This window comes from Canis lupus, chromosome 29, assembly GCF_048164855.1.
Source record: "Canis lupus baileyi chromosome 29, mCanLup2.hap1, whole genome shotgun sequence".
Lineage (NCBI taxonomy): Eukaryota > Metazoa > Chordata > Mammalia > Carnivora > Canidae > Canis > Canis lupus.
In genome coordinates, this window is record NC_132866.1 from 19,106,515 (window position 1) to 19,394,872 (window position 288,358).

A 288,358-nucleotide genomic window follows, 5' to 3' on the forward strand; every position below is an offset into this window, starting at 1 on the left:
ATTTGCCATGGCCATGAGGGTCCTCCGACCAGTCTCTTTCATGCTAGAGCCTCTTCTGCCTTGAATGGTCTCCATTCACATCTGGCCCGCCCTTCCCCCAGCAAAATAAACGCCCCTTCTATTCCAGGAGCTGCTGGGGAAGTCCCTGGTTGACTTCGAGGGAAGTGTTTTTCACAGCGTGAGCAGAGGATTTCACCGCACTGAATCACCCACAGGCTTGCTAAAATGCAAGTGTCTGCGTGCTCCCAAGAGCCGGCGAGAGAATCTCCACGGAGAGGCCAGGAATCTGTGTTTCTAACAAGTTCCCTCAGATGATTTGGATACACACAAAACGTTGGAGAGAGAGAGAGAGAAAGAAGAGGAAGAAAGACCAAGTGATCTGTCTTGAGTCTTCACTGAAAGTCAAATCCAAATAGGTTTAGGCCTAGAAAATTCATGAAGTAATCTAACTGAAAACAACCTATATCCCTGGGTGTCCCCAGCAGAACCACTCAGATCTGGATTCTAGACTAGATCTTATACTAATAAGCTGTGTTGCCTTGGACAAGTCACTTCTCCTCTCTGGGCCTTTGTTTTCTCACCTGCAAAAGGAAGGTCCAGGACCAAGGGGTCTCTGGGTCCATCCTGTTCAGACATGCTTAGAAATCAGGTTGGGACAGGCTGCTTTGTAGAATGTTGGGGGCAAGGCCAGAGGTCCCCTCACTGCCTTGGTGGAAGATAGACAGTTGCTATTGAGGTTGCCAGGGGGGCCAAGGTCAGTATCCAAGTGGTCTGGCCTAGCCAGGGACTATGGGAAGCAATATCAATGTCTATGCCATGGCAGAGCTGAACCAGGGGAGTCTGACATTCATCCTTGGGAAGAGGACTGAGCACAGGGACTGAATGTCAGGGCTCCAGCTTGGGACACTGGCTCAGAACCAGGTTCTAGGGTCTTTAAGAATATCAGAGAGAGGGATCCCTGGGTGGCGCAGCGGTTTAGCGCCTGCCTTTGGCCCGGGGCGTGATCCTGGAGACCCAGGATCGAATCCCACGTCGGGCTCCCGGTGCATGGAGCCTGCTTCTCCCTCTGCCTGTCTCTGCTTCTCTCTCTCTCTGTGTGACTATAATAAATAAATAAAAATTAAAAAAAAAAAAAAGAATATCAGAGAGAAAATGGGAGTGCCCAGGCAAGGGCAGGTGGGAGGACTGCAATTCAGGGGGTTCCCTGGCAGGACACCCCTGCCGCACAGCTCCAGGGAGTGCCATCTTACAGAATGCAAAGTGCACGATGGTCCCCCAGAGCTATGCCACGTGGCCTAACCTGAACTTGGCACAGAGGACCAGCTCTGGTCCATTCACTACTTTGGCCAGCTGGGGCACAGCCAGCAGCTGCAGGGAAGGATGCTTCTCCACCCCTCCTGGTGGGAACTGGAGGCCTGAGCACACCTCCGGGATGGCCACAATAGGATGAGGGTGGGGCGGGGAAGCAGCAACAGGCTCGACAGGAACTTTCCTCAGATCTACAATCTGCTGCTACTAATTACAGGCGGCCCCACTCACTTTGCCCTCTGGGGCCAGACTGCCCAGCCCCTCCCCGTTTACTCAGGACCACTGCCAACAGGAGGGAAGGGCTCACAGAAGATTCCAGGCCGTTCAAAGGACTGGCCAACTGGGCCCCGGAGACTGGCCTTGTTTTGCTAGAAGAAATGGTTGAGAAAGAGCTTAGGATCCTGAAAGCAAACAAGGTTCAGTGGTGGGCAGCACACCAAGTGTTTTCATTAGCAATCACCTGAAATCTGAAATAACCCAGAGGGGATGCACACCATGAACCCCCTGGACGCCCAAGGACTCAAGTGCTGGGCCCAGCATCAACCAGCTCACAGCGGATGGTAGGGCCAGAAACGACCCACCCTGACCTGGTGCGGGACAATGGGGTCAGCCCAGTAGAAGACGACTTGGGATGCTGGGCAGCAAAACAAGGGGTTAAGAGGCCAAGGGACTTTTCTATCTGATCCTTCAAATGGGACGGCAGTTCTGTACTTTCCCTGACTCGTCCTTCTGGAGGTTTACCCCTGAGAATCTCTGATTCCCCAGAGCTCCAGATGGAAGCTGTTGTGTCTTCTCTGTTCAACTCTTTAGAGACATTCTAGACTGCGAGAGGAGCCAGATCCCAAGCTCTGTGCTCAGCGAGCTTCCCCCAGCCAAATGTTGAGGGCTCCTTGCATGACAGCGACTCACAAGCTTTCAAATTCTCTTTATTAAAAATCTTTTTTTTTCTTCCTTTTGTAAAAACAAACACTTGCGGTCAGTTATACAGATCAGGAAAAGTGATGACGATTTATACGACACTCAACAAATTCCAATACTTTACAAGTTCAAACTTAAATTACCTAGTGTTTTTCTTCTTCTCATAAGCTCAAAAAGCAAACTCTGGTCCAGTTTGGGTACAATCTAACACACCACAGTCTCAGACTGTCCAAGAAAGGGCAGTAAAGGCTGTGTTCACACCAACATCAAATCTACCAAATTCTTTGGGAACACTGCCTGGATATACTTTATTTCAGGTGTCTTATGATGAAAAGAGAATTACCTAGGTCTTCTGTTACCTTAACCCAGGATACAAATGAATCTGTTGTTCAAGGTAGCAGATGCTCTTGAACAAGCTTTTTGGGGAGACACTTTGAAATGGTTGACAAACACTGAAGAAAAGCTTTAAAAATAAATCAGTATTTTCCTGGTTGCCTGTAATCTTGAATTGTGTATGACACATGTAGGAATAAAAAGTGCAAATTATAGAGTGGGTGAAGGACCATGCCAATGGAATTGTATAAAAATAAATAGAAATAAATACATATATATACACAGATACAGAATCTCAGATGATTTTTAAAGTGAAGGTTCTGATTGAATGCAGCCTTTCCTCAATCCCTCCCAGGGGTTCTCGCCAGCTTTCCATTATGGAGAAGGTCAGTCTATCAGCAAGGGAGCCATTGCGTTACTTGGGAATGAGGCTGTTTGAACAGCCCATCCTGATTTCCATGGAAACAGTGCTTGGGGGTGGGGGGCTGAGCTGGTGGGGTTGTCTTTTACTTTGCTGGGAAAAAAGACTGCCAGCCTCTCTGAAAATGCTCAGTTCCAGCCTGTGATGGAGGTGGTAGGTTCTTCCCAGCAAGGTTCCCAGGGAACTGGCCCTGGACATTCCCTGAGTGGGAAGAAAGACAAATAGGGCCAGAGGTTTTCCCAGAAATGGAGGAGGCCGGTCTCCAGAACACCAGGGAAGAACTGGTGGAGGCAGCTTGAGTTGAGCCACCATCTTCAGAGCCTATTCTCTTTGAGACACCAACCTTCCCGAGGCCCCCAGATGACCTCATGCCCTGGTCAGGCTTCCCACTTCCTCCAGCCTCTGATGGCGCCCAGGCTGGTCGGTCAGTCTCTGGGGTTTGCCTTGGCTGTTCTCTTTCACAGGTTCCCTGTAATTCCCTCTGCACCAGGGACCATGTGCCTCGAGGTTTACACAGGATCATTTTATGTTCTATACTTCCTTCTTCTCTGCACCTCAGATGCACTGATAAAATGTCAGTGTCGAACTCAATAATTTCTCTATTCTTTGGCCATTAGTGCAGAGGACAGAGTGTGCCGTATACACATCTAACCATTAAAAAATCTTATCTACTATAAAAAATGCAAAAACTAATATAAAACAAACAATCCCTTCCCAGTCTATCTGCGGTCAGGTACAGAAACACAGGAACAGCCTTCCAAGGGCTGGGCCAGGGAGGTAGCTGGGCTTGAGGAAGCAGCACAAGCTCCCCTCTGATCTTGTTGAGGTCTTCTCCGGGCTGTGACCCAGCCTCATGCCTCATCTCCCCCAGAACCTCTGCCCCACATGCTCCCAAAGGAACATCAGACTCCCTAGTCTGGGGCCTGAAGGCACTGACCTCCAGTATCAGAAAACCCTAGAGGAAAAAGAGTTCGGTTCCTCATGATATTGAACATCAAAGTCTGCACATGGGGCGCTCTGAAATGCCCTTGACGTCCTGCCCACCTACAACCTGGCAAGCCTCGGATGCTGCTCTTCACTCCTGCAGCCTTGCTCTTTCCTTAGCTTCTTCCCCCGCTGAGAGATAGTTTTAAAAACCATCCCACTGAGAGGCTGCTGGGAGCCCAAGCCCAGGTACCAAGAGTGAGTCCAGGATATTCCATTTCCCTGATCTGGTGTCTCTTGAGCCAACGCCACACGGGGCTGGGAGGCCAACATTCGACCCAAGCCCGTACCAACTACTGTTTTGGGTGAAGGGAGAAGATGCTACTGTTTTCATTTTTAATTGAAGTGAATCTATATCAAATTCATTGTCCAGAACAGAACAAACCATGGCACCTCCTGAAATCCTGAGGATGGAAATAAGTTTGGAGGGTGGAAATAAACTTTGGTAACAGAGCTTCCAAAATGAAAACTCTTTTCCTCCTCTGTGAAATTCATTACTTTTAAGGCATGAATCTGGTGAACTTCTAGAATAACTGAGAGGATGAAAGAGTTATTAAAAATGGGGGCTTTTCAAAAAGATGGTCCCGATGAAGGAACCCCCAGCCTCTGCCAGCTGGTGGTCCCGGGTGCCCCCTCTCCAGGCCTGCAGGACCCGATCAGCTCTCCACACTCGGGATGCCAGGCCCCCGAAGTGGTGCCTGACCCAGGAGCCTCCGTGAGATCTCCTCCTTGGTCGATCAGGCTGGCCTGACCTGTCCTATCCCGTCAAGAATTTGAACACTGAAAATCCCTGAGAAGTTGGATTTTATGAAAAATAAATGACCCTTGGCACAGAAGGTGGGAGAGAGGGAGGGAGGAGAAAGAAGACAGAAGTAGATTGAAGGAAACGAGAATCAATGGGGAGAGAGAGGGTGACCCTCAGCTGCTGGACACATCTGGTGACAGCTTCACGGGGGAGACGCTTCAAGGGTGTTTTCTTGAGTCTCCGAGAACAAGCCAGGGCGACACGGGCAGCCGGGTTTTCCTTCCTCTCTGGCGTTAGTTCCCGTCCCGGAGGTCAGGAAGGCCCCACCTCGAAGGCCCTCCTCTCCCGGCTTCCAGCAGCCACAGGGACATCAGGGCTTCTTCCTCTCAAAGTGTGGCACGATTCCGCCCTCCTCGGGCCTGGGGCTGCCAGGCCCCTCGGTCTCCCTCAGGCCCTCCTCGGCCAGCTGGGACAAGTACTTCTGTGGGGCGGAGACAGGGACAAAGGGAAGGCAGAGGGTCAGTAGGGCCCTGGCCAGAGAGGGGAGGGAAGAGGAGGGGCAAGGAGGAGGAGAGGATGGGAGGGGAGGAGAGGGGAGGGGACTGGGGAGAGGAGAGGAGAGGAAGGCATGTACCTGGGCCCCTTCTATCACGGCTCCCCATGAGTGGGACCCCCCCTTCCTCCCCGCCCCACAATCCTTCTGGGGCTTCAGGACCCATACTAAGCTCTGTCCTCTCTTCATGTTAGTTTACAAGTAACGCAGGGCTCTTGTAGAAAGCACGGATCCTAACAGCAGCGAACGCTTCCCAAGCCCTTATCCTGTGCAAGTGCTGTTCTGCTTTTCTTATAGGAACTAACTGAATTCTCACAACAACTCCACTTGTTTTCCAGAAGAGCCTCAGCACCCAGGGGCACACTGGAAGGCAAAGGGAGAAGAGGCCAGCTGGACCAACAGGGAGCAGAGAAGCGCTGTCCTCCGAGGATTGTGCAAGTCCGGCTGCAGCCTCTCGTGACACCCTGCTTCCTGAGTGCCCCGGAGGCCCATGGCTGGATTCCTGTTCTGTAGTTGGAGGCTGCTCCCCCCCGCCGCCCCCCACTCCCCCCAAACACTAGCTGCTATCACCGGCCCCTGGCCTCATGGCAGGCCACTCCTGGGATTCTAGATTCTGGGCAGTGAGACAGAACTAGGAAAGGCCTGGGGCCCCAGCAGGGTCCCCTGGTTCCCCAAGCAGCAGGGGGCAGTGCAAAGATCATTAGGTTAGGAGTCAGCAGGGTTGGGTCCCATGCCGTGGTCAAGGGTGTGGGCTCTGATGCCAGATGACCCGGGTTCAAATTCGAGCTCTCAGCAGACATGTCACCCAGACACTGTGACATCTGTGGAGTGTGGATAATAACAGAACTCCCATCATCAGGTGGCTGTGAAGTCGGCGGGAGCTACCATAAAGCACTTAGCACAGTGCCAGGCACAGAATAAGCACTCCGTAATGTTGCCCTTTGTCGTGAGTGGCATCAGCCATCTGACGCTGGGAAAGTCACTCATCTTGTCTCAGCCTCTGACTCCTAATCTGGTAAACAAGAGAAATGGTGCCTTCCTCCTTCAAGGGTGATGCTGAGGGTCAGACACGGTGATGCTTGCAAGATAACCTGCTCTCTCTAGACAAAGCTGGTTGGCTTGGCGAGGTGGGTGAGCCTGATGGGGAGAGCAGCAGACCAACGGTAGGTCCCTGTAGGCCGGGCTGCTGCTGGAGGGCCTGGTTTGTCCTCTACCTTATCCCAGGAAGGGAAGTGTGGGCTCACTCCTCTCTGGACCCGGAGCCAGGGAGGCATCCAGTTTTCCTATCAGGCACTGACTCCCAATGTTGCTTCAGGTCACTCTAGATGGGTTCTTGTAGGGCTATGAGCAGCAGTGGGGGCAGCAGAGGATGCACAGAGAGAAAGAGGGCTCCTTCCACCTGCTCCCCACCTCAAAGAGCAACCCCCCACCCTCACTTCAAGGCCTCCTGCTGGTGCTAAGTTTACAAGTTGCCTGACTTAGGTGTGAGTCAGCACCTGCTGCTCTGGTCTGAATTCTTCCTTTTTCACACATGTAACTTGGGGTAGTATGCGGTGGGCAAGGCTGTACTGACAAGAGACATGCTGTCCAAGCCACTGACAGAAACCTTATCTGGGAAGCCCATGGTGGAGGCTCTCAGCTCCCCAACAGGTGTGCTAGAGAAACCTGAACTGCACTTGGCAGGCCTAAATGGCTTAGCCCATGTCTGGCCCTGACGTGCCTGGGGACTGCAGGAATGGCTCTGGCCTGCTATGGGGAGGTGAGTCCGCCTGGGGCTTTCGCCCATAGGCCCAGAACACAGTGTAGTCCACTGCCCTGGAAAAAAAATACAGGATTTAGAATTAGAGGCCCTGGCAAGTCTGTACTCATCCTAACTTCTTGAGTGACCTTGAGCTGTGTGGTCTCCTTGAGAGCTACATGACCCAGGCTGAAAATGCCACATGAGATCAAAAGCTCTCACGCTGAGGTATCAGAACCTGTTAGAAAAAAATTTTTAAATGAGGATTTTCAGGCCTCGCCCTAGAGAGAATGAGTAAGCAGATGTAAGGTGGGTCCAGGAAGCTCCATTTTTAAAAGATGCCAGCTGCTATGAGGACCACAGTTTGGGTAAATCAGGAATAGATCATCTCCAAGACTCCATCCAGCCCTGCCATTCTATAGGTTTTATATTGTTGGGGTGGGGGATGATGATGCCTTCAGGGACGATGGCCGCACTCCGCTGGCTCTGCGAAGCCCAGTCTGAATCCTTGGTCTGGCCATGTTGGGCCTTCACTGTGCTCCTTTAGGAGAGGCCAGGACTTGGACCTGGGGCCCCATAGCTTCCTTGGTCACAGAGCAGCTGCTCCCCAGAGGGAAATCAAGAGGCTTAAATGACATGAGTCCACACATAGCCAATGACAATCCTGCAGATGGTGACACAGGCCATGCCATTATGGGTGTTGGTTTGCAAGATCAGTAAAAAAAAAAAGAAAAAAAAAAAAAAAAAAGTAAAGTGATAAAGAATTAGGCAATCTGTTCCCAGGCCTGGTAATTCACCATCTGCATGGCCTTGGACAAATCACATAGCTTCAGTTTCCTTAAGTATAAAACTAGACTTGGCCTATATCTGAGTTTCTTAACTAGGGATGCACATTCGAATCACATGGAGAACTTTCTCAAATCATGTATTCCTGGACCAGCACCCCCCATCCTAACTGAATAGCATATATATATATATATACATATATACTTTCAAAACACTGTCCAAGTGATCTATTTCACATCTCTGGTTGAGAAACTCTCAATCAGCCACTCTAACAACTTAACTGAGACAACGATGCCTGCTCTGGAATTAGGGCATGCTGCTACCACAAGGGTCTGCCGCAGGGGAGGCCTTAAGTGTCTAAAAACTAGTCTGACTCCTTGTACTAAAAACAGAAAGTGCCTTGGAATACTTATCCCTGGGCATCTGATACACCATGCTTTTCATTAAGTTACTACACCCCAGAAGTTCCAACACGCTACATGTTAGCTAGGTATATATCATAGAGCTTATTACCTACTATCTGTCATCGATTCTAAGACAAGGCTTTTTTCCCCACACACATTAACATCTCTGAAATTGAGATGCATTTTACAATTGATGGAGTCTCAAGGTTTACTTTGCAATATTTTTTTTTCTGTTGGTATAAAAAAAATGGTAGTGTGTCTTACAACTGCTGGCACCTTAGGTCGGATGAAACACAGTATAGAAAGTATTTTTTATATGTCATGTTACTATACCATAAAACATACTTATTTTATTTATTGCCTATATACTATACTATACTATTGCCTATACTAGACTAGAAGCTTCAAGAGGGCAGGGATTTTTATCTTTGTGTGTGTGTGTGTGTGTGTGTGTGTCTTGTTGTTGTTGTTTTATCTCTAGGGCATAGAACAGTGTCTACTACCCAGTATGCCTCTGATAAATAGTTGCAGTATGGATGAACATTTAAATAGAATATAATGGTGATTTTTATTCCAGCAAACAGGGATACTGCACGGGGGAATGGAAACAAAGGGAAATGTCTGCATCTGGAACATCCGGGTTTTGTGAAAAGGGGTCAACGTCAAACACGGGCCAGGTGATCACTAACTTGAGTTAGGTCAGAGGGAGAGGCAGATACCCCCAAACCTGATCCAAACAGAATGTTGTAAGTACTCCAGTGGAGACAGATGCTGTGAGAACAGAGGGAAGGCAGCCACCACGTGGAGCAGCCTGGTGGAGCTGGGCCTGGGGAAAGAGCCGTTCTCCACGTGGTGGAAGGAAATAGATAACTCCCAGACACACAGACCGGGGAGCCCCGGGGCCAGGGCAGGGAAGGCTCTGGTTACCTGTAAGTTCCTATAGTGGACGGCACTGCGACAGTGGTTTATCTTCGCCATCTCCTCGCTCGTGTAGAACAGCCCACAGAGCTTGCAGTAAAACCCAGTCCTGGGCACCACGAACTCCACCCCTGCAGAAGGATGGGGGATGGACAGGCAGGACTTAGGAAGGCCACGTGAGACCCCTGTGGTCCTGCCAGCCGACAGGTGGAAATGAGAGCAAAGAGCTCCATCCCTCGCTTGCTGTTGACTTTGGCTGGTTATGGAGCTTCTGCAAGCCTAGTTTCCTCATCTGCAAAACAAGCCTGAGAATAGCGTAGACTGCATTCACAGGTCATTGCGAAGAAAGGGACGCACTCCCTCAGGGGTGATGGGGTGCTTCACAATTCTCAACTCTGCAGCTGCTCCTGGGAACTAGGCCCAGACTCTCCTGTTATCAGCCTGCTTCCAGGGAAAGCAGGAGGAAGGAGGCTTCTTACATTTCACTGGTTGGTTTTCGTTTCTGCATGTCGTACCCCTCTCTGTAGCTGTTACGGCCAGGACTCTGGAAAGATGCTCTCATTTTAGTTTGTTTTAGAATTCTACTCATTCAAGTCATTAGAATCATCCTAATGACTTTACTAATGACATCTAATATTCATCAGAGTCATTCCAATCAAAATATTTTCTTCCATACTACCCTATATGCAGAGTGGCCTTTGGCGGGGGGCAGTTTTCATCATACCCCAAGTACAGTTGTCTCCTCCCTTTTTCATGCAATCATGCATCATAAACATTTTCCATCCTCCAGACTTTACATCTGAAGCACCCATCAGTAGCATTTTATTTATGATTCGCTAAATAGAAGTCACAGGATTCTGGGAGGCCTTTTAATTTTGAGGAAAGGAAATAGTGCCCTGAGGACCAAAGAAGTGACAGTGACACAGACCAGAGGATTCACCTTCGAAGGGATGATGGCTACTCCTGCTTTTGCCCAGGTGTTCTGAGGGTCACCCTTCTCTTCTCGAGGCCATGGTCACCAGAGTGGAGAGGGCACAGACCAGACTCTAGGCACCTGAGGAGGCTGGGGAGTCAGCTGAAGGCCCCTGTTTCAGGGGGCGGGGGGGTTGCTGCTTGGTTCCAACCCATTTTGGAACTACAGGATCAGGGCTGGCGGCTCAGAACATGCATCCTTCTTGCAAACTGGGGTGCCTTGAGGGTCCTCACATGGACACTTAAGCCAGGCCTCGCTGCTGCCCTGTTGGCGGGCTGGGGTTATGGGAGAACCGCAGTGGGGGGGTGGGAGGGACCCGCTGCTGCTGGCAGAGAGGGAGAGAGGCCAGGTCTCCATCAAGGCGCTGCGTGTGACCACAAGTCTGGGCTTCCTTCACTTGCATCCCCCCCACCTCCTAGGAGACTGAGCTAAGTGCACCGGAGACCCTGTCATAGAACGGCAGCTTAGACTTGTAATTACGGGTGTTTTTTCTTTTATTTATTTCAAAAGAGCCACTTATCGGTATGCAGTGGCAGGCCTGAAAGGAGGGGGAGCCCGGGAGGCCAGCCCAAGGCCTGCCTTGACTGATTGCTCCTCTGTGGTTTGGGGCCTGGTTTTGGCAGCCTCCTCAGCCAGTTTTAACTGCCACGTAGCTCTAGCTCCTCTAGCTCGCTGCCCTGCCTACAGCAGTCCCCAGAAGGGAGGGGGCCTCTCTTGGGCCAGCTGCCCAGAAAGAGGCTGTGTCCCTCCCCCTCATCCCCCTCATCCCACCCCCACTGCAAAAGACAGAAAAGCTCCCTCCCCCACCCACCGCCTGTGGGTGGCCAACTCGCCCCTCCACCTCACACACAGGCTGGTGGCAAGGGAGCATGAAGCAATGCCTTTGTCCTCTGTTCCCACAGGCTAGTTTCCTCCTGCTGTGCTCTATAGGGAGCAGATGCCCACAAGAGACAAGATAAAGGCAACTGGAAAAGGAGAAGCACCCTCCAGAGGCCACAGGGAGCAGAGAGAAGCCCATGAGCAGAGCCGCTCCCTCTAGCTTACCCCAGACCCCGCAGGAGGGGCCAGTTGGGTGGTTTCACTGCAGAACCCCAGTTAAGGCCTCCAGCATCCTCTAAGTTTTCCAAGAGGCCTTCCAGCCCCTGTCCTGGGTCCCCAATAAGGGATGCCACTGCCTCAGAAGCCGCCACGGGGTGTAAAGCAGGGCCCAAGCTGGCAGCTGTGGGACTCTGGGTGAGATTTCACTAGAACAAAGGTTTCTACTGCCAAAAAAAAAAAAAAAAAGTTTGGAAGCCACAGTACAGTGGAGAGAAAATGGAATTTAGAGTCTGAAAGATCTAGCTCTTTTACTTGCACTGTGTGACCTTGGGTATATAATTTAAACTCTGAGATTAGTCTCCTCATCTGTAAAATAGAAATAATACTACCACAAAGGGTGTTATGGGAGGCATCTATCATTTGCCTGGTGCTCAAAAAATATTAGTTTCCTGACGAGTGTCAGACATTTCTCCACAGAGGCCTTCTTGCCCTCTAACCAGGGCGGCCTGGAGAACTCAGGCTCCGAAAGTTGGCAGCTACTGTTCCCCGCCCCTGCCCGGCACCCAGTGGCTGGTCAGGCAGTACTTGGCGGTTAAAAACACTGAGGAAGGAGAAGCCTGAGGAGGATCCCTGAGTAACTGGGTGTTGCCATGGGCACTACCCGCCAACACCACCTCAGGACACCTCTGGAAAGTGAGGGCCATGAGTGAAGCTATAGTGTCAAGAAAATGGTCACTGCCCCAACCCGTGCAGAGCCACTCTGTCCTCCCATTTTTCAGCCTCTATTAAGCATGACAATTAAAGCTGTAGTTGCTTTCTAATAATAGCTCCTGGCCTGGGTAATTATAACTCCATCATCCTAGCAAAGACTGCAATGGGTAGAGGGGGAGTTTGCGTGTTGCAGGCAATGGCCTTTGGTTCTGGAAATGCGGGCCTCGGCAGACTCGGGCTGGCTGGGGTCACCCAGAGCTGGTCTGAAATCCATGGCAGTGCCCTCTCTCCATGCCACTCCCCCCATGTCCACCCCAGTCCCCGAGCAATGGGCCTTCATCCCCCTTCACTCCGGATCCTTGGCACTCCCCCCATTCGTCTCCCTGCTCTTCATAGGGACAAAGCCTGAAAGCTGTTCCCTACCTCCAGAGAAGTCTCTGTAGGAGTGATGGATTCTGGAGTATAAAGGTCCTGCAGCTCCAGTGAGAGGAAATGGCAGCACTCAATAACTACTTCATGAATGAGTAATAACAGTAGAGAACCCTCCTACTGGAAGATACTAAGACCCTACAAGTACTCACTCATTTCTTCCTCACACTAACTATACATGATAGGCTTCTATTATTACCCTTACTTATTGATGAAGAAAGTCAAGAAGTCAATGAGGAGCGGTGAAAGAGGTTGCTCTTTGATCCCCAGGCAGCTAAGATTTGAACCCGGGGAGTCAGATTCCACAGTCTGTGCTCTTAACCACTGCACAAAAATTGCCTTTCCTACATTGTGCTTCCTGAACCAGAGGAACAGGAGGGTGGAGTGTCTCAGATTAGAAACCCTGAGCTCTGACCTGAACATGCTGTGTGATCTTGGGTAAGTATCTGCCCTTGTTTCCTCTTCTGTCAAATGTGGTAAATGGTATCGTACCCCCACCCACTGAGATCGATAAGATACTGGGTCTTAAAGCTCACCCGAAGACTACCTGCAACACAAAAGTACAATCTGTTATAACCCCAAGCTGGAAACAACCCAAATGCCCATCGAGAGGTAAATGAATAAACAAAATGTGGTTTACCTGTATCCACAATGCAATACTCCTCAGCTGTATAACTCCTGATATACCCAACAATTATCAGTGAATCTCAAAATCACTATGTCGAGTGGATGAAATCAGGCAACACAGAATATTCTGTATGCTTCCCTTTGGATTCAAACTAATATTTAGTGACAGAAACACCCAGTGGTTCCCTGGGGGCTGAGGTATGGGAAGGGAGGGATTACAAAGGAGCTTCAGGGAACGTGAGAGGTGATGAATATGTTCACTGTGTTCCTGTGGTAATGGTCTCATCGGTGGACACATATATCAAAATTGATCAACCGTACACTTTAAACACGTGCACTTCATAACATCAATTATACTTCATTAGAGCTGTTTTTAAAAAGCAGAATGAGATCCCATTTTCCTAACAGGTTGGTAAAGATTTAAAACTGATAACGTCTGATACTGGTAAAGGAGAAGAGAATGAGAATTCTCGCTCTGGAAGTGAAAACTGGTATCATCTTTTTAGAGTGCAATTTAGCAGCAATTATGAAAATGTGAAATGCAAATATACACACCACCACAACCCCTACCTCCCCCATATCCCCCACCGTGGCCCCCCAATCTGGAATGCTGTTCTGCAGAAACCCTGGCACACATACAAAGGTGACAACATGTTTGGAAGGCAGCAGATCCTAGAGGTAGCATGGCCCTATGAGTCAAACTATTGGGATTTGAATCCTGACTCCAGTGTTTGCTAATCATCAGCTTTGTAATCCTGCATCTCAGATTTCTAAAATAAGGATAAAAATATTACCTACCTCATAGGTGTTTTGAGAGAGTTAAATAATGAAGTAATAAGCACTAGAAATGGTGCCTGCATGGTAAATGATAAAGATAAAAACTTAACTATTACAGTATTTTAACAATGGGGAAAAAATTGAAAACATCTTAAATGTTCACGGGTAGAGAAATGGATAAGTAACTTATGGTACATCTTCTTGAATGGATATTTGCAATGGTTAAAAAGAATGCATTGTCTGTGTAGTGATGTGAAGAGGTCTCTAAGTCCCCCTGTTAAGTTAGAAAAGCAAACTGTAGAATACTCTGCACGTGGTGTGACCTAGACTCTGTGAGTATGACCGTGACTACCTTTGGAGCAGGGGAGAAACTGGAGGGAAGAGATACAACATTTAACATTGACTTAACATGGCCCTTAATTTTTTTTTTTTTTTTACATTTGTCATAATAATCTTTCAAACTTTTTGGAATGAAAAACAGTTAAAAAAAAAAAGACATGAATTACAAGGTAGTAGAGCTTATTCTTAATTTTTCCCTGTGTATGTCATACAGATTCCAAGTTCTTGGATGCCAAGAGACTTGTGTTACATTTCTCAACTGCCCCAGAGTGTTTTGCATGGTGCCATGCTATCTAGAAAGTGCTGCTCAGTAAAAACGGGTAGTCTGTGACAATGAAACATGTGAAGGGCAGAAACAGTGAGAAAAGTTTAAAAGAAGATGAAAAGAAAAAGAGAAGCCCAGGACACCTGGGCGTTCAGTTGGTTGACTATCCGACTCTGTATTTCAGCTCAGGTCATGATCTCAGGATTGTGAGATCAAGCCCCTCATCAGGCTCCACACCCAGCATAGAGCCTGCTTAAGATTTTCTCTCTCTCTTTTTGCCCCTTCCCCCTCTAAAAAAAGAAAGAAAAAAGAAAAGAAAAGAAAGAAAAGAAAAGAAAAGGAAAAGAAAAGAAGAAAAGAAAAGAAAAGAAAAGAAAAGAAAAGAAAAGAAAAGAAAGAAGAGAAACCTGATGGAAAGGGTGAGTCTCCATACTGACCAGCCCCTCCCTGAGCGAGTAGACATGTGGTCACAGTTCCTCACATAACTAACCCACCTTTCTCTCATTTCCTTGCAACGCTTTCCCAAATGACACTTTCCCAAGCTGTCTCTCCAGTGGCTGCTACCACTCCTTTGTCTCATTGCTTTCCAACCTCTCACGGTCAATGGAAAGACTCATAGATGACTGGAGTGGTCATCGGGTCATCAGGTTAGCGGTGGTGTCAGAAGCTCCAGGGACACTTCACTCCCTACTCTGAGACTCTATTACCTCTCCCCTTTGAAAATGTGTCCGAGATAATCCTATCATTAATCTCCCTTCCCACTCATCCCCAACACTTCCACTACTGAAAGACCACTGACTCTGATTGTTTCCCACACTGCAGGTGAGTAAGTAAGGCTCAGGCACCCCCACCATCATTCCTTGGGAGGCCTCTGCATTTGCACAGTCCCTGCCCAAGGCCTGAGCCACCCCCTGCTAGGTTCCTCCCCTGCCCCTGCCAGCTGTACCCCTGGACCCTTCATCTGGAGATTCTTTATCTGGCTGGGCCACCTCCCTGGCCAGGTGGGTTCTGACAGCACCTTCCATTCCTGGGGCCTCTGAGAAAAGTATTTTTACATCTCTCTCTCTTTTATTGGCTTATTAATAAAGGACTTGTAGTGTCTAGAAAAAAAATATATTCCTGGTTATGACTCGTCTGAGGTCACGCAGTCATCCAATAATAAGTAGAACAGGAAGGAAAGGGGCCCAGGTCTCACTCTGTTCAGTGCTCCCTCTACCAAATATAGAGTGTCTGCCCCAAATGCAGTCTCTTCAGCATTGTTGCCCCAGAGAAGCTGGTCCCTCAAAAAGAAAAAGATGTAGCCTTGTCTTGGGAAGGGCTGGGGCAAGGAGAGCAGGGAAGCCAGTAGCAGAAGAAGTTCATTTCTGTTGACTTTGGACGGCCATTGGGCCTCCCATCTCTGCCTGACTAAAAGCTGTGTGGTCAGGAATAAAGCACCCCCAAACAGGGAAATCCAGTCTCTCTTTGCTCTGGCTCCTAGGGCAGTGCTGATCAGGGCCTGATGCCATGAGGTATGAGGTCTACTCTCTAAAGACTGAAATTGCAAGAAACTTAAAAGATACGTACCGTCCGTTTACTGGTTATTGAGCACAACAAGGAAATGACAAGAAGCCCTCTCGAGCTCTAAGACGTTACCATGGCACTATCATTTCCTGGAGCTGCATGCCCAGGAAACACTGGGTGCTTCACCTACCTAGAGGAATGCTAAGCTCACTGAACACATCCTCTGGTTCCCAGGAAGGCAAAGACAGGGGCTGTTTCAGCTCCACTTCCGTGTATTCTGGTGACCTCACATCCAGAGATTTCATTTCCACATACTTGGAGTTGTCTGCAAAACATGGGCCAAAACAGAGAAGTAAGGGAGCACGATGTACTTCAAAGATTCTCTGCAATCCTACACTGGCCCTGTGTGATCAGGAATGGGCCTCTGCACTGCTTAATGACATGAAGCTAGGGCGAGGACTGCTAATTAGAACCAAAATGCTGTAATTGAGAGTTTGCTCCACTGCCAAAAGAACGCCACACACACAAACCCTTGGCAACTCTTCCCCTTGGGTCCGTGGGGGATGGGCTGCTGGCTCCTTCAGTTGGGATGATCTGCACCTTGCCCTCCAACTCCGAAATCACTCCCTCTCTGCAGGCAGGAGGATCGCCGGAGGGCAAATATTGTGCTGACGCCTCTAGAAGCAGAGGCTGGCGCAGAAGGCAATGTCATCTTCACCTCAAGCTTGCTTAGCAGTGTTATTAAATATGAACTCCAAACACTGGGTGAGCTAATAAGCCATGAGCACCAGTGCGTGTTGAGACCTATATGGCAGAAAAAAGGGGTTCAATCAGGGCAAGGCGAACATTTCGCTCCTGCTTTATTCCTGCCTTGAGCAGACACAGCCCAGGCCTCAGTGTTTCTCTGGCAACAAGAAGGCAGTTCTCACGGCGGTTTCCATGGAGATTCGCAGGTGAAAAACAGTTCGGGTCAGCCTGCCGTGGAGGGGGGCCTGCGCCTCCAGCTCCCGGACCTGCTCGTGCCAGCCACAGGGCACTGGATGGAAACGTTTCTTTTCAAGCCTTTACTCAACGGTTTCTGCCCTCGACTCTCATACCCCTTCCTTCAGCCTTCAGAATGCTGCGGGCTTTCTGGGAAATGAAGCTCTAGTTATTTTCACTCAGAGCTACTCATCCCGAGCGCTACTCCTCTTCCCTCCTCCCTCCTCCCTCCTCCCCACTGTAGCCCTTGATGGATCTTTGTTTCCACTTGGCAGAGAAGATAGGGCTTAGCCTATTTTAAACTCTGTCTCTCATGATGTCATAGTGCCGGGCACAGACACAACATCACCTGCAGTGGAGTGGAGGCAGAGGACAGCCTGGGACGAGCCTTGTTTCACTGTCGGGCTGTGGAGAGCAGTGGGTCTGCGGCGGTAGCAGGGGCAGTGGGCTGTACCCGCCAGGAGCTCCTTATTCCTCCCTCTGCCCGCTGGGTGCTCCTTCCTTGCCTCGCACACTCCTGCCCCCTCACCTGGGCCTCACCGAAACAACAGCCTGAGTGGTCCACCCTTGTGCAGGCCTGAGAGGCTGCAAGGAACTGGAGCCCCTTGGCCTGCTAGCTCAAAACTTCTGCTGATTTTCGTTGTCAGAGTCCATCTGGGCTCCCGGAAATTCAGAAAAGTCTGTCCTATCTGAGTTTGCTTCTCAGAAAACATGTGGCCTCCTATCTGATTTCCTTTACACCATTTGCCCCAAAGCACTAACTGTTTAACCAGGCCTTCCAAAGCTGGCTTTCTGCACCAGCTTTAATGCTAGTTGAGATCTCACACATGTTGGTTCCAGCCTGCACATGCCCACACACCTCCCTAGGTGAGCAGTGGTCCCATCAACCCAACCGCACAGGAGAAAAGGGAGGTAGTTACCCTGGGTCGACACTCCTTGGCAAGCCTGGCTTTGGAGGTCGGTTTCCGGGCGAGGGCTGGCTTTCCCCTCCTGGGGGCTGCCTTCACAAGCCCCATCTTCGGGGGTCCCCCTGGCCTTGCAGTCATCGAGAGGTGGGCTAGGCTGCCGGGCCCCCTCCTCTGCTGGCTTGGGGGAAGACATTTGCTGGAGTGGAGGGGCCAGACGAACATCGGAGCTCTCCCCACCCTCTGCCTGCTTCTCGTAGCAATCTGAACCCTCCAGTGAGAGGCCTGTCTTCCGTTCAGCTGGCTTCCGCTCAGCGTCCAGATTTAGGCCAGGCATTTCCACGTCCATGTCACTGGGACAGCTCGTGGAAGCAGAAGGCAGGTCTTTGGGCGACTTGGGGTTGATTTCTGTAGCCCCATTCCCTACTGGCTTCACTCCCTCATTGGTGAAATCCTTGGCTACGTCCAGGTCCAAGGTGGTTGTCACACAGGGACATATTTCTGGGCAGATTTTGACCTTCTGATCAATGGGCACAATTTCTTCCAGTTCTGGGATGTCAGGTTCCATAATAAAATCTTCCTCCTCTCCAACCTCATCCACTGTAACCAGCTCCTCCATGTTGGTGGGATACCAGCTCTCTCCTTCTGCCTCACTTCCACTCTCCCACTCTTGCTCCTGAACCAAAATGCAGAAAAAAAGTCAGAGAGTGACTGAGGAGCAGGTCTTAGTATTCAAACCTGAGGGCCCCTCAAACCAGAAAGATCCTGAGCACCCTTACTTCTGCCTGGGGACATTTACTGGGTAATCAGGAGTTATAAACCCCTCAAGTCCCACATCTCTGATTCATCCCTAGAATGAGGCTCAAAACAGCATCGAGAGTAAGCCCTTAATGCTTAATCTACCATGTTTAAAATGGCACAAAGAATTTCAAACCCTGGTATAGAATAGGTGTTCCACAAACAGCTTCTGAATGAATGAATGAATGAATGAATAAAAAAAAGGTATAAACTCTAAATAAATCAGCTGGCTGGAGCTATTTCCTTGCATGAAGGCCATCACTAAATGTAACTGCAGCAAAATCACCCCCCCGCCCCGCCAGAATTCCCCCAAGCTCCCTTTCCCAGCAAGGGTGTAACTTTCACAGCCATGGCTCATACTTGGCCCCTCCTGAAATTTTCTCATGTCCCCAGCAGCCAGATTTCGCAGATCAGCTTCCCTGCCAGTGATACTCATCTCCCCACCTCTCCTGACCAGAAAGGCACAAAGCTGGCCGCGTTCCAAACACGTTTCATTTTGCTGAGGCAGCCACAGCACTATAACTGGATTTTTTACTTTAATTAAGTAAAATAATCTTTACAAGCACAGTAGATGTTTTGTTAATCCCAGGGTCTGGGCATGCTGAGGTCAGGGCCCCAGCTTGAGCATCCAAAGCTCCCCTCTTCCCCCAGCCCCTCCCAAGGGACCTATTTTGGGAGCCTGGCTCTGAAGCCTGAGTCTTTTTTTGGGCACATGTTTTCTCTTACGAGCACAGCCAAGTCGCTGGAGACTGAGGCAGAGCCCAGGCGTGTAGTAAAGATCTTCTTAATAAAGACTGTGGAGAGATCCCGGGCAAAACCATTCTTACAAGAAGTGCTGGCTTCATTCGTGGAATCATGGGTGGGGTCTTGGATACACACCATGCAGCAAGTGGGGCGTCACAGGGCAGGATGGGGACTCCTGACACATGCTGCCCACTGGCCTTCACGCAGATGCGACTGTCCTGCCAGCACCTGGGACAAACTTTACCTTCTTTGTCCTTGTGTCTTCTGCATCCGAGAACTCCGTTTCTTTCTCCTTCCTGCCTGGTGATGAGGTGCTTTCTTTCATGCCCTCTTGCTCCTCTTTTCCAGCCTGACCAAAGGAAGAATAGAACAAACCAAATCAATGGTGAGTGAGCAGTGACAGAAGAAAGAGGCCAAGAGAGAAAATGACACTGGGCTCAACTAACAGTCATCAGGTTGTCTCACAGACACCATTTCCTTTGTCCTCACTGAACCCCTCGGAGGCAGGTGCCTTTTCTTTCACAGATGAGGAAATTAAGGATCAGAGAGGTTAAGTAACTTGCTCAAGGTCACATAGACAAGTGGAGCCACAGAAATGTCTTAATGGTTGGACTGATGTCTTCAGTGGGGCAGAAATCTCTGGCAAACTGCATGTGTTTAACAGTTGTGAAACCTACAAGCAGTGAGGGTGAGTAAAGGGACCAAGGGTAAACTGGCCCTGGGGTTGACAATCATCATGGTGACATCTCCCCAAAAGTTCTGTTTTGGCCATAAAAATCACATCCAAGCCACTTATGGGTAGGAAGGGGCTTGTCAACAACCAATTCCTCCTCTCACCCCTTTTCTGTCCTCTCTTTGCCCTGGAGCTATAGCCCAAATTAGTAATCCCCTCCCTCCTGCCTCTATTCCCTCCCTCAAATTCACTCCCTCATGATAGCTAGTGCTCATGTCTGAGAAATCAAATAACTGAAAGCAGGTGTTTGGTTGAGAATGAGAGTCTCTGATCAGCCTTGAAAACCAGGGTCAGCAAACTATCATCCTCAAGGCACTGAACCAGTGTCTCTTTTTATGTAATCTGTGAATTAACCAGACCGTTCCGATTTTAAATAGTTGCATTTTTAAATGATCACATAAATACCTACATAGTATCTTCACTTTGGCTTCTTGGCCCACATAGCCTAAAACATTTACTGTCCTCTGCTTTGTAAAATAAGTTTGCCAACCCTCATTTTAGAAGTTTTTGGAGGATATTCTCCAATGACCTCAACTTTGGCCACCAAATCAATGACTCTTCCTGGACTTTCTCAAGGGCACGTTGCATTTTCTTGACAATTTTGGCTGAGGTTGGCTCTAAGTCAATGATTCTAGTTCTGATTTCTAATGACCAGACACACCTCTCTTGAGTTGACAGGGAGCCAGCTGGGGCAAGAGCTCAGGGCTGACTGGTTTAACCAGTTATTACCAGACAGGGGAAGAGAGCTGAAATCCTTATGTCCTTGCTCTTTCTGGTATTTAGAGCAGAAGATCCTTCTGCAAGTTCTGCTCTAGTCTTCCAAGCTATCCTAAATGCAAAGCAGCTCCAAATGCCTTTTTAGCCTTTAGAATCCATAGCTTCTACCAACAGGAGACCTGTTTCTTTATTTTATCTCCCTGAATAAACTACCTATGGCCCTCCCTTGTCCAAGTAAGTAACCCTTACCCCCCCCAAGCAATTCCTACAGCCACACTCCTAGGTCAACACAGTAGAGACCCCCCCACCCCCCAGTTCAAGCGGGGAGAGGCAGGGACAGCCTGGCTGGCTGGAAGTCCCTCGCCAGTTGGATCCTGGCGCTTCCTCCCTGCAGACAAAGGAAATGGAGCAGTGACTTCAGTGTACCCCATGTTCTGGGATCACTTCATGTGAGAGTAGCAGCTTAAGGAAAACCAACAAATGCAACCAATGTACCCACTGCCCACACCAGCTCACAGATTAAGATATTAAGTCCCAACTGTTGTGAGCAAGGCCTGCCTCCGTAGGGCTAGGTCTACTGATAAACCACCTCCTAACTTTTCTCCCCATTCTGCTCCGTAGTCTCCTAAGTCTATTCTCCCCAAGGCAATCAAGAATGATCACTTCAAAATTCAAAAACTACCATAATCTCACTGTATATTCTTGCTCAAATATTTCATTTGCTTCCCTTGCACTTGGGATGAAGACAAAAATCCACAACCTGCCCACAAGGCCTTGTGTGATATGACCCCTTGACAGATCAGACATACCTCCCACCATTCCAACCCGGCTCTCTGTTCCTGTAACACCGGCCTCCAGCCACAGGGCCTTTGCACGTGATGTTCTGTCTGCTTTCCTTCCTTTTCACTCAGTGAAACCAAACCCATCATTCCCTCAAATCTCAACAGTCACATCCTAACACAGGGAAGTCTCTGATTCATCATAGGCATTAAGCAGTGCATACCTCCATTGCCTTCTTAGCACCCAACACTCATGCTCTTCCACTCATCTGAGGGATTGATCAATATACTTTTCGACTAGACCATGAGCTCCATGAGATCACAGGTCATTTCAGCTTTCACTCAGAACAGTAGCCCCAGTGCTAGGTGCTCTGTGGACATTAGTCAATAAAAGAACAGAGACTTGAAGGCTTGAAGGAGTGGCAGAGGCTGCCTCTGTCATGCTTGGGTCTCTATCTAGGCTCCAAATGAGCATGATTAGTTTTTCTATTTCTGCCTCCTATGGACTATTTATACTGGGGACTCCTGGACTCCATCTGGCCCACAGACATGTTTTGGCCTATACAGTTTCTAAGATGTGGGACATTTCCTAAGTATCTAGACTTTGGTGCTGCTTTTCAGAAAACTGAGGGATCTAAGAGCTCAGGCCATGCAGCCCTGAATGACAGCCATAAAATGGAGCTGAGCACAGTGGCTAACTGCCCCCAACAGACAAGTACCTCCTCCTCGGGTGGCCATGGTCCCTTCTCTCCACCTTGGCTCCACTCCTATTACCTGGTTTGTATCCCCTGCCTGGCTTCCCTGCTCCAGGCATCTGGGTCTGTACCTTGATCACACTTCTAGTAAGGTGAAGGGATGCTTTCTGTGTTCACTGTACTCAGTGACTTGATTTCTGGGGTCTTATGCTCAAGGTTGGGTCCTATGTGTGGATTTGGCCACCCACCAAACACTGAGCAGCACACACACTGGCCTCTCCCACATGGGCACTTTTCCAAAGATCTTAGAGGTTCCAAGCGAGCACAAGCTCATTAAAGTCCTACAAAAGCCTTGTGATCACCCTCATTTCACAAATGAGAAAATGGAGGCAGAGAAGAACAGGGTGTGACCTGGTTCTCAGGAGCCAGGCCTTTGTCTCCAGGGTCTGGGTTCAATCATTTCTTTCTTCCTTCAGCAAATACGTATTGATCACTGTGTTAGTCCCTGATCTAGGGACTGGGGACACAGCAGAGAACACTGCAGACAAAAATTCCTGCCCTTCTGGAGGTTACATCTGGTGGGGCGGTGGGGCGGAGGAAATAGATACTAAGTAAAATACAGACAGATATCAGGGGATAAGGTGGGCCTAGGAATGGTCATCAGAGAAGGAAGAGAAGCAGGTTGGAACATCGTGGTTTTACGTAGTGGTTTTTCTCTCTAGGAATAAACATGGGGAGAGCGTGACAACAAGTAAACACAAAGGAGAGGAGGGAGCCAAACTGACTTCAGCGGGGAGAGGTGCCTAAGCAGGGGAACGCATGTAAATGCCCTGTGGTGGGAGCTGCCCTGTATATTAGGAGAAAGGCAAGGACACCATACTCAGCCCTGCTGCTTCTATCTCTAAGTCCAACCACCGCCTGTTGCCTGACTCCTGGGGCAGCCCTGGTGGGTGGGGGTTGTGGTTGTCCTCAAGATTGTGATACACAGTTTAAGATCAGCAAAGAAGACTTGGTTCTGCTGATATTCCACCAAATGGTGTTTGGCTTCCTGGCTCCAAACCCACAGACACAATCTGTTGGGGACCCCAGCAAGTCCCTACTGACCCCGCTCTAGGGGTATTAGAGGCAGAATCAGCTAGAAAGACAGAATTTAGGGAAACCCATGGGACTTTCTGGGCATCTTTTTTTGCATCAGGGCTCTGGGGATGACCCACACAGTGTGTGTCACCTTAAATGGGCAAACCGATGACAGCAGGTGGGTAAAACAGTAGGAGCAATAAGGTTACTGAGGAAGAGCAGCAGAAATGTGGGTAGGATCGGGAAGGGGCAGCTCCACCCCTTTGCTGGTGGCCCATGTATGAGGTCTGGGCTTGAGCCCCTGCTCAAGGAGCTGTTGTTCTCTGTCCCACGGAACCTCTTATTGAGGCACTGACCCATCACTAGCCCCTTAGATCCCTCCAAGCATGGACACACTTCTTAAAAACAACCTCTGGTTCACAGGTCCTCAGGATCCAATTCCAGTCCTCAGCCAGGCACTGGAAGGCCTTCATGGGTCCACTTTCCACCCTAGGTCCCTAATCTCATCTCCTGAGCTCCCCTCGATAGGCCAGTCAGGAGAAACTGTGGCAGACTCTGAGATGGGCAGACTACAGGGTGTTCTGTCCATGGAAGGCTGGACAGCAGTTTGTTGTCTAGCATGCCCCTCCAGGAGGTCTGATCCCACAGGAGTCTGCACATTTCTTTATCTTGAGCTGAGCGATTTTGCATCCCTGTAAACTGCAGGAGATGAAGAGTGCAGATGATTCTCAATCAGAGAGGCAAAGGAATTTTATATGGTGGAGATGCCACTGGCTTCCTATTCCCATGGAAGAGGCCAGTTTTCTATCTATTGAAATACATTTCTGCATTCCTGATTGCCTCTCCATGATGCCTGCTCTCTGGATTTTTTTTTTAAGATTTTTATTTATTTATTCATGAGACACATAGAGAGAGAGAGAGGCAGAGACATAGGCAGAGGAAGAAGCAGGCTCCATGCAGGGAGCCCGATGTGGGACTAGATCCCGGGACTCCAGGATCACGCCCTGGGCTGAAGGCGGCGCTAAACCACTGAGCCACCCAGGGATCCCTTGGATTCTCCTTTGAACCAGCCTTTACATTTTCTGGCTCTCTCGTTAATTAACGTGTTAAATAACATCTTTGACATGTATTCATTTTATATTTGCATAAGGGCCATGATTTTACCTTTCAAAAACATTATCCTTTAACATGCCCTAAAGAGGCAGCCACGCTATCTGCAGGTTCTTGAAACCAGTCTTCCTTTCTCACTTTTGCTCTCACTGCTTCCCAAATTGCTTTCCCTCCTCTTTCAATGCCCAGCTCAAGTGCCACCTCCTTTGTGCAGCTGTCCCCCTCTCCTTATGCAGAGGGAATGCCACAGGGCAGCTCGTCCACTACTCTCCTCCAGCTCGGGCCCCACTGAATGTAAATCATTTTTGCAGCTCTCCTTCCACCATTAGACCTTGGTCTCTGCCACAGCATGGACCACATCCTTCACCTTTGGGCCCCCCATATCTAGTACCGCTACCCACCAAAGCATGGAAGAGTGAATGCAGTAGTGGACAAAAGCGTGACTCTACAGTGTCCATAGAGTTGAGAATTGGCTCCTTATTTCAACTTAGTCCCTGTCACCACCTCCTGAGTCAGATACGCATGTAGGGTTTTTTTTAAATTGGGCTCTTTATGCAGATCTCCCCTCTCCAACATCCACTATCTGCTCCTACTTAAATGTAGGTGGTTTTAGCAAGAAGTGTAAGTCAAGTTAGAGTGTGAATTTTGTACCCAGAGTCCTCACGACCCACTGTGTGAACTGAAATCATGTAGTAGGTTATAAGCCCTTTCAGACGCTTGGATGAAAGGTGCCAGCCAATTGCCAAGCACTTTTATTACAGTGGAAGTAACGCATTGGACAGTGTCCAGAGGCAGCACACCAAGCCCTGGGCAGCCGGTGTAATTTAGTGGCTGGTGGCTGCTTCTCTTTACCCCCTCTTTCATACTGCAGGGTCGGCAGATGCTTTTGGCAGAAGAAAGGATGGAGCAGATCAAACCAAATCTCCCAGGGCTGAGTCTGTGGGTGCAAACACCGTGGTGCCCCTCCACCCCAGACACACACAGGGCCACAGAAGGCCTTTGCATCAGGTCGCTGCCTAACGTCTAGCACAGGCAGCAGCATGCCAAGGGATTCAGAGACCCACCACTCTGCTATCTCCTGACTGTGTGTCCTTGGGCAACTACCTTGGGCTCTCTGGGCCTGAGTTCCCTCATCTCTAGCCCTAATAGTATTACTACCAATATTCCTCACACAGTTGCTGTGAAGATTGAATACCTTGATTGAGATAAGGTGTTCAGTCCAGTGCCTGGCACAGAGTAAACCTTCAGTGTTTCATTCATTCGATAAAAGTGCATCACCATTATGTGAGTATTACTCTGCTCGGAAACCTGCCTCTCCTTACCTGGGGAAGAGATTGCATCATTACCTCATTCCCCGCCATCCTGCTTTCTTTTCTGTCATCAGCTCCTTCTTGGTCTCTATCAGGTCTCTTGGTTCTGTTTTTCTCATTTTGCTTAGACTTGGTGCTCTCAGGGGTGCTAGGGACCTTCGGCTCCAGCCCGTCTTCCTTGCCTGAGTCCTCGGGGTGGGGGTGTCTGCTTTCCCGCAGCCTGGCCTCTTCTTTCCTCCTGGACCTCCCAGGAGCATCCTGCTGTTGCTTTACATACTTGTCCGATTTGCCTTTGGGCTCCTTCCGGTAGTAGCCATCCTCTCGGCTCTTGTAGCCCGACGCAGAGTGGGGAGGACCGGGGGACCCGGGCCTCAGGTGCTTTTCTCGGTGGCCCCTCCCTCCTTCCAGCCGCTCATCTAGCTCGGCTTTGTCCAGTTGCCAGGGGTAGTGTTTGCGATCATGTGGCCACAGGTCTGCCCTGTCCCTCTTGTCCTCCCCGTTCTCCCTCCAGGGCCCCGGGTCTCGCTCCTCCTCCCTCCTGGCATAGGGCGAGTGCTCCCATGAGTCCCGGCTGTTGCCCCAGTCGGCCCGGGTGGGGCCCAGAGGGCTGTGGGAAGAGCTGCAGGAGGTGAAGCTCGGAGTGTGGGACCTCGGGGACAGTGACCGGCTCACTGGGCTGCGAGACCGTGGCCTTTCTGGGCCATACCTGTTAGAGAGCAAAAGAGTGGGTTTTAGAATCTGTGTGTCCCAAGCCCCATGTACCATGCACAGATACAACTAGCCCCTCGCACAGACACACCCACACAGAACCCCATGAAGCCACACGCTCTTCATTGCAACTATAGAGACAACACAGAGAGTGGTATAGGAGAGAGCTTTTCCTCCCTGGTGGCATCTAGGAGAAGGGATTTTTCCTAAGGACAGTCCTGGCCATCTGCGCCCCTATACTCATTCTGCTCCTGGGAACTGGGATAAATAAATGGATTGGTTTGGCTCCACTCCATCTTTCTTCCTCTTGGAAGGAAGCTAGGCTCAGGCAGCAGGCAACTCTCCCCCTGGAATGTGGGGAGGTTGTCCTGGTCCAGCCTGGTGGGCAAGGCTGCCTGACCCTGGGGTTCAATTACTCAGCCCCTTGGCTACAAAACCAAAGCCCCAACTTCACCTGACTTCTACCATAATAAAGGCAACCTCTTGGCCTCCATTCGTCTTGTTTTTCATCTCAGTTTGTTCAGATCCTGGGCATGGCAGGAGGCTGCTAGTTACTGGGAGGATGAGAGTGAGGAGGGCAGGCTCTGAGATTTCAAACCAAAGATGAAGGAAGGCCTTTTGGGGTTGGATTTTTGGAACCTTAGAGCTCCGACCAGTTCGTGTTTCAGATGAAGAGATTGAATCCCAGAAAAGGACCTCAATCTGTCTAGGATTTAGAGCAAGACCTCTTAGTTCCTCCTAATACTGCAGAAATGCAGGCAGTATGGTATGGCTTTATACATGTTTAAAAAACAAAACAAACAACCATTAAAAAAAAAAATCTCAAATGAATGGAAATTCCAAACTTAAGCAGCTACATACAAAGATACACACATACATAAACACTTTCTCTTTTTCTCTCTCTTTCTGAAGGTTGTTTGGGTATTAAGCAGACCTACTTAATCACATATATATATACCCATTATTATAAAAGAATAGGTGATTTTCATTTGGTTCCCAAATACAGGTAGCCCATGCAGCCCTCACTAACCAGGGGACACTCCGATGTGGATCACTAGCACCAGGGTGCCTTGACCATGGGTGGGGAAAGAGCCTGGATTCAGCCCTCTGCAGTGACGTGAGAGCGCCATCTGTGGCAGCCGTGGGTAAGAACCATAGATTGTGCAGGCCAGGGGCTCACCCCTTGGCTCTCCACAGGGGCTGTCCTTGTAGGGCAGCAACAGTGGGAAACTTGTAGCCCCAATTTGGCATGGTCACAATTCCAGTAGGAAGAAATGAGTTTGAAAACTGAATGCATTCCATGTTCAGAGTAGGTGACTGGGGAAGTCACTACTTTGGGCGGGGGGGGGGGGGGGGGGGGGGTTTACCTGCATCTACATTCAGCTCATGAAAAAAATCAACAGGTGGTTCTAAATAGACCACACACACACACACACACACACACACACAAACACACACACTTTCAGGTAGTTTTAGCAGAGTGTAGACTTGCCCCAAAGAGTCAAATACCACCAGAACCCTTCCTCTATATATTCCTTTCCAACAAAGGAGGAACAGATTAAGAAGGGGGCTTACCATCTTGCATTTTCCTGAGGCTTAACCTGAGCAGCACTTCTAGACTGGACTGATGACTTCCATCAGGCACATGGAAAAGTGGGGCCTAGATAAGCTGATGGACAGGGCAAGGGCAAGGGAAGGGCACGGTTGACTCAATACCCCAAAGAATGAGAGACAGGAGAGTGTCCCAACTACCCGAATCTGCCCTGATGCCCAGGGCTGGGGCCTCACCTGTCTGCTTCTCGGAACATGTCCCTCTCCCTCTGGGAATGCATGTCCTGGATGATGGCAGCCACAGTTTTTCCAGGTTTCTAGGCAAAGTCAGAGAGGTCATTATCAGATCAGAGATAGCCATGCAAACACAAAAGGGAGCAGTGAGGACTCAGATCCACGGCCCAGTCCACCCAAGAGGAAAAGTACCTTTTTAGAGGAAGAAAATGTTTAATCCAGAGCATGAGGAGTGTGAGCATAATGCTAAATGGAGTGACCCTGACCATTTGGGTACCTCTTTATTGTAGACCATTTCAAACATACACAAAAGCACAGAGAATGGTATACTGAACCCCCATGACTCCATTTCCATTGTCAACAATTCTGACCAATCTTGTTCATCTATACCCCCAACCTTTCCCCCACCCTACAGAATATTTTGAAGCAAGTCTCAGACATAGGGTCTTTTCATCCATTCTATGATGACACTGATGTTGCTCAATAACCCCACAGGGGACCATCCACGGTGCTCATGATCAACACATCTTGCTGCGTTTAAGGGTGAGAATCCAAGCCCCATGCTGTCCCAGGAAAACACTGGCATACTCAGAGGGATGCACTTTGGTCTGAGAATCTCAACTCAGGAAGAACAGCCCAGCTCTGCCCCCAGCTGACTGGGTGATCTAGGGTCAAGGCTTGTCTGTGGGAGACTCACTCTCTCCACCTATAAAAGTGAGATAATGAGGCCCATCTGGCATCCACCAACAGCCTTGGGGCATGGCGGGCTCCGCTGATAAAAGCCACAGGTTCTGGGCCTACATAAAAGGAGCTGCTGGAGAGTTTCCTCTGACCTCAAAAGTCCTGGGAAGATGCTGAAACCTTCCAGATGAGCCCTGAACTTGTCACAGCCCGGCCCTGTCAGAGCAGCTCTGATCCTTCTCGACATTGCTTTCCAGAGTCTCCATCCCTTCTCACCTGACTCCTTCCACCTGGACACCCTCTGTTTGGCCAATTCACTTCTGCCTTCAAGCACTACTCAGTAATCTTTCCCTTCTATACACAACCAAGTCACACTGCCAGGACTTCTCAAAGCTCCCGTACTTATGCAGTCATGTTGAAGTCTTGTATAATTTCCACAAAAATAGGCTGTCTCTTCAGTTACATAGCAAACTGTCCCCAAGTGAGGACCAAGCTCCTTGCACCACATCTTACGTGGAGAAGACCCTTTATCACCATTTGCTGAAAGAATCTTCCTAAGAGCACCGTGGAACATACTCAACACTGCTTCCCAGCGCCAGAGACCCTCTCTGTGGCTGGGAGGCTGGCCAGACCAATGGCTCTGAAACCAGGCCCTCTAGCCCCAAACCACCCGGGACCCCACTCCAAATCTACTGAAGGAAATCTCTGATCAGAAGAACCTGAAAACTCCCCTGATCATTCTCTGATGCAGTAACTGGGAGACACTGGTTTAAATTATTCCAAGTTCCCTTCTGCATAGAAGATGCTAATTCTGGAGAAGTCTTCTGTAGAACAACCCAGAAAATACTTCTTCCAAGGTCTGCAGGAAGAAAAAACTCACTATTTACTATTCCTTCAGATTCACTCTTTCCCATTCATTCCATGTATTTGTGGGGCACCTGTTATGTGAAAGGGCCCCGAGGATTAGAGACTCTGCCACAAGTGTATAGGGAGACATGATCGCCAGCATGAGGAAATATTCAGGAGAGGAGATGAGAAATAAATCTCCTCTTTGTCTCCCTTCACCCTCCACTTTGCCTGGTGGGCTAAAGGTAAAGGTCGAGAGAAAAGACCAATCAAACCCCACACACACAACACCCCGCTCTGCAAGCCCTGGTGGGAGCCCAAGTGGTGGCCCCTCTGACCCAGAGATGCATATGGATCTGGTGTTTTGCCGTCTACCTCCCTGGGAGGCACTTCCCCCTCCTCCACCCTTGCTCTGAGTGGACACAGGCCCGGCCTGTCACAGGCTGGCCTTCCCTGGCCACAGAGATTGGTTCAGGGAAGGACATGTGTCCCAAACTAGCCCAATAACAGGGCCTCTCAGGACTTCTGAGGAAGCTACTCTGGAAAAACTCTGGCTCTCTCCGGGAAAGAAACAGGAGGATGAGAAGCCAGAATTGGTGAAGTCAATGAAGCCATGACGCCACCTAGAGGATGGAATTGGGGCTGTCAGGGGCCGTCCCAAGGAGACCCCCCAAAATAAAGCAAAGCCAACAGAAGGTGAAGTGGAGAAGAGCCAAGTCCTAATGATATCACTTAGGCTCTGAGTCCAGCTGTACCCGCAGCCAGGGCTACTCCTGGACTTTTCGTTTACAGGAGCCAATAAATTCCTGGTTTTTATTTTAGTTGATAAGTTGAGACAATTTTCTGCCACTTGCTGGGAGAAAGTCCCAGCTGATTCATGTCAACATAGGGCCCATGTGCACGCATTACTATGTAATTGAAGTACTACATTTGGAGATGCTTTCACAGAGAGCCATTGTGACAGCTTGGGAGCAGAAAATCCTTTCTAAAAGGCAGAAAACGACGTGTTCTAGATCCCTGCTACTCAAGTGTGCTGTGAGAACTGGCAACACCTCCTGGGAGCTTGTTGGAAAGGCAGAAATACAGCCCTGCCCCAGGGAACCAGAAACTTTAACAGGACCTGCCAGGGATCTGTATGCACATTAAAGTCTGAGAAGTTCTGTTAGACTATTATCTGCTGCTTACCAGCTGGGTGACTAAATGCAAATTACCTGATTTCTCACGTGGACAATGGAGATCAGACTCATACAACATAGAGATGCAGACATACGCAAAACCAAAACAGGTCTAGGTTTTAATCATGGCTTTCCCAATACCTACAACCTTCTGCAAATCACTGAACTTCTATGAGCCTCCATTTCCTTATCTGTAAAACCAAGATCATGAACACCTGTCTGACAGTACTGATGTCAGGATTACAGTAGATAACGTATGGGAAGTGTCTGGTGCATGACTTGACCCAGAGCGCGAGGACTCAATTAAAGGTACCCATTCTTGGGCAGCCTGGGTGGCTCAGCGGTTTAGCGCCGCCTTCAGCCCAGGGTGTGATCCTGGAGTCCTGGGATCAAGTCCCATGTCAGGCTCCCTGCATGGAGCCTGCTTCTCCCTCTGCCTGTGTCTCTGTCCCTCTCTCTCTCTCATGAATAAATAAAAATCTTTTTTTTTAAAAGGTACCTATTCTTGTTATAATTGTTGTACTGTCATAATTACTGTTATTATCCACCCAGTACACCTCACAGGGGAAGGTGACTGCAAGACTCAAAGAGATAGTGCATGAAAAAAAGGAGTGATTAAAACCAAGGAACTCAAGGTAGAGTCCTTTACTGATCTGGTAAACTGAGGTTCACACAGTTGAAGCACCTTGTCGAAGCTCATCAGAGCAGGGAGAGGTAAAAGCTAGGTAGCACCAGTACCCTCCAATCCGGAACAGGTCACATGGTTGTCGATGGTTCTATTTTCCCATTCTTCCTCACACCAGACTGTGAGCTCCTCCACCAGCTTTCTAGGTCTCTAGCCATGGTGCCTAGCCCAGTTCCTGCCCACAGTGGGTGCTCAGTGAACACTTGCTGAATGCAGACCTTGACTACATGACCTCATTAGACCCTGGTGTTTGCACCACCCCAAACTATATCCCGCAGTAAGGTACTACAGGGCCTTAGTACCTTCATTTAAAAGCTGAGTACTGCTGCTAATCCTAATAAGAATCTTACAACATCTCATTTTGAGACCAGAGATCCACTGGGAATTTACTTATTTTTTTAAAAGATTTTATTTATTTATTCATGAGAGTCACACAGAGAGAGACAGAGACAGAGGCAGAGGGAGAAGCAGGCTCCATGCAGGGAGCCCAATGTGGGACTCGATCCTGGGACTGCGGGATCACGCCCTCAACCACTGAGCTGAAAGCAGATACTCAACCACTGAGCCCCCCCACGCGCCCCTCCACTGGGAATTTAAAGCAGAAATTCCATTGTAGCCTCCAGGGGGGAATCCAGGAGAATAGAAACTTTGTGTATGGGATGGGATCTTTCATTTGTCTGAGAAAAGCAACTTGCTTTCATTCCCCAGGGGGAAAAAATGCCAGGTTCTGCTAGAATTGTTGGCAAAGGAACTTCAGAAGCAATAATGCAAGCAAAACAGAATCAAGACTTTGGCAACCGGCAGCAGGTTGACACATTACACTCTATGTCTGTAGACTTGTCAGAATGCCGCTCCTAGCTAGCAACAACCACTGAGCCTGCCTTTGTCTTCTGCCTTCAACGTCGAAGGCAGATTAAAGGCTGTGGGTCATGAATAAAATGGATCTTAAATAAATGTGGAATAAGCTAAAGCAAACTGGAAGGTCGGCTATTAAAATGGGACAGTAGAAAGCACAAAATAAGACACAGATTTAAGTACAAATATAACAATTTAATTACAATATATCTAAATGAGGACACTTAGGTGGCTCAGCGGTTGAGCGTCTGCCTTTGGCTCAGGGATTGATCCTAGGGTCTGGGGATGGAGTCCTGCATCAGGCTCACTGCAGGGGCCCTGCCTCTCCCTCTGCCTATGTCTCTTCTCTTCTTTTATGAATAAATAAATAAAACCTTTTTAAAAAGCAATATACTTTTATTGGATTAAGTACTCCAGATAAGTGAACTCCTTGCAAACCATTAAGATGACACAATCTAAAGAAAAGCATGGACATTAAAAAGAAACTTTCCACCACAGAAGATCCAAATGGAATAGCCAATGAACATAGGACAAAGGGCTCAACCTCAATTAGTAATCAGGAAAATAAAAAATAAAACCATGATAAATCATGATACTATCCCAGGTAGGCAAAAATTAAAGAAAAAATGTTAGCAAGAATGCAGACCACTGAAAACTCTTACACTAGTAATAATGTAAATCTGGGACAGCTACCTTTGATAAGAACCTGCTACGATTATCAGTAAAGCATGCCTTGAGATCCAGTGATTTCACTCCTAGTTATGTATGTGCCCCAAGTTACACTCTCATGTACACATGTACCAAGATACCACATTCAGGAATGTTCACAGTAATTTGTTCCTAATACCCTAAAACTGGAAACAGCCTAAATGTCCATCAACAGTGGAACGTATAAATAAATTTTGGAAGCATACATACATAAATAAATTTATGTAACAGTGAAAATAGACAGACACACCCAGCATGGATGGCAGATGTTGAATGAAAGAACACAAAGAGTATAATTCCATTCATGTAAAATTCAAAAATAGGCAAAAATGATGATGTTAAGAGAGGCACAGCTGGGTTGTGGAACTATACAGAAAAGAAAAGAAGTGATCATCCTCAAAGTCAGGAGAGGGGAGAGGGAGGGACTCAGAGGAGCTTCTGGGTGTGGCTGATGTCCTAGTTCTTGACTTTGGGGGTGGTTTTATGGGATTTCAACCATTACTACTTTTAAAAAATTTTATTTTTTTGGAGATTTTATTTATTTATTTGAGAGAGATAAAGAGGAGGGAAGCAGAGGGTGAGGGACAAGCAGGCTCTATGCTGAGCACAGAAGCCCAATGAAGGGCTCAAGATCATGACCTGAGTCAAGGTCCAGAGTTAGAGGCCTAACCTACCTAGCCACCCAGGTGCTCCCATTACTTTTTTTTTTTATGATAGTTACACAGAGAAACAGAGAGAGAGGCAGAAACATAGGCAGAGGGAGAAGCAGGCTCCATGATTCGATCCCGGGTCTCCAGGATCACACCCTGGGCCAAAGGCAGGCGCTAAACCGCTGCGCCACCCAGGGATCCCGGTGCTCCCATTACTATGTTTCAAGTATACAATACAAGGCAGCCCCGGTGGCGCAGCGGTTTAGCGCCGCCTGCAGCCCAGGGTGTGATCCTGGAGACTCTGGATGGGGTCCCACGTCGGGCTCCCTGCATGGAGCCTGATTGTCCCTCTGCCTGTGTCTCCGCCTCTCTGTGTCTCTATGAATAAATAAATAAAAATATTTTTTAAAAAAGTATACAATACATAACTAGTCATCTTTCTGAATGTATGTTATATTTCACAATAAAAGAAGGGAGGAAAAGAAAGAAAAAATAAGAGAGAAATGTAGAACAAGCTAAAACAGAAACAAAAGCTGTTTGGAATGATCTGAATTCATCCCTGACAGTCATTCTGACAGTGGCCAATGCAGTCATGTGCTGTTTAGAAGGGGCTTCAGATGTGATTATAGAGGACAGAGGAGTGAATAAGAGACCAAGATGGGGTGGTAGTGAGAAAGGAAGAAAAAGTTACTGAAGATCTCTCTGGGTAGAGAAGGAGGTTATATTCAGGGGTTTATGCTTGGAGCTCCCACCTCTGAAATGCAACCTTATGTCCCTTCTTTCTTCATCTTTCAAAAGAGTTCCCTTGTAAAATCCTCCTTGGGTCCAGGGTAACTAGTTATCCTGTCTCCAGCATCCCTTTGCATTTTGCATTTTCCTCAATAAGCATTTTTCTTGATATGTTATAATGGTTGGCCTCCCCATGTGATATCGCCCAAGGCAGTGGGTAATTTTTATATTTTTTTCTGTCCTCGCCTTCCTGCCAGCACTTAGGTCAGTGCCCCACAAAGACACACTCAGCCGCTGCTTGTTGAATAACTGAACAATGAGAGAATGCTTTACCTTCAACTGTAATTCCTTGTATCTCTTGGACATCCGAATGAGCAACTTCTCACCATTGATCACAGCAGACTTTTCTTGGTAATACTGGACCATGGCCTGGGCAGCTTCTGTGTAAGCCATCTCTAAAAAGGCCTAGGGAAAAATGGAAGGATGGAAGCTGAAGTTGACTTGGTCTTTTTTTTTTTTTTTTTTTTTAGGTGGGGAGGGGCAGAGGAGTGGGATAGAGAGAATCCCGAGCAGGCTCCACGTGGGGCAGATCATGACCTGAGCTGAAATCAAGAGTCAGGTGCTTAATCAGTTGAGCCACCCAGGTACTCCTGACTTGAATAATCTTAAACAAAATTCAGCCATAGGGGGCACCTGCGTGGTTCTGTGGTTGAGGATCTGCCTTTGGCTCAGGTCATGATCCTGAGGTCCTGGGATTGAGTCCTGCATCGGGCTCCCCATAGGGAGCCTGCTTCTCCCTCTGCCTCTCTCTGTGTCTCTCAATAGATAAATAAAAATCTTAAAAAAAAAAATTCAGTACTAGGTATAATTCCATGTCTATGAAGTTCAAGAATAGACAAAATGAATCAATGCTGATAAAAATTAGAGCTGAGTTTCCCTTTGGGGTGGAGGTGGAATTCTGACTGGGAGAGACATGAGGAAATGTGTGAGGTTCTGGAAATGTTCTCTCTCCTGACCTTTTTGATAATTACATGGGTGTACACATGTAGAAAATTAATGGAGTTGTACACTTAAGACTAGTACACTTTGGAGTATTTTATACCTCAATAAAAAGAAAAAAGATCAGTACAAGAAGTTGTCTTTGATCCCATCTGTTCAAAGAGACCTATTTATTAATTTCACCCGAAGAGCTCATTATATAAGATGGTCCCTCTCCTGATTCCCCTGGGTACCAGTGATTCTTAAATTATGTATATCCAGCCTGGGCTACGTCATGCCACAGAAGCCCCCCTGGGATGGGAAGTTCCATTAACCCACAGGCCCTGAGGAGAGGTAGGGGAGAGAGTGAGTCTTCTCTACAAGTGACCTTGGCCTGATTCCTGCAAAATGTGCTATTTTGTCATGATGAGGGCAGGAGACAGAGACACAGCCAAGGGTATCTGAGCTCTCACTTTCTTTGCAAAGAAGGAAAAATACTAAAAACTCAGGGTCTGAAAGAAGGTCATAGCTTCTTGCTTTGACCTTAGCTTTTTGAGTTAGTGAGAGAAGAAAACCCTCAACTATAGCTCGATAGCATTTTTCCTCTTTAACTGTTCTAATGAAACAGAAAAAGAATGGGCTTTTGCATTCAGTCAGTTTCTTTCTTTCTTTTTTTTTTTTTATTCAGTCAGTTTCTAAATAGACTGTTTTGACTGACCTGCTAGTTTATCCCAATAGTGGCTTTGTTACCATTTCTTAGATTTGTTTGCTTTGCACAAGACAGCACACTGATCTGGTCCCTCAGTGTTGAAAAGGAAAGGTGATATGTGACAAAAGAGCCCTCACTGTGAGCCGCTACACTCCCAGTTTCTTGAACCAAGTCGGCTAACCAAGCTCATCCTCCCTCCTTCCCACACATCTGTTTCTGAATTTCAGAGATGTTTTTCCCTGCTGTCACCATCTATGGCAGATGTGTGGGAGATGAAGAAGTCAAGATTCTTTAGGGTTTTATTTCAGATCCTGCCACCCAGCTTTCTAAGTGCCTTTTTCTTGATGCAAACATTTTAGCACCTCCAGCTCTCAACTGTCAAATGGGAATAATACTAAATCAGTGAATCTCATTGCATTAATGTTGCAAGCTGAATCATGTGCATTTACCCAAAACAGAATTCTGAGCAGTTGGAACAAAGGGACTGAGTAGTCTAAGCCCAAGTGGATGGAGGAAGACTGCTGATCATCTGATGTGGCTCAGAGTCTCTAAAGTTCATATGTTAATTAAGAAAAGAACTTCCTGGGGCACCTAGGTGGCTTAGTCAGTTGAGTGCCCAACTCCTGATTTTGGTTTGGGTCATGATCTCGGAGTGATGGGATCAAGCCCCGCATCAGGCTGGGTAGAGTCTGTTTAAGATTCTCTCTCTCCCCCTCCCCTTCTCTTCTGCACCTCCCCCTGCTCGCTCACTAAATAAATAAATAAAACCTTTAAAAAGAAAAAAGAAAAGAACTTCTTCTATGTCTGCTCCTTTGGTCCATAAAGTAAATATATTTATTAACAATAAAACAAAATATTCTCATTCCCAGCCATTTTTCTTTTCTTTTCTTTTTTTTCTTTAACCCGGCCATTTTTCTAATATAAACTCCTCCTTTGACTTTAGAAGCGAAGACAGCCATATTAACCCGCAAGTTCTGACTTAACCCCCATGGGTTAAGGGTTCTTCGTCCTTTAGACTTACCAGGCACCCATCCATTCCCACCCACTCTTCTGCTACAAGACCCAAGGGCCTCAGATATTAACACCAAAGATCTGTGAAAACACCTGTTCACAGTCAGTTGCTGGCTCGCTCTAAATCCAGGCCCTCAGATTTGAACAAGCTTAGATGGTAAGACTGTAGCCTTAGCTCAGGGAGTTCATAACAGTGAAAAGACTCAAGCCCATGGATTTCTATTTTGGGGGCCAGTTAGCTTTTCTATGTTAATGAATACCTCATTCCAAAATATCTCTTTACTTCCAGGCAACTCACAAAAATCTGTACCCATCACAAGGAGGTTAAGGTGAGACAAGAGTAAACAAAACACCACCACCACCAAAAGCCTCTGTGCTGTTCCAACAAGAGGCCAGCTGTGCATTACTTCTTTAAGACCAGCTTCTTTAAAAAAAATATATATATATATAATTGCCCTCCACCAATGTGTGGTCTCTCTGGTGCCTACTGGTGTGAAAGTGCCCAGACCTACCTGATTAGTAGACTTCATGAGGATGTAATTAGTGACCTTTCCAAAGGGCAGCCCCAGGTTAATGACGTCATTCTCCGTGCAGCTTCCTTCGGGGAGGTTACAGATGTGTACCACTCGGCCAGCACCCGGTCTCCGCTGTGCAAACTAACGGGAACAAAGAGCAGGGGCTGGTCTTCAAAATACACATCCCTCTGGCCTTTGGTTCCAGATGTTCCTAGGGGCTACCTTCCCCCCATTAATGACTACAAAAGGATAACTTCTGAAATTAATGCTGAAAACAAATCCATTCATTCACAGATGCACATAAAATACCAATTTTATACCACCCTCTTCCAGCAAAGATTTGCAACATTTTAATGAGTAATCACATTATCCAGGACTGTCAGAATATGAACATGTGGGCTAATCCATGTGTCACTGGTGGGAGATTGTACAGTTACCATTTCTTGAGAATATACTTTAGCAGTATTTAATAAAACTTAAAGCACAGGGAGCCCAGATCTTGCGATCCCACTTTTGGAAATCTATCCCACAGAAATAAATGCACCAATATATCGACACTTATGTACAAGGACACTGCAGTTATTTATAAGGTGGCAAAAAATTCTGGGAACACCTTCGATGTCCAAGAACAGGGAAATGTTTGGGTAAACGATGGTTCAAGCATTCAGTGGGAGACTACAGAGCATTAAAAGGCAAAGGTAAATGAACTGATAAGGAATAATTTTGAAGATAGTTAAGTAATTAAGTAAAACAAAACAAAACAAAAACAAGCTGCCGGACAGTGCATGTAGTACAATGCCATTTTTGTAAGACAAAACAAAAAAAATCAAAATATATAAGAAAGAGATGAAGCAAGTGTTGTAAAGTCTTGATAATTGTTGGAATTGGGGGATGAATATACAAGGTTTAAATTATACTAGTCTGTACTGTTCTGTACTAGTTTGAAATGTTTCACAATGAAAAATGTTTCACAATGAAAAAAGCACAAGGAATTCATGCTGCACAGAGAAAGGCAGGCAGGGGAGGATACCTATCAACTTGTCAACATTAGTTATCTTCAAAGACCAGAACTGGAAGGGAATAAGGGGAAAGATGTTTTTAATGTGTGTTTTTTTGTTTTATAGACCTCCTATTGTTTGATTACAGAAGAAAGAGCATGGCAAGGATGTGTGGGAACCTTATATATAGACATACATGGAAACACCCTGTGGTTTAGGGCAGTGGCTTTCACAACTTTGTTAGCCTTTTATCAAACACAAGCTTGGTCACCAGCCCAATATATTCCACAAATAAGAGGAGCTGCTCTAGACAAACCCTGGGGTCTAGCTCCCTGTCGTCACCACTAGCCAGCAGTCCCAAAGGCCCTTAGAGGGCCTTTGGAATTTGGAAGCCAAGACCCAGGCCTAATCAAAGCTCCGGGAGGGAAGAAGTGCGTCTGTTTGGTCTGTGCAAACCTTAATCAGCCCAGAGTCTCTGGGAGGTTCAAGAATTAGTAACCAGAAGCCAATCCAGCGTGGAAGAGAAGGATGCAATTTTCCAAACCTGAAACACGTTCTAATAGCATAGTGTACATTTGCATAATCACCATGATTATGATAAAAGATAAAGTGAACTTCAACATCTAATTACATTTGATGTGGGTCACATCCCTAGCAAGGGCTAATACTTGGGTAATTCTATCACAAAAAGCCTTCATTTGTCTCATCTGGGCTGAGGACAATTAGAGTCAATGAGAATTTCCTTTTATGGCTCAGCCCTGAATTGGAGAAACCCCAGTATCCCTTGCAGACCTCCCCTTGGCCATGTCCAGAGGTCAAGTGTTTTTGCAGAAGGAACGGGATTTAGCATAAGGCCGAGGCAGCTCCCAGAGCATTTCCATGGAGACATGGAGTGCAACTGGAACTCTCCACAAGTTATGAGACTTTGAGTTTGCACCCGCCTCACAAGGAGTGAACCCTTCTCCAGGGATGACAGGAGGAGGACCAGTAAGATGCAGGATCTTTGCCTCTCATTAGAGTCCACACAAAGACCACAGACCCAGTTGAGCTCTGAGGCAGGTCAAAATGGCAGGTCCTCAGAGTTTATTATCAACAGGCAGGCTGAGCCGGGTGCTCTGCCCGGCTTCCTCCAAGCAAGCATGTTTCTGCATGTGACTTTCCTGTGGTTGGCCTGGGCTAACTCGTGCTTAGACGACAGGGCAGACACACAGAACCACAGGGCCATTCTGGGTTGCACCCTGCTCCTTGTCTGTCCAGTTGCCTAGTGAGCAGCATGAAGACCATCACCTCTGTCCCTGTCTCCTCCAGGCTGAAAGAGCCACTCAAGAGGCTGGTACCTGAGCTGCTGGGCAGTGGAACCTGGCACCCTCTCAGCTGCCAGTCCCCAAAGAGCAAGAGGAATTCATGCTGCAGACATTGTTAGGTCCTAAAAGGAATAGGTCTCAATTAAGGTTTACACTCAAATTTTAAAAATACATTTCATGAGCACTTTCTTCTCCTGGGATTTTTAATCAGAAATAAAAGTTGAGAGGGGGCGCCTGGGTGGCTCGGTCAGCTAAGCATCTGTCTTCGCTCAGGTCATGATCCTGGGGTCCTGAGATGGAGCCCCATATTGGGCTCCCTGTTCAGTGAGGAGCCTGCTTCTCCCTCTTACTCTGCCTGCCACGTGTTCTCTCTCTCTTTCTATCAAATCAGTCAATAAATAAAATCTTTTAAAAAAATAAATAAAAGTTGGATTATATTGATTCCCTTAATATCACAATCATGAGACGTTTCGTATCCTCCCAGTTAATTATACTAATTTGGAGCTTCTCCACTGGTGATGTGCACAAGGGTCTGGATTTACTGACTCAGGATGGAGGCCAAAGACCTCCAGTGACCACCAGCAGCTTCTTCATTTCAACCAGTTTACTTCCACTTATTTTATGAAGTGACCATGAAATAAAAATCTTGAGGATTAAAAATTCTTGAGCCATCTCTGTGTTAATGGTTTGTTTGCATAGTGTCTGGCTTCAGAGCAAGTGAGAAACCCTATCTGGTTAGAAAAAAACAACATTTTTTTATGTCTTATGTTCTTTTGCAACTATTTGATTTAGGATACTTTGGTCTATGTTCTTTCCTACCACTGATCTAAAAATATCTTTTTGTAAAAACTCAAGTTCAAAACCATATTTGATTCATAATAGGTGTCCAGTTATATGTGTATGTATTCTAATCTATTCTTGAGACTATTTACATAAATGTGGCTATTATTTGCCTTATGCCCTATGGCAGATCCGAACAATGAGGCAGAAAAGGAGGGAGGAAGGAAAGAGGAAAGGGGAGAGGAAGAGACAATGAGGTTTTCAGGTGGACAGGTGGAGTAAAATTTGTCCACTGGGGGCAGAGATGACTGGCGTGCCTTTGAGGGTTCAGCATGATGACTCCCAGCCTGGGTTCTCCAATACGTCCTTGAGGGCCTTTGAAGGTAATAATATTTGAAGGGAGGGTCATGATTTTTGATATTTAAAAAACCTAGGTTGAGTCTCTAGTCTATCGATATGGTAACCCTAGTTAGATTTTTAAGCTGATGAGAAAGTCTGATTGGTATGTCAACCAGTGTCTTTGATTAATGAAAATGAGTAACTACTTAATTACTCATTAATATAAGTACTTTCTTTGGCAGATACAGTACTTTTCCGAACATGGAATGCAGGGTAGTGGCTGCTTGAGGTACGTAGGAGTCAATGATGAAGAGGATGGGCTGTAAGAAGTGTGGGGCTTCCTGATGGACCAGAAGACAGAGGACCTGGATCCGAGTCCCAGCTTGGCCACTGGCTGGATGCATGACAGGGACAAACTAATTTTCCTCTCCAAGCCTCAGTTTCCAAATCTCTGGAACAAGGGAGATAGCCTATGCATCAAGAGTCCTTTCCAGATGTGACATATCTGTGCTTGTGTGGCTCTAAGTTCTACAATTCCACTCCTCCCAGAAGACTTGCCCAACTAAACCCTAGGATCTGGGCAATAACCTTCCCCACTCGTGTTGGCATAAACAGGAAGACAGGACACCTGTGTCTTTCCCAATACCCGTCCCCGTGAACGGCACGTTTTTGTCTTCCCTCTCTATGTGATCAGCTAGACACATGAACATGAAGCATGTGTGTGTTAGGGGTGGTCTCATCTTTCAGGGCTAAAGATAAGCTCCAAGCAGTGAGTACCTTGCTGAAAAGCCCTGCCACTCCCTGAATGATTCTGTTGCCTGCAGCGTCTAGAAGAGTTGAGATGATATACTGAGATGAACTAAAGATGTAGGCAGATCTCCAGGTACCAATGCCAGGGCAGTGAGAGCATCAGACAGACCTGGATCTGTGTCTACTCCCCAGTGACCAACCCTGGGGCAATTTCTGAATTTCTCCAAGCCTGAGTTTGCTTATCTATAAAACAGGGAAAATAAAAATTGATTCCATGGGACTCTTTAGAAGACAAAAATGCCACAAAGTACGTAAACTGCCTTGATGCAATCCCTGGCAACCAGCCGTCTCCTTAAAATATATGTCTCTTTCTTTCTCCCAACAGTTAAAGGATATGCTATGATGGTCCCAGACTGAGGGGAAAAAATGCAACTGTACGGTGATTATGTAAGAGAAAGTCTTGACATGAGAGACTCCTAACTCTGGGAAACAAACAAGGGGTAGTGGAAAGGGAGGTGGGCGGGGGGTTGGGGTGACTGGGTGATGGGCACTGAGAGGGGCACTTGGCGGGATGAGCACTGGGTGATATGCTATATGTTGGCAAATTGAACTCCAATAAAAAAAAATTTTTTTAAAAGAGAAAGTCTGTGTTCTTAAGAAATTCATACTGAGATGGTTAGGGGTGAAAAGGTACAATGTCTCCAGTGGTTCAGAAAAAAACATGCATAAATGGTTAGACGGATGGATAAAACAGATTAAGATGGATTAAACATAAGGACAATAAGAGAGAGAGAGAGACAGAGTGAATGACAAACAGGCCAAAATATTAAGAAGTAGTAAATCTGAGCAAAAGATATACCTCTAGAGCAACTCTTCTGTAAATCTGAACTATATTAAAAATAAAAGTTATAAAATATACACTATAAAAGATGTGTATTATATGTTTATGTGCTCTGGGGCAGAAGAGTAGATGAGTTTAGAGAGAATCATTGAAGACTTTGCCAACTTGGATTTTTGATGTGAAGTGTTAATGGACTCTGTTGACATCCCACCTGCTGCTCTGCCTGGAAGGCACACATGTGACAGGTGCATTTGAAACTTTCAGCCCAAAGTCAAATCTCCAAGAAAGCTAAGGTGTCAAGGGTTGTAACCAAAGTCCTAACTACTAACCTAAAGGGACAGTCATCCTTTCTCAGCCTGGGAGACACTTCAGTAGGCCTTCAGGCCAGTTCAGACCTGGAATGCCCCATGTGCAATCAGAGGTCTTGGCTGTACATTTTCACCTGCTGGATCAATTATTTAAAACCAGATTCTGAGCAGCCCCGGTGGCATAGCGGTTTGGCGCTGCCTGCAGCCCGGGGTGTGATCCTGGAGACTGGGATCAAGTCCCATTTCGGGCTCCCTGCATGGAGCCTGCTTCTCCCTCTGCCTGAGTCTCTGCCTCTCTCTCTCTCTCTCTCTCTCTGTCTCTCTCTCTGTCTCTATCTCTATGAATAAATAAATAAAATCTTAAAAAAAAAAAACAAAACAGATTCTGCCTCTATTGTTCATGTGGCTGGGTTCCAGACCTCTCAACTCACTCAATCTCTTATACATGGATGGAAATGTGAAAGCAGCAAACAGATTGTGTAGGAACATTCTGAGACCTTTTAGTGCCCTCTGATGCAGGTGGGAACAGGCTTCATAGAGGAGTTCAAAGAAGAGGCTCAGTTCAAATAACTCACAAAACTGCAATAAAAATGTGGCTTAGGGCATTGGGCCTGCTGAGTGAGAGCAGTCTCTCAAAGTCCTTCCTAGGGCGACAAAGTGTAGATTGGATCTTCAATAAACAATTTCTGTGTTCCAGCCTGATCTTCTCCAGGTGGACCTAATCTCGCCTGGCATAGTCTCTCGTTTTGTGCTAAACACACCTCAGGACACACACATGGCAGATATTTATTTCTCGTGGTGTGGATTTTGAACATATTATGCAGATAGCAAATGGGCATAAGTTGCATAGTTACGGATCTTAGCTTAACCTGGAGGGTAGACACAGATATCTTTATTGACACTTTCATGTATTTTATAAAGCATGCTAGCTTTGACCTAAAGTACATCTGCTTTTATTGGTGTCAGACTTGCCTACAGGTCTTGGGTGGTTCATCTGCCAAGTAACTTCAATATCCCTGTAAACTTTAGAGCTACAGAATACACTGTGACACCTAGGAGAAGCTAAGGGACTCGAACTGTGGGCAATAAACTGGTTGATTTGTGATTACAACCCTGATCTCACTGAAAAACTGATCAATTGCAGACTTGATAAATCAAGGTAGATGCATCCAACAGAGGGTTTTATAGCATAAAATAGGGTTTTATGTCTAGATATGGAAATATGTCTAGATACCAATGAAAAGATATTTTGGAAACTTAAATAAAAAGAACCAAGTGGCACAATATGACATGGCATTACCTGATTTTTGCAAAAATGTATACTTTTTCTAATTAAACATGCATACATAGACTAGCTAGAGATAAATAGTATAAGACATTTGCGGTCAGTTTTATCTGTAGAGCTGGATTTTCTATTTTTTATATTTCTGTTACTGTTTGGATTTTTTATACCATGTTTGTACTACTTTTGCAACAAGAAAAAATACTTAAGATTTGTAAACAGAAAAGAAAAAAAGCTCAGAAAACAAAAGCCACTCGGGTATCCTGTTTCCCCCTGGCTCTTTGCTCACTTTGAAAAGGCACAAGGTGACCCCCCCACCCAGGGTACAAGAGCAATGACAGAGCTGGAAGGGTGGGGGAGGGGTAGGCAGTAACCACATCAGTTACTGTTCTTCATGCTCTCTGGAAGTCCGGAGACCAGAGTGTTCTAAGCCATGGACCAGAGAGGCCACAGTGGACAGAGAGAAGTTCCAGAACTGCCAGCCATCTGAGGAACAACTTAAACCTCTGGCCTTCCACAAACATTTATGCTTCTCTGTGTCTCAGTTTCCTTATTTATACAAATTTTCTGGTGTGCAGGGTCCCAGTGAGAAAGAAATCATGAAAAAGATGTCTGTCTTCCCAGGCCAGAGCAGCCCATCTGCAGCATCAGCACTAAATAACTCTAAGGTGGCTGTGAAAATGGCAAAGCCATTTTATGGGGAGAGTCAGCAAGCAAAGTGCATCTTGGGCAAGCACAAGAAAACTATTTACAGCCTGAGAAGGCCCTAGTGGCCCCTTCCAGAAACCTGATTACTCTGTTTATGACAACTCAGGCAGCCAAGGATAAAGTGCCTCTGCTCTGTCAAATGGCAAAAGCTTAAGTGAAAGTGAACACCCCTCTCCTGGGACCCTGGGGTGGGAGGGTCAGGCACAAACCATCCTCACCACCCCCACCACCAGCGAACACAGCACAGAACTGTCAGTTCAGTGTCCCATCTCTGTCAACAATAAGCATGGAAATGAAAGGCTGGGTCGGGCTCCCACGAAGTAACAGAAGTATACATTCAGCCAAGCCTGGGCTTGGTGGAGGTGGTAGATGGGTTGCTCTATCCTTTAAGATTTTGTAGCAGTGCAGAGACCCTCTGAGAGTCCATTCCCAGAGCCGTGGGTCACTCTGTTTTCCTGCCTAAAAACAGGGAATGTTAGAGACAGCAATTGCTCTTTGCTCCACTAATAATAATGATATTATAATGGTGGAGTCCTGGCTGGTTCTGGTTTTACTCAACCAAATGTGTCTCTGAAAAGATGTATAAGTGGGATGGGCCTGAAAAAGCGCTGGCACAGGACCAGAAAACATTTCTGGAGGAAAAACGCATCAAAGCTTTTATGAGTTCTCTATGAGAACAGGGAGGGGGATAATGGATAAGTTTCCCTGTCTTCATGAAATATTTCTTTTCTGTTTGAATTTTCACAGAGAGCATCAATTATGTAAGCAGGAAAAACAACAGAAATGTATGTGCAAAAGGAGCCCACTGGACACTCCTCGAGCCTCACAAAGTGTCTTTTGGTAACAGAGTAATCACCCCTTGATAAAACTGCTTATCTTTGGAGGTGTTTGTAGGCAGAAAAGACAATTCATAATTTCTCTGAGGGACACACCCGCTACTTAAAGGAACCTTGCGAAGTATCCTTCTGTAGTAGATTAATCAGCTCTTCATTTTTCAGCTTCTCTTCAAATGTCAGTGTTTGCATATTTCCAGTTTTCCAAAAGACAGACACACTTGCATTCGATGGACCAGAATCTGGCAGAAGAATGTGACCATCCAGACACTGACGATACAGAGACTGGTTGGGGCAGGCTTTGTCCTTGCCTCCTAGACATCCTTGGGAAGATCCTTGAGACCAGTCCGGTGATGCCTCTCCCCATCCACTGGATCTGTAGGAAAATGCCTCCGAACATTTCAGCTTATCTTAGGGGACACTGTCACAGTGCCGAAGAATGCAGGTGCCAGGTCTCACTGGCCTCCTCACCTTGCTCCTCGGCTGATGGCTAGCTGAGGCCCAAGAAGTCCCCAAGGCAGCTTCAGATCCTGCTGAGCAGTGTGTGCCGTGGAAGTGCACGGGGGCGGGGAGGGGAAGGAGAGCAAGCAAGCAAGAGAAGGTAGAGACCTCAGAGCAGAGACCTCAGAGAGGGGCAGCAGGGCTCCTTTGTGGTTACAAGGGAGGATTCTAGAGCCTGGCCAAATCCCAACACTTCCACTTATCCGCTAGTGAGTTTCAGCAAAGCATTTAGTCTATGCCTCAGTTTCCTCACCTCAGAGGGTTGTATGGAGGATTAAATGAGATAATACATACGAAAATGCTATGAACGGGGAAGCCTGGGTGGTTCAGTGGTTGAGCATCTGCCTTTGGCTCCGGTGGTGACCCCGGGGTCCCAGGATCCAGTCCCACGTCGGGCTCCCTGCGTGGAGCCTGCTTCTCCCTCTGCCTGTGTCTCTGCCTCTCTCTCTCTCTCTCATTCTGTGTCTCTCATGAATAAATACCTAAAACCTTTTTTTAAAAGAAAAAGCTAGGAACCTATTAAGCACTATGGAAGTGTTGGCTGCGGTCAGCATCGTCAGCCTTGGACACGAATTATCGTGGATCGTTATCACCAAGGACCATCATCAACACGAGCCGTCGGATCGCCTGTGCCTACCGCAGGCCTCTAAGGGCGCAGACAAGGCCCCAAGAATTACCAGACAGATGTGTGCGAGACGGAGGGCGCCGCGGGGGAGACCTGCGGGGGAGACCTGCCGGGGGCTCGGCTTCCCCTCCCGCCGCGCATCCAGGGGCCTTGAGGCTCCGCCGCCTCGGAGCTTCCTGCGCGTGCGCAGTTGAGCACCAGGCCCGTGTCCTCGCTGCTCGCCTCGGGCTCGCTCCGCCGTCGGGCTCTGAGCTCCCGTCGGAGACTGCTCGAGGGCTGTGAATGCGCCAGGATTTGCGGCATCCTCGAAATTACAAGTCGGGTAAACACGCTGCTGTTTGCTTTACTTTCACAAGTCATTATTGGGGTGGTTGCCCGCATTTAGGAAAACGAAGCCTCCGAGCAATAAAGTGAGGCCATTTAGCTGGTGGGCCCCAGACTAGGGCTTGAACGTGGTCTCTTGGCTCCAAATCCACAGGAAGGGGCTTCTGGTTCACTGGTCGGCGCTGGAGGGGGAGGTCGAGGCACGGAACAGACGCAGTCTCCTGCTCTTGCTTCTCCTCCACCGCTCAGCCCCTTCCCCTTATAAAGGGGCTCAGTTAACACCCACCCTCTTTCCCTGCCCAGACCCCTGGCCCATCTGCCACCTAATCCAGCGCCCCCCGCCATCTGGTCACAGTCCCTTTTTCCTAGTGCTAAGATCTCAGAGCAGGATGGTGGGCACAGAGCTGCCTCCAGGATCCCCAGGGGGAAACAGGCCCTGAGGTTGAGCCTGTGCTGGAACTGCCCATCCCCCCATCCCCCCCAAGGTCAAAGACAAATGACAGACCTCACTGAACCCAGCCATTCTGCTCTCTTGGGACTGACCCAAAGCTGCACTGACCAAGCACGGTCCTCGGCATGGAGAGTGCAGAGAGGGAAACCACAAAATTCTCTTTCGCCAAACTGTGCGTGGGCTGTCGGCCCAGAGCTCTGTCTTAGAGTCCTTCTCCCATTAAACATCACACACAGAGAAACACAAACAAATAGAAATCTCCACCCAGGCAGGCCTCCCCACTCACTCATCCCCTAGGGCCTAACACCTACACTTCTCAGCTTGCCCTTCCAAAGCTTTGCATGAACACCCTGAAGCGCGCAGGGCACAGCACGCGGAGGTCTGCTCCCTGGAGCTTGTGTTCCCCGGTTGCACAAGAAGAGAGAACGAGGCTGCAGCTGCTCACACCACAAACTGCAAGAAATACAGGTACATAGCCACAAACACACAGACACGTGCCCTATCGCAGGGTCTGGCCAGACACATTTTGCACACAGTTAGTTCTGGTTCTGCATCTTCCACCTCCTTCCACTTGTTCTCAGAAGAGGAGATGCCGGAGGGCTTCAAGGGAAAGAGGCTACACAAGGTGGGCCAACAGCCAAACCAGGAGGGAAAGGAACTTGTCGCAATCGCAATCCGTGGGTAAACAAAGAATGAAGCTTTGGGGGACTGAAGAGCAGTTGTAGGGAGAGGGGAACAAAAACACAACCGAAACAAAGGATTTCACAGAAGTAACTATTTCCCCAACAGGCCAACAAATACCATGACTGCATGTCCTTATTTTCAACATACATTTTTTCTTTCTGGTTCAACTTTCAGGATTACCCACTCATAGGAAATAATCCACTTGAATAAAATATCAAAACGTCTTAAAAACACACATTGAAAAGCTCAAACCCTTTTTCCCCCCACTACATCAAGGCTCAGTGCTAGAGAGTCTATGTATGCTTTTGATTTTAATAATGTATGTCAGGTTTTTTTTTTAAATCTATGTGTTTCAATACTAGCTGAATTAAACAACTGTCGACCTCTGACCAAGGGACACATTTTCCTGCACTGCACAAAGTCACATTTGTGCCAGCTTCATCCCAGCCTCCTCTGAACTTCTATACCCAGGCGGAACTGGTGACACAAATGCTTTGATGATGACAACGACAATGGAGAAAATGCTTCTGTACTCACATTTGTCCCAGGGGAAGCCGAAGGAAATGCGGGATTTGACTGAGCAAATGACCTTGCTGGAATGGCCGCATATGATGATCCAAGATTTGAGGCATAATCTAAATGATAAATTACACCAACTGTATGAAATCCTAGTCATTTATTTTACCTTCAAAAGGCATTATTAGGACGTAAATTGGAAGAAAAAAATTAAAATTTCCTCTTAACATATTGAATAGTGATTGTTGTGATTTTTACCCTTGGGCAAGTTGGTAACCAACAAAGCCTTATGTCTGAAAGAGCCTAGACAATAGGTAGGCCAATATGCATTTTAGTGTCTTGGGATCTGTCTGCTTTATATTTATACATATATAGAGAGAGACAGAGTGAGAGAGAGAAAGAGAGAGGGGATAGGGACATCAGCAGGGAAGTTTGGTTATTAAAGACATGACATAGTAAGCCTTTGGGAAGCTGGTTTCTGCTTCAAGCTGCTGACCGGAAGGGCCTTACTTACCTTCAGAGTTCCCAGCAGGGTTATAAACAGCTGTGCTGTTGGGAGAGGCACACAGCGTTCCCTCTGCCGAACCGAGTATACACCGGATACCAGCGCTGGAGACGGGTGGAAAAGGGGAACCGGGAACCCAGTAAGTTAAATGAAGAATTATCATATGACCCAGAAATTCCACGCCTAGCCATAGGCCCCAAACAGTTGAAAAAGAGACGTTCAAACAAAAACTTGTACACGAAGATTCATAGTGGCACTATTCACAATAGTCAAAAGGTAAAAGCAACCCACATGTAGACCAAAAGATGAATAGATAAACAAAATGTGGTATATACATCCAATGGAATAGTATTCAGCCATAAAAAGGTTGTATATGCTACAACATGGATGAACCCTGAAAATATTCTGCTAAATAAAAAAAGTCAGTAATAAGAGGTAATAAAATGATTTCATGTCTATGAAATGTCCAAAAGGGGCAAATTCACAGAGATAGAAAGCAGATTAGTGGTTCCCATGGACTACAAGGGAGGGGAGAAGGAAATGACTACTTAATCAGTTTGGGGTTTGGAGTAATGAAAATGTTTGGGAACCACATAGTGATAATATTTGCACAACCTTGTGAATCTGCTAAATACCACTCGACTGTACACTTTAAAATGGCTTAAATGGAGGCACCCGCGTGGCTCAGTCAGTTAAGCATCTGACTCTTGATTTCAGCTTAGGTCTTGATCTCAGGGTCATTAGTTCAAGCCTCACACTGGGCTCCATGCTGAGCATGGAGCCTACTTAAAAAAATAAAAATTATGAAGTAAAATGGTGACTCTTCTGTGTCTCTGCCTCTCTCTTTCTCTCTCTCTCTGTGTCTATCATGAATAAATAAATAAAATCTTTAAAAAAAATAAAAATAAAATGGTGACTCTTAAGTGAATCTTACCACAATACAAAAAGAAGGAGCCAGAAAAGGAGACCCTTATAAAAATTTTTTAATTGTGATAAAATATACATAACATAAAATTTACCATCTTAACATTTCTAAGTGTCCAGTTCGGTGGCATTCAGCCCATTTACACTGTTGTGCAGCCATCACCACCAACCATCTCCAGAACTCTTCACCTTGCAAAACTGAAACCGCCCCCATGAAAAACTAACACCCTACTTCCCCTCCCTTGTGCCCCTGGCAGCCACGTTCTCCTTTCTGACTCTTCTAGCTGCCTCCTGTAAGTGGAGTCCCCCAGGATTTGTCTTTTTGTGACCGGTTTCTCTCACTGAGCACAATGCCCTCACACTCTGCCATGTTGTCACATAGGTCAGAAGTCCCTTTTCTAAAGCTAAATAATACTCCAGTGTCCAGATGTACACCATTTTCTTTATCTATTCATCTGTCAGTGGACATTTGCGTTGCTTCCACCCATTAGCTATTGTGAATAAGAAAGGGAAGCCTTTTGGGCACCTGGTGGCTCAGTGGTTGAGCGGCTGCCTTTGGCTCAGGGCATGATCTCAGGGTCCTGGGATCGAGTCCCACATCGGGCTCCCTGCAGGAAGCCTGCTTCTCCCTCTGCCTAATCTCTGCCTCTCTCTGTGTGTGTCTCTCATGAATAAATAAATAAAATCTTAAAAAAAAAAAAAAAAGGAAAGAAAAGAAAAAGAAAGGGAAGCCTTTTCAATGCACTCTTGTCAAAACACTTAACTCCAGTCTGCTGTTCACATCCTGGGCCACGTGCCCTCTTCTCTGTCTCCATGACCCCAGCTCGCTGCTTCCTGGTCTGCCCTCAGGCTGCCCCTGCCTATTCTTAGCCCAGCAGCAAGGGTCCCGGTTGGTGGAGCCGGAGTGCATCACTCCTTCGTTCCACCCTCTGATACTCCTCTGATACTCTCTCAAAGCAAAATGGAAGTCCTCACAAGAAGCCGAGGAGTTTAGGATCTGGGCCCGGGTGACTTCCCTGGCTCCTTACCCCAGGACTCCGCTCCAGTCACACTGATGTTGCCTGAGCGTCCCGGGGCCACACCAGGGCCTTCAAACTTGCTGTTCCCCTTACTGGGAGTACCTGTCCCCCAGACAGCCACAGCTCATCACACTCCCTCCTGAGAGGTCCTCAGGGAGGCCTTGCCCAGCCACCCTACTTAAAATGCAAGGACCAGGGGCCCCTGGGTGGCTCAACTGATTAAGCGTCTGACTTTAGATCACGTAATGATCCCGGAGTTCTGGGATCAAGCCTGCATCAGGCTCCCTACTTCTACCTGCTTCTCGCTTTCCCTCTGCCTGCCACTCTCCCTGTTTATGTGCTCTCTCTCTCTCAAGTAAGTAATAAAATATTTTTTTAAAAAAATAATAAAATAGGGAAATCCCTGGATGGCTCAGCAGTTTAACACCTGCTTTCGGTGCTGGGCATGATCCTGGAGTCCCGGGATCATGTCCCACATCAGGCTCCCTGCATGGAGCCTGTTTCTCCCTCCTCCTGTGTCTCTGCCTCTGTCTCTCTCTGTGTGTCTCTCATGAATAAATAAATAAAATCTTTAAATAATAATAATAATAAAATATTTTTTAGATATTTTAAAAGTAAATAAATAATAAATAAATAAAATGCTAGGACCAGTCCCTATGAGTGCACATGCATATGCACACAAGCTTCCTGCTCTTGCTCTGCCCTGTTTTTTGCTTAGCATTTACTACCAGGGATGTTATAGGATTCACTTGTTTATTTTATCATCTGTCCCCCCACCCACATTAAGTATAAGCTCCTTGAGGACAGGGACACTGCCTGTTTTGTTCTCTGCTGCTTCCCTAGCACCTAAAACAGAAGGTGATGCACAATAGGTGCTCAATGAAAGTTTGCTGAGCATCTGCATGCACCTGTTCTCCTGGCCAGCACTCACTTTTCAATTAGCAATAATCGCGCCTCGGATAAACCTCATTGGCTACGATACTGCCACTGCACAAAGCTCAGCACTCACTTTTCAGAGAAGACCAGGCATTTCTGAGCATGTAGTTTCCCTTTCACATGCAGCTCCCAGTCCTAGGCCAGAAGGAAAGGAAAAGTGACCAAAGTAGAAATGAATCCGTGAGAAGTAAAGGGATGAGAGCAGGCTTCCCCATCAGGCAGGGGGCTCAGAGCCCAGAGACTGCACCACCCTGCCAGCACATCTCCCTCCCCTCTTCCTCTCCCTCCCAGGCTCCTCCCCACATCTACTGTCAAATCCAGCCCCATTGCCATTGGCCAGACCCTCTAGGACAAGAACCCAGCATCCCAAGCCAGATTCCCTCCTCCCCTCTCAGTGGACCCCTGGTCCCATGGCACCTCCCAGCTTCTACTCCCTTCCCCTCCCCTAGAGGGACTGCATCCATGTCTATGACTGGTTGGGGAAATCTGGCAAGTGGACTCACAGTGAGCTGCAAAGCTTAAGAAAGGCTTATGAGAGACAAAATCTGCCATCGCCTCCCAGTGTCGGCCAGCCCCCTCCCTCTGCCGGGGGACTGGGATGAACTTGCACAGCGTGACCCAAACAGAGGTGAAGGACACTGTGGCGTGACTCCCGCTACACAGGAATCATTATGCTCTGCAGATGGGATGGGAGAAGAGAGGCGGCATGGCCCAGTGCTTAAGCGGCACAGGTTCTGGGAGCGTGAGACCCACGTTCCAATCTTCACTCTGCCACTCTCTAGCGATGGGGCCCTGGACAAGTCCTATCCTCTCTCTGGGCCTTGGTTTCCTCACCTGAGGAAAAATGATATTAGTAATCGTACCCACCTCACAGAGTTACTGCTGACATATGGAAATGATTTAATAGATGTTAGCTGTTTTAATTACTCTTGCCTTAGAATTTTTTTTTACTGTGTCACTAATACATTCTGGAGGGGGTGGGATTCATACTATAATAGACTTTTGCTAACAGGGGCCCAAAGCATTTTATGACCACATGGAAGGTGTGATGAGGCTCCATCTCGGTCTTCCAGATGGGAAACCGAGGCACTCTATAATGCTGTGTCTATGTCTCACCTGAGAAGTGCTCTCTTGCCCTCATCCCAAATTCTGCCAGCGTTTCCGTGCCTTGCATACTCAGTACAATGTACTCTGGGCACACCACAGAGGAAGAGCCTTCCTCAAGGAAGCAGGAGACAGTTCCTGAGTCCCTTCTCTGTCACGCGGGTGGGGTCCCTCGGCCCCCCACTCAGCCGCAGCTTTCTCATCGATAAACATGGATAAGAATCTCTTAGCTGCCTTAAAGCAAGGGAGCGGCCCTGATACATTTCTGAAATGAATTCTGGCTCTGATATCTATGATTTTAATCACGGGTACTGATGGCAAAATCCTGCCACTGAGTCCCCAAACGCGACCGCTCCTAGCTCTTGAGTAGCAGGCGGTGGGTTGTGGTGGCGAGCCTCCCAGGCTCCAGCTGTGGCTCCCAGGCTGCCTTGGAGGACTCACCTTCAAATCAAACACCTTCTTGTCGCAGATGCTACAGATGTGTGGCAGGTGAAGGGGGGCCACACCGTGAAAGTCATTCAGCTCGTGAGCCTGCAGGGGCCGCACAGACAGCACAGCCTGCTCCTCCTTGGCCCGCCGCCGGGCACTGCTGAAACCCTGTTTGCTGTTGTTTAGTCGACCCCCAAAGGAAGGAGGGGTCCTGTCTGGGGTGGGCTCCTCGGGGTCATACAGCTCATAGGGCTGGCCGGGGGGTGGAGGCCACAGGTTAGGGCCTGCTGTAAGGTCGGGCTTGCTCTGGCCAGAGAATCCGTGGGGGCTCTCCCATTGGCTGTTTGCACCTTGCAGCAGTGGACCTACCTCGCCTTTCATGCCCCCGGCCTGCTCAGCCGCAAATCCACCTGCCACATGCGACCCTTGGGAGTTGGGTCCGTAGAAGTCCTTGGGAAAGGCTGCTTGGCCATCCTGACCTGAGTGGCTATAGTGCCCTTCATAGGTCACACTGCCTGTGGTAGAGGCTGTGGCTGGCAGGAAGCTGGGCTGACTGTCTGTTTCAGAGCCATATGCCTGGCTGGAGTTGGCTTTGCCATACTCATAGAATCCTGCTGCAGCAGAAGCGGGCCCAGTCTTGCCAATGCCCAAGATGACTGCTGGCTGGGCAGGGGTCTGAGGCATGACCCCGCTGAAAGGATGCATCACCACAGCATTGGGGGTTTGGCTGGGAAGGCTCACAGAGGGTCCTGGGGCTCGTGTCTGGCCAGGGGGTGAGAAGCCAATTGCATTGGAGGGAAACTGGGCACTGGGCATGGTCACAGCATGTTGGGGCACCCCAGTATGGCTGTGGGGAGTGCCGATCACAGATGGATGCCTCAGCTGGTTGAAGAGAGGCTGGGACATGGCCACTTTGGAGAGGACTTGGTTCAGGACTGTGGCGGCTGCGGTGTTGTTGGTGACAGCTGTCTGTGCCAGCTTCAGCCGGTGGAGGGTGAGCTGGGCTTGCAGTTGAGCCAGTTGGAGACTGGCAGGCGAAGGAAGCAGAGGGTTCGGGTTACTGACGGAGAAGGGGTTCTTGTCCAGGAGCTTGGCGGCACTGCAGAAACACAAAAGTCTAGATGCACAGCTCGTTTTCACCCAGGGAGCAAGGGGCTCTTTCTTTGCTTATCCATGGTTCCCCATCTCATATAAAACCCACCCACACAGACCCCACATATAAGTGAGTCTGCAGAACACCTGTACTCACACATACTCTGATTTTTTAAAAACTAAGAAAAATTATGTTATGACAGAATGGTCAATCTCATTAAATCAGATACAAGCTAAAACCATTAGAAAAAAAATTCTGCCTATCAAAATAGCTAAAAAAAATTTTTAGTAACAGTATTCATTACTGGTAAAATAAAGTGGAGTGAACACAATGTTAATAATAGTCTGAACTCGTGCAACTTTGTTAAAAGATAGTCTGATAATAGGCACTCATTACAGCCACACTCTTTGACCTAATAATTCAATTCTGTCCTGAGAAAATGAGCTAAAATGTAGATAAAACTTGATGCCTAAAGATGTTTAATAATACTACATTTATTTAAGAGTCCAAAGCTGAAAATTACAAAAATCCGATAATGGGTTTGAGGGAAGGATTTAAACAAAGTAATTTATAATATATCTACATAATAAATGTCAAGGAATCATTTACTATTAATGTAAATTTCTACTTTATTATGTAATAATTAAGGCATTCAAAAAAGTAAACCCAACACCAAGGTTAAGACAGAAAACATTCCAACATTTTAAAATCCCCCTGGCATCTGCTCTCCCCATCCATGCCCCACCCCATCATTGCCAATAGTATATACTATATTAAATTTGGTAAGGTCATTGTTTACAACAACAGCAAATTAGTGACATGAGCAGATCCATATGCTCTATATGTTAAGTGAAAAAAAGCAAGCTTCAAATTTGCATCCAGAGTAAATCGTGTGTATATCTTCACCAAACATATTTTCATCCCGATCCTCATTTCGCATCCAAAAACAACAGGAATCAAGCTCCCTTCAATCCACTCTCAAACCCAACTAGCATAAGGAATAACCAAAAAAAGTCACAAGTGATGAAGACTGCATTTGAAGCCGTAGGCAGTGGTGGGCTCTTACAGAAGCCTATTGTGGGGGTGATCTGTCTGACATGTGCCTTTCTTGTGACTTCTGTTGGTTGGTTATGGTGTTTTCTTGACCGAACACCAGGATTCATGTTCTGAAAAGGGGACAGACTTCCCCAGAAATTCTTGAAGATGTGGTTAGTATTGTCAGGGCTCTTTTGTAAGACCATATTTTCTGGGTTTTCAACTGCCCTTCTGGGTAGTGGATGTAATCAGAGAAATCTGTTTGGGATATTGATGAACTGGAATTTCCAGGACATGTGAAGGTTCATGGGAAGAACAGAACTGTGCATTTGAAACTGGGATTATCATGAACAACCCAGGCTCTACATTCAGCATGCCTATGGGAGTGTGGGGGCAGAATTTGTAAGGCTGGGACACTTCAGACAAGGTTTCCACTGTCACAGGTTCTATACAGGATAAGTTTGATGACACAAAGGGAGAGAGGCTGGGGGTGAGGGCCCAGTGAGGAAAAAAGGGGAGACATGGAAAGTGGGTGGCATGTCACATCTCTCCCACTTCGAACATGCTTTGAGGGAAGAGAGCTTCTGCTTAGGCTGGCACTTTGCATTGGTCTGAGAGAACAGTGGGAGGCAGGGAGGAGGTGTGGAGGTGGTAGAGAGGAAGGTGAGTAGGAGAGAGCCAAATCTGCATGTGATGCTTCTGTGTGACCAGTCAGTGCTCAGCCTATATCATCCCATTTGATGTCTCCATCAATCTTTTTGGGTAGAAAATGTTCACCTCATTTTGCAAAGCAAGAATCTAAAGCACAAAGAGATTAGGTGAGCTTCTTAGGAATACTCACTCCTGGTGAATACAGGCATGGGATTCAAACCCCAGCCAGGTTTTGAAAAGAAAAGAAGGGGCACAGGCAGTTAGGTGTGTAGCTTCTCAGCCCTCCCTGAATACACCTTCTCTTCCTTGGCTGCTCCACTGTTTTGTTTGAAGTGAATTCTCAGAACATCATGCACACCAGCATTCAAACATAAGTGCAAAACACATTTCAGAGTCAGATAAAAATAATTTTGGATTGCTCTTTCCCAGTCTATGCGAAATCAAGAATTTTCCCTAAGTCATTAAAGACACATTACCTTCACACAGCCAGCAGCCTTGCTGGGCTCCCAGGATAGAATAGTTTGGCTGTATTTTAAGATATTGGGGGGCTGGGGGAGTCACGTTTAAAGGTGGTTACAGACATTTCCTCCTCTGTGTAGTGCTGGTTACAGCCAAGCCTTGGTACCCCAGTGTGGCCCAGGCACAAATCATGGCAGCAGCAGAGCTAGGAAGGCACTAATTGCCTACGTAGGCGAGAATATGAAGGGAAAGGAGGATGGTCAAGAGTCTGATGATAGATTTCTACTTGTGTAGTATTAAGTAGTTGAGCTTTAGAAGAGCAATTAAGCTTAACTCAAAACCCTGCCCACACACGGCCAACCCTTCCCACCAGGTTTGTCCATAACACAGCCTGTCCCCGCTAACAAGGCGATAATGAGGTGCCAACTTAGTTTCCATGACCAAGGTAACACAAGATTGGTTTTGTTTTCCCCAGAGAAGTCAGCTGTATTTTCTAAAACTGTGTTCTGGGCTGGAGTGAGCTCTTGCAGGAGATTTCCCTTCACTTCTGAAAGGACATGCGAGGAAGAGCTATCTTTCCAACTAAGAAAGCCAGCCTCACTGGGTATTTGTAGGTCAGCCACGAGAAACAAATGCTCTTCCAAGTGCGGCGCAGATTACAGAAGTTTACCCATTTCAACGCAGCATGAAATATAGACTCATTAGATTTTCTTCCCAATTTCTGTTTTGACTAGCATATTCATATTGTCCCCAACCTTAACCAACTTTGAAAGGAAGTTATTTCACATGAATCATGACAGTGAAATACCTCATTTGAACCAAAGATCCTTAAAAAGGAAGAGATACATCATCTTATCTACAAAAAAAAGAAAGAAAGAAAAAAGAAAGAAAGAGCCCTAAAATCCTTAGCCTACAAGAGTTAAGAACCTAAAATTCAGGTACAGATAGCAATCATCTTTCTAAGCCCCAAGCTGGGCTATCCCTAGGGACTAGAACTAACGTCGCCTTCTTGTATTCCTGCTACCTCCATTTGTCAGTTATATCACTTAGTATATCCTGCTTTGTGTTAAAAATAATTGCTATGTACCCTTCTCCCTCTACTCGACCAAAGCTCCACGAGAGAACAAGGCATTGCGTGGAGATTCTCACATTATCCTGGCATGCTGCCTTGAACCTGGTAGTCACTCAGTAACTTCGATGAATGGAGTGAAGAAAGAAGATAATAGATATGGCTCATCACAACCTGGTGGCTTTAAGATGTGGACACCTCATTTGAGAGTATACATCTCCGTGAATAAAAACCCTCAAACAATTTAAAAAGAAGAATCTAAATATACCCAGAAACCAAATGGATTTTGCTGCGGTATACAGCTTAAACCCCAATCAGGTACAGAGTCACCTGCCTAGAAGAGTGTCTACAATTCCCCATTCCAAAGCAGGAGTTCTAACACATCCTTCTCCCTGTCCAAATCTAGGTTTTGAAATTGAATAAATAATCCCTGTGGTAGGCTGAATAATGACCCATTCAAAGATAATCCAATCCTAATCCCCAGAACCTATAAATGTAACCTTACATGGTAAAGGGGACTTTGCAGATGTGATTAAGGATCATGAGATGGAGAGATTATCCTGAGTTATCTAGGCAGGCCCGATGTAATCACGAGAGTCCTTATAAAATGGAGGCAGGGGGATCAGAGTCAGAGAGAATAGATACAAAGACGGAAGCAGAGGAATGAAACGAAAGAATATGCAATACTGCTGGCTCTGAAGAAGGAAGGGGCCATGAGCCAAGGAAATCCAGGCACTTTCTAGACACTGGAAAAGGCAAGGAAATGAATTTCCCCTAAAGCCTCAAGAAGGAACCAGCCCTGCTGACACCTTGACTTTGGCTCAGTGAGACTGAGTTTGGATTTCTGACCTCCAGAAATGTAAAGTAAGAAAGTTGTATTGTTGTGAGCCACTAAATTTCTGGTAGTTACAGAAGCGATAGGAAACTAATATAATCCAGCAAGAAAATTAGATGTAAGAGAAGCTGCCCCTCAGAGAGGAGGTGGTGGGTGTGGGGTCACTGGCCAGATCTCGTTGGTATAAACTCATGCCCCCCTAGGGAACCTAGGAAGCACAGACCTTCAGACTGGGTGTCACAACATCCTCTGGAAACCTTACCAGAGGCCAGAAAAACCCAGACGTCTCTTCCCTTTCAAAGTCAGCATTGGCATCAGTGGCAACCTGGGAAAGCTTTGAATTGTAGGCCATGAGGGATCAAATCATCCTCTCACCCCCACAACAAGGAGAGAAAGTGACTTGTCCCGAGCCACATAGCTGCATAGCCCTAACACCTTAGTGAGAGCCCAGATCATCCAAACCAGCTTCTAGTGCCTGATAGAATTAGCCTTGCCTCCAAAAGCCCTAACTAAGCCCCAGAAGTATCTATTTCATCACCAAATTATCATCCCCACCCATTTTTATCTCTCCACTCAGTTTTGAGAAATACTGACAACCTTTGATATGCAAGGCACTCCCTGAGCACCAGGGAGATGCAAAGTACAGTCCCCTTCTGTAATCTCCACAACTCTGGAGGTGGTAGCAGGGATGCCCCCTTGTCTGGGGAAGGGGGGAGGGCGGGGGCAAAGTTCTCTGCACCTGCCACATTTCTTCTCCTAAAACTGTGCAGTGGCATGGTTTGCAGCCAAGTAGTCCAAGTGTGGACAGGGAAGGAGGGCGTGCCGCACAGGGAGTTCTGTAGCCTGGGCATCTGGCACAGAGCTGGGACAGCTTATCACTCAGCACAGCCACCGTGACTCACCCAGGCCTCTGCGAGGCTAACTGCCCCGGGGGCCGAGGCTGCCTTTCTGAACCATTAATTGTTACAAAGAATTCTCGGTGCATAATTACATTAAAAACTTTGGTTCCCTGCTCTCTGAGACAGCATTTTTTAATTAAAGCAGCATTTCTCTCAAGAGTTTTAAAAATAAAATATAACATAAAGAAGAGCTGGTTGCCTTTATAATGCCAGGATATTTAGGAGATTCAGATGAAAGCTGTTTCTAATGGTTTAATTCCATAGTGTTGAAAGGATGTGTAACATATTGTATTCACCAGGAGAACGAAACAGCTGTCTCGACTTGAAAATGCTCGTTATTTGTCCCAAAGCTCATTATTTGTCCCAAAGCTCTTTCATGTTTTATTCTGAGTCCCAAGCAGGATGCAAGGATGGATCAGTATCTGCACACAAGGAGTGAGTGAGGCACTGTCCTTCCTTGGTTCGAGTCAGGCATGATGCTGGAAATGCAGCAAGATTTCCGTGATGTGTAACCCATTCGGTTCTGCAAGGAAGGGAGAGCATCCAGGACACAGGCAGGCTCTGTGGGGCCTCTGCTCAGAAACAGACTCCATCAAATAGGCCAACGGGCATTCACCTGTTTACTTCGCCCATGTGAATTGAGCATCTATTATGTGCCAGGCAAAGTTCCGAGGTGATGGGAACACAGAGATGAGCAAGGAGAAATCTTCCTGAGATCCCAGGGAGCCAGATCAACCCAGAGTGTGAAGAGGATTCTGACACCAGTAAGCACAGAGATAGTACGGCACGGGGAAGGTGGTTCAAGCCTCAGATGTTTGATTGATTGATTGATTGATTGACTGCTTCAGATGTTTTAGAAAAATGTAATCAACGAAAGAAAAGGCCTTCTCGAGGGCTATCCCTGAACAAAGACAAATATTCTGAATTTATTAAGTCACCTACAGATGCAAAGATGTCTTCGCTGTTGGTGAAAAGCAGCTGTATGATGAACTGTGGTCAGAGACCCTGCCTCTTTCTGGTTGTATGATGGGGAAACGTCACTTAATTTTTCCGACACTCAAAATTTTCTCATCTATAAAATGGGATAGTAATCTCTATCCAATGTGACACAAAACTGGCCGATCAGAGCCCCCTGGCCACAGTGGTTGGCTCAGGGATGAGCATTTTGTTGGAGCTACTGGGAGAGAGACATTCTTTTGTCCTGCCATGCCTGGGTTGTTATACTGGCTGAATTTCGCCACCACTTAAGGAAAGCCTGCTTGAGGATAAAGCCAACCCAAAGGCACTGCCCAAAGACAGAGGCACTGGCAGTGTGACCTCCTAGGGGTGCCTCGAATCAGTTTCCCCTGCATCTGCTTGGACATTTCTGTACAGGAATCAATGCATTACCTTTATTGCTTCATAAAAATAAAAAATGTAATAAGAAAGCCAGCCTACCTGAATCATCTGCTTTTCATTCAGATGGTTCTCCTCCATGGCCCCATGTTGGCTCAAGAGCTCCCTGTTGCTCTCCAGGTTCCTCTACTGAGTGGACTGACCATAAGGCCCCAACAGCTGGAGCTACACGGTCACTGAAACTCAGGCACTTTGCTGTGACTATCTGCTGACCAGAGACACCTGCTTCTTGCAGGTCTGAGACACAGAAGGCTCCTCCGCCCTTGGTGGAGTCAGATCCCCCCAAATGCTGGTCACTAGGCCAGGGTGTGAATGGGGTGCAGGAGTAAAATCCCCCATGAGCCTATGGGCTACACGACAACCTCTTATAGGTACGGAGACCCACGGGTGCTCCTGTGAGCAGGGGATGTAATGCCTTGTGGCCCTCACCAGGGGACAATTTCTAACTAACACCAATCATTCTTAGCACTTAACAGGCCGGTTTTAATATACTAAGAACTGGCTTTATAAAAGGCATTAGCTATCTATCCTTCCCCCCAACAAAAGATCTTTATTCAAGATACAATGGTCTTCCCTCACTTGGAGGAAAGGAGAGTACATAGTGAGTAACAATATAGGCTGCCCTATACGAACCAGGGGTAGGAATCAGGCATTGTGGGCTCTAGAGCTAACTTGCGGCTTGTCAGCTGCGTTACAGTGGAAAACAGACTCCACCTCTCTGAGCCTCGGTATCCCCATCTATAAGAAGAGAAGTCACCATCTTTTCTTGTTTACATTATGAGGTTTGATGTGGGGTTAAGCAAAGAGTTGTCAGATCCCTCTGCAAACTGTTGCATCTGGTGCTGCACAGATGAAAACGTATGGCATGTCCGAAACATTACTGAGAAGAGAACATTTCCTGTGATCACAACGCACCTTTCTATTTCTGAAAACATTCCTCCACAATAGAAGTGATATTTGTTACTCAAGTCCTTGGAGGTAATCTCATTGCCCCTAGGATTCAGGGTAAGACAAGTTAAAATCAGTGTAGCCATATTTATGGAATACCAGCAATATCGATACGATTGTGCTCTGCACTCCAGATGGGGGCGGGGATGGGATCACTGCCCAGAGGCTAAGGGCCCAGGTTTCTGAGTTTGTATCAAAATAGGTGTGAATTCTAGTTTGCTATTTAAAAGCTGGGGATGATGGCAAATACTTACCCTTGCTAGCCTCAGGGTCCTCACCTCTAAAGCAAGGACAGTTACATCTAAGCTACAGACTTGTCCTGAGAGTGAAATGACAGGGTGTACATAAATTGTTCTGCATGGTTCCCAGCACACAGTAAGCATTCACTGAGCTATGAGTCTGACTACTATTAGTCTTTTCCATCATCATAACCACAACCGTCTCTATCCCCACTACCATCACCATCAGCAATACCATCACTATTACCATCACCATTATTATGCCACCACCATCACCCCATTATCGTCACTATTGTTATCATGATTACCATCACTATTACCATTATCGTCACCATCACTATCGCCATTACTATTACCATCACCATTATCATCACCATTGTTATCACAATTACCATCACTATCACCATCACCATTATCATCAATATTACTATCTCTAATACCATCACCCTCACCATCATCATCACTGTCGTCATTGTCATCATCAGTGCAGATGGCAGGTGAGCTCTGTGAGGTCAGAGAGACAGATCTTCCTTAGAGACAGATAGGAATGGAAGAGGGAAACACAGTCAAGTGTAAGGAAGTAAACATAAGGGTGGACACTTGCTGAGAGGAAGAAGCAGGAGTCTGGATTGGGACTTGAGGGGAACAGAATGTTTATAACAGCAGTTTGATGACCTGGGTGAGTCGTCAGCAGCTGACTTTAATGGCTGTGGGTTAACAACAAGGACGCAGCTGCAGTTCAGCAGTATAAATGTGTGTGGACTCACAGCAAGCTCTTCCCTGGTAACGCTCAGCCATCCGGAAGCGGAAGCCAAGAATCGCAGTCCAGACCACAGGGGTGCCGAAGCCAACCCGAATGGTGACATTCGCAGTTAAGCACAGTTATCTTTCAAGATAACCCATCAGGAATTTAAATTCACTTCCAGTTCAACTCACTTCCCTTTCCCGGCCAAGCAATGAATGTGTCATTTCTTCTTACGTGCTAAGATATAAAATATAATCCGGGCAGGAGAGCTTATGACCAGGGAAAGGAATGTTTTCCAGGTTTGGTCACACCTTCCCCGCGTGGTCAAATCAAATAAAGCACAATGCGTGGGGTCACGTCACTGCTGAGTCCTGCCTTTCCCTTGTCTCCTGGGAGCTGAACTTCAAATCATCTACTGGACTCTACCAGAATGCTCTTAGAAGCCAGGTCAGGATGTGAGGCACAGGGAACAATCCCCAAAGGCCAGGTTACTAAAGGCGAAAATGATGATACCACGGTAATATTGGGGCTAAGGTTCCAACTCTAATGATCATAGACGTTAAGAACAAAACGAGGACTTAGAGACCACTTAAGTTTAACCTACTCATTCTATAGAGGGGGGAAAAGTGAAACTGCATGAAGTTGGGGTAATATGTGAATCACCCCAAGTCTCACAGCTAGCTGGAGGAGAGCTGGGACGGGAACCCACATCCTCTCATTCCTCAGGGCTAATGTAGCTACCAGGGTGGGACACACCCTATTAACATTCCTAGCAAGGGGATCCCTGGGTGGCGCAGCGGTTTGGCGCCTGCCTTTGGCCCAGGGCGCGATCCTGGAGACCCGGGATCGAATCCCACGTCGGGCTCCCGGTGCATGGAGCCTGCTTCTCCCTCTGCCTGTGTCTCTGCGCCTCTCTCTCTCTCTCTGTGACTATCATAAATAAATAAAAATTAAAAAAAAAAAAAAAAAACATTCCTAGCAAGTCTCCTTTGTGAGGAGAGAGGGGATACTTTTTTCTCATGGTGCCCTCTGCTTGGTAACAACAAGGCTACTGGATTATCACTAGCAAGGCCTCTGTGAATAATTTCAAGATGACTGGGGCAATGCTGGCATTACCCCATGTGTGGGCTTTGGCCATGACGTACTTATCATAGGATGATTCATATCACCAAGACGCCTCTTGGAGGCATTCCTAACAGCAATGATGATCCTTCCATCTTTCTTCTGTTGCCTGTTTTGTAGTTGGAGTGTTAATCAGTGTTTTCACCTCATTATCTATCTGATTTCCAGGACAACCAAATGGGGAGGTAAGTCAGATATGCCCATTTCCAGTTCACTTAAAAAGAAAGTAAACCAAGAAGGGTCTAGTAAAACACATGAAGGCATCCAGCTAGTAAGAGACTTGAATGAGGGTCTTTTTACTGTAAGGCCAGGATTCTAACCTCTGCTTACACATTCATTAAAGGGAACTTCTAAAACCACATTTCTGGCTCTATTTCTCTGGATATGATTAGTTTTTCAGGGGTTTTGATTTGTTTCTTTAAAGATACTAAAATATAAGGCATTTTCCTTTATTCTGTGGTTTTCCCTCCCAATTTATCAAGTATTTTATTTTTTGCCAGCTCCATTGATATACTTTTTAAGTTTTTTATTTATTTAAGTAATCTCTGCATCCAGTGTGGGGCTTGAACTCACCACTCTGAGATCCAGAGTTTCATACTCTTCTAACTGAGCTAGCCACACACCCCACCATCTTTATTGGTATTAACATTGTATAAGTTTAAGATGTACAATATAGTGGTGTGATACATGCAGATATTATGAAATGACTGCCACAATAAGTTTGGTTAACAATCTAAGATGTGATTTTATTTTTTAATTAATTAATTATTATTTTTTAAAGATTTTATTTATCTACTCATGAGAGACACACAGGGAGGGAGAGAGGCAGAGACACAGGCAGAGGGAGAAGCAGGCTCCATGCAGGGACCCGACTGTGGGACTTGATCCCAGGTCTCCAGGATCACGCCCTGGGCTGAAGGTGGCACCAACCCTCTGAGCCACCGGGGCTGCCCTAAGATGTGATTTTAAATAACACACTTGGCGTTACTAAATGATCAGCTTTTTGGTCCACTGTATTCTCTTCCACTTTTGGTCAGTCATAATAAGATTCTCTAAACCAGGGGACGCGCAGTCACCAAGGGGCAGCTAGCAGTTCTATAACTAACACAAAAGGCCCGCCTTTCCTGCTGGAGTTATTAGAAGTGTTCAAAATGTCCAAAAGAGAACTGGTAACACAGCCAATGCAGAGTAAAGAACGTACATTCTGCTAGTATCATAACAGGAAAGTTTTATAGCAGACACAGAATTAATGTCAACTTATCCACTAAGAACCATGCATTCGTTCTTTTTCTTTTCCTTCTTCTATACCAATGTTCTTTCTGTAAAATAGCCTTTATCTTATAAAGTGAGGGGCACCTGGGTGCCTCAGCTGGGTAAATATCCAAAGCAGGCTCCACACCCAGCATGTGAGCCTGACTTGAAGTTCTGAGATCAAACTTCGAATCCGGCTCACATGCTGGGTGTGGAGCCTGCTTAAGATTCTCTCTCTCCCTCTGCCTCTGTCCCCCGAACCAATAAATAAATAAATAAATAAAATATTTTCTAAAACCATAGCACTGTAGGTGGTAACTTATTTTTTTGGTAACTTATTTTTAATATTCACATTTGTTTTTGTTTTGAACTTTAAAACTTATAAAAATATAAGGAATATAACAAATCTTTACAAGTTCACTGCCTGCCCATCACCCCAAATTAACAAATGCCATGATTATGATCATTTTCTTAAAAAGACTTTATTTATTTATTCATGAGAGACACAGAGAGAAAGAGAGAGAGAGAGAGGAGAGAGAGAGAAAGGCAAAGACAGACAGAGGGAGAAGCAGGCCCCATACAGGGAGCCTGATGTGGGACTCGATCCCGGGACTCCAGGATCACGCCCTGAGCCGAAGTCAGATGCTCAACCCCTGAGCCACCCAAGCGTCCAGATTATGGTCATTTTTGCCTCAGATATTTTTTTTACAAAACAAAACTATACAAAGTTGAAGTCCCCTTTGAGACTCTGCCCAAGCTAATTCCTCCGTCTCCCTAGTGACATTCTCGTGTGGTGTGTCTATTTAACTGTATCTCTCTAAACATAGAAAAAGTATAAAACTAAGAGACTTTTCTCTACCTGCATGTCTTGTACCAGCATGTAGGACTGGTTCAACAGTACTTCTCCTAAAGAAAGAAATGCATTTTGTCTGTAGTTTCTTTTAACACACTGAAGACTGCAGGCAGTATGGTGGTGTGAAAAAAAATACCGAACTAAAAGTTAGAAGAACAAGGTGCTGCAGCAACTGCTTACTTCCTGTGCTTACCCACTGCTTACTCCTTACTCCAGAGGCTGGTCAGTGTCCCTTTATATAGAAAATGAAAAAGCTGGATGAAAGGACCTCCTGGGACGCCTGGGTGGCTCAGCAGTTAAGTGCCTGCCTTTGGCCCAGGGCATGATCCTGGAGTCCCGGGATCGAGTCCCACATCAGGTTCCCTGTATGGGGCCTGCTTCTCCCTCTGCCTGTGTGTCTCTGCCTCTCTCTCTCTCTCTCTCTGTCTTCATGAATAAATAAAGTCCTTAAACAAAAAAAAAGGAAAGAAAGGACCTCCGAGATCTCTTCCACCTTTGAAATCTGATAACTCTCAGGTTTAATTTCCTCCTCTGTCAAATGGAGATAATGTCTGCTCTTGCTGGCTGTTGCAGAGAGCAAACATGATGCGCAGGCACTCTGTAAAGCATAATGACGTTGCTGATAGAATCAAATAATATTGAATAATAATACATAAATATTATAAAATAAACACTAATAAGTATTCTTACTCATATATGATATGTTATATATTATTAATAAAATATTACATGTTGATATATAATAAATGCTGTAAGATAATTTATTGTTACTTCTCACAAATTAAGCTATGTTTAAGCTCCTGAAAATGCTCTTATTTTTTTTTTTAAGATTTTATTCATTTATTCATGAAAGATTCAGAGAGAAAGAGACACAGGCAGACGGAGAGCAGGCTCCCTGCAGGGAGTCGATGCGGGACTTGATCCCAGGGCCCTGGGATCAGGATTTGAGCCAAAGGCAGATGCTCAACCACTGAGCCACCCAGGTGTCCCCTGAAAATGCTTTTAAAGGAAATATATATATGGCATGGTTCAGATATATGTGATGCTGGCCAGTCAGCACAAAATAATTTAATTTATTCTATCTTTGTTCTCTTTGGCAGTCAGTTTAGCACAAGAAGAGTCTCTCTTAACTCTATCCATGAAGATTTTGTGAACAAAATACAAAAGTGCCTCATTAAAAGATGTTCTCCTCTACAAAAGCACTCCACAGGCTAGAGGAGCCTTCCATCATAAAATGAAGTTCAAATCCATTCTGGGCTGCAGTCGGTTTGCCTGAGACACAATTTTTCAGAAAATTCATGTTGAATTTCACTGGTTTTGTGCAGGCTACAATTGAAGAAGCTGTTTTGATTTCAAGGGTTAGGAGAGATCTTTCTGTTTCCTCAGTAACATAAGATAGGGTGGCCTCTCAACCAACAAACATCTCAGGAGAACCTCGGTCTTTTGAGATGGAATAACAAGCTGTTTGAAATGTATATTTATAAACGACTATACAAGTTCTCCAAGGCACCAAATGTTAATGTTTATACATGCAAATGAAATATTTAGGAGTTTATAGGCCCAACTGCCCTTATGAAGGACAATGTGCACACAAACATGAAGACTGTCCCCTCTCCCTGTACAACCTCTGCCCTAGTCCCCCTCCAGGTCTTTCCAACATGCAGCTCAAATGGCACCTCCTCCAGGCAGCCTTCTCTGACTCCTGCCCCCACCAGCGTGTGTTGTTGCCCCTTCTGTGACCCCCCCCATAATGCCCTGGTGCCCCATTATCCTCAATTACACTCTTCTAGCTCCTACTACCCGCTCTCATAATTGTCTACACAATTGCTCATCTGATGTCCTCACTGCCCCGTGATTATTTTGAAGGCAGGAATTATGTGCTCCATTTCATATCACAGTGTCTGGCACATGGTTGTGTATGGTACTAATAAACACTTCTATACACATACACATCTGCTCCATGTGCTGTGTGTGGACTTAGTAGTTGTGTATCACATCTTCAGTTTGGTTTCCTAGCTAAATGTTCCATGTGTACATTGCTACAAGGCTTTGAAGACGAAGCTCTATAGAGAATGTGGATTAGATTCGGTCTTTGAACACTGTCAAAACTACGTAAGTACCGACCAACCACATCAAGTATAAAATTAGAAAATATTCAACAAATAGACTCGTTGTCACATTTTTCCTTTTAACTAAATCTGAAGAGAGTGCAATTTTCGTGTGTTATCTGAGAAGATATAAGTATCTAATCTACATGATTCTGAGATAAAACACATGCTCTGAGAATGATCCCTGTGTTCTCTTAACTTTATTTTCAGTAGTTTAGATCACTGAGATTTTTCCGGTAAATGTACAAGGATGGTCATAAAATTCAAGCCAATTTTAGATCAAAATAAAATTTTAGAATAATTTTCAAAAATTAAAATTCTCAGTCAATATAGCTGATCTTTCCCCAGAGTTGCCTATTAACCTGGACATTTTAACCAATGTCACTTAAGCCAAATACTAGGTAGGAGTCCATATGAAACTCAAGATGCAGTATGGGGTAATTGGCGGGGAGCGAGGCAGAGGTATAGTACTGTCTTGGTCATAAGTAGAGCCATTTCTCAAACAAGCCTTCCCACCAATAATTGTACATCTCATTGTGGTCACTGTACCCTGTAGAGGTGAGTTTTCTCATCTGTGAAATGGGAGGGTCAGATGAGACATTTTTTTTTAATTTTTTTTTTAATTTATTTATGATAGGCACACAGTGAGAGAGAGAGAGGCAGAGACACAGGCAGAGGGAGAAGCAGGCTCCATGCACCGGGAGCCCGATGTGGGATTCGATCCCAGGTCTCCAGGATCGCGCCCTGGGCCAAAGGCAGGCGCCAAACTGCTGCGCCACCCAGGGATCCCAGATGAGACAACATTTTTAAGGTTCCTTTATGCCATATGATTCTAGTATGGTGTGTGTTTTCTTAAAGCTGTTACTTATGGCACATGGAAAAGTTAAGATTAACTGACCATGGTTTAGTGAGAGATTTCAGCCTTGGGAGATCTGAGTTTCTACCCCCCTCCAGTTCTGGGTGACTCCAAAGAGAGGCATTTAACCTCCACTCAACAGCCCTGTCTATAAAATGACCAGGTAAAACCAGAGCAGTGGTTTTCAAGGGTTAGGTGGGCATCAGGAGAGCTTCTTAGGGCACCTGGGAGACTCCGTGGTTGAGCATCCACCTTCAGCTCAGATCATGATCCTGGGGTCCTGGGATTGAGTCCTGCATTGGGCTCCCTGCAAGGGGGGGAAGCTTGCTTCTCCTCCTGACTATGTATCTGCCCCCCTCTCTCTGTGTCTCTCATGAATAAATAAAATCTTAAAAACAAAAACAAAAACAGAAAAACAGGAGAGCTTCTTAAAACATAGATGCTGGGCTCACCCCAGTTGCTGTATCAGAAGGTCTGGACTGGGCTGAGAATTTGCATTTCTGACAAGTCCAGGTGATAATGATGTGGTGCTTTGAAAACCACTGAACTAGAATATCTGGAACCTACCTTGTAACTATAAGAACCTATGGTGGGTTATAAAGAGTTTAGTAACAACTGTTTTTAATAAGCTACTTCTACCTACTAGGCAACCAGTATACCAAGAAGGGTCTTCCTTTTTTATGAGGGTTTCAAATACTGCAGAAATAACTTTAAGGGCACATGCAGCTCCTTATATCTACCTTCCTTTAAGAGACTCAATTCCTGATTTCGGCTCAGGTCATGATCTCAGGGTTGTGGGACTGAGCCCCACATTGGGCTCTGCACTAAGCAGGGAGCTGTTGGAGGTTCTCTCTCATCCTCTTCTCTGCCCCTCCCCGCCCCTGCTTGTCTTCTCTCACATTCAATCTCTCTCTCTCAAATCAATAAATAACTCTTTTTTAAAAGAGAGAGATTCAATGGATGTGTTCAACAACATTTGGCCTCCTGGAATCAAAACAAGAGTCACAAAACCCCGGGTAATCTAATTAGTTTGTTGATTGGCTTAGCGTCTTATTATCAGGTTTGATGAACAGGAAGAAAGCATAGCTCTATTTATCCTAGTTCACTGATGCAGAGAATAGATGGATCAGACTCCAGAATGCCAAAAATTCTTTAGTCAAGCAACATTGTGAGAAAGTCCACCTTCCAAACTTATCCTAGGCTAGAAAAAAAAAAGTTTTTGACAAATCATCTTTATCATTAAATTTTAAACATGGTGGCATTGCAATTACCCACAGTGTTTTTAAAACACCAATGCTTGGATCAGATCTCCAGAAATTCTGATTCACCCTAGGTTCTGGGATTTTTAATAGCTCCGCAGGAGAACTTTTGTGAAGCAAGTCTGAGGCTTGCCAATCTATAAAGAAATACAATCGATCTGTTCTTCATTACTTTGAGCCCCACAAGCCATTTTTTTCCCCACAAGCCATTTTTGTCACGACAAGCAGCATGACCATTTGTCCTAAATTATACTTAAGAATAAACACTGCACTTTTTATAAGCCCACAAAGAGTCACAAACACAATGGGCAATCAATTTTTCTTAGCTATATACACTGAAGCATCTTTCACACGGTTCAATATTTTTGTGGCAAGACTTTCTTCACAGTATACATAGTTTCTGCTGCGGAGAGCCAGATGACAATGGCCGGGGGTGACTTTTGCCTTCTAAATAAGCACCTTGAGGACATCATCCACATCCTAAAATCTTTCAAATTTCTGAGTGTCTCTCTGGGTCGGTGCCGGGCAAATTAGAAGCACTGAACAAATACTTATCCAACTCACTTGAATTTATGACTGTCTCTGAGCATGTGGGAACGCAGACCCTAGCAGAGCATGCTCAGGGTTTCATTGTGAAGCTTGAGGTATGTTTCCTGTGTGTGTGTTGGGAATGCACAGTGTCTGATTCTGTTAAATTGCTTAGAGCAAATGAGAGTATTAAGGTTGGACCATTATAAATTTGCCATACAACCATTTATTTGAGAAAGCATCCATTTCCTAAAGTGGATGGAGGTTTCTGGCACCTTAAGACACCTACCTTTCTGACTACAGACAACAAAACACAGGTGTCACCCAATGCAGAAAATATTATATACAGGTTACTTCTGGCTTTTGTCTCTATGTTACACAGCTGTGGCCAGATGAAAGCTAGTGAATAAAGTGAATAAAAACACAAAAAACAGAAACAGTCAGATGTAGCCATCTTGGTTACATTTGCACGTGCCATTTTCCATATCTTCTCAGAACACCACAAATTAAACCTGTGGTTAAGCCCCACAGAGACTTGAGAGCTGCCGTGGCTAAGGCAAGAATGAATGGTTAAAACTCAAAGGCTGACTTTTCTTTCACTCAAAACTGCTCTCCAGCACTTTCCCCTGCTACCCCATGCATTGCTAATTGGGAGCAGTCAACGCTGGACATGTACACAGTCCTCTATGGTAAAATTGATTATTATATTACTATGGAAAATAAGGGAGTCATTTCGTTCAAAATATCAAGTTCCACAAAATCATATGTGGCAGCTGTTGGTGTATGCACGTGGGGGAGGGGTGAGTGTGTGAAAATATCTCCCCTTCAGTTTTCTGACATCTTCACAAAGGCGTGCAAAAAAAAAAAAAAAGGAAAAAAAAACTATTCCGACACATTTGAGGCAGAAACCAATGGCAAACTACAGGATGGATTTTTTTTTTTTAAGGCCAAAAAATCCCAATGAGGTAAGATACATCACACACGCCGTTTTACGGGTATGGGTTTGCTTTTACGCACTTGCAAGAAGAAAGCCAGTCGTCCTCTCCCGAATGTGTCAAAGCCACTTTTAATTGCATCAGATAAAGAAACGAGGTGAGTCATGTTTGGCTGTGCTTGAGCCTGCTCACAGATCATCACACCCCTATCCAAATATGCTCCCTGACCCTCACAACAGATGTTTATACACTTGCTTGCTTGGGGACTAGGAAAAGAGTTTTGTTGTGAAACTCCACTTAGAGATACGGAGTAGTTGCACAAGTGCGTGTCGCGGCTCCTTCAGAGGTGCTCAGAAGCGACTTTCAGGCATTATTTCTTGGCAAAATAGCCCAGGCTTCTGAATTCCAACACAGCGCTCCCTTCCAGGTTCACGAGCGTGACTCTGCATGCAACAGACACAAGACCCTCCAAACGCCGTTAGGGTCACTTTCCACCGCTGACAAATTTCCAGCAAAGCAATACAAAACATCTCAGCCTTAAGAAACCCCCATCATTCATAAGGCTGCAGGATCCCGAAAATGTCCCCTTCCGTCCCCTCAGGGTCTGGTGATCACGCGGCCCCGCAACTTTTCTTTATAAAAGGGTTTTTGCAAACCAGCGTAAAAAGAGCATCTAGACTCGCCGACATCGGGATCGCGGATTTCACTGGGGTCATGGGGAGCTGTCTTGGGTCACATGCTACCCTGCTGTCATGAATCGGTTCTTAACGATTTTTTTTTTAACAGGAGGGGGTGGGGATACAGACAAATCGCATACTCATGCACAGATGCTTAGCGCCAAGAACATGGTCAGAAGTGCCGCCTGGACTAGGGAATAAAAAGAAAGCCCTCGACTTCCTTCTTGCGCTGGGGACAGGTAGGAAGAAGATGTCATGCAACCTTACCTTTCTGGAAAAGACCAAGGCGCCTGGCATTGAGCGCTCACCTGAGGCCAGCGAAGCCGGGAGTCATTTTGGGTGTCGCGCATGTGCCTCCCTAGAAAATTCCAGGGACATTCTACCGGCTTTCTGCTTGCCAATCACGACAAGCGTCCACTTGGACTCTCTGGAGTCTGGGACGGGGTAGAGGAGGGGGAAAGCAGGCGAGGGAGCGAGCGAGAAAGAGCGGCCCCAGGGTGCGGCATACCCGGCTGGAAGGGGAGTCACATGCCGCCAGGAGCCATTCCTGCTGCATTACACACGCCGAGCGAAATGGCAAACAATATCAGTCCATGTTTATGCCACATGTTCTCAGCCTCTTCACATATCAACACCCAAGCCAGCTCTGCACAGACAGGCCTCCTGAGAGCGCCTCTGAAGGAGAGGGTCCTGTGCTAATCGTGTAACCATTTTAATTAAAATCCCAAGCCTCCTGTCCTGGTTTGCTTTGCTATTTCTCATTTCTCATTGGTAGTGGTGGGAGTGATGGTGGTTTGTTGTTTATTTGATTATTTTGTTGTTGTTGTTGTTGTTGCTTTTTCTACTCGGTTTGCATGGGCAACAATCTGGTCCTGGAGGTGGCCAAAAGGACATTCAGCAATGTAGTAGCCACATCCGACAGCACCGCACACTGACCCCCGGCCAGCAAACCTCCTGAACAGCTTGCCCCTTCTTGGTTTTATTTTTATGGAGCAGGAGATGGAGTGAGGTGACTCGCCATCATTTTACCTGCTCCGTGGTAACTGCAATGCTTTTCAGCAGGAAAAATGACTGTCTTCTGCGCTAAGCAGTGGCTCTTCACGAAGGTGATCTCCCCCTCAGGGCGTGCTGGAGGCATTCTGTTTGTCAGAACTGGGGGATGCTGCTAAAATCCTGCAAAGTTCAGGGATCCCTGGGTGGCTCAGCGGTTCAGCGTCTGCCTTTGGCCCAGGGCGTGATCCTGAGACCCAGGATTGAGTCCCATATCGGGCTCCCTGCATGGGGCCTGCTTCTCCTTCTGCCTGTGTCTCTGCCTCTCTCTCTCTCTGTGCCTCTCATTAATAAAAAAAATAAAATAAAATAAAATAAAATAAAATAAAATAAAAATAAATGAAATAAAATAAAAATAAATAAAATAAAATAAAACAAAACAAAATAAAATAAAATAAAATCCTGCAAAGTTCAAGTCAAACCCCTGCGAACAAGGACTACCCAGCCCAAGACATCAATAGTACCTCGGTTGAGAAACTGCTGTAATGCTAAAGCCCTCTACAAGTCTTACAGAAAATATGACACAAAAACAAGAAGGAAGAAAAGAAAAGAAATCCAAGGAGCCCCTCTCTGGGAGGACCTGACTGGAAGCCCCAGGGTCCGGGGATGGGCTTCGCCTGAATTGTGGTTTAATCAGTTAGGAAGTTGCTCGCTTTTCTCTCCAGGAGTCACTCTTCTCCTGCCACTTTTTTCCTCTTCTGTTACCCATAATATTTAAACAGTCAGACCAAACTAAGCCTTTGGTGATGTTCTAAATCGAAACCAGCTGTCCATGAATGACTACCTCACTGCCAGGGTATGTACAGCAGCCATCATCTCAGTTTGTCCTATCTGGATGGTCTGATGTTCGTCTGTGATGCCCAGTATCCAATATAATCTCCTCTTGAAATTATCAGGAGGGTATGCTTTATACAAAGTAACCCCCCCCCCCCCCCCGCCAAAGACCTTCTACAGGACCAAGGATTAAAGCTCACTGGGTTCTCCTATTTTATACGGGCCCCTAAAGGCAGAAGGATGGGTATGGTCACTGGTCACTTCTCTCTGCTAGAACTCAGTGTGTGACCTTCTTGCAGCCCACTGAAAAGTCATAGTGAAAGCCAGTCATGTCTATCTGAACAGCCCATTTCCAGCTGCTCACCAGAGGCCTGAGCACTGCCCACCTGCCCAGTGAGCTCTGGGGAGAGCCCAGGGGCTCTTTCTCCCTAATTTAGTCATAGTGCACTAGCCGCCACAGACTTGCCTGGCTCTCTGCCACCGACTCAGTCACAGACACCCAAGGCGCCAGTCCCAGATCCTGACCTACAGGAACCAGCCAACCTGGCCACAGCTGCACTTCTGCTCAGGCTATGGGTCCTGCCCATGATCTACCAGGTTTCCCCAAGGCACAAGGCTCGGCTCCAATCAGCAACTGCATATTTTGCCCTTCCTCTGTCTGTCTTATTTTCACTATGCTCAGGACTTTCCTAAAAAAAGAGTTTACTGAAAAGCACTCCATCAAGGGTGCCTTGGTCAGTTAAGCATTGGACTCTTAATTTCAGCTCAGGTCATGATCTCAGGGTCATGAGAGTGAGCCCTGCATCAGGCTCCGTGCTGAGCGTGAAGCCTGCTTAAGATTTTCTCTCTCTCTCATTCTCACTCTTCCCTCTCCCTCTGACCTGTGCATGCTCTCTCTCTCTCTCTCTAAAAACAACAACAACAAAAAAAAAAAAAAAAAAACAGGGACACCTGGGTGGCTCAGCGGTTGAGCATCTGCCTTTGGCTCAGGGCATGATGCTGGGGTCCAGGGATCGAGTCCCACATTGGGTTCCCTGCATGAGCCTGCTTCTCCCTCTGCCTATGTCTCTCCCTCTCTCTGTGTGTGTGTCTCTCATGAATGAATAAATAAAATCTTTTTAAAAAAAAAAGACCCACAACTGCTTTACTACATATATCTCCCCAAATGTGAAGAACAGTATTTAGAATGAGCCCTTCTAATTGTGTGACCCGAGCTCTCACTCAGAGAATAGGACACAAAGCGTGGCCCCGTGTGGAAATGAAGAGGCACAAGCTGACCATCACAAACTGCAATGTCGTAAGTACATGTTTAGCACTTACTGTATACCAACGCTGTGCCAGGCAAGTAGGGAGGGAGGAACACAAGGTGGTATTGAGTATGAATGTGCAAGGCATTATGCTACCCACTTCACATACCTGATCATCACAAGTCTTAAAAATTTAAGATCACTATGCCCACTTTACAGATGAGAGTACCAAACCTCTGAAATGACAGGGTAACTAACCCAAATTCCCAAAGTCAATATATGGTCATTTGAAACAAGGTCTTTTTTATTCCAAAGGCCTGTGTTCCACTAAAACATCCCCCAAGGTGCGAGGTGAGTCATAAAGTAAAACAAGATGAATGCTACAGGTAAGGTGTATTCCAAGTCTAATGAGAATGTAGGACTGGCAACAAAATAGGGCCCGGTGCAAAACAAAATGCAAGGCCAGTGTTCAAAAATTTATTAAGAATTTCAAGATGGGGATCCCTGGGTGGCTCAGCAGTTTAGCACCTGCCTTTGGCCCAGGGCGTGATCCTGGAGTCCCAGGATTGAGTTCCACATCAGGCTCCCTGTATGAAGCCTGCTTCTCCTTCTGCCTGTGTCTCTGCCTCTCTCTCTCTCTCTCATAAATAAATAAAATCTTAAAAAAAAAAAAAGAATTTCAAGATGGCAATAGCAGAGCATTAAATTAAACGCAGAACCATTCTAATCAAAGGGGCTCCTGTGAACACATGCCCATGAAGCCAGTCCTGAAAGTGAGGGAAGAAGTCTGAGAGGTAGGGGACTGGGGGGAGGGGGATGCTTCATTATCCATCCATACTGACAGCAGCAATTCCCAGAGCACTACAGCCCAGGACCATCTGCTGGACATCCAAGCTTGTCCCTGTTTCCTTTGGCCATTCTGTCTCCTGCTACTGAGCTAGCATTAATGCAAGGGCCAGAGAAAGGTCCAGGGGTGGAACATGGGTTGCGGGAAGCAGGAGGCAAATGTGGCCCAAACGAATCCTGCTATTCATTATGATACTGAGTTTCTTGAGGTGACACAATGGGAAGGAATAATTTGGCCTCTACTCCTGGGGAGAGGCCCAAAGCAGGTGGTATAGTAGAAGGTAGGGGACAAGTCATGCACAGTAACGTAACAAGAGATACAAGTGGCAGGGATATATAGCCAGCTCACGTGTGAGGAATGAAAGCAGAAAACGGCTGAGAACCAGTGAGTATAAGGAATGCTCAGCTGGAGTAAGAAACATGGGGTCTGCGTCTGGCTTCCTCCCCAGCTCAATGTGTGACCTCCAGTCAGTCACTGAGTCCTGGTGGCTCAAAACACCCCAGGGCCAAGCATACAGGAACTTAAGGGGATGCAGTGTGGCCATAAAAGCGATGTTTATCCACTTACTCTTTAATGTTCAATTAAAAACAAGTACACAAAATTCTATATATATTATGGTTATAGACCAGTGAAAGGGAAAATAACCCTTCCCTTAGGTAGGAAAGGAAAAAAAAAATTACAGAACACACCCAAATGTCAACAGGGGCACTTGTTTAGACGGCAAAACTTGGGTAATTTGTTTCTCTGTTCTCCTTTCATAAATGTTCTAATTTTTCCTTAATAAACATGTTTGTTTTTTAGGAGTAATTTTTTAGGGAAAAATACATTTAGTTGGGCTAATGATGCCCATCTAGCTTATAAGGACCTTCAAATGACCCTTTCATATTACATAGTGTAACACAGCCCCTTGCCACAGCAGACACTTCTCTCCTGGAAAACCATATGCTAAAAATAAGGACAAGGTACATGGAAAAATGAGGCATCTACGCAAAACGCGGTGGTGTTCATCCTCTCATGAAGGCTAAAGGACATGACTCAGGTGGGTTTCACACCTGTATTCCAGGAAGGCACTGTGCACAAAGCAGGTGGGCCACACGGGCATGTCGTTCAGGGGTAAACAAAGGTTCATTTTATGACCTCAGGCTTCTCACCAGAAAGATCAAAATCATTAACATGAAGACGGCTTCTTGGTACACGCCACAGTTGAAAGTCGGCAGCCTCCACGCCTGCTCACGGCCTGCCCCTCCAACCCCTGCTGGTCTGTGGGTGGGGAGGAGGAGCGAGCTACCGTCAGGACAGAGGGGAAAGGCAGGGTTACCCAACAACCCTAGAAGTAGGCTCAGGCCTGTGGTCTCTAATTTAACATCTCGAGCTCCTTGGCTCAGTTTTATATACTTTTCAGGGCAGGGCTAAGAATGGTGTTTTCTTTTGAGTTATGCAAATTCAAGGATAGTGTTAACCAATGACTAATCTAGGCTAAGCCCAGGATTACAGACTGTAGCTGGGCCTCCTCTAATTTTCAGCACACTGGGCCAGAAGTGGCCACCTCGTCTCTGTTTTAGGCTGGGAATCTGGCTACAGCCAAATCTCTGCCCACGCTGGATGGGCAGAGCTACACTCTGCTCTGGCCACTCCCTCCCCAACTCTGCTCACAACTGAGGTCAAACTATCTCTCCAGACCACTTTCTCCTTATACCTAGGGCTGGCTATGCTATCTTAGGCAATGGGGGAAAAAGACAAGTATAGCCAGGGAGCGCCTGGGTGGCTCAGTCGGTTAAGGGTCTGCCGTCAACTCAGGTCATGATCCCGGGGTCCTGGGCTCGAGCCCTGCATCAGGCTCCCTGTTCAGCAAGGAGTCTGCTTCTCCCTCTCCCTCTGGCCCTCCTCCCTGCTTGTGCCCTCTATCTCCGTCTCAAATAAGGAAATGAAATCTTTTTTAAAAAAGAAAACTGCAGGGACCTCTGGGTGGCTTAGTGGTTGAGCATCTGCCTTCGGCTCAGGGCATGATCCTGGAGTCCTGGGATCGAGTCCCATATTGGACTCCCTGCATGGAGCCTGCTTCTGCCTGTGTCTCTGCCTCTCTCTCTCTGTCTGTCTCTCATGAATAAATGAGTAAAATCTTTGGGAAAAAAAAGAAAACTGCAGCCAGCCAGAAAAGAGGTGGTCTCAGGCCCCTGGGATGGATGGAAGGCAGCAGGTGACCCCTTGACAGAGCAAGGGCAGAGGCTTCAATCTCTTGTCACAGTGAGATGCAAGGAGAGAACAAAGACAGGATTCGTTCCCAGAATGAACAAGCTCAGTCCTGTAATGGCTACTTCCTGCACAGACAAAGGCCAGTCACAACCCGTTAGCAGAGGAAACCGGTCGAGAGTTGTGAGTCACACGTGGGAATGAGCCCTTCCTAGAAAAGGAAGCTGGTTCTTTGTTGATCAGGGGTTTTAATTCCATTCTGGGTAACTGTTGTTCCTCAGCAGGTTCTCCAGGGGCCCCCAAAACAGAAGCAGGAAGCATTTTTAAGTTTTCCAGAATTGCTCTTTAAAAACTGAACGTAGCTTCCAGAAATAATTCCCATGCTGGCTTCTCAGGGTGACTATATCCTCAGGACCTTTGCACAATCTGTTCCCTCTGCCTGAGAGTCCTTCCTCCAGATTTGCACTGTCCAATAGGGTCGCTATTAACCACATGTACCTTTCAAATGTAAGTTATTAATATTAAATAGAATTTAAAACTCAGTCCCTCAGTCACACTAGCCACATTTCAAGTGTTCGTAACTACATGGGACTAGTGACTACCGTACTGGATAGCACAGTATGTAACATCTCCAGCATTCAGAAAGTTCCTCCAGGCAGCATCGCTTCAGTTCTTCATGTGACTGGCTCCTTCTTAAGCTCAGGCCCCTGTGCTACTGTCATCTTCCCAAAGAGGCCACTGTAGACCCAGGAACATAAAGGACATATGGTGACTCTTGACTCTCTGCCCCCTTATCCTACCTTTATCACTATCTGAAATTACCTTATTTGTTTCGTACTTTATTGCCTGTCCCAGCCGGGGAATATAAGCTCCATGAGAGCAAAGAGCTTGTCTGCCTCTTTTATTGCTGCATGTCCAACACCCAGAACAGCGTCTGGCACAAACAGAAGCTCAAGTCAATATTTGTTCAATAAATGAGTCTACTCCATCACTTCAGGCTCAGAGGACACCAGCCACTCAAGATAGCTGCAGCTTATCTGTCCATGGACTAAAACAATATCTAAGCATGGGTCCCATTTAGAGCTCCCATTCTACTGTGGGAGCACCCAGTAGAAGCAGGGTAGCTGAAACCCACCCTGGTCCTGATTTTCCTCCCGAAGCACCAGATGCCTTCCATCACCTCCATCAGTCAGTCAACAGGGCTGGACCCAGCTCTTGTACTGTCCTCCTCTGTTTTAGAAAAGATCAAAATACCCTCAAACAAACATACTAGACACCTTCCAACACATGATCACTTTTCCTCCACATGCATATACAAAAGTAAACGATAGGATGGGATCCTAAATTTAAGGACTTGTTGGTATTTTTTTAAAAGATTAGTTATTTATTTTAGTGGGGGGAGGAGCAGAAAGAGAGGGAGAGAATCTCAAGCAGACTCCACACTAAGCATAGAGCCTGAAACAGGGATCGGCCTTATGACCCTGAGATCATGATCTGAGCCTAAACCAAGAATTAGACATTTAACCGACTGAGCCACCCAAGCACCCCAACCTGTTGGTATTTTAATACTCTGTGTACTCTATGAGTGCTTTCTGATGCCCTGTCTGGAATAGGAGAAGGAGGAGGGGGAAGTCTACTACAACTTTGTTTTATTATCACATTCAATTAAAATTTAAATGGCAAGAGTATTACATTCAGCAAAACATGATCGCCATGGTTAAACAGTAGAGGAGTATAAAGATATAAAAATTGGAAAACATACCATGTGTCACGGTACTGAACTTTCATAACAAGCTGAGTACAGAAGTCACCCTAATCAGAGGAGCTGGACATATAAAAAGAACACACACAATGAAAGGAGAATAATAAGCAAATAGAAAGTAAAATTTGTTCAGAATCAAACAAAGAAGAATTCCCCATAATCAAGGAAGTTGGGGGGCTGGAAGCAAACAGCTTGTCTTCTTGCCAAGGAAGAGAGGGCAACTTTAAGAAGCTTCAGCAGTGTACCGTCTAATTCCTACTAAAGAAACAAATCTGACTTTAAGCTGATCTCCTTTTAAAGGTGCACATGGCAGTTATTTGCTAGAACTCTAACTGCTCTCTTAGTGGCATTACTTAATAAATGCACCAACCTCACTTGGTAGGCTGTAGGTGTAAGAGCATTGCAGGACAGTGTAGGAGCACTGCAGGACAGTGTAGGAGCACTGCAGAACAATGAGTTTTTGAGAGAATTGGCAAGATCACTCACACTCAGCCCCAGGGTCCCTTCTAAATCCCAGTTTTCTCTCTTAGATCTTTGAGCTCTCTGCATAGCACAAGATTATAAGCATTCTGATGGCAAGGACTCTACAATACCCAGCATGGTGTATTCCAGAGAGTAGAAGTCCATTAAATGTTTTCTGAATCAACAAATGACTTATAGGCTTTTCCTCATGTTGATTATAATTTCAGAGGTTTCTGTCCATATTTGGGATAGGAGGACCATTAAACACAAATACATAACTTTATACAATAAAAATATAGTAGCTATTTCTCATAAGACAGGTTAGGCAGTAGGATATTCAGATAAACCCTCTGGCTGTAAACAACTCTGTAGAAATCCCCTTAGAAAAGCAATGAGGAGTTGAAAAGATGGTGCAGCCCTGTCAGGCCAATTTTGGAAGAAGCTTGAACCAAAGAGGTTAGAGGATTATTTGAGTGCGAACATTGCTTTTGCCTTAAAGACACTGGAGGGGTACAGGTGACAAAAGGCCAGGTGCAGAGCAATTCAATGTAAATAATTACAATTATTTACAATGTAAATAATTACCTTTTCCTGCATTAAGCTGGGCTCCGGAGGGCTATAGGCTGAGGATTAGGATGAACCAGAACAAATCTGCAGCTCCTATACCTTCCCAACCCCACAGGCCCAGAAAGAAGGTTGCTCTGTACCTAAGCAGAGCAGGAGAAGGAAATATAAAGGAGATAAAATATTCTTGAGAAGATGTGACCAAGACCCACCCTCATGCACATTTCGGACCAAGAATGTACAATGGAAATGGGCAATGAATCTGGTTTAAAATGGTCCTCAAGTTGTGCCCCTAAAAGGCGGCCAGAAGGAGGAAAGTACATTTATTCCAAGCCTCAAGGAATCTCTACAAATAATTTTTTAAGGGCAATACCCAATAAAACAGTTAAAGATAATGAGATACATAGGGAATAAGGCAACATGGGGGAGAACCATTATAAACAACTGAGTGCAGAAAGACACCTGGACAGTTTCAGATACAGATTTATTAAGTTTATATACGCTTAACACATGAAGAAAGGAAATGTCAAGTTTGCAAATGTCTGCAGGGGAGGAAAACAAATGTAAAAAATGACCTAGAAGATCTGAAAGAGAATCAAGTTGAATGTCTAGAAAGGAAAAATTCAGTAACAAATAAAAATCCCAGCAGAAGTGGCTGGCAGCAGGATAAAAGCAATAGAAAAGACAATTCGAAACCAGAGGTTAGATCAGAGGAAATCGTCCAGAATACAACACAGAAGGCAAAAGTGTGGAAAGCACAGGAAAGTAGATTTACAACATGGAGGACATAGTAAAAAGGTCCAATGTACATTTTGCTGAGAGGGTCTCTGAAGAGAAGGGAAGTTAGCACAGGACTGAGATAATATTGAGGAGAAGAGCTGAGGATTTTCCAGAACTACTGACAAGATAAGCTGAGGATTTTCCAGAACTACTGAAAGATACCGTGGATTCAAAAGATCCAAGGAAGCCCAAACAGAATAAATATAAAGGAATGCACACCTAGACACATCCCAGTGATCAAAAGCAAGAGTAAAATCTTAAAGGAATAATATAGATTATTTTAAAACAAAGGATAAGGCTGAAAAATGACTCCTCAACATCAAAAATGGAAGCCAAAAGACAGCTGAATCAGATCTTTAACATGCTGAAACAAAATAATAACCAACCTAGAATTTCATACACTCTTGTGCAGAGATGAATAATAGCCCCCAAAGATAGCCAGGTCATCATTCCTGGAACCTGTGATGTGCCCTTATACGGCGAAAAAGTCTTTGTAGAATGGTTACATGAAGGCTCTCCAGATGGGTAGATTATCCTGCATTACACGGGTGGACGAACACACAGCTTTATTATAATAGAGAGAGGCGGGCAGCCTGGGTGGCTCAGTGGTTTAGCACCGCCTTCAGCCCAGGGTGTGATCCTGGAGACCCGGGATCGAGTCCCACGTCGGGCTCCCTGCATGGAGCCTGCTTCTCCCTCTGCCTGTGTCTCTGCCTCTCTCTCTCTCTGTGTCTCTCATGAATAAATAAATAAAATCTTAAAAAAAAGAGAGAGGCAGGGGGATCTGACACAGAGAAGAAGGTGATATGAGAGATGATGATGGAAATGTGAAGTTGTTACAATGCTGGCTTCGAAGATGGAGGAAGGAGTCGCGAACCAAGGTAGGCAAAGCTCTGGAAGCTGGGAAGGGCAAGGAAATCCCTCTGCCCTGGAGCCTTGGAGGGAGCCGAGCTCTGCTGACACGGGGACAGTAGCCCAGGGAAATGAATTTCAAGCTTCTGGCTTCCTGGGCCGTGTGAGAATAAATGTGTGTTGTTCTAAGTCACCAAGTTGGTTGCAGCAGCCACAGGAAACAAACACGATTACCCGAACTATCCTCCACAGTGAAGACATTGTCAGGATTTCTTGGGCAGACAAAACCTGAGAAAGTCCACTACTGCCAAAGGGAACTCTACAGGTTGCATGGCAGGCAGAAGGGAAGTGATCCCAGATAGAGGGCCAGCAACACAAAAGGGAAGGCAGAGCAGAGAGCAGTGATGGATGCACCAGCTAAATCACCATGAATGTGCCTGGGCAGGACAAGATATTTCATGGTGTGCTTTAATGTAGACAGAATGAAAACACACGGCAATGAGAAAAAATACGGTCGGATGTTTTTAGAGTATTCCAAAGACCTGGTATTACCCAAAGGGAAATGAAAGTTTTGGTAAACCTCAAGTATGAATACCGTTGTTTTATTTTTTATTTTTTTAATACTGTTAAGTTTTTTTTTAAGATTTTTTAAAAAGATTTTATTTATTCGTGAGAGACATACAGAGAGAGAGAGGGGCAGAGACACAGGCAGAGGGAGAAGCAGGCTCCATGCAAGGAGCCCGATGCGGGACTCGATCCCAGGACTCCAGGACCACACCCTGGGCTGCAGGTGGTGCTAAACCGCTGCGCCACCGGGGCTGCCCACTGTTAAGTTTTAGAATAGAGTGTGTGACTTTCCTAGTAGAGGGTGATAGAGGTACGAAAGCTCAAGACAAAAGAAAGGAAGTTATCATAAAAGTGTAAGTGAGGAAGGAGGCTGGGAGGGTTCGGGGGTGGGGGAGGTCAGGGACATTTAGACGTCTCTGGGAGACAGTAGGCATCCCATTTACTGACCCAGGACAGTTACATAAGTGTTTGCCTGATTTGTTAAATTCTGCATACGTGCTTTCAAAATTTTGGGGTGTGTGTGCCATATTTTACAGTTGAAAATGATTGAAAAAACATCAACAATCACATACTTATCTCATTCAACTATACTCCACGTCCAGACTTTTTTATTTCAGCTCAGTGTTCAGCAAATCAAAAACCCATAAATGAGTTCTCCAGAAACCATTTCATCCAGCCTTCTGTCTAGAGCCGAGTAAATGCTTACTATACCCAGTTTACAGACGATGCAACTAAAGCCTAATGAAATGGATTGATTTATCCAAGGCCAGGTGATTTTATCCAGAGAGTTAATTGGGAATTACTTTTATTTCTACTTTAAAAAAAAAAAAAAAAAAGTAAATTCCATTTTTAACTGACCTCTCCCCATTCACCCACTCTATATGTCACAAACTCATCTGAAAGATGTCCCAGTGCTATATCTGTTGCTCTGTGATAGCACCAGAACTGAGTCTGCATACCCAGGACTCTTTAACTATTCCATGTATTTCAGAAAGAGATGCTAGTGGCCAGAAAAGTGTGAGTGCCTGTGATTACAGGGCTTTTGCAAGTCTCTCCCTTAATATCGATGCAATGATACAATTCAGATGGTGCAAGAGCAGGGTTTAAAAAAAAAACAGGACACATAATCAAGCCTGGACTTGAGGGTGGCTTCCCAATGAGATGCTCACCCTACACAATGCTGCTAAAACCACAGGTCATCATCACGCCTTGGGAAACAACACCAGACCACAGGGAGCTTCCACTGCCCCAGACCAAGGAACTCAAAAGGAAGCATCACTCAGCCTGGTGCGCTGGGCAGGGACAATGGAGAAGCAGAGGCACAACTGCAGCAGCAGCCTAAGAAGAAAATCTACACAGAATTTTTAAGAAACCAGCCTCATCTCACTATACAAAAATATTTAAACAGCAACTTCATTTACTGCTAATTCTCTATACAGTCGTCTAACAGATTAAAACAACTACCATAAAGCACAAGATTTTCAACGCTAGTCATGAAAACATGGGAGCTCTATGTTTGCCTCAGGGCAATGTCTACTCTTCCCAGATGCCTCTCACTCTCAACTTCTGCTATGCAAACACCATCACTGCCTATTGCAGTGTCCTCTTAAATGACAGCGCTGTCTTAGTGGATGTCAGCAAGTAAGTGGTGAAATTAAAAGTTGCATAGGCAAGTCCCAGCCAGCACATTGGGAACCATGGGTTTCAAAAAGTGTGGCCATTTTCTCTCAAATGGTTCAGGTCATGGAGAGCCTCAGTGGGTTCATTTTAGAGCATTTAGAGAACCACTGTTGTGACCACAGAATGGAGTCTTCAAAAGCTCCTTATTTCTCAAACCGCCTTGCAGGGAAAGAATCCAGAAGATGCAAAGAGATGTTCCAGTGAGATGAAGAGTGGGGGAAACAGAGAAGAGAAAGGATAAAATACGAGATAGGCTCTGATATAAAATAAATGTCTAGGGACGCCTGGGTGGCTCAGCGGTTTAGCACCGCCTTTGGCCCAGGGTGTAATCCTGGAAACCCAGGATAGAGTCCTATGTCTGGCTCCCTGCATGGAGCCTGCCTCTCCCTCTGCCTGTGTCTGTGCCTCTCTCTCTCTGTGTCTCTCATGAATAAATAAATAAAATCTTAAAAAAAAAAATACTCAGTGGAGGGGCACCTGGATGGCTCAGTCAGTTAAGCATCTGCCTTTGGCTCAGGTCATGATCCTGGAATTCTGGAATTGAGCCCCAAGTTGGGCTCCCTGCTCAGGGGGAGTCTGCTTCTCTCTCTGCCACTCCCTGCCCCCCCCTTATGTTCTCTCTCCCTCTCTCTCTCAAATAAATAAATAAAATCTTTTTAAAAATTTTTTTAAAAAACAACAAAACTCAGTGGAAAACTGTACCAACCCCTCCCTTGTTTTTGTTTGCAAAGCTCTCTCTCTGCAGGCAAAAAGGAAACCATCCCCTACATCACTCCGGTCTCATCAGGTCAACCCCATTTCACAGACAGGAAAACTCTGACAAGCCTGCAGATCCGTAGGGGAGGCAGGATTCCAAGGGTCCTGTTTCTAAATTACCAGACCACGGACAACCATCTTGACCAAAACACTGGTATCTCCCTAGACAACCCTGACATCCTTCCTCCATGCTCCCTCCACCAACACCATACCATACAGGGTGTATTTCTTGGCTCTTTTTCATATTATGACTCCAGAGCAATAATGGAGAATAATGGAGACCAATTAAACAGGTACACCAATGTCAGCAGCATGCCACTCCTACTCAATCCCAGCTAATTAAGAATCTCTGCCACTTGGTAGGGAGCACATTTATCACTACAGGACATGCAGATCCACCCTGCCAAGGAAAACAGAAAAGTCTAGGGCTTCACAGACATCAGGCAACGCCTATCAGCTAAGAGGTTGGGCAAGCATGAATTGAATGTGGTGATAATTACTTCCATGCACTCATACAGAATTCATGCTTATGAGAGGGCTCTTCCCCATGTACTCTTCCTTCTCTGTTCCTCCAGGCTTGGTAAGCTGTCCCACGGAGAGAAGAGAAAATGTGACAGCTCTGAAGGAAGAGACCTTAGCTGATCAGTCCAACCCTCTTGTTTCCCAGAATGAAAAGCCCCTGAGAGGGAAGCTTCTCACCACAGACACAACTTGGTGACAGCAGTGCCAGGACCAGAATCAGACTTATGGGGCCAGGCAATTTCCCTAATACAACTATAGCTTCCACACTGCATGCTGATCTGGGTCGGTAGTTGCTTTGTGATTTCTTTTTTCGTATTTGTGCCACTGAAGTGAGCATTCTTTGTGTTTTCTCAAAAAAAATTTTATATACAAAAATATGGATAAATATAGCAAGTTGTCATATTCCTACCATCCAGAATTAACCAAGGTTAACATAGCCTCAATTTTAACACTGAAGATAAACATCCCACCCTCCTCCCTCCCATTCTGTCCAGGGGCAATATGTATGTGTATATTTTTAAGCCATATTCTCATACTACACATCTGTAAATCATAGTATATTAACACAAATTTATCAACCTTTTCACTTCTGAGTTGTTGGGGTTTTATAGAGGGATGTCTTTTCTAAAAAAATTATTTTAACCCCCAGGGAATATTATAACAATATTCCCCTGGATTATCTTCTAACAGTGTCAAAGTTTTGATTTTCACATTTAGGGCTAGCTGAAATTTATCTTTATGTGTGCTATGAGATAGTATCTAATATTTTTCTATAGAAAACAAGTTGTCTTGGCATGAGTCATCGAAGAGTTCAGCCTTTCACACTGGTTTATAATACATGGTTACCCATGCCAAAAGTTCATAGGGATTCTTAGGTCTGTTTCTCTGCTCTCTAATCTGTTTTATTGCTCTCTTTGTTCTTAAAAAAAAAAAAAAATGTGGGCAGCCTGGCTGGTTCAGTGGTTTAGCGCTGCCCTCAGCCCAGAGTGTGATCCTGGAGACCCAGAATCGAGTCCCACATTGGGCTCCCTGCATGGAGCCTGCTTCTTCCTCTGCCTGTGTCTCTGCCTCTCTCTCTCTCTCTCTCTCTCTCTCTCTGTGTGTGTCTCTCATGAATAAATAAAATCTTTAAAAAAAATGTTTCCAGAAGTATCACACCGATTTATGTACCTTACTCTTTCAAATGAATTTCAGAATTGCTTTGTATAGTTCTAAGAGAAATCCTGTTGGAATGTTGATCAGAATTGTCTTAAATGAGATGCTTTTATGCTAATAAGTTGTCCCATCTATGAACATATCATTGACCATTTATTATATACTCTGATAATATTTTATGATTTTCTTTATCAAAGCCTTATCTATGTTTTATTTCATTTATTCCTAGGTACAATAAAGTTTAGTTGCTATTATGAACAATATCTTTTTTCCTATAGGTTACTGTTGTTATACAGAAATGCTACTGTTTTTCTTATGTTGATACTGTACTCTGCAATTATGCTTACCTCTTTTATTAAACATAATACTTTTGAAAAGTCTTGAATTTTGAAGGTACACAATTATATAATTTTCACATAACAATAACTTTGCTATTTTCCATCTTCATGCTTCATTTATTTTTCTTATCTTATTGCATTGCCTAGATCCACCAGGACAACATCGAACAGCAGTGGTGATATCTAGTATCTTTACTTTTACTTCTGACTCTAATTGGGAATGCTTCTAATTTTTCCCTAGTATGCATGATATTGGCCACAGAATGGCAGTTGCCTTTTTTCATGTTCTCAGATGACATCTTTCCAACTAGTAGGTTCTTGGGGCACCTGGTGGCTTAGTCAGTTAAACATCTGCCTTCAGTTCAGGCCATGATCTTAGGGTCCTGGGATCCAGCCCCACATCAGGCTCCTTGCTCAGGGAGGAGTCTGTTTCTCCCTCTCGTTCTGCTCCTCCACCTGCTCATGCTCTCTCTCTCTCTCTGTCAAATAAATAAAATCTTTAAAAAAATTCCAACTAGTAAGCTCCTTTAGAGCCAGGCCTAAATCTAAATCTCATACTCCTTTCTATCCACCATAGTACAGTGTTTGTCACACAGTAAGTGCACAATAAATGTTTGCTTATTGCTTTCATGTTTCTAAATTCTACTACTCAGTGTTTCTTTTGACACTTCCTGTTTCTCTGACCCCAGCAAATGTGGTAGAAGCTGCAACAACATTTGGCTAGACAGTTCTAAAATGAGTGTTCTTCAAGTCTGCATGTGTGTGTACATAACTTTACAGAGATGATGGCTCACGTAGTGAGGTCCTGAGAGTTCATGAAGAAAACAAAGGACTCTGGTTTTTAAAAACTGAATTCTGTCAGGAATTTGGGATTTGACTACCCTCTGAAAACTATTTATCCTCTCCCTCCTTATTCATCCCATGTGAACAAGGATTTTTTTGGAGATTAACTGGCCCCTGAATGGTTCACTGACTTTTCCGGAAACAAAAGGCCTGATTCCTTTGTGCAGAACAACTCCAGGGGCAGGAGGGGGTTGTTCATACATTTCAGTTGGAGTGATGCCACACACCTTCTGGCTTCTCAGCAAGAATGCAGTTCCTGGGAACATGGCCAGCAGAGCCCTCCTTAGCTGTACACACAAATCCACCAGGAACCACATTCAGTCCTGACGAGAAAATGCTGGTGGTGAGGAAGAGAGAAACAGAACTGCAGGCCATCCTTCCTTCTTGTGCTCAAGTGCCTGTTCCCTTTGAAGCTGACAGAGCCATCAGCTGTACTCCTGAGTCATTTGTCCCAACTCTTAGCTCCCCTGCCTGCAGTACACGGAGGAATGCAAACGTCAGGGGATGAGATGACGGTGGCCCCAACCCAGGCCTCTCCAGCCTTGTCTTAGCAAACTGCTAGAAAGAGGGAAAACTGGGTGCTGCACATCTGGGGTAAAATCAAAATGGCTGAAGGTGGCGACCCCCTCCTCAGCAGCAAGAAGTGCAAGTCCGGAGCGGGCATGAGCAATGGAGAGAAGACTGTGCTCCCCTCAAAGCAGGGGACTGAGTTCAAGTCTCAGCCCTGCCACTTACTTATCATCACAGGCCACCTTTCAATCTCTAGGTACTTCATTTGCAAGGCATCATGGCCTCAAGTACTGTCGCACCTGGGACCATGGCCACCTTTCAATCTCTAGGTACCTCACCTGCAAGGCACCATGGCCTCAAGTACTGTCGCAGCAGGGACCGTGGAGAAGGGACAGTCTGCTTAGTCTCTGAAATGCCCCAAGCCCCTGAAGGAAGTTTGCATGAAGGATTGACACTGAAAATCCCTGAATAGATCATGTGAAGGACCAGGGCAAGCTGAGAAGACGGGGGACAAGATGTTAGCTAGGCTCTGCCAGGGAGACCCCCAAAGGCTTCCCTCAGAGTGTCAGTAAAATGCCTTGATGACTTAGCAGCCTCTCAGGATACAACCAGCCCACTGTGGACCAAAGCAAAAATGAGAGAGGCTGAACCGAATGGCTGGACTGGCTGCCTCTGGCCCATCTTCACCTCCTCCCCCCTGTGACCCCTGCATCCATGCAAGGCCTCAACCTTCAGAGTCTGTCTACACTATGAATGGCAAAGGCAAATCCATCCAGTCTGCACTCTCCCCATTGCCAATGCCCCACCGGCATTCTGCCAGAATTACTCCCATTTCCCACGCATCACTCCCAGCCCACACACCACACACACACACACACACACACACACACACACACACACATACACACACACACACACCAAGGCTAAGAATATATAAATAATTATTCCACGTGCACACAACTATCAAGTGATTATAAGAGTTGACTTTAAGAGCCTGGTATTTCACTGCAATTTTAAGAGTCAACAGAGAGCTATCCCTCTATATCTTACATCCAGCCCAAGTCCAGTGCATCCCCCCTGATGCCTCCTCTGAGTGATCCAGGCCTTCATAGCCCTTGTTTCCAGAAACATCCACGGTACACCGCCTGGCCCCGAAGCATCTGTGCCCTATTGCTCTCTGGTGGCTTCTTGCATGCTGCTCTTTGTCTCCATAGCCGGACTGGGAGCTGTCTGAGGACAGGACCTGTCGTCCAAGCCTTCCCCAGGGGGCTTACTGACTTCACTGGTGTGGTGGAAAATGAAAAGCATGCTGGATGCTGTTTATGTTTTTCACAGTTTTAACTTGCATTTGGGCTGAAAAGTTCCCACGTTCTTTTGCTCAGCAAAACATAACAGTCTCCTTTTGGCATTGATTCAATCTCAGGAAATGCCTTTTTGTCACAGAACTACTAAGCCAACTGCTACCTATTGTTTTCTCATTGAAGGGAAAAAAGAGTTAACACCACTTTATCCACTTACTCATAAGAGAAAGTTTCATTTCTCTACTTCAAACGCTGTGTGACTATTATAGGTTGCATTTTAATAGAGCAAGCCAATAAATAAAAACATGTGACATAATGGCTTAGAGTTTAAACATAGTCAACTTAAAAATAAGTTTTATTACTACACTTGAAATTTTTTTTCTCTCCTTTTAGTCTATTTAGAAACCAGCAAGGGAGACCCAGGCTGAAAGTCAAGGTTAGCCCTGGGTCTACCACTTATGACCTTAGGCAAATCCTTTGACCCCAGAGGTAGTTTTCCTATCCATAAAATGAGAATTAAAAGTGCCTTCAAAAAAAAAAAAAAGTACCTTCATGGGGTGCCTGGGTGACTTAGCATCTGCCTTCAGCTCAGGTCATGATCCCAGGGTCCTGGGATCAAGCCCCATGTCAGGCTATCTGCTCAGCAGGGAACCTGCTTCTCTCTCTCTCCCTCTGCCCCTGCTCTCTCTCGCTCACTCCCTCTTGCTCTCTCTCTCATGCACACACACTCTCTCTCTAATAAATAGATAACATCTTTTTTTAAAAAGTGCCTTCCTATGAGCTAGAGAGAGGTGATGGAAGACACCACCAAGACACCAAATGGGAAGAGCTCAGCATAGGACAGAGCCCTGAATATAGGGGGCACCTGGAATGGTAGGTTTCTGAGTCCAGAGGGCAAGGAGGGATGTGAACGCACCTGCCTCTGCACAGCTGATCAGCTGGTCTAGCGGGTGCATATTATATATGGCAGACTCAGACATCTTATGTAACCATATTACCTTATCAGAACCAGGACCCAACAGCATGGTATGATGAACTAGTCTACAGATCTTAATCAGACATCATCAGCTGTTACATACACTCTCATTTAAGTTTACAAATGACTATAATGGTGCAGAGAATAAAGCACTGGCATAGAATTATTTACAACTGTAATGAAATCAGTATATGATTTTGATAGGCAGTTCCTGAGCAGGCAAAGGTTGCTTCATTACATTGTTTTTTTGTGATTGTGTCCACTGTGATGGGATGACATTTATAGCATCTTACTCCCGAGGTGAAGAGGCTTCCTTGATCCTCATTCCCACAACAGTTCTATAAAAATAACAGAGAAAGGGTTGTTGTTTTCTCTTTCAGAGGAACAGCCAACGCCCATTGCGGGCCTCTCCACGGTCCTGGTCTGTGGTCAGCACTTGTCCTGCCCTGATCTAGGGAAGCAAGATCACTGGATTCCCTCATCCTTTTTAGGATTTCATTTTTAAGTAATCTCTACACCCAATGTGGGGCTTGAACTCACAACCTCGAGATCAAGAGTCACATGCTCCACAGACTGAGCCAGCCAAGAGCTCCTGGATTCCCTCTGCCTTAAGGGCATCTCCAGGTGGAATTCGGGGCGGGCCTTGAAATGCTCCGGGTCCACTGAGCAATGGTGCCATCTGGTGTCCACACAAAGAACTAAGAAAGTCAGTGATCGTGGGTAGTCCTGTTTCTGGGCCTTTCCTTACTGAGTCACCTTTTACATCTATTCCAAGAGGCTCTACTTAAGGTACATTTGTATCGAATATTCTAATCATGAATGTTTTGTACTAAGACGACTGTGTGGTTGATTAAATACGGCCACAAATTCTTTGAAGCCCCTCCCATTAAGAGATGGAGCCTATTCCCCTATCTCTTGAATCTGGGCTGAGTCAGTGACTTGTTTTGGAACAGCAAACACAGGAAATGATGCTGCATAATTTCCAAGCCTTCACGTCAAGAGGTCTCAGAGTTTCCCTCCTCACCCTCTCAGAACACTGCTGCCTTTCAAACAAGCCCGGGCTAGCCTCCTTGAGGATGGAACTCCATGTGGAGGGAGGAAGAAAGGACCAGCTGTGTCAGCCATTTCTGCTGAGGCCCTAGGCAAGTGAGTGAGGGCATCCAGGACCGGGCAGCCAAAGTCGAAAGACTGCCAGAGACAGCAATGAGTGAGCCCAGGGAAGACCAGCTAACGCCAACACAAAGGCTAGCCCACAGAATCACAAGCTCTTGTAAGCCACTAAATTCTGGGTGGCTTGTAACAGTGGTATGTAACCAACGCACACTCCCAAATGTATACAACTTTAAAAATCTGTATTCCATGGGGATCCCTGGGTGGCTCAGCAGTCTAGCACCTGCCCTTGGCCCAGGGCATGATCCTGGAGTCCCAGGATCAAGTCCCACATTGGGCTCCCTGCATGGACCCTGCTTCTCCCTCTGCCTGTGTCTCTGTCTCTCTCTCTGTGTGTGTGTCTCTCATGAATGAAGGAATGAAGGAATGAAGGAATGAAGGAATAAATAAATAAATAAATAAATAAAATCTTTTTTAAAAAAAATCTGTATTCCAGGGGCACCTGGCTGGCTTACCTGGTGGAACATGCAACTTTTGATCTCGGGGTTATAAGTTCAAACCCCACGCTGGATATAGAGATTACTTAAAAGTAAAATCTTTAAAAAAAATTTTAAAAATCTGTATTCTGGCCTCTAAGTGTAAGGCTTATTATTCCTATTTTAAACTGGGGGTGGGGGCAGCATACATCAATATTTCCATATGGTGAATCTTGACCACTACACACTGAGAGGTCACAGCTATTGGAGAAGACGCATGTGTAAATACGTCATGACAAAGAGTAGTTAGTATGTGTTAGGATAGAACAGAGGCATGACCACCTGTGTGTTGGGGCAAGGAGGGGCACTATATTAGTGATGGACCCAACCGGGAGAAAAGAAAACAATCCAAGTATTTAAAATGAAAAGAATTTAATCCAGGGTATTTGTAATATAGGTGATAAGGCAAACAAAAGATGGTAGGGGCAGGGAGGGGGTGGGTAGAGCCCTGGAAGAGGGTCAGCTACCGCCAAAGACACCACCAGCCACAGAGAAGGAGGGGCAGAAATACCCCGGCATTTCCCTTCCTCCCCCTGCAATCTCCCACAGTGCATTGGTCAGGCCCAAGAGGAGCCTAGGAGGAAGCTGGGAACCCTGGGAACCCTGGGAACAGGCAGGAAAGGATGGCAGCTAACAAGATTGGGATCTAGCAGGGGGCATTGTTGGCTGTTTCACGATACCCATGCATTTCTCTACCATAGCCTCCTTCCTCCTGCCCCACCCCAGAGCGAGATCAAGGTCCCATAAGGAGGATCCCAACTTTTTTTTTTTTAAGTAGGCTCCATACCCACGTGGGACTTGAACTCACAACTCCGAGATCAAGAGTTGCGCGCTCTACCGACTGAGCCAGCCAGGCGCCCCCAACAAACACTTGAATCGGAGTGTTAAGTTATATCAGAGGACAGAACACTTGCTTATGAGTCTAGATCTCAAGCAGAGGAACCACTGCCCCACCCCCCAACCCTAAAGAGTGAGGGGACAGGGCTAATGGGACTAATGGCTCCTCCAGTCTCACATTTAGACAAGCCTGGAAGAGAAGCCAGAACACCTCTTTAGGCCATGAAACCTGTGAGATCTGGGGGACACGGTGGCTTGATGATGGACAGTGGCTTCAAGGGCTCTGAGCATAAATCCCAGCTCTGTTCTCACTATGCATGACTTGCAGGCAGTTGCTCTCTCTCACAGCGTTTGTTTCCTTGCCAATAAAATGGGGTAATCTTTCCTAATCTGCAGGGTTGTCCTGAGGATGAAGTTAACCCCTTGAGTGCCTGTCAGATGATCTATGGCAGGGGCTTTCAGAATGGGGTTCCTGGACCAGGAGCACCAGCACCACCTGAAAATCTGTTAGAATGGAAAATTCTTGGGCTTCACCCCAGACTTAACTGAGTCAGAAACTCTATGGTGAGCCCAGAGATCTGTGTTTGAACAAGCCATCTAGGGGTTCTGATGCCCGCTAAAGTTTGAGAACCAATCATCTTGGGATCCCTGGGTGGCGCAGCGGTTTGGCGCCTGCCTTTGGCCCAGGGCGCGATCCTGGAGACCCGGGATCGAATCCCACATCAGGCTCCCGGTGCATGGAGCCTGCTTCTCCCTCTGCCTGTGTCTCTGCCCCTCTCTCTCTCTCTGTGACTATCATAAATAAATAAAAAAAAAAAAAAAAAAAAAAAAAGAGAACCAATCATCTAGCTAGAACACAAGGGGCCCTCAATAAACAGGAACTACTGTTATTTTTACAGCTTTAATGAGTTTGAAAAAGGAACCTTTTCACCTATCACCAACCTCTCAGTTGGCATGAGCCAGGATCTGAGGATACCCAAGATTTTGAGTTCCAACACCAGTGGTTGGTGGTTTGGGGTTCACCCAGCCACCCATCCATAGACAGCCGAGACTGGCCCCACTGCCCAGATAACCTCAGAGCTAACCCTGTCCAGTTCCCGGGTATGACTGGCCTGCCCAGACCTGTACCGGCTCCCACCTGCTCAAGATAAGACGTGCTTCTACATCCCAGAGGAGTCTGGGAGTATCTCAAATGGGTTGAGGGGGCAAAGGACAGAGAAGCTTTCTGAGAGTGGGAGAAGGCACAAAGGGAAAGGAAGAAATGAATATTCAGCCCTTAAAAAGGTAGAAGTGAAAAATCTCAGAAAAATCTCCGTCCAGAAATTTGGAGGTAGAACATTGAGAGAAGATGACAACAAGACTGGGCAGCCTAAGAGATTCATGATACTCCACAAAGGTACAAAAAGGTGAAGTGATGGCCTCAGGGAAGCAGAAGACGAGAACGGTATGTGAGGTGTCGAAGTAAATCCCATTCCCTCCCTGCTCATCCTGTGTTAGTTAGAAGGGTCTCCTTCTGTAACAGGGACAGCAGCTGATCCCACCCACTGGAAGCCACACTCCTGGGCGCTCCGGTGGCTCCACTGCCACTAGATGGGGGTATTTGGCCAAACTGGGTGGGAGACGCTGTCCGAAAATTGTGACTATTTTGAGATGGTCTGCAGTTACCATCTGGGCTTGCCTAGAGAACAAGGATGAGAAGGCAGAGGGTTTGATTCAAGCAACTGCTGATGACACTGACCCAAAGAGCCACAAGGATGGGGAGAGGGTGTGTAAGAAGGCCCCTGGTACAATCCGGGAGGGAGCATGAGAAAGAACTTCTCACCCTGGGCTCCTGCTGGCGCCCCCGGAGAAAGGGGGAGGTGGAGGCTCCTGTGCAGTGCCCTGACCATTCACTCCACTGGTCCACACTCTGGCCGCTACGTTTCACCACAAGACAAGCAAAGGACTGGGATGGATTCACTGCCTTTGCTAGAAATATAACTGAGCCCCCATATCCCCGCAGTCCTTTCTTTTCTCTTCTTGGCACAGGTGAATGGATCTTAAGATTTCTTCCCCAATGGCTACAAGTACATCTAAACTTACCTAATAGGAAATAAGGCACTGGCTCTAATTCTAAGGCTTGGTTTCCCACTTTAGCAGCCTCAGATCACCTGGGTGTGTGTGGGGGGGGTGTCAGGGGGGTGGGCAGGAGGATGCGATTAACACTGCTAGCAGCCAACCCCAGAGTTTTCCCATTCAATAAGCCTGGAGGAGTCAGGTCAAGGATTTGCATTCTATCCAGTTCCTGGGTGATGCTGCTGCTGCTGCTGGGGCCACACTTGTTCTAAGGTAATAACTCTTCTCCAAGCTCACTGACCTTATATATCCAGTCACCCTTACCTTCTCATCACATTGATAACCATCCCGGCCAACCCAATAATAAACATCAGCAAAGTGCCAGTGAACCTACAGCCTCCCAGCCACTCCTCCCTCCAAATTCTGAGGTTCTAAAATGCCATCCTCAGAGGCCCCAAGTGAGGCGCATCAGAACCACAGAAACCACGGGCATCCTGCAAGCCTACTGGAGACTTGAAGACTGACAGCTGCTGCTTCATGTAATCCCCCTCATACTTCTACTTGTGTTTCCTCTTCACAGGTGAGGCACCTGAGGCTCAGAGAGGTGAAGTAACTTGCCCAAAGTCACACAGCTAGCAAGTGGAGGAGCTAGGGTTCAAACCCAGGAAATCCTGCTCCCATATGCTTCATCATTCTGCAATCTTTCCTCCTAATTAAAAGGACTCTGGAGCTCCTGCCAGGGATCACACTGACAAATCTCTCTGGTGAAAAGAAACTGATTTCTTCCAATAAGGAAAACCTAATAAAAACAAAACAAAGGGGGGGGGTACCTGGGTGGCTCAGTTGGTTAAGTGTCTGCCTTCAGCTCAGGTCATGATCAGGGTCCTGGGATGGAGCCTCGCATCTTCATTGTTGGGGGGGGTCCCTGATCAGTGGGGAGTCTGCTTCTCCCTCTCTGCGCCTCCTCCCCACCCTGACTCATGGACGCGCTTTCTTTCTTTCTTTCTTTTCTTTCTTTCTTTCTTTCTTTCTTTCTTTCTTTCTTTCTTTCTCTCTCAAATAAACAAAATCTTTAAGAAAAAAATAAAATAAAACAAGGGACAACGCAGGCATTGAATGTGAGTGAGTGTGTGTGTGTGTGTGTGTGTGTGTGTGTAAACTACAGGTCAGCAGGCTGTGGGATGGTGGGAAGACAAGTTCTGGAGTAAAGCTGACCCAGTTAGTTCACGAATACAAACCACTTAACCTCTCTGAGCCTTGGTTTAACGATCTGTAAAATCTTTTTCTCCACTGGAGGTTGAGAAAATTAAGTGAGATCACATATGTGAAAGCTTCTACTTATAAGCCTTCCAAAAAAAGTTTTTGCTAAAATGCACACAATATAAAACTTACCATTTTACCATAAACCTTTCAGAAATACTCTTTATAATACAGTTTGTCTTAGGTCCCCAAACAAGGTAGCAATTAAACCATGAGGTTTTCAAAACCCTCGCAGGCCTGAGCTGCTCTGAGAGTGACAGCTTGGATCATAGCAAGGAAGTGTCCAGCACCTGGTGTGACAGCCCTAGGCCTGTGCCCAGCTAACCCGTCTTTTCAGGATCCAAGCTCACCAGAAAGCAGATCTTCCACGGGGAGAGCTGATATGAAGAATGTGCCTGAAGAAGATGGAAATGAATCTTCCCATGTTTCTGGGATCAGTCCTGTACTAAGAATCAGAAGAATCTCTGATTTCTGCTTTAGGGGTTTTATTTTATTTTATTTTTTAATTTATTTATTCATGATAGTCACAGAGAGAGAGAGAGAGAGAGAGAGAGGCAGAGACACAGGCAGAGGGAGAAGCAGGCTCCAAGCACCGGGAGCCCGATGTGGGTCTCCAGGATCGCGCCCTGGGCCAAAGGCAGGCGCCGAACCGCTGCGCCACCCAGGGATCCCTGCTTTAGGGGTTTTAAAACATGAACAGAGCCTCCCAGGTACTTTTAAAATAAAAAAAATCTAGTAGTTCTTAACATATAGTCACTGGCCCAGCTGCGCCTGCATAGTTGAGCAGAACTATTTGTGCGTAAAGTTTGGGTTCTTTTTTCTTTTAATATGTCTATCATAAAAAAAGAAATGAGAACCTCTGTACAAGGAAGTTTGTGGGTAAAGAAAAATAATTTTTTTTTTTTTTTTTAGAAAAATAATTTTTTAAATGTTGTGGGTGAATTTAAAAAAAGAACATTTAGTTGGGCTTCTTGCCTTTAACAGCTCCAGAAAACATCCAGGTGAGCACACTGCAAGGGTGGCCCAAGCCCCACCCTCCAGACCAAGGTCCAAAGTTCCATGTTGGTAAGGTTCTAAAGACTTCTGTGGCTCTGGAGAAACACAGGTCCGAGTCCTCTGTTTTCTTGTCTTTGGACATGCCTAGAAGCAGAGGAGGGACATGAAGAAGGGCCTCCAGGCTGAAAGCTAAGGAAGGAATGGCTCAGGAAGCTAATGAAAGGTGAAGATCTTCCCTCTCTCCGGCCCCTGACCAGGGACAGGGTGGTACAGAAGGCAAGGATAAAAAATGTGCTGATGGGAACAGGAGACGCTAGAGAAGCAAGATAAGCTGAAAGAAGTGTTGGGGAACTGTTGAGGACCACCCTGGATGGTCAGGAAGTTAAGGAAAGCCCAAGGGAATACCACAGAATCACAAGAAAAGACAAACTCGGACAGTAAGGTAGAGAAGGACTTGAACCCCAGATAATGACAGCCGTGTTATCCTGGACAGAAGCTCTAGCACCAGGCATTGCTAAGGATGCTTCTCCCCTACTGGATCTAGCTGGCTTCTGCAACCTCTCTCTGAACTCCCAAGAGCTATGGATGTGCAGTGCCTCTGCTGAACCCTGTCCCTGAAGTAAATGTGTTTCCATGTTTTCACACAAATAACAATGTTGTATCAGCTGCCATCCTGAATAAGATGAACGAAGGTAAGAAAAAGCCAAGCCGAGATACCTGGGTGGCTCAGCGGTTAAGCGTCTGCCTTTGGCTCAGGGTGTGATCCTGGGTCCAGGGAATAAGTCCTGATCGAGCTTCCTGTGAGTAGCCTGCTTTTCCCTCTGCCTATGTCTTTGCCTCTCTATGTCTCTCATGAATAAATAAGTAAAATCTTTAAAAAAAAAAAAAAAAAAAAGAAAGAAAGAAAGAAGAAAAGAAAAGAAAAGAAAAGAAAAGAAAAGAAAAGAAAAGAAAAGAAAAGAAAAGAAAAGAAAAAGCCAAGTCATCTTAGCCCAGGAAGGGGTCCCCAGTCCATTCCCAATGGAGGTCCAGGTGGCCACAAATTGCCCCCCACCTCCGACACACACTCTCCATGAAGCCCCGTGGGCAAGGAAGGTATGGTGAGCCAGGAGGGAAGGTGGGCTCCATCCCTCTGGTGGTTCCTTAACCCGGCTCTGCAGAGAGGCAGCTCCCCACACTGGGCTCCCACCAGCTGTCTGTGGCCTCTCTCTCTAGCTGGACCTTGGCCAACTTTCTCTTCCCAGCTCCTACCCTCACCCATGAAACACATTTACCTGGTACTAACTCAGCAGCGCAGATCCACCTGGTCCATACAGGTTTGGCTCATTTGCAAACACCCAACCTCAGAAAAAAAATTTAGTTTTCCCTCTAACACCCCAGCCCAGCAACCTACATTACGTGATTCCACCAGAAACAAAAGCATCCTAACTTTCCAAGGTCAACATTGCTCCACCCTGACCCACAGCCAAGGCCATCAAACACATACCCAAGCAACAGACTTTTACAAAATCCTAAACTGCCTTCTTTCCCAAACTCTGGGGCCAGTGGCCCTGGGGCCTCTGACCAGATTTTCTTCCTTGGCCCGGCTTTGACCATGAACCTGTCTCCGCTCAGCAGTTGGCCAGAAATGCCAAGCTGCCTTAGCACCCAAGTTCCCAGACAAGTCTGCATTGCTGAGGATCAGGGGAGGCCGGGGCGCGTCTGGGCACTGGGGCAGGAGCAGGAGGGAGACCACATGGCTGGGGCTGAGAATGCCCAGAACTGGAGGGCACTGGGTGAGCCTTCCTCACTGCTGTGTGGGAGGATTTGAGAAGCCTCATGCCCCAGTAGCCTACATGATTTCAATTCAGTAATCTTCATTCATCATCACAGCAATCCCACTGTTGCGGATTATTTTACATCTTACACATCAAAGTTTTGCAGATCAAAGTTGCCCAAAGCCACATGCCCAGGAAGTCACAGGCCTGGATTCAAACGACACTGACTTTCGCAGAGCAGGCTCTACTCTGCTTCCCTCCAGGTCAGTTTTCAAATCAAGTTCTATCTGGAAGGCTCTTGAAATTTCTTCCCTTTCTTTCTTCCTTCCTTCTGTCTACGCAAAAATGCCTGTCTCCTGTGTAAAATTCTCTGAGATGTCAAGATCTCAGGCAGCTCAACAAAACAATCCTATTCTGAGAGAAGACTAAGGATGAGTGTAGCATCACGAGGACGGAGATTCTGTTTTGTTCACTGTTGGATGCCTAGTGCCTAGGACAGCACCTGCCACCTGCTGACAGAGTAGGTACCCAATAAACATTCGTCGAACAAACACCCTTCCAGACTGCAGATTCTTCTCAAGTTTTCATGGTTTCCTCCTCAAACCCCTTCTTAAAAACCAGGCAAGGTTTCAAGAGCCCTCAACTGGACTAAAGAAGCCACAAAGACACAGCATAACCCAGATATGTGTAGGTTCATCCTCAGTTCTCATGAGATCAGGCTATACTCAATGGACAGAAAGACATATGTCAAATTTAGTGCATCCAGTCAGAGAAGCCCCTGCAGCAGTTATCTCCTGGAAGGACTCGGACAACTCCCCACACTCCTGGCAGTTACATATCAGCCCCCTGAAGGATTCTGAGCCTTTTTGAATCTTCCAAACCCTTCTTGCTAATTCTGCAGCAGAAGGGGCCCTTCCCATTCAGGGCTGCTGGCCTGGCTTTGCATCAGTCTCCCATGTCCCACTGAGGACAGACAAATACATCGGACTCCCCGCCAAGACTCCCAAAGCTCCTCAGCCAGACTCCCTTTAGGGATGCTGTGTCAGAAGATCCTACAACACCTTTTATTTCCTTTGGGAGAATAGCAGACCAATTGCAGTGGCCCTGCAGAAACTGGGCCGAGAGCTCCCCTGGCCCCCACATTATTTCTGCTGACCTGAAGAAAAAAGCACAACTAAGATGCCACGCCTTCTATCAGCTTGAGTAGCCCCCAGATAGGAATAAGCCAAGGTCCTTAGTTCAAAGAGCTTACAGCTAGTTTGAAAACCAAGACAATTTTAAAATTGGCTTTAAAGTGTTTTATTTTTTTAAAAGATTTTATTTATTTATTCATGAGAGACATGGAGGGGTGGGAGCAGAAACATAGGCAGAGGGAGATGCAGGCTCCATGCAGGGAGCCCGATATGGGACTCGATCCCAGGATCATGCCCTGGGCCAAAGGCAGGCACCAAACCGCTGAGCCACCCAGGGAGCCCTTTAAAGTGTTTTAAATTCAATTATTTTAAAAAACACATTTAAACATAATTTTAAATAATTTACATTTTTTATAAAATAATTTAAGTTATTTTTATTGTGAAATTCAAAATGTACAATAAAGCACATAAAGAACACTAATCTTGTTGACATACATAAATACCCACGTAACCAAATATAGATTGAGATACATGGAATATTTCCAGCACCTCGAAATGTTCTTTCATGTACCTCCCTCCCTGATCTATACCTCACAACAAGGCAGCCATTTTCCTAACTTCGAATATCAAGCTTAGTTTTGCCTGATTTTGAACTTCATATTACTGGAATTGTATTGTACATACTACTTCATACATAACCACTTCGTGTCTGGCTCCTTTCACTCATGTATCTCTGACATTCATTTATACGCTTTTACTCTGAAATTCTGAGTACTATTCCATTGTATAAATATACTACAATTTCTTCATCCATTTGCCCAATCAAGTTGCTTCCGGTTTGTAACTATTATGAATAAGGCTGCTATGAACATTCTTACAAGTCTTTTTATGGATGTATATACTCAATACTGTGTTAAGTAACTAGCAGTAGAATGACATGGTCATAGGATCGACATACATTTAACTCTAATAGAAACTGCTTGTGGGGATCCCTGGGTGGCTCAGTGGTTTAGTGCCTGCCTGCAGCCCAGGGCGTGATCCTGGAGACCCGAGATCAAGTCCCACATCAGGCTCCCTGCATGGAGCCTGCTTCTCCCTCTGCCTGTGTCTCTGCCTCTCTCTTTCTCTCTGTATCTCTCATGAATAAATAAATAAAATCTTTAAAGAAAAGAAAAGAAAAGAAAAGAAAAGAAAAGAAAAGAAAAGAAAAGGAAAGGAAAGGAAAGGAAAGGAAAGAAACTGCTTGTGTCCCAAAATGGTTGTACCATTTACCTTTCCAGGAGCGGTGTAGCAGACTTCAGTTGCATGTATGAGTACTTCATTCTTTTTCACAGCCAAATAATACTCCGGTGTATGGACAGACTACACTGTGTATCAATTCATCAGCTGATACGCATTTGAGCTTTCCACATTTGTGCCATTACGAATAGTGCTGCTATGAATATTCATGTGCAAGTCCTTGTGTGGACATATGTTTTCATTCCTCTTGGGATATACCTAGGGGTGAAACTGCTGGGCCATATGGTAATTCTGTAAGTAACCTTTGAGGAACTGCCAGACTGTTTTCCAAAGTGTTTACATCATTTTACAATCTCACCTGCAATGAATGATGGCTCCAATTTCTCCACGTTCTTACCAACACTCAGTATTGTCAGTCTTTTTAAATTTTACTCATTCTGGTGGGTGTGTAGTAGTATCTCATATATGGTTGTAATTTGCGTTTTCCTAATGAGTAATAATGGTTTGTACCTTTTCCATCCTACACTGTACACCTCCATATCCTCTTATCCCCCACCACATAGATGTTGATACCCATCCACCCCACCGAGAATCACTAGACAAGAACATCTGGGCCATCTGCTTGGCTTTAATTCCTACAGGCTCTATTACAAAAGTGGGAGTTTGTTTACTTCATCAATAATCAAATTATGTTGAAATATTAAATAGGTTTTTTCAAAACTTCCCTTTGGAAATTCACCCAAATGTTCCCAACACTGCTTCTGTACCCAGGAGCAACAGTAGTTGCTAGAAACTGGAAAGGGGCAAATAACTGTGAGTGGGAGTAATCTGGGAAGGCTTCCTGTGGAGGTGAGCTCACTCAGGACTTGAAGAACAGGTTAAACAGATAAACAGAAATACCAGCTATGCTAGGGGAACTTTGTGAAGGAAGGCAGAAAGACTCTGGGAATGCTGGGACTAGGAAGGAGCCTTGCTCTGGCAGGAATTCTGCAATGTTTGTTGCAGGCACACGTAAAGTTGAAGGGATTTATTAATATAAGATCTATAGAGCTTTTCTTGTCAATGAAGGTTTTAGGATGTGAATTGGTAGCCTTTTTTATGAAGAAGGTGCCAAGCAAACAAAAACCAAGGGGACAGTTGAGAGGGTGTCATGACTTTGTGCACAGGGTCACACACAAAATCCACACAGACCTAAAAAGACCATTAGCCAGTGCCTGGGTCAGATGAGGAGACTGGCCTAAGAGGGATCATCCACTTAGCTGATGGTGGCTTCTGAAAACCTTCATTCTCTACACCATCCTGCCAGGACATCCTCTCCTTGTTTGAAAGGAGGATGGTCAAACAGAAGAACAAAGGGGCAAGTCCTCACGATTCCTACAGATCCCTGTGACTGCATTCTAAAACACCTCAGTGGCTTCCCCTTACTCTAGAAAAACCACAAAGGCCCGAAACCCCGGCTTCAATGCTCTCTGCAGCCCATCAAGCCCGGCTCTGCGCTCCGGCCACCCTGGCATTCCTTTAGCTAGCCCTGGAAACTTCCCCACATGCTCTACCAACTGCCTGGAAAGCTTCTCCCATTCCCTGGCTTACTCTTCTTTACCCTTCAAATCTCATCTTGTATCCCTTCTTCAGGAAAGTCTCCCCTTACATACCACTCTTTTTCTGAATTCAGATCCAACTCCAATGTCATATGTTTTCTTGGAACCCTGCTTCTTTCCTCTTTAACATTTATCTCTATTATAACTACACCACCTCATCTTGGTGTTTGCTTGGTTAATAGCTGCACTTGAGAAAAAGCCACATCTCTTTCTGCTTACTACCGTATCTCACTGTTTTGCACAGTGCCTGGCACATGGATGAATGGATGAATGAATGAATGAATGGCCACAGAGAATCTAGCAGTTAGCAAGATCTGGTCCTCTGACCCCTGGTAAGATAACCCACCAATTCTGCTCCCAGGTGTATACCTGGCAGAAACATGCACATATGTTCTCCAAAAGACATGTATAAAAATGTTCATGACAGCATTATTTGTAATAGGAAGGAGAACAACCTAAACATCCATGAAGAGTAAAACAGATAAGTAGACTGTGGTATGGTCATTTGATGGAATACTATACAGCAGTGAAAAAGACAAAGTGCCATTACTTGCTACCATGTTGATAAATCACACAAACCTAAAACTGAGCAAAAAAAAAGTCAGGCACAAAAGAGAACATAATGTATAATAATTATGTGAAATTCAAAATCAGGCAAACTAAACTAGGGTCAGAATGGTCAAAGTTATAATCACCTTTGGAGGGGGAGTAATGACTTGAATAGGACAAAGAGGCTCATAGGGTGTTGGTAATCCTGTTTCCTGATCTGAGTATAGATTTTTAGGGATATGTTCACTGTATGAAAATTCATTGAATGTTCACTATTTCTGTAGTAAGTTCTACTTTATATTATATTTATGTTATACATATATATGTTTGCTAATGTTATACTTTAGCAAAAAAACTTACAGGAAAAAAGGAAAGACAATTCCTTCATTAAATGGTGCTGGATCTCAATGGGCCAACGGGAAGCTGGTGTGCCAAGAACACATGGGCCACTAGCAACCACTATGTCCCTCTCTTTTCTTGCTCTCCCAAGAAACACAAAGCAGAAACAGGATTATTGTTGAATGACCTAATCCAAAAATGTGTGAAATTTAATGCAAAAAGTAGAACAAAACACTTTGTTCTATACAGCTGTAAATGTGTTGACAAACACATAGAGCGTGTGTTTGGGAAGAATATAAGTAAGGGAATTCAATGCAGACTGGGTGTATTTCATGCAAACCACTTTGTAGAGAAATAAGCCTGTGACTGGGAGTGTAATTTGGGAATGTAGACTTGATCTCTTGAATTGTTGTAAAAACTGCATTATGATTTTCTTGGTTTAAGCAACTTCTTCCCAAACCCTCTGGTTGCAAAGAAGTTGTGACTTTGTAATCCTAAATGCATACTCTTTAGTATTTGCTGCCAAAAGATTGAGTTTCACCCTCTCCAGAGCTGAAAGTGTGAACGTTTTGGGCAAATGCATTTGTGCTCTCCAAGACAGACCAGCTGGCACAGGGAAGGTTCAGGTTTGCCCACTGCCCCGTTAATCAGCTGTCAGGGAAAAGGGTGGGGAATAGTGTTTCTTCGTAGCTGGGATATTATGATTTATAATACATGTATACTTGGTGTTAACCAAGTTTCTAGTGCAGAGCTCCTAAAAACCTTGGAATTACCTGTAATGAGAGTGATGAAAGTGTCTTTTGTTATACTGATAAGTTGCCGTTCAGTGGACACCTAAGGATGGAGACTGGTAGCTAGGAGGACCAACCAGGTGATTGGAGGGTTCAGACTCAATGGCCAGTGATTTAATCAATCATGCCTATGTAATGAAGCCTCCAGAAAAATCCAAAAAGACAGGGTTTAGAGGCTTCTAGGTTGGTGAACACGTGGAGAATCAGAGTGGTACACTTGAAGAGGATATGGGAGCTCCTCACCCCTTCCCTATACCTTACTCTATGTCTCTTCCATCTGGTTGTTCCTGAGTTATACCTTTTTGTAATAAACTAGTAATCTACAAAGTATAGTGTTTTTTTTTTTTTGGAGTTCTGTGAGCCACTCTGGCAAATTTTTTTTTAAGTTTAGTTTTTTTTAAGATTTTATTTATTTATTCATGAGAGACCTAGAGAGAGAGGCAGAGACATAGACAGAGAGAGAAGCAGGCTCCTCACAGGGAGCCCGACATGGGATTCGATCCCCGGGCCGGGATCACGCCCTGAGCTGAAGGCAGACGCTCAACTGCTGAGCCACTCAGGCATCCCCCACTCTAGCAAATTAATTGAACTCAAGAACAGGCCACTGGAACTTCTGATCTATAGTGGGCTGGTTGGAAGTACAGGTAGGGATGTTTGGGTGGTGCAGTCAGTTGAGTGTCCAACTCTTGATTTTAGCTCAGATCATGATCTCAGGATCATGGGATCAGGCTCCTCATTGGGCTCCAAGCTCAGTGTGGAGTCTGCTTGAGATTCTCTTTCTCCTTCTGCTCCTCCCCCCACTCATGCATTCTCTCTCTCTCAAATAAAACATTTGTAAAAAGAAGAAGTAGTACAGGTAACACCCTGAGCTTGCAACTGGCATCAGAAGTGGGGGCAAAGGGGAGCAGTACCTAGTACCAGGTAGATTAGTGTCAGAATTGAGCTGAATTATAGGACATTCAGCTGGTGCTAGAAAACCACATACACATTGTGCAGAACCTTTAATAGTCTAAGCTTGTTAAATTCTTAATACAGGATCCATGCCAAAAGTTTAGTATCTTGGCCTTTCACTCCTTGGGCTGAATGCTCAAGCTATGAAATTGACAAACCTAGGCAAATATCTCAAACTCCAACTAAGATGCACGTTAATTAGTAACTTTGCTTACATACTTTTTATACATGGGGCAGTGTCCTGGGTTCTACAGGTGGTAGCAGAAGGTTAACTAGAAGGCATCAACTCTGGAGACAATGGCTGACTGGTGGGGCAGACATGTACTCTCATATCCTGGCTGGTTATTTTTATCACAATAAAAATGCATACACCTTAAAAAAATTTTAAAAAATTAAAAAAAAAAAGATGCATACACCTTTGACCAGTAATCCTACTTAGAGAAACTGGATCCTTCCAATGGACTCATACATTCTAACACCATTTGGGGCTTGTGGTTTGCTTTTCTCTTTTTATTTTTTAAAAAGATTTATTTATTTGTTTGTTTATTTGAGAGAGAGAGAGCAAGCATGAGTAGGGAGAGGGGTTGGGGAAGAGGGAGAGAGAGAATCCCAAGCAGATTCCCCACTGAGCAGAGAGTCCCACATGGGGCTCCAACTCCTGACTCCGAGATCATGACTTGAGCCAAAATCAAGAGTTAGACACTTAACCCACTGAACCGTCCTGGAGCCCCTGTGGGGTTTTTCTTTTCTTTTCTTTTCTTTCTTTTTTATTTTGTTTAAGATTTTATTCATTTATTTATAAGAGATACAGAGAGAGAAGCAGAGACACAGGCAGAGGAAGAAGCAGGTTCCCCACGGGGAGCCCAATGCGGGACTCAATCCTGGGACCCCAGGATCACGCCCTGAGCTGAAAGCAGACGCTCAATCACTGAGCCACCCAGGAGTCCCGGTTTTTTTCATTTTAACACATGCAAAAATGCACGTGCAAGGATGCTACTGCAGCACTGTTAGTGAAGCAAAACAGTGGAAACAACTCAGATTTAATGGGACTATGCAAATGAAGTACAGTATTTCGTACAGTGGAATTCTATTCTACTAGGACAAAAGGACAAGGGTTTTGTCTGTTTGTTTGTTTGTTTGTTTTGACAAGGGGGTTTGTATGGGCTGACAGGCAGCAATGTTTTCAGAGACAACAGTGTTACAAAAAAGTTAAATATGGTGGCTAACTACTGTACATATATGTTACTTTTTGCATAAAAAAGCTATATACATAGATACATGTTTATATAAATGGAGAATATCTCTGGAAAGAAATCCAAGAAACTGAAGAGGGGAAACAGGAGAAGTGAAGTGAGTGTAAGGAAGAAAGAAGATTTACTGATGATTATAGATACCTTTGCATCATTGGCGTTTTTATCATATGCATGCACTTTTTCAAACAAGTAATTTCACTTTGTTTTATTTGCTGGAAAAATATACATCTAGAACACAGAAACTTAATTTGTCCTCAGGTTGCTATGAGCCAAATAACAGCATATACTTTGAGGAAACATCAAAACAAAGGCTGGGGCCAACCAACATTATTTGGATTATCTGAGTGTGCCTCCAAGAGCAAGTCAGCTCTGAGCAGGGGCTGGAGACTGTCCTTCCCCCGAAAAAACTATAATAAATCTATGAGATGTTTTATATCTTTGGTCACCTGTGACCAGGTGAGCCCGGCCCACTTTCCCACCTGGCCTCAGGTATCTTGATGTTATTATTACATTAATTAAATACACATTTCTCTAGGGACTAGTTAATATCACTCCTTTAAAGCCAGATGGGCTCTGTTTAAAAATCCAGGCTCTGCCATTTATTCACCATGTGTCATTAAGCAGATGGCCCTCTGTTTCCCCATCTGTAAGGTGCAGAGAAAAATACTTTCTTGTGTGAAGGTTAAAGAAGGCAAGTGAACTTGCTGAGCCCGGTGCCCTGAAAACTGGGACAAAGCTAGAGCTCAGGGAATGGGAGGAAGTAATCATTATCACATTTCTCCATCTTGTCTCACTGAACCAGCTGCTCCTGAGGACAACGAGGGTTAACATGGAAGTGTGCCTGGCTTCCAACACTTTTCCATTTGGGTTTCCAGTGGAGTCTGGACGTTATCACAGGGGCTGCAGAAGTGGTGGGGAGTACCATTGGCCTCCAGGTCTTACCAAGGAGCCCCTGAAGAAGCTGAGCAGTCAGTTCTAATGCTTAGCTTCAGAGAGAGAGAAGGGACAATGCCCAGCCATGGATGTGCCTCAAGAGCCACCTGACTCCAGTCCAAAGCCCAAAGGGCAGACAGCCAGGTGGGGATTTCCCCCATTATAGTGGCTAAGCTGGGCTGAGTAAGGGCCACTGTGGCGATGATGTTAATGATGCAGCTACCCGAGAGGTGTGCCAGGGACACACATAAACTCACCTCACCCTCTCAGCAACCCTATTTTACAAATGAGAAAATATCTACCATTGATATTAAGATTAAAATTACTCATCTCAGTGGGTTGGAGTCTAGGTCTAAGTATTCTCTTAAAATGAGAATATGAGGGAATCTTAACATACAGGATCCATGCCAAAAGTTTAACATCTTAGCTTACAGGATAAAATGAGTTCACCCACAGGATTTAACAAGGTAGACTATAACACTGAATTTGATGCAGAGACAAATCCAGTTTTAATGGAGGACAGAGGGAATCATTTCCAATGATATGTGTAGTTCAAACCATACTCAAAACTATACCTGAAAGTAACTGAGTTCTAAAAGTTAAATGGGTATAGCTCCTGGAGCCAATTTCCACATTTCATTTCCACAGCGAAGGCAAGATTTCTGAGCCTGATTTTCCTTGTTCTTAGTTCCTCTCCAGTCCTCTTTCTTCTTGCATAACCTCACCAGCCTTTTGTCCAACATCTTGAGTGGATCAGCATCAAAGGAAGCGCAAATCAATCTCTCCAAGGACACAAATGAGACCCCCTTATCATACTCTATGACATTACAAGAAAACAAATCAATCAAGAAGATATTTTTGAATTAGTATGCTTCTTTCAAGATTTTGCCCAAAGATCAATAATTCATGATGGAATTCAAACCTTCAGTGAATGATGAAAATTAGCTCCTCCAATCATTATATGGTTTCACTCATACGAGGAATATAAAAAAGAGTGAAAGGGATTATAGGGGAAAGGAGAAAAAAATGAGTGGGAAAAATCCGAGAGGGTGACAAAATATGAGAGACCCCTAAGTCTGGGAAATGAATAAGGGGTAGTGGAAGGGGAGGTGGGCGGGGGGATGGGGTCACTGGGTGACGGGCACTGAGGGAAGCACTTGACAGGATGAGCACTGGGTGTTATACTATATGTTGGCAAATTGAACTCCAATTAAAAAAATAAATATTAAAAAAAGAAGAAAACAGAAAAGAAAATCAGCTCCTCATCCAATGGATGGGAAGAAGGGTTGATTTCATTTTATGAAAAAAAGGGAAGGAATGAATCTAGCAAGTGTGGTTTAAAGATATTCCCAGGTACACTGAAAAGACAAGAAAAGGGCAGGTTACACATCAGAGCCACACAAATTGATTAGCTGAAGTTCTGTAAGAGTCCCTTCTCTTGAGAAAGCACTCCGTAAGAGGAAACCAAATTGCTGGGGATAAATACGTCCAGTGCCTCGCTTAAGAAGTGATCATCTTTAAAGTGTGAGTGAAAGTGCTGAGTGAGCAGTTCTCGGGCATTCTGCAAAGTCACAGGCACCAGGTCAAAGGCAGGAGGAGAGTGCTGAGTCACAAAAGTATGGGAAACATGTGGTTCCAGCGAAGTCAGTATTTCTCAGGCTAAACAGAAACCACCAACAAGATCCCCAGGGAATGTGAAAGGGTCTGCACCTCTGATCTGCCATGATCTTAATCGAAATGCATATACCAAGGAGCTAGCCCTGCATGGGCAACTCTATCCATAGTAATCACAAATCATGGTCTCTGCTTCCTCTGTGTCCCCAGAGATTATTTATCCAGAGCGCAGCCTCCTCTAAAAGACACCCGCCTGGGTAGGCATTAGGAAGCCACATGGACAATCCCCTCAGCCATGCACCTGGCTCTGGGCCTCATGGTTCTGTTTCATAGTTCTGCTAATCCCTACACAAGAACCATCCCTAGCAATGACCCAAGGGAGGGAAAGGGCCACTGATCTGCTGTAAATAAATACTGGGGAGGGACAGGGGTGTTCAAGTCCCAGATTGGGAGCAGAGATTACTTAAATAAAGTTAAAAAATATTATGACTTCAAGTGAGTAGTCCAGAACTCCATCTCCCCAAAGAGCATTGTTTGTCAATGTTATAGACATCATTTCAGGCCTCGCCAACTTCCCTTTTACTGTATTTTTAAGTGGCAATGACATGGACAAGAGGGGAAGGAGTGAAGAATCTTGACAGAAGCAGGATGTCCAGCAGGGATCCTGGCACCTGTAAGAATTGATTCCATAAGGAAAAGTCCTGACATAAAGGTGGTTTCCTGCTGAGTCACCCTGATGATAACAGAGGTGACTGAGATGGACCTTTACTGATTTCAGACCAGATCCTGCTGTCTGGGAAAGTTTCTCAGGGCTTCCTGGGGTCTGTTATGGGAAACCAGGTATAAGGGAGGGGGTGCTGATGGTTCCAGAGGTCAACATAATAAGAAATTTCCAGCAAGGTCTTCAAGACTCTTAGAAGACTGAGTTCTCTCGCTCTTGACACCATCTCAGTATTTTCTGGGCAAGAAAAAGAGCAAGCCTCCCTGAGGACCTTCTGTTCTAGAATCCAAATATGGGGTTTCAGTGTCAGTGATTACACACAGCCCAGAAAGCCCCTGTACCCCAAGATGAAAAAACTGGATTTGGGGAAAGAAAATAAATTTAGAGGATGATTTCAGAACCTACCGAAGAATGAACCTCCTGTGGGCACAGAGGAACGAACTGCACATGCCCTTCAAAACCTGGGTTTACCTTTGTCAGAATTTCCGGGATTCTGAAGTCAGGATTTCCGGGCAAGTGATATGCTTACATCTGATGGAGAAATGAAAGCTTCCCTCAATTATTTAAACAAATCTGAGGAGAATAGGAGAAGAGGTCCTGTCAGCAGCAGAAATAATTCTCAGAGGGGCACCTGGCTGGCTCAGTTGGTGGAACATGAGACTCTTGATCTTAGGGTTCCAAGTTAGAGCCCCACATTAAGTGTAGAGACTACTTTAAAATCAGAGTTTTTAAAAATTAAAAAAAAAAATTCTCGTAGAAGACAGTGCAAAAGAACCTGGAGAGAAACACACCTAGCAACGAAAGGAACGTCGTGGAAAGTCAACAATCACTTCTGAAACAGAAGTGGCAGGGAAGACCAGATGGAAGAATGGGGAAATGTGGAAACAACCACCATTAAATAGATAAGCCAACAAAACTGCAACATAGAAATATTTTTTTAGGGTACCTGGGTGGCTCAGTGATTGGGCGTCTACCCTTGGCCCAGGTAGTGATCCCCGGGTCCTGGGATTGAGTCCTGCATCAGGCTCCCCAGAGGAAGCCTGCTTCTCCCTCGGCCTATGTCTCTGCCTCTCTCTGTCTCTCATGAATAAATAAATAAAATCTTAAAAAAAAAAAAAAAAAGAATTTTTTTCAAGTACGTGACAGTGCACATGTGGAGTTGGATCCATCTTCATGTGAGATTAAAAGGCGTCTAATGCCAAGTATAAAGGGAGAGAATTCTGAAAGGCCAGATTTATACCTTGAATCTTACTACAATGGCACACTGTGAAAACAACAACCAAAACAAAAAAAAAAAAAAAAAAAACCCTATATTCTGCAAATTCAGTAGAAGAGAACATCCTCCTGAGTGTAAAACTCATGAGAATTCCTGCCTAAGTCCAAACTCCAAGGAATGCAATTGGGGTGCACAAAGAAAGATGGCTTTTGCCTTTGGAAGCCACTCTGTCATTAGGACTTCTATCTTCATTAGCACATTCACAGAAAAGTCTAAGGGGAACTAGCCTCCTTAACAAAACGAGGATGAAATTGTCTTCCAAGTTTAGAAGATAAAGAGCTGTTGAATACTTAAGAATCCAGATAAAAGTGGCGGCACATGCAGACAATAACAGAATTATGACTAAAGCAGATTCGAAGATTCAGTGAACAAGGGTGGACTCCTGGATTTTTCAGAAGCATACCGGGCATGGCAGAGGAAATCTGTGACCTGTGGTATAAGCATAAGACAATCCGGAGGGAACATCACTTCTCTCAGTGAAATCACAAACATTTCTACCTCCCCTCACCTACCTCATCCTTTTCTGGTTAACCAAGGAATCAAATGAGTTACTACTCCATTCTTTTTTTTGTTTTGTTTTTAAGATTTTATTTATTTTTCTTGAGAGACACGAGAGAGAGTCAGAGACACAGGCAGAGGGAGAAGCAGGCTCCCCGTGGGGAGCCTGATGCAGGACTTGATCCTGGAACCCGGGGTCACAACCTGAGCCAAAGGCAGATGCTCAACCACTGAGCCACCCAGGCACCCCAACCCCCTTCCATTCTTTCAAGGAAAGGACTAAAGCAGGGAAATAAGTAGCTTCTTTGCTTGCCTATTTTTCTGTTTGAGTTTGAGGGCAGGTATGGGGGAGGCAAGAGGGAAGGAGAAAGGAGGAAGGGACCTGGTTTGTTTTCCAAGTATAACAATCAGCTCCTGAATTTGAGAGCTGGTTTCAGAGTAACTAAAGTAATGATGACCTTTCACACCACGAAAGGGTAAAATAGAGCAGTCTCACACCTTAAATGTACCTTAGTCATCGAATGAAACACTGGAACACTTATCAGAAACAGCTCAGGACAAAGCATAGAAGTAACTCTGCTAGAGAAGAGATCTAACTGGTTTCTAACTGGAACATCTGGGGGACTGGTGATGTGCATGCTCTCAGCAGGAAGGGGGAGGGGACCTGGCCCCTCAAATAGAGTGTGGGGAGGGCCAAAGAAATGGAAAAGGATGCCTCCCTTCTATCCTCCTGTTTCCCTGTATGCTGGTTTCTCACAAATGACTTTGCCCTGCCTTTGTTGTTTCACTGGGAAGAGGAAGCAGAAACTGAGCTTGTGGTCCCAGCTCAGGACCCTGAGAAGCCTTGAAGAGGGAGCACTCCTCCCACCCGGATAAGCTTCAGAGAAGAGCTGATGTTGACATGGCCTGAGAGGTGACTGTGGGCCAGGCACTCTGCCCATTTCACAGATGAAGTTCCTAGCATCTTAAGTTACTTAAAGGTCACAGAGGTAACAGCACAGCCAGAAGGAGATCCCAACCTGTCAGAATCCAAAGTCCATGCAACACTGCCTCCCTCTTCCAGGTTCGAGAAGGAAGGCTGAGTCCAGAGCAGCATTCACTGCCGCCAGAGGACTTGCAAAAGGCCTGAGGGTGATTGGAGTTAGACACCAAGTGAAAGGGTAGAGGTGGGGAGGATTCCCAACCAGGACTAACGAGGTTAAAACAGGGGGACTCAATGTGGATGTTCTGAAATCTATGCCACAGAGGCTTTGCCTGGGCACTGCTAGGTTAATACACAATCAAGAGCAGGCAAGTCCTAGGAAACCATGTCAAATGTGTGACAAGCAACAAGCTGCTGTCTTCCATCCAGGGAGCTACTCCCCCTAGTCAGCATGCAGAGCTAAGTAAGAGCCAGCACAGACAAGCATCTGGCACTTGGAATTAGTCTTGAAAAGGAAAGGATAGGACACTAATGTTCCCCACTAGCCTGCATGGATGGGGTGCAGGTGGGTACAGCCTGAGCTGTGCACACCAGTGGCCGTAGGCAGCCAGTGCACAAGGCCAGTGTTCTCCAAAGTGAGAGTCAGCTGGGAATCAACCCTTGGAGCCTCAGAGAGATCCCACATGGCTTTTATGACTGTATAGACTGTGGCAGCATCATGCTGGGTCTATAAGATAAGATCCCAGCTTCTGCCCTCATGGGGCTCAATGCCTCACAGAAGGGATAGATATTAATTAAACTGTCAAAGAAATGAGAAACTGTGACTTGATAAATGCTTCAAAGGAAAGAATAAGATGTGTGTGTGGGGAGGGGGGGTAAGGCTCTACTGGGGTCAGGGAGGAGCCATGAAGGAGGTGCGGGCTTTCCTAGGTAAGAGAGGCTTTGGACGGGCAAAGAGGAGAGGCCCAGGTGCCAGGAGTTGAAGGTAGATAACTTTTTGGCAATTATCTAAGAAGGATTAATGACTGCCACAAACTACCTTCTCTGTATTCAAGAAATCTCATTCCGAGTTTCTCCACACCCGGCAAGATCCTTGACAAGTCATTGCTCGCACTGCAGCAGTAATAGTAACAATGAGCTAGTATTTGTATTAATATTCCACATCAGCCACCAGTATTATGAGGTTGCTCTTCACATGCTTGATCTCATGTGATCCAACATGACAGAGCAATCCTATGGGACAGGGGAGCAATGGCAGGATCTTCCCAAGATCATGCAACTTGGGTGTCACAGGGACTGGATCTGCACCTGGGTCCATCTGGTTCAAGACTGGGTACAGAACGGCATGGCTCAGGATCAGCAAAAGGAGGTGAAAAGATACCCATGACTGCTGTCTTTATCCATATGGTCAGTCCTGAGTCCTCGTGACTCGAGGAGCCTTCTACAATGACACTGCCTCCCCTGTAAAATTGGGCTGATGACATCTGCCTACCCACCTCATCAGGTGTTGTGAGGCTCAAACAAGCACACTCAAGCCTGCCAGGTTTAAAGCACTGCATGAGTAAGAGGCACTATCCTTTGGCAAAAATATGTCCCAACACTAACTTCAAACAAGGTTTCAAGACTACAGATGTAATTAAAGAGAAGGGAGAAAGAAAAAAAATCCACAAAAGAAGCCACTTTCCCCCACCTTGACCCTGGGGCATAAAAAATGAGAGCTAACAGAAATCCCCTGAAGTCTCTCACATACCAACCACCATCCTAGGTAGTCAAAAATTGACTTTATCCAAGAAAGGTGTGGCTTTTTCCTTGCCCTTGGCTCCAGAAGGTGATTTTTTAAACCCTTAGATTGTCCTGCCTGACAGGTGTCTGTTTACCTAGTGGTGTTAGGTCAGACCAGATGGTCTACCAATGTGGTTTATGGTGGGGGCTCTGGGCCACATGGCGTCAGCTAAACCTCCAAAAGAGCCAGAGACCGAGGTCAGCCAGGCAGGCACTGACTCACATGTACATGACTGAGCCCCAGGAAAAACTCTGGACACCAAGGTTCAGGGCAGCTTCCCCAGTGGGTGATACTCCATGTGTACTGTCACTTATCATTGGAGGAAAAAAGGAATGTTTTGCCTAATTCCACTGGGAGAAGATAATGAGCAGCTCCACAGGTGGAACCTTCCTAGACTCTGGCCTGCATCTCTCTTCTTTGGGCTTATTTTAATCTATATCCTTTCACTATAACTCTGATTATAACAGCTTCCAGGAAGTTCTACAAGTCTAATGAATTATCATACCTGAGTGTAGTCTCAGAAATTGCACCTGAATCTGCAACTTGCATCAGAAGTGAGGGTGATCTTGGGGACCCTTGAACTTCATAGTCCCTCTACATTGTCATTTAATCCCAAGGAAGTAAATGTTCCATTCCCACGTCACAGACAAGGAGATTGAGAAGCTTACAGAGGCCATCGCTTGCCTATGGGCCTGTACCCAGCAGGTGGGGACCCGAGGGTTAATCAGCAGGCTGCAGCATTGGTAAGACTCTCACCTGGGCACATAGTGTCCTGCCACCATCTGCCAGACCACATCTCAGGCTACCCTGGGTGTTGGAGACAGTGAATAGAGGGCCTGGCTCAATGCTGGTGCAGTGAACAGCAGTTCATGCCATGAAAGGATAAGGGGAGATCTTAGAAAGTGCTTTAGCAGGAAAAAAAGGGGGAAAAAAAAAAGTACTCTGCTGTATAGATGCTGAGTGGTACTGCAACCCTACCATTCCAGCTCTGAGTCAGGCCACCTAGGACAGAGATACCACAGCAGCCCTGAAACCTAAGCCCCAGCCCTTTCATGGTCAGAGACACACCAGCCCTCGGGAGCAGGAGCCTGGGCAGCGGTGATGCAATGCCTCCCAGGACAGGACATTCCACCAAGAGGCCGGCCAGTCGAGGGGCTACGTCAGGAGTGTGCAGAAAGAAGACTCAGGCAGGAGGGGCAGAGGGGGCAGCCAATGGCACATCTGCCCCCAGGCGGGGATGGTGTCTGTCTGCCACGACACCTCTGCCTGCCAGCACAGGGAGGGGCAGGAAGGAGGCTGCACACACAGCAGATTTTCCCCCCCTTCCCCAGCTCAGAGAGCAAGCTGTGCCTGTCAATCCTGCCTCCGCGTCTCGGGAAACCTGGCAGGGCCACTACCCTCAGCCTCTGACACACACACCACCCCAGTTATGTGCCATAAAATTCATTTTACAAGAGTGGCAGATTTAACACTGCCCCCCCCCAAACAGCTCTGTGAGCTCTGCAGCCCCCAAACTACACAGCCAAGAAGATGTCATACTTAAAACCCAGATTGCTGTGCCTTGTTTGTATACTGGGGAGGAAAATAAGTCTACTCCTTTTTTTTTTTTTTAAGATTTTTTATTTATTCATGAGAGACACAGAGAGAGAGAGGCAGAGACGTAGGCAGAGGGAGAAGCAGGTTCCATGCAGGGAGCCTGATGTGGGACTCGATCCCAGGACTCCAGGATTACGCCCTTGGCTGAAGGCAGGCGCTTAACTCCTGAGCCACCCGGACGTCCCAGTAAGTCTACTCCTGTGCCATTGTTTCCTATTTTATTTTATGCATGTATACAAGAACAGAAGAAAAATCCTGTCCATCAGATTATTTTGCTTTTGTTTTATCCTTGGGGTTCAAGAATCTAAATAATACCTCATCATAAGGGACGTTTAGCAAAGGAGAAAGGAGAAGAGTTTTTAACATAGAAATAAATAGCTGAGGAATAGTATTCTTAATAAGGTGAATTACCATCTGGGATTTCAAAAACACCCTTCAAGCCCTGAAACAGTCCTATTAACCTATAGCCCTGCAGGGGTCCATGGATGGGTTTCTGGATGCCCATAAAAACCATGAAATTGAAACTGTTTGCAAAATCATGTGCTCAAGAATAATTTTTCTTTTTCTTTTTAAATTGTATTCATTTATTCATGAGAGACACAGAGAGAGAGAGAGGCAGAGACACAGGCAGAGGGAGAAGCAGGCTCCATGCAGGGAGCCCAATGTGGGACTCGATCCCCCGGGTCTCCAGGATCACACCCTGGGCCGAAGGCAGTGCTAAACTGCTGAGCCACCCGGGCTGCCCCTCAAGAATAATTTTTCTAAGGTGAAAGTCCAAAGCTTTCATCAGCTCATTAAAGGGATCTCTGGCCCCAAAATGTTAGAGCGACTAGCACATTCTTGGTCTCATTTGCTCCCAAGACATCTCTGTGAATTAAACAGGGGAAGAAAGATCATCCTGCTCCAAGAAAGGGTGCTGACTGCCCGAGTTCACAGGGTGTGCCTGTCACTTCATTAGCAACGCTAGTAAATGCTAACCACAGCCCACCCTGCAAAAATGCCATGGTCCTCAGGTGTTCCTCCAACCCAAAGACTTAAAACTTCTTGAGTAACAGACTGAACCACATTCCCTGAACACCCAGCAGGTGCTAGGTGTGGGATCAGGGTCCGAGGGGTCATGTTCCTGGAAGGAAAGGCCTGCATGCCTATAGTAAACCAGGCGTACCCACCATAGGTGCTTGATAAATGCTTTTCGGTGATAATGGTGATCCTGTCTTCCTTGCCTGCTGGGAGGATTATTCTCACTCCTCAGATGATTCACACGCAGCAAAAATATCTGTGTTGGCTACAAAGAAAGAATGTATCCTCTCTAGGTCTCCCAGTGCCAGACCACCAGCAGGGCAACAATATGACCCAGAATACAGATGGCTACAGGGACGTTACAAGGCATTTCATGGCAGCTATTCGGGAAGAACGCTGGACAGTCTGAATAACCGACCCCCTCTCTCCACTTGCAACTCTAAGCGAGTCAATGATCCCATGACTCAGTGATCTTTCCTCTGCTCCTGAAACAGAACTGGGGAAATCCTGATTAAGCTCTCTTGCAGAGCTGCCAGTAAAAAAGATGAAGCCTCGGGAGACACCTGTGAGCATCGAGGTTGCTCATGCAAGAATGGGGAAGCACTGCTGATGGGATGTACCCACTGGGGTATGAAAACCTTCTGGAATGAGACAGTGGTGATGGGTGTATAACTCTGTGAATATACAAAAAAAAAAAATCACTGAATGGCACACATTAAAAGGGCGAATCTCGTGAGATGCGACTTAAATCTCTCAACAGATCTGCTCTCGACCACAGTGTACCCATCTCCTAGCTCACAGGGTTGCTGGGAAGATTATGCCAGTCTGCAGTGAGCAGTCCCTACACCCCAGCCCTAGGGCTCCAGGAATCAACACCTAAATTACTCTGTGCTCCAGGGTTCCTGGGGAAGCAGAGGGCAGGATACAAATGGACAACAGTGACGGATTTCCAGGCAGGATCTGAGGCTCGAGATGGTGGAGGAAAAAAAAGACTCTGTACCTTTATAGGTAATGTTTTAATATTTTAAAGTAGAATGTATTCCTATGTTGTATAATTAAAATTGAATTTTGGAGGGCACCTGGCCGGCTCAGTGGGTGCAGCATGTGACTCTTGGTCTCAGGGTTGTGAGGTCAAGCCCCACACTGGGCATATAGCTGACTTTTAAAAAAATAATTTTTAAGATGCCTATGGTTATGCTTGAAATAAATCTTTCTATTGATCATTTCAAGTCGTCTGGCCTAACAACCATATTTGAACACTGAGAGTAACTAAAGGCTAGGAAGTTCTATAGAGGGAATGGTGTCATCAAAAGTCTTTTTTTAAAGACTTTTATTTTTATTTATTCATGAGAGACACAGAGAGAGAGGCAGAGACATAAGCAGGGGGAGAAGCAGGCTCCCTGTGGGATCCTGATGCAGGGATCCATCCAGGACCCCAGGATCACGACCTGAGCCGAAGGCAGACACTCAGCCACTGAGCCACCCAGGTGCCCCAAGACACAGTCATTTCTAATACAATTAGCTTCATGGCTCCAAATTACAAAATACAGCCCCTACTCTTCCTCCCCAAAATTAACCAAAGGTAGAGAAAAGGCAGCAATCAGAGCTGGGGGGGGGGCGGGAGCAGGTGCCCAGTGCAGGGACAGAGGCAAAGCTTGACCCCCCATGTTCCTCATTCCAACACCCGAGGTCTCAGAGATGCATCCACCACCCCTCCCCAGGCTGCTCTGGGTGCTGTGCTCTTAGTGCTTGAGCTGTAAGTGAAGTGGGGAGGACAGCTCTGTAATAAATCCCCTTAAACTGCTCATCACACCTATTTTTAGGCTTCATTTTATAGCTTGGTGAAATGAGAAGGTGCGGGAGATCCAACTACACCACTACATTAAGATGTTTCCTGAGAACTAGGGAGATGCTTTCACAAGCAAAACCAGAGTCGGAAGCCACAGGTTGTTTTTGAAGATGACACCAATTAGGGAAGCCGCCGAAGTGCCGGTTGATCTGCCCTCTGGTCATGTGAAAGGCAGGGTCTGTGCCCAGTGATTTACTGTGGGGATGACATTGCCTGGAGGGACCCAAACACACAGCAAACACTGACCTCTCCTGTCCTGGGAGAGCCTGCAGGAGACCTCGGGGAAACGGCGCCAGGCTGCCCACCCTGAGCTGATGAGAGAAGGTAGCCAGGGTTCCCCTGGCAGACCCGGGCCTCTGTAGAAACAGTCCAGGTTCCACGTTCCCACGTTCCCACGTTCCCACAACTACCAGGTGAGGGACTCAGGCCCATGGGCCATCATGCGAGGTGCCGGAGATTCGGTCAGCAGGAAACCAGTTTCTCTTCTGGCAGAAACTGCATTCCAGCAGGAAGCCTAAACCCACTAGACAAACATACCATGTGCCAGGCAACAATGAGGACAAGAGAACAACTGGACAAGGAATGAGGGGCCGAGAGGGATGGGGGCTGCCGCTTGGGCCACGGGCAGGGAAGGAAAACAGGGGTGTGGATGCTGCAGACATCTGGAAGGGGAGGCTCCAGGCAGCAGGAGCAAAGGCCCTGGGACACCTGAGGAGGGCAAGATAGCCAGAGGGGAGAGTGTCGGGGAGAGAAGAGGAAAGGAGAGGACATGATGGAGAGGGCCAGGGAGGGCTGCATGGGCCACACCTCTGGAGTCTATTCTCAGTAACACGGGGAGGGTCTGGAAGTTTCTGAGCACAGGAGGGAAGCAAATGGACTTGAGTTTTCAAAGGTCACTTGGCTGCTGGGGGAGAATAGACTAGAGGAGCTACGGATGGAAGGACACCCCAGTGTCTGGGTGAGAGGCCAGGGGCCTAACTCCGGTGGCAGCAGACAAGGTGGTGGGGGTGGTAGATTCCGCAGACATTTTCAGGTAAAGCTGAAAGGATCTTCTAATGGATGGAGGTAGGGAGAGAAGAAGAGGAGAGGCCAGGATGCCTTTAAAGCTTCGGGTCTGAGGACACATTCGGGTCCCAAGGCTGTGCAGCCAACTGTGGCCCAAGATCGTGGGTCTGAGAAATGTTCTGCTTTCCCAGGAAAGCAGCGCTGCAGTGAGGTCCTGAGCACATCCTGGGGGCAGGCAGTCACCCGCCAGGGGCAGGTGAATACAGGGTTCCCAGACATTGTGCCCAAATTCCTCAGGGGCTAAGGAACAGCCCCGAAGGCTGGTCGGTATCATGACTGGCAAGGTGGGAGGGAGGGAGGAAGGATCGCTGTACACAGGATCTCATTAAAACCTCAGGAGAGAAAAAAAAAAAAAAAACCTCAGGAGATACAGATTATCTTCATTGACAGATGAAGAAACCACCATAAAGATGACTCTGCTGGATGAAATATCTAATGTTTAGGGGCATCTGGATGGCTCAGTGGTCGAGTGCCTTCAGCTCAGGGTGTGATCCCGGGATCCCAGGACCGAGTTCCGCATCAGGATTCCTGCAGGGAGCCTGCTTCTCCCTCTGCCTGTGTCTCTGCCTCTCTCCCTCTTGCTCTCTCTCTCTCTCTCTCTCTATCTTTCATGAATAAATAAATAAAATCTTTAATAAAAAAAATCACAGGGTTGAGATCTATAACAGGCAAAGAATTTACTCAAATCAATAAAAAACAACCAAAAAAAAAAAAAAACCACCCCACATTGTTAAAAAAGAAAAAACTGTATATCAACTAACACAAAGGAGAAATCCAAAACCCCCATGATAGGTTGCTCAGCTCACCAGCTCCCAGAAAGGCTCACAAAAGAGGACCTCACATTTTCAAGAAAAGCACTTACATTTGGTACTGGGGAGGGTGGGACAGGTGGGACTGTAAGCCAGTAGGTCTTTTTAGAACATGATTTGGGCATAATCTATCACAATGTTTCATGTGTATGTCCTGTGACTCAGATATTCTAGAAGGCTACACCTACAGATATATTTCCATACATATACAAGAAAACAGGGGGATCCCTGGGTGGCTCAGCGGTTTAGCACGTGCCTTTGGCCCAGGGCATGATCCTGGAGTCCCAGGATCGAGTCCCAAGTCGGGCTCTCTGCATGGAGCCTGCTTCTCCCTCTGCCTGTGTCTCTGTCTCTCTCTTTGTCTCTCTCTCTCTCTGTGTCTCTCATTAATAATAAATAAATAAAATCTTAAAAAAAAAGAAAAAGAAAACACACCCAAACTTATTCACTACAGCACTGTTTTAACAGAGGGGGAAAATCATGGCAATAACAACTAAATATCCATCAACAGATTACTGAAATTTTTCATGCTATCAAGTACTATGGCATCTTTAATAGGAATGCAGAACTGTATGCACCAGTACCAAAGATCTCAAAAGACACAATAAAGTTATAGAACAATAGATGTAATATGTTACTCTATAGAAAGTTATAAAACAATAGGTGTAATATGTTACTCTGTTAAAAAATAAGGCACAAATTGGGGTGCCTGGGTGGCTCAGTCAGACGACCAACCCTTGATCTCAGCTCTCATGTCTTGATCTCAGGGTTGTGAGTTCAAGCCCCAAACCAGTCTCCACACCGGGTGGAGCCTACTTTAAAAAAAAATAAAGAGGGCAGCCCGGGTGGCTCAGCGGTTGAGCACCTGCTTTCGGCCCAGGGCGTGACCCTGGAGACCTGGGTTCGAGTCCCACGTCGGGCTCCCTGCAGGGAGCCTGCTTCTCCCTCTGCCTGTGTCTCTGCCCCTCTCTCTGTGTCTCTCATGAATAAATAAATAAAATATTTTAAAAATAAAGAATTAAAAATAAAGCACAAATTATATGCATGTGCATACATATATATGGATGTAAATGCAAAGAAAAAGGCCTGCAAACTTTTAATTGCATGTGACAGACAACACAAAGGAACTGAAACAAAAAGAGGAGACAATGGCTCCTATACTTGGGAAGCTGGGGGGTGGGGCGGGGGGGCACTGACTCCAGCTGCTCCCAGCAGGCACTAAGATAACATGGTCAGGATTCTATGCCTTGCTCCACCCCTCACTCTACTTGTCTCAGTTTCTTCTCATTCCCAAAGGATACCAGCACATGGCCCACAAGAGGGCTGCCTGAAACCCCAGGCACACATCTTCTCTGCAGAGCAGCCCTACTGCAAAAGGAACCACTTCTCTCCATTTATTCATCCCAGGGGGACTACTGATTGGAGTTACTTGCCAGGGGGTGCTTCTCCCTCACCCAGTGAGTGGGACCGGCGCAGTGGAGTCTGCTGGGTCACCTGCCCACTCTGGTGAGTGAGGAAGACTCCCTCCCAGAGTCTATGATTGATTGACAGCCCCACTAGGCTCACATGGATTGGGTGAGGAGTGACCCCAAGAAAGGAACCAAACCCGAACCAGAGGAAAGGGAGTGGGAAACCATGGCAGGCAGAGCAAGCAAACAGACAACACAATCCACAACAGACCAGAAATCAACAAAATCTGAAATCGCTGCAGGTAGTCAATGGCAGAGGTGGAATTCAAATCAGGTGTGAGAAACTGCAAAGTCATTGTTCTCTCCGCTCCACCTAAGTGCCACTCTTGGCAGCCAGGGGACACCAATTGCAGTAAGCCGTGTGCCTGTGAAGGGCATGTTTCAGGCCTGTCATCCAAGAACTCCAGTAAGCCCATCACATTCCTTAAAGTTCCCTCCAGATTATCATCCTTAGGACAGATAGAATTTGCTGGACAGAGAGAGAAGGGCAAGAGAAGACAGATGACTATTTATGAAATATGAAGGTCGAAAATGAGACAGGTCCCAACCGTACTTGGAAAGAACAGGAGAGTGTGAAGATGTAAAAAAAAAAAAAGAAGAAGAAGTAGACAATGAGTACAAAGACTCCCTGCAAACAATCTTCACCAATGTCATCATTTTTAAACATCTTGTTTTGCATTGTGGAAGGAGCTTATAAAAAGAATGGAGCAGGCATCCCATGGCTCTGTCCTCAGGAGACTGCAATTAAAGATGGACACACGGATGGCTGTCACGGGATACACAGACAAGATAAATGTGACACTGATACAGCCAACCAACTTTCCTTTATGCAGACACATAAGGAAGACAGCTCTGTCAACAGATGTTTAAAAATATAATTACTGGAAGGATAACAGGCACAGTCGTAAATTCAAATTTTCCATAGTGTTTAATCCTTTTATGCCACACGCCACCTACCTATGCAACAATTTTTTGCTTACTCAAATACCCGCTGCCTTCTGACACCCTGCCCACTCTTGTTTTCTCATTCTATAGGAGGACATAACCTACATCTCAAATTCCTGAATCAACCAGATTACCCCAATCCCAAACCACATGCTTCCAATGGTAGTTAAGTGTTTAAAGGTATACAATGCATTTCTTAATTATGTTGGCTGCAGGGCAGCCTGGGTGGCTCAGCGGTTTAGCGCCGCCTTCAGCCCAGGGCGTGACCCTGGAGACCTGGGATCGAGTCCCACGTCAGCTCTGTGCTTGGAGCCTGTTTCTCTCTCTGCCTCTCTGTGTGTCTCTCATGAATAAATAAATAAAATCTTTTAAAAAAATGTTGGCTGCAGTATAATTGTCTTCACCCAAGCTCACAGGTTAAGAGAAGCCAGGCACTCCAGTGCTCAGGCATGGGGTGGTAGCAAGGTCATAGCTCTTGTTCCACAGAAGGAAATGAGGTCCAACCCCGCTTCGGATTGAGGGATTGGGGCCTGCTTAGAGAGCTGTCTCCGTCCCTAACTACTCACCTCTCCATTACCAGGAAAGGAAGAGGACAGGCCAGCACCTTCACACAGATCGTGCCTCAATGACTTCTGACTCGTCTTTTCCAGGATGGACAATTAACTATATAGACTTCATTCTTCATCACTGACACCCCTTTCTACAAATGAAGATGAGACTTCCCAAGACAACTTTGCTCCAAGCCAATAAAAGAACCGAGAACAGGGCAGCCCGGGTGACTCAGCGGTTTAGCACCGCCTGCAGCCCAGGGCGTGATCCTGGGGACCAGGAATCAAGTCCCACGTCAGGCTCCCTGCATGGAGCCTGCTTCTCCCTCAGCCTGTGTCTCTGCCTCTCTGTCTCTGTCTCTGTCTCTGTGTGTGTGCCTCTCTCTCTCATAAATAGAAAAATAAATCTTAAAAGAACCAAGAACAAAATTAAAAGCTGTGTAAACACTTCCAGCATTTTCCCTTCCCCGGTTTTCTTCTGGCACACAGGAGGATTGTGCTCCCCAGCCCTCTTGATCAGGTGTGAGGGGCACGTGATTCATTCTCACCAATGGGTTATCAGTAACAGTGATGCCACCTCCAGGCCGTAGCACTTTCTGAGTGAGACCCTGCAGTGAGTGCCCTGCTGTCCTGTCTCAGTGGCCAAAAAGGTCACATGTTTAAGTTAGTGCAGTGCTGAGGTGAGGGAGTCTCTGTCATCTTGAGGGACTGTAGAGAGCAGCCCCTACAATGTTTGCCACATCAATCTACGTAGGACATGGGAATGAGCGAGAAATATATTTTTATTATACTGAGACTCTGGGATTTGGCTATAAGTCTACTGTGACTTAATAAAAAAGCTTTTAGTCGGGACGCCTGGGTGACTCAGTGGTTGAGCATCTGCCTTTGGCTCAGGACATGGTCCTAGGGTCTGGGATCGAGTCCCACATTGGGCTCCTTGCAGGGAGCCTGCTTCTCCCTCTGCCTATGTCTCTGCCTCTGTGTGTGTGTGTGTGTGTGTGTGTGTCTCGTGAATTAATAAATAAAATCTTTAAAAAGAAAGCTTTTAGTCTAGTGAAAGGTGAAGATATGTATACAAATTAAGTAAAATACAACAAAGGAAGATTGCGTTGGCCTAGCCCACCAAAGGTACTCAACCAATGTCTGGTGAAGGAGTGAATAAATGGATGGCATAACCATGGGAGACACAGATAGGAGTCTAAGAGTAGGAAACATTCACTTCCATTTGGGAGTTAATCAGGAAAGGGTGATGGAGCAGAAGAAATGTAAATATTAACAACATACATGTTGGAAAAAAATAATCTGCTGGATTATTGATGTTTTTCAAGTTCATTTGGGAAAGTCCCTACAAGGGCAATCCTTCTTCTAAGAGCCATTCCCTCAGCAACCTGAAGACCAGGCAATGATTCAAGCCAGCTGGAGCCCCCACCCTGAGCTGCTGGGTCTCCAACCAGATCACTTAATGTTTTCCATTAGGTGGGAAGATGGACCATGTTGCCCCTCCTTAAGACTTCCACAGGGCTGGGGACCACTGGGAGGGATTCCTCAGGCTGGCTCTCTCTCTGCTGCTCCCACTACAGGCTTCCACTAGCCACAGGCCTCCCACAGCTCCTAGTGGTTGCTCCTGCTCTCTGAGGGCAGACGCTCCTTCTGACAGTGGCCAGCAGCTGCTCTCACTAGCAGTCTGCTCAACAGTCCTAGTGGCAAAAGTTGCTGCTCTCAAGGAATGTGATTTTCAGAGGTGCCTCGGGTTGGCAGCTCTTGGGGTCCTCAGTGTCTTGCCCCTCCAGCAGTTCCTAGGAGCCTGGATGGCCAGGTGACTAGCCGAGCACGTGTCCAAGCACCATGAAGCACCACTTCAGAGGGGACAGTGGTACGGCAGCCTTCTTTGTTGCAGCAATGGTACCAGGGACACATGCCAAGAGCTCCTCCTTTACAAAACCTCTCCTTGCTGCCCACCAAGGACTGCAGATATGGTTACACTTCTAGCTGCCTAGCACAGGCAAGACCCAGGGTCATGAGCCTCTCGAATCAGGGAACACTCTATCTCCCTTAAGAGGGTCCCTACTATTCCTCAATCCCAAGTGTGCTGAGGCTCAAGTGTCTGTCTACTCAGTGCATTTGGCAGAAGTCCCAACTCTCCTTTGGCATCCCATCTTCAGGATCAGGAACATTTCTGTGACTCTGACCCCAAGCCCCGATCTACTTAACCCCCAGTAGATGGGTAAGCGTCATCCTAATAATATTCCTGGGTTATGACCCTGTAGGGCATGCATCTTCTAGGAATTAACATATCTAAATATCATCAGTCTTCACAAAGGAGTATTTCATACTGTTCCCTACAAGCTTAACAAAGCAGCCCTTAGTGCATTGGAAAATACATTGGCACAGGAATAAGGAGCCCTAGAATCTGCTTCCAGATTGCCACTCAGTAGCTGGGAAATCTGAAAAATAACCACCTCCCTAAGCCTCAGTTTCTTCACCTGGAAACTGGTGTTAGATCTGCTCTACCTACCTCAGGGAATGGTTGTGGGACTGACATTAAATTAATGGAGTTGAAAGCTCTTTTAAAACATTATAACAAGGCATCTGGGTGGCTCAGTTGGTTAAGTGCCTGCCTTTGCTTGGCTCCAGTCATGATCCCAGAGTCCTGGGATCAAGTCCTGCCTTTGGCTCCCTGCTCAGCAGGGAGTCTGCTTTTCTCCCTCTGCCCCTCTCCCCTGCTCATGCTTGTGGGTGGACTCTCTCTCTCTGGAATAAATCAATAAAATATTTTTTAAAAAATAATAAAAAACCAAAACACTATACAGATGCTGAGTACTTAGTTCATTTATTCTTTAATTTGCAAGAAATGCATATACATCATTAACAAAAAATTTCTTGGACAGCCTCGGTGGCTCAGTGGTTTAGCGCCGCCTTCAGTTCAGGGCCTGATCCTGGAGACCCGGGATTGAGTCCCACGTCAGGCTCCCTCCATGGAGCCTGCTTCTCCCTCTGCCTGTGTCTCTGCCTCTCTCTCTCTCTCTCTCTCTCTCTCTGTCTCTCATGAATAAATAAAATTTTTTAAAAATAATTAAAAAATTCTTATCAATGCCATAAATGCCCAGATTGCAGTACCAATGACAATAACTACCCTGTCCCTTTACGTGCTTATGACCCATAGCAGGGCTGTAGCCCAGGCCTGGGACCCAAGCACCCAGACTCCTTGATCTCTGCATCTGCCCTGTTCTTTGAGCTTTTGTGTCAACTGCTTCTCTTTTGGGATTCTCACACTGAGTGTCCTGAAAAGAAGAATGGAAGCAGTGAGCAGAACGAAGGAATATTACAGGAGTTGTTAGCCTGGGGGTGCTGAGGCACGAGAGAGGAAGGAAGAGACACTCAAAAAACAGAAGCCAAAGTGAAGATAACCTAAAATGACTGACATTATAAGCTACCCCATAGACACCAAATAGGTGTACTGCAGAATTACAGAAAAAAATACTGTTTCAGTATTATTTGAGTCTAGGTGATCAAGTATACACCTGTGACACAACAGAAGAGTAATTATCGGGGTCTCTAAAACCATTTTCATTAGGCTTAATCAATAACAATTGAAAAACCCTAGAAAGTCTTCTCATGCCATGCTTGGACTATTACAGTAGCACAATTACCTACTTCAATTATAACTATGACAACCATGATGGAAAATGCTACTATTACTACACAAACACACACACACACACACACACACACACACACACATCTTCATCTGTGGTCTTTGGGATCAAGGAGACTGACAAGAGCATCTGTCCTAAGACAGTCCTCTAACGTAACCTTGGGAAATCTGGATGCCGCCTTCCAGCAATGTCATTTCATGACAACTTTTCTATGTGAAAGATTCCTTGTTCCCCAAGCAACAGCAGCCCCAGAAGACTGTAGCCCCAGTGTCACCAGCCCTCCTCGTCATTCGAAGGTCAGGGGCTCATGTGGGAGCAGGGTGGCAGTCCTACCCCCAGTTCTCCTCCCATGTGGGAAGCCCAGAGCAGGAAGCACTTCCTAACCAAGCAGATGTCTAACTAGGAAACTTGCCACTGGGATACCCAGTATTCACAAGAGACTTTGGGAAAGGAAGCCCTACCGCTTCTCCCCAAAGAGGGAGTGTGAGAGTGGCACCAGCCTCTCTTCAAGAAAATGTGAACTTCTCTCTCCTTCCTCAGCCTCTCCCTGCTAAGGAGGGCCAGGCTGGGGCTCAGGCCTTGGCTGGGAGGCTGAGAACTAAGGGTAGAAAGTGTGTCTTTCAGAAAACCCGACGGGGCAGACCCCCAACTCAGATGTTCTCTAAACTCAAAAGCGGAGGCACAACGGGGTCAAGATAGTGCTGACCTGTGGGGCTGTTATGAGGATCAAAGGAGTGAACATGTGGGAACTGCTTGCACCAGTGCCGGGCACACAGTGTGTGCTACAGAAGTGTGTGCGTTACTGTCATCGTTTACACTCCTGCCTGAATTTCCAGATTGTCTGGGCATATCCTGCTCAGCACAACCACCAACCTCCCCTGCTAAAAACCACCTCAAATACAGAGCAAAATGTTCAATATGCTCATAGCCCAACTACTGGTGTCTGTGTTCGCTCATCAGCACAAACGTGAGAGCCAAGAGATCTCAGACATCAGGGGTGAAACAGTATGGAAAGAGACTGATCAACTTGTGTGGTTGTCAAACTTCCGGCTTCTCACTTCATATGAAATACAAGGTAGGAGAATAAAATATAATGCTGCTGTGATCCAAGCAGGTCCAGGAGATGTGGGACAGGGATGCTCACCCTATCCTGCCCCCTTTGAGGCAGCCCCTGGGCCTCCAGTGAAAAAACAAACTGGCTGAGGGGCACCTGCTGGTTCAGTCAGAAGAGCATGTGACTCTTTTTTTTTCTTTTTTTTTTTATTTTTATTCATGATAGGCACACAGTGAGAGAGAGAGAGGCAGAGACACAGGCAGAGGGAGAAGCAGGCTCCATGCACCGGGAGCCTGATGTGGGATTCGATCCCGGATCTCCAGGATCGCGCCCTGGGCCAAAGGCAGGCGCCAAACCGCTGCGCCACCCAGGGATCCCAGAAGAGCATGTGACTCTTGATCTCAGGGTCATGAGTTTGAGCCCCATGCTGGGTGCAGAGATTACTTAAATAATCTTTATAAACAAATAAAGGAGCACCTGGGTGGCTCAGGTGGTTGAGCGCCTGCCTTCCACTGAGGTCCTGATCTCCGGGTCCTGGGATCCAGCCCTGCCTTGGGCTCCTTGCTCAGTAAGGAGTCTGCTTGTCCCTCTCTCTCCCTCTGCCTGTCCCTCCACCCCCGCTTGTGCTCTCTTACTCTCTCTCTCTAATAAAATAATAAATAAATAAATAAATAAATAAATCAGATATCACATTCTCTGAAACTCAGATGGTTTTGACTTTGCTCTACTTTGAGCCTTATAAGTTTTGAAATTATAACTGATATTTAAAATTATGTTTAAGACTTGTCAGGGCCTTCACTCAAAGTATTTCTGCCTATAAACAGCACGGACAGAAAACTAAGTGATGACCCCCGGCCATCAGGGCTGAGGGGCTGGGCAGAGCTGACTGGAGTGGAGCTCATCCCACACTGGCCTGGTGTCTGCACCAGGGCTCGCAGCACGCCCGCAGCATTGCCGTCTTGGAGGCAGGCATCCAGCAAAAGAATGCCAGGGTCACCCATGGGTTCTTTTACTCTTGACCCCAGCATTTAAATCCTGGCTGTCTCACAAGCAGCAGGAGGGCTTTAGTGGTGCCATGGTGGACAGGGGGTGAGAGAGATGTCAACAAGGGTTTACAGGCTGAAGCTGTTTATCTCACACTGAACCTGACCCCTCATTAGAAGAAGGACAGCTCTGCCCTGGTTCAAAGGCGAGCTGCAGCTTTGGCGCAAAGGGCGCATTCTGACCTGCTACTGAAGAGTTGAGAAGAGCTTTTAAAACAAGAAAAACAAAGAAACACAACAATTGATAGCCAAGGACTTAAAATGAAATAAGATTCCATCAGTGCCTCGTGTAAAATTGGATGCCAAATCCAGATTATCCCCAAGTTTACAAACACCCACTGAACATTTCTGCCACGAATAGTGCTGCTCACTCTTGGCCACTCTTGCTCTTGAGTCATTATCTTGAACTGTACTAACGTTTCTGTGACTCCCCTGCAAGAATGGGAACCCCAGAGCCCCAACTTCACAAGGTTGCCTACCAGAATCAAAAGGAGTGGCTTCTCTTTTTAAAGCTACACATTAAAAGGGTTGGGTTTTTTCACCTATATTGTTCCTTTTTTTTTCTGCCAAATTACAAAAATTATTTCTCCTTGTTATAGACACCTGGAGTCAGAGCTATAAAATTTTTTCAGAGCTATAAAATTGAAAATGTGAAACATTTTCTGAAATCGCAGCCTCTGACAGCAGCCTCTATTAATAATTTGATTAACAAGAGTTTCATTTCACTTATTACCCAGTAAAAAAAAAAAAAAAAAAAAGAATCTACATACTTGAATAGATACGAGCAAAGAAAGGAGATTTTTGTTTTATATCATATGCTTCAAAATGAAAATGTTAAAAAAAATACCACTTTATCCAATAACTAAAACTGTGAAAAATGTTGAAAAGCATGTATCTAAATAAAAAGGTCATGAGGCTGGTTCTCCCAAATTCATGTAACAGAAAATAATTTTTTTAGAAAGCTGATAAATGTCTAGCTAGGATTAAGCTGGAAATGCAAAAGCCCAAAGCTAATTTGAACTGAAATCCCAGGTAACCAATACATAGAACCAGCTACATAATTTATGAAGTCCAGTGGGAAATGGAAATTTGGAGTTCCTTGTTCAGAAATGATGAAGAATTTCAAAATGGCAGCAACAGAGAATTAAACCAAGCACAGGCCGTTCTAAGCAAGGAACCTTGTGCAAACCCCACAGGTCAGGCGCCAGTGAAGCCTGCCCTGTTCACACCCATTGATTTAGCCATATGACCACCAAGTGTTTATACTGTATTTTTAAGGCTTCAGATCTATCATGTTTGTCTTTAAGATCATTTATGGTGTTTTCTAAAAAAGGTTCAGCTTCCTCTAAGGAATGAATTGGCAAGATGAGAATAAGGCTAGGAAGAATGTTTTTAAAAAGTTTATTTTTAGCTCGATCTTCATTAAATTATATGTTTTCTGATGCATTTTCCAGTTGAAATGCATTGGCTATGCAGCTAATATTGTAGAAATACAAAACACTCTGGAACATCAGGTTAGCCAAAATAAAATCTTAAGCTCCATTTCACATCCAAAAATCTACATTTGAGATTATTTACAACATGAGATAGTTTTCTAGGATAAATTTTGGAATACGCTTTCAATTTTTTTCAATAACAAAATATGTGCCTCCTGCCGTATACTCTAATAAGCCGTCACTAAATAGACTTCCCACAAAAGTAAAGGAAAAGAAAACCTTATCACTTGGCGGATTAAACTGTATAAAATTAAGAATTCTCTTTAGCCCCTTTAAAGTGCAAAAAGTTCGTTTTATGACAAAAATTTGTTACATAAAGTAGTCATCCTAGCGCCTCCCTGGGTCATTTGAACATATTTCCATGTTTAACTTGAGATGGGTCATGCTTAAGAATAGCTTGATCTTTAATACATGATAGGAATACCACGAATTCTTTCTAAACTGCTATAAAAGGCTCGGGAAAGCCAACAAAAGGCCTGGACCACATTCCTTGGCAATTATCAGTAGGAGCAGGAGGCAGAGAGACAGGGGAAAAGTGGTCTGTAAAAGGCGTTGACTGCGACAACGAAGCCTCTTCGATTAGGAGAAACAGCTGCACAACCTCTCCTCTCTCAGGCAAGGGAGAATCACTTTTGTTCTGAGATTCACCCTCTAACAGACCAACTGAACACACTGTTCTGAAATTCCCCACCCTTGAGCCCAGGAGAGACCAGAATAGCTCTCCATACCCAAGCCTGAATTCTGACCCCGGGGGAGTTCAAGCTTCCCCTGGGGGTTCAACATTGTCACCCAACGAATACTGCTATGTTCTGGAGCCTCCCCCCAGGGCCTCTGCACATTATATTATTAACCCACACAAAATCTTACCATTTAGCAGATGAGCAAGTGGATCACAACCGGGAAGGTGACTTGCTCAAAGTTACAGGGCTACAAACAGGAGGCTGGGATTCAAATTCTAGTCAACTGACTTCTCAAACCCCTGCTTTTTCATTAGTGTTGAAACCCAATGTGAGGCTTCCCCAGTGCAGCAATTAACGCGGGGCTTTGTCTCCAGAATTTTGAACAGTAACAACACCACTGAAAGTCATCCTGTCATCACCAAGCATCAGCAATTCTAAACAATATCAGCGAGAAGCTATTCCTCCTGGAAAACCTGTATTTTGTTAGAGTGAGTTCTAAACAGTCCTGCAGTTACTGTTCAATTTGAATATTACATATGTAAATGCCAAATTAGCATATATGTAAGGTTTACCCTTTGCTAAACAATGTATTTACAGGAAAAGTAATTTGAAGAACTCCTAGCTTTGCAGTTGGCCCAAACCCCTGCAAATCCAAACACCAATTGATTTCAGAAATAAATTAATAATAGGTCAGAATCTTCTGAGTCCACTTTAGACACAGTTCCTGCCTCTAATCCTGCAGCGCTATATATTCCTATGCTGACATAGATTTACAATACGCAGTAATTGCACAATAATTATAAAAGCAAAGAAAGAAAACTTGAGTTACTTCAATTCTGTCCTTCTGTGACCACTTGGAGCTTTTATTTGCATTTAAAATTTAACACAGCAAAGTGCAAGATGTACTCATTTTGCTTTGCAAGAGCACATTTTAATTCAGATGTGAAATATTGTATTAAATTTGGCTAGGATCTTTAAAACATAAATGTATTTTCTAATCCTTCATTTGTTTACAAACTAAAAAAAATCAAGAAAATAGTGATTGCTGTTTATGTGATTTTTACGAAAATAATTTTATTGCTCAGAGAACAGGAATGTGAAAAATTATCTGTCCAGGTGTCCAGCATGCTGGGTGAGCATTCCCTGCACCCCATCACACTGAGCCCACTCCACAGGCAGAACCAGCATCCTGCTAGAATCTGGGGAAAACAGTGTGACCTGGCCAGGAGTCCAGCTCTAAGTCCACAGTGGTAAACCGTTAGATCCAATTGATTCTCCAGTAATACCATGCTTCCGTTCTCTTCCAGTAAAAATGCTCTTATAAACAAATTTATGATTCTACAACAATCCTTACCTTTGACCCAAACACACATTCTATGCAAAACTGATGCATTTCTTCAAATCCAAATATTTCCAAATCTTTCTCAAATCAAGGACCATCTAATTTCTAATCTCAGACATGGCGGCACCAACACTGACCACTCTTTCCCAAACCTTCATTCTCTCCCCACCCTTCACTTCCCACCAAGACGTCCACTGGGTTTTTTCAAGCCCTTGATAATCTGACAGCACACAATCTACATCAGCTATTATTTGCAACTACCTAATTCCCAGACGCGAAGTGGAACATTTCTTGAAGATAAGAACCACCACCACACCATTTTCTTTTTTTTTTTAAGATTTTGTTTATTTATTCATGAAAGAGATAGAGAGAGAGGCAGAGACACAGGCAGAGGGAGAAGCAGACTCCATGCAGGGAGCCCAACATGGGACTCGATCCCGGGACTCCAGGATCATACCCTGGGCTGAAGGCAGGCGCTAAACCTCTGAGCCACCCAGGGATTCCCACCACACCATTTTCAATCTCCTTCCTTCATCATCCTTTACACAGTCTTGGACCCATGGTAAAAACCAGTGGCTCATTTTAATTTACGTAACAGGTACTACACAACACTTACTGTAAGTCAAAGAACTGAACATAAACTTATTGTTGGGAGGCACAAATTTAAATAACAAAGTGTTATACCTATTACAGTAGTAAACCTAAACATGCAATTTCCATTCAATCCAATGACTGCCCTCTTGAGCATTCATCTCAAAGTGATGAAAATGTATGTTCATACAAAAACCTATACATAAATGTTCATAGCAGCTTTATTTGTACTAGCCAAAAATAGGTGAATGGTTCAATGGGTGAATGGTTAAAGAAACTGTGGTATCTACGTACCATGGAATACAGTCCAGCAAGAAAAAAGAATGAATGATTAATACACTCAGCAACTCCGGTCAGTCTCCAGGAAACTATGTTGAGTGAATAAAGCTAATCCGAAAAGGTTGCAAATGGTATGATTCCATTCATATTAACATTTTTTGAAAGGACAAACTTTTATTTTTTTGTTTAAAGATTTTATTTATTTGAGAGAGAGTGCACAAGCAGGAGGGAAGGTAGAGGGGAGAGAGAAGCAGGCTTGATCCCAGGACCCTGAGATCATGACCTGAGCCAAAGGCAGATGGGTAACTGACTGAGCCACCCAAGTGTTCCTGAAAGGACAAACTTTTACAAAGAGAAAACAGTTTAATCATTGCCTGGGTTTGCTGGAAAAAGGAGGGAGGTGAGTGTGGTCATAAGGAGGCAAGATGAGGAATAAAACCATACACAAATAACTGCATGTACTCATTTGTATGTCTGGATTATTTCTTACAACTGTATCTGAATCTACAATGATCTCAATGAAAATTTCAGTTAGAAAAGCAGTAAGCCAACAAAAATATCTTGAACTAGTAAGATTTATTTATTTAACAATCATATGGTGCTTACTAATTGCCAGGTAATATTTTAAGCACGTTGACCTGAGATTGTCAGGTCACTGACTCCCACGAACCATATGTTGCATGTATATGTACTATGGATTATTCCCATTTTGCAGATGGAGAAACTGCAGTACTGACAGCTTAAACAACTCATCCAAAGGACCCACAGCAAGTAGGCTGACTGCTGGCATCTCATTCCAAGGCAGGCAATCTCGATGCAGAACCCTCCTCTCAGAGATCTCTTCACTTCACCCTCAAAGGCTGGGGGCCGCCAAGTGGACTAGACTCTGCCTCCCGACAATGTCTGTCCTGGAAGATTCCCAAAATCCAGCCACAAGTATGACAAATCCTTCTGATCAGAAAGTCAGTCAAGAACTTCCCAGGCTGTCCACTTTAAAAGAAGTAAGCAGAATCCCTAACTTTGAATGTAAAATCTCCCACCATGGGAGGATGAATACCTGTGGCAAGACCAGCTTGCCACAGGTAACGTCCACTCTTCCTGTGTAGGTTGGAAAACACAGAGAACAGTTGGATACATCTGGGAGCACGTTTCATGGGAAAGAGTGAGGAGTCCTAAAAAGCAAAATGCATCTGGGAGTCAAAGTAAAGGGGAGGCTGAAACAAGACCAGGTGACAGCGTCACATCTCCCACTCCCTGGCCCCAGCCCACAGTCCTGTGGTCCTGTCGCCAGGGCACTGTGTCTTTAGCTCTCTGCCTTATTAGCTTCAGGCCCACAGGCCCTGACACATGCTAGCCAGTGTGGGCCCTGGGGACTGAAACCCAGAACCTCGGTGGCATTCCAGAGTCACAGGCCTATCTCAGGACAATCTGGTTCGGAAGATTTTCAGATTATCAAGTGGGGAAGACAGGAATGTCACGGCCTCTGGGTGGACATGGGGACATTCATCAAAAAGACAGCTACCATGAAACCGCAGTCTCCTTTCCCACTGGAGTGGTGGAGAGCTGGGGTATGTGCAGATGCATGGGTGTGGGCATGCATGTTAAAAATCAAAATTATCTTAGCAGAGAAATCATTTCCCAAGATTCAGTGCTGGAAAGAGCCAAATGAACACTAGACCTAAACTTTTCAAAAGATAAACTTCCAACCAGAGGGCACTGTAACTTAATACTAATCCACTGGGTAAATGATGTGAACAGTCTGTTACCCATGGTCCAAGCTGATATGATGAACCATCCAGAATAAAAGGGGTAGGGGCTGGACTTTATTGGTCTCTATGGCAGGAGCTCATAAAAATTCTCAGTTAAGCCTTGGTTTATCAGTCGATGAAAATTAAGCCCCGCTGTGAACTTGGTGCTGGAAGAAACCATGCAGAAATGAAGTTCTTCACAATCTGTGATGCTGAGAAAGAACAACGGGTAATGGAGTTGGGAACAGTCATCAGGAAAATGGGAGTCTCACTCAGCTCACACTGCCACCAACAGCCCCAAATGACTCAGGCCCACGTGTCAGTTTTCATATTTAAAAAGCATTTCCTTTGCAACAAGGATCCAAAATTTCCACTCGCAGATGAGAGAGGTAAACAGAGACTCTTGTCGCCTGCTCTCCATCCCCCACGTGCTGCTCCAGTTGCTTGCATGAAAAAACATGATTCCTGGAACCTGTGTCAGCCACCTTGTCAGGAGGAGGCCACAGACATGAGGGTCAGTATATCACTGGACGTGGTGAGGTGGAGGCATGGAGAGACCCTGGGTCCCTGCAGTCCACGTCAAACCACTAAACCAACGCTGGGACACCTGCCTCCAAACTTCGTATTAAATACAGGAGAAATGGTCCTCTGGTGTCTGGGTTTTCTGTTGGCAGCCAAACATTTCTCAATTGGTACAACTTGCCGATAATGATTTTGCTCAACGCTGTATTACAGTGACCAATGTCGCCTTCCCTAACCGGCCCAAGGCTGAACCCTGGAAACCTACAGGTCTCACTGTCCTTGATATCTAAATCTGAAGCTCCCAAATATGACAATGCAGCACCCGTCAACCTGGCCAGCCTTGTCACCTGGAAATCTGGGGGTGGTGACCAAAGCACAACAGAGAAATACAAAGATACAGAAACAGTGGGGGAAAGGAAGATGGAAAGGAAAAGAAACCAGGAAGGGGGAAAGTATAAGGGAAAAAGGAGACTGGAAACCAGTGCCTCTTAAGAATATGCTTTTTTTTTTTTTTTTTTTTTAAGGAATTACCTTATGCTTTTCAAAATCAGCCTGCTCTGAGTAAGACGCCACTGTGTGCCTGACCTCCATCATCACACCGCTCTGGAAAGGCGAAATCCCATCAGCAGAGCCCCTTGGCCACATGGTGCAGACGTGTGAATGACCGATGGGCTTCTTGCTTTGCCTGTGCATGACTTGGCGGGGCAAAACATATTTTACATTAGCTTAGGTCCTGACATTCTATCATGTTCCCCGTCAAGAGGCCAAGTAGTTCTTGGAACCCTGCACACCAAGTGACATATAACAGAACCCTAGCAAATGGGATGGCTCTTGGCCCTTGAATTAAAGGCTCTTCTCACCCCTCCCACCTCCACCGCAGTGGTCTGGCCTGTTGGGCTGGGAGCAGACGTCTACTAAAGAAAGGTCACCATTCTTTGCCAGCAGCTAAGGTACTTTTAATGAAGGGAAGTTCACAAGGTGTAGGGCTATTTGCAATGGGTTGCTTTTTGTTATCTGCATCACTGAATCAGGGACGAAAAGTGGGATAGAACAGGCACCCCAGGTTCTTGATGGAGCACCGCTGAAGGCCGAGGGCGAGGGAACCGCCGTCAAAATGACACCTTCCTTTTCCAGCCACAAGCTGTCTTCAGGGAACCTTGCCCTGCCACCCCCAGGGACACTCTGTGAGGCTGTAAGGGGATAACCTCAAATGCCACCTCACATGACACTGCCCGGAATGCCTGCGGCCCAGCGACCGGAGTGTCTATGCCCTCCTTGCGGGGTGTCAACGCTCTCACAAGGACATAAGTCCTCGCAGACAGGCAGGACTCCTAAGAAACAACTGCCAGAAAGGACAATTTCATGGTTAGGAGGCTGAGGCGTCTCGAAGGTGTTTTTCTCTCCAGCTTCTCACCCTGGTGCTGCCATCTGTGGCCCCTCTGGGGCTCAGCTTTGCTCCCCAGCCCACCTGCCGTACTGACTAGGTACCTGCTCTGTGCCTAGGATCATGCAGGACATTGTGAGGCAATATCAGGAAATCTAAGGCAAAGACTCTGCCCACAGGGCATGCGAGATCTAGTTTAAGAAACAAGGCCTTTCTGGGGTGCCTGGGTGGCTCAGGTGGTTAAGCATCTGTCTTCAGCTCAGATCAAGCCCCATGTAGGACTCTCTGCTCAGTGGAAAGTCTGCTTCTCTCTCTCCCTCTGCCTTTCCCCCTGCTTGTGTGTGTGAGCTCTCTCTCTGCCAAATAAATCAATAAAATCTTTAAAAAAAAGAAACAAACAAACAAACAAACAAGGCCTTTTTGAAACAAAACAGATGAACATAGGGGAAGGAAGGAAAAATAAAATGAGAAATAATCAGAGAGGGAAAAAAACAATAGGAGACAACTACAGGAAACGGGTTGCTGGAGGGGGGGCAGTCAGGGGAAGGGGTAAATGAATGACGGGCATTAAGGAGGGCACATGATGGAATGAGCACTAGGTGTTATATGCAACTGATTAATCAATCACTAAATTCTACCTCTGAAACTAATTTTGGGGTTTTGTTGGGGGGATTTTGGTTTTTTAAATATTTTATTTATTTATTCATGAGAGACACACAGAGAGAGAGAGAGAGAGGCAGAGATGTAGGCAGAGGGAGAAGCAGGCTCCAAGCAGGAAGCCCAATATGGGACTTGATCCCCAGACCTGGGATCACAACCTGAGCCAAAGGCAGCTACCCAACTGCTGAGCCACCCAGGCGTCCCTGAAACTAATTTTGAAAAAAAAAGAAGCAAGCCCTTTTCTGGTGAGGGAATCAACAACAGAATCAATTGCGTGATGTGGGAAATGCATTTATAGGAGTTCAGAGGAGGCAGGTATCACAAGACAAAGGGACAGTCAGCAAAGACTTGGAAGAAGTGACCTGAGAAATGCTTGAGGGAAGGATGGGAGCTAGACAGACAGAAACGAGAAAAGGATGGCAAGAGTGTGCTGGTTATAAAGGATGAGGAGGGCTTGGGGACCAGGACACAGCCTGTATGGGTGGCATCCAAGGGGTAGTGAGAAGTGAACTCACAAAGCCAGGACTGTGCCACACACCTGGTCATCTGCATTGCAAGCCCAAAGATCACAAATCAGCTTTCTGCTGTGAACACCTCTGTACTCCCAACACCTGGCATCTGCCTGGCTTCTCAACAGTGTTCAATAAATGCCGGTGAATGAACGAGTAAAAATTGTTCAGCACCCTCAGCCATCCTGGAGTCCCAAACCAAGAATAAAAAAAATCATACTTAAAGGTAGGGACTGCAAACTCAAATGCCCACAGGGCCAGGTATGTGACAAGTACAACTGGGAGTGAGCAATGAAGAGCAGTGGGTACTACCAAAGAGTAGATGCCCCATCTTCAGAGAGGACTGTCCCTACCTGACTCAACCCAGTGCTGCTGCCAAGGTACAGGAGCCCAGTATTGCCAGACCTTTTGACTGTTAGGTGAAATCCCCCAATTTTTAAGCATTAGCAACGAATTTTTTTTGGGTTTTTTTTGTTTTTTTTTTTTTTTGTTTTTTTAGAAATGAATTTTTTAAAAATGTATATGCTAAGCAAAACACATCAGCTGGAGCCATATTTGGCCTGTTGGGGGTCTTTGGCTAACAAGGACCAATTTTTGGTTGAAGTTTATAGTCTAAAAAAGTTCCCAATGGAAATGAATCTATGGTGAAGGAGGTAAGAATTGGGTTTCAGTTGGGAAGGGGCCTGTGGACTAAAAGGACCTTTTGGAAGGCTGGAAATATCCCGTATTTTGATCTGGCTGGTGGTTACAAGAGGGAGGACATGTTCAAAATTCCATCCAGCCGCAAACCTAAGAGTTAATACACTCTATTCCATGTAGGTTATAACTCAATTTAAAAAGTAAAATTAAAAAAAAAAAAAGTAAAACTGATAAGGACACATAGAGTCCCCAAAAGCTGAATAAAGCCCTCTCTAGAGTTTGCTTTCAGCAATGCTGCCCCTCCCACCTAAAATTCCCTTCTGCCCTTACTGCTTTGTACCCTGCTGCCACCTTACTTGTCCTAAAAGAAGTGACCCAGGCAGCACTTCCTCCATAAAGCCTCTCCTATTCCACACTGGCCCAAGTCTGAGCTTGGCCAGTCTGGGCGCTCCCGTACACAGCCCAGTGACTGCCTCCTTCACCTGGCCCAGCACCCATCACCTCCCCACCTCTTTTGGAGCTCCTGAGGTCCTGGGGACAGGGACTGTGTACTATTCACTGCAGCCCAGCCCTAGAACATAGTGGGCATCCGATAAGGGTCTGACATGATAGCTCATCCTCCTTCTGGCAATCAGCATATAGAAGGGTGCTTCGAACCCCATCCATTGCTATTGTCCTAGAAAAGACAGAGCATAGAATCTGGAAGCATGAGATCTGAAGAAAAGAACCAGGAGACTAGCTATGTCCTGAGTGAGAAGCTGTGGGAGGTGGGGAGTGAAGAAACACGTACGTGTAAGATTTAAAATATAATTTGCTTGTAACCAACTGTGGTAACTTCCTACTGAGAAAGGAAGGAATTATATGTAAGATTCTTCAGTCCCCTGCCCAAGTGACACAACTCTAGGCCAGAGGTGCTCAGGTTCTAATAGGCATCAGAATCACTGGAGGGTTTCTTAAAAACAGATTCCTAGGTCCTCCCCAGAGATGTGCATCTGCAGGTCTGGGTTTTTGCAATGGGTTGTAATGGGTCTGAGAATTTTCATTCCTAACTAGATTCTAAGTAATGCCAATGCTGTTGGTCTGGGGACATCCCTGGGAGTGGCACTGGACCAGACAAGACCACCGCTAGTAAGTGCAAATCATAACAATGCATCAGTGTTCTTTCTCTTGCTCATTTAACAGACTTTTATTAAATTTCTACCATGTGCAAAGCCATATAAAGGTTGCAAATGTAATTACAACCAATAGTTGTATTCTCACCTTGGTCACCAGTAAATGGATTGCTTCTCCTCAATGCCCTTCGCTAGATTTGCTATTGAAGCAGAAAATGACACCAACGTTCAGCCACTATCCAATGCTCAGATGGTCTCAGGTTCAAACTCTTAACTCTGAGAATAAAGTATGCAAGATCCTCCTCCCCAACAGCAAACTCCTCTGTCTCCCCAAACATCTCCACTTAAACGAGCGATTTTCCTGAGCCTCTCTTCAATATTATACCTCCCTCATTTAACCAGAAGAGGAGTTGGGGTATTGTTTTTGGTGTTCGTGCTTGGGCAGGGAACAGATGCAATTTCCTTGGAGACCAAGCCAACAAAGGGTCTCCAGAGGAGTCAGAGGATGGAGGCAGGTTTCCAGCAGACGGGGAAGCACACTGCCCTGAAACAGCACCCCTTCCCTGTCCCCAGTAGAAGCCGCCTTCTGACATATTCAGTTACAAGTGAGTGCCTGGGCACCGTATCTAAACGGCCCAAGATACAGAATGCCCGGGCAGCAGGCGGTTGGATTATTTATGCCCTCTGTACCTGCGGAAGCCGAGATTTCATTATTTATTCCGTGTTAAATTTCCAATCCTGGGCTTCCAGTTGGGAGATGAATAAAGCACATCAGGTAAACTGCAGGGGACTCTGGGTCATCGCTCAGCAGGAGTCGGAAAACTTAGTGATTTCTGCACCCTGGGATATCACCTCACTCTTTGTCTAAGAATGTCCTAAAGAAATTCAACCACATGTGGAAGTTTTAAGAACGCTTTGAAGCAACAACACCTGAAAAATCTAATGCTCTCCTCTCAATGAACATGTAACTGGAGAGGTAAAGGCAGTCTTTGAACCATGGACATGATATTCTGCTAGTATATCTTTCTTGACACATGTCTGACTCACCGGCCAGATTCCCTCCTGTTCCTTGAGTAGGATGTATTTCAAAATTGTAGGACCTCTCCAGTGAAGCACTAGTCAGTTCTCATGGTACCAGATTGGAATGCAATACTAAGGGACATTCTAACAGAACTAGTTACCCTCTTATGATAAGATCTGCTGTGCTGTTGTTGAAAGGCCTAAGGTTTGCAAATGACTATTTTAAACCAAAGCATCATCAGCTCTTCACTGCAAGCAGAGCTACTCAGAATCCAAACCTCAACTCTTCCCTCCATTTTGTCTCTCTCTGCATTCGTAGTTTAAGTGCAATGAAATGGTTAGATCCCATTCCACCAGATTTTCCTCCACGACCAGAATATCACCTTTCACATATAAGTCTAGAAGGTTTTGAAGGCCCTGAACAAATTTACCTGCTGCTTCATCATGGTCCTCTTCCCCTTCAAGGTAGTTACGCTACACAAGTTTCCAATATACGGGTCAACCCAACCCCAGCTGAGATAACAGTGCCTGCTAATGGAGTCACTCCATTCACAGGAACAGAACAATGTGAGTGGCAAAACCATTTTCGTTCTGAGGACCAACGCCACTCTTAGGTTTTGGTTTCACCCCTTGGTTCTTCCAACCATATAGGAAGTTGCCTGTTTGGTGTGATTCTGTGTTAGTATCATTGGCTACAATGCTTGGCACGTGGCAGGTGCCCAGTAAATAACTGATGAACAAATAACTCTCTGCTAGAAAACACCCACCATGAGGACCAGGTGGAAGCACAGAGGAAAGTCACAAAGCTCTCATACCATACGGATGGGGGTTCCTCCTCATGGCTCTCTGATCCATTTGCTGAAAAGAAACTTGAGAGGGCAACCTGCGTGGCTCAGCGGTTTGGCGCCACCCTCAGCCCAGGGCATGATCCTGGAGACCCAGGATCGAGTCCCACGTCAGGCTCCCTGCGTGGAGCCTGCTTCTCCCTCTGCCTGTGTCTCTGCCTCTGTGTGTGTGTGTGTCTCTCATGAATAAATAAATAAAACTTAAAAAAAAAGAAACTTGAGAAATTTTAACTGGGGCCAAATACATCACTGGTTCATTCTTTTTTACCAATTTAATGGGCTAAAGGCCATATAAAAACAAGGTCAGTTGGGGTGCCTGGATGGCTCAACAGGTCGAGCATGCAACTCTTAATCTTGGGGTTGTGAGTTCAAGCCCCATATTGGACGCAGAGATTACTTAAAATACAATCTTCAAAAGACAAAATAAATAAATAAATAAATAAATAAATAAATAAATAAACAAACAAACAAGAAAACCAAGGTCAGTTTACCAAGAGTAGGGATAACTGTCAGTCAATAATGGCATTTTCCAAAATATGTCAGAGAAACCCTGTAACCTAAACTGTAAGTCACTAGTATGCTTGGAAGCGTTTTTATATAGCCTGATAGTCTTATATACACTTTCTCATTTTAATGGGTCACAAAACACACAGTAAAATATCTTATTATAGATTTGACAAAATAGAATACACAACAATAACATAAACAAGCAAAACCCTCATATTCCTTGGTACTTTACTTTGTAAAGAAATAACACACCATTCAAAATGAGAGTTTCACTGTCAGGCAAGAAAGTAGTTCAATACAACAGAAAGAAGTAATTACTTTGCCAATAGTTGCATTGAAAAACAGTCATAATTGAAACAGACAAATGTCTAGAAACATGCAATTTGCCAAAACTGAACCATGAAGAAATTAAAAATCTGATAAGACCTGTAACAAGTAAGGAGATTGAATCATTAATCAAAAACCTCCCAACAGGAAAAATCCCAGGATCAAATGACTTCATGGTGAATTCTACCAAACATTTGAAAAAGTAACATCCTTCTTTCTCAAACTGCTCCCAAAAAAGTGATGAGGGTGGAGCACTTGCTAACTCATTCTATGAGTCCAGCATAATCCTGATACCAAAGCCAGTTAAAGACACTACAAGGGGCAGCCCCAGTGGCTCAGTGGTTTGGTGCCGCCTTCGGCCCAAGGTGTGATCCTGGAGACCCTGGATCGGGTCCCACGTCGGGCTCCCTGCATGGAGCCTGCTTCTCCCTCTGCCTGTATCTCTGCCTCTCTCTCTCTCTCTCTCTCTGTGTGTGTCTCTCATGAATAAATAAAATCTTTAAAAAAATAAAATAAAATAAAAAATAAAGACACTACAAGTGGGATGCTGGGGTGGTTCAGCAGTTGGGCGCCTGCCTTCGGCTCAGGTCGTGATCCTAAGATCTGGGATTGAGTCCCACATCAGGCTCCCTGCATGGAGCCTGCTTCTCCGTCTGCCTATGTCTCTGCTTCTTGCTCTTTCTGTGTCTCTCATGAATAAATAAATAAAACCTTTTAAAAAAACTAAAAACCAGTATTTCTTATTAGTGTTGATATAAGTTTTTCAATAAAATACTAGCAAACTGAATTCAGCTGCAAGTTAAAAGAATTATACACTATTACCAAATGGGATTTATTCCCAGAATACAAAGACATCTCACCATACAAAAATCATGCAATATAATACACCAGATTAACAGAATAAAGGGGAAAAAACAGATGATCATCTCAACTGATGCAGAAAAGGCATTAAACAGAATTCAACATGATAAAAACACTCAAACTAGGGCTAGAAGGGAGCTTCTCTTACTATAAAGGCATTTGTGAAAAACTCACCACTAACATCATACTTAATGATTAAAGACTAAAAATTTTTCCCCTGAGATCAGGATCAAGACAGATGCCCATTTTCCCCATTTCTGTCTAATGTAGTACTGGAAGATCTAGCCTGAATTTGGCAAGAAAAAGATTTTTTAAAAAGGCACTCACATTGGAAAGGAAGAAGTAAAATCATTGCTGTGTGCAGATGGAATGATGTAACATGTAGAAAACCCTAAAAATTCCACACCCCAAAAAAACATATTAGAGCCAAGCAGCAATCAATAAAGTTGCCAGATACAAAATCAACACACAAAATCAGTTGCATCTTTATACACTATGCAATGAACAAACCATAAAGGAAATCATGAAAACAATTCCACTTACAATAGCATCAAAAACAGCAGATGAAACACTTGTACACTGAAAACTACAAAACATTGCTGAAAAAATTAAAGAACACATTAATAAATGAAGAAGCATTCCATACACATGGACTGGAAAACCTAATAATATTGTTAAGATGTCAATACTACCCAATGTAATCTACAGATTCAATACCATCTCTATCAAAATCTCAATGAAAAAACAAAACAAAAAAAAATCTCAATGAAATGTTTGACAGAAATAGAAAAATCCATCCTAAAATTCATATGGAATCTCAACAGACCATGAATAATCTTTAAAAAGAATAAATTTGGAAGACTGATATAAAACTTACTACAAAGCTATAGTAATCCAAACAGTGTGGTACTGGTATAGAAATAGAAATACACATATAGGGATCCCTGGGTGGCGCAGCGGTTTAGCGCCTGCCTTTGGCCCGGGGCGCGATCCTGGAGACCCGGGATCGAATCCCACATCGGGCTTCCGGTGCATGGAGCCTGCTTTTCCCTCTGCCTGTGTCTCTGCCTCTCTCTCTCTCTCTCTCTCTCTCTCTCTGTGACTATCATAAATAAAAAAAAAATTTTTTAATTAAAAAAAAAAAGAAAAAAGAAATAGACATATAAACCTATCAAATGAAAAAGACAGTCCAGGGGGAAAACCTCATATATAAGGGGAAAGGGCCATCTTTTCAACAAACTGGATGTCCACATGCAGAAGAATGATGCTGGACCCTTACCCTATACAATATATTAAAAAAAAAAAACTCAAAATGAATCAAAGACTTAAACTACAAACCTATTTTTTAAGATTTTTTTAAAGATTTTATTTATTTATTCATGAGAGACACAGAGAGAGAGGCAGAGACATAGGCAGAAGGAGAAGCAGGCTCCTCAAGGGAAGCTCCATGTGGGACTCAATCCCAGGACTCTAAGACCATGCCCTGAGCCGGAAACAGATGCTTAACCACTGAGCCACGCAAGCATCCTTATTTATTTATTTTAGAGAGAGAACATGCAAGTGGGAGGAGGAGCAGAGTGGGGAGAAGCAGAGGGGAGGGAAAGAATCCCAAGCAGACTCCTTGCAGAGTGCTGAGCTGACATCGGACTCAATCCCAGGACCCTAAGAGCATGACCTGAACTAAAACCAAGGGTCAGGCACTCAACAGAGGCACCCCAAACCCCAATTTATGACAAAATATAGAGGAAAACAACATGACTTTGGATTTGCCAATGACTTCTTGGATATGACACCAAAAGCACAGGCAAAAAGAGAAAAATGGACAAACTGGACCTCATGAGAATTAAAAACTTTGTCCACTGAAGGACATGATCAACGAATGAGGACACAGTCCACAGAACCAGAGAAAATATATGCAAACCATATATCTAGTAAAGAATTTATATCGCAAATATACATAGAAATCCTACAATTCAATAACAAAAAAAAAAAACAACTCAAAAATAGGAAAAGGACAAAAGACTTGAATAGACAGTTTTCCAGAAAAGATTTACAAATGGCCATTAAGTATATGAAAAGATGCTCACCATCATTAGTTATAGAGTAATGCGATGTGAATTTGTGACAACAGATGAAGTGATACGCCCATTACAAGTATAAAGTGGGAGTGTTTCTATTTCTCGGTATTCTTGGTATCCTCAAGAAGCTGTGACATAAAAGAAGGGGGAGGTTTGGGATTGCAAATATTTAGAATGGGTTTTTTATCAAAACCACAAATGAGGTAACACTTACCATTCACTAGGATGGCCATAAAAAAAAACAAATAAACAAAAATAACAAGTGTTTTGAGATGCCTGGCTGGCTCAATCGGTAGAGCAATGAGACTCATGATCTTGGGATTGTGAACTCAAGCCCCACATTGGGTGTAAAGATTACTTTAAAATCTTTTAAAGATGATACTAATACTTATTAGTATTATAAGTATTTTTGAGGATGTGTTCATTGCTGGTGGGAATGTAAAACGGTACAACCTCTGTAGCAAAGGTTTGGCAGTTCCTCAAAAAGCTAAACATAGAATTATCATATGACCCAGCAATTCCACTCCTAGGTACATACCTAAAAGAATGGAAATGGATACTTTTATACCAATGCTCATGGCTGCGTTATTCACAATACCCAACAGGTAGAAACAATCCATGTGTCCACCAAAGGATGACTGGATAAACAAAATACATACAATGGAAAATTATTAGCCATAAAATGAAATAAGTGCTGAAACATGCTACAGTATGGATGGATCTTGAAAACATTATGCTAAGTGAAATAAACCAGATACAAAAAAGTTCAAATATTTTATTATTCCATTTATATGAGATACCTAAATTACGCACATTTCTAGAAACAGAAGGTAGACCAGAGGTTACCAGGGCCTCCCAGGGAAAGGAGGAATTGGAAGTTACTTTTTAATGGATACAGAATTTCTACTTTTGGAAGATGAAAATGTTAAGGAAACAGGGTGGACAGCTAGCTACACAACAGTGTAAATGTATTTAATTCCACTGAATCACATATTTAAAAGTGGCTATATTATATGTGTTTTGCCACAATAAAAAAAAAATGGCCATAGCTGTTCACTTGAAATCATTCATTTCCAGGTCTTTAAAATAACTGATAACATTCCATTTAGTCATCTGAAAGCCCTACTTCAGTATTTTTAAATACCCATCATCCAGAAGCACTTAAAATGACAAAATCTCTTTTATGAGTGACATGATTTGACAAAGAGATAAAAAACCCATTCTAAATATTTGCAATCCCAAACCTCCCCCTTCTTTTATGTCACAGCTTCTTGAGGATACCAAGAATACCGAGAAACAGAAACACTGCCACTTTATACTTGTAATGGGAGTATCACTCTGTTGTCACAAATTCACAAAATGCCAAGGCACCTGGCTGGCTCAGTCAGTACAGCTACAAACTCATGATCTCGGGGTCGTGAGTTTGAGCCTCATGCTGGGTGTAGAGTTTACTTTAAAAACAACAACATGGGGATCCCTGGGTGGCGCAGCGGTTTGGCGCCTGCCTTTGGCCCAGGGCGCAATCCTGGAGACCCGGGATCGAATCCCACGTCGGGCTCCCGGTGCATGGAGCCTGCTTCTCCCTCTGCCTGTGTCTCTGTGCCTCTCTCTCTCTCTGTGACTATCATAAATAAATAAAAATTTAAAAAAAAATAAATAAATAAAAACAACAACATAAATTCACAAAATGCCATCAATGTCCGGCCAGACCCTATAGTGTGGAACCAGAAGCAACAGAAGCAAGGCTCTCAGTGGAATTTAACTTAAAACAAGTTCATCAGATTTTTAAAAGACCCACTAATAGCACAGAACACCACCGTGGATTTCCAACAAACAGGACTTGAGTGCAAAACACAGATGAAGCAGTTACCCCATCAAAACCAAGCAGCTGCTCTGAAGTTCCTGCCTACCACACTGAGAGGGAAGGCTGGTCCAATGTGACCAGGGCTCAAGATAGCCAAAAACGGCTAATAGGCTGGATTTCTTCCTCCCTCTGTGTCCTTAGTCTGCTTTATTTTTCTTCAACCACTTCTTAGCTCACATTCTATTCTCTGTGCTCGCATTTTTTTGTCCATGTCTGTCTCTTGGAAGCAAATTTCCATGAGGACAGGTTTGCCTCTGTTGCTCAGCCCTATCCTCCTTGAAGCAGAGCCCAGCCTTGCACTGAACCAAGAAGAGAGTGCAACAGTTCGGGTGGATGACAGATTCTTGTGGTAATGGGGATGCTCTGTCTCTTGACTGTGTCAAGGTCAATGTCCTGACTGTGACATTGGACTATAGTTTTCAAGATGTCACTCTTGGGAGGAAGTGGGTAAAGGGTACACAGGACCTCTCTCTATTACTTCACACTAATGCACGAGAGTCTACAGTAATTTCAATTAAAAGTTTGATTTTAAGAAGCTTACAAACAAAAAATTTAAGCAAGCAAGCAAACAAATGCGCCTCAAAATACCTGTCTGGTATTCTTCAAATCTGGCAAGCTTATGAAAAATAAGAAAAGACTGAGAAACTGTCACAGAGTGAGACCAGGGAGACATGACAACTGGGTGCCACATGGGATCCCAGAACAGAAAAAAGGACATTAGTGCGAAAACTGGAGGAATTTGAACAATGTCTATAATTTGGCCAATCGTATTATACCAGAGTTGGGACACCTCAGTGGCTCAGCAGTTGAGCATCTGCCTTCAGCCCAGGTTGTGATCCTGGAGACCCGGGATCAAGTCCCACGTCGGGCTCCCTGCATGGAGCCTGCTTCTCCTTCTGCCTGTGTCTCTGCCTCTCCCACTCTCTGTGTCTCTCATGAATAAATAAATAAAATATTTTTTTAAAAAAGTATTATGCCAGAGTTAATTTCTTAGTTTTGACAAATGTTCAGATATAAACTGTCAACATTAAGGGAGCTAGGTGAAGGCTATATGAGAACTCTCTACAGTTTCTTTGCAACTTTTTTATTCAACCTAGAATTACTCCAAAATAAAAGTTTATTTGTAAAAAAATGTAGGGTTGGAAGAGAATTGTCTAATAATGTGCCAGGTAGTTAACTAGAACTGCATACGTTTTACTTTTCAGATAAAAATCATGTAAACCTAAGCAATAAAAAAAAGTTCAAGTGTCCACTCTTATAAACAATTATGCTGTGGCTTGATTCCATAGTCCCTCATCCAAAATCCTTGGGGCCAGATTTGTTTTGGAATTTAGCATCTATTTGACTTCAAAGAAGAAACATGACACATGTGTTGTATATTACACCCCTGCAGGGGCAGGCGGCACCTTATCATCACACTCAAGAAGCATCTCAATCAGATGCCTGACGGCCACATGATGTAGGATAAATAAAGACTACAAACAGCTGCCTATTCTTCCAGGTAAGATTTTGTTGCCAAATTTTTGCTTAAAAACTTTCAATTTTCAAAGCTATTTGGATTTTATTTTATTTTTTATGATAGTTACAGAGAGAGAGAGGCAGAGACACAGGCAGAGGGAGAAGCAGGCTCCACGCACCGGGAGCCCGACGTGGGATTCGATCCCGGGTCTCCAGGATCGCACCCTGGGCCAAAGGCAGGCACCAAACCGCTGTGCCACCCAGGGATCCCCTATTTGGATTTTAAAATAGTGGCTAAGTGATTGTGGACTGGATTAATAGGATTCCCAATTAATAAACTTTTGGTTTTTACTGTTAGACTTCCAAATTTCTAAGTGCTTTCTCTCCCTCCTCCCCCTCTTCCTCCCTCTTTCTCTCCTTCCCTCCTCCTAACCCCCACCCCTGCCCCTCTCCATTTAGGAGTAGCCTCAAGAACAAGAACAACAAGCAGGGCCTTCTAGAATACTAATAACTTCACTCACCATAATACCCTCCAGTTCCATCCACGTTGAACAAATGGTGGGTATTTGTCATTTCTAATAGCTGAGGAATATTCCATTGTATACATAAACCACATCTTCTTTATCCATTCATCTTTCGATGGACACCGAGGCTCCTTCCACAGTTTGGCTATTGTGGACATTGCTGCTAGAAACATCCGGGTGCAGGTGTCCCTGAGTTTCATTGCATCTGTATCTTTGGGGTAAATCCCCAGCAGTGTAATTGCTAGGTCGTAGGTAGGGTCGTAGGGTCTATTTTTAGCTCTTTGAGGAGCCTCCACACAGTTTTCCAGAGTGGCTGCACCAGTTCACATTCCCACCAACAGTGTAAGAGGGTTCCCTTTTCTCCGCATCCTCTCTAACATTTGTGGTTTCCTGCCTTGTTAATTTTCCCCATTCTCACTGGTGTGAGGTGGGATCTCATTGTGGTTTTGATTTGTATTTCCCTGATGGCAAGTGATGCAGAGCATTTTCTCATGTGCATGTTGGCCATGTCTATGTCTTCCTCTGTGAGATTTCTCTTCATGTCTTTTGCCCATTTCATGATTGGATTGTTTGTTTCTTTGCTGTTGAGTTGAGTAAGTTCTTTATAGATCTTGGAAACTAGCCCTTTATCTGATACGTCATTTTCAAATATCTTCTCCCATTCTGTAGGTTGTCTTTGAGTTTTGTTGACTGTATCCTTTGCTGTGCAAAAGCTTTTTATCTTCATGAAGTCCCAATAGTTCATTTTTGCTTTTCTTTCTTTTGCCTTCGTGGATGTATCTTGCAAGAAGTTACTGTGGCTGAGTTCAAAAAGGGTGTTGCCTGTGTTCTTCTCTAGGATTTTGATGGAATCTTTTCTCACATTTAGATCTTTCATCCATTTTGAGTTTATCTTTGGGTATGGTGAAAGAGAGTGGTCTAGTTTCATTCTTCTGCATGTGGATGTCCAATTTTCCCAGCACCATTTATTGAAGAGACTGTCTTTCTTCCAATGCATAGTCTTTCTTCCTTTATCAAATATCAGTTGACCATAAAGTTCAGGGTCTACTTCTGGGTTCTCTATTCTGTTCCATTGATCTATGTGTCTGTTTTTGTGCCAGGACCACAGTGTCTTGATGACCACAGCTTTGTAGTACAACCTGAAATCTGGCATTGTGATGCCCCCAGATATGGCTTTCTTTTTTAAAATTCCCCTGGCTATTCGGGGTCTTTTCTGATTTCACACAAATCTTACGGGATGAGCACTGGGTGTTATTCTGTATGTTGGCAAATTGAACACCAATAAAAAATAAATTTATTATAAAAAAAGAATACTAATAACACTTAATTTCTTAATCCAGGGCTGGTCGGAAGAATAAAAATTCAGTGAGCTCTGCACATATAATTTGGCCACTTTTCTGTATTTATGTTAAATGTTGATGGAACTTTTTTTCAAAAGCAGCCATTACACAATTAGATTTAAGTCACAAAATATCAGCACTGCAAGAAATCTTCTCTCCCTTGAGAGATACAGTCTCATCCCTTGTGCGGCACAGCTCCAGACTGGTGAAGTGAGCTACCCAAGATCACACAGCAATGTCTGGGCAGAGCTGACCCCCAGCTCAACTCCTAGTACAGGGTTCTTTCTGTTATGCAAAAACATGAGATTTCTGTTTCAAACATTTGTTCTACAATATGTGTTACTAAGTAACTGGGGAAAGTTGTAATACCATCACATCGGAGTTAATACCACAACATTTTTTGCTCATTTAGATTTATTTTTTCCCATGAAATTACTGAACTGATGTCTGGATCAGATGTCTCCCTTTAATTTGGTGTAACTATGCTCCTCTCTAATGATGCGTAAAACCATCAATGACCATAAATACAATTTAAGTGTTTGTCACATCATCCAACTTAATCATTCCGCTATAAATACATCATGGATGATTTAAATTGCACTGATTGGGCTCATCACTAAAAAAGTGTTAACCCTCTAGAGAGCTATGACATTTTTAGGTTGAAAAAGGAAACACACACACACACACACACATACACAAAAAGGAAACACGATTTGAGTGCCTTTAATTTATTTATTGTTAATATCTTACTACTTTCAGTACCATATGACTTAGCTTTTGCTTTTGTTAAATTCATAACCTTGCTTTATGCAAGTTTACAACCTTGCTGTATGCAGCTCAACTGGGGCAGTACTAGAAAAGCAATGAGCTTATACTTGAGATACAACGTATTGCTTTCTTCCACTGGAAAAATAAATGATCTAGAAATATGCACACAAGCAAATTCCAAATGCCAGGCACCTGTAAGAACTTAGTTCTCTCAGATCAAACTGTAGTTTCCATAAAAGAAAACCACAGTCAAATCAGAGATTCTTAGCTGGGCTTCAGACTTTGGATCCCCGACATTCTATGCTAAATCTGGGGGGGAAGGGTGTGGGTGGGTGTGTATGTGTGTATAGGAGACCCAGACTTTCATCAGAATCTCCAAGGAAGCCATGACCTTCAATAAAGGAAGACTGAGGGAACCAGCCATTAGCTATTGTAAATAAATAGAGGGAAGTGAGGTCTGGATGGATGTAAGACCCACCCGTTTCTATTACAGGCTCTATTACAAAATATCTGAAGATCCTTGACAATATAGTAGAACATTATAACGTGGATGCTCATAACAGTCCTGTGAGGCAGGCAGGCGGACCTGATTCCATTTTGCAGAGGAGGAAAGTAAAGAACTTGTCAAGGCTCCATGGCTAACAAATGTGGACACCAAACACTGGGAATTCGAACTGCTTTTTAAAACACTTCCCATCAAAACTACATGCACATTTCTGTTACAGCTCTGTCATCACAACAGCCTGTACCACCGTGTTTTTAAAACAAATTCTCACATTATGTATTATGTAAAGAAATGCAATTTTTGGTGCAAGAGTCATAATTTATGTTTGACACAACATGCAAAAAAAATAAATAACCTTGCCTTTCTCATTACCTCCATACCTTCTACCTTCCCCCAGTCAAGGCCACCTCAAATTCTACCTCTATTTTCCATTTTTCCTTCCAGTCATTCTCTTCCAGGCACTAAACTAACTGATGGTAGAAATGTCTCTTCCCCATCCCTGCCAAACATGAAGCTGGCATCCCTTCCTGTCCCCCTGCGCCAACCCCCCAGAAGTCCCTCCTCTTCACCTCTCACTATGGACTACTAGGGACTTGCTAACTAAAATAGCAAAGAAAAATACATTCCATCACCCCTTCCTATCTAGGTGTTTAAATGCCACAGCTATCTTTCAGCTACCCTATGACCGTTCTGAGCACAGACACAGCTGTCAACACAGGAACAGAAAACAAGAAAGTCCCTGCGAGTTTGACCTGACAGAAGACAGGTTTGTCACCGGTCTCCAAGTCGAAAATAGATCACCCACCTCTCTGAAGGGCACAGGGCACTTTTCCACTCTTATCTCAGAGGCCTCCAGCAGTTACGTGAAATGCATGGAGCAGTTGATGGAATGAAATGTACAATCAACAATAGACTTTCAAAATAACTTCTTTTTGACAGGCCCGCCAAGGACAGGATGACAATGAATCCATAAGATCACGTGTAAAAGTGCTGAGCTTCCAGGAAAGCCCACACCATCAATGTCTTTAACCAAGCCAACAGTTGACCCAATCACCAAAGGAGGTGACCATACTTTATTTTTAAGATTTTATTTATTTATTTATTTCAGAGAGAGAGAGTGTGTGCGTGTATGTGCAGGCAGAGAGAGGGGCAAACGGAGAGGGAGAAGCCACTCCTCGCAGAACAGGGATCCCAAAGCAGAACTTGAACTCATGACCCTGAGATCAAGACCCGAGCTGAAGGCAGTTACCCAACTGACTGACCTACCCAAGCACCCCTTTCTATGATTTTTTTTTAAAGCCAGGTTTAGTCATTCTTTCTCCAAAAATTAAGTAGCTAAAAAATCTTTTGAAGTAAGGAATACACCTCTGTTCTAAGTAACAGGACGTGCCTTGATTATTCTCTCTTCCTTCTATCACATTGACCAAAGAGCCCTAAGTAAAGACATTTTCTAAAAGCATCTACAGAGCTAACAAAAATAGAAGAGCCATATCCACTGGCTGATCACCTAATCTCCCATATGATGACTAAAGGAATAATTTTAATTATAGGGAATAATAGAAATTTCTCTTACTTTAAAAAGTTGATTCAGCATACTCATTGTGTGTTTAAGAGCAGATCAGGGATCCCTGGGTGGCGCAGCGGTTTGGCACCTGCCTTTGGCCCAGGGCACGATCCTGGAGACCCGGGATCGAATCCCACATCGGGCTCCCAGTGCATAGAGCCTGCTTCTCCCTCTGCCTATGTCTCTGCCTCTCTCTCTCTCTGTGACTATCATAAATAAAAAAAATAAAAAATTTAAGATCAGATGGCTTATATTCTGGAAGTCTGTTTGGTTTTCTAATTGAGCCATTTAAACTAACATTTTAGGTTAATCTAGGAACGTGTATACAAAAGCAATAAAACTCTATTTACTTTAAACTCAGCACATAAGCAAGGGTTTCCACCTTTAAAGTTTCCAAACAAATAGAATAAAAAGAAAGCTCCCAAAGAGCAAGAGGGAAGAGACAACTCCAACCCTGGACCACACTCACAATTTATTTATTTATTTATTAAGATTTTATTTATTTATTCAGAGAGAGAGGCAGAGACACAGGCAGAGGGAGAAGCAGGCTCCATGCAGAGAGCCCAACGTGGGACTCGATCCAGGGTCTCCAGGATCACGCCCTGGGCTGCAGGCAGCACTAAACCGCTGCGCCACTGGGGCTGCCCCAAACTCACAATTTAAATCTGATCTAAAATGTACCAGAAAATACTACCAACTCCTTCACCCGAAAGATTAATGAAAACCAATTACCAGCTTCCACCCGTCCTGTCGCCCTAAGGCTGACCTCCCACTGCCCCTTAGCAGCTGTGTGGCAGGTTGGAAGTGTAAACTTGGCCAATGCTTCCGCTGAAAAATAAAACTGCCCTTCTGCCATTAACAAGTTAATGAAATGCAGACTTATTGGGTCTGAGGCTACCGGATGCCCACAGAGCTGTCATTAGAATAAAGCCAACTATGAAATCAAGAGGGTGGCCCAGAGCTGGATGAGACCAAAGAAGTCCAAAAGAGGTGACATTTGGCAGCCTCCTCAAAAATTGTGATCATCATAATAAAAAAGAACTATCCATGAGTCCACACTGATCTAAATAATTGATGAATATATAATTGGGGGAGATGGAACAGCTCTTCCTTACAGAAGAATTCCAATTAATAAATGTAGAAGAAATGAGTAGACAGAAACTCACCATTAGAAGGCTACAGTCATAACTGTTGCATGCAAGCTCCGCTGAAGGGTGCTAAAATTAGCAAGTGAGAGTTTGAGGAAAAACAGGGTATTTGCATAATCTTACAGTTATCTCCCAAGGGAGATATTCTTAATTACACAGGAAGGGAAAAAGCACCTTCTAACTTCAGAGCACCACCTCAACCAAGTGATTAAAAGATGCACATCCCCTCTGCAGGATTCTTATTTAAAAATGCAAAACTCATTTGCTCAGTGGGTTAAGCAACTGCCTTCAGCTCAGGTCATGATCTCAGGGTCCTGGAATGGAGTCCTGCTCAGGGGGAAGCCTGCTGCTCCCTCTGCCCCTTATCCCTCCCCCATGCTCCTATGCATGTGCTCTCTCTCTCTCTCTCTCTCAAATGAATAAAATATTTAAAAAATAATAACAATGCAAAACCTCAATCAAATCATGAGAACACATCGGACAAACTCAAATCTAGGGTCTTTTTCCAACAGGGGTTGGCAAACTGCATCGCAACAGCCAAACCTGGACCTTTGCTTATTTTCAAAAATGAAGTTACACTGGAGCTCAGCCAAGCTCATTCATTCATTTATGTATCATCTCAGGGTGCTTTTGTGCTATGACAGCAAAGCCAAGGAGCTACAACAGGGACTACAGGACCTGCAAAGCTGGAAATATTTACTACCTGGCCCTTGACAGAAAAAATTGGCTGATCCTTGTTTACAAAAGTGACTGGCCAGGGCTCTTCCAAAGTGTCAAGTTCATAAAAGACAAGGCGAGACTGAGAAATTATCAAGCATTGGAGGAGAGGATGGAGACACAACAACTAAATGCCTGGACTGCATCCTGGAATAGAAAAAAAGCATTAGTGGGAAAATGGCTAAATTTTGGAGGAGGAAAGCCTGTAATTTGGTTACTAGTATTGTACCAATATTCCTTTCTTGTTTTTTTTTTTTTCCTTTCTTGGTTTTGAGAAAACCAAGACGGTTATGTAAGTTGTTAACACAAAGGGAAGCTGGGTGAAAAGTACACAGGAACTCTGCTATATTTGTGGATTTTCTGTGATTTTTTGAAGTCAATCGATTTCAAAACAAAAAGTTAAAAAAGCATTGTGATGACCTTCTGAGCCAAAAAGAACCAGCATCACCTTCGAGGGTTTGTCTTTATCTGCCTTAAAGGTAACTGAAGGGACACCTGGGTGGCTCAGCAGTTGAGTGTCTGCCTTCAGCTCAGGGCATGATCCTCAAATCCCAGGATCCTGTCCCACTTTGGGCTCCCTGCATGAAGCCTGCTTCTCCCTCTGCCTGTGTCTCTGCCTCTCTCTCTCTCTCATGAATAAATAAATAAAATCTTTAAAAAAAAAAAAAAAGGTAACTGAAAATAATTTCAACATCACAGATACTTCATGAGTGACCTGAAGGCAGACAGGATTAGCAGGCAGCATGCCTTGTTTTACCCAATGCTGTCTTTTAAAAGACAGTATAGGGTACCCCGGGTGGCCCAGCGGTTTAGCACCACCTTCAGCCCGGGGTGTGATCCTGGAGACCTGGGATGGAGTCCCACGTCACACTCCCTGCGTGGAGCCTGCTTCTCCCTCTGCCTGTGTCTCTGCCTCTCTCAATCTCTCTCTCTCTCATAAATAAATAGATAAATAAATAAATAAATAAAATCTTTAAAAAAATTTTTTTAAAAAGACAGTATAACTTGAGGATCCCCATCTTTAAACATAAAGCGCCAAATAAAAGGATAAATGCAGACCTCTGACTCTCTCCATGGGGCCTTTCAAAGCCTAACCCAACCCCCAACTGTAAGAAGTAAGTGGACAGAAAATTTCCTTGCAAGTATCAGCACAGGAGGGGGAGATTTTGGGGCAGACCATGAAGGCAGATCCTATGTTCTGGGGTGCAGGGCCAGTTCTGTCACCAGCTCCTCAAGGAGCCCTGACAAGGGAGTGAAATGCTTTCTGCAGAGGGGTCCCTTCTGCATTCACTCCAGGGCTTTCCCTACATGGTCAGGGAGGAACAGAGAGAAACAGAGAAACCCTACTTCTCTCCCATTGAGCAACTGCCCCTGCACAGACATGGGTCATACAGAGTCAAGATTGATTGTGACTTTTAACAAATCACATCTACAATTATGCCAGAATTTAGAGAGAGAATCAGAGACACAGACTGTAAGAAAGAAGTGGAAAGGGGAGCTCTGGATGGCTCAGTCGGTTAAGGGTCTGCCTTCAATTCAAGTCATGATGTCAGGGTCAGGATTGAGCCCTGCATCAGGCTCCCTACTCAGCAGGGGCCTGCTTCTCCCTCTCCCTGTGTCCCTCTCCCCCCATCCCAGCTTGTGCTCTCTGCTCTCTCTCTCTCAAATAAATAAATAAAATCTTCAATAAAAGAAAATAAGTGGAAAGAAAAGAGAAGCAAAAGGGAACACAGGAGGGTGGGTGGAAGGACACAGGAGGAGCAGGAGAGAAAGGTGGGGGTGCAGCTCTCCCTTGCAAGTAGCAGCTGCACAAACTGACCCTCCAGAACCACCTATCTCCCTTGGGCCTTACTGACCGGCCCCAGTTTAAGTGGACCACACTGGGTCAAAGGGGAATGTCAACCCCCCACTCTGCCAAATGTCCACAATTCCCGGCCCCAGGTGAGCTGTCGCTGTGACAGCCACTGTGCGACAGAGCACCAGAGCCCAGGCTGGTCAGTCGTGGATGTCAGCCCTGCTGTTGGCCAGACACCCTTGGCAGATGCTGGCTCCCAGCTGAACACACGACCCAGTGAGGCCAAGGCCATCTATCATACCCCGCCGGCTGAGCAGTAAAGCGGATGGAGCTTAGAGAAGAAAGGCTCCTAGCACCCTTTTAGCTGACAGCGCTCGTCCTCCCCCCTTCGAGAGAAATGAACCCCTGAGGTGGGGGAAAACTGGGCAGTGGCTGATGCCATCTGGAGGAGGAAGAGGAGGCATTTTATGAATGGGCCATTTGGACAGGAAAACAGCCCTCCGGGCCTTCCCCCGCTGGTGCAGTCCCTCCTCCCTCGAGAAATTCTTTCAGGCCCATCTGCTCTGGAAGGAGGCAACACACCCAAGGAGCAAACCCACCACCCACTCCCTAGCTTCCGCCCCCACCAAGAACATTCCAGTGGTTTTGCCAAACAAACTAATTGCTCTTCCCCAGGGCAGCCTGCGTGACAACAGGTGCCCAGCTCTAGCACACCATTCACAGTTTCTGGATTGTATTGTTTTTAATTAGCTTACAGCATTGTTTTTAAGAATGGTGCTGTCCTATTGTGCCCTTCTCTAGCCATTTCAAACAAGGAAGCTGAAGCGGGGCAGTGTCAGTCTGGAGAGGAAACTGAGATGGAGGTGCCCTCTGGCTGCCTCTGGCATGAGACAGCATGAGCCATGAATGACAGTCACCAAATGAACCATGTGCGGCTGGGCCTGTCTGCCTGGATGGGCAACGTGTCTGCATGTGCCTCAGTCCATCAGGGCTGGAGGAAGACAGACCTGCCTTCCAGCCTCAGCCAAACCCACCCTCAGAAAACAGCCACGCTGCAGACAGGGAGACGTCCAGCCTTCTGCTTTCACCTGCCAGTCCTCCCACCTTACCCCCACCATACTTAAATCTGACTTTCTACATGACCCGTGAAGCAGGCACCAGAGGTAGGATCCCAAGACATAGGGGCTTATGTGACACGCCCAACTGAAGGATCACAATAACAGAAGCCACAATAATGATTAATAAGAAAAATGAAGTGAACGTGAACAGTAATTGGGCACTTGCCAGGCACTGTGCCAACCAATTTATAAGCCCTTGCTCCAACTCTGGAAGAGTATAGATGAGAAAGTTTCCGTTTTATGGATGCAAAAACTGATGCTTAAGAAGGACAAGTTTCCTGCCCAAGTGCACATGGCTACTTGGTGGAATGTTCTTGATTTAAACCCAGAACCTGCATGCTAACCCACTCCGGAGCCTCCTTGTCTCTGAACAAGGACCGCAGTGGAGCATGAACTCACCTGTACTCTGGGTCTGAATGAGTGTAAATCACATTATTCCAAGAATCCACAGATTCCCAATCTAGTGCTCCTACTGCATTGCACCAAAAACGTCATGTCCTGATTAAATATAAAGTGATTCTATTGGAATATTTTTCTACTGTCCATTCCTTATAAAATAAAACGTGATCCTAAAAAATACTCCTTAAGGTCATCAAGCTCAAACCTTCATACGCCACCTCGCCTAGTCGAAGGGAAGCCAAGCTCACTGACTGAAAGGGCTAGCAGCAGAACTCAGATCACTCTGGCTTGCACACCCAAGGATGCTTTCCAGAATCCAACTGCATCTCGTCAGAAATGAACAATAATGGAGAAGTTAATCAGATGTTTTCCACGATGGCCCTGACTCAGGGGCTCTGTTCCCCAGTGACACTGTAGTTGGTATGAGCCTGTTTTAACTAGAGCAGACCAGATTAGGAGAAGATCCACTGTTCATGATCTCAGCATGGCCACGGGCTCAAACCTGTCTTGAAACAGAATTCCATTTAGTGACATACTCAAGGCCAATTAATGGCAACATAATGTATTTAAATACCTTGACATGACACATTTTTTGCACAATCATTTTTAATCTTTGCTCTTTGTTTAGGTTTCCATAGGAATCTGTTTTGTATGAATAAACTTTTCAGTATTCCCAGAGTTCTATTTCTCCACCTTGGTTTGGAAGAAATCCCTTCTTCCCTTTAAATTATTTATCATAATTTATGTTTTCATAATTATCTGTATGTTTTGGTTTATGTTTGTTTTCTTCACTAAAGTCTCCATCCATGTTTTGTTTACCACTCAGTACCTATGACAGCTTCTAGCATGTGGTAGGTGTTCAATAAATACATTCAATGAACTAGGAATGAAATGTCCCATAGGTTCGGCTGGGAAGCAGTATGCTCTAGAGGATACAAACACCCTTTACTTCAAGCAAAACAATTTGGAAAGGCATTATCTTAGCAGCAAGATGGACCTCACATTACTTTTATTTTTTTTATTTTTTTTTATTTTTTATTTATTTATGACAGTCACACACAGAGAGAGAGAGAGGGGCAGAGACACAGGCAGAGGGAGAAGCAGGCTCCATGCACCAGGAGCCCGACATGGGACTTGATCCCACGTCCCCAGGATCGCGCCCTGGGCCAAAGGCAGGCACTAAACTGCTGCGCCACCCAGGGATCCCTCACATTACTTTTAGATAGACATCCATTACATGAAGATCAGCAACATAAAACAGAGGACCAACTATTTAAGATCCGTCTCTTCTAAAATCACCTATTAGGGGATCCCTGGGTGGCTCAGCAGTTTGGCACCTGCCTTCGGCCCAGGGCGTGATCCTGGAGTCCCAGGATTGAGTCCTACATCGGGCTCCCTGCATGGAGCCTGCTTCTCCCTCTGCCTGTGTCTCTGCCTCTCTTTCTCTCTGTGTCTCTCATGAATAAATAAATAAATAAAATCTTTAAAAAAATAAAAATCACCTATTAGAAAATGTATAAGGGGCACCGGAAGAGCATGCAATTCTTGATCTTGGGGTTCCAGCCCCACATTGGGTGTAGAAATTACTTAAAAATAAATAAACTTCTAAAAAAAGAAAAAGAAAGAAGGAAAGAAAGAAAGCAAGGGGGAAAGAAAAAAATTAAACAATAGGCAACACTCCAGCTTTTCCAAAATACCACTTAGCACCAAATAGGTCTGCAAGTAGCAATTCGATTCTGGCCGCCTTTGAAAACTTAAAAATTCTACAGCAACTCCAGGATTTTGATAAGTTTTTCACATTTTCAGACATACTCCTTTTTTTTTTTTTTTAAGAGAGGGAGGTAGGGAGGAAGAGAGGGAGAAGGTGAGAGAGACAATCTTAAGCAGGGCTCCACACCTAGCACAGAGCCCAACACAGGGCTTGATCTCACGACCATGAGATTATGACCTGAGCCAAAATCAAGAGTCAGACTCTTAACTGACTGAGCTACCCAGGTGCTCCAACACACTACTTTTTTTTTTTCTTTGAACTTTTTATTTTTCCTGATAGCTTTTTTTTTTATTTTTTATTTATTTATGACAGTCACACACACACACAGAGAGAGAGAGAGAGAGAGAGAGAGAGGCAGAGACACAGGCAGAGGGAGAAGCAGGCTCCATGCACACCGGGAGCCCGACGTGGGATTCGATCCTGGGTCTCCAGGATCGCGCCCTGGGCCAAAGGCAGGCGCCAAACCGCTGCGCCACCCAGGGATCCCACGCCACCCAGGGATCCCTCCTGATAGCTTTTGCATCTCCAAATTTCAAAACCAATATTGGATTAAGAGCAAAGAGCAACAAAGAACATTCAGTGGTTCCAAGGAAGCCAAGATGTATTATACCAAGAACAGAGAGATAAGAACAAATAGGTTTATCACAACCAAAAAAACCCTGAAAATCAGAAAAGGACATTGTGCTTTGTAGACATTTGCATCATGGCTTTTGAAATTCTTGGAGGAAGTAACATTAAGAGAAACTGTACACACACAGAATGCCACAGAGAGAAAAAAACTACCATGTGAACGGTGTGGAATGTGCAAGGACTCCAACATGAGAAGTGCTAAGTACTGTTTCTCCATGAACTGTCGAAGTGGTATTTCTAATTAGCATTTCATCTTAGAGTACAGTTTTTCTTCCGCTGTTTTTTCCCCCCTCTTAAGTGTGTTGTTTAAATGTCTCTAGGGACGCGTGGGTGGCTCAGTAGTTGAGTATCTGCCTTTGGCTCAGGGCATGATCCTGGAGTCCCTGGATAGAGTCCCACATCAGGCTCCCTGAATGGAGCCCGCTTCTCCTCCCTCTACCTCTCTCTCTGTGTGTGTCTCTTGTGAATAAATAAATAAAATCATAACTAACTAAATAAATGTCTCTGACTCAGTGATTATTATTGCATGCATTGTTTTACTTTATAGATAATTATTCAGTAAGCTACTTTCAAATATTTATTTTTCTCTCTGAGACGCAAGGCAATTATCTGCAATCGGCACCATCAGGAAGATGGAGGCAGCAGAGTGAGGACACCCATTTCAGTAGATCCTGATTTCAGCCCCTGGAATGCACAACTGGCACCGGATCCTGTGCTTAATTTCAGTACAATGGCAATGTCCTGGTTTTACCCTCCAAGTCTGGGAGGACAAAGAAAAATGCAGTCAGTTCTTGGAGCAATGCAGAACCACATCTGGAATGTGGTCCATTTCTGGAATGCTCCAGAAAGAGCAATTCCACATGCTGTATCTGTGTTAGCTAATTATTACTACAAGTGACACCAAACAAATTCTACCTGAATCATCTCTTACCCTCATTCCTTCTTCTTCTCAGAGACCTCTTTATAGCCCTATATATATTTGAGAAATAGAAGCCCGCAGTAGGTAGCTATCATGTCCTGCCCACTTAACTCCATGCTGGGCATTCCACTGGGTAATTTATGGAATTATCTCATTTAATCCTCCCAACAGCCCCAAAGTATTATTATCCCTTTTTCATATATGATGAAATCAAGGTTCAGAGAAATATTTCCAACATCAGAGCTAATAAGTAGTAGAGCCAGAATGTGAGCCCAGGAAAGGCTGGGCTTCTCTACAACCCATGGGAGACCACATTAATAGCATTAGGAACTCTCAACCATTACTAAGAGGTAGTAAGATATCATGGTGAAGGTCACAGGCTCTAAAAGAAACCAGGCTTCCTGACTTGGTCTATCTGAACCCCAACTCTGCCTCTTACTACCTGGAAGTTACTTAACTTTTTTATGTCTCAGTCCCTCTGCTATAAAGTGGGTATAATAACTGTGATCTGTCTCATAAGGTTGTTTGAGGACTAAACAACCTATATGTAAAGCCTTAGAACCACAGTGTCAGCACACAACAAAGGTTAGCTGCTAATGATATGCTGTCGGTGATGATGACAATGTGGTGGTGGTTTCAGGGATCAGCCTCTCTTCTTTACTTTGGGCTTCTCCCAAACCTAGACCCACCATCCTAGCTAAGCTTTTACCCACCACAAGCCAATAAAAATCTTATTCTCTTAACCAAGCCTGTCTCCTTTATTCCACCAGAGTCTTCTTGGGGTATTACTTCAGAAATTTCACTTCTACCCACCCGAAACCTGCTCTTTCCTTCAATTCCCTCCAACCCCACTCCCTCCAGAAGTCTTCCCCAAACACTGGAGCCCCATTGGTCTTCCCTTTTCAGATCATTTGCACCCACAATGCTGGCACGTAGAACATCATCGTCAATCAGCAACACACTGTGAATATAGAATTATATCCTATCTTGAAATACTCATTAGATATTTCAGCTTTCTTTGCCTTATCCCCATGACATGGTTGCAAGTTTCTTAAAGATAATACTCTATAAAAATACATTCTCTACAGTCAAGGACATAGAGCTAGTGTACATACACCCTAAAGAATCCTAAAGTTTATTGGCTTATATTATTTTAAGGCATTTAGAAATAATTATTTAAGATAATCAAATTATCTTCAACACTAAAAATGAACTAAAAAAAAGTCTAAAAACTACAGTCCATCAACATCCTCAAAAATACCAAACTATGAATTTTATCTCAAAGATCAAAGTAGTATCACTCTGAAAGCCAAGCTGCCTTACTACCAGCTTGTTAATATGCAGGCTTCCAAATGCAATTAAAATTATTTGGATTAAAAACCTTCAACACTATTAATCCAATGGGCTTCTAAGTGATCCACAAAGACTTAGGAGACATCATTGGGCTTAGGGAGTCACGACATACATGTTCTAGCAAGAGGTTGTGTAATTCAAGTCTGTTGGTCATCTGGAAAGGGACTGGAAATTGAGTATAATTTTAAGGAGACACTCAGAACTTGTTTAAACTGAAGGACGTTGGAATTCTGCTCTAACCCAAAAGTAGTAGGGTTTAAGAACTCACTGTTGTAAGCAAAGCCCCAGGAACAGAGATCAGACACAGAATGAACAGTGGTATCATTATAGATGTTTTAATGGATGATACAGGATGTAAGAACTGACCATGAACAATTCAAACATAAATTCCATCCAAACAGTTCACTTATTATTAAAACCCAGCCCTTCCAAAACATTTGTAGACTAATAGCTATAAGCCACATCTGCATTTCGGCACCTACCAGACACATGAAAGGACTAAAATGCACCCTTGAAGAGAGAAATCCTTTCCCTCTAGGCAACAACCATAACAGTCAATTGCAGTATGAAAGTAGGGGATGCTAAAAACCATATCAGGTCCAGTCCCTGCCCAAGAAGATACATCCTCAAACTGTCCTCAAGATGGAAGCCAGCCCCAAACAGATGTCCCACACATGAAGAATGGTACATCCTTTCTATGTGACTCAAGCCCAAGGGTTACAAAACCAATGCAATGTCAGACAGTGCTCTCCCTTAAACATACCAATCCAAGGTAACCTCAAGAAGCACTTCAGGCCTTGAGACGTAACTAAACCTCATTTCCCTCCATTTCAATATAAACCATGGTCCTCAAAGTGCAGAGAGTGGGAAATAGTGGGCTACCGAGTGCAGGCTTCCAGAGGTCAGTACCTAGTGCTCCTCACCTGCAGCCTTAGCCTCACTATCTCAGGAGGACTCTGAGTCTCAGCAGTGCTGGTGAGGCTGGCATACACACTCAGGCACAGCTAGCAGGAGTGAAAATTGGTACTAACCTTTTGTGGGGTTTTTTTGTAAGATTTTATTTATTAAAAAAAAAGATTTTATTTATTTATTCATGAGAGACAGAGAGAGAGAGAGAGAGAGAGGCAGAGACACAGGCAGAGGGAGAAGCAGGCTCCATGCAGGGAGCCTGATGTGGGACTCGATCCTGGGTCTCCAGGATCATGCCCTGGGTTGAAGGTGGCGCTAAACCACTGAGCCACTGGGGCTGCCCAATACTAACCTTTTGGAAAGCCGTTTGAAAAATAGATGATAGACAGATAGATAGACTTAAAAATATCCCCACACTTTGCCCCAAATAATTATAATAATCATACTACAAGCTAATATGGAGAACACTTTGGGCAAAAAAGATGTTTACCGTGGAATTATTTTTTTAAAAAAGAAGAAAAAGAAAAACCCAATCACTTAAATATCCCACAGGGGATGGCTACACATATACACCTAATAAAATATTATGCAACCAGGGGATCCCTGGGTGGCTCAGTAGTTTAGCACCTGCCTGCCTTCCGCCCAAGCCGTGATCCTGGAGTCCCGGGATTGAGTCCGGTGTCGGGCTCCCTGCATGGAGCCTGCTTCTCCCGCTGCCTGTGTCTCTGCCTCTCTCTCTCTCTCTCTCTCTCTCTCTCTCTCTCTCTGTGTGTCCCATGAATAAATAAAATATTTTAAAAATAAAATATTATGCAACCAATATTTAGGTTTGTAAAATAATGTTAAGTGGAAAAAAAAAAGCAGGCTTCAGAATTGAACATTTGAGTAAAATTAAAACTTGAAAGAAAAGGGATGTCTCAGTGGCTCACTGATTGAGTGTCTGCCTTCGGCTGACGGCGTGATCCTGGAGTCCGGGGATCGAGTCCCACATCCAGCTTCCTGCATGAAGCCTGCTTCTCCTGTCTCTGCCTTTCTCTGTGTCTCTCATGAATAAATAAATAATTTTTTTAAAAAAATCTAGAAAGAAAAACTAATTTATGTACAGAAAAAGAAATTGGGGGGAAGCCCGGGTGGCTCAGCGGTTGAGTGTCTACCTTCCACCCAGGGCCTGATCCTGGAGACCCGGGATCAAGTCCCACATCGGGCTCCCTGCATGGAGCCTGCTTCTCCCTCTGCCTGTGTCTCTGCCTCTCTCTCTCTCTCATGAAGAAATAAACAAAATCAAGGAAGGAAGGAAGGAAGGAAGGAAGGAAGGAAGGAAGGAAGGAAGGAAGGAGGAAGGAAGGAAGGAAGGAAGGAAGGAAGGAAGGAAGGAAGAAGGAAGGAGGAAGGAAGGAGGAAGGAAGGAAGGAGGAAGGAAGGAAGGGAGGGAGGAAGGGAGGGAGGGAGAGAGGGAGGGAGGGAGGAAGGAAGGAGGGAGGGAGGAAGGAGGAAGGAAGAAGGAAGGAAGGGAGGGAGGGAGAGAGGGAGGGAGGGAGGAAGGAGGGAGGGAGGAAGGAAGGAAGGAAGGGAGGGAGGGAGGAAGGAAGGAAGGAAGGAAGGAAGGAAGGAAGGAAGGAAGGAAGAAGGAAGGAGGAAGGAAGGAGGAAGGAAGGAAGGAAAGGAGGGAGGAAGGGAGGGAGGGAGAGAGGGAGGGAGGGAGGAAGGAAGGAAGGAGGGAGGGAGGAAGGAGGAAGGAAGAAGGAAGGAAGGGAGGGAGGGAGAGAGGGAGGGAGGGAGGGAGGGAGGGAGGGAGGGAGGGAGGGAGGAAGGAGGGAGGAAGGAAGGAAGGAAGGAAGGAAGGAAGGAAGGAAGGGAGGGAGGAAGGAAGGAAGGAGGGAGGGAGGAAGGAGGAAGGAGGAAGGAAGGAAGGAAGGAAGGGAGGGAGGGAGGGAGGAAGGAAGGAAGGAGGAAGGAGGAAGGAAGAAGGAAGGAAGGGAGGGAGGGAGAGAGGGAGGGAGGGAGGAAGGAGGGAGGGAGGAAGGAAGGAAGGAAGGAAGGAAGGAAGGAAGGGAGGGAGGGAGGAAGGAAGGAAGGAGGGAGGGAGGGAGGAGGAAGGAGGAAGGAAGGAAGGAAGGAAGGAAGGAAGGAAGGAAGGGGTTAGCTGATTCTGGAGAGCGGGACCACGAGGGGTTTTCCTCCTTGGTCCCGCGGTCCCAGGGGGAATAGGCACGTCCCGCCCACTGGGCATCGGCAGGGCCCGGCCTCGGGCACCCAGGACGTGGGCTGCCGGGCGCGTGGCCGCTGTGCCACCCCCAGGCGGGAACGTGCCGGGGCGCGGGGGCCGGAGCCGCGGACGCTGCCGAGGCCGGCGGGCGGCGCGCACACCTCCGGGCGCGCTCGCGGGAGATGCGCAAGGGCGCCCCGCACTGGCCCCGGGGCTTCCTGCCCGCGGCCCCCGAAGGCTCTCGGGTCGGTGGGAGAGAGGCCCGGAGGCGGCCGGGAGAGGCGGGCGGCCCCCGGCGGCGCCCGGCACGGGGCCTCCCCTTTCACGCGCTCGCTGACACTCCTCGCCTCTCGCCGTTTGGGCGTTGTTGTGTTTTTTGGTTTGTTCGTTTTTTTAAGAGACTCCACGCCCAACGTGGGGCTCGAACTCGACCCCGATGCATTAACAGTCATCTAACAGGTGAGGAGACAGAGACTCGAATACAGGCCCTAAGATATCCACATTCGCCCCAAAGCTTGAGTGGGGAGACCTGATTTGAGCCCGCGGAATTCCTCCTCCGAGCGGCTCCCGGCCTCAGCGCCTCCGGCCCCCTAACCCTCACTGATGTTCAGCCCCTATCCCAGAGGGATGCAGGCTCTCTTTCAAAAACTTAAGGATATCCTACATAATATGAGTAAACCCACCAGATTTGATGTACTCTGTAAATTAACATCTTAAATTTTGCCTTTTTCAAAAAAAAAGAGATTTAAAAAGAGTCTTTCTTAGAAATACTGATAATAGGGACACCTGGGTGGCTCAGTGGTTTAGCCCCGCCTTCAGCCTGCTTCTCCCTCTGCCTATGTCTCTGCCTCTCTCTCTGTATCTCTCATGAATAAATAAATAACATCTTTTTTAAAAAATGTAAAGAAATACTGATAATACACATAAAATGTTTTTAACAAAAGAAGTCACTATTGCTATTAATTTTTTTTGTAATGCTGAACTAGAGAGAGATGTGTTTGTTTAACAAACACACAGCGTAATACTTGCACAGGCATTGTTCTAGGCACTATTATCTAACTTATTCCTAATAATAGTCCTATGACTAGTCCCATTTTACAGAGAAGGTTAACCGAGGCTGAACAAGTTTAAAGGACTTGCCCAAGGTCACACAGCTGGTGACAAGCTTCAAAGCTGGGATTCAAACCCCAGCAAAGTGGTTCTCTTATCCTTTCATAAAACTATCATGAGCTTCACAGTGAAACTCATACCTCATGATTTACTGCTAACTTTGTAAACTGGTACAACTTTATTGCAAAGCAATATGGCAAATGTATCAAGAGTAATAAAAATATTCATACCCTTTGACCTACTAATCCTATTCCTGGGAAATACTCCAAAGCTATGTAAATGAAGATATCCATTACTGTACTATTGGAAATCATAAATATACATCAGCGGGTGAATAATTAGCTATATCCTGGTAGATCGGTTCGGTGGATATCAAGTATTGTCATGGAAAATTAAATCATGGAGATGATGCAGCTGCAAAAAAAAATTATTTTCACAATATACAGTTAAGGATAAAAAACAGAATATAACACTTTGCATGTAATGCTTCAAAATAAATGCACACGATCCAACATTAAAAGAATGAAGACAAAATAGGCAAATAAAGGAGTCTAACCAAGAGATTATTGGTGATTATTCTTTCTTTCAAAATTTCCCTTTAGTCAACTAAACTTCAAGTTAAAATAAAAAATAAAATTACCCTTCAGGTTGTTACAGTAGTGCTGTTATGACACCTGGAGAAAGGGAAGCATGTCAAAGTATTTGAGAATACTTTGAGAATGAGCCAAATTGAGAATAAGCCACATTTTCACCAACCACGAGCGTTCAAAAGATAATGTGCAACAGGGATGGTTCTATTATATCTAAATGTTCTCCGAGGGGGCTCCCATCTGCCAGGGAAGGAGCAGGCCCCTGCTGGCAGCTGGAATTAGCACCGCTCTCAGCCTCTAGGCAGTGCTAGTGAACTCCAGCTGAGAGGAACACTGTGGGGATTCCAGGCCTAACCTCAATCCCACAAATCATGGTAACAGTGAAAGAAGCAAAGCCAGAGGCTTTTCACACACACACAAACAAACGACCTAAAGAAACACAGTCTGGTCATGAGAAACTGAGGCTCAGATCTCACCTCAGAGGTCAATTTAAGGATGGGCCACATTCTTCCCTTCCTCATCTACCTGTGCCATCCAGCAGTGCCTGAGCAGGAGGAGAGTGAGCTTGACTATTTCTTGGATCCACCCCAGAACTCCAAGGCGTGAAATCCTTAGACTCCCTCAGAGGTCAGGTTGAAGCAAGGGAAAAAAAAAGACAAAAATGTTCTCCTTAACAGGAACAACCAACCAAGGTGAAATTAAAAGGTTTCAAAGAGATGACTCCTTAGACTCACTAAAGAATAAAGTTGAAAAAAAAAAAAAGAATAAAGTTGAGTCCAGGTAAAAACCAAGACAAAAATTATCTGAATAACCAATTACGGTCAAATTGAATGGTTTCAAAGTAATGGCTTACTATTTTGAATTCAGCAACTCTATCAGGGGTTTGTCCATTCTCTAAGTCACAAGCAGCTGCCCTACCCAAAAGCCAGGAGAGCATCCATCATTCAGTTTTAAGGACCTTGCTTAAGGACTGTGGCCACATGTACCTTTCCTACCCCTATCCCTACCCTGCATTACTAACTGGCCATACCCCAAAATACCAGTCTGGCTAGGAAAGCCAGTCCCTTAAAACGTACTGCCACCAAATGAAAGTACAGACGTTTCAGAAGCGAAAACCTTCTGAGCCTCAAAGTATTGTAATTTAACCCAAAGTTTTATTGAAAAGATCATTAAAAGTAGTTAATGATCTGTTGAACTGCAGGCAAAAACCCATAAAAGATTATTCAGACAGATGGTAGTGGCCTGTGAACACTTCATACTTCATTTTGACTGCTTTTACCAGCAAATTCAATATACAGAAGGTGCTTGTTGCTTACATATCATTCCTAGTCCCCAAAATGACCACCGTGCCCCCCTCACTAACCCCTACATACCCCTTTCCTGTTCTCCCCTCCCAGACTCTATCTGGAAATATTTTCATAGTTCTCCAGCCATAAACAACCTCACCATCAGTGGATTAGCAAAAGTAATTGGCATTTTAAGTTAATCTTCTGCTTATCCTCAAAAACAGCTTTGCTGTCATACCAAAAAAAAAAATAGAAGGAAGTTTTTCCTCTGCTTAAAAGTGACACCTTGAAGGGGTTCAGGCCACCACGGGCAGAATATACATTCCTGTATAAGTGCAAAGAAAAATGCCACAACTGGAATATAGTATCAATATCTTTTCACTCAAAATGACCATTTTTAAAAAGCACTTTTCCAAAAAGAAACAAAGCAAGGGCCAGGAGTTATCATGATAAGCTGGCTATTTTTTTTTAATGTCTTACTCAAAATATGTCCACAAGAAACTGTCCTAAGAAATTCAAAAAAGACCCTTTGTCAGTCCCTGCCTTCAAATGAAACTTTAGGCAAAACAACCTTAAGAGTTAGGATCAACTCTGCCCTCCTCCGCACCCTCCCTTCACAGTCCTCAAAGAGCACACAGGAAAAAGATTTCAAAGAGGGAATTTAAGAGGGTTTCTGAAAGTTTTCCCTGGCGCTCTCATCACTCATCGGGAACTCTCTGGACAGCAGTGACACTTGCTAACTTTTTTTCCCTCTCCCTCCCTCCACCTGTTGTCCCGTCTCCCTGGTAAGCCAGGGCCATTCGCACTTTCTGCCTGAATGATACAATCTTGTCCGTGATCTGGGGTCTCCTCTTCCACTCAAGTGGCTGCTCCTAAATTGGAGCCCCTAGAAAAGTAAGTACCGATCAGGGGCTGCTTGATATCTGCACATCATAGAATGCCCCATAAATTGGTTGGTTGGTTGCTTTTTTCCTCTTGTTATTATTATTACTATTATTATTATTATTTTAGTATAATGACTAACGCCTCCTTAACCTTTCAGAGTAAGCGAAGCTGGAATGAGCGAAGAAGACACACAAACCTCAGAGAGCAGAAGATGGCTAGTTGTCCCCAACTCCCCTTTGGGCCTCCCCCTCTAGGTAGACCCAGCGACAGCTCAGGAATTCCAGGCGGGATGCTTGGCATAAGTAAGTAATTGAGTTAAGGGAGATCTAAAGAAAGACTTCACGTTCACATTCATATGCTAAACTCAGTTAAAAATAGACTCAAGAAGAGCCTGACTTCACTTTTAATTTTAGCCTGGTGATGAACATGCCCTAAAGACAGAAAGTCACCAGGCATTTTCCTGAGTGCAATGATCTTCATATTTTTATAAAAAGGAAATGCAGCATGTTCTATTAATAAAAGTGCTGTAGCCTCAGTTAAATCCGGACAGTTCGTAAATCAGGGCTCCCTCTGGCTGAGCCTCCCTGGGCCAGCAGCTCACTCACACCCAAGCCCCCAGCAAGTAGACCAGGTCACATTCAGTGGAGGAAAGTGAGCTGGACATCCAGGGATCAAAACCACAAGGTGTGGCTCCTACATACTTCCCAGGTGACCAAATGATTCAACCAAGTGCATCTGCCAGTAACTCTTAAAAGGCTCATGAAAAGAACCACATTCGCCAGGATGAAGCCCTGTGTGTCTCGAGGATTTAGTGAGGAAAGGGGGGTGGGTTAGGGTTAAGAGGTAAACAGGGGAGAAGGAAAAGAAAATGTGGTGCTCCCCTCAGAAAGGATAAGCAATTTTACCTTTTCCCTTCGATCTCAAAGATGGCAAAGTTGAAGATGGCCTCCAGCTATCTGGCTAGACTTTGCAATGAACCCACCTCAGAGGAATCTTCTCCAGCTGCCGTTGGCTAGCAAGCCACATAACAAACTCAAACATGGCCAGATAGGAAAATCACCACCCTTAGAGCCCTGATCCTCCTCACGGAGGCTAAATGGTAATTCCAAACTTAGACAAGGCCTTAGACAAGCCTAAACCCAGGTCCTGAAGTAAGTGCTGGATGATGTTGGGGCTGCGGCAGGACAGGGCTTTCCAGACTATAAGGAACTTCCAAACGCACAATCCCCAACCCAGCTTCAGGATTCTTAGGATCTCCACGAACTAACGAAGCTTCTACTTTCTCTTCTAAATAAACATTTGCAGCTTGTGTGATCCTCCCAAGAACCAGACAAGGTTGACTGAAGAAACAGAGACACAGAATGGTAAACTCACACAGCTAGTAAGTGACAGGCTGTGCTACCTCAACCCAGGTCTCTCTCGATCCAAAACCCAGGCTGGTGCAACAAGAAAGGCTCAGGTGGTCTAGGTGGGAGATAGTGCTGTCTTCCTATATTCTTGCCTCCCCCTCCTTCAAAGGAAGACCAACTCTGATGTTTTGGTTCTGACTTTGGTTTTGCTTTTGCCCCCGTGTATCTTATGGCTGCTTGTCAAACCTAGAGACCCCCCAATCTAAACCATCCCACCATAGTCTAAGCCACAGAAGGACATAAATTCTATAGAGTCAGATGTGAGGACCTTGAGCTTTGGGGCAGACAGATGGAATTAGCATCCTAGCCCTTCCAATTGCAGGTGTGTGATTTCAAGAACACACTCTACAGTCCAAAATCAAATTCAGGGATGGGTGAAATCAAAACTGGCCAACTCACTCAGCAGATGGGCTTTATTTATTATTTTTTTACTTTTATTAGGGACATGTTCTAACTACACAAAGGTAGAAGGAATAGTATAATGAAATCTCATTTACCTATCACCTAGCTTCAACAATATTAACTGTTGGTCAATCTTGATTACTCTATACCCTACCCATTCTCCCCCCTACACTATTATTTTGAGGTCAATCCCAGAGACATCATTTCATCTATAAAGACTTTAGTATATAACTCTAAAATATAATAATTTTTTAGTTTTGGGATCCCTGAGTGGCTCAGTGGGTTTAGCGCCTGCCTTCAGCCCGGGACATGATCCTGGAGTCCCAGGATCGAGTCCCACATCGGGCTCCCAGCATGGAGCCTGCGTCTCCCTCTGCCTGTGCTCTGCCTCTCTCTCTCTCTCCTCGCTCTCTCTCTCTCTCTCTCTCTCTGTTTCTCATGAATAAATAAATAAAATATTTAAAAATAATAATAATAATTTTTTAGTTTTAACATAATCACAATATCATTACCACAACTATAAATAAACACATGATTCATGAATAAATCATTTTTTAGTCTCAATATCCAGTATGTTCAGGTGTTCTAAGTAATCTAAACATTTTTCTTAATTTGTTGAGCTAGGATCCAAATAAAGATTATAAATTAAAGATTACAGACTGGATTATAGGCTGGATAAGTATTTTTAATCTCTTTTAATTTATAGAGAACCTCTCTTGCTATTCTTATCCTTGTGATTTACTTGTTGAAAAAAATTAGGTCTTTGGGCCTGAAGGATGTCCCACATTCTAACTGGTTGATTTTTATCTCCATGGTATTGTTTTGACATGTTCCTCTGCCCCCCATATTTTTGTTTCTTTTTTTAAGATTTATTTATTTATTCATGAGAGACACAGAGAGAGAAGCAGAGACACAGGCAGAGGGAGAAGCAGGCTCCATGCAGGGAGCCTGATGTGGGACTGGATCCTAGGACCCTGGGATCACAACCTGAACCAAAGGCAGATGCTCAAACCACTGAGCCACCCAGGTGCCCCTACCCCTCATATTTTCTATAACCTGGCAGTTAGACCTTGAGCCTCGCACAAATTCAGGTTCTACCTTTGATAGCACTGTTTAGTTCCTACTGCATTCCCTCAGTGGGTACATGATACCTGAAGTCTTTCTTTTTTGTGGCATTAAGATTGATGAGTGGGTTTGAATGTATCAGTCCAACTCATCCATTATAAAGTTTCCCATCAGCTTCACCTGATGTTTTAGCAGGAATCTACTAACCAGGGACACCTCAGTGGCTCAGCAGTATACACACACACACACACACACACACACACACACATTATACATATATACAATATACATTATATATAATGTAAAATATGTATATTTTACACATAAAAATATGTATATTTTTGTATACAATGTATATGTATGTATGTACACAGATATGTATGTACATATAAAAATACATGTAAAAATATATACAATGCAAAATATGTATTTTCTTATGTAAAAGGTAGCAACTATATATATTTTTTCCACCTTCCTTTTTCCCCTTAATATATCCCTGAAATTTCTTTCTAACAGCACAGATAGTCCTCATTATAGGGAGGACAAGCAGAATTTATTCACTAACCCCCTCCTGCTGGGCTAGTCTTGTGGACCCTCATTGCAAGGGACCAGGTGAGACCTCTAGCCCATTCTGCTCTTCCTCCAATATCAAGATCCCACCAAATGCACAGCTAGGGCAGGTCTCTGCCAAAGGGAGTTCAACGAGACTGGTCACTGTCAGAGCCAGGCTGTGACCAGAGCACTAAGTCACTGATGCCTGGGGCCAGGAGGAATAGCCCAGTCTCATACCTTCTCTGACTTCCAGGTATCACACAGGAGGAGAAGCTATGGTCTTCCCATATCTTGCACTTTCATTTCTGCTTTCCTGCAGCGCCAAACTCAGATCCTGGATTCACACATGGTTCACAGCCTAGATGGGCTCAGAGAAGCAGCAAATGCCACTGTGTAACAGGGTCTAAGCTTGACATCTTTAATAACAATGCAGCCATTCCTTCCAACAAGCAGTGAGTGAGCCACTTCCAGGAGCCAGGTATTGTTCTTCTGTTGGATGGGGGGGTCTAGTCACTGAATAAAACGTCTCTGCTCCTGGAAAGCTGCCATGACACAGGCAGGGTGGAGAAGACACACCACACAGACAGTAGAAACAGTAAGTGAAATAAGTCATACCATCTATTAAGAGAAAAAATGCTATGGTTAAAACAGAACAAATTCAGGGAGACTGGACAGGAAGGCTCAAGATGCAATTTTTAACAGAGTGGCCAGAGGAGGTCCCATAGAGAAATCACGGGCAATAACATTTTCTGGGCAACTTTTTCTTTTAACTACTCAAAAAAGCTTCATTTGTTTATTTAGCTTTCTGACTCTGTGATTATGCCTTCGGCACTTTCACAATAATTTTCTTTTCCTCAATATGGAAAGCATGCTTGATTCTATCATGGACACACAGCACAAATCGAACCACCACCACAGGCCCTGCTGATGTGTTTGTTTTGTTTTGTTTTGTTTTGTTTAAGATTTTATTTATTTATTCATGAGAGACACAGAGAGAGAGAAAAGCAGAGAAACAGGCAGAGGGAGAAGCAGGCTCCATGCAGGGAGCCCAACATGGGACTCCATCCTGGGTCTCCAGGACCACACCCTGGGCCAAAGGCAGGCGCTAAACCACTAAACCGCTGAGCCACCCAGGGATCCCCTGGTTTGTTTTAAACAACCTCGTAAGGAAAAAAAAAAAAAAAAAAAAAACCAACCTCATAAGGACCTTAGGTCTCACAGCATGAACTCCTTGAAGTTGGCCTGGGCATGTGCCATATGTGGATTCTGGTGCTTTCCCAACCTTCTTGAAAACGTAAACAATTCAATTACCAGGGGTTAGGGACAGCCTAGTTTTGTTCAGAGGCTGTATTACAGGGCAGCCTAGGTCAGTATGTCAAACACTAGACCATTCTGAAAGCCTCTTGACACCATCCCAGGAAGAGGAAAAAGAAGCATCTGTGGGTTCAAAGGCCAAATGGGCAACTTCTTTGTGCAGCTGCCACTAGTCAACTGTCCTATCATTGCTACAATTAAAATGTCATTATAGCAAATTAAGTATCTTGGTGTCACAGTTGTCTTGAGTTGTGTTGTTTTAACAATTGCTTGAAAATGAGCATATTATTTGCTTAGGACTTAAAAGTCATTTTTGTGATCCAGAAACTCTTGCTGTTAAAAGCTTTGATGCAAGAGGATTTAAGGGGTGTTCTAAGTGGCCATTTCCTTTTTAAAGATTGTATTTATTTATTCATGAGAGAGGCAGAGACACTGGCAGAAAGAGAAGCAGATTCCATGCAGGAAGCCCGATGTGGGACTTGATCTCGGGACGCCAGGATCACGCCCTGGGCAGAAGACAGATGCTCAACTGCTGAGCCACCCAGGCGTCCCTAAGTGGCCATTTCCATCATTTCTCCTATTTGGATTGAAGGAGAAACTCAGCCTGGCAACTGCCTGTACCTTGAAATGCATAATCAGGTCCATGGCTAGCGATGGCCGAGGGAGATGAAGCCTGGTTACATTATGACACAAGTGTATTCAGCATTTAATTTTTATCAAAGCATATTCCTATGTCATCTCACTGATGGTTATAACAAACCTCATGTCCTGTAACAAGCCTGCATCCTGGTCCTCCTTTAACAAATGTGGGCCCTACAAGGCTGTGTGCCCTATCTCTGCTCACACAGTGGCTTGAAGGTAAAGCCAGACCACAACTTGGGTTTCTTACTCCTTAGGTCTGTGTCTCCCTTATGCCACCTCTGCAAACATAAAGGCAGGGTGTTTGTGTTTCTCTGGTCCTCTCAGACAGTCAGGCTGAATAACACATAGGTTGGAGAAAACCAAGCTTTGCCCTCATATCAATTCTCACCCCTGAGACCATCCTGAGTGGTTTTTCTCATCACAAAGTCAATCAGATCTAAAGTTAAGTTGCAGTCAACTTGCACATTCTCTCATATATGCACCAAACTATGTGCCAGGGACCCCGCCAGATGCTAGAGACACCACGATGAAAGACACTGGCCCCAACCTCGAGGACTTTATGGAGTCTTTAGGGGAAATCAGCAAGAGGTAAGCATGGAGTAAATGCTACCGCTGGGGGGGTCACAAGGCTTCACAGTAAAGAGGCACCCAGTCTACCTTCTTGCGTGGAGTCAGGGATAACTCCCTAGAAGACATGAGGTCTCAGCAGAAGCCATAAAGATGAAAGGAATGTTTGAGTTGAGGAGAAAAGGTGGTGTAGAGAGAGAGAGCAGGAGGCAGCTGGACAGACGGGAAGGTCAGGCGTGGACAGCTAAGTGGGGGCAGATCCAGAAAGGGCTTCTAAGCAGTCTGAATCCCAACCTACAGACAACAAGATGCTAAGACAGGGCTTTGAGCAAACAGACAACAAGATTAAGGCTAAACTGGTGTAGAGAAGAAAAAGATCTGAGGACAGGCCCAGCTGTAGGCAGAGGGAGAAGCTGGGAGGCCTAAATTAAGGCAGTAGCAGCCGGCATGGAGGCGGGGAAAGGTTCACCAGGAAGGAAGGAGGGCATACAAGGAAAGGCCTGGCTCTGAACCTGGGCTCTCCTATCACTGATTAAGGAACCCTGAACTACTGGTAATTACCTAACCCCTACCTGCTTTAGGGGGTTGTTGAAGAATTAAATGGAATAAGCTAGGAGGGAAAACATGCCCTGCAAGCCCTCAGCACAGCAGCAATATGGTGCCATTCACTCAAGCCCAGTGCTATTAACGTCTGTGGACACCTCATCACTAGGAGACTTAAAATTACACTCACAGGCATGTACGTTTCCTCTGCTCACTTAATTTCTCTAATGGCTGAATGGCCTTTGGTAAATCTGGACTTCCTTCTGGACTAGGCTTTCTTTTCTATAAAACGAGAAAATTAGATGATATCCAGGTCCCTTCCAGCTTGAAGTTCTGCAGTTTTGTCATCTTATTCATCTTGTCACCCAATTTCCACAGTAATAATTATTTGTCAAATGAAAAATTATTGGGGGAAGATTCATCAAAAGGAAAAAAAAGAGAAACTAAGTTGATGAGTAACTAATCCTGAAAATAAAGATGAAAAAGTGTGTGTTCTCTAAACACCTCAAAGTGTCATATTTATCATGTTCTGTTCAAAGACCCAATAATAAAAATTCCAAGGTGCTTACACCCAAAAATTACTCTTATGTATAAAATCCGTGCTCCTAAAAGATTAAACTATCATTGACCTAGATATTTACCCAAGAAAACTACCCAAGGACATAAATACTTATAAAGGAATGTTCATAACAGCTTTATTTGTTAAAAACCAAAACCTGGAAATAACCTAAATATGCATCAACCAGGTAAATGGATAAACCATTACGATACATCCATAAAGTGAAATACCACTCAATAAAAAGGACCAAACTTTTGATATATGCAAAAAAAAATGAATAAACCTTAAAATCATAGGCTGCAGGAAACCCCACAGAATGGGAAAAAAATATGTGCAAATTACATATCCGCTAAGGAGCTAGTATCCAGAATTTATAAAGGACCCTTACAATTTCACAAAGAAGGGTAAACAACTAAATTTAAAAATGAACAAAGGGGATCCCTGGGTGGCGCAGCAGTTTAGCGCCTGCCTTTGGCCCAGGGCGCGATCATGGAGACCCAGGATTGAATCCCACGTCGGGCTCCCGGTGCATGGAGCCTGCTTCTCCCTCTGCCTATGTCTCTGCCTCTCTCTCTCTCTCTCTCACTGTGTGCCTATCATAAATAAATAAAATAAAATAAAAATTTTTTAAAAATGAACAAAGGACTTGAATAGACAGTTCTCTAAAGGAGATATACAAATGGTCTTGTTGCACAAGAAAAGATGCTCAATATCATTAGTCATTAGGGAAATAAAATCAAAATTACAATGACATGCCACTTTATACCCATTAGGATGGCCACAACTTTAAAAAAAAAGGAAAATAAATGCTGGCAAGGTTGTGGAAAAATCAGAACACTCATTAGTTGCTGGTGGGAATATAAAATGGTGCAGCTACTTTGGGAAACAACTTAGAGGTTCCTCAATAAATTAAACACAGAATTGCCATATGACTCAGCAATTCCACTCCCAGATATATCTCCAAAAGAATTAAAAGCAGATGTCCAAGCAAAAACTTGTAAATATTCAGGCAGCACCACTCGCAATAGTCGAAAAGTTAAAAAAAAAAAAACACATCCACCAACAAATACATAGATAAAAGTTAAAAATTGTCTGTTTGTACAATAGAATGTTATTCAACAATAAAAAGGAATGAAGTAGTAATACAGGCTACACCATGGAGTAACCCTAAAAACATTATGCTAGGGGTTGCCTGGGTGGCAGCTAACTCTTGATTTTGGCTCAGGTCATGATCCCAGGGTCCTGGGATCAAGCCCCACCTCAAGCTCCCTGCTCAGTTGGGAGTCTTCTTCAGGATTCTCTCTCTCCTTCTGCCACTCTAACCTCTCTTTCAAATAAATAAATAAATAAATCTGAAAGACACACACACACATTATGCTAAGTGAAAGATAGTCTGATACAAATGGCCAAATATAGTATGGTTCCATTTACAAAAAATGTCCAAAATAAGCAAATCCAGAAAGACAGAAAACAGATTAATTGTTGCCAGGGGCCTGGGGGAAGGGGGGGTAGACGGAATGGGGAATAAGTGCTTAATGGGGACAGGGTTTCCTTTGGGGTGATGCAAATCCTCTGGAACTAGATTATGGTAATGGTGGCACAACCTTTTGAATGTACTAAATACCACTGAACTACCTTTTTTTTTTTTTTTTTTTTTTTATTTATGATAGGCACACAGTGAGAGAGAGAGAGGCAGAGACACAGGCAGAGGGAGAAGCAGGCTCCATGCACCGGGAGCCCGATGTGGGATTCGATCCCGGGTCTCCAGGATCGCGCCCTGGGCCAAAGGCAGGCGCCAAACCGCTGCGCCACCCAGGGATCCCCTGAACTACCTTTTAAATAGCTACAATGGGGGCACCTAGCTGGCTCAGTCAGCAGGGTATATGACTGTTGATCTCAGCCTCAGGAGTTCGAACCTCACATTGGGCATGGAGATTACTTTTAAAAAATAAAAATAAATTTAAAAAATAAAATAGAGGACATCCGGGTGGCTCAGTAGTTGAGCATCTGCCTTCGGCTCAGGGCATAATCCCAGGGTCTGGGGATTGAGTCCCACATCAGGCAGAATTCTTGCGAGGATCCTGCTTCTCCCTCTGCCTATGTCTCTGCTTCTCTCTGTGTGTTTCTTGTGAATAAATAAATAAATAATCTTCAAAAAAAAGCTAAAATGGTAAATGTTACATGTATCTTGTCACAAATTTTTTAAAAATTATTTCCCAGGTGCCTGGGTGGCTCAGCAGTTGAGCATCTGCCTTCTGCCCAGGGCGTGATCCCAGAGTCCCAGAATCAAGTCCCACTTCGGGCTCCCTGCATGGAGCCTGCTTCTCCCTCTGCCTCTGCCTCTTTCTCTCTTTCTGTCTCTCATGAATAAATAAATAAGTAAAATCTTTAAAAAAAAATTATTTCCCAAAAAATCATTATGTTGAGTGAAAGAATCCCCAAAAAATACTCTGATTCATTTGTATAAAATCCTAGAAAATGCAAAAACTCAGTTAATAGTGATGGAAAGTAGATCAGGAGTTGCCTGGGAGGGAAGAGGGTTAAGGGAAAGAGCAAAGGACAAATTATAAAAGGCACAAAGAAACTTTTGGGCAATATAACGTTTATTATCTTGATTATTTGATGGATGCTTTAAACATGTACAGCTTAGTATATTTCAATTATACATCTGTAAAACAGAAAAAAAGACAAATGTTTCAAAAATTATCACCGGACCTCTTGATTCTTAGACTTAGTTTTTATTTGAAATACACTGAGGAATAACTGTTTAAAGGATCTTTACTGTAAACTCCTCCAGAGGTCAAAAGCAAACAATCCCTTTCTGACTTACTGACTCTGTTAAGTCTGGTTTCTACATACGATGGTGTCTTAAAGCAAAAGAACACCTGTGACCAAGTCTGCTAAGACCATTCACCATATGTCTGGTGGAGACTAAGCAAGCTTGATGTTGCCACGTTTCAAGTCAGGAATTCTTCTTGCTATTTATAGGAGCCTAGGATACTTTAATCATTGCTGAATCCTGGTTTTTTGAATTGGTTTAAAAATGGTGTGGTAGGACTTGGCAGACGCTCTCTTTGCAAATCAAACTATCGTATCTGTTATGATTTTAGCACATGCTGAGAGGATTATAAGTGTTTATATACTCTCTGTGAGCATCAAATTCAGGTCTTGTCTAACATGCATAACAAGCAGAGTAAGACGGCGAATCAAATGCCAGAGTCTGATGTGCTCATGGAATTTAAATTGGGATATGGATTTCACTTTAAAGCAAAAGGCACACTTAAAGTGACAACAAAAAGAGCAAGGGAAAAAGACACTGGAAGGAATGTTTTTCACTGGAATGTTGAGTTTATCTTAAATTCAGTTTGACCTACTTCAGATTTATTTCAACAACTTTTTTATAATATTTTCTTTGTAAGTGATGGGTTTTCTATAAATGATTTTGAGGACACAGATATTTATGCAGAGATATGATCACGTTCATTTACAGAACATTCCCTCACCCCCAACCTCACACCACCAGTTATTTCGTAAATACTATTTTCCTTAGTTTTGTTGAGTCCTCGTGTGTGACTTGATTTCCTTACTTGTGAAAATGGGCATAACAGCACTTACCTCACAGGATTATAGTTGGGTTAAATGATTAAATGGACTAAGCATACACAATGTGTTTAGAATAGTAGGTGGCACCCAGGAGGCACCCAACGAATGTTAGTTGCAGCTCGCTTTATTACTGTTCCCTTTTACAGATGAGAACACTGAGGCTCCATGTTAGTTAGTAGTGGCAAAGCTGACTTTAGAACAAAGAGCAGGCTTGCTTTTGATTCTTTTCACTACTCCACACCACTCTCCCCACCCATACATATTTTGTGCATGAAAATAAGAGTACCAATCTGGAAGAGGCAAAAATAGCTTATGTAATTTAAATCTAAAAAGCATGAACAAACTGGTAGTCACAGACCAGCTTCAGGACTCACCCAGTTTAGGCTCCAAGGCAAGTCATCATTCATTTTTAAAGTCAGCTTCATATAGTGTTTTGAAAAGGAAGATAAAAGGTTTGTACAAAGAGCCGACTTAGCTTCAAGAGGGTGCCTAAAACACTGTGAGACAGCAAAAATTACATTAGCATCCATTCATGCCATTAGCATGAAAAGGGATTTATATTTACTCTATATGGACATTAAAAAGTACTGCAGCCCGTGACAAAATGCCTACTGCAAACGTTAAGTGGGAAGTGGCTGGCCCATCAGTTAAGTTCCTAGCAAGTCAGGACTAGAAAAATCCAGAGTCTCCAGATAATACCCAGGGGCTGGTACAATGCACACATATTTGCAAGGCCAACTGATTTTAACTATAGATCCAAGCCAATCCATTCTAAAGGGATATTTATTTATCATTTTAGTTCCACATTTCATTGAAGGGCCTTTTTAAAAATATGGCCAAATTCAAAGATAAAACCACAAAGTGTGCCCGGCTGGCTCAGTCTGTAGAGCATAGGATTGTTGATCTTAGGGTTATGAGTTCAAATCCATGTTGGATGTAGAGCTTACTTAAAAAGCTAAATAAAAATCTTTTTTTTAAAAAAAGATAAGTCTACGGGTGAAAGTTTGTTGAGGAACAGTATATTCAGAGCGTTTCACAGTATCACTCTCACAGACAACATATTACCAATCACAAAGAGAAAAACGTCCCACTACAATGAAGTGGTCTGGCAGTGACCACATTAACCAAAGGACCAAATTTAATGGAACACACAGCACTCCTTGCAAATTCTTGCAAAATGCTTAACCTGAATCAAGTCGTGAGGAAATAATATAGATATGCAGATCATGGCTCATTCTACAAAACAACTAGCCTGGAATCTTCAGTCATAAAGAACAGAAGAAGGTGGGTGCAGCTGCTAAATTAAGAAAGACATCAAAAACAAATGCACTTGTGAAGCTGAGCCAGGGTTTTCTTTTTTAAAAAAAGCTATTGGGAGACATTTTTCTGACACATGGAAAAAGTTAAAAATTTAGAATTCATTAGATAATATTATTTAGGATTAATTTCCTTTGATATGGTAACAAAACTATAGTTATGCAATACTTTCAAATAGTTCAGGGACCAAAAAAAAAATGTGATGCCTGACTTGTTTGGCAGGATGGAACAGGGTATGAGATGCTCTGGAGAGGCCAGTCTACTGCCATTTGCAGAGAAACCTAAGGGGGTGAGGGGAAGGGGAGTAGAGAGGTGATAACATACCTAAGGATGCTATTCAAGTCCCCTTGGGGAATCTGAGCAGACTAGGGCCAGCTGATAAATGGATAGTTTATGATTGTTCTCCATTTCTCTTCCCCAACTCCAGGCACTTACAAGGGAAGCCTAGGAGCAAACACAATGGACAGAGAGATGAGGAGTTCTATCCTAACCTACCACTATTCTCGCTGTGTGACTTTGAACAATTCACTTGACTTCTCTGATGCTCACTTGCCCTACCTAGAAAAACAGGAGGGCTGGGCTAAAGCTAAAGCTAAAGCCCTCAGGTGCCTCCCAGGTCTAAAGTCTAAGACACAAATGCACAGTTTTGTCCCTTTTTTTAAAAGATTTATTTATTTATTCATGAACGACACATAGACATAGGCAGGCTTCCTGCAGGGAGCCTGATTGATTCAGGACTCAATCCCAGGACCCCAGGTTCACGACCTGAGCCAAAGGTAGATGCTCAACCCCTGAGCCACCCAGGCATTCCTGGGCAGTTCTATCTTAAAGACAGTGTAATACCAATATGAAATGTTTATTTCTAGTTTTGTTTTTTAAAAACAGAAATATTTATTTTCTCTGATTATAAAATTAATAACACAGTGACTGAGAAAAAATAGAAAGTATTTAAAAATCACTATAATTGAATCACCTAGAGTTAGAACCACTATTAGCATCTTTCTGTTTGTTCTTTAGATGCTTTTCCAGGATTGCAGGCACCCACACATACATCCACATACATTTTTTTAAAGATTTATTTATTTATTCATGATAGACACAGAGAGAGAGAGAGAGGCAGAAACACAGAGGGAGAAGCAGGCTCCATGCCAGGAGCCTGACTTGGGACTCGATCCCAGGGCTCCAGGATTGTGCCCTGGGCCAAAGGCAGGTGCTAAACCGCTGAGCCACCCAGGGATCCCCCACATACATTTTTTAAATGTGAGATCCCTTGTATACATGTTGTTTGTAATTTTTATTTTAGTTCACAATACATATTCCATATTCATAAATACAAGATAACGGAATTACATGCACACAGTTTATTTTCCCAACTGGAAAGCACATGGTTTCTAATCTTTGCTCTGCTAGACAATGCTGCAGTAACTATCCTTATGCTCGTCCTCAGTATGTATTTAATTTAAAGCCTACAAATCAAGATTTAATCGCACAACTCATTCCCTTTCTAAGCAGAAGGTTAAAAAAATATATCACTTCAAGTATCAAAGGCTCTCCATCATAAGCAGTCTATCGATGACGCTGCTCAACCTGAGGATGCAGGGTCCTGAGGATACCCCCTCCTTGGGAAGTCTGGAAACACTTTGGTCTCTTCAAGGAGGCCACACAGACGAAGCCTGAGGCTCAGCTTTTGAACACCCGTGATCTCTTCTGAAAGTGTCTTTCAGGCCGCGAGGTCTGGGTGAGGCCCTGCAGCCCACACAGCCAACTGACTGCACTACAGGGTTTGCAGGGTTTGAGGACTCCAAGTCAGAGCAGTCCCACTCCAAAGGACACTCACAGGTCCTGTTTCTTTTCTGTGCTTCTGAAAACACTGCCATCTCCAAACACAGTCCCACCAAACTGTGTTGAATACAATCCAACTTAGACAAATGAAAATTATTGCATCTGCTTCCTGCATTTTTGCAAACTCAAATATTCACTTCGATCTTCCCAAGTAATTAACATCCCAAAATAATTATTTTTATTTTTTAAAAATTTCTAGCGATCAGCAAACAGTATAAAACATTTGCTTCTTCACTGACATTTCTATCTACTTTTCTGACTTAAAATTGTAACACTGATCCAAATATGCTTTGCAAGTGTTAGAGGAAGCATTTATTTCTTTTTATAATTATTGTTGTTTTCATGTGTGAGCAACCTCACAAATGTGTACCTATGGCTATGGCAAAATGTAACTGATAAGGGATATAATCTGTATCAGATGTATAGGAGAGGAGACCCATTCTACCTGGATGATTATTCCGCAATATTCCTGGAGATTCACATAATTTTATTCTTTAAGATGTTATTTATTTATTCATGAGAGACAGAGAGAGAGAGGCAGAGACATAGGCAGAGGGAAAAGCAGGGTCCCTGCGGGAAGCCCCATATGGGACTCATTCCAGGACCCCGGGATAATACCCTGAGCTGAAGGTAGACACTCAATCACTGAGCCACCCAGGTGTCCCCACATAATTTTATTCTTGGAAGGAACTGCCATTGATCATTTCCAGTCCCTGGAGTGGGAGGATTAAGAAGGTCAATTGGCTTGTCCAGGTCACTCGCTCCTAGTACAGAGTTTTCTTCTCTGCTCTGACCCTCTTTGTCAGAAACTCTGTAATTACTTTTGAGCAAAGGTGGGCATTTTATATTCTGCAACACCAGGCAGATCCTAGAACATTTTATTCAGTAATAAATTCAAAGTAAACCATAAGAAGTAACTTAGTGGAATAAAAACATCTTTAAAATACTACATAGATTGCCTTGTCTACTCCCTTAGCATCATGACGCTGGAGGTCAGGTTTAAAGGCAGGTCTAATAAGAGCCAAAAACATATTTGGGAGACAACCTAAAGACAATACAGGCTGCAAAATGTGAGAAATATCTAAGAAATACCTAAATATCACGGACAGCCGCGAGCAGAGTCCAGGTTTGGGCTGGAGTGGGAAGTGGCAACTGAGAACTGATGGGTCATTAGTGTGATTGGGAGAAAGCAGGTGCATAGAAAGGGCAGCAGCAAATGGCCCTGGTGCATCCTTAAAGCAAACACCCACATTAAAGAAGGGAAAAGTGGCGTGAAAACTATCTTCATAGGGTGACAACCACCCTTAAACCCAGGCATGACCCCCAGCCTGTTTCTGAACACCAGACCAGGAAAGATTTATTTGCCAAACTGAACTGTAAGTTTCTAACACATCCTCGTGCAAATTGTTGAGCGGCTCCTTTTGCCCATAAAGCACATTCACATCAATATATACCATCCCTCTGACAGATGAGCTGTCAGCAAGTTGGAGAAGTTGCCTTGTAAATCACCAGGGGACTTATTTTAAAAATCCAGCAGGAACTGTAAGAAAGAGGAAGATCAATTAATTTGGCTGTAACTTCTGTCACTGTAAAGACTTTATCATATTAGATGGATATGTGTGTCATATTCAAAATACTGGGGGAGTGGGGGCTTCCCTTCCACCTCCTCCTCAAACAGCTGGCAAGGCTGACTTGTACCCAGATTTGCTCTCTATAAATGCTTAAGACTGAAACCTTAGTTGGATGGAATTTAAAGTGACCACCCATCGAGCCAGGCAAAATATCAGCCTACCACCAACACCCTGTAGGTGGTGTTGAAAACCAAAATCACTTTCCTGATTCAAAAATGTGCCTTTTTAATTAAAGTTAGGATTTCCCAGTCCTAACTGGGAAACAAGCTGATGGGAACAAGCAATAGTAGGCTTCCAGTATATCACACATATCAGGCAAGATCCAGCCAGGTTCATTAACCAGAAAGGGAACTGCCATTTGCTCCCTTCTACAAACCACTAATTACTGTCTTTGCTCTGATTCTGGGATACGGATCACTTTACTTTCTGCAAAACTTCTCAATGCACTATTCTAAACACAGCTACCAGTTACTCCTACCAGCTGTGGATCAACAGCAACTTTCCCTGTTAAAATATACAAGATTATATCAGTTAGACCATCCTAAACAAGATAATTACTGTGGCGGGAAATAAAAATCAGATTAAGAGGGATTTTGTGACATAGGAGACCCCTTCAAGCTTTTGTCTGGCAGAGGGACCAGGGTGGAGGAAGGGAGAGGGGTGTCCTGCTTCCCAGTATCTCTCTGGAGTTTTCCACTTTCTCAAGCTTCTTCCATTCTTGCTTTTCTGTGTTAGTTCAGTCCATTTTAATTCTATCCCTCAGACCCCAGTTCCTAACATTTTTTAGATTCTTGTTTATCAGTGCTGTGAATTGAGCTATATTCGTTTGTTTACTTAAGGATTAGCTTTATAGGCAGGGAAGAAATATCAGTTTAACTGGAATCAAGAAACCTGCCGCCACAAGAAAAATAAATCAGAGAAAGAGAGAGAAACAGAAAAATGTGGGATCATTTCACTGCGACTCAATCCTGGTGGGTTTTTTTTCCCCCTGGTGACTATAAGGACAGGCAAAGAGATATTAACAGATCAGAATCTACATTCCAACAGACAGTTGGGCTTTTGAAATTATTAATATGACAAACTCTAAGGAGGTAGCAAAAGAATAAGTGGATAGAAGAATAAAATGGGTGATAATTTTTTCTTCCCCCGGCCCCCACAGCACTGGCATTAAAACAGCTCTGGGTACACCATATGTACAGCCACTTACCATGACTAATGGGAATAATGTACTACATTTCATAATACTGATCTCTTTGGCAATTTGAAAAAAACTCATAACTGGGTGGCTATACTTACTATCTAAAAATACTTATCACAACAAACCTTAAAGCATGATTTTTTTAAGGGAAAAAAAATACCTTTCTAGAGAAGCAAAGAAACTTTTCAGAATGCTGAGAAAAGAATCCACTCTCTCCTTCCCTGTTTTGGGTAAACACTTAATCCTCTCAGATGTTTTCTCCTGCTGAATACTCGTCCTACGTCCGGCTTAAGACTGTGTTCAAGATTTTCAAAATTCCTTCTACAAGTGAATCCTTGTTTTCCCTAAAAATGGACTCAAACTGATGTTAGAAACTAGCACAGATGTTAGAAATTCCATCCTTTTTCCAGAAAAGGACCAAGTATGAGTGTGAGGTAATGTCCGTTTCTGGCAAATTCTTATTTCCTCCCCAATTCTGGATGTAACTGTTAGTATTCCCATCAAAACGTGTGGACATCATACACAACTTGCCTGCATATTATTCCTTCAGAGTTACATGGAGATCCCTCCAAATGCAGAATGTCTATAAAATTATCTGCGGGCAGGATAACTACTTATAACATTTTCTATACTGAATCAGGGGAGCCTTGGCTCTGAAAATAGTCAGCCAGTGTCCTAACACAATACAGAAGACTATGAACCTTAAATCAAAGCTGGATTTATATCCTCTTAAGTCACCAACGCATGCAGATGACACTAGCTATCAAATGCTAAGCCAAAACATTTTTTTTATTTTTATAATTGATTTTTATTCATTACTTCTCAAAATAATCTGGAAAGGAAATAGAATAACTCACCTATACTCAAATGTACGATCTGATGTCATGCATTAGGTAGTAATATTTTGCGGCAAGTCAAGTAACTTAGGAAAATCACCTATGTGTTCACCTCACAGAAGGTGTGTGCGCTTGTTTGGCTAATTGTCACAATTAGTGACACTTTATAGGTGCATCCGACAATTGACTTAGATATTTCACACAGAGCTGACTGACTCTATTTCCACTTGGAAGAAAGTTTTAAAATTTACATCCTAAATTTCATTTATGCTGTTCATCAAGCTTAATAAATAACGCCTCACAAATCAAGAATTAGGTTTGATTTGAAAGCACAAAGTTAAAACATAAAATACCTTTGGCAATAAAATATTGTGAATGTTTAAGGAGATAAGTCTGTATAAAATATTCGCCAACACACATCACTCCACGTTAGCTTACCTCTGCTAATATGCAGAATATATATATTTTAAGTCATCAAATTATTCTGATTTCCTAAACTCATCCTAAATTGCCTCTTAGTGTATGTTTTTTATTGCCCAAATGGTTTATATAATGTTTTGCATTTTACCCAATAATATCTTCACATTGCCAACTCAGAGAATGTAAGTTTAAAACAAAGATCTTACAAGAAAAAAAAAAAGATCTTACAAGATACTGGTTATGTGTCTAAACATGGCTGATAATCTTTACAGGTGATGCCAATATTGGCCAGGAGTCAGGGGTTAATAGGAGCAGAAAGGTCATGGGCAATTCTTGACAGAAACTAAGAACATAGTAATAAGAAAACTAAATATACCTGAGTAGAACAAAAGTACTCTACCGAAAATAACTTTCGATGCATTCTTCATGAGTACGGAGATTGACTTCCGTAAAACAAATACCAAAATCAATCTCATTATTTTCATTGTCATACTCCATGTGTTTAGCTACTTAAACGTACTAAACAGCAGTTTTTCCAAGACCAAATATGACATACGTGAATAGGAACAGGCTTTTATTACGATCATGACTATTATTTTATCAAAGCCCTTGACTTCATCCAAAATGCAAACCGATAAAAATGAAAACCACTAAACACAGACGTTAAAAAGCGAAAACAATTCTTGTAATCCTTACACGCTACACACACGAATAACATTGATATCTTCATCATTTTGAAAGAGTTCAAGACTTCTCCGCTTACGAATTACATAATGATCGCACTAAAATAGCTAGAATAAGCAAAGGTTCCCCAATAAAATGTATGAAATATGCGATCCACTAGCGCAGAATTTCATGCAACGCTCTGGGTTCACAAAATTCTCAATCAAGAGGCGGGCAGTCGAGTCTGCGGCGGAGGGCCATCTCCCCACTACGTTTTCTCGAAGAAGGCTCATGCAAACAGCACCTCATAACCATTAAAAATGGTTGCTCAGATTAAATTATGCAAACGTAGTTTCAAAATAACCAGCTCAAGTTTCAACGCATTAAAGATGGCATTTGCCCTGTTATGCCTGGTTCTAGCGCAATTTCAGTGGGTTCTGAGGCGAGCAAACCCCAAATCATGCTTATGAAGAACGTTTTTGAAACAGAAGTGCACAAACATCCAATCCCATGGGCACATTCGCCAGCCTTCAACCTGGCCCCCCGAACACTGATCTGTCACCAATGCAAAACGAGGCAGAGCCATCAGGCTTCTTGAAGTCTCCATCCTGGGCTATTAGCAGAAGGGGTCATCTTTGAAAAGCTCTTATCTACTAAAGTAAGATATTCCAGAGACAGAATTTTCAAAGTAGAGTTAATGGAGTACATGAGACACCTATCTACAAAGATATTTCCGTGAACATAAAATTCCTAGCATTTTCCCTAATTAAAAGTAAATGACAGGAAAATACACGGTGATTACAATGCCAAAGCAAACTCAATAAATTTAATGTGTAGCCTAATCTCAAGCCACAAAACACTGGCCTGGTAGGAAGCGCATTAGATGTCCTCCAATTAATAACGGGTCAATTAGGTTTTTGGTTTTTTGTGTTTTTTTTTAGTAAAGAAACTTTAAGCTTTAAACATACTTCTCTGTTAGTTTATATTTATATTAAGAACTAAAGATACACTTTAAGTAATGATGTCCTTAAACTGTCATATTTAGTTAAATCTTGGCTTAAATAATTTGCAAAAGATAGGACAAATTATTTTCATGCTCAAGTAGTTAGCAACTTGTTAGTAGTTGACAGATAAAATCGAATGAAGGCAGAACGTTGTCACAAATGGAAACTTCAGCATTCCACCAGTCAAAAAAGGGGGAACCATTTTGTTCAGAAATATGATCCTGGCATTTTTTGATGTCAAACTTGAATCTTCACCATGCTCTCTATTCTTTCTAAAGTCAGTCTTTAAAACGGTTAATTAAGTGCCATTTACTTCCATTTACAACCCGCCACTGGTTATGTCACTTACCGCATTTTCAAACGTTTATGTAACTCAAAGTATCAATACAGCAGCGCTGGAAACCAGCCCCCCCGCCCCCCCCCTTTGTTCCATAGGATTGATTTTTTTGTACTTGTGTGCCTTTCCCCAGCACCGTCGGTTTCACCCAGACGCTCACCATTTAGACTTTCCTGCGCTTCTTAAACTAGTTTTGACTTCTGCACAAGGGGAGGGAAGCCTTCAGGATACAGATCCTTCAAACGAACCCACATTCTAGGCCTCAAACTATCACACAAAGTCTCCAAAGGACGAACAAGACGTCCCGTTTTCCTGTGACGCCCCCCAAAGTGGGCTGAGAGACCTTCTGGGAGCCTGCTGCCCACCCCAACCCACTCCCGCACCTGGAAGGCCAGCCCGAGGGATTCGCACCGCAGCGCGGTCGCAGGGTGGCGAGTACCGTGCACGCAGCCCCGTGACGCGGCGGCCGACTCCTCTCCGCAAGGGCCTTCTTGAAAAGCATAGACGCTGCTTGCAGGGCAAAGCGAACTGCGGCGTGTACGAGCCGTCCCCATCCTTCCCGCCAGTGGCGCGGGCTGACACGGCCCCGGGGCACCGCGAAGGGCGGCCGCGCCAGGCTCCCGCGCGGCTCCCACACATCCCAGCGGCCTCGGGATCCGAAAGGTGACACAGACTCTCGGGACCCTGCGCCCCAGCCCCCGTCGGAGCTGTGAGCGCTCAAAATACGCGGTAACGTCCCTGGAGAAAAGGGGGTCGGGAATAACCAGAGCATTTCCCCCGACAACCCGGCGGCCCGGTCCGCAGCCTCACCGACAGCCAGAACGACGGCGACTCTGCCGAGGGCGGACGAGGGAACTCCGGGCGCAAGGCGGCCGCCCGGGTCGGCAGCCACGGGGAGGTGCAGCCACAGACGGGCGCCCGGGGCGTGTCCCCCCCCCCCCCCCCAGCACACCCCGGTCCCCTCTCCCCTTCCCCTCCTCTTACTTTTGGATGATCTGCGGCAGGCCGGCTGGGGGCGGCGGCGGCGGCGGCGGCATCCCTCTCGGGCCCGGGGGCGCGGGGGCCGCGGGGGGCCCGGGGGGCCCGGGGGGCGCCGGAGCACCCGGCACGCTGCGGGCATCTCTGTCCGGTTGCTCGGGGCCGCTGGGATCCGCGTCCTGGCTCATGGCTGCGGCCAACACCATGTGCGGCGACGCCGGCCCCGGGCTCCCGCGACGAGCGCGCGCAAAGGGCGGCCCCGGGGCGCGGGCGCTCACTGGCCGGGGTCCCCGTGCCCAGTCCCCTTGTCCTTCCCGGTGGCTCGGGGAGGAGACGCGAGGGGCGGGGAGGAGGCCGTCCCGGCGGCGCCGCCTCCTCCTCTTCCTCCAGCCGCTGGCGCTCGCCGGGCCGGGCCACGCGGGGGCGTGGGCCAGGGGGCGTCTCCGGGCCGGCGGCGGCCGCTCGGGCCGCGGGGCTGCTGAGCGCCGGGGTGGTCGCGGAGCCCTCGGGCGGAGCGGGGCAAGGAGACGCCCCCCGCCGCCGTGCGCCCTCGGGGTCCCCGGCCCGGCTCCGCGCGGCGCAGCGCAACCGCGAGAGGCGGCGACACGCACCCCAGCCGGCCGCGCGGCTCTCGCCTCTCCCCGGAGCCCGGCGGCCTCGGGGGCGGGGGGGGGGGGGGGGGCCGGAGACCGCGCGCGCCGCCTCGCGCGCTCCTGCCGAGAGGGGCGGACGGAGCGCGCCCGGGGGAGCGAGCCGGGCTCGGCGCCTCCCCGCGTCTGGAGCGGGGCCAGCGCCCCTCGTGGCTGAAGGGCCGGGCCGTGCGGGGGAAGCGCCCGGGGGAAGCGCCCGGACCCCCCGCGGTGCGGTGGGCCTGGCAGCGACGGGTCTTGGGTGGCCAGGCCCCAGGGCCCTCCAAGTCGGCTGCGCCAGCTGCTGGCTTCAGGGGTCTCCGCTAGCAGCCGGTCGGGCCGCCGTGGTTTCTCTTCATTTCTCCCTCTTTTCCAAAAGACCCGCCACGATCCCGGGAGCGCAAAGACAAAGCCAAGCAGACGTTTTACTCTTGTTATTTATTGGCGAGATCTCAGTGGAAATGTAAAGGAGGAAACAAGGAGTTCGCCTGCAAAGCGCCGCCACCGTCCCCGCGCGCGCGCCGGTTCACCTGCACACGCCGGCGGGCAGCTGCGGACGCGGGCATCCTGCGCTGAGAAGCCGCCCCTCGAGGTGCAGCTTGAGGTTCTGGCAGTGGGTGGGGGTCTGGGGGGGCACCCGGTGGCGCAGAAACATCTAGGAGCTGGGCAGAGCTCACGGAGAGTGGTTTTCCAGAAGATCCTTACCGTGCGTTGGGCGCACTAGACCCTGGCCGCCCCCGGGAAGCAAGGAAAAGGCATCCCTTGGGCACCTCGGAAGCCAGAGCACAGGCCAGGGCGCCCCATGGCCTGGAAAGAAGTTTGCCGGGAGGCTCGAAAGCCTACGCCTCCGCCTCCTCTTCCTGCAGCCACGTGAAGGAACATTCTAGGGACGGGGTCTCTGGAACATGGCAACTAACGGAATTCCCTGAAAGATGCTTCCTTCTCTCCCCAGACTGTGAGTTTCTGTCAACTTCCCCTCCGAGCTCAGGAAACTAAGCCTCCCTTAATTTCTTCCACCCTACCTAGATCTTTACCCCTTCCTCCCTCCCTCTCCTACAGAATAAAATGCCCTATCCACTTTCTCTTCCTTCCTTCCTTTCTCTCTCCCTCCTTCCCCTACAAATAAAATACTTCAATTCCTTATATTAATAAAGATCGTCACAATTCATAAAATTGAGTCTCACCAAAAACCCAGGTAACGATTCTTGTCTCCATTTCACAAGTGAGGAGGCGTCAGGGTGATTTGTCCCACCGCACATATGGCCATCCCCCCAAAAAGTCTTCTGAGGCTGAGGGGTTAGTTCATCATCTCTGGTTTCTATCACTAAAGTCCTGACTAGGGAATTCCTGGGTGGCTCAGCGGTTTAGTGCCTGCCTTCAGCCCAGGGCGTGATCCTGGAGGCTGGGGATCGAGTCCCACATCTGGCTCCCTGCATGGAGCCTGCTTCTTCTTCTGCCTCTTTCTCAATCTGTGTCTCTCATGAATAAATAAATAAAATCTTTAAAAAATAATAATAAAGTCCTGACTATAATTTTGTAAAACTCCGCCTTCCGGAGCCCACCCCTACACCAACAAACCCCACCCCCCAGACCTCAGTGGAAGGAATTACCTGAAATTACCATTGTAACTCGATCAGAAACTAAAGTTAAAACTTTCCATATGTTTGCATTAAAATGTCCCTCTGAGGGGATCCCTGGGTGGCTCAGCGGTTTAGTGCCTGCCTTTAGCCCAGGGCATGATCCTGGAGTCCTGGGATTGAGTCCCACATCAGGCTTCCTGCATGGAGCCTGCTTCTCCCTCTGCCTGTGTCTCTGCCTCTCTCTCTCTCTCTCTCTCTCTCTCTGTGTCTCTCATAAATAAATAAAATGTTTTTTTTAAAATAAATAAATAAAATGTCCCTCTGAGAATCCCCCTCTGTGTAATCAAAAAGACAAACCTATGTTTACGGGCGGAGTGACTCAACATCTGAGTGTCAGTTACCAAATAGGTAAATTTGAAGTGATGAGACCAGGCTTGCACAGTCACTGACAGGCTTAGCCCTCATGTATCTTGCATATTTGGTGCAGGAAGTATCAATCCAGCAGTCATTACAAACATGATCCTTTATGTTCCAACCTTATAGTGAAATAGAAAAATAAATCTCAAACTTCAGGAAGCTGATTGTCTAGGAGTCACACTATTGATATAGGTATATCCAACCCTATAACTCTCTTACTGGCAAAAGAGAGAGAGCGAGAGACCATATTATATGAATGCAGCTCTACATCTCAAAAATAATGTATTAGCACAGTGGATATATCTAAGTATCCATTGGGTTTTTCTTTGCATCCTTCCTGTAAATTTGAAATTTTCAAAATAAAATTGTAATAGTTCACAAGATGTTTTTCAGAAATCCCATTTGGAGCTTAATATTTGCAATATATGTGTTATGTAATACTGAAATTTGAATTGAAGCAGATGCAAACTGAGAAGGAAACACTGTTAGCGAAAACCCAAACCTTGTTCACGTTCTACCTCAAATCCTCACAAAATATTGCCGAGAATAACAACGGATGAGCATTTGCACTTTGCAAATGAAACATTTAAGTGTATTTAGTAGTTCCAATGAAAAACGTTTTTTAACTTATGTCTGCTTGCTTCTTTCCAGGAAGAATGAGAGACATCCCCAAGCTTGGGTTACAGCCATTTAAGAAACTTTAGCAGTCTTTGGTCTGCCCTGCCCCTCAGCACCCCCTCCACGCCAGGGTGTGCTTCACAGTTACCAAAGTGAGAAAAAGGCTGTGTGAGTCACCTTGACGAATGGGGAGTATGACTGGGAGGTGAGGGCTGCTAACATTTCTCTTTGTTCCACTCTGCGGAAGCATCCCCTCCGTCCCTCCCAACCTACCAGTAAGCTAGGATCAGACACTGAGACTTTTTGCTGTCTGTGAATATATTGAACAGGGGTCAGCTGCTAAGGGCTTTCATAGATTCTTACTTCATACTCACAGTAATCCACGAGATAGTTACTGTTAATCCACATTTTAGAATTGAGAAAACTGAGGCTCAGGCGGCTGCAAGAACCTGCCCCAGGTCACCTGGCTTTTAAGGAGCAGAGGCAGGACTGCAGTTAGGTGGATCTGGTCCCAAACCTCTCTCCACTGCCTCAGCGACAGACATGGAGCTGAGACTCCACTTGTGCTCTTTTGCTGGGATGCTGCCTGCGTCTTCCAGTCAGTGTAAAACGCCACCTGCACTATGACTTCACTCTGCCACTCGCATTTCTTCAGATCAGCAAATTAATAGGAGAGATCCAAACTGACATCTTACTAGCAAGAAAATTCGGAGAAATTAGGCAGCTTAGCAAGGTAGTAGGAAGGAGAGGGAGAAATGGAACCCAGGTCTCTGTTACAAATCTGGTCATTCTCAAACTTGCCAAGGGACTTCAGCACTCTGGTTTGCTTCCCAACTTTAATCGGTATCTACTGGGCTCCAGACACTAGTTGTAGGAGGTTTTTCATGCTTTATTTCATTGAATATCACAATTTTGTAGACAGAGAAGCTTGATGAACTTGCGTCCAAGGTCACTGGGCTAATAAAAAAACTGGACATAAGCTTCGGACCCTGGTCCAACTTCCTGCAACCTTCCTGTCCTCTCTTTAAAGGGGAACTAGCTCACTTTTCAGTAGTGATTGTGAACATTCATCTCTGCAGATAAGATCACTTAATATGTACTGCTATTCCACATATGTATATTATTACTGTTATTTTTTATTTTTATTTTTTTTTATTTTTTTTTATTTATTTATTTTTTTTTTATTTATGATAGTCACAGAGAGAGAGAGAGAGGCAGAGACATAGGCAGAGGGAGAAGCAGGCTCCATGCACCGGGAGCCTGACGTGGGATTTGATCCCGGGTCTCCAGGATCGCGCCCTGGGCCAAAGGCAGGCGCCAAACCGCTGCGCCACCCAGGGATCCCTACTGTTATTTTTTAATAACAGTTTACTTACTGTTGATAGTAAGATTCACCAGACCTGGTGAATCTGCAGAACACAGACATTCTTATATACTCTGGGTGAAAATGTTGGTTGCTACAACCTCTTTGGAAATAAATTGGTATGTCCATTAAATTGCACAGGATGGCTCAGTCAGTTAAATACCCAACCCTTAATTTCAGCTCAGGTCATGATCTCAGGGTTATTAAGATCAAGCCCTGTGTCAGGCTCTGCACTGGGCTTGGAGCCTGCTTAAGATTCTCTCTCTCTCCCTCTACCCCTTGCCCACCTTTCTCTCTCTAAAAAAATAATAATAAAATAGAAATAAAAACTGCACAAAGCAAACTGATGTGTAGGAACAACCAAAGCCCCATGTACAAGGGAGTCTCTTGCAGCATTGTTCATAATAGCAAAAACTAGAAACAACCATCGTGCCCGGCAGTGGGGGACTGACTACATCAAGGGTGGTCCCTATGCACAAGGGAATACAAGGCAGATCTTAAAAAACAAGGGGCAAATCTATATGGACTGCAAGGGAGAAATTTCCAAGATGTGTTACTGAGGAGAAAATATAAGTTCCACAACAGTAGAATTCAATGTATATAAAATCAAAGATCATAAAATATTTCTAGAAAATTATACAAGAAATTCATTACTAGGGATCCCTAGGTGGCTCAGCTGTTTGGCGCCTGCCTTCGGTCCAGGCATGATCCTGGAGTCCCCGGATCGAGTCCCACATCAGGCTCCCCGCATGGGGCCTGCTTCTCCCTCTGCCTCTCTGTGTGTGTCTATCATGAATAAATAAATAAAATCTTAAAAAAAAAAATTCATTACTAGTAGTAATAACCTCTGGAAATTGGGATGGAGAAGGAACCTTATCCTTATGTGATTTTTTTATATTGTTTGAATATTTGAAATAAAATTTTATTGAAGTATATGTATTGTTTTTTTTATTTTTTTAATATATGTATTGTTTGACTTTTTTTTTTTACCATGAACATGGGCTATTTTTATTAACTAACAACAAAACCTAATTATTTATTTCAACTAATAATTCTTTTTTGTTTAAGATTTTATTTATTTATTCATGAGAGACACAGAGAGAGGCAGAGACATGGGCAGAGGGAGAAGGAAAGGGAGAAGCAGTCTTCCCGAGGGGAGTCCAATGTGGGACTCCATCCCGGGATTCCAGGATCACACCCTGAGCCGAAAGCAGACGCTCAGCCGCTGAGCCATCCAGATGTCCCTTCAACTGGTAATTCTTAACAACACATAGCATATTAATAGGATACTTATTTTTAAAGCAAAGATTCATCTGGAAGAATGAAGAAGAGACACTCTGGACAATGTATGGTCCAGAGTTGCCTTTTGATATCCTCAGGACCCAGCAGAGAGAGTTGAACAATTATTAAGTTACCAGAAGTCCTGTTGCTACAGTTACAATTTACTAGTTTGACAATTATGGATAAATATGAATCAACCTATCAACATTAGTCATAGCATTAACTATTATCTGGGGGTTAATGATCACAGTTGCTGTTTAAGTATTACTCAGTGCCCGGGCTGTCATAAGCCCATGCTATTTCTCATTTAATCCTTACAGTCACCTTCCTTACCAGGTGGTTAGTTTTATGCCCATTTTACAGATAAGAAAACTAAGGCTCAAAGAGGTTCAGCCTCCTGGCCAGCTATTAAGTAGAGATGCTGCAGATCTAACACTGGAATCAAGATTTTAACGACTCCACATGGAGGCATGGGTGCTTCTGGGTGTAATGGGCTCTTGAGATCAGATGCTCGTCTGCTAAGTCCTGGCTGGATATCTCTGATACCCGTCTCCGATCTCTCTCTCTCTTCGGTTTCCCATCTCTCCACAGGACCTGACTTCTCCCTTCCATCCCCCGGAGGTGAACTTTATCTATATGCTGGCACTTCTCTCAGAGCTTTAGCATAATCTTTTACTTGAATTCCTTGGAATCCCCGTACATGTTTTCAAACAATCATAAAATAAAATCCTGTGCTGGCTTCACGAAGGATTACCTCTCTGAAAACCCAGGAGAGGCAGTGGCTGAAGGATGCTGTTTAAAAATAATATGGTTACTCATGGAACTGGATTCGCATTTGAATTTGAAGGAGACAGTCAGGGAACTTTAGCTGAGGAAAAGTGAGGACATGACCCAGGAGGTTCTTTTCTGCCTAACAACTCACGGAGAAGGTCCCTCATTGGCTGTGAGGAAAGGCTTAGCCTCCAACTCGCTGGTGGTGGATTTATCATCTAGGCCCCCCTTCCTCTAACGCGCTGCACAGGTGTTATGTTATAATCTGTGACTGGGAGTCAGAAAATCCAGGTTCTGGACCATAGGGTGTACCTACCTATCATCCCTAAACAGAAAATCAGTTATTCCAAACCAGGAGTGACATCAGCATCTTTGCCTCCCCTAAAAGCATCACTGCCCCAAGTCCAGGTGGCTGCAGCTCTGTCCTTCCACCACTTGTTCAGCACCTGGCAAGAAACCAACAATCGTTCAGGATCCCAGGGGGCTCAGAGCAGGGTAGGGTTACCTGAGCATAGCTTCCTGGAAAAGAATTTTGAACTATGCTTTGAAGGATCCAGAGAATGGCTTTATCTCCTTTGCTATTTCCAAGAGAAAGCAAGTAGCAGAAACAATAAGAGGGGTTATAAAACAAGCTGCAGCTGAATTTTTTTGGAGGAAGGATGGGAAATGATGGCGGTATGAAATCAATGTGGGAGAAATGTTAGCTGGTGGCTAATTGCATGATTTAAGTTCCTTGGGCTCGGCACCCCCTGTAGAGACCCAGCTTCTACACAGCATGCCTAATCCCTGGGGAATGTCACTGTCATTCAGAGGCTGGTAGTGTGACTCCAGGCCCCAGCCAAGAGAAACAGCACTTCTCAGAGTCAGGGGATTCCTTTATGGAGCCCTTCCCCCCAATCATCTCCTCTGTCTCCTCTTATCACCAGTGCTGTCTGTCTGTCAGACCAGTTGGTCATCAGGGAATAAACATCTCAGGCTGTTTGCCCACCAGCTCAGGGATCAGGTGACCATTATGGAAGGCAATACTGGAGGCCTTTGCATGCCAGTGTGACGCCAGGAACAGTGAGAGCCTGTGATGTGCTGACCTCACTGAGTGGGCACCCATGCAGCTGGCCTGGAGCTCATGGACTGGTGCCACTCCCTGATGTGGCACCTTTGGTCATCCCAGGGCTACCCCGTGCAGGAGACCTTGCCTAGCCCCTCTCAGCAGAGACTCTGGAGTCAGAAGAGCTGGATTAGAAATCCGGACCCATGATCTGTTAGCTGCATGACTTTAGGCAAGTTACCTCTTGGACCTCAGTGTTTCCATCTGAAAAATGGGAGTAATAGTGCCCACATGGTAAGATGACTGTAGATTAAATATAAAGCACTGGGATGCCTGGGTGGCTCAGCGGTTAAGCATCTGTCTTTGGCTCAGGGTGTGATCCTGTAGTCCCAGGATGGAGTCCCACATCGGGCTCCCTGCATGGAGCCTGCTTCTCCCTCTATGTCTCTGCTTCTCTCTGTGTCTCTCAGGAATAAATAAATAAAAAAATTTTAAATACATACATACATACATACATACATACATACAAAGGACTGAGGAGGTTGGTAAAAGGGTTTACACTTTCAGCTATAAGATGAATCGGTCTTGGAACGCCAGGCTGGCTCATTGGGTAGAGCATGCAAGGCTTGATCTTGTGATCACGAGTTCCAGCCCCACGAAGGGCATAGAGTTTACATTTTTAAAAAAATGATGAACAGGTCTAGTGATCTAATGCAAAACATGGTGACAATAGTTGATAACTCAAAAATCAATACGTGAGCCGATGGATGCAGTAATTATAACCAGATAGCAGAACTCTTTCACAATGTCTAAGTACATCAAATCACCATGATGTACACTTTAAATGTCTTACAAATTTATATGTCGTTGTACGTCAATAAAACTGAATTTTTTTGAATGTAAAACATGTAAGCCAGTGTCGTGTGGCACATGAATGAGGTTCAGCAAGCTGTTGTTGGCTGTTTTTTAATAGGATTTTTTTTTAAGATTTTTTTTAAGATTTTATTTATTCATGAGAGACATACAGAGAGAGAGAGGGGGCAGAGATATAGGCAGAGGGTAAAGCAGGCTCCATGAAGGGAAGCCCGACATGGGACTCTATCCTGGGTCTCCAGGATCACACCCTGGGCGGAAGGCGGTGCTAAACCACTGAGCCACCTGGGCTGCCCTAAGATTTTTTTTTTTTAATTCATGAGAGACAGGCTGAGACATAGGCAGAGGGAGAAGCAGGTTCTCTGTGGGGCGCCCAATGCAAGGCTAGATCCCAGAACCCTGGGATCATGACCTGATCCAAAGGCAGAAGCTCAGCCACTGAGCCACCCAGGGATCCCGAGGGAGAGAATTTTTTAAGCAGACTGCACGCTCAGTGGGGTGGACCTGGTGGGGTGGGGACTAGATCTCATGACCTGAGTCAAAACTAAGAGTCAGGGCAGCCTGGGTGGCTCAGCGGTTTAGTGCCGCCTTTAGCCCGGGGCGTGATCCTGGAGTCCCGGGATCGAGTCCCACATCGGGCTCCCGGCATGGAGCCTGTTTCTCCCTCTGTCTGTGTCTCTGTCTCTCTCTCCCATTCTGTGTGTCTCTCGTGAATAAATAAATAAAATCTTAAAAAAAAAAAAAAACAAGAGTCAGACCCTTAAACCACTGAGCCCCCCCCAGGTGTAATATAATGGTGTGTTGGCTGTTTGTAATATAATGATTACATTGGGGATCAGAGATCTTAATACGGTCTTCTCTTGAAAGGGGAAGATGCTCCGAGTCAGGACGTCAATCACATTCTGTATGTAAAAGCCCATGGTGAAAGGATAGACTTGTAGGAATCATCTGAAAGGTAAGGGAGAGGAAGTATGGTCAGAAGAACACACTGTTGGTAAGACACTCCCAGGCCTGGGCCCGGGTCCTTGTTCTGCCCCTTTGCCAGCCTTGGGACCTTCCTTGGGCTTTCTCCATAAGTTCTCCACTCTAACTTTTCCTCAGCCATGAAATGAGGATAACAAATGTTATCTTCCTATCACCTGAGGTTGAGTACCAGGCTTACCCAGAGTCACCCCTTAGTACAAGTGGCTGTAATGATGACCTGCTTGGTCACACTAGAGCAGGCAGGTCAGAAAATTTGAATCCAGCGAGAAGAGAGCACCCAAGAAAGTGCAAAGGGTGAGAGTTATGGTTGGGTTTGGTCTTTGGAGGTGGGGGATTCATTGGGGATGGGGGATTGCTGGGGGCTTACCTGCTCTTTGGAACATCTCCCTGAGGAACTTGACTTCTGATTATTTAAAGATCCCAAAGGGGCACCTGGGGGGCTCAGTCGGTTAAGCATCTGCCTTTGGCTCTAGTCATGATCTCAGGGTCCTGGGATCGAGCCCCACGACTGGCTCCCTGCTCAGCCGGGGGCCTGCTTCTCCCTCTCCTTCTGCTACTCCCCCTGCTTATGCTCTCACTCTGTCAAATAAAGAAATAAAATCTTTAAGAAAGAAAGAATCCCAAAGAAGACCTGTTAGGATTGGGGAAAGATAGAGTTTTCAACACATGTCTGCTTCACTCTGCTCCCCTCTTCCCAGGGAAGAGTAAATACATGTGCCTAAAATATCTAAGGAAGTGTTATGGGTTGAATTGTGTTCCCCGAAAGGATCTGTCAAAGCCCTAAACCCTAGCATCTATAAATGTGACTTTGGAAATACAGCTTATGCAGATATAATCAAGTTAAGATACGGTCATTAGGTGGGCCCTAATCCTACATGCCTGGTGTCTCACAAGAAGACGGCAATTTAGACATAGATTACACAGGGAGGAGAGGCCGTGTGATGACATGACAGCAGCTGCAAGTCCAGGAGCCCCGAGCACTGGCAGCCAGCCCCAGAAGCTAACAAGGGTTCCGCCCTGCATCTCAGATGGCCCTGCCCACACCTGGATTTCTGACTTCTGGCCTCCAGAACTGTGGGAACAAATTTCTGTTGTTTTAAGCCACCTAATTGGTGATGCTTTGTTACAGCAACCAGAGTAAAGTAATACAGGGAGGACCGGGACTGGGGGGAAGGAGGGAGCTGAGGACTTTTGTTCCCTGGATCTGAGAGCCCAGAAAACCAGATGAAGGCATGCACAGCCAGAGGAGCCTCTGAGGGCTGAGCTCAATTCCAATTCCAGGGCTACCAAGGAAGGCAAGATGTTTGGACCACGTGATAATAGGAGTCAGAGAGACGCCTGGGTGGCTCAGCAATTTAGCGCCTGCCTTCAGCCTAGTGCGTGATCCTGAAGTCCTGGGATCGGGTCCCGCATATGGCTCCCTGCATGGAGCCTGCTTCTCCCTCTACCTGTGTCTCTGCCTCTCTCTCTCTCTCTCTTTCTCTGTGTCTCTCATGAATAAATAAATAAAATCTTAAAAAAAAAAAAATCTTAGCCCTAGAGAGGCTTCTGAGCTGTTGGATTGTTCTGTTTCTTATCTGGATGGTAGTTTCATGGTGTATTATGGAAATTCCACAAGCTATACATTTATGATTTGTGTCTCTTTCTGCATGTGTTATACCTCTAAAAGTTTCTTTTAAAAAGTTAAAAAAAAAATGGGGGGTGTCACCTGGATAGCTCAGTCGGTAAAGCAGCCAGCTCTTGGTTTCCACTCAGGTCATGATCTCAAGGTCCCCACACCGGGCTCCATGCTCAGTGGGGAATCTGCTTGAGGATTCTCTTTCTCTGTGTCTCACCTGGCTTACGTGCATATGTGTGCACTCTCTCCTTCTCTAAAATAAATAAATACACTTAAAAAAAAAAAGAAATCTTCCATAGTCTACAGCATAGATAATAAGACCACATTGTTTGTTTGTTTTTTAGATTTTATTTATTTATTCATGAGAGACACAGAGAGAGAGAGAGGCAGAGACACAGGTAGAGGGAGAAGCAGGCTCCATGCAGGGAGCCCGACGTGGGACTCGATTCCGGGTCTCCAGGATCACACCCTGGGCCAGGCAGGCGCTAAACCACTGAGCCACCCAGGGATCCCTAAGACCACATTCTTTAAAAAATAAAATAAATTGAGGCTCCAGGAAGCTCAATTGGTTGAGTGGACAATTTTTGATTTTTGCTCAAGTCATGATCTCAGGATCATGAGATGGAGCCTGCCTGCATTGGGCTTCCCATTCAGTGGAGAGTCTGCTCCTTTCTTCCCCTCTGGCTCTCCCCCATCATGTGCTCTCTCTCTCTCTCTCTCTCAAATAAATAAATAAATAAACAAACAAACAAATCTTTAAAAAAAATAAATAAAATAAAATACATAAGATGGCATTCTTTCTTCATATTCTAGTCTTTACAGCCTCTCCATTGTTGGCTGTTCATTAAGAACAATTTCATCAAGGATGATTTTTAAGATAATTGAGCATCTCTACAACCTCCCTACTGTCAAAAATTCAGATTAAGTTTTTTGTTTTGTTTTATTTTTTAGGTTTTATTTATTTATTTGACACAGAGAGAGAGGGCACAAGCAAGGGGAGCGGCAGACAGAGGGAGAGGGAGAAGCAGGCTCCCTGGCGATCAGGGAGCCTCATTCAGGGCTTGATTCCAGGACTCTGGGATCATGACCTGAGCCAAAGGCAGATGCTTAAATGACTGAGCCACCCAGGTGCCCCTCAGATTTAGGTTTTTAAGGATGTGTCATGAAGATCATCACAGCACCAGTTTTTAAGTTTTAGTCACCATAAGAGCTCATCCGTAAATGCCAAGTATTCTCAAAGAACAAGGATGTTTTCTCTGTAACCACAATATCATTAAGACCACAAGAAATTTAACACTGAAAAAAAAATTAACACTGATATAATATAGTATTATTTTCATGTGTAAATTTTCCCAATTGTCTAATGTCTTCTATATTTGCTTTTTAAAGATACACATTTTATGCATTGTATTTGTTATTCTTCTTAGTCTGCTTTATCCTATAGTAGTTCTCATGTTTTCTTTCCTTTTGTGTGTGTGTGTGTGTGTGTCCTTTATAACTGACATTTTTGAAGACTCTAGGCTTTGCAGAATTTATATTTTATTTATTCATGAGAGACACAGAGAGAAAGAGAGAGAGGCAGACTCCATGCAGGGAGCCCGACATGGGACTCGATCCCAGGCCCTGGGCTGAAGGTGGCACTAAACCACTGAGCCACCGGGCTGCCCCTGAATTTATATTCTATATTCTGAATTTGTCTTATCATTTTCCCATTACTAGGTTCAGGTTAAAATATTTTATCAAGAATACCGCATGGGTGGTATTGTGTATTTCCATTTCTCACACAAGGTGGCCCATCTGGCCGGTTTGTTCCATTACTTGGTGATGGGAAGTCATCTCCCTTGATTAAAGTAGATCTGTCTCATTTCCTTTGTAACTACAGTCATCTTTGGCCGGCTACTTTGAGACTATGTAAGTGTTCCATGCCCCCCATTCCCCGTAGTCATTCACCTGGTGGCTCTGGCACCCGCTGATGGTCCTTGCCACAGCCAGCTATAAATGAGGGTTTTCTAATTGAATCAACCTTTCTACACTTACTAGATGATTTCTTTGGTAAAGAAAGAGCATAATCTGCTCCCCTCTGTCTTGTCTTTCTTCTCTCTTTCCCTCCCTGACCCTCTCCTTTTCTTTTCTTTTCTTTTTTTTTAAGATTTTTATTTATTTAATCATGAGAGACACACACAGAGAGAGAGGCACAGACAGGCAGAGTGAGAAGCAGGCTCCATGCAGGGAGCCAGATGTGAGACTCGATCCTATGTCCCCAGGATCACACCCTGGGCTGAAGGCGGCGCTAAACTGCTGAGCCACCCGGGCTGCACCTCCTTTTTTTTTCTGTGTGTGTGATTCCCCACCACATATTTTCCCATTCACAAAAGGTATTTAAAGACTATTGCATAGGGATCCCTGGGTGGCGCAGTGGTTTAGCGCCTGCCTTTGGCCCAGGGTGCGATCCTGGAGACCCGGCATTGAATCTCACGTCAGGCTCCCTGCATGGAGCCTGCTTCTCCCTCTGCCTATGTCTCTGCCTCTCTCTCTGTGATTATCATAAATAAAATTTTAAAAAAATATTTTAAAAAAAGACTATTGCATGCCTTTAAAAAAAAAAACCTGTCTCTTTTGTCCATTTCTATGTTGCTTTCTTTTATATTTTTATACTTGGAGAGTTTTCTTCCTCCTCAGTTTTAAGTCCTCTGCATGTATTAGAGAAATTTGATCTTTATCTCTGATAGAGGTATTGAATATTTCCACCTCGTTCAGTATTTCTCTTTTGATTTTGCTTATTACATTTTTTTGCCATGCTAATGTTGCTTTACTTTTATGCAGGGAAATTGGCCAAACTTCTTTTGCTGCATTTGGATTTTGAGTTAGAGTTTAAAAAGTTCCCCCCTACTAAGATTACTTCTTAAATTCTCCTGTTTTTCTTTTTCTTTTTTTTTTTTTTTTAAAGATTTTATTTATTTATTCATGAGAGACACAGAGAAAGAGAGGCAGAGACACAGGCAGAGGGAGAAGCAGGCTCCATGCAAGAAACCTGATATGGGACTCGATCCCCAGTCTCCAGGATCACAACCTGGCTGCAGGCGGCGCTAAACCGCTGTGCCACTGGGGCTGCCCCTCTCCTGTTTTTCCAGTACCAGTATGACTTTCTTTTTTACACTGAGGCCTCTGACCCATTTGGAGTTTATTCTGGTGTATGAGGTGAAGCCCGGGTCCAATTTTATCTTTCTCCAAATGGCCAACACCACTTTTTTGGAGAACCAGGCTTTTTTTTTCTATGATTTGAGACATTATCTTTATCATATGCCAAATTTCCATATGGACTTAAGTCTATTCCTGAACTTCCTTAGTCTAATAGGCTGTCTATTCATTTACCAGTTGTTATTATTCATGTACCAGTTTTTTTTTCATGTACCAGTTTTAATTATAGATTCTTTTTAATATCACTTATTACTTGACAAACCTAGTTTCTCACAGCTCTTCTTATTTGGGGGTTTTTAGAGGTCTTCTTCCATGTTTTTTTTTTTTTTAAGATTTTATTTATTTATTTATGAGAGACACAGAGAGAAGCAGAGATACAGGCAGAGGGAGAAGCAGGCTCCCTGTGAGGAACCTGATGTGGGACTTGATCCCAGGACCCTAGGATCACGCCCTGAGCCAAAGGCAGACACTCAACCACTGAGCCATTCAGGGCTCCCATGTTTATTTTTCTATATGAGTTCAGGAATCAACTCCTCTAGGGAGAAAAATGTGGTATTTTTATTAGGATCATGTTAAAATTATAGTTGAACTTGATGAGAATTACATCTTTATGATGTCGAATTGTCCCATCAAAGAACAAGGGGTGTCTTTTGCCTTGTTCAGATCTCCTTTTATGCCTTTTGGGAGTGTTTTAAAGTTTTCCTCAGAGAGGTCTTGACGATTTTAGCAGTAGCAAATAAAACACTTGACACTCCAGCAGATCAAAGCAAAGTTTTATTACGGAAAAACTGATACTAGAGGAGAGAACAGAGCCAAACAAATCACCACATTGACACCAGCTGCCAGTTTCCCAGCCCAGAGGGACGACGGACCAGGAGCCAGTTGGAGAACCAGCCAGGGCAGAAGGCAGCACCTAGAGTATGTCTATCTCTCCTGGGACTAGCTACTGCCCTCCTGGTACCTGGGCTTGTGATGCCCTAGGGATTCCAAACGACTTACGTAGTGGCTACTTTCAGGGTCAAACCTGCCTATTATATACTATGTTCCCTTCTCTACGACTCAATAACTCATTTTCTAGAGCCTAAGGCCACAATGTCAGATAACTCCCTCACAGATTATATTAGAATGCCTACCTCATTCACATATTTTTTCATTTATTCCTAAATATTTTTCTGCTTTTTCAGTTCTTTTTTTTTTTAAGATTTTATTTATTTATTCATGATAGTCACAGAGAGAGAGAGAGAGTCAGAGACACAGGCGGAGGGAGAAGCAGGCTCCATACACCGGGAGCCCGACGTGGGATTCGATCCCGGGTCTCCAGGATCGCGCCCTGAGCCAAAGGCAGGCACCAAACCGCTGCGCCACCCAGGGATCCCTGCTTTTTCAGTTCTATGAGATTTTTCTCTTTCATTATTTTCTCTCACTGGATATTGTTCATGTAAGTATAAACACATTTGCAGATTTATATTTTATTCATTTCTATAAGAATGTACATGTATATGTATATCCTACAGAATTATTTGGTTTGTGTTAGTTTTAGCATTAAAACTTTTGGGTTTTCTTGGGGCACCTGGATAGCTCACAGGCCATGATCTCGGGGTCATGACGTTGAGTCCCACATCTGGCTCCGTGCTGGGTGTGGAGCCTGCTTGGTGTTCTCTCTCCCTCTCCCTTTGTACCTGCACTGCCCCCCCCCCCACCGCCCCTGCTCATATGGTCTATCTCTCAAAAAAACAAACAAACAAAAAAAACAAAAACCTTGTGACTTTTCCAACTATACTATCATATCATCTACAAATAGGGATTGTTTGTTTATTTAGAGAAGGAGAGGGGTGGGAGGGGCAGAAGGAGAGGGACAGAGGTGGGGAGAGAGAGAGAGAGAGAGAGAGAGAAAGAGAGAGACTGTTAAGGAGGCTCGACACCCAGCACAGAGTCCAACACAGGGCTCGATCTCACTCCCCTGAGATCATGACCTGAACTGAAATCAAGAGTCAAATGCTTATCTGACTGAGTCACCCAGGCACTCAGAGATAGCTTTATTTTTTAATTTTAAATTGTATGCCTCTAATAGTTTTCTCTTGTCCAGTTGTGTTGGTTAATATCGCTGATATTATGTTAAATAGCAGTGGACATGCTAGGCATCCTTGCCTTGTACTTGACCTCATGTGTTTATCCTTTAAATAAGGAATGAAGTATATATACATATATATATTAAAGATTTTATTTATTTATTCACAAGAGACACAGAGAGAGAGGCAGAGACATAGGCAGATGGAGAAGCAGGCTCCTTGTGGGGAACCCAATGTGGGACTCGATCCCAGGACCCTGGGATCATGCCCTGAGCCAACGGCAGACGCTCAACCACTGAGCCACCCAGGCATCCCTGTAGTATACCTTCTGAATATATACATTTATTATTTTTAAATGAATTCATTAATTCTTGTTTTATTTAATGTTATAAACATGAATAAGTATTTACTCTTGTCAAAAGGTTTGCAATATCCATATATAATTTTTTCATGAATTTATTATTATGGTAAATCATATTAACAAATAATAGGTCTTTGATAGTTTTTTCTTTTCTATAAAATTGATTCTCAAATAAGTGGCCAGAGGACCCCCAAAGGCTCTGTAACCCTTGAAGGGTAATTGCAAAGTCCACCTTTACAACTAAGTATCTGCCTGAGATTAAATTTTCTTTACATTCTTCAAACCAAACAACATATAGTAAAAGATTGAATGCAGAGGCAGACATGAGAACTCAGCTGTGTTCTGTTAAGGCAAACACTAAAAAGATTTGAAAAAATATAAAAAAACAGTATCATTCTTCTAATTTTTTTTTGTGGAAAATACAGTTATTTGTGTTAACATACAATGGGCTTATTTGTTTTTTAAAATAAATAAATATTATTTTAATGTTCTCACGTTTAATATCTAATATGGTAAATATCAATCAGTATAACCCACCAGGCACCTGGCTAGTTCAGTTGGAAGAGCATGTGACTCTTGATCTTAGGGTCATGAGTTTGAGCCCCTTTTTGGATGTAGAGATTACATTCAGTTAATCAAACACATAAACAAAAGTTCTTGGGATGTCCTCAAAATTTCTAAGAGTGTAAAAGTGTCCTGAGACCAAACAAAAATTGAGAACTATTGTTTTTCCCTGTTTCAACAGATTATTAATGTATCATTCTAAACATGACATACATATAGCCTATTTTCTAGAGTAACTAACATTGTTTCAGTAAGAAGTCCAAGTGTACATTTAGGGCTCTTTTAATAGGAACACTTTGGCTTTCATGATTACATCAAATGAAAGAAAGCAATTCAAAGAATAATCGTCATCCATCAATACTGTGCCAATGCCTCTCTGTCATCTCCCTTTATGACTAGCTGACACAGGAAGAAGAGGCCTCACAGGTGGGTCTTTTGGTACATGGAGCCAAAATGAACTACTGCTATACGTGCTCCACTCAGAAGCAGCACTGTAAGAGTGGTGAGAGGAAATCCTCCCAATGGGGAGAGCTTCGGGGGGTATATGTGGTTATCTACTCTGTGTGGAAACAGAAGTAGCCCAAGATAAGAATGTGCATAGATTCCTGGGTGATGGTGAGTGACGTGGCTGATTTGTCAGAGTCCTGGAGAGGGAAAGAATGGACTATCAGGCACAAGGAGGGCGTAGGGTAGAGGTGCATAGAGAAACCTATGGAAGCGGGCATTAAGAGTGAAGATCAGGGATCCCTGGGTGGCGCAGCGGTTTGGCGCCTGCCTTTGGCCCAAGGCGCGATTCTGGAGGCCCGGAATCGAATCCCACGTCGGGGTCCCGGTGCATTGAGCCTGCTTCTCCCTCTGCCTGTGTGTCTCTGCCTCTCTCTCTCTCTGTGACTATCATAAATAAATAAAAATTAAAAAAAAAAAAGTGAAGATCATTGCATCATCTGAAAGTGCCCCCCAGGAAGCATTCACCATGGAAGTGGCACTGAACAGCGAAGTACCCAGAAGTCAGCCTCTGTCATCAGCCACCTCAGCACTGTCTAATGAGTGTGTCAGTGAAGTACCCAGAGTACTAGGGATGGAAGTCATTTATAAAGCCAACAGCACAAACTCCCAGCCGTCAAGACTGACCTAGCTACTGCACTGCTAAATATCCAATGTGCCTACAACAGAGACCAAAGTTGACCCTCTGATAGAGCACCATCCCTCAAATAGAGCAATCAGGTGTAGGCAAACTCTTTTCATGGGCCCTTATCAGCCTACCATAGATGATGCATGTCAGAGCTTCAAGAACAATTTCAGTAATGGGGTCTGTAGCTTGTCTCATTAACTGTTCTCTTGCAAGTTTTTTCCCAAAAGAAACTACCAGTCCTGAGGGAGCTGATCACGACCTGAGCGAAAACCAAGAGTCATATGCTCAACTGACTGAGCCACCCAGGCACCCCCTATAGTACCTTTTTTTTTTTTAATTTCTTTTTTTTTAAGATTATTTATTTATTTATTCAGAGAGAGAGAGAGAGGCAGAGACACAGGCAGAGGGAGAAGCAGGCTCCATGCACCGGGAGCCCGACGTGGGATTTGATCCCGGGTCTCCAGGATCGCCCCCTGGGCCAAAGGCAGGCGCCAAACCACCGCGCCACCCAGGGATCCCTATAGTACCTATTTTTAAGCCATATTGGAGTGCATATATTATAAGCCACCTTGAGCCCTCTATTAAACAGGGCAAGGTATATATAATTTCAAAATAATAACCCACCATTAGCACCTTTAGGGTAAAACTAGCACAATCTGCCTGTTCTTAACACATTAACTGGTATAAATCTTGTAGTTAGAGAATTGGCTCCTACTAGATTTATTAACAGGCTAAGCTTGAGCAAGTGATCTAACCTCTCTGGTATAGTTACTGACCTAAAAAACTATGAAGATAACAATACCACCTCATCAAGATCAACGAAATAACATTTATGAAGTACCCGACACATGGAGATGCCCAGGTGATAAAAGCTGCCAAAACCAGCATGAGCACCATCATCCTGGTCACCACAGGGGCAAGAAAGACATGAACACTGAATGGAGCATGAGTGTTGCTGTTTTAAGCCCCTCTGGCCTAGCGAATGGCAAACAAGCCTTTGACAAAGTTACCATGGGATGAAAATAGTCTGGGGCTCCAAATCCTAAAGTATCTGAATCCCTGGAGCCCCTGAATTTCCAAGTTCCATCAAAGGGCCATGAATAGTTTGTTAGGTGACCATCACTGATTTTGCAGAGAGTAAAATGATGGCCATTCAACCTATCCTAGTCTTCTGGTGTGGTGGTCCTTGGCCTTCCTTGGCAGATGTTCTTCTGACAGTGCCTTGATGAGCAAGACTCCCTGCTACCGCAACATCCGGGACCTCCCCCATCCCCACCTGCCTTGTTGCCTTGTCACCTTGTCGTTACTTCTTGCTGATGACATCCCTGAGGAGGCTGTGAGCTGCTCTGTGGAGGCAAAGTCTTACCATTGTATCCTCTGGATCTAGCACACCTGACAACATAGGAGGTGCCAATGAAATATCTGCTCAATAAATGAATGAGTAATGCCTGCAACCCCCCGAGCTCTTTTCATCATCATACCTACCAAGAGAAACAGAATTAAGTAATTTAGGAAACATTATGAGCATGTAGCAATTAAAAACAACAATCATCGGGGCAGCCCAGGTGGCTCAGCGGTTTAGGGTCGCCTTTAGCCCAGGGCCTGATCCTGGAGACCTGGGATCGAGTCCTATGTCGGGCTCCCTGCATGGAGCCTGCTTCTCCCTCTGCCTGTTTTCTGCCTCTCTCTCTCTCTCTCTCTCTCTCCATGTCTCTCATGAATAAATAAAATCTTTAAAAAAAATCATGAACAGTATGTGGGGACTTAGGAAAATAATTATGTGAGAACATTAAGTGATAGACAAGTTAAATTCCTTTTGGCCTCACCTGGAAAATGGGGCTATTAACATCTTATACTGGTTTGTCCTGATGTTTAAGTGAGACAGAATAGGTAAAGTATTTAGCACAGTGCCTTCCATGAGCATGTATCTGATAAGTGATAGTGTTTTTGTTGTTATCATTTACAATTATAGTAAGTGAAAGAAAAAACAGAATGAAAATAATTATTTTAAGCTGATTATAATTCATAAAACAACTGGGGCAGCTGTGTGGCTCAGTTGGTCGTCTCCAACTCTTGATTTCAGCTCAAGTCATGATCTCAGAGTGATGAGATCCAGCCTTGTTTCAGGCTCCGTGTGGGCTCTGTGATGAGTAAGGAGACTGCTTAAGGATTCTTTCTTCCTTGATCCCTTTCCCCACTAAAAAAAAATTTTTTTAATTTTTATTTATTTATCATAGTCACAGAGAGAGAGAGAGAGGCAGAGACACAGGCAGAGGGAGAAGCAGGCTCCATGCACCGGGAGCCCGATGTGGGATTCGATCCCGGGTCTCCAGGATCGCGCCCTGGGCCAAAGGTAGGCACTAAACCGCTGCGCCACCCAGGGGTCCCCTAAAAAAAATTTTTTTAAAATGACTAACACAACAACAGACTTCAATTATTTCTTTTAATGTAACTAAATGTTTTTTTCTATAGTTTCAAAAATGTTGTGATTAAAGTAACAGTGACCTGGGTTTATTAGCAGCCACCCGAGCCTCATTAATAAAGTAAAAAGAAGCATTGTGCCCTATTTGCTTTACTAGGTTTCAGTGAATTAAGTGCATTTCTAAGTGTGCGAGTGCCTTGAGTGTAGTCACCTCCCTTTTCCAGTTCTTTCTCTCTTCCATTCATGTACCCCCCTGGTGTCCTTGCGAGGGGTGTCCTGGCCATGAGGGATGACCTGTCCTGGTCTCCTGTTCAGGAAACCCTGAACAAAAAGGGAAAGTCAATAATTTAAGTGAAAATCCATGTGGAGCTGGCCATGACTTGGGGCTCAGGGTGGCCAGAGTTGGAGGGGGGCTGGTGAGCAACTCTGGGGCAGAGGGACCTATAATAGGAGCCTGGAATGACAACCAGACGGAGGCAAAACCACAGTGCTAGGTCCTGGGTTTGGAAGGACTTCAGAAAATGACATCAAGGCACTCCTGGGCATCTCAGTGGTTGAGCATCTGCCTTCGGCTCAGGTCTTAGTCTCGGGGTCCTGGGATCGAGTCCCACATCAGGCTCCCCGCAGGGAGCCTGCTTCTCCCTCTGCCTCTCTCTGTGCCTCTCACTGTGTGTCTCTTGTGAATAAATAAAATCTTTAAAAAAAAAAAAAAAGAAAATGACATCAAGACTCAAGAAAGGTTCAAAAGAAATGCTGGAGGTGAGCAGGCTCTGAGGCTCACTGGGACTCCCCTTTGGCGTCCCCCACCCCCCTCCCCTGCATTGTTTGCTCAAAACTAACTCTAGCTCCCTACCTCTCATACCTAAGGCTTTGCTGGCCCTCAGGCTATTATTACTACTGGCTGTTGGATCTGAATGACAGAAGCCTTGACTCTCTCCACCCCCACTGCTCCAGCCTGAGGAAGACAGAGGTTACATTCTGCAAGTTAGCAGAGCCCCAGCAACCGGCTGGCCTGGGAAGTGGATTCCTGCCACTGGATGTGTCACTTCCTGACTCCAGAAGAGCACATGCATTCCGGGCTCTATTTATCTATTTTACTCGCTCCCTCTGAGAACACACAGACAGAAACTGGATTAAGGGACCACTCCTATTTAACGTAAACAGTCACATGTATTTGGAGTCCTTTTGTTTTAGAAGTCCAGCAGCCTTCTTTGCACCTGTTGGCAGAGTATCAGCTTTCTTTGTTTCATTCATACCGCATGAGAGAGTCAATCATAGCTTTGGTTACAAAGCCAACAACATTTGGAAAGCCCTGACAGGCACTTTCACTTAATCCTCACAAAAACTCTGCAGGGAAGGTGTTATTATACCCATTTTTTAAAACAAGAGAATGGGGCTCAGAAAAATTCAGAATCCTAAATGAGTTCATACAGTAGAGCTAGGATTCAAAACTGGGGCTCTGGTCTCCTAGGAGCCTGGCTCTTTCTACTACACCAGAATATAGACACAGAATGTTCAGTTTGACCATCCACCAGTTTTGCCTTCCACCTTAGGAAGGCATCCACCAGTCTTCTCTATGGTCCATCACTTTCTCCCTCTGGTAACTATGAATTATGTAGGGAAGTCATTGGGATGCCAACTGCATTTATGCAAATGAGAGTCCATGGTGGCTTTCCCTAAGATAATAGCAACATGGCAGAGGAGGAGGCGTATTTCATAAAGCTCAGGAAAGAAAAGCCATATCCAAGCCCTGAGACTTGCTTGGATATGAGGAATAAGAGAGAGGGAGAAGCTAATCCTGATGAACATTCTGGTCTAGGGGACTGCAGGCAATGGAGGTGAGTATGTTGCACCAGAGAGAGCAGTCCGGGAAAGCTCAGTTTGTGGGTAGGATCTCATTTCCAACTTGAGAGTCATTATTCTTTTCTTTTTTCTTAAGGTTTTTAATTATTTATTTATTTAGAGTGAGCATGTGTGAGCAGGAGGAGGGGCAGAGAGAGAAAGAGAGAATCTCAAGCAGACTCCCCACTGAGAAGGATGCCCTGCACAGGGCTCAATCCCAGGACCCTAAAACCATGAACTGAGCCAAAATCAAGAATCAGTTGCTCAACTGACTGACCCACCCAGGCGCCACAAAAGTCATTATTATTTTAAATTTATTCTTATTTTTGAATGGGTAACATATTCATATGGTAGGAGAACATTAAGCATATAGAGTATTTAGAAAATTAAAAAACAGAGTTCTAAATAATCCATGGGTCAAAGTAGAAATCACAAGGGAAATTAGAATATATTTGAAACTGAGTGAAAATAAAAGTACCACACACCAAAATCTGTGGGATGCAGTTAAAGTGGTATCAGAGGGATATTTTTTTTTTAAGATTTTATTTATTTATTCATGAGAGTCAGAGAGAGAGAGAGAGAGAGTGAGGCACAGGCAGAGGGAGAAGCAAGCTCCATGCAGGGAGCCCGACGTGGGACTCAATCCCAGGTCCCCAGGATCAGGGCCTGGGCCGAAGGCGACGCTAAACCGCTGAGCCACCTGGGCTGCCCCAGAGGGATATTTAGAACTTTAAATGCTCATATCAGAAAGTTCTTACATCAGTTATTTAAGCTTCCATCTTAAGAATCTACTAAAAGCAGAGCAAATTAAATTCAAGGTAAATAAATAGAAGGAAGGAAATAATAAAGACAGGGGCAAAAATCAAATAAGAAATGGGCAATTCAATTAAACCAAAACTACTACTTTGAAAGGACCAGTATAACTGATAAAAGCAACTACTTTGAAAGGATGAATAAAATTGATAAAACTCTAGCTAGAATAATAAGAAGACAGAGAATACAAATTATCAATGTTAGAAATGAAAGAGGAAGCTATCACTACAGATGCTACAGACACCAAAAGGATGATAAAGAAATATCACTGGTGACAGATGGTGACTATAGTTATCATGGAGAGACCTGGGTAAAGTATGGAATTGTGGAATCACTATGTTGTACATCTAAAACTAATATATTTTTTAAAGATTTTATTTATTTAAGAGACAGCATGAGAGAGAGAGAGAGAGCACAAGCAGGAGGACCCTGCACAGTGGGGAGTCTGGGGCTCCCTCTCTCTCTCTGCTTCTCTCCTCCCCACCCCCCAGCCCCTCTCCCCTCCATGCTCTCTCTCACTCTCTCTCTCAAATAAATAAATGAATAAAATCTTTAAAAAAAGACAAACATCCCTCATGAATTTAGATGCAAACATCCTTGAGCATGTTCTGAAGGTTCTAGTATGCTCAATAAGCAAGAAAAAGAAAGGCAGGGATCCCTGGGTGGTGCAGCGGTTTAGCCTTTGGCCCAGGGCGCGATCCTGGAGACCCGGGATCGAGTCCCACATCGGGCTCCGGTGCATGGAGCCTGCTACTCCCTCTGCCTATGTCTCTGCCTCTCTCTCTCTCTCTGTGTGTGACTATCATAAATAAATAAAAATTAAAATACTTGTTAAAAAAAAAAAGAACTTACATCTCTTCTCCTTTAAAAGAAAAAAGAAAAAGGCATACAAACTGGAAATAAAAAAGTGAAATTAAGGATGCCTGGGTGGCTCAGCAGTTGAGCATCTGCCTTTGGCTCAGGGCGTGATCCCAGAATCCCAGGATCGAGTCCCGCATCGGGGTTCCTGCAGGGAGCCCGCTTCTCCCTCTGCCTGTGTCTCTGCCTCTCTCTCTCTGTGTCTCTCATGAATAAATAAATTTTTTTTTAAAAAGTGAAATTATTCAAGGATGTGATTGCGTGTTTAGAAAAATCATAAAGAATCTACACAAAAGCTACTAGAACCAATGACCACAGGATACAGATCAATATACAAAAAAATCAATTGTATTTGTTTAGCCCAGAAAAAAAAAAATTAGAAAATGAAATTCTAAAATCAACATTTGCGATAGCACTGAAAACATAAAATACTTAGTGATAAATTTAACAAAATATGTGCAAGACTGGTACATGGATTACTTATAAACATTGCTGAGAAAAATTAAAGGTCTGAATAAAAGGAGAGATTGATGGATCAGAAGACTCAATGTTCTGAAGAGATCGATTATCCTGAAAGTGCCCCATAGATTCAATGCAATTCCAATGAAATTTCTAGCAGATTTTTGGGAAAGAAATTGACACTCAGATTGTAAATTATATATGAAAATTATTTTTTGTTCTTAAATATAGATGTATTTTTTCCATCTCTGGACACACAACAATCACACCCCTTCTGCCCTCCCCCTCCCAACTGCAAACCAAGTGCATCAGACACAGCACAGCACACATGAAGGGCCCCTCCCTTTCACCAAAGCTGGGAGCAGGGCACATCTTAAGGACAGAAGAGCCTTGAGGTAAATATGAAAGTTCTAGAACCTAGTGGGTTCAGTTCTAGACCAGGGGCAAAGGAGCAGGAAGCAGCACAGTGATAAGGTTCTAGAGTCAGCAACAGGGATCTAGAACCCAGTGGTTTCATGGTGGGCCTAGGGCTTGGGGGTTGTGGCAGAGGAAGATAGCCAGTTCTGTCCTCAGTGAGGAGATTTTCTGGAGACAACAGGAGTCTCAAGATACCAAGAGCTAAGACTCAGGAGAGGAGGAGTAGGGTCTGGTTTAGAAAAGGCCAGAAAGGCATGTTCTCTAATAGGAATGAGAAGCCAAGTGGTTCTGCACCACCACCATCACCCCATTGGCCAAAGTACAGAGAGAGGAGAGCGGGGGCGTGGAAAGACCCTCCAGGCAGGGACAGACACCCCAGGAAGCACCAGATCAGATAAACACAGGGGCGACCTGGTCTGGTTGAATTGGAGGACCTCGGCATTCAGTGAAGTCCCTGACGGTGCCCCAGCTCTGGGCTCGACCGGCCCAATTGTGGGGACACCACATGGTTTCCAGGGCTTGGTAACCCCGGGCCAGGCCTGAGCATGGCATATTCCGTGGGCTGCAAAAGTAGGAAGCCACAAAGGATCCCAGGAGCCCCGGCCTGGAAGGCAACGGAGCAGGCTTCCTAAAACCTCCGGCAGCGGAGGACTCCAGGGCACAGAGTGCATCCCGGAAGCCGGGAAAGGCACCGCGTGTCGGGGTCCCGCGGGCCGGGCCAGAGGGGCCGGAGTGTTCGGAGCGGGCGCGGCTGCGGCCCCCGGAGGCTCCAGGAGCAGCCACGCTGCGTCCGCCCCGCGGAGGGGAGGGGCCGCGCGGGGCGGGCGGGAGCGGGCGGCTGGGCCTGGGCGCTGGCGGGGCGTCCTCGTCCCCACTCGGGGCGGCTCCTGCGGCTGCAGCGGCGCGACAGCGAGGGCGAGGGTCGCGTCCGCCCCGTGGGGCTCGTAGGCGAAGTGTTCTGGAAAGGCCTTGGCCAGCGCCGTGCGGTGTGCAGACAGAGAGTCTATGCTTGGAAATTAAAAGGACTCAGAGGGACGCCTGGGTGGCTCAGCGGTTGAGCATCTGCCTTCGGTTTAGGGCATGATCCCGGGGTGCCAGGATCGAGTCCCGCATCAGGCTCCCTGCAGGGAGCCTGCTTCTCCCTCTGCCTGTGTCTCTGCCTGTCCCTCTGTGTCTCTCATGAATAAATAAATAAAATCTTTAAAAAAAAGGACTCAGAATAGACAAAAACAATTTTGACAAAGGAACACATTTGGAGGACCAGCACGCTAGATTTCAAGAGCTACCGTTAAGTGATGAAATAGGCCCGTACATCTATGGCCAGTGGATTTCAGTGGTGCCAAGATAATTCAATGCACGGAAAATACAGTATTTTTAGCAAATGGTTCTGGATCAACTGGAGGCCTGTATGAAAATAATAAACCTTGAATTACATTCCATACCGTATGCAAAGATTAACTCACAATCAGTCCCATACTCAAACGTGACTGTTGACAACAAAACTTCAAATGGAAAACACAGAAAGGCACCTGGGTGGCTTAGTCGGTCAAGGGTCCAACCCTTGGTTTTGGGTCAGGTCATGATCTCAGGGCTATGAGACTAAGCCCTGCCCCAGGATCTGTGCTGGGCTTGGAGCCTGCTTAAGATTCTCTCTCCCTTGGTCTCTGCCCCTCTCCCCACCCTCCCTTTAAAAAAAAAAAAAAAAAAAAAAAAGAACAGGAAAAGTCAGTACAAATTTTAAAAGCTGGTAAATTAGACTTCGTCAAAGTACCTGTTGAAGTCTTTTCCTATTTTAAAAATTAAAATTGGGTAGTCTTTTTACTGATTATATTGTATGATTTCTTTGTGTGTTGGAATTGGGTCAATTGTTATACAGAAATATCAGTGTAGGGCAGCCCCAGTGGTGCAGCGGTTTAGCACCGCCTGCAGCCCAGGGCGTGATCCTGGGGGCCCGGGGTCGAGTCCTGCGTCGGGCTTTCTGCGTGGAGCCTGCTTCTCCCTCTGCCTGTGCCCCTCTCTGTGTGTGTGTCTCTATGAATAAATAAATAAAATCTTAAAAAAAAAAAAAAAGAAATGTCAGTGTATCTTAAATTCATAGTATTCTTTCTATAAGTGAGGTTAAGCATCTTTTCATATGCCTAGGATCCATTTGTATTTCTTTTTTCTTTTTTTTTAATATTTTATTTATTTATTCATGAGAATACACAGAGAGGAGAGAGAGAGGCAGAGACACAGGCAGAGGGAGAAGCAGGCTCCATGCAGGGAGCCTGATGTGGGACTCGATCCTGGGTCTCCAGGATCACACCTGGGCTGCAGGCAGTGCTAAATCGCTGAGCCACCGGGGTTGCCCTGTATTTCTTTTTTCTGAGAATAACCTTTATTGTTAGCCCATTTTAAAATTAGGTTTTGGGAGCACCTGGGTGGCACAGTTGGTTAAGCATCTGACTCAGTTTCGGCTCAGGTAATGATCTCAAAGTCGTGAGATTAAGCCCCAAGTTAGGCTCCAGCTCAGTGTAGAGTCTTCTTGAGAGTCTCTCTCCCTCTCCCTCTGCACCCCCTGCTCATGCACTCACTCTCTCACTCTCAAATAAATAAATAAATCTTTTTTTAAAAAGACTTTGAGGGCAGCCTGGGTGGCTCAGCGGTTTAGCGCTGCCTTCCGCCCAGGGCCTGATCCTGGAGACCTGGGATCAAGTCCCATGTCGGGCTCCCTGCATGGAGCCTACTTCTCCCTCTGCCTATGTCTCTGCCTCTCTCTCTCTGAAAAATATTTTGATAAATGATTCAGAAATTTTTATACATTATGGAGATTAGCCTTTTGCCTTAATATCAATAGCAATGGTTCCCATAGCTCGCCATTTTCTTTGGCTTTGTCTATGGTGTATTTTTTGACTACGCAGGCTTTTATTATTATTTTTAATGCAATTGAATTTATCAATCTTGTTGTGATGTAGAGTCATTTTTCAGTCCAATTTCCCCATTAGATACCAGAAAAAGATGATTTCTAACAAGGTCTAGCCATGTAGGACTGAGCACGGGAAGGGCCTGAGCTAGTGGTGAGGAGACAGGGGGAAGCCGTTTGCTGATGAGTAGCTGTGGATCCTGAGGCCAGTTATCTTACTCACCCTGGCTCAGTCAATTCCCTTGGCTGCAAAATGGGGATAATGAGGTTCCATTTAAAGAGTTGTTGTCAGGATTTTGTGAGATAGTATAGGAAAAGCATCTGGTACATGCCCAGCACAAGCCTTCTATACAAGGTACTTCTTCTGTCTCTCCAAATGATGTGTACAGGTGTGTGTGTGTATATATGCATGTGGAACAGGTGTAAATGCGTGTGTGTTTGTGAGTGGGAAGAGGCAGGGCCGGCTGTGGGATACCACACAGTTGGCTCAATTACTCATGGTCTCAAAAAAGCTGCTCCAAGGCCCCAGGGTGACTGTAAATCCCACAGCCCTGGCCCTGGGCCAGAACACTCCTTGCCCACCCTCCCTAACTGCCTCCATGGATGAGCAGAGCCCTGTTGCCTGACTCTTTCCCCAGGATGGCCAGGCCCGTGGATGCCACAGAGCATCCAGGGCTCCAGAATGGTCCTGAAGGGTCCGGGGCAGAGGCTGAGCTCTGCTTTCTACTGGCCTTTTGGAGACCACCCCCTTCTGGCCTGCTTGCCCCTTCTGGGGATCTTCTAGGTAAGGAGACTGGTTTAGAACAGTAAGTGGAGGGATTCGCAGCCCGGCTCTCAGTCAGGGATGCATATCTCAGGTCCCTGCCCCTCTGGAGCTCACAGAGCAGGTGAGTACACCTCAGGCCTCAGCTTTCCTGAGGAGAGTCTGGGAATCCCCGTGTTTGTACACCCATTCCTGTTCTTATGCTTTGGGAATCCATTTTTATGAATCCATTTTTAAATAGACCAGCCACGTCCTTCCTGTTGAACTGTGTAAAGCTGGTTTTCTATGGCTTGGCTAAAGGTGAGAGGCACACAGACCCCTCTGGAAGCCAGCATGAAGCCAGGCCGCTCCCAGTTTCCCCAGCAGCGCCAGCTAGCCCCTCAGGGGTTTGATCCCTGGGAAAGATTCCATGGCACCAAGTGCAACCTCTTTCTCACTCCACTGACCAGGAAGTGGGATTCTGGGAAGGGAGAGGACTTGCCTGACATCACCCGCATGAGAAGCAGGTCAGGCTGAAGTCCAAAACCCAGAAATACTCTCTTCCTCTCTCTAGTTTCCTGGCATCAGATCTAAGGCCTTGAGAGGAACAGGGACTCAAAGGATGGTGGGCTCAACTGAAACCCAGGCTTCCTGGTGGCTGGCCATGGACTCTCCCCACTCCCCCAACACGCCACTGAAAGAGTTCTAAACAAAGAAACACTTCGTAAGGTCCTATATGAGGGTGTCTGTGGTAGATTAAAGATCTGCAAAATCATGGCCAGTTCCCCTCACCCTGGACCTGTGCTGGGCTTCTGACTTGCTCGACAAATTGAATAATGCGGAAGTCCTGTCCACTCGTGGCTGGTTCCCCTAGCATCACACCAGATCCAGGAGCGAAGCCACCTTGTGCCCTCCAGGTCAGCCCATCCGCCAGGCAAATCTCACTCGGGTGACTGCCAGTGATACCACGTGGAGCGGAGTCACCTCGCTGAGTCCTGTCCGAATTCCTGACCCACAAAACCATGACATAGAATAAAATGGCAGTGGTTTCAATCTACTGAGTTTGGGTGGCACTTGTTACACAGTAATAGACACCTGTGCACTGATGTTCCATCTTCAATGCACCAGAAACTATTGCAGCTGGCTATCGAGTCCTTGCTAAAGCGAGTCCACACCCCTCTTTTTAAGATGGTCCTGCAGTGTTTCCATTTTGCCAGAGAGGAAGTGGAGGCAGGAGGTAACCACCTTGGCCCTGACCACACAACCAGCGAACGGCGGGGCTGGGATTCACAAACCCTGCTTTTTTCCAGAACCTACAAGTACTGCCTCCTTCATGGATCGAGCTTCCCTGGGACCCTTCCCATGTAGGAGACAACATGCCTGGACAGGCGGCGTTGGTGGCACTGGGCGCTGGGGACGCGATGCTGAGTGAGGGTCCCAGCGGCCTGGAGAGCTGCCTCTAGGATGATGGATGAGCACAAACCCCGCGCCCAGCTTTCCCCATCTGCCCAAGCCCCCTCCTCAGGCCCCTGGCGCCGCAGCTGTCACCGTCACAGCCTCCGATCCGATTACAGACCCCAGAGCCCCCCGGCTGCCCCCTCCTCCTGCCACTGCGTGCGATGGCAGAGACCCTTCCTGCCTGGGAACAGCGCTGAAGTCAGAAGACGAATCTGTCAAAGGCCGTGCCAGCTGCAGTCACCCCGGTGCCCCCGCCCTCTGAGCTCATTCCCAGAGGTCTTAGGAGGCCGTGCTCGAGAGGGACAGGAACGAGGGCCCTGCAGTGGGCCGGGCGGATTCCTGCACTTGGCTTTGTTTAGACGTGTATGGCCGCACCAGGCCTGGGCTCCGCACCTGCTGCTAAAGGAAGTCACCTCCTCCCTCCCACCCCGCAGGCACACGTGTGCACATGCACATGCACAGAAGTCACCTCCTCCTCCCACCTAGCAGGCACACGTGTGCACACGCACATGCATACACACAGAGGAGGTCACCTCCTCCCTCCCACCCAGCAGGCACACATGTGCATGTGCACAAGTCACTTCTACCTCCCACACGCTGATGGCTCAGGAGACCCAGGCACGGATTAACTCTGAGCTTCACCAGTTACTAACCTGGTACCTTGGGGCCGTTCCCAACCTGAGCTTCAGTTTCCTCATCTGTGAAATGTTTCTTCACAGCACCCAGGGTTTTTATGTACCAGGCCCTTACCCGATGCTGGTTGTGTAACGCTGTCATCCATCGAATCCATCCACTCATTCCCGCTGGTGCAAGCCCTGACTCTCGCTCTCCTCCACGCTTCCTTTCCTCCCCACCTCCCCAGCAGAGACATAGCAGGGCTTGCCCACAGCTACCTTCTGTTACTCCTCCTCTGGTAACCCTGAGACCCTGTGAGCTACCTTCCTCAAGGTCATGCTTTTGAGGACTGGAATGGGTATTCAGAGATGCTTCAGGTGTTTAGAAAATGCTTCTGATACTGAGAAAGAAGACAACAAACCTATTGGATGCTCTTGCAGAGCCACACTGGAGCACTGTCCGACAGGCCCCCCGGGGTCCTCTGACTCTCTAGGGGAAGGTCACCCACTCTTTTCTACTGATTAGGGCCCAGACTTCATCAAATTCGGTGTTAGCTTACAAAAAAAAAATCAAGGATTGGGAAATTGGAAATGATCCTGCGGGCTAGAAAGGTACCCCAAAGATTATGGTTTACTTGACCTATAGCAGTCCAGTTGTCCTGCTGTTTCCCTCATTAATGAGACAAATCAATCTCCAATACATGCTTCTATACTGTGCATGAGAATCTTGTTCCAACTTTTCAAAATGTATGCTTCCACGCAGATCTCATGTGTTAGGGATGACGCCAGAGGTGGGAGGGTGGACACTGGGAAGGAGGGGAGAGTCCCTGTGGATGACGACAGTTCGTAGGATGGAGAGGAAGGCTGAGCTAAAGGCAATGTGCACCGTGTCTTGAGTATGAGGAGTGATTTTTCTGAACAACAGTGGGGAGGCCAGGAGTTCAGTGGTTCTTCTTCCTAAGCCCGAGAGAGGCGGTAGGTGAGAAGATGTGGTCTTCATCAAAAAGAGTGTCAAGGATGAGAGATCTCAGAGGAAATCAGGGGGTAAAAGGAAATTTCCGGTGTTTCAATTGAAGCCGAAGTTTCTGGAAGGCTTAGTGATAGAAGAGGTTTTTGGAAGAGGTGGGGCAAGCATGGAAGATGGGTGCAGGAGTGAGGGCAGCAGGAGATGGGAAGCCCTCTGGATAGGACACTGAGTTGGAATGAAGTCTGTGACAGACTGGCCTGGTGTGGATTCAGAGTCAGGGAGGCTCAGGTCTGGATTCTGGCTGCCAGATATGAGCCATGGGGGTGGGGGGGCAGGAGGCTCCTTGGTGGCCAGACTCACACTGGCTGGGCAAGAGACAACCACCAAGCTGGTCCTTGCCCGCTCATCCTAGGTCCTGGCTCTCAGCTTCCAACAAAGCTCCCTCAGAACTACTGGTGTAGGGGCGCCTGGGTGACTCAGCCAGCTAACCGTCTGTGTTCAGCCCAGGTCATGATCCTGGGTCCTGGGATCAAGCCCCAAGGCAGGTTCCCTGCTCAATGGGGAGTCTGCTACCCCTCTGCCTCTGCTACTCCCCCTCCTTGTCCTTGCTCTCTCTCTCTCTTTCTCTCTCAAATAAATAATCAAAAAAAGAACAACCCACTGGTGAACAAGGGAGGTATTAGGGTGCTGGGGAGCTGTAAGGTCCTCCAGCTACATGTACCCTAACACCAGGGCTGTCATTATCCCCCAAATCCCACCTCAAACTGCTAGCAGGCCTGGACTCTCAGCTGGTAGCTTCCAGGTCCCTTCTATTAAGGAGGCTTATGAGTCAAGCTGCTAAGTTTAAACCAAAATCTCCCCTCAAGATAGGAATTCGCTTAAGCCCCCAAGTGAAATGGGGCAGGTGGCACACACCACGGGGGGCCAGGGTGGAAGCGACTCTGGTTGATTGTCTCTGTTGCCTCGGCCCTCTAGCTTGGAGGCCTTTGTTAAGCCAGTTTTAGGGACCCCAAGCTCCCACAACCATACTGTTTACCTTAGTACAGATGTGAGTTTCATTTCCCGTTTCAGATAAAAATAAAACAACAACAAAAAAATCTGGCACTTTCCTTTGCGTAGATGCCTCAGGCAGGACAGCTCCCAGATTCACAGACCACCCTTTGTCCCAGAGGTCAGAGCTCTCAAAGGGCCTGACCTTGAGGCCGGTTGAGTTCCCTGGTTAACAGGCATAGCCTGTGGCCCTCCTGGGCCTGGCCCCAGACCTGGGGTTCAGAATCTCCGGGGCAGTCGGGGGAAGGAGTAAAAGCTGGAGAAGCTGCCTCTGGCACCCCAAGGGAAACTGAGGTAATTTAGATTAGCTCAATTAGATGAGAACTGTTCCAGTGTGCTAATGAGCTGGTATATGGGGTCCCACATACATGTCTAGACAAAGCTCTAGTGAAATTATTCTATATTCTTCCCTAGCCATCAGGTTTCTCTAGGATGGGGCGATGCAGACCCCACAGAGCACAGCTTCTCTGGAACACCCACTCCTTCTCTATGGGGAGAAGTTCATCAGAGAGAACCATGGTGAAGATAGAAATAGAGTCTGTGGGAGAAGTCACTGAGGGGCAGTGTGGGGGTGACAGGAAACGGCCCACTGGCAGGTGGAAGGCTTACTGACCATGACGCAGGGGACCTGAGAGGAGGACAGGCCTGCTGGGGCCCGGCGGCCACCACTCAGAGCTGCATGGCCGTGGGTGGGGAAATAGCCTCTTTGAGTGGCTTTCTTTGGAAAACAAGAACAACAGTTTCTCTGTCAAGGTTATAAGGCTCAGCTGCCATAATGAAGCTAAATCACTCAGCGCAGAGCCCGGCATTAGTCCGTGCTCAGCAAGTGCCAGCTGCGCCATCAATCATTCATTCAACAAATGCTCACTGGATAAAAATGACAAAAACAAACAATAAAACAAGAAACAGACGGATGTGGTCTCAAGCCTCATGGTGCTTGTAGGTAAAGGCTTTATTTATTAATGAGAGACACACAGAGAAAGGCAGAGGCACAGGCAGAGGGAGAAGCAGGCTCCCTACAGGGAGCCTGATGCAGGATTTGATCCCAGGACCCCGGGATCATGACCTGAGCCAAAGGCAGACGCTCACCCACTGAGCCACCCAGGTACTTGCAGGATAAAGGGTCTTAAAGAGATTTCATGTTAACAAAGGTGAATAAAAGAAGATGAAGTTTTTTGCTTTTAAAGTGGCAGGGTGGGGATTATGGGGCAAGAATAACGGTTTGATTCAGGAAATCAGAGTTCTGTCCTTGCCCCTGCTTTACATTCAGTCTGTTGGAGCGAGAATAGACTGGAGAGGTCCCAAAAAGGGGATGTGACTTGTGGAGACCCCATAGCCTTCAGCCTCAGAACAAATCATCACCCCCACCCCCCACCTCCCATCTGCCTCTGCACTACTGCATTTAATAGCTTGGTAACCTGGAACTATTCTTAGTTCTATCAACTTCCATATCCTTCTCTACCTCAAATGTCTCAACTCTCTGCTTATAAACCTTCTGACATCTGCAAACTACAAAGCGAGGAATAATTAAATGGATTTGAGGACCAAAAGAGAAAGGGAACGGTGTGGCAAGGGGAGGGGGGACCAGTATCACAGGCCTGCTCTTCTGACCTGGAAGATGAATGAGAGATGAACCCAGGCTCCCCTCCAGGAAAGCTGCCCTCCAAGCGGGCGTGGTCAGAGAAGAGGGGTGGGGTCACAGCAGGGCTCAAAGTGCAGCCTTGTCCTTTTTAAAATTGGGGGCAGTGGATAGAGTTGGTGGAGGTGAGAAAAGCTGAAGGTTACCTCTAGAGAATTCCAGAATCAAAGCCCTCAACTGGCCCTCTCCTCTGCAAAGGTGTATGTGAGTTGCGCAGTGTGAGAAGAAGGGCCCCTGGTTTAGGATGGGCAGCCCCTTCTTGGGCACCATCTGGGAGAGCCCGTATAGCCCAGGATCTTGTTATGACAAAGCCTTTTGCTTCTGCAGCCTGGCATCTCTGGGGGGCAGAGTGGGACGAAGCGGGGAGGCTGCAGGAGAGAACAGAGCTCCACAAATACTCCCCAGATTTGTCGACAGCTCTGAAAGCATCTGGTTCAGAGGTGCCTCTCACCCTATATCATGGCTGGCTGGGCTGCAAATATTGGCACCAACTTCATTCGGAGTTTTTTTTTTTTTTTTTTAAGTAGGCTCCACGCCCAACGTGGGGTTTGAATTCACGACACCCCGAGGTCAAGAGCCATATGCTCTACTGACTGAACCAGCTAGACACCCCCCCCCCCCCATTTTGAGTTTTATAAAGGAAGCCAGAGAGGTCTGGTCGGCCCTGGAGAGACTAAGATTCTATTCTCAGCTCCACCACTTTCTAACGGGAATTTTTAGGCAAGTTACTTCACCCTCGTGGAAGCTCAATTTCATCTTCTGGAGGTTGGGGTTAAATCTACTCACCTCTGTCCTTAAGTGAGATGATAAAAGGGCCTGTCTGGGACTTAGTAGGTAATTAATGACTATTAAGTCACATACACCAGGTTAGCCTGTGTAAATCAATACACAGCAAAGACACAGTTTCTAAAGGCTAATCCTCATGCCTCTGCCCCAAGAGATGAAGATAACCACCTGAGATCAAACATCTCTTTCTACTACTCGGCTAAAGGCAGAGGTTAGACACCCCAAGGGCATGTCCACAGGAAAAAGAAAACAAAGGGGTCCTAGAAAAGACCTCTTTGGCAACCACTTCAGTAGTCTCACTTTCTAGGAGGTTCCTCAGAGCTTTAATCTCACAAGTGAGATGAAAGATAGAAGCTCTCCTTCTCAGAATTGAAACACCATGTTGTGTATTTATCTACTTGTACCTTAAACTCCTGTCCATCATGAGACCATCCATGCTCTGTGCCAGCATTCACAGCAGTGTCATAAAGTTAGCATCGTGAAGGATAAAACTTAGGCCAGTGTGCAACCACACCTGGGGAACAGAAGGCAGGGCTATATGCACACATGCTCCTACACACCTGCTCATCAACGGAGATGTGGTAGTACAACGGTTCCTAAGTAGTATAGAAACTGGACTGGGATCCCTGGGTGGCTCAGCGGTTTAGCGCCTGCCTTCGGCCCAGGGTGTGATCCTGGAGTCCCGGGATCGAGTCCCACATCCGGCTCCCTGCATGGAGCCTGCTTCTCCCTCTGCCTATATCTCTGCCTCTCTCTCTGTGGCATGAATAAATAAATAAAATCTTTTTAAAAAGATTTTAAAAAAAGATTTTAAAAAAAGATTTTAAAAATAAATAAATAAAATCTTTTTAAAAAAGAAAAAAAAGAATCTGGATTTCTGGAACAATCCTAAAGATAGGATTTTCTCCAAGGCTACAGGGGTTCTAATATGCTTCCTAATAAGAAAACAAATCAGCAAGTATTCCCGTCATTCTGTGACCAAATTAACAGATCCTAATTCGGACTCAGTCTTGTGGGGAAGATGACCTAGAAATGGTCAAATGAAAATCAACATAATAGGTGAAGTTGTTTCAGTTAAGGGATGCTGGGTTAGGGTCAGAAATAGTATGTAAGAAATACTAAGGCAATCTCTCTGGGTGTACATGAGACTCAGAAGGCACAGGCAGAGAAAAGTACTGCTCTGAGAAACAAGTAGGACTTCGGAAAAAAGGGCTGCCATTTTGTTAACAAGGTCTCATTAAAGGGCTGCTGCACAGCTTTCTAAATAGCAATACACCTGCTGCAAGCACTAGGTAGCTTGGCTAAAACATCCACTTATGCCTGAGCTGCAAGCAGTTATCACTTAGCTCATAAACTCCTGTAACAGAGAAATCTCAAGAATATCACACCTCGACCTTCTCATCGCTCCTGGAACTCAACTAATGAGGAATCAGAGAGGAAAGGAGTTTGTAAAATGGACTGAGAAAGGCCAAGGAGGGATTGGCATGTGTCAAGGGCTCCCCCTAGCGGTCCTGGAATTAAATGCAAGAATTTAGGATTTAGAGAAAAATTAGCAATTCATAAAGCAGACCAAAGCCTCAATCTTACCAACATTTGAGACATCATTCTGAGGTGGTAATGATAGATTCCTGTTGGAAAAAAGCTCTCCTAGCCAAGGCTTCTGCCTTAGAAGTGGCATTGGTTTCTTACTATGTTACGTATGGTCTCTGACCTTAGTTCCAAATGATTTGGTCTTAAGGTTTTTCAAATTCAATTTTCTTTCTTCTCTTTCACCTGTATGTACATGTCTATGTTACCAGTTTTTAAAACCATCATTTCTGATGGCTGAATAATTTCAGACTTAAATTATGAGGCTCATGCTGGACTTGGTATATCACTCCACACTTGAAAGCTTGTGTGTTATGTAATCAACATACCACGCGCCGGTCTGAAACCACAGGGAATCCATAAAAGAGAACACTCAAATGCTAATGTTCTCTTTGCAATAGACTTCAACCAGCCAATGCGATGACTTAAGAGAGTAAATATATCCATGTTCTCTTTGCAAATCTAATCTCTGTGCTGCCTCATATCCCTGCGCAGCTACTGGCTGCCACAAGGGCTCTTACACCCAGGAGACTCTTCGTCTCTAGGAAGGGGAGGTGGAGTGCCACGCGGTGGCAGATTTATGGAGCAACACTGGCATCTTCCACACAGAAGACTGGCAGCCAGGAGTAATCCAGTCCCCCTAGGATATTGAGACAAGCAATCAGACTCCACCTAAATAGGTGAAGTCTAAAGAAAAAAGGGAGGGAAAGGATGAAGAAAACAAAAAGAAGGTGGTAACTCACCCTTAAAATCTGTTACTCTGTGTAACACAGAGCATCAATCAGGACCGTATAAATAGGATAGATCTTCATTTTCACGGTTAAGTAACAGGAACAAAGTACTCAGGTATTGGAAAGTAGGCTCTACTTAGGAACGTCAGCTGTGTGTGCTCATTAACCTGGGCGTTAACCTGGGCTTCAAATTTCATCTATAAAAAGTATTAGACTAAAAAAAAACTTGTATCTTTAGATCTAAATATATCCTATGTGCAAGGTCCTGGTATTTTTAGCTTAGAGAAAGTGTTGAACAAAAAAAGCTGTATTTAAGAGCAAATGCTTTATAAAATCTTGAGCTCCTGCCATATTTAATATTCCTCCTAGAGATGTAACTAAATCAATCTACTTTGTTGAAAATTAGTTACTGTGACCAAAACAAAGGCTATAACATACTTCTAGAAACTTCTGGAAATAGATTCCATCATTTTTCCCAGAAGAGAAGGAAGAGAGCTACTTGTTTCTCCCAAAAAAGTATGAAGCCTAGGGATCAAGGTTTTCACTATTGCTGAATCTTCACACAAAAGTAGAGGATAATTTCTACCTAATTCCATATAGAAAAATCCTCAAGTAGGAAAAACCTATTTTCTAGGTATTTCTAGGATTAACACTGTGCTGTCACCAATTTTAACTGCATTAATATGTATTTCTATTTACTCTTCCCCTGCTTAACATAGCAGACTCAGCATAAATATGCAAACTTGGGTTAGTTTTCCAGGATAAGGACTTATCCCTGAGTAAAAGGTAAAGAGGAAGAATGAATACTATTTCTAAAATTGTAAAGATCCTTAAGACAGAACATACTTTCTGCACCTCTGTGGCAAGCATCCTTGCAACGCGATGCTGCTCCTTATTTAAGGAGACCATCTGCTGGATGACGACAGAATCCTAATACGGTTCTCTTTTCTTCAACACTGGTATTCTCCCTTTGTGGGAAGCCAAATGAAAGGGATAGTCCTCTATCCAGAGCTAGGAGGGAAATTCTTTTTCAGAACTAAATGTTTTTCTGTTACTGTTTTTTGTTTCAAGTTTTTACTTAAATTCCAGTTAACATATAGTGTAATATTAGGATAATTAACCAAATGTTTTTAAAAAGGGTTGCTATCTTTGTTTAAAAAAAAAAAATCTTCCAAAATTCATCTTTCATCTTTTCTATACTTCTATTATAAAACACTATTCAGAGTAAACTCAGTTTCTAAAAATTGCATCATTTTTTCAAAAGTTGGTATTTCTCCACATTTTTCTATTTGTAGAATAATTTCTATTCATTAGAATTAATAACCTTATGGCATCACTAGGATATAGCAAAGAATATGGGTTTTATTGTCTTTTAAGTAGGCTCCATGCTCAGCATGGAGCTCAATGTGGGGCTTTGAATCACAACCCTGAAATCAAGACCTGAGCTGAAATGAAGAATCAGGTGGTTTACCAATTGAGCCACCCGGATGCCCCAAGAATATGGGTTTTATTTTATTCTTTTAAAGATTTTATTTACTTATTCATAAGAGAGAGAGGCAGAGACACAGGCAGAGGGAGAGCCAGGGTCCTCGGGGAGTCTGATGCAGGACTCAATCCCAGGACTCCAAGATCATGCTGAGCCGAAGGCAGACGCTCAACCGCTGAGCCACCCAGGCGTCCCAGAATATGGGTTTTAAAAACATTTGCGGGCAGCCCTGAATGGACTATACACAGTGACTCATAATATACATAGTGACTCATAATGACTATTTATAGGGAGACACCTAAGAATCATTTTAGGAATATTAGAAAGATACTATGCTTATATAACCCTTTGAATGGGGACTACTTAGAATATATCTTACACTAAATTCTATCAGGGAAGATTAATCATACACACACACACACACACACACACACACACAAAGATATGAGAGACAGAATGCAGGGGTGAATCTGACTCTCCACTGAACGTGGAGCAAGATGCAGGACTCCATCTCATAGCCCTGAGATCATAACCTGAGCCAAAATCAAGTCAGACTCTTAACCAACTGAGCCACCCAGGTGCCCCTGGGAAGATCAATCATATTCTAGCAAATTACAATATAAGCAATATACTAAACATTTAAATTCTATCAATTCAGCAAGTCAAAATGGAAGTGAATGTACATTTTTTAAAAAGATCTATTTATTTATTCATGATAGACAGAGAGAGAGAGAGAGAGAGAGAGAGGCAGAGAGACACAGGGGGGAGAAGCAGGCTCCATGCCGGGAGCCCGACGTGGGACTCAATCCCAGGACTCCAGGATCACGCCCTGGGCCAAAGGTAGGGGCTAAACCGCTGAGCAACCCAGGGATCCCCCTGAATGTACATTTTTAATTTACACAAAACTACTTCCTTTTAAAAATGCCTCAGTAGGGATTTCTGGCTTTCACTAATAGAGTAGCTAACAAACCAACTCTCCTGTTACCTAAGCAACTATAAACTCTAGGGAGAGAAATCAGGAAAAAAAAAAAAAGATATTGAAAAGGAAGAAAAAAAACGGTCTCTATGAAGCACCTGCCTTCAGCTCAGTTCGATACCAGGATCTTGGGATTGAGCCCCACATCCAGTCCCCTGCTCAGTGGGGAGTCTGCTTCTATCTCTGCTTCCACCCCCATTGCCCCCGCCTGTGCACAATCTCTGAATAATTTTTTATTAAAATTAATAAAATAGTCTCTATGGAGACTATGATTTGTCAATGTAGAAAACCCTAAAGAATCTACAAAACCTACTAGAATAAAGATTTCCAAGGTCATAGGAGTATCCCAATGTGGCCTGCACTTAGTAACTTGCTTCCAAAGAACGGAGTTAAAAAAAAGTTAATTTTACAGGGAAGAAACTGGCAAATGATCTTAGGCAGGTGATTAAGGTAAGACATGTTAATAACCGGTTCCACTGATATGTGATGGGAACATTTCATTGCTGTGGTATTATTTAACACCAGTCTATGAAAAAATCAGGGAAACCCAAAATGAGAGATAATCTACAAAACACATGAAAAAAAAAAAAAAAAAAAAAAAAAAGAAAAAAAAAAAACAAAACACATGAAAGTACTCCTCAAAACTGCAAGATAGGAAAAAACAGACTGAGAAACTATCACAGACCAGAGGAGCTATGACAACCAAATATAATGTACTAGAAATCCCCTTGTGGGATCTGAGAAAAAAGTTTTCCACTATATTAGTGGAAAAACTGTGAATCTGAATATAATCTAAATAAAATAAAAAATATTTTATTTTTTTTAAAGATTTTATTTATTTATTAATGATAGAGAGAGAGAGGCAGAGATACAGGCAGAAGGAGAAGCAGGCTCCACGCAGGGAGCCCGACATGGGACTCGATCCTGGGTCTCCAGGATCACACCCTGGGCCAAAGGCAGGCACCAAACCGCTGAGCCACCCAGGGATCCCCCTAATCTGGAGTTTAGCTGATAAACTAAATGTACCCATGTTGAGAGACAAATGTACCATGGCAATTGTTATGGGCTGGATGGTCTCCTCCCACCCTCCCCCAAATTCATGTGTTCAAGTCTCAACTCCCAGTACTGCTCTATGACAGTACTTGGAGAACAAGCCTTTAAAGAGGTGATTAATTGAATCTGATTTGTGTCCTTATTTGAAGAACTAGGACTGTATAAGTTTTTTTTTTTTTTAAGACTTTATTTATTTATTCATGAGAAACAGAGAGAGGCAGAGACAAAGGCAGAGGGAGAAGCAGGCTCCATGCAGGGAGCCCGATGTGGGACTCGATCTCGGGTCTCTAGGATCATGCTCTGGGCTGAAGGCGGTGCTAAACCCCCTGAGCCACCCAGGCTGCCCAGTTTATTATTATTATTTTTTAAATGTTACCTTTGAAAAGACACCATTTGGAAAGCAAAAAGATAATTCACAGGCTGGGAGAAAGTATTAGTAAGTTATACCTACAAGGACTTGTATCCAGAATATTAAGAACTCTTAATAGAACTCTTTAGGGCAGTCCCGGTAGCTCAGCAGTTTAGCGTCGCTTTCACCTGGGGTGTGATCTTGGAGACCTGGGATCGAGTCCCACGTTGGGCTCCCTGCATGGAGCCTGCTTCTCTCTCTGCCTCTCATGAATAAATAAAATAAAATCTTTAAAAATAAATAAATAGAACTCTTTATGTTCTATAGTAAGTAATTCTAAAATGTGCAAAAAATATGAATAAGCATCTCACCAAAGAAGATATACAGATGACCAATAAGTACATGAAAAGATGCTTAACATTAGTTAACAGGAAAATACAAACTAAGATCCTGAGATACCAATCCACATTCACAATGGCTGGCTATCATAACAAGTGTTGGTGACAACATGGAAAATCCATAACCCTCATACATTACTGGTGGAGATGTAAAATGGTACAACTGCTATGGAAAAGTTTTAGCAGTTCCTGAGGTGCCTGCCTGACTCAGTTGCAAGAGTCTGAGAAACTCTTGTTCTTGTAGTCATGAGTTTGAGAGCCCCATGTTGGGTGTAGAAATTAAGTGAACTTTTTTAAAAAATTAAAAGTCTGGCAGTTCCTGAAAATGTGAAAAAGTTACTGAATGACTAATTCCAATCCAAGAAAAATGAAAACACATATCCACACAAAAACTTGTTCATGAATGTTCATAGCAGTGTTATTATTTATAATAGCCAAAATGAGAACAAGCCAAGTGTCTAATTAATGGATGGATAAACAATGGTATATATTCCTACAATGGGATATCACTCAGAAATAATGAATTTTGGGTACGTGCTGCAATATGGATGAACCTTAAAAACATGCTGAGACAAGTCAGTCACAAAAGGCCCCGACCTCATCTGAGGGAGGGAAAAAAGTTTCAATAAAATTTTCCAAACTTTTACTTAATCAGAAAAAGAAGGAAATTTTATGATTCCGTTTTTTGGCTTAGTGTTCTTAGCTACTCTTACCTATCTTCCCAAATTCTAATAAATATACTGCCCTCTTTTTTTTTATACTGCCCTCTTAAATTAAAAATTATTCTGAAAAAACAACAGTGAGTTAAAGCAAGGGTTCTAATCCTCACCAAGGGTCATAATCCCCTGACAGAACTTTAGAACTAGTAGGAACCAGGACCTATTCTATAAAGACTGACTCACTCAGTCTAGGGAAAGAGGCCAGCAGTGTTACTCCAGTAGTTTAAAGCTACCCCCGTGGGGATTTAAGTATACAGCCAGGACTGGGAACTGATGATGTATTTCAACAGAATATAAACATTAAAAAAAAAAATTCTTCTTTTAGGTGAAGGCAGATCTTTTCTTAGGCAAAACAAAAAGCAGACCGATCTTTAAGAAAAAATTGTTTCTAACCATACAACTATAAATAAAAAGCCACATAAAATAAGTTAGTCATAAAACAATTATTTAATTGAAGCTATAAAAAACGAGGCAATTGATAAAATAATTAGGAAAGAATATTTAGCACATTTCAAAAAATTTAAAACAGGAGCTGGACACTTTACAAAAAGTTGTGTGAAATAAAACTCTTAAACTATAAGTAGAAATGTAACATTACAGAGTATCTTATAAAATACAATGACAGAAATATAAAAGGACTATGTATGCTCTAAGTCTGAAAACTTTTAGTAGTGACTGGATATTTAGGTTTAAATGTACAATTCCTGGGTATGAGAATCATATTACTATACACATCTTCCAAATCAGTGGACAATTTTTTCCAATTAACCATGAGTGGTATCATCTTCTACAAAGTCTTTAGCCATCTCTGCTGTGATCACGTCAATATGACTAACCTGAAGAAAAAATGTAAAAACAGTGTTAAATCTAAAAAAAAAAATCAAGTGTTCTCACTGTATAGAATAATATTTAAAACATATGGCCTTTCACCTGTAAGTTTTGCCTATCAAGTCAAAGGAGTCTAAAACACTAAGACCTTTCTAATGGTGTTTGCTGAAAGCCTCAGTTTAAAAAATATTCTTCATTTTAGAACTCTGAAGATCCGGGTAAGTACTGACGTCTAAATTTCAAATGTTTTTTCAATTATTATGATGTTGCTATTTCAAAGAATCTTAAGGCTGAAAACATCAGGAAGAGCTGTGTGGCCCAGCCAAATATAAATGACTGTATGTAGCTGTTAAGGACTGTGCACTGAACAGGCAAGACAAGAAGATAATGTCTCTTAATACCAATGAAAATAAAATCAATGCAATGAATGCCACAAAAAAATTACTAAACTTCACAGGCATTTGAAAGAAAGTTTTTTCTCTACAAACTCATCAACATAAGCAACAAATTTCTAGGTTTTCCTTAATGGTTTAAGTAACATAAAACAAGAATTTGACAAATACAAACTCAAATGTGAAAAAAAATTTACCTTGTTTCTAAACTTTACACCATAGAATTTGTCAGCTGACTCAAGCAGTTCAGGCCTAAAAGTAGTTGTAATAAATTGTGCATGTACAGCAAGTTCCATAATCATATCTATAAAAAGAAATAGTAATTTAATAAAACCTTTTTTAAGTAGATGTGAACATTTAAAAAGCATCTATCTTTACTCTTACCTAAAATTCAAAACAGCCTGTAATTTTATTTTTCATGCATACATCTCTAAAAATTACCTACTCTCTTACACATTAGGGATAGATTTTTTACCTAGTGTTTTAAAGTTACATAATATGAAGCAGTAGCTACTTATAACACAGGATTAAAATTCTCAAAGTTTTCCCATACATAAAAAACTAGAATCACCTTCCCTTGCTACCCATGTCCCCAAAGATCTTTTGAATTTACTGAAGATCAAATATAGGTTCTTTAAATACAGAATCAACATTTTAGGGTCCAAGGCTATCCAAACAAGGTGAGAAAAACAAGGTTTAAAATGACAGACCTGTGTAAAAGTTTAACTGAAGTAGGATTTTTTTTTTTTAAAGATTTTATTTATTTATTCGTGATGGGGGGGGGGGTGTGTGTGCAGAGAGACAGGCAGAGGGAGAAGCAGGCTCCATCGCTGGAGCCCAACACGGGACTCCAGGATCACACCCTGGGTCAAAGGCAGGTGCTAAACTGCTGTGCCACCCAGGGATCCCCGAAGTAGGATTTTCTTTTTTCTTTTTAAGATTTTATTTATTTATTCATGAAAGACACAGAGAGAAAGAGGCTGAGACACAGGCAGAGGGAGAAGCAGGCTCCATGCAGGGAGCCCGACGCGGGACTCGATCCCGGGACTCCAGGATCATGCCCTGGGCCGAAAGCAGACGCTAAACCGCTGAGCCACCCTGGGATTCCCCGAAGTAGGATTTTCAATTGACAAACACATCAATTATACTCACAGAACTAAGATTTGTAGTCCAACAATAAATTTTGAAAAACGTACTAGAAGAAATTTTACTTACAGAATATATACCCTCTCTAGCCCCCCTCCCCCCAATATCTTAGGCAATAAGAAATCTCTAGTAAAGAGGCAAGCTATCATTTTTTAAGCAAGTTCTCATTGTTAAGTACAAACCCAAACTACCTGACACAGCTTTTCTGTGCTGGGCATCCAGAGCCTGGTCAATCTCATCAAATAAGTAAAAAGGAGCTGGATCACATTTCTGAATAGCAAAAATCAGAGCAAGAGCTACCAAGGACTTCTGTCCACCAGAAAGCTGTTGCATTTCTCTCATTTCACCTTGTTTCCCTGTAAATGACACCTAAGAAAACATTTAAATGACTTAATACCCAAAAGGGGTAGAATCAACATCATCTCTTAAAATTAAATTACATGCAATGCAATAATTTAATTTGTAAAATATTCCACAAATCTCATTATACGGTAATACTGGAAAAAATTGGATATTAAAATGTATTTTACCCTAATTCCAACTCCAGTGAACTGGTCAACTGATGGGACACTGCTTTGTGACCCAGAACCTCTTTCACTTTCACCACTTCCTTCTCCTTCATCCTGAGACTGACTGCCCTCCACATCTCCTTTCTTCATCACCAAAGTAGCTTTGCCACCAGGTACCAACTTCTGGAATACTTCACTGAAGTTCTTGGATACCTTAAAATGAATGAATGAACAAATGAGTAAGTTAGGTGTCACTTCAAATAGAAATTTTAATTAGGTGGCACTGCACATATTTTTTAAAGCAAAGAAATATTTAGAACAACCACAGATTTTTTTTTTTAAGATTTTATTTATCCATTTGAGAGAAAGAGAGAGACACAGGGCAAGGGCAGAGGGAGAGGGAAAAGCAGACTCCCCACTTAGCAGGAAACCTGACACAGAGCTCAATCCCAGGACCATTACCTGAGCTGCAGACACTTAAGCAACTGAGCCGCCCAGGCACCCCAGTAATCACAGATAAATACTTTAACAAGAGTAACAGATTGAATCCTTTTAAGAGCTGTGTAGCATATTCTAATTACTATATGCTGGATTTTTTTACTTGTATTAGATCGAACTATCAGTAGGGAAAAAGCTTTATAAACGCTTACCAACTGAGTAATAAACTGAATTATAGCCTAAGCTTTTGTCCAGTGTATTAACTACAAATAGATACATACCTGTTTGAAAGTTAACTGAATAGCTTCGTATTTTCGAAGTTCAAGTACATTCATCAGTTCCATGATTGATTTGTACCCCCTATCCAACTCTTCTTGTCTTTTTATTAACTTTTCTTTCTGCTCAGAGAAATTTACAAACTGATCTAAAGCTTTTTTGTTAACGTGGCTGTACTTCTTCAATTCTGTGTTGCACTGTTCAAGTTTTCGAAACAACTACAAAGAGAAAAAAGATATATAAATAAATTCACATGCAGAGAAAATCTGCAACATCATTTCAAATTTAAAACTACAGGATCTACCTGTTTGAGGCTCAGTGTCTGGTACTTTTCAAATGCTTCCTGGGGAAGTGATCCAAGTTCTCGAATTTTTTTCATACACTCTTCTTTTTTCTTTAGTAGCATGCCTTGTCGATTTGTCATCTTTTCTAGTTCTTTAGTATCATGATTTATAGCATCCATATGTTCTTTTTCCATATTTTTCCAGCGTTCCATACTTTTCTGAAGCTCCTTAATTCCAGCTTCTGTTTTATCAATGGAATTGTCCAAATCTAAAATGGGTGGGGGGGGATCAAATTAAACCATTAATACCCATTTTAAAGCTAGAGTGCTATCTGACCAGATTTTAATGGTCAAATCTATAAAAATAAATAGGTTTTTGGTTTTGATAATGTTTGTTTAAACTTTACTGTGTAAACCCATGAAACACTTAATTCAGGACAAAATTAGGAGTGTACATTAGTCACTCAGGTATATATTTCTCATGAGTGAATGTTTATAAAAGATTAAAAGAATAATTTTCTTCTCACAGCAACTAGGTGATAAGAAACTTAAATTCAGCAAAACAAAAACAAAAACAAAAAGAAACTTAATTCAGTGATTTCACACTTTTGGCAACAAAATTAGTAATTAAATTTGTCACAAATATTTCAACAAAACAAAGGTTACTATTTATAATCAACACACTAAACTCCATTCACTATAAATTATTTATGTAATAGAAACCACACAAAATCATTAGTGCATACTTTTGCTTATTTGGGAGTTTCATTTTGTAGTAAACAATTTTTTCAAACAAATAAGCTAACTTTTAAGAAAATACCAATTTTTTCTTTTTTTACTAAATCAAAATTCACCTTCTGATCGTGCCATAGTATCTTTTACTCTTTTATTGATTGCTTCAAGTTCTGAGGTTGTAGCAGTGAGAACAGTACCCCCTTCTGTCTCTCGCAGTTCATTAAGTTCCTGCAAGATAAAGATCATTAAATCACAAAATCTGAGTTTTGCTACCTTCAAAACATTAAGACTTCAATGGTTTCCAATAGCTATTACCTTTCTATGCATTAATATATAAACATTTGTCTAATCATTGAATTGTTGATATACATTTGTGTTTTTAGTTTCTACTATAAATAATGCTATGAACATTGTTTTTTAATCAAAGCTTAATTTATACCCAATAAAATGAGCCAATTTTAAGTGCAGAGCTCAGTGAGTTATGACAATGTACATACCCATGTAACTACCACAATGAAGATACAGATTTTTTCATTAAACCAAGAAGTTCCCTTGTGACTCTCTGTAATCAGTTCCCTCTACTCATGCCCCCAGAAAACTATCATTCTGCTTCCTATTGCTATAGATTAGTTTCCCCAACAGCTGTTATTTTGATAAGCATTCAAAAGAGTAGAAAGTACACTTTGTATAATTACAAATATTTAAAGTATCCATTAGAGGGGGGAAAAAGTAATGATACAGTAACTAGAAAATTTCTAGTAGTAGAAATTGTAGTAGTGTGGACTACTACTGAGAAAACATTAATAACCAACTTAATAACTTACGGAGTACCTAGAATACACCAGGATAATTATACGAAACAGGTATTACTGTTATGCTCCCTTTTCATAAGAGGAAACTGAGGCTTGGGAATATTGAATTATTTGCACAGGGGATCCCTGGGTGGCGCAGCGGTTTAGTGCCTGCCTTTGGCCCAGGGCGCGATCTTGGGAGACCCGGGATCAAGTCCCACGTCGGGCTCCTGGTGCATGGAGCCTGCTTCTCCCTCTGCCTATGTCTCTGCCTCTCTCTCTCTCTCTGTGGGACTATCATAATTAATTAAAAAAAAAAATTTTTTTTTAAAAAGTACCTCTGAAATAAATAAATAAATAAATAAATAAATAAATAAATAAATAAATAAATAAATAAAATAAAATAAAATAAAATAAAATAAAATAAAATAAAATAAAATAAAATAAATCGCACAGGATCATACACTAGATGACAGTGCTAGAACTCCAACCCACGGTAGTAAGGTGCTTTCTGTCCCCAAAGCCCAGGCTCTCAATCAAAGCCACTCATGTGTAAGTTCTTTCAAAAGGTTATAAGGTCATCAACAAATCCACAAAAAAAGAACATACCTGTTCTACTTGGTCCAAGCGTTTCCTCAAATTTTCATTTAGGTATGTCTCCACTCGAGTAATAATACCTTCTAATTTAATTCTTTCATTCAGCAACTGTCTGTTTTCCTAGAAAAAAAGAAAATTATTTGTCTACATAGGCATGCACATTCTACACACAGGAATGCTGTTAATCTATCCATCTTCTCTACTACTTGTGTTCAAATGAGCTGCAATGGGAACTTTATATCCTTCCAAAAAGCCCTATATTTTCTTCATTTTCCGTCTTAACTATTCAGAATGCTAAGTTTGTGCACTTGATTCTTTTTATAAGACACAATGCCAAATATATTTTTTAATCCACTTTTCATTTCTTGGACTTAGTGTTTGCATCTCTATATTCAAAAATCAAAAGTTATATGAAGGGGTGCCTGGGTGGCTCAGTCTGTTAAGCATCCTACTCTTGATTTCGGCTTGTGTCATGATCTCAGGGTCCTGGGATCAAGCCCAAGGTTGAGCTCTGTGCTCAACACGGAGTCTGTCTGTCCCTCTCCCTCTGCTCCTCCCCACGCTCGTGCTCTAATAAGCAAATAAAGAAAATCTTTAACAAAAATGTTTTATCAAAATATTAATTATGTAAAGGTAGATCAATAGATCCAGCAAAGCTAACAAGCTCAATCTTACGAATGATAAATGTGCATTAAATAAGATGAAAAAATGAAGACTTCTTGTATAATCCTCACATACCCAGAATGGTTGAGAAAAATTTATTTACTCTTAACGGGTATTAGAATTCTGAGTCTCATTCTTCTATTTTCTCACAGTTCCCTTCTTTTGCATTCCCTTAGTAGCAAGAAAACTTTTCACAAAAGCTAATTACCAATAAAAATTTTGTCAATTGTACTTGCCTGCTGAAGTTGACGAATTTCATCATTTAGTGCATCTACTCTCTTCTGATCTTCCAGACTAAGTTGTGAAAGCAAATCAGTTCCCAGTTCTGCTTTCAATGATTCTCTGGTGGACTCCATAGCATGCAAACTTGCCTCCAAACTTTGTAAGCTACGTTGCTATGTGACAGATCATCCATTTATTAATAAAAGGTATTAGTCACTGTATTATTTGTAATATTAAAAAATTGAGAACGATCTATATTTGATATTAAAGTGAACTAAATCATATCAACTCAAGTAACTATTAGGTATCTGTTTAATTTGATAATTAGAACTAAATAAAAAAATAGAGAGAGAACTAAGTAGCAGTAAGAAAAATATTTACAATACAATACTATCAGGGTATGTGGGGCCAGTCATATTCCACGACCAAATCATATAAAAATCCTCTTGCATAATAAAAGAACACAAAGAAAAGACTGCTAGCATGTGTTAGGGTGGTACTGTTAGACAATTAAAATAAGAGTCTACAAAAAAAGGAACATATGAACTCTAAAGGGTAACATATAAAATATGGTCCATCCCAATTCTAAATAATTAAATCCATAACAAAAGGGACATACTTACGAACCTTTGGCATAAAAGTTTTTTCTGACTGCTGTCTCTTCTCCTTTAGCATCTTCATTTCTGATAATATGCTATCTCGAGAAGCTTTAAATTTCCTTTGCTGGGTCTCTATCTGCTGCATTTGGTTCATCAACTGATCAATTTCGTTATTAATCCATATACAAGGCTAAGGAAAACGGTCTCTAGTTTTAAAAAGTGTGTATCTCCTTCCTTTTCTTTACCTCCAAATAAAAGTTATTTCATTAAATTTATGGACCATAATAATGCTAAATTAAATACTACTCCACATGTGTTCAATCATAAGCTAAGACATTTTACTCCTACCATTTCTTTCTCAAAATAACATATATTTTACTTAAAGCTATATAAAAACAAAATTCTTGGGAAACCCTAAGAGGATCTAAATGAAGTATGTGTGTGTGTGTATTTATAAAGATTTTATTTATTCATGAGAGACACAAAGAGAGAGAGACAGAGAGACAGAGAGAAAGAGGCAGAGGGAGAAGCAGGCTCCATGAAGGGAGCCCAATGTGGGACTCGATCCCAGGTCTCCAGGATCATGCCCTGGGCTGAAGGCAGCGCTCAACTGCTAAGCCAAACCGCTAAGCCACCTAGGCTGCCCTGAAGTATATATTTTATGTATCTTTTCACTCAAGCAATATTTACTATGTAATCTATTATGCTTAAAGTACCATATAAGGTAAATACGTAGGAAGAGGAGGCCTTGCCCAACAGAGAAAAATACCACCTAGCTGGATTATCAAATACAAGAAGGTAGTTGATGTATGCCATCACCATTCTCCTCTCTTTTGGTGTCTCCCCACATTTTCTTTGCACCAACATCTTGCCAAATTTGGGCAGTTCTAAATATGCTCTATGGATCCCTCCAAATTCAAAACTAACATGCTTATTTATCTTTTGCTCTGTGCTGTTGTTTGCACTGATGGCACAGAAGCTAATTTTTTTTTCATTTTTTTTTAATTTTTATTTATTTATGATAGTCACAGAGAGAGAAAGAGAGGCAGAGACACAGGCAGAGAGAAGCAGGCTCCATGCACCGGGAGCCCGACGTGGGAATCGATCCTGGGTCTCCAGGATCACGCCCTAGGCCAAAGGCAGGCGCCAAACCGCTGCGCCACCCAGGGATCCCAGAAGCTAATTTTTAATTGTCAGTTTCAATTAAGAATATCTCAATGATGCGGTAAAAATGATTGTTCTTGATGCCTGAGTACCTATATATGTATTTTTAAGTAATCTATGCACCCAATGTGGAGCTTAAACTCATGACCCAGAGATCAAGAATTGGATGCTCTACTGACTGATCAAGCCAGGTGCCCTTAAAGTACTTGTATTTTTTAAATTGTATGACATATTGTGAAGTACACTTAAAGCACTTTTGCCTTATACCAAAGTACTGTAGTTATTTTAAGAAAATGCATAGTACAACGTTTCTGCTGTGAGCTAAACTAGCCACTCTTCATGGAACACCAGTTTTATTCTTAAGAATTGAGAGTACTATTAAGACTTGATTTTGACAGCAATTTCCTCCATTAATACTACATCTGTACCAAATGACCTTAAAATAAAAATCTAATGTACATTTTTCATTAGGAATGTGCAGAAAAGGGATCCCTGGGTGGCGCAGCGGTTTGGCGCCTGCCTTTGGCCCAGGGCGCGATCCTGGAGACCCGGGATCGAATCCCACGTCGGGCTCCTGGTGTATGGAGCCTGCTTCTCCCTCTGCCTGTGTCTCTGCCTCTCTCTCTCTCTCTCTGTGACTATCATAAATAAATAAAAATTTTAAAAAAAAAGAATTTAAAAAAAAAAAAAAAAAAGGAATGTGCAGAAAAGACAGGTGGTTTTAAGAGTATCTCAGGTGCCAGAGACAGCTCAAGGAAAGGATGTGTGCCCCCGTGATGGTGGAGCTGGAGGGGGAGACAGATCCCTTGCTCATCGCCATGAAAGAGCTCAAGGCTTGAAAGATCCCCATTATCATTCGCCGCTACCTGCTAGACAGGAGCTATGAAGACTGGGGAGTAGATGAGCTCATCATCACCAACTGAGATGGAATCATCTTCCTGACTCTGCCTCATCCTAATTTCTATGTTCAACTCTTTATACATGTAAAATAATAAACTGTTCAACCTTTCAAAAAAAAAAAAAAAACCCTATGTTTAATTTCTATGCAGTATGTGGCATCACAGAGGCCCTCCTCAACCCTTCTTTAAAACACTAACCTCTTTTTCTTTCTACAATTCTGACCAATCCTCCTCAGTTCCCTCTCTAATATTAAATTTTAGTGCACCTCAGGTTCTTTGCTCTCTGAAACAGACTGACTCACTGCTATTAGCTATTTAACAGCTAAGGAAAGAATCAATACTACAAGAATTTTTTTTCCCTGTCTTCAGAAGTTAAGCTTTGACATATATAAGCTCCCATGCTTAAATTAAAGTCAAAGGTTGATTTTCCCCCCAATGTATATATAAGAAAACATACCTTACATGCAAAAGATTACATATTTCTACCCAAACACAGTTCTCCACAGTCGCACAAGACAAAAGGATATTTTCAATATTTCTGCGCAGGTTTTCATTGAGCTTTGCTTCAAGCTCACCTAGTTCTTCTTCTGCTTTTCTAACATCTTTTTGCAATTCAAGTCTAGACTTCCTTGTGTCATAATAACCTCCGGTTAGAGCACCGCGATGACTAACTTGGTCACCTATAAACAAAGCACAAGGAAGATAGAAATTCTGGGTAACAATTTCTTTATTCAATGATAAATGGACTTACAATCAAACAACTAATCTGAAGGCTTTACCTATCTAGCGAGAATTTAAAAGATTTAAGCTACTCTGAAAAACTTTTGCTTTCCAACTGTTAAAATTTGCATTTAGGAAATATCCCTTCTAGGTGAGCCTGAACATCTGCCAGAGAAAAAGAAAGTGCTAAAGACCAATGGAGAAAGGTCAAGAAAACACAGGACTTGGGAGTTTGGAATTCCATTAGCCATATTTGGGAAAATGTGAACATCAAAGATAATAATAATGGCAATGCTGTAACACAATCAATTAAAAAAAAGTGAAAAAAAAGTGATTAACTCACAATGATACTTAAAAAAAGAAAAAAAATGGAGGGGGCTCTTTTTACAGAGGAGTGACAGCTAATAAATACAGAATCTATGGGGCACCTGGGTGGCTCAATTGATTAAGCATCTGACTCTTGATTTCAGCTCAGGGTTGATAAGATTGAGTCCCGTATCAGGCTCTGCACTGAGCATGAAGTCAGCTTCAGATTCTCTCCCCCCACCCCAGTGAATGCACCTGCCCTTTCTCTTTCTCTCTTAAAAAAAAAAGAGAGAGAGAGAGAGAGAGAGAGAGAGAAGCCTTGATAGAATTTAAGAAATATCATCTGGAAACCCCCAGTGTATTAACTGAGTCAAACCATTAGTAAAAAAGTTGTCGGAGAATCTGATAGTTATGTTTTCTTAACGGATAGTTCCATATCACTTATTAATTACAAAGAGAAAGGGCACTTTTACACTGTGCCATCATTAGCATCACCGACAGTGTGACACATTGTGTGATGCAGTCAAGTACACAGCACTCATGTCAAGAATGTTTAAACTAATCTAATGTAATGGTGAGGAAGTAGTTAAGACAAATCCAGAAAATGAGACATTCTATGAAAAAGTAAACTTCCTAAGGGTGGGAAGGAACAGGAGCTGTCTTATATTGAAAGAATCCGGAGAGGACACTGCATGTGCATCCTTGATTGGATCCTGAATAGAAAATATTTTGGTACAATGTAGATACTTTTTAGATGACATTATTCAGTTATGTTAAATTTCATAGGTGTTTACATTGATACCTATGGTTAAGGAGTGTCCTTACTCTTTTATGAGATATACATGCTCAACTTTTAGAAATAATGTATCACAATTTTTATAACTCATTGAAAGGTAGTTCAACAACAAAAAAATTATCTATAGAGATAAACCTAGGCTGGGTATTACCTTCTTTCATCAGCAAATCAAATATAAAGAAAATGAAAAAAATGAGGGCAGATGAACTTATATTACCAAAGGTTCTTAACCTAGACTCCATGGATAAAATTCAGGAGATCCATGACTTAGGTAGGAAAAAAATTCACATCTTTATTTTTATACTAACTTCAAAATGAAACTTCGCAAAATTCCTTCTGTTATAACAAGTAAGAACCCAGTGGTATTGTCAGTACTTGTAACTGTTACCATGAAAAATAACAGCTATTTTCTATCAGATTATACTTGCTCCAAATCTCAAAATATTGTTTACATGTATCAGTACTTCAAAATTATATTAGACCCACTGCTAAATCTTGTTTCTGAATATCTTAAAGAATTACTGTCATATTTGAAAAATACTGTGATTACAATGTCAATATAATTGGTTTCTTTTGTGATCCAAAGTATTTTATCTTATGCACTTAAAAACATTTTGAGAAAGGGTTCATAGGCTTTACCAAAGAGCCAAAGGAGTCCACAGTGCAAAAAAGGCTAAGAACCCCTACTATATAGACCAGATGATTATACTTAAGAGACATCAACTAAATACAAAGTGTGGATGCCGTATGTACTCAAACAAGCCAACTGCTTAAAAATGACAAATAACTGGACATGAATTTTGAAATACTCTTAAACCCAAAACAGAATTTGTTCAAAGCTAAGAATTACTATTACAAACCTTCCAGGGTAATGCAGTCCATAGTGAAAGCACGGGCTAGCTGGGTTGAAACTTCCATGCTACGACAAATAAGTGTTTTCCCAAACACATGTTTGAAAGCCTTGTCAAATCTGGGATTGTACCTCAATTTACTTATCATAGGAATTGCATCCTAAAAATGAATATTTTGTCAACAAAGAGATGACAACAGTGAATGAAAACATGTTAGAAGAATTATGAATTACATCTTTATGAAAATAAAGACAAATAAACACAAATGCCTTCATATTTCAAAACTACTATCTTTTTATTCTTAAGAAGCCAGAAAAATCACTCTACTGAATTATCTTGGAACTTGTGTTCATGTAATCATCTAGGTTTCCAAGAGCAGAGCAAAGTGACAGAGTTTAGTGGCTCTGGAGTCAGACAGCTCAGGCTCGAATCCAAGTTTGAACACTCATCAGATGTATGCTCGGGGGGATGCCCAGGTGGCTCAGCAGTTGAGCGTCTGTCTGCCTTTCTTTGGCTCAGGGCGTGATCCTGGAGCCCCGGGATTGAGTCCCGCATCAGGCTCTCTGCATGGAGCCTGCTTCTCCTCCCTCTTCCTATGTCTCTGCCTCTCTCTCTCTCTGTGTGCGTCTCTCATGAGTAAATAACTAAAATCTTTTATATATATATAAACACACACACACACACACACACACACACACGCATACTCTGGACAAATTGCTTAACTTCTCCATTTAATAGTTACTTCATCCACAAAACTGTAACAGTACCTTCCTGAGAAAGCTGTTAAGATTAAATAAACCAATAATATGCGAAACACATAGGATAGCATCTGTCACACAGAAGGGCTACACAGGGGTACCTATATGGTTCAGTTGGTTAAGCATCTGACTATTGGTTTTGGCTCCGGTCATGACCTCAAGGTTAGGAGATCAAGCTCTGTGTAAGACCGCATGCTGGGCATGGAGCCTACTTAAGGTTTGTAGATTGGTTCTTCCCACCCCTCCCACCCCTTACTGGCTTTCACATGCATGCTTTTTCTCTTAAAAAAAAAAAAAAAAAAGGCTAAATAAACATTAACTAATAGTATTTCCTCAAATGTTTTCATTTTATTGTATGCATGTCTTAGATATTCAAGAAAATATTTTTCCTAGGGCAGCCCGGTGGCTCAGCAGTTTAGCACCGCCTTCAGCTCAGGGTGTGATCCTGGAGACCCAGGATGAAGTCCTGCGTCAGGCTCCCAACATGTAGCCTGCTTTCCCTCTGCCTGTGTCTCTGCCTCTCTCTCTGTATCTCTCATGAATGAATAAAATCTTAAAAAAAAAGAAAGAAAGAAAATATTTTTCCTATAAAATTTTCCCTTTTTACATTCTTCTAAACTGTTAGGAATTTTTCTAATTTTCAAATTAGGAAATTCAACCCACATACAAAACAATGCCACAAATATGTTAAGCTTAAATCAATTATAAAGAGAACACCAATGTAACTGCCATGGAGAATATGAAATAACACTGCTTACACTGAGAGTCGTGTGTGTCCCTTTCCTAATCATATAGCAGTTAGCTGTTGGAGGTGACCAATATTATAACTTTTGTGACAACCATTTCCTTGTACTTCTAATCTATCATCTTTTTATTTATTTTTTTTAAAGAGATTTATTTATTTATTCATTCATTCATTCATTCATTCATTCATTCATTCATTCATTCATAGAGACAGAAAGAGAGAGGCGCAGAGACACAGGCAGAGGGAGAAGCAGGCTCCATGCACCGGGAGCCGGACGTGGGATTCGATCCAGGGTCTCCAGGATCATGCCCCGGGCTGCAGGCGGCGCTAAACCGCTGCGCCACCAGGGCTGCCCTCTATCATCTTTTTAATACTTTATTATTTGACACAGAGAGAACCCAAGCAGGGAGAGCAGTAGACAGGAGAGGGAGAAGCAGGCTTCTCACAAGAGCAGGAAGCCCAATGCAGAGCTCAATCCCAGGACCCTGGGATCATGACCTGAGATGAAGGCAGAGGCTTAACTGACTAAGCCACCCAGGTGCTCCCTAATTCTATAATCTAAATTTAGTTTTGTTTATGTGTTTATTTGTAAGATTTTATTTATTTTGAGAAAGAGGTTAAGAGGCCGAGGGAGAGAGAGAATCTCAAACAGACTCTGCTGAGCATGGAGCCTGACGTGGGGCTAAATCTGAGCTGAAATCAACAGTTGGACACAACTGACTGAGCCACCCAAGCACACACACCTGTTTGTGTTTTTGGTTTTTTTTTTCGAAGATTTTATTTATTTATGACACACACACACACACACACACACACACAGGCAGAGACACAGGCACAGAGAGAAGCAGGCTCCATTCAGGGAGCCCCATGTGGGACTCAATCCCAGGACTCCAGGATCACACCCTGGGCAAAAGGCAGACACTCAACCGCTAAGCCACCCAGCACCCTAACACCTGTTTGTGTTTAAAGGGAGCCATACTACATGCATTCTTAAGTCTTGCTTTTTCACAGTATCACATTTGTAACTAAATTTTTCTTCCCCCAAACTTCAAAGATAATTTATAGTTTTTTTTTTTTTTTTTAAGATTTCATTTATTTTTTTCGAGAGAGAGAAAGAGAGAGAGAGAGAGAGAGAGACATAGGCAGAGGGAGAAGCAGGCTCCATGCAGGGTGCCTGATGCGGGACTCGATCCTGGGACTCTGGGATCATGCCCTGAGCCGAAGGCAGATGCTCAACCACTGAGCAACCCAGGTGTCCCAAAAATTTATAGATTTAAAAGAAAAGGCTAGACTTGAAGTAACTTAAGATTCTCACTGTTCCGGGGGCACTTGGGTGGCTCAGTTGGTTAAGCATCTATCTTCCACTCAGGTCATGATCCTAGAGTCCTGTGATCAAGCCTACCTCCAGCTCCCTGCTCAAGCCATGAATTTGTTTCTCCTCTTCCCTCTATCCCTCCTCCCTCTCATATTCTCTTTAGTAAATAAATAAAATCTTAAAAAAAAAAAAGATTCTCAATGTTCCACTTAAGTTATCATTATAGATTTCCAGCTTTAACCATGGAGGATAGTAAAATAGTTACTATCAACATTCTGAAATCAAACACCTCAAAGAAATTAGTTTTCTCAAGAATAGTGTCTGAGGACCATTTTAATCTATTTAAATATATACCAGCAAATAACAAAAACATTATGTTTTCAGGGTCTATCATGCTAGACATTTTAATTTATAAGCCATTTAAAAAGTATATTCAGAAAACTTAAAAATATTCACAAATTCTCAGGGATTTCTACTCCTTAATTTTGAGACCCTGGAATAATCTCCCAAAGTATCCCATACTTTTGGATTTTAACACTTTACACATTTGCAACGATTTCATGTCTTGTCTGTGACCTGTCTTCTTTTCCATCCCTACCCAGTATCGACTATGCTGTAAAGGAAGAAAGCAAGTTTATCTCACAGACCAGTGAATCCTAATACACAGTGCCTGTGCACTAGCATGTGCTAACCACGAAAAATTAACTTGTTGAAAGACAGATATTCACACACACTGACTCACATTGGTTTCAGGATAGGCAGTATCCCTGACATCTAACTTGTTTAGAGGCAGAAAAGTGACCTCTCCAGGAAGATTCATTTTATTAAACTCCATCAAAATCTTTGTGCTGACTTCATCTGAATCAACAATATGATAAAATAACCTGCATGTAAACAAAACAAGACACATCTTTATTGCTTGACTTTAAAGTGCTATATGAAAAAAAAAAAAAAGAAAGAAAAAAAAGTGCTATGAATATTTAGGCAAATAATTCACTTTTTTTTCTATGCAACCCAATTTGTACTGGGATAGGGTAGGAGGGAAACTACTTAGAAAATTCCAATGGAGGGAGGAAAAGGAAGCCCCAAAAGGGATAGTTCTTGCTTCTACAATTAGAAATACTTGGTATGACATGTGTATCTTTATGAAATTAAAAAGGCAAGTTGTATAAAAGAAGGTAATGAAAGATATACTGTATTAAAACTCCAAAAAACTGCTCATTCCTTTCCTTTAAAAATTCAAAAAAATAAAAAAATTTCACCTGTTACCAGCAGTAACCTCCACGCACGTGTAGAAAGCAGGCTCACATTCGAAGTTATTCATCACGATGCCGTGATAGCCGTTTTGAACATGCTGGTTTATTCCTTTCCTACGGAAGTGGTCCAGTACTTTGTTTATGCTGTCTATTCCATTTAAAATAGCCTGTTAAATTTTGAGGGGTGAAAAATATTAAAATGGTATTTCCAAATGGCCCTTTCTGCTGGCAAGAAACAAACCCATTACTCTATACATTAAAAAAATATTTCAGAGATTAAACACCTTCCCCAACAACAAACACATCACCCCCTTCAAAAATGCCAACTACATGAAACTCTATTTTTATTGGTTCTCTTCTGACAATAGCATTAAAAATTGACTCCATCTAAAAATCAGAAGTGCTTTCATTAATACGTCATTTCAAATTTACAGGACAGGTGATTTGCTCTTGTCACCTGGAACCAAGGACTTACAGCTTGGAAACAATTTCTTGTGTAATAATTGTCTCAATGTAAACTGAAGTAATGAAAAGAACCTGCCCACCTTTCCTGTTGCTGCTCTAAGAAGTTGCTGTTTCTTTTCAAGATCTTCTCTTTTAGCAGCAAGTGCTTGTTGTTCTGCATTCTCCTCTCTCCACAAGTAACTAATCAATAAAAATTAGACTGTCTTTAATTTAAAAGCATTAAGATGCACCAATAGTATAGAATTTGGGATAAAATACTGAAAAAAATTAAACTTGAACAGTTCATTTATAATTTTAAGGATTTTTTTCAATGATTTATTTGAGAGACCAAGTGAGGGAGCGAGAGCATGCACAAGCAGGGAGAGGGAGAAGTAGACTCCCTGCCGAGCAGGGAACCTGATTCAGGGCTCAATCCCAGGACCTGAACCAAAGGCCGACGCTTAACAGAGCCATGCGGGCACCTCAAGATTTTTAAGTAGTTACTCTCTATATTCAAAGTGGGTCTCAAATTCAAAGCCCCTAAGATTGAGTCACACATGCTCTACCAACTGAGCCAGTCAGGCACCCCTAGTTCATTTATAACTTTTTTTAAGATTTTATTTATTTATTTATTTATGAGAGACAGAGAGAGGCAGAGACATAGGCAGAGGGAGAAGCAGGCTCCATGCAGGGAGCCTGATGTGGGACTCGATCCTAGGACTCCAGGATCATGCCCTGAGCTGACAGGCAGACGCTTACCTACTGAGCCACCCAGGAGTCCCTCATTTATAACTTAAAGACCATTTAACAGCCAGTAATCAGTGCTACTCAAAAAAATTATGGCATATTTTAGTCTATACTAACTTTCTTTCACTTTGTAATTCATCTTTCTTATTTTTTACTTCGTAGTATTTTCTGTCCAGTTCTTCTACTCGAGCTTTGACTTCATTAAGGTCTTGATCCAGTTTCTATGGAGATAAAAATAATTTAAACTTAAAATCCAATTTCATGCAAACTAATCCATAGTGACAGCAAAATTAGTAGTTGCTAGGGGACAGCCAGGGAAGGAGGAATTGGAAATGTTTTAGGGTGATGAATGGTTTGTTATGTTAACTGTAGTGATGATTTCACAGAGGTATTCATATGTCAAAACTTATCAAATGATGCATTTTAAATACAGGCATGTACTGTGTGTCAATTGTACCTTAATGAAATTGTTAAAAAAATCCAATTCTAACTTTTAAAAAATGCCTGTAGGCAAAGAGCACATCAAGAAAAACCAACCATAAAATCAATTACTCTACAAAATATTGCTAAAATAAAATTAATTTGCTCATTAATGATCTAAACCTTACTAGAATTCTAGGAGAAAAAATACATTCACAAATGCTCAAAATACTGTAGTCACACTTTTCACACTACACACATAAAACAGAACATAAGAGATTGAGGATTACACTAAGCAAAAACCTACTCTACATAATGCAATCAGCACCATAAAATCATCTCTATCCAGAATAAAAGACTTCACCAGTGGAAGGTGTAGCTGAAATACTGCAAAATATAATGAAGTTCAAGCCTAAGAAAGAATGAATAAAAACTCTATTGAAAAATCTTGGTTCATCACTTGGCTGTTTCAAAGAGTATTTGTTGAGGTTGTCTCCATGAATTCAAGACAAACACATTTTCTTTATTTCAGGAAAGGACATGCAGCCATCACAGCTGAAACTATATGAATCAATTTCCAAGTAACTAAACTATCTGGATCAACCTGTGTTTTCCATTCCCTCCATAAAACATCCTGACCAAAGCACACTGGACTCTTGAAGCTAGAAGACTATTGTCTATTACTCCTGGTCACTCTTCTACCAGTTATTTACGATTACAGAGCAAATTGTGTTTGCTCACCACTGTTTTTGTTTTTTGTTTATGCTCTGATTGTGTTAAATATTAAACAGACTATGAAGACAAAGCAAAGAGCGGTTTCTCTAAAAACTTGATTTAGTTTTGCACAAAGGTGACTCACTAAAAACTGAATTTAATAGGGAAATCAACTCTAAAAGACTCGAGAGAAATAACATAATACATAAAAACACGTATTAATATGTAATATGTACTTTATTAACAAAATACAGTAATTCAAAATGTCAAATCACAAAGTTAGACTAGGGAACTGATCCAGATTACAAAAGATAACAGAAATATGACAACTAAATATAATATATGACCCTAGATTGAATCTTGGAAGTTTCATTCAGCTCTAAGGAGAACTATACTTACATGCGTGGCTCGTAACAAAAAAGTCCCCTGGAAACTACTCATACTCAAAAGAAACATCTTGGGCTCTACATGAAAAGACTGGTATGAATTCTGGTGGGGGGGTACTGATAATGGGGGGAAGCTATGCATTTGTGGGGGTACAAGATATATAGGAAACTTCTGTATCTTCCTCCCAATTTTGCTGTGAACCCAACACTGCTCTTAAAAAATGAAAAGCCCAGTCCATGAGCATACCTTTATCTTTATAAGCAAAATAAGATGTTATGTTTACATGTATATAAATAATATTTACTATTATACATAAAATTTTAATATACATCTTACCTATGTCAAGATTTTATGCATTTAGTGGCTTTTTGATAAACCAATAACCAACTGGTGCAGATCTCATAAGTTAACAGGGTTCCTCTGTGTAGATACATATAGAACATCCTCACCCTACACTTGTCCTACACACTCCCTTTCTCATCATTTCTATAGGCCTTCAATCACCTATATACAGCCACACATAACACTTACCATTTTCCCTCTTTCTCATTTTAAATAATGTGAGATCTTTCTTATTCTAGATGGGATTTTATCTTCTACTTCCATTTTTTAGAAAATGCTACCAAACATGCATAGTAGCTAATGTTTAATTCATTTAGAAAATCTTATAAAATCACCACTGCCTTAACAAAAAATATATTCTGTATAAGTTATTGACAGAGAACTGTGAAAGATTGTAAAAATGGAAAAAAATTTAAGTTACTCTGAAGTTATATTTTAGATTTATCATGTTAAAATTAAAGGTACTTCAGGAACATTCCACCAATTTATAAAAATATATTTTAAGATATACTCAATGTATACGAACTCTTATAGAGCTGGAAAAAAAACTACCATATAGATATTAAATTGGGCTAATCTTTTCTAAGTACCTGTTTTCTGTAAATTAAGAGTAGCAATGTAACTGTTCAACAAAGTAAAACTTAATGAAATAGGTAACATGTACATGTTTATGTCTTCTGAAAGGTTTTCACAAAGTAGCTATAAAAGCTCTTACATTATACTGCTCCAGGTTTTTCTCTTTATTTGCCTCAGTGTCCTCCAAATCCTTGTGGATAGCCGCAATCTGTCTTTTCTTGTCATTAATAGCCTGATCTAAAGACTTCAGTTCCTTTTTAATCCACTTATCTCTTTCTTCTTTTGATGTAAACTGGCTTCCTCGACCCTGCTTTGCATAAAGATCTGTTCTTTCCTGGGTAGCTTGGGCCAATCTATACAAGACAGAAGAAAAGAATGATTAAAAAAGAGATGAGAAAATAAATTTAAACTGCAATTGATATGTCAAGAGCACACAGAAACAATAGTCATTTTTAAAATTCCATTAAAAAAACAAAAGCAACTGGTATCTAATACAGCTCCTTGGACTAGTACTAAATAATATAAATTTCATTTTATTTTTAAAAAATATTTTATTTATTCACAAGAGACAGAGAGAGAAAGAGAGGCAGAGACACAGGCAGAGGGTGAAGCAGGCTCCATGCAGGGAGCCCAATGCAAGACTCGATCCTGGGACTCTGGGATCATGCCCTGAGCCAAAGGCTCAACCGCTGAGCCACCCAGGCGTCCCTATAAATTTTATTTTGAAAAGTCACATTTAAAGTCATGTAAAATAGCCCATATCCTAAGGATTTCAGGCACATAATGTCTTTATTTCTACTCCAGGTCTGGGTTAGTAAAGCTAGAGACAGTTCTAATATCCTACTACTCTCAGGAATTTTCAAAATGCATTTAACTATATAGACATTTCTAACTCCTTACAATAAATGATACTACCAAGGTTAAAAGGCAAGAGAAAGGGCAGCCCAGGTGGCACAGCGGTTTAGCGCTGCCTTTGACCCAGGGGGTGATCCTGGAGACCCGGGACTGAGTCCCGCATTGGACTTCTCCCTCTGTGTCTCTGCCTCTCTCTCTCTGTCTCTCTCATGAATAAATAAAGTCTTAAAAAAAAAAAAAAAAAAAGGGCAAGAGAAAGACAAAACATTTACAATATATAGAATACTAGAATAAATATAGATTACAAACAACCCTAATCAAACAATAGGAAAAGTATCAGAAAAAAATGGGCAAAGGAAATAATTTACTAAAACAGATACTGGTAGCATAAAAACATAATGCACTAAACCATGAAATCAGCAAAGTTGTCATGTTCAATTTACAGACACTAAAATGTCCAGATGTTAAAACAACAATGAAAAAAGGAAAAAGGGTGAAACAGAGCAAGATGTTATGTTGGTTTAATAAAAAAAAAAAAAGAACAACAAATCCATGTTTTCAAAAGCCCAACATCTAGGCAAGTTATTTAACGTACCAGAGCCTTGAGTTTGTTGAACTTACACTGAGGATGTGAATCTCTTAGGACTTCTGAGTGAAAAAAATGTATATGATGTATATACAGTAATGCTTGGCCCACAGTAGCTGTTTAACATAGACTATTACTTTGAAACTGGATTTAACTTTTGCTCTGTGTCTTAATTCATAACTATTTAGCTTTCACAGAAAAACTACATAGAAAGTTAGAAATGGTAAAAGAAATCCCAGACCTAGCAATTCCTCGCTCTTCTTTTTCTTTCACACTGTTGAATTTAGGTTCTGTTTCTGCCAGTTCTTTCTGCTTCTCTTCTATTTTTTCAAGTAGCTTCTGCCTCTCTTTTAATAAGCGTTTCTGTAAATAAAGCAGGGTAAGTAAAAATGCAATCTTAAAAATTTCTGCTTAAGTCTAGCATAAAATATTTTCTCATGAAAAAAAATTGATGAGAAAACTGATCCTGCAACACAAAACTAACTTTTAAATGAAAGAAACAGGACACAGTACTGAGCTGCTACATGAGTAGAAATTATTTTAATGTGCCAGATCTTTTTCAAAAATTTAAAATCATGTACCCCCATGACAGAAGGCATGGTCTTTTGCAATTCCTATTCAGCTTGAACATTTATAAGTCTTTCATTTTTAGCATTTTAACTTACCCTTTGTTCACTATTGCCTGCCAGTTCATCTTGTAAATCTTTGGCTTTAAGCTCCAACTTAGTCCTCTGCTTAATTTGTTCTTGCCTTTCAGCGCTGAGCTGCTCCTTTTCTTCTTTCATAGCTGAAATTTTTGTTTTCAATTCTCTAACTTGGCGCTCAATATCCTAGTCAAGTATCAAACAAATGAATCAAACAATTAGAAGTGGAACAGCAGAGTTTCTATTAGTTCTGTCCTTTTTTCCCTTCATTTACAAGTTCAGTACTATTCTGTCTTTCTAATACTCAATCCCAGTAACACCTGTTTGAAGTTTCCACTCCCTAATTCTGGTACAAAAGGATTTACTGTGGTCAAAAAATGTAAGTCAACATAAGCCTCGTTTATAATCTTACCTCCATCTTATCTCTTGCATCCTGCTGGGCATCTCTTAATTGTCTGGATTTTTCTCCACTAGTCTCTCGCTTAGCAGAAAGCTGAGGGGGACAAAAAGCTGTAAGTTCTAACTCACTTTGTATTTAATATGTCATAACGTAGCAGAATTTTAAAATATCTGCTAAAATAAAATCATTCACTTGAAGAGGCTTTTATTTATTATTTTTTTTTTAGTAGTTTTAAATGGAAAGCTCCTATAGTTTTAAATATTACCTAAAACAAATTAACAAATTTTTGGACAAAAGGTTGGCAATACAAAAAAAAAAAAAAAAATCAGCAATACTAATTACAAAATACTTTTTTTTTAAGATTTTATTTATTCACGAGAGACACAGAGAGGCATAGGCAGAGGGAGAAACAACAAAAATACATACTAAAAAGCCCAAAAAAAATTCATGAAGCTTTTTTTTTTTTAATTTTTATTTATTTATGATAGTCACACAGAGAGAGAGAGAGAGAGGCAGAGACACAGGCAGAGGGAGAAGCAGGCTCCATGCACCGGGAGCCTGACGTGGGATTCGATCCCGGGTCTCCAGGATCACGCCCTGGGCCAAAGGCAGGCGCTAAATCGCTGCACCACCCAGGGATCCCCGAAGCTTTTTTTTTTTATAAAGTAAACTCCACCCCCAACATGGGGCTTAAACTCATGACCCTAGTACCAAGAGTCCCATATTCCACTGACTGAGCCAGCCAGGCACCCCTTCATGAAGCTTTTATTTTTTTTTCCCTTTTTTTTTTTTTTCATGAAGCTTTTAAAGGTGGCTTCCCTCATCTTGGTTTGCACTGCACCACCACCTGATTATATTTCAGACACAACTATAGCAAGGACCATACAGGTCTAAGGATTTTCCTTGGAATAAACTGAACGAAACTGAACGAACAATTTTACTGACCAATGATTTCACTAAGAGGTTTAAAATTCTTTAAGTTTCTATTTAAAAATCATTGAAAAATAGAAATATAAAATGAGCTTAACATATAAAACAAACTAAAATCTCTCTGAATTTAAGTGACAAAGTTCTTTTACCTCATCAAGTTTAGCACGAGTCTCGTTAAGTTCCTGGTTGTAAATGGTATATTCCAAGGCTCGTCTCATTTTATCCCACTTCTGATACTGAGCTAGTTCTTCCTTTTCTTCCTCTAAGGTATGTAATCTCTCTTCAATGTATTTTAACAACTCATTGATTTTTTCCCGTTTACCCTCTTAAAAAGAAATGAGAGAGGGGCGAAGAAGTTGAATAAAACTTTTATGTAAATAATTTTCTTCAAATATGCTAGGAGTTAAAATTAATCTTAAGAACTATAGCTTAATATGATAGTATGTGACAACCAAATCTAAGATACTAAAATGACACGATGCTTTATTATGAAAAGCATCAGAGAATAAAGTTACACATGGTGACACTTTTTAATTTTATAACTCTAAGTTTTTCCCCTCTTCTCCCCTTTCATCTATTTCACCCATCTTCCCCCTGCACCACCACCACCCTGGCAACCACCAGTTTGTTCTCTGTATTTATGAGTCCGTTTCTGTTTTGTTTGTTTGCTTGGTTTAAGATTCCAAATGTAAGTGGAATCCTGTATTTGCCGTTCTCTGATTTATTTTACTCAGCACAATACCCCTCTAGATTCATCCAGGTTTTCACAAACGGCAATATCTCATTTTTTAAAAAGTGAGTAATATTCCACTGTATACATATACCATATCTTCTTTATCCATTCATCTGTTGATGGAAACTTAAGTTGCTTCTACCTCTTGGCTACTGTTAAGTAATGCTACAAGGAACATATGGTCCATATGTATCTTTTCGAATCAGTACTTACTAGCTCTTATGCTACATTTGTTTAAGGGCCTCAGTTTAAACGTCCTTTAAAGGCAACTGTGCCTTCCCACATCATTTAAAAAAAACCTCCAAAAACCCTACTAACATCATTAATGTCATCGATTTTCAACTTTTATAGTAACAGCATTATCTGTAACTGCCATATACAGAACACCCCCTATATTCCAATCATGAAGCTACTTTGCTCCTCTACTCACCACCATGAACTATGAAAAAGAATTTTACATATGGAGAGGTTTTAGATCAGAAAGATCAAGTCTAAAGTCACAGTATCAGTTAATTATTATTAGTCAGATTTTTGAACTCAGGACTGACTCTAAAATGTGACAGAACACAGCACTTGAACAACAAAGTAGGGTTTTTATAATACATGTACTAAAGGAAAATTCTAAGTTCAAAGTGTTGAACTTGCTCCTAAACAACTTAAAACCTAATGCCAACTGATACTCCCAGCAATTTTTCTTGAGGATTGCATCCAAATCTGTTACCTTACTAACAATGAGGATGGTAAAGGCACAAAATAGTTGACCTACAAAGGCATTACTATCTAACAGCAATTCTTTATTTAAAGAGAGAAATTACTGGAAATCTCAAACCTTAAAGTGTAACAAACTAATTATCTCTCCATTCAGTGCAAAAGCAAATTATCAAACTGTATACTCCTGAGAATAGAATTCCTTTCAATATAATAACACAACAAAATAATTTATAATAAAGGGCAGAATCACATTTCTTTACCTGTTTCTTTCATTAGAGATATACTTTCTTCTTTTCGTTCATCATATACTCTAGTACCAGCTACTTCTCTTAATAGTTTTAGTCTCTGAGAATCCGGTGCTGTGGCCATCTGGTTGATCTAAAATTTTTAGAAAAATAATTATGACATAGCTACACACTGTTCTTTAAGAATGCTACCTTTATTTATTTTTTTTAGAACACTACCTTTAAAGAGTATCCACATGCTGAGTTTTAAGTACCACTTCAAGAATTTAATTTGTACAGTGCATATACCCACATATCTATATCCTTTATTAAATGAAATTTTTTTTTTTTTTTTTTTTTTTTTTTTTTTATGATAGACACAGAGAGAGAGAGAGAGAGAGGCAGAGACACAGGCAGAGGGAGAAGCAGGCTCCATGCACTGGGAGCCTGATGTGGGATTCGATCCCGGGTCTCCAGGATCGCGCCCTGGGCCAAAGGCAGGCGCCAAACCACTGCGCCACCCAGGGATCCCTATTAAATGAAATTTATCAAATGAAAATCCAAATAGAATTGATCCATTCATAAGTCGAATTTATGAATAAAACTCTAAATTAAAAATGAAGAACATTCCATTACCATATTTTTTCTAAGTCAACATGATAAGGTATAAAAGATGAACTCCACTCTAAAAGAACAAAGTATTTTTACAAGAGGGAAGCTATTGTGCTACATTAAAAAACTATAATGGTATTATCAAAAATTTAACAGGGACATCTCGGTAGCTCAGTTGGTTGAGCATCCAACCCTTGGTTTTAGCTCAGGTCATGATCTCAGGGTTGTGAAATCAAACCCTGCATCTATCTCCCCACTCAGTGTCGAGTTGGCTTAAGATTCCCTTTCTTGGGGCAGCCCCGGAGGCTCAGCGGTTTAGCGCCGCCTTCAGCCCAGGGCCTGATCCTGGAGACCCGGGATCGAGTCCCACATCAGGCTCCCTGCATGGAGCCTGCTTCTCCCTCTGCCCGTGTCTCTGCCTCTCTCTCTCTCTCTCTGTGTCTCTCATGAATAAATAAATAAAATCTTAAAAAAGAGAAGACTCAGATAAATGATCTTTCACAATCAGCCTTTTATAGAAATTCCTTGCTTATAAAGATGGTCTTTTCAAAAACTTGTTCTGCATTTCCCAAATGTGAAACACCACACTCATCCTAATCACTTGTCCTAAATGCTACCTTTCCAACACATATCTAAAAATCCTTCAATATGAAATAAGTGGTTATTTAAAAAGAACTTTCCTGGGACACCTGGGTGGCTCTGGTTCAGCAGTTGAGCATCCACCTTTGGCTGAGGGTGTGATCCCGGGTCAGGGGATCGAGTCCCACATCGGGCTCCTTCTGAGGAGCCTGCTTCTCCCTCTGCCTGTGTCTCTGCCTCTGCCTCTCTCTCTCATGAATAAATAAAATCTTAAAAAATAAAATAAAAATAAAAAGAACTTTCCTTTAGTCCAAAAAACTACTACAACAAACTATGAGAACACTGCAGGGTATGTTTTTAAAAAAGAAATCAGCTACAGTTTAAAGTATGTGAGGAGACAGTAGAAAGTATATTACTAAAAACTATAATAAATATAACTCTACAAGAAAAAATAATATGTGGCATTATGGTAGATTTCTGGAAATGTAAGCTTTTTACCATTTCAGTTCTGTGATATGTTAAGTAACAGAGTTATTAATTTTAGGAAGTAATTTTTTTAGTGTTATTTTTAAAGAATTTCTATAGTATATATTTTTTAAAGCAGGCTCCATGCCCAGCATGCAGAGCTTGTATTCACAATCCTGAGATCAAGACCTGACCTAACATCAAGAGTCAGATGCTTAGCCAACTGGATCTACCCAGGTGCTCCTCTATAATATTCTTAAAAATGATCATTTTGACTTTCACAAATCAAAAATGCCTTCCAGTACAGTACAACTTATTAAGAGATATAGGCAAAGAAAACAAGATCCAACTGCTGAAATGATTCTACCCTACTACACAATAGATGTACTTTGCAGTCACATAAAAGGTAATAAATCAATGAAAACAAGACAGTAAGGTCCATTTTTCATTCAATTTAATCCCTAAAACTATGCCAAGTTCATCATTCAAGTGAATACACTCAAGAGAACAAATTCTATAAAACAAGGACATACAATTTTTTTACCTTTCCTTGTTTTACAATATAGTAAGGATTGCTTCGAGAAAAACCAGCACTTTCCAGGAGATTCATCACATCATTTTTCCTATCAATAAACATTGAAAAAAAAATTCAGATAAATAACCCAACAATAAGCAAAAACATAAAGGCAGACTCTTGAGTTAAGGGGCATGAGGGAGTATAGTCATTAAATAAACCATCTATTCTATCAAGCCTCAGATAATCCTGAATCTTAAGTTAATGCTCTAAATACTGGTTTGTTGAACATGAGGCATATAACCCATATAACGCGGCAAATAAAATACTTTTACTCCTGTGAAAGACATTAAAACGTAAAAAAAAAAAATGCTTACGTGACCATTTTCTTGTCTAAGAAATACTGATCCTTTTTGGCACCAATAACTCTTCTAAGTGAAACTTCTTCTTTATCGATCTAAGAAAAAATGTAAAAGCCTAAAGTTAATCTCACAGTAAAAATGGAAAACTCTTTATTTAATAAGGTCATTCTAGAGTCCCTAGTAATTATTTTGAAACTTATTTCTCAGTAAAGATATGCTATGAATATCAATTCTATGACAGACATTTTCTCACAATAGCTTACACACTCCCATCAGTTTACTAGAATGTTCATTATAATTTTAAGACAAAATTAGTATGTAAATTGTATAGCTATTTTAGCATAAACTATAAGAGTTTAAGTACAGTTATAAATGTTTCAAAGCTTGTAAGAAAATTAGTTGCATCAATAAAATTCTCAACATTATTACCGGGGGAAAAAGCCATTACTCACGGGCAACCGGTTGTCCGAATTATCAAAAATAATCTCCACAAAAGCAGAAATGACACGAGGACCAGTACCCTCCTAAAACATGCAAACAAATTTGTCATTTATGTGATATTTTCACAACCTTTATCTTTTTCTTCTCTAAATACTTTTTAAAGTTTAGTGCATGATAACAAGCCTAATTCAATAGAGAAAAATTTCTAACAGACGGGTATTTATCCTTCTTGTCAAAAGAGCAAAGATACTGGATTAGGATAACACCACTTTTCAACCAAATGGTTAGATTCTAACTAAAAACATGAGAACTATGCAAGAGATATCAAAGTCAGATATATTTAGGTCTTGTTCTGAAGACCACTTTATTAGAACATACATGCCCATGTAATTCTACTTATTTGCTAGTATCTACAACACTTTGAGGTTTTTCTCTTACAGACTCAATGCTGGAAAGGAACCCTAATAAAGTATATAATTACTAGAACTCAGCTTTCTTAAACACTTAATTTGCAATACACTACATAATTTTAAATCTGCCATGAAGAGACACACATTTAACATGTGTCACATATAGATCAATTTATGACCCAGGCACTTCGATACCAAGTCCAGATAATTTCCAGATTTTATTAAAAATTTTTTAAAGATTTTTTTAAAAGATTTTATTTATTTATTCATAGAGACACAGAGAGAGAGAGAGAGGCAGAGACACAAGCAGAGGGAGAAGCAGGCTCCATGCAGAGCCTGACGTGGGACTCGATCCAGGATCTCCAGGATCACGCCATCGGGGCTGCCCCCTTTTTAAAGATTTTATTCATTTATTCATGGAAGACAGAGAGAGAGAGAGAGAGAGAGAGAGGCAGAGACATAAGCAAGGGAGAAGCAGGCTCCATGCAGGGAGCCTGATGCAGGACTTAATATTGGGACTCCAGGATCATGAGGTTACTCTTTCAATATCAATCTTAGAAACCTAAATATATATCTATCTACAAGGTAACCAACTCTGGTTACTAGGCTAAAAATTCAAATTTAAGAGGGAAAATAAAAGATAATGGTTAAAAAACAAACACCTTCCTGTGAGAGACTCTGTTGAGGTATATTAAGGAATTTCACTTTCTGCTCTTATAACTAATTATAAGCCATATTAAAACCAAAAAGAAATTTTATCATTAGTATAGCCTTTTGTAATTTTTTAATCCTGAAATTTTAGTTCTTATTCATAATTATCCAATGAAAAATTCTAACAATTTTCTTTACTATAATTATGCTTATCTTCCATATTGGAAAATCCTCTTACCATTTAACTTAAAAATATGGCCCAAAATAAAACAAGTATGTTGCTTAGTTTGCAATGGTCGTTTCTCTAATGTTCCCAATTCTGGTTCTAAGTCTCAAAGTTCTTAATTCCCAATCTCAAACTCTTTTTTCTCCTCAGCAAACCCGCTTCTGAGCATTACCAGACCATACTCCCTAATAAAGTATAGGGAAGACATAACCATCTATAGAAAATTTCCTTACTATTATAAAAAAATTAGACCTTTATCATGCACTAATATAGCAAATTCCAAAGAATACATACCCTTAAGAGACACTGTATCATATTTACAAAGGATCTGAAAGCTTGAACAAATGATTTTATTTACCAGAATTGATAACATAGTTTAAAAAATACATACTATCAATAACATCTCAAAGCAATTTCACTCACATGCAACAAAGCCAATCGCTGTTCTGGACGAAGATGACTGAACTCATCACTAAGAACAAACTGAATTGCTACAAATACAAAAACATAACTATTAGTACAGTCTAAAAGAATGCCTTATTTATAACTCCCCATAACTTCTATCATGTAATGAACAAGGCAGATAAAGCAGATTATCTCTTCTATATATGCAGAAAATTTGCCTGTACTTCAGACTAATTAGCTTAGAAATGATAAAATACTAAGGAGTTCCCACTGAAACACTTAAAGAAAAAGGGAACACTGAGATAACAAAAAGAGAGAAGCAAACCAGAGTCTCTTAATCAAAGTATACACTGAGTGGTTTTAAAACTTTGTTTTTAACCCACCAGATATAAATAATATACATCAAAATATTTTTTCTTTCTTTTTCGTCAAAATATTTATTAACAAAACAGGATATATTCCTACAATATCCTTAACCATATACTTTTTTTGTCAAAAGAAATAGAACTAAGTGGGAAATACAGGGAAATATTTCAGATTCCCACCTTCTACTACACTGTTTGCACTGCCCTTATCTTCTGTATGAAGAAGCCATTCCTGCCTCTATACAGAGTACCTAACTGGACCACCCTGCCCTAGAAATGAAACTCTACTCAGCTGTCCTATTTCCAGTCCACCCAGGAGACCTTTGACATTCTAAGAGTTGAGTGTGCATTTATGAATGTGTATACTGAGGGTGGAGGTGGACTGGTTATCTTTTATAACCACCTCGGGAGGATACATTCAAATTGCGTTCACTCCCCTAGAGATTACAAAATACTTCTACTCCAATCCCACTCTCTTACCATCACTAAATTACAACAACTGAAGGGCTATTGATTTGTGAGCACAGAAAGGATAGAACCTTTGTTCTTAAGCTCCCCACTTTTCCTCAAGGACTACTCAACTAAGAGGTTCAAATTTTTCAACTTACTTCTTCTATAGTCCAAAACTGTTAAAATGTTTTTTTTTTTCCCTCTCTCTGAAAGATTTGCTAACAGAGGCACTATGATACTTAAATTCAGTTTTTTAAAGATTTGAGAGAGAGAGAAACAGAGAGAGCGTGGGTGGGGAAGGGCAGACAAGAGTCTCAAGTGGACTCCCCACTGAATGTAGAGGCTGACACAGGGTTTGATCCCATGACCTGAGCTGAAACCAAGAGTTGGATGATTAACCAACTGAGCCACCCAGGTGCCCCACTTAAATGTATTTTATCTTTAGAATTTTCAAAGCTATTTAACTATCATCAAATTAACAATCCTTGTTGAGTCTGTAATTTTTTATACCCCATCATTCGTAAGAATGATTTAGAGAACATTTTTTTAGAAGATGAAACTTGACTGGCTCAGTCAATAGAGCACGTGACTCTTCATTCTGGAAAATGAGTTCAAGCCCTATAATGGGTATAAAGCTTCCTTACTTAGTAAATAAATAAATGAAACAGAAAAATGTAACATTTTCTAAATCAATATTAACTATTCTATTGTATTTACACTTTTATATATGGGCTTTGCAACATTTAAATACTGAACTCAAGTTTAAAAAGTACTTCCATTGGTATTATTTCAGGACTCTCACAACCCATCAAAGTAGGCAGGTCTAACACCGGTTTGATTTTTTTTAATTATTTATTTATTCCTGAGAAACAGATAGAAGCAGAGACACAGGCAGAGGGAGAAGCAGGCTCCATGTAGGGAGCCCAATGCAGGATCTGATCCCGGGTCTCCAGGATCACGCCCTGGGCTGAAGGCGGCACTAAACCACTGAGCCACCCAGGCTGCCCTCTAACACCTTTTTTTTTTTTTTTTAATTTTATGTATTTATTCATAGAGACAGAGAGAGAGAAAGAGAGGCAGAGACACAGGCAGAGGGAGAAGAAGGCTCCATGCAGGGAACCCGACATGGGACTCGATCTCGGTCTCCAGGATCACACCCCAGGCTGCAGGTGGCGCTAAACTGCTGCGCCACGGGGGCTGCCCTAACACCTGTTTTTAAAGTGCAAAGAGTAACACCTGTTTTTAAAGTGCAGAATACCTTAGATTGTATTGCCCAGTCTCTCAGCTAATTAATCAGTGGTTATAGAGTAGAACTCAGATCATTATATTCACCCTATACACTAAGCTACTACCCTATATGAAGCATTTCTGGAGTTTCATGCAGACATAACCTCAGAAAATCAATTTTTCCAAGTACCACACTCAGCATGGAGCCCAATGAGGAGCTTGAACTGATGACCCTGAGATCAAGACCTGAGCTAAGATCAAGAACTGGATGCTTAACTAACTGGGCCACCAAGACGACCCTCAGAAAACCAATTTTTAAAATAAACTACCTGAAGATGCCCAGGTCTTAACATATTTAGAATTTAAAAAACAATACCTACCATAAAAAAAGTTACTCTTTCCAGATCCATTTCTGCCCACTATAAAATGTCAAAAAATACATGTTACATTGCATATAAACCAGTAAAATTAAAATTTTACTAAAGTTTTAAAGTATTAAGTTTATATTCCATTTTCTAACTTAACATCTTAATATACGAAATTAAAAACAAAAGAGTGAACAAAAGAAATCAATAAATAAAAACAGCTTTAATCAACAAATGAGTACAAGTTTTGTATAGACATCAAATGTTTTTTTCCCTTAAATTTATTTCATTGACTCTTTTGCTCTTTCTAATAGTTTAAAATTAAAAGGAATAACCAAATACGTTACCAGGTTTTCACAACTTACATAGACATGTAATTCTATTTTAATTACATATAATGGAGGATTTTTTTTAATATTGTATTTATTTATTCATGAGAAACACACAGAGAGAGAGAGAGAGGCAGAGACACAGGCAGAGGGAGAAGAAGCAGGCTCCATGCAGGGAGCCTGACGTGGGACTCAATCCTGGGTCTCCAGGATCAGGCCCTGGGCTGAAGGTGGCGCTAAACCACTGAGCCACCCGGGGTGCCCTATAATGGAGTATTTTTAACATTCTAAAGATTCACATGTTGCTGAAATTTTTTAATACTTAAATAATTTCAAATTCTCAAACTATATGCATATTTAAGTACTTATGACCAGCCCTATAGATCATGTATAATCTCAGAATCATAAAACTACAAAAAAAGTATAAGGCATTTTTTTAACTACCTGAATTCAGAATTAAACAATTCTAAAAAACAAAACAAAACAAAACAAAAACAAAAACAAAAATTCTATACTTAAAGATACCAAATGTTTCAGATTTAATGAATTCATTTGAATTTTGCTGTTCAGTAAAATTCTCATTGAGTCAAACTATCCCAATCTCTCTCATCTTGACCAAAATACCCTAAACAAATTAGCCCTTACAGTTACCACCTTTAATGCAAAATAAAGTCTTAAAAAATCATTTCTGTTATGCAAGAAAGTAATGAACTGCTTTTAAAAAAAGACATGACAGAGAAGCCAGCTTAAAAAAGATTTCCACTGGCTTAATCTAGGACCATTTCAGCATCAAAATAATTAGATGAATTATAAATTTGTACTGGAGGGAAATCATCCATGATTCAATGCTGATAATAAAATGACAAATAAATAGCTAAGAAAGGAGAACTGCTCACAGAACACCACACAGTAAATGTGAAAGGAGTGCTAGAAATGGAAAATCATTTTGTAACCATCAGAATAAAGGCAATTATTATCAATGAATGCTAAATCTAGGGAGAAATTTTGATAAGGAGCACAATATTTGCAAGTGTTTCTCATTCTTATACTATTTATTAGTTGCAAGGGAAAAAACACTATACAGTAGAAAAACTAGATAACTACCTAGACTGGGTGATCAAAAGTAACACAACTTAAAAAGAAGCAGAATGTCTTTACCTACAGATGTAAAATCCTCAGAACACATCATTTATGTAGTTTTTTTTTAAAAAAGGTTTTATTTTTATTTATTCATGAGAGACACAGAGAGGCAGAGACATAGAGAGAGCCAGATGCGAGACTTGATCCCAGGATCACAATCTGAACCAAAGGCAGATGCTCAATCACTGAGCCACCCAGGTGCCCTTATGTAGTAGTTTTTAAAAACAATGTTATAAAAAACAGAGAAAGGCTGTGGATATGATCCAGATTAAAGGAGACTGAAGAGATATGACAACTGAATGCCATACCTGACCCTAAAGTAGATCTTGTACTGGAGGAGGAAAAAATATAAAGAACGTTTTTGGGTCAATCAGTATTACTGGAAAATGAAGAGATTATTTTATTAATGACAAATTTACTGAAGTTGATAACTGTACTGTGTTTACGTAAGAAAATATCCCTATTCTTAGAAAGTATACATTGAAGTCAAAGGTAAAGGACCATGACCTACATAATTTACTCTAAGAAAAAAAAAAGTGTGAGAGGGAGTGCAAATGATAAAGGAAGGAAAATGTTAACAGGCAGATTTAGGGTAAAGGAGGCAGGAATATTATCCGTACTGTTCCTATTTATACAACTTTTCTGTAAACGTGAAATTCTCTAAATAGAAGTTTAAAAAGATAATTTATCATTAAAAGAATTACATACAGTTCAAACCATAACCTACTCACAAATAACTTAAAATTTTTAAACTTCCCTTTAAGAATTACTCCTACCCACAGAGTGGAAGACTAGAATGTTTAATATTCAGGACTCATTCTTAAAAGATATTCAAGGGATCCCTAGGTGGCGCAGCGGTTTAGCGCCTGCCTTTGGCTCAGGGCGCAATCCTGGAGACTCGGGATCGAATCCCACGTCAGGCTCCCGGTGCATGGAGCCTGCTTCTCCCTCTGCCTGTGTCTCTGCCTCTCTCTCTGTGTGACTATCATAAATAAATGAAAAAAAAAATTAAAAAAAATAAAAGATATTCAAGACTTAAATAGAAAAAAAATAGATTACTGACATATTACACTACAGGCTCATTTTTATTTAAAAAGATTTATGAAGATGTACACCAAGACTGAAGGGCTACTGAGATAGGTCTAGTTTATATATGCCCCAGATTCACCTGCCCCAATCCAAGTCTTGGCTGCCTGTCAATGGAGAGGCTCAGTATTCCACTACCTTAGGTTGTTTCAGCCTGCCCTGGGTACGTACTGAGATCAGATTTGCGAAAACCCAAAGGAGGCTATAGTTCCCTGACTACTTCAGGGGCATTAGTTCCCAGAGTAACACAACCCAAAAGCATGGGGGGTAAACTTTGACGAATCAGAGACAAGAACTAGAAGACAAAACCCTCTCCATTATTTTCCCATATGATCTTTCCCACACACAGTAGGTTCACAAAGTCTATCTGGAAGTTATCTAATTTGACCACAAACCAGCTGTGCCTTCTTTATAAAGCCGTAACCAGCTTTGCCCCTCTCTCGTGCCCTAAGACTGCATTCCTATTAAAGCCTTATTAATAGCTGAGTGGGCCTTGGACTGAGGACTACAGTTTATAGCTTTTTCCCATTTAGCTTTTAAGCTCTTCTATAATACTCTATAATTAATATGTATTTCTTTTGTTAAAAAGCTACAGAAAAGGTAACTTTAAAAAGGTACATGCTTGATACATTCAAACATTTATTCAAGGGATTCAAACATCAAACATCAACGTAAGAGGGATCTGCCTTCCAATCTTTCTTAAGGTCAAAATCATTAATCAAAGTAGTAATGCTTTCACAGGATATTTTTCATGTTAATCTCAGTCTATACTACTTCAGGTCTTTCTTATATTATCAAGGTACTGGCTGTCATTCATTCATTCATGACAAAGAAAGAGGCAGAGACACAGGCAGGAGGGACTCAATCCCAAATCCCACAATCAAGACCTGAGCCGAAGGCAGACGCTCAACCACTGAGCCACCCAGGTGTACCAAGATCCCTTTTTTTTTTTTAAGTTTTGTTTTGTTTTTTAAAGATTTTATTTATTCATGAGAGACACAGAGAGAGAGGCAGAGACACAGGCAGAGGGAGCCTGACGTGGGACTCCATCCCAGGACTCCAGGAACATGCCCTGGGCTAAAGGCAGGCACTAAACCGCAGACCCACCCAGGCATCCCTCAAGGTACTGTGTTTTTTTTGTTTGTTTGTTTTAAGATTTTATTTATTTGTTCATGAGAAACCAAGAGAGAGCAGCAGAGACACAGGCAGAGGGAGAAGCAGGCTCCATACAGGGAGCCTGACGTGGGACTCGATCCAGGGACTCCAGGATCACGCCCTGGGCTGAAGGCGGCGCTAAATCGCTGAGTCACCCAGGCTGCCCAAGGTATTGGTTTTTAAACACGTTTAAGGGGGATCCCTTGGTGGCTCAGCCATTTAGCACCTGCCTTCGGCCCTGGTGTGATCCTGGAGTCCCGGGATCGAGTCCCACGTGAGGCTCCCTGCATGGAGCCTGCTTCTTCCTCTGCCTGGGTCTCTGCTTCTATGTCTCATAAAATAAAAAATAAAAAAAATTTTTAATTAAAAAACAAAACAAAAAGAAAAACACGTTTAAGCAGTAAAAGACTTGTTAAAATCAAAGAAATAACACTTAGACAATTTCCTCTGTAAGTATTAGCAATCTAATAGCTAAAATAAAAATACTTGATAGATCCTACAGATATACTCATAGGTAATAATGATTTTATAGGAGTATCTTAATAATAAAATTATACCATTGATATAATTAAGATATTCATCTACTTTTAACCTGTAAGTTAAAGAAAAAACATTGATTTTTCCGTTTCTAAAGATTTTTCTGATAAAATCAGAAGGCATTTGTAATCAAAATATAGTAAAACACTGGATCGAGCTATCCGTATGGCACACCAATTAAATTAACTATTCAATAGGTACAAGGGGGGGGGGGAATGTTTTCTTTATTCCCAACTATAAGCTAAAAGTCATGTGCTGAGGGTAGGTTTTTTTTTTTGCCCTCAATTTTTTTTTTAAAGATTTTATTTATTTATTCATGACAGTCACACAGAGAGAGGCAGAGGGAGAAGCAGGCTCCACGCAGGGAGCCCGACGTGGGATTCGATCCCAGGTCTCCAGGATCACGCCCTGGGCCAAAGGCAGGCGCCAAACCGCTGCGCCACCCAGGGATCCCGCCCTCAATTTTTCTTAACTGAAGTATAGTTAACATTCTTGCCCTCAATTTTTAAGTTTATTTATTTCTAAATGATGTTCTCCCTTTACTGATCTGTATATGAACCTCACTTATGTTATAGACTGAATTGTGTCACCTCCCTCTCCCCCCACTCCCATTCATATGCTGGAATCCTAATTCCAAATGTGATGGTATTTAGATAGGAGCCTTTGGGAGACAATGAGGTGTGAGGGTGGGGCCTTCATGATGGAATTAGTGTTCTAAAGAGGAAGAGGTAAAGAGAACCAAAGAGGTCATGTGAGCAAGATGATGAAGATGCTGACTCCCAGAATGTGACTATGCTGGCACCCTGATCTTGGGACTTGAGTTTCCAAAACAGAAAATACTGTTACTTAAGTCACCCAGTCTATATAAAATGGTAGGCCTAGCAGTCTGATATACCAATATATATCCCACAAGAAGGACAACGTATACAAGTTTATTCATCTAGCCTTTAAAAATTCAGCAGAACGTCAGAAAACACTTTTGCTGGCTGTATCAGCAAAAAATGGACACTACCATCCTTAGAGTCTCTTTTTTTTTTTTTAAGATTTTATTCATTTATGCATGAGAGACAGAGAGAGGGGCAGAGACACGGCAGAGGGAGAAGCAGGCTCCATGCAGGGAGCCCAAAATGGGAGTGGATCACAGGTCTCCAAGATCATGCCTCAGGCTGAAGGCGGTGCCAAACTGCTGAGCCACTCAGGCTGCCCTCATCCTTAGAGTCTAGACTAAATACTGTATTGTAGAACACTAATCATTTTAGCCCTTTACCCTCTTACATATACTTCATTTAATTTTCCCAATAGCCCTATAAGATGGGTATCATTAGCTCCACTTTACAAATGAGAAAACTAAAGTCCCTCAGGGAGTCAAGAATGAAAATGACTGCGCCAGAACTGGGATTTGAAACCTATTCTGTTATGCTCCAAAGTTTATCCTCTTCCCACCAAGCTGGATTGTGGGACCTTAACAATATGACAGAAAAAAAAAATATCTGAGATCTGATTTGTGAATAAATAATGGGTATCTTTGAAATAAGGCAACAGTGGCCTAAATTTTAACTAGGAAATGATATATCAAGAACAGAAAACCTCAAAAGCTAAATTGAGTGTCATTTGCTATAAACAAAGCTCTAACGCACACTTTCACACAACCTACAAGGCTACCCAAATAAGAATGAGTAACTAGTGATTATCTTATGCAAATATTTTATTTTTATTTTATTTTTATATTTTTTTAAATTTTTATTTATTTGATAGCCACAGAGAGAGAGAGAGAGAGAGAGAGGCAGAGACACAGGCAGAGGGAGAAGCAGGCTCCATGCACCAGGAGCCCAACGCGGGATTCGATCCCGGGTCTCCAGGATCGCGCCCTGGGCCAAAGGCAGGTTCCAAACCGCTGTGCCACCCAGGGATCCCTTATGCAAATATTTTAATGTATAAAATAAGCAAACCATCAGTGCTGATAGACATGTTATGTCATATACAAAAAACATGTATTTACTCATGTCATACTCCAAGCCAATTCCTCTTTTCTTAAACCTAAAAGGACAGAATTTAAAAAAAAAAAAAAAAAAGGACAGAATTTTTTTAAGGACAGAATTTAAATGGTTCTACACCTATAAATCTGATGTTGTAAGCCATGGATACTTACCAATGACATTATGTTTTGAGCTGAAGGGATCTACAATTGTTTGATCTCTGTAACTCCGAAAACCCTGGATGATAACCTGATAAATAAAAAAAGGCACTTTTCAGGGAACATATACTAAAAGAAGTAACTCCTAAACTAACGTTTCTCCTCGGCACTTCTCTCTTTCTGGCTTCTCCCCTAATGCAAGATAGAAAACTTTCAATTTCATGTAAGAGAAACTCATTCTGGAAAGTGGGGATTAAAAATCCTACAAAAAAACAAAAAACAAAAACACCTGCCGGTTTACTAGTAACCACTGGCACTGCTGGAAACTGTGTCAGGCAGGCGCGCTGGGCTGGCCCCAGTTTTCTTATCCAAAGCGTTTCCCTCAGACCCACTAGCCAAAAAACAAAAAAAAAAAAAAAAAAAAGCAGACGTTCCAAGAAAGGGATGCTTAAGAGTCCAACACATCCCACAGAGAAACTTCTCCAAGAGCGTGAAGGGCTCGTCTCCGCGGTGGACTGCAGCGCGGGAAGACCACATTTTGACAGAAGTACACAAGTGGACGAGGTGGCGCTACACCTTCCGCGAGGGGGGGCGTCCCCTTCGCGTCTCCCGCAATTCGAGGACAAAGACCCGCGGCTAGGCTGACACCCCAACCCGAGCCGCCCCCCCACCCCCGGCCGAGCAGCGCCGCGGGGCTGAGGCGAGGAGACCACCGCTTCACGCGCCCCCGCCGCGGCCCGCAGCCAGCTCGGCGCCCTCGAGCCCTCCCGGGAAGGCCCGCTCGCCCTCCAATCCTCCTGGAGCGCCCGCCTCCTCAGGGGAGCGCCCCGCGAGGCGGCCCGCGCTGCAGACCGGCGCCCCAGTTCTCAGGGCCCCGCGTCGCGGGGCGGGGCCTCTCCCCTCCCCCGCAGCCCGCGTTCAGCTCGGGGTCCGCCCTGCCGGGAGGCGGGAGGCGACAGGCCCCGGTCGCCCCGCGACACCCCCGCCTCACGGAGCGGCCCTCCGAGGCCCGTGACGGGGCGGGCGGGACGCACGGACCTCACCTGCTTTATGTACATGATTCCGCGCCCCTCGCCGGGGAGGACTCCTCCGGAGAAGCGACAGCGCGGTCGTGGGGTCCAGTGAGACGCCTACGAGACCCCTCCCCCAAGGCGCCGCTCGCCCCGCTCCAGCCAAACAAAATGGCGGCGCCCGTGGAGGCGGAGTCCGCGCCTTGGGCGGAACCATTCTCTCGGCCCCTACAGAGCGTAGGGGGCGTCGGGGTCTGGTCTTCTCTTTCTTTTTGTCCAAAGGAGCCTTCCACGGCGTCCCTAAGTGGATTTCATTTGATTGTTGAGTCTGTAGCTGAAATTCTCCTGAAAATTAGTCGGAAGCTTCGTTCGGAAAAGCCTTGTGCGTGAGGTTGGCCCGTGTTCCCTCCGAGCGCGGAGCCAATGGTTGCGTCCACAAGGGGCGAAAGGTTCGGCGCCAAAGGCAAGAGTGAGAGCCCGAGAGCCAATAGCGGGGCTTGCCGGTGGCCACGTGACCTCGGGCTGTTTAAAAACGCGCACCCGGCGCGGCTCTTGCAACCTGCAGGGTCTCGGAGACCCGGGGGCGGCGGCCGGTCTCTCTCCGCGCTCTCTGGGGGTTTATGTGAACCTAGAATGGCCTCCCCGGCTCGGAGCGCACTCGCAGCGCAGCCCGGAAGGGACGTGACGCTCGAAAATGTGTTGTAATACTGTGAAAATTAATAGCCTGGGACTTCTTCCTTTCTTCTGCTGAAAATCTAGGCAGATTTGGACAATTGCAACAAAAAGATTTAGATAAGAATAAAAGCTTTTTTATTTTCTTTAACAGCCTGAAAGATGGTGCTAGCAGCGCCGTTTAGATCTAATCTGATCACTTTTAGGAAGGAAAAAACTTTAGTTAGAAATTGGATCTCTGGGCCGCTGTAAAATTACCTGCCCCTCAAGTCAGTCGATCTTTGCTGCCCCTCCCGCTGCTGTGAGCTGTTCCAGCCCTAATTATTTCTAGATTGAACTGTTTTTAATGACCTGCTAACTTCATCCTTTTCACCCTTGGTGCTGGCAAGGTCAAATCCTTCGCAGCTCTTGGAGTTTAAAAAAAGAAAAAGAAAAAAATCCCTCAAACATTTCTCTGGGATTAGTGTCTCTACAGTGTCAATTTCTGTGGGATTGGAGGCATATTAATAATTAAAGTTGAAAGCCTCCATTTCCTATTCCATAACATAAGGATGATAAAAATCACTTCATTTTTAGAATTAAAAATGGGACGTATAAAATAATTCTATTTACTCAAATTATAGAGATGTATGCCCCTGAGACTTCTATGAAATTGCAGTCTGGCTGACATCTTGTAATGAGACCTGGGGAGAGGACCTGGTTATGCTGTTACCCAGGCTTCTGACCCTGCTTCAAAAAATTCTGAGGCTGTAGACCTTTCAGAAAAATTCAACCTGGTTTACAGTATCTGGAGCAATAAAGACTCCAAGGACAGTGAAGGTGAAGTATAGGGCAGGGACTAAGTACACATATGATAAAGACCCTGGAGGTCATAGTTTCTCATCCTCCTCTTGATACTCCTTCCATTGTTAAGACAGTCCAAAATAAAGCCCTATCTCTAAGCTATTTTCAGTTCACAATCTTTTATCATCCCTGGAAGGGATCACAAATGATTTTATCTCTAAGTTACTTCTCCAAACCTCTTAAAAAAGACTTTTTAAAAAATGTGTGCCCTACCTATCTTCATTCTTAGGGTGGACAGATTTTCCATGGGTACCTCCCAGTCCAGTGATCAGGAAGGAAATATCTCATTATCACTCCTTTTATATTCAATTCGTATGGTCCCCAAGAGATAGAACTGGCACAGCAGACGTGATCCCAAAGTATAGTTTTCTCTTGGTGACTCCTGGTACCGTCAGGTCCCAAATCACCTAAGAGAAAACCTAGAAAATTCTCATCCATGCAAAATAGAACTATACCATTTGTGGGAAGATGAGACTCACAAAAGAAATACAAAAATTTTTATTACTTCCTTCATAGATGTATAGGAGATATTGCAAAACTTTTTGGGGGAAGCTTAGGGGAACTTCGGAGGAAGCCTTTTCAGATATCAAGTCCCAAAAGCCAAGATTAAGCCCTTATACCTCATAGGAAGTAAGGATCTTCATCCCTGTACTGGATGATGTTGGGGAAATTGTCATTATTGGAAAAACTCATTCAAAAACAACTGCCTGAAAAATCGCCAATAACCTTCACTTTGCTTCCCTATGTGTGTATCTTTATGCCATGGTAATCTTCATGTTTTTATTTTTTAAAAACTCAATCTCACATAAGCATGTGTCAACATTCTACTTAATTCATTAATGAGAGACTCAGGAAGATGACAAATCTGGTTTAAATTTAGATAGTCATTGAGAGAAAAAAGAATGCTAAAATATTATTCCTAAATCAGTCACAAAACTGGTAAATGGACACCTGGGTGGCTCAGTGGTTGAGCATCTGCCTTTGGCTCAGAGTGTGATCCTGGAATTCCAGGATCAAGTTCCACATTGGGCTCCCCGCATAGAGCCTGCTTCTCCCTCTGCTGTGTCTCTGCCTCTCTCTCTCATGAATAAATAAATAAATTCTTTAAAAAAAAAATTCACGTTCAAGTTTTTGTGTGGAAATATGTTCCATTCTTCTGAGTATATCCCCAGATGTGGAAAGGCTGGGTCACATGGTAACTGTCCATTTAATTTTTTGAAGAAGTGCCAAACTAATATCCAACGGGGCTGTGCCATTTTATATTCACACCAGCAATGTGTGAAGGTTCCAGTTCTCCTTTTCAAAATTTGTTATTGTTGTCTTTTTGTTTAGCAATCCTAATGGATGTGAAGGATTTCACTGTGGTTTTGGTTTTCATTTCCCTAATGACCAATGATGTTGAGCATCTTTTCATGTCCTTCATGTTAATTTATATATTTGATTTGGAGAAATACTTGGTCCATTTTAGAATTTGCCTTATTTTTGCATTGTGAAAGTTCTTTGTATATTCCAGACACTAGACCTTTAGATCAGATACAAAATTTCCAAATATTTTCTATTTGTTTGGGTTGTCCTTTCACTTTCTGGATAATCTCCTTTAAAGTACATAAGTTTTACATTTTAATGTCATCTGATTAATCTATTTTTTCTTTGGTTGCTTGTAGTATTGGTGTCATATGTAAGAAATCATTGCCTAACTTTTAGTCCAAATTTGATAACTAAAATCTGTGAAAGGAGTCACTTCACTACTTCATACTGCCTGGAAACATTTCTACTAGAAATCTCCAACACTCACCCCTCACCTCATTTAGGCCTTCACTCAATTGTCAACTTTTCAAGAAGGTCTCCTTTGACCATCTTATCTAAAGTAACACTTGGTCACTCACTATATTTGATACTGCTCATTTTCCCTAAAACACTCTCTGTATGACATTCCCTCAGTCTCTGTCTCTCCTCTTTTTCATTTCCATTTATTATATACCCCACTCTCACACTGGAATGTATGCTCTTGGAAAGAAGGAATTTTTGTTTACTTTGTCAACTGAGTAACTGTTGGTTACTCAGTGTCCAGCATAGACTAATAAGAGGTGATCAATAATACTTTGTTAAGTAATGATTCTCCAAATCTCCAGTGCAGTGTTAACAAACTTTTTCATCTTTGCCAATCTGAAATGTGAAAAATGGTATTTTAACATCTTTCAAATCTGCGATTCTATTTCTGTGAGTGAGGTTTAGCACTTTCTCATATATTAAAAAATAATTGGGGCACCTGGCCAGCTCAGTGTGTAGAACATGTGACTCGATCTCATGGTCATGAGTTTAAGGCCCACACTGAGGGTAGAGATTACTTAAAAATAAATAAATAAAATGATTTTTTAAAATTCATCTTTATTTCGTTCTATATAAATATCATTTTCAATAGATTCTATTGTAATAAATAAAGTAAATACATTTCTTGAAAAGGGTTATAGATGTTGTAGTAGAGTTTGGTCTTTCTGTACTTCATCAGAGTTTGAAATGGCACTTGTTGAATGAATGAAAAATGACTATCAAAGAGACAAGAACGAGAAGGTGAACACAGGCTCCGTGAAACTTTTTGAGTCCTCCTAATTGAAGAGGATCCTCTAAGCTAAAATATGAAGAAGAAATGGTTGGCTTACTTGGCAGCTGCTCATGGACCTTATTTTAGTTTCCCCACTAGCAGAGCCTGAGAGTAGGATTTGGGGGCAGGGAGTGATCCCAGGGAGCAGAAGTGATAGAGTAGGAAGTGACAAAATAAGAAGGGAGAAAAGTAAGCCTGGGTGGCTCAGCGATTTAGCGCCTGCCTTTGGCCCAGGGTGGGATCCTGGAGTCCCAGGATGGAGTCCCACATCGGGCTCCCTGCATGGAGCCTGCTTCTCCCTCTGCCTGTGTCTCTGCCTCTCTTTCTCTGTGTCGCTCATGAATAAATAAAATCTTAAAAAAAAAAAAAAAAAAAGAATGGAGGAAAGTGGATAATGTGTGCAACAGTGAAATTTTTGCTCATATAGGCACAGACAATCAATCCCACTGGGAAACTCCTGAGGAAATATGTACAACATGCCTCAGGATTGTCACACCAAAGGACAGGGAAACTGAAGCATTCATCTGCCAGTTCCCATCTCCCATTGATTGAAAGTCACCCTTGGAAGCATAACTCCCCCATGCTTGGGAACTGTACTTAGCTGTGCAGGCTTTCCCAGCTTCCTAGATAGAATGAAGGCAGGAAACCAGATAGCTGTACTGGCAAACCATTGAGGAGGGAGTGAGTTAACTGGAATTTCTAGTCTCCTGCACTGAGAGCATGTGTATGGCCCTTGTGTTGTTATTCTTTAGTCTTCTATTGGCTTTGACCATTTCCACATGCTTTTGTCTTATTCCATCATCTGTTTTTCACACTCTTTAAAGGCTAGACTATTGGCCACTCCAAGGTGTATCATAGAGTCCCTTGGAATTATATAATGACACACACATTTGTTGATTGTTTTTTATTCATTCATTCATTCGTCACAAAATGTGATGATCGTAGTTCTGCAAAAAAGGAAGGAAAATACACACAAATTTATACCTAGCTATCTTGCCTTTTGTTGTCCAGGGTCCTGGATTTGCCTTCATCCCTGCATTTGTGCATCCCAGAGAAGGAAACTAGATAGTCATCAGCCCTAGACCAGATATCCAGGTAAACATTAGCTACAGGGTGTATTGAACCAAAGAATTAGAAGTCAGGAAATAAAATCTCTGCTGTCTACAGATAATGTCTGATATATGTTACCTTCTGAACTGATTTGTTAAAAGGAGAAAGAGGGGATGCCTGGGTGGCTCAGTGGTTTAGCGCCTGCCTTCGGCCCAGGGCGCGATCCTGGAGTCCCGGGACTGAGTCCTACATCGGGCTCCCTGTGTGGAGCCTGCTCCTCTTTCTGCCTATGTCTCTGCCTATGTGTGTTTGTGTGTGTGTGTGTGTGTGTGTGTGTGTGTGTGTGATGAATAAATAAATAAAATATTTTTAAAAGAATAAATAAAAGGAGAAAGGAGTGGTCATTGGGGTCCTGATTATATTACTCAAGCTGGCTTTATAGTCTCAATTAATGACTTCTGTGGGAGGAAGGCTGGTGAGTAAATTATCTGCAAGAGGACTGTGTCCCTGGGCCAAGGTTTGGTCCTGATTGGTCTAGACAACACCAAGTACAACTATGTAGAATGCACTGCACAGCTCCTAGGGGTACCATTCCCATAGTTGTACAATATGGAGAACTATACATAAAAATCTCAAATGGAAGTTCTTCCTCACAAGAAAGACTGTGAGGAGAGAAAGTTGGTAGATGTCTGTGCTCATTGAATGGTGCCAAGCAACTGACCCCTCCCCACAGGACTTTGCCCTAAGGAAGATATCAAAGGATGGAAATCTGGTGGGTGACATACTAGTCTTCCTTACACCAGGGAGTTGAAAATAGTAGTTGTGGCATCAACTCTATATGGACTCTGTTAAACAATTCATGGATAATACCATATAATCCTCTCAACGGCCCATTTAAAGATGAAGAAATTGAGTTAGAACCTTGGGCAAGCCACACAGGTTTTCAGGTCAGTACTACTCCAAGAGAACTCATGAATCCTTGCAGCCTTGAACTGCTTGTACCAATTCACAAGGAAAGCAGTGCAGAATCGAGAGTAGGCTTTTTAAAAAAAAAAACAAAACAGATTTTGTTTATGTATTTGAGAGAGAAAGAGCATAAGCAGGGGGAGGGTCAGAGGGAGAAACTGACTCCCTACTGAGCAGAGACCTTGACTCTGGGCTCTATCCCAGGACCCTGGGATCATGACCTGAGCCAAAGCCAAGGGTAGGCTTTCAGAAACTATAGTAATTTAATATCCAAGTGCATGATCAGGGAACTTATCTTGTTGAACAGGCATAGACCAAGTGCTGTCCATGAGTCATGTGTTTGAGAGCTGTGTATGTAGTAGGACCATGTTACCATGTGTGATATTCAAAGTTAGTTGGTCAGTTGTAAACTGAATGTATGTAAAAATCTGAGAAAATAAAAATATTTCTTCAGATTAGTTGTTATTTTTACCTATTAAAAACATCTTTTTGTGAAAACTGTCTTTAAAATTTATCATTTAAAATATGTTAGCTAAATTTAGGAAGCAAGTTTTCATAGTAATATTTAACTATAATTTACAGGTGTCAAACTACACTCAACTACTTTTTTTTAAAAGATTTTTATTTATTTATTCATAGAGACACAGAGAGAGAGAGAGGCAGAGACATAGGCAGAGGGAGAAGCGGGCTCCATTCAGGGAGCCTGAGGTGGGACTCAATCCTGAGCCTCCAAGATCACACCCCAGGCTGCAGGTGGCACTAAACCGCTGCGCCACAGGGGCTGCCAACTACTTTTAATCAAGAAAGAAAACATACTTTTCTTACCATGTAAGCAGCAGTAATACAACAAATGATGACTAATGAAAGTGTTTCTGAAGAAATTAAAATCAAAAGAATTTGAACCAGTTTTACTTGGAAGTATGTTTCCTCACATGTTGAGCTCAGTTTTGTAGGCAAAATTGATACTGAAGTCCTGAAACCGTAGTGTGTTATCTGCAGAGATATACTAGCTGAAAAAGCTAATAAATAAAGTCATCCAACTTAGGTAGCATTTACACAAAAAATTAAAAAAGTAAGTTCAAAACCTTAAGAACACTTTGAGAGAAAAACCATTGAATTTAAAAAATTGATAGAAGCAGAAGTTCAATACATGTAAACATTGGAAATTTGTGTCTTATGAGGTAGCATTTTGAGATGCTAAAATTAAAAAAAATAGACAAAGACTATCTTAAAAATCTTGGAAATTATGGCTGACTCTGTACCAAAGAAGGTAAGTCAAATATTATTTTTCATGGCTGGACAAATTTATCAACCAGCTAATGACATGGCAGATTAATTCACAGAAGAAATACAGCTAGTAAAGTATTTTTCATTCCAAGTTGTTGAATGCACACATATGCTAACATGATAATTACTTTGGTACGTAGGCAATTTGAACATGATGGAGATATGAGGAAGAATTTTTTTTCAGCTTCATTGATGACAAACACAACTAGCAGTGAGTGGTATAAAATTATGAAGAATTACATTGTTAATGAATGTGGTTTGAGTTTAAGTTCAGTGTAGGAATATGCTGAACTGTAGCAGTGTTCAGTTCAATGGTGCAGCTGCAGTGACAGAAAAACATCCTGAAATTATTACCCAAATTAAATAGCTTACATGAGAATGTAAATCAATCAAATGCTTCATTCATCAAGAAACTTTTGCAATAATAGGGGCGCCTGGGTGGCTCAGTGGTTGGGCGTTTGCTTTTGGCTTTGGTCATGATCCTGGGGCCCTGGGATTGAGTTCCTTGCTGGGCTCCCTGTGGGGAGCCTATTTCTCCCTCTGCCTGTGTCTCTACCTCTCTTTCTCTGTGTCTCTCATGAATAAATAAATAAAATATTTTTAAAAAGGGTTTTGCAGGGATCCCTGGGTGGCGCAGCGGTTTGGCGCCTGCCTTTGGCCCAGGACGTGATCCTGGAGACCCGGGATCGAATCCCACGTCGGGCTCCCGGTGCATGGAGCCTACTTCTCCCTCTGCCTGTGTCTCTGCCTCTCTCTCTCTCTCTGTGACTATCATAAATAAATAAAAATTTAAAAAAAAAGAATTCTTTTTAAAAATAAAAAAAAATAAAAAGGGTTTTGCAATAAAAACAATTCAGTTGAATTAAACAGTATCTAGCTCATAGTAAAAAAGTATGAATACACAAAAGCTAATGTATTAAATTTGATATTATTCTCTTTATTATGTGATAACATGGAAGCTGATCAACAATCATTGTTGCATAGTGAGATATGGTGCTTTCTAAAGAGGAAAGTCCTATTAGGAATGTTTGAATATAAAAGAAACTTTTGGTGTTTCTAGAAAGTAAAAAGTATCCACCTTTATAAGGGCCCAATCTTTTGGAAATGTGTTTTGAACAAAGACTTGTTTATTTATGTGATATTTTTGGCATCTTTGATGATGTTACTACCTCTAAGCAAGGAAAGACTACAATATGATTTTCAGTGGCAGATAAGATCAAAGAATAAAAATAAAAGCAGCTTGGAAGAATGGAGTTTCCACGGACTGTTACACCATTCTTTTTTTTTTTTTTTTTTTTTTTTTTTTTTTGTTACACCATTCTTCATCATGTAGCAGCAATTGCCAAAAATGTAGATAATGATCTTGATAACGCACATCTGTAAAATGATTAAGTCATAAGACTTACAGATTTGACAAAATTGTTTAAATTTTATTTCCACCAAACCATTGCTTTCATTGGCACTAATAACAATAGCCAAACTATGGAAAGAGCCCAAATCCCCATCAAATGATGACCGGATAAAGAAGATGTATGTATATTTACACACACACACATATGTACACACATACACACATACAATGGAATACTACTCAGCCATCAAAAAGAATGAAAATTTGCCATTTGCAATGATGTGGTTGGAGCTAGAGTATATTATGCTAAGCAAAATAAGCCAGAGAAAGATACCATATGATTTAATTCAGATGTGGAATTTAAGAAACAAAACAGATGAACATTCAGGAAGTAGGATAAAAGGAGAGAGGGAAACAAATCATGAGAGATTTTTTTTTAAGATTTTATTTATTTATTCATGAGAGACACAGAGAGAGAGAGAAGAGGCAAAGACACAGGCAGAGGGAGAACCAAGCTCTATGCAGGGAGCCTGATGTGGAACTTGATCCCGGGTCTCCAGGATCAGGCCCTGGGCCAAAGGTGGAGCTAAACTGCTGAGCCACTCAGGCTGCCCAGATTTTTTTTTTTTTTTTTTAAGATTTATTTATTTTAGGGTGCGGAAGGGCAGAGGGAGAGGAAAAGAGAATAGCTAGCAGACTCCTGGTGAGTACAGAGCCCAATGCAAGGCACCATCTCATGACCTGAGCCAAAAATCAAGATTTGGATGCTTAGGGACTCCTGGGTGGCTCAACTGTTGACTGTCTGCCTTTGGCTCAGGGTGTGATCCCAGAGTTCCGGGATCTAGTCCCGCATTGGGCTCCCTGCATGGAGTCTGCTTAAAAAAAATAAAATCTTAAAAATCTTTTTAAAAATCTTTAAAAAAATAACCTTAAAAAATGGATTGCATGCTTAATTGACTGAGCCACCCAGGTACACCAAGAGAGACTCTTAACTACAGAGAATAAACTGAGGGTTGATGGACGGAAGTGTGTGGGAGAAAAGATAGATGGGTGATAGGTATTAAGGAAGGTACGTCTTATGATGAACACTGAGTGTTCCATGTAAATGATGAACCACTGAACTCTACTACTGAACCAATATTGAACTGTATGTCAACTAATCAATTTTTTAAAAGATTTTATTTATTTATTCATGAGAGACACAAAGAGAGAGGCAGAGACACAGGCAGAGGGAGAAGCAGGCTCCATGCAGGGAGCCCAATGTGGGACTCTATCCCAGGACTCCAGGATCATGCCCTGGGCAGAAGGCAGGCGCTAAACTGCTGAGCCACCCAGGTGTCCCCTAATCAGAATTTTTAAAAAAGATAATTTAAGTGTCCAATTGACCCTTGAACAATAAAGGTTTGAACTAAGCAGGTCCACTTATATGCAGTTTTTTCAGTAAATACAGTACTGTCAATGTATTTTCTCTTCCTTATGATTTTCTTAACATTTTCTTTTCTCTAGCTTCCTGTATTGTAAAAACACGGTACATAATACATATACAAAATATATGTTAATTGACTGTTTATGCAATCAGTAAGCCTTCTGGTGGACAGTAAGCTATTATTAGTAGTTAAGTTTTTGGGAAAGTCAAAGTGATTTTCAACATCATGCAGTTCAGTGTCTCCGAACCCCATATTGTTGAAGGGTCAGCTGTGTAACTTTACAGGATAAATTGATGGAACTGGCAATGGATGGAGAAGTGAAGATGGATTTTGAAAATCAGAATCATTTGCTTCATTTTGAATAATAGTAAAAGATGAAAATCCTGAGCTTCATGAAATTGCTTTAAGATTTCTTCTTCCGGGGATCCCTGGGTGGCTCAGCGGTTTAGCGCTGCCTTCAGCCCAGGGTGTGATCCTGGAGACCTGGGATTGAGTCCCACGTCGGGCTCCTTGCATGGAGCCTGCTTCTCCCTCTGCCTGTGTCTCTGCCTCTCTCTCTCTCTCTGTCTATCATGAATAAATAAGTAAATAAATCTTAAAAAAAAAAAAAGTTTCTTCTTCCAGAGGCACCCAGATGGTTCAATTGGTTGAGCAACTGACTCCTGATTTCAGCTCAGGTCATGATCTCGAGGTTATGAGATAGAGTTCCAAGTTGGGCTCTGTGCTCAGCAGGGAGTCTGCTTGAAATTCTCTCTCTCTCTCTCTCTCTTCTCCTCCCCCAGCATACTTAAGGGCTCTCTCTCTCCCTCTCTCCAAAATAAATAAATAATCTTTTTTTTTTTTTAAAGATTTTACTTATCCATTCATGAAAGACACAGAGAGAGAAAGGCAGAGACACAGGCAGCAATAAAGCAGGCTCCATGCAGGGAGCCCGATGCGGGACTCAATCCCGGGACCCTAGGATCACGCCCTGGGCGGAAGGGAGACACTCAACCACTGAGCCACCCAGGTGTCCCAATAAATAATCTTTAAAAAAATTTTCTTCTTCCATTCCCATCAACAAAGCTCTGTGAGACTGGTTTCTCCACTAAAGGTCTTACTGAGACAAAACATAAAAGCAGTTTCAACAGCCATTATGCCTTGCAAGTAACATTATATTCCATTCTGTCTGGATTAAATAGGCTAACAAGGTATGTGTACTTGTCCATTAAAAACCCATAATTATTGATATGCTATTTATTTGAAGTAGGGAATCACTATATTTCATTTATAATTTTTTTGTTTAATTGATTACAGAGCAACAAGTTATTAGGGCAATAGCAATTCTCTGTTAATCTGTAATATACACATTGAATGGACAGATATAGATATTGCATTTATTTTACTTTTTTCCTATGTTATGTTTTAATTATATTTATTGAAATGTAATTTTGTCTATTGTATCTAATAATAAAAATTAGGCTTTTAAAAATGTATGTAATATAATTTATCTAGTAATCTATTCTTTTGAATTTTACAAATGGATAGATTTGCAACAGATAATATTTTTAAACACTAATTTTTCACCATATTGAGAAGCTCTACGTGTCACCTTTATCTGTAAGGTGAGGATAAACTTCCTACTTGCATCCATCACAATTTTGGATGGTGTAAAGTGCAATGAATTAGGAAAAATGGACCACTCTGTCTACAACCATACCTTCCTGAATGTGTCCGATCTCGTCTAATCTGGGAAGCTAAGAGTATCAGGCCAGGTTAGTACTTGGATGATGGAACTCTGCCTGGGAATACTAGGTGCCTTAGGCTTTTTTTTTTTTTTTTTTAAAGGAGCACTTCCTCTCTGCAGAAAAGATAAGCAGTTTGGAGTTTCACTTTTTCATCTTTCCCACTAGGGGGCAGTCAAGAAGTACTTATAATTGTCAGATCATCATAAGCCAAAATTGCTCTTAAATCAAGACACTGAAGCATGTAGGAAAGAATACAACAGACCAAGAGCAATTACCCAGTGACCATTCATTAAGTGTCATTGAACTGTGTAGTTAGCACTATTGAACTGGACTTTTAAAAATGCTTAAGATGGTAACATTTGTATTATGTGTATTTCACCACAGTTGAGAGAGAGAGAGAGAGATTGAGAGAGAGGAGCCTGGAGTAGGCAGGAGCCGTCCGCACCAACAGTTCCAGCTCTCAAGATGTGGAGAGAAGTGGAGGGACACAGGCTGGCGCATCACAGGGGTTGTTGAGCATCTTCTCTGGGACACATACATATACACACACACGTACTTTTATTCTGGTATTGCTCTACCCCAGTTTTCCAAAGCCAACTACTTTAGCACCTCTCTTCCCCTAATTAGTTCTTTCAACATTTGCTGACTACCGCCTTGTTCCAGCCACTTTGGAAGGGTCTGGAGTATAGCTGTGAAGGAGCTT

General features: G+C 43.7%; 2 protein-coding genes, 3 long non-coding RNA genes and 1 pseudogene across 10 annotated transcripts; 3 read left to right on the forward strand and 3 right to left on the reverse strand.

Annotated features, from left to right (window-relative positions):
- Positions 1 to 2,216: 2,216 nt before the first annotated feature.
- On the reverse strand, positions 2,217 to 193,725 carry RBM20 (RNA binding motif protein 20). Of its 4 annotated transcripts, none has more exons than XM_072805351.1 (14): positions 193,501 to 193,725; positions 53,828 to 54,914; positions 52,356 to 52,417; positions 49,413 to 49,507; positions 48,920 to 49,017; positions 37,652 to 37,795; positions 34,775 to 34,906; positions 28,116 to 28,195; positions 25,656 to 26,325; positions 19,443 to 19,547; positions 17,672 to 18,332; positions 15,961 to 16,095; positions 9,118 to 9,239; positions 2,217 to 5,190 (listed from the first exon to the last, which is right to left on the reverse strand). In XM_072805351.1, exons 1-14 carry the CDS (start codon positions 193,698 to 193,700, stop codon positions 5,080 to 5,082), a joined length of 3,702 nt encoding a protein of 1,233 aa, XP_072661452.1. In that variant the 5' UTR covers positions 193,701 to 193,725; the 3' UTR covers positions 2,217 to 5,079. The 4 variants fall into 4 exon arrangements, with proteins under 4 accessions (XP_072661452.1, XP_072661456.1, XP_072661453.1 ...); XM_072805355.1 differs by having other exon boundaries at positions 54,185 to 54,914; positions 193,501 to 193,722; XM_072805352.1 differs by lacking the exon at positions 193,501 to 193,725 and adding an exon at positions 73,040 to 73,268.
- LOC140621251 (U4 spliceosomal RNA) lies at positions 52,274 to 52,345 on the reverse strand (annotated as a pseudogene).
- On the forward strand, positions 117,390 to 135,070 carry LOC140620874 (uncharacterized). 2 transcript variants are annotated; one of them, XR_012020604.1, is made up of 3 exons: positions 117,430 to 117,881; positions 119,009 to 119,723; positions 125,433 to 135,070. It is a non-coding gene; the product is annotated as an uncharacterized lncRNA (long non-coding RNA). The 2 variants fall into 2 exon arrangements; XR_012020603.1 differs by lacking the exon at positions 125,433 to 135,070 and having other exon boundaries at positions 117,390 to 117,881; positions 119,009 to 122,346.
- On the forward strand, positions 150,929 to 158,430 carry LOC140620875 (uncharacterized). Its single transcript, XR_012020605.1, has 3 exons — positions 150,929 to 151,118; positions 155,152 to 155,274; positions 157,437 to 158,430. It is a non-coding gene; the product is annotated as an uncharacterized lncRNA (long non-coding RNA).
- Positions 193,726 to 194,502: 777 nt separating the features above from the next.
- LOC140620876 (uncharacterized) lies at positions 194,503 to 195,642 on the forward strand. The gene is made up of 2 exons (XR_012020606.1): positions 194,503 to 194,715; positions 194,818 to 195,642. It is a non-coding gene; the product is annotated as an uncharacterized lncRNA (long non-coding RNA).
- A 41,051-nt stretch (positions 195,643 to 236,693) lies between these two features.
- On the reverse strand, positions 236,694 to 275,928 carry SMC3 (structural maintenance of chromosomes 3). 2 transcript variants are annotated; one of them, XM_072805356.1, is made up of 29 exons: positions 275,764 to 275,928; positions 274,736 to 274,811; positions 268,355 to 268,393; positions 265,951 to 266,018; positions 264,252 to 264,323; positions 263,815 to 263,894; positions 263,468 to 263,546; positions 261,304 to 261,421; positions 259,749 to 259,924; positions 258,682 to 258,762; positions 258,291 to 258,455; positions 257,867 to 257,988; positions 256,324 to 256,537; positions 253,863 to 253,966; positions 253,100 to 253,199; positions 252,561 to 252,721; positions 252,041 to 252,182; positions 248,490 to 248,640; positions 246,335 to 246,487; positions 243,773 to 243,924; positions 243,160 to 243,318; positions 242,273 to 242,380; positions 240,992 to 241,100; positions 240,159 to 240,406; positions 239,860 to 240,072; positions 239,162 to 239,353; positions 238,823 to 239,000; positions 237,683 to 237,789; positions 236,694 to 237,101 (listed from the first exon to the last, which is right to left on the reverse strand). In XM_072805356.1, exons 1-29 carry the CDS (start codon positions 275,776 to 275,778, stop codon positions 237,030 to 237,032), a joined length of 3,654 nt encoding a protein of 1,217 aa, XP_072661457.1. In that variant the 5' UTR covers positions 275,779 to 275,928; the 3' UTR covers positions 236,694 to 237,029. The 2 variants fall into 2 exon arrangements, with proteins under 2 accessions (XP_072661457.1, XP_072661458.1); XM_072805357.1 differs by lacking the exon at positions 268,355 to 268,393 and having other exon boundaries at positions 275,764 to 275,921.
- Between the last annotated feature and the right edge of the window lie 12,430 nt (positions 275,929 to 288,358).

What these genes read in the sequence shown, in the direction of transcription:
- SMC3 (XM_072805356.1), bottom strand. An exon ending in GAAGAGCGAGGAATTGCTAG is followed by an intron (nt 256,538 to 257,866) that starts GTCTGGGATTTC and finishes TGTCTTGTATAG; the next exon opens with ATTGGCCCAAGCTACCCAGG. An exon ending in GAATTACAAAGTGAAAGAAA is followed by an intron (nt 253,200 to 253,862) that starts GTTAGTATAGAC and finishes TTTATTGATTAG; the next exon opens with TTACTTGTGGAGAGAGGAGA.
- RBM20 (XM_072805351.1), bottom strand. Translation starts at nt 193,700, where the DNA reads ATGGTGTTGGCCGCAGCCATGAGCCAGGACGCGGATCCCAGCGGCCCC. An exon ending in GCAGGATGGCGGGGAATGAG is followed by an intron (nt 19,548 to 25,655) that starts GTAATGATGCAA and finishes TCCTTTGGTCAG; the next exon opens with GCTGGAAAAGAGGAGCAAGA. An exon ending in TGAGCTTAGCATTCCTCTAG is followed by an intron (nt 9,240 to 15,960) that starts GTAGGTGAAGCA and finishes ATCCTTCTGCAG; the next exon opens with GGGTGGAGTTCGTGGTGCCC.